The sequence below is a fragment of the Bolinopsis microptera genome, chromosome 9 (assembly GCF_026151205.1).
Source record: "Bolinopsis microptera isolate Bmic1 chromosome 9, MBARI_Bmic_1.0, whole genome shotgun sequence".
NCBI classification, from domain to species: Eukaryota; Metazoa; Ctenophora; class Tentaculata; order Lobata; family Bolinopsidae; genus Bolinopsis; species Bolinopsis microptera.
Window position 1 is genome coordinate 14,167,053 of NC_087080.1, and position 288,358 is coordinate 14,455,410.

Consider the following 288,358-nt stretch of genomic DNA (forward strand, 5'->3'; position numbering starts at 1 on the left):
TTCAAAATCACGAATGAGCAAAATTTGAACCTTTCGCACGTGCAAACCTTAAGCGGAAGTTGCGTGCGCATCCAATATTGAATCACCGTAAATTTTTGCATAATGGTGTTTTATATATAGTTTGATAAGCATGAAAAGTTTCAAAGTATTTCAAGAAGAACTCTTATCACAACGGCACTCCAAAGTTGACGGAAATTGGTGAAAACAGCAATTTTCAGTGATTTTAGCAATTTTCTAACAATTTGGGCGTGGCCCCACGTGAGCAAATTTTCGAATTTCAACTTTAAAACTAACCTATGACACAATTTAGACCTTTAGAAAGCAAAACTGAGCTCCACAACCCAAGGGATGGTGTAACACCAGAGAATACTAGAACGTAAAATGAGCGTTTTTATAAAATTATTCTTTAAAAAAGCACTAACTTCAATAGCGAATATCTTTATGAAGGAGCAAGCTAGAAAAACTTTCCGGTAGATTTTCAGAATGCTTGAACGATTATCTAAGGTGAAAATGTCCTCAGATTTTGAATAAAATTACTTCTTAATAGCGTAAAATCGATTTTAAAAGTGATTACTTTGTCAAAAATCAAGTTTTTAAAATGGTTAACTTGATGACGTCATCAAGTGGTGATGACGACGTTAAATTACTTTTAAATATAATTTAAACTAAAGTCTAAATAATTATCTTCAAGACCTGAGGTCCGAAATGGCTGTATCTTTAAAGCTTTTGAATCTACGGACACCTAAATATAGCCTATAATTGACTGGCAAAGCGTCTATCCCTGAATATATGTACCTTACTCGGGAATATTATAGCGGGTTAATTTATGACTGGGAAAATTAATGACCGGGAAAAATATGGCGGAATTTCCCAAAACCCGCCAAATTATCCCGGTCATGTATTTACCGGTGGCCGACCTTTCAAGTTTTTTTCAGAGGTCAACAAATTTTCAACCGAAATTTCTGTTTTTGTTACTTGTTAAAGAAGTTATTTCAATTTACAGTTATTGATATTAGTATTACTCAGAAATAGAAAAAAAGACACGTCTATTTAAAGGAAAATAAATCTAAGCAATAATAAGTCAAATCTTCATTAAAGCGTATTCTCATTCTCATTATCGCTAATGTCACCTCCATTATCATTATTGATATCCCCCTGCTGCTGACCGTCAAATTCGAAGTTGTATTGTTAATGTTGTCTTAACAAGACTTTCATTTTGTCCGCTAATGGGGGCTACTGCTCTGAAGGTCAGCCGGAGCTTAATTTCCTGCCCACCGCTTGGTATTGAGGAACGTCTTGGCTTTGCATTTTCAACTGCTCCAGTAATCAATCCACCGTGGACCATGAAATAGTGGCACAGTTTACTCACTTCTAGCGGGATGTGGTCCACCCTGAAATCTGATCTCTATAACCAAATTGTGGTTTTTATACCGAAATTATGGTAGCAACCGCCAATAAAGTTACAGCCCTCCATCCACTGCTTCAAAAGTCTTCTTTAGCACATATGAGACTTCAGGTAAAATATGATGATCACCACCCCCTTGGAACTCCATTATCTGAGTCGGCGGGTTTTTTATGACTGGGAAAATTTTTGACCGGGAAAAATATGGCGGAATCTTCCAAAACCCACCACTTTATCCCGGTTATAATATTCCCGAGTAAGGTATATATATATCACGACAATCTGTCGTAAAACAGGGGTTCTAGAAAACCCATTTCCCGATGCTCCTGAAACTTGAAACTTTTTTTGCAGTCGATTTGGTCAACGTCTAGACGCCCTGAAAAATTTCAGATCTCTAACTCAATTTTAACATGGTTTTTAAGGCACCTGAATATGGCGATTTTGGGTTTTTTACCGAATTTCGTATAACAGTGCTGGCGAGTATTTTATGCAAATTTCTTAAAAATCTCAACATAACTATTTTTTATTCCTGTCATCTTTGACATGAAATTAGAATGTTTTGACTTCCGATGAGTCTTAATGCCTGAAAAACTCCTGCCGCCTCCAGCCGGAGTGCACGCTTCGCGTGCACGAAAGAGGCTTCCGACGTGTACCATAGGGGGTGTAAAGGGGTTATAAAAGTAAAGGGGGTATAATAGTTAAGGGGGTACAATAGTAAAGGGGGTACATAGTATACCCCCAATAAAGACACCGCTCGTGCTTGCCAGCACTGTGATATAATGCACTAGTCCAATTTCAAAATCTGCTCTGGATATCTTACACATCCACTCAGGATATAATTAATACATTAAACACTTATCATTTAATATTGAAATAAAATATCGGTACTTATTGGCGTGAACAGAATTATCAATCAATGTAAATGCTAAGTAATTCTTTTAACGGATTCAATGATAACGTAGATAACTCCTGGTATTGACGATAATAAAGTTAAACAAGTAAAAACCAGTATTGTATAATCGCACCAGTTTAAACAACCCAATGCGAAAGGTGTCTGTTGTAACGCATTATCTAATACAACAAAACACTCTGCATTAACAGTACTACCCATGTACTGGATAATCATTCCAACTATTCTAAATATCATAGTAAAACTCATACATCCTCTTGCTAGTGTTGCTGGAATGTAAAATAATTTTACATCCAAACTGTCATATTCTTCCTTAAGTAACTTAAAATCCTTAACACCTGACTTTAATATCTTTATAACCGGTAAAATATAAATTAATGCAGTAACAACGTCCTTTGCTACTAGAAACCAAGGAGGGTTATCAATAATAAATTTGTCTACATAAAAGTATTCTAATATTAACTCAGGTGCATCTTCTAACAATAATTTAAGACATGCAGCTGCCAATGTAAGTAACACCGCACTGTTGTGCCACTCCCTGTCCTTCTTGTTAACATTCACAACACTAATATAACAGAAAGCAACTATCGTACTTTTAATAGCACCTAAACATGCAAATCCTAATATACTATTATTAACGTGAGTATTTCTGTAAATTAAGGGATCTATTAACTCACCACGCTCTAGTTTATGAAAATAATACGTGTCAAAGATAACGTCCACCACATCCCAGAATATAGCAAATATTGGTAAAATAATAAGTTGTGAAATTAAAAGGATATGTGCACAACGTAATGGTAAAGTTATACATCCGAAGAAAATCTGTCTACGTTTTATAAATCCTTTAACATCACCTTTTGTTACTTTCCAATCCTTAATAAATATTTCCTCAAAATTAATACTTATTATTTCCTCTTTCAATAAATCATCTTCTATAACTTTGTAATCTTTTTTGTTTAATTCCTTCTTTTTAAGTTTAAACTCACTTAACTCTCCTTTAATTTTTCCATACTGGGTACTCCCTAAAATTTTCTTAGAGTACAATAGAATAGTGTTTCTTCTGTACGTGTTCTTAATATCTGTCCAGGGGTTGTAACCTACAATAACAAGAAGCAACACAAACATTACCACAGCGAATAGGACAGGTACTATCATAGCAAATATTGATCCTGTCTCACTCACACGTGGTGTCCACGTCACCGTTACATTGCAGAGCTTGTTGCCGGCTACTGTTACACATGTTCCGTTGTTTGTTATGTTACCTGCGGGGTAAATCAATGCTATTATCAGTTTATTATATTAAAGAATGAACTTTATTGTTATCATTTTTTTATTTTTCTATTTTTTTATTTTTTAAAAATTGTGTTCTTATTGATTTGTATTACTTTTTGGAGCGTGCATTTTGCAATGTTCTTCTAATATCTTAGCTCTAAAATTAAAATAATGTGACTCACCGATGGGAGTAACTACAACGCTCTTTTCGTATACTGGGGATCCAGGATAATATCCTGACGTCACTGAGCATTTGTAAGATGTAGCAGAGCTGATCGTCGACAAGATTGCTGTTTTTATAGTTAGTTTTGGTGTCTGTGCTCCATTTGCAAATGCAGCTGTCCCATCATCGACAATATAGTTAGAAGTGTCACCAGTAGAAATATCATTCCCGCCAGGGTCTTTCCACGTGATATCAGCTGCACTTCCCAGTCCGGTTATGTCACATGATATTGTCTGTACTACACCAGTTGTAATCCTTCTATCGTGTGGAGTTATAGCTGAAATTGAAATTTAGTTATTTATGAATTTTAAATCACTGTTTTTTTCATTATATCATGACAGTTTAATATGTGATATTATGAAGGTGGTAAAATGTGTCAATCTCTATTGTAGCACTGAAACAATGGTGTAGAATGGTCGAATCTAGAGTTGAAGGAGAACTGTTTCAGTAACGAATCAGTAGTTCTGCCTAGAAATCGGTTTTTATCGAGAAATGCACATTTTAATGCATCAAATAAAATTAGAAATGGGAGACTTACTGTAAAATATCAGGTCAGCAGTTGGCTTCACGGGTGTAGCACCAGAATCCACAGGATCAGTAACTTCACAAGTAAACTGCAAGTTACCCCTTGTATTATCAGAACCTGCCACCTCCAAGGTGGTTGTTTGTGTTCCATCTGTTCCATCTCCACTACTGTACGAAGCTGCTCCCACATCTGGTGTGTAGGTGCTGTTATCGGTCAAGATCGTTTCTCCCAATTTCCACACGACGTTTGTTACTTGTGCAGTCAAACTACTGACATCACATTTTACAGTGAACGTAGCGGCTGCACTATCTACCACTTCTTTACTGTGAGATGACACATTTATTGGTGAACCTGAAATAACGGGAATTTAGAATAACTAAAACACTCGAATAACATGTGGTTAGTGTAGTTTTTTGTTGAGATGTGACAACTATTTACGGGTTTTACATTACTATTAGCTAATTGATGAATTGTGGTCACATTTTTAACTATTTGTTCTACACCCACCCATAGCCAAGTCTTCTGAACAAAATCCTAAAAATGTCTTTCGAATTATCAGATGCGTTGGTAGTAACTAGTAGCTGGTATTACCCACTAGTCTAGAACCAAAATGGTACCAGCTCATTACAATGGTAATAAGCCGATAATCACGGGGTCTTTCATTACTTTTATAAATATTAATACAATATATCACAATGCTGGCAAGCATTACCGTCGCCCTTATATTCACAACACTATTTACCCCCTATACGATTATATCCCCTTTATTGTTTTCCAGGCATTAAGACTCATCGAAAGTAGTTCAGCAGGTACATTTAAGTTCAAAACATTCTAATTCAATGTTGAAGATGACAGGAATAAGAAATAGTTGTATGGAGGTTTTTAAGAAATTTGCGCAAAATACGCGCCAGCATGTTATACGAAATTAGGTAAAAAACCCAAAATCGCCATATTCAGGTGCCTTAAAAACCATGTTAAAATTGAGTTAGCGATCTGAAACTTTGCAGGGCGTCTAGACCTTGTCCAAATCGACTGTTAAAAAAATTTCATGTTTCAGGAGTATCGGGAAGTGGGTTTTCTGGAACCCCTGTTTTACAACAGATTGTCGTGAAGATATATATATATGTATAGACGCTTTTTGCAGTCAATTGTAGCCTACATTTAAGTGTCCGTAGATTCAAAAGTATAAACGATACAGTCATCTCGAACCACAGGTTTTAAAGATAATTGTTTAAGCTTTAGTTTACATTGTATTGAAAAATAATTTAACGTCATCATCATCACTTGATGACGTCATCAAGTTAAGTGTTTTTAAAACTTGACTTTTGACAAAGTAACAACTTTTTAAATCGATTTTACACTATTAAGGAGTAATTTTATTCAAAATCTGAGGACATTTTCATCTTAGATAATTGTTCAAGCATTCCGAAAATCTACCGGAATAGTTTCCTACCTTGCTCCTTCATAAAGATATTTGCTATTGAAGTTAGTGCTTTTTTGAAGAATAATTTTATAAAAACACAAAAGTTGTGAATTAGTATTCTCTGGTGTTGGGCCATCCCTTGGGTTGTGGAGCTCAATTTTGCTTTTTAAAGGTGTAAATTGTGTTATAGGCTAGTTTTAAAGTTAAAAATCGAAAAGTTGCACACGTGGGAACACGCCCAAATTCATTTAAAATAGCTAAAATCGCTAAAAATTTTGATTTTCACGATTTTTATCAACTTTGGAGTCCCGTTGTGATCCAAGCTCTTTTTGAAATCTTCTGAAACTTTGCATGCTTATCAAACTATATATTAAATACCACTATGCAAAAATTTACGGTGATTCAATATTGTATGCGCACGCGACGTCCGCTCAAAGTTTGCACGTGCGAAAGGTGAGAAATTTGCTCATTCGTGATTTCGAATATATTCTGCTTTCCACGATATTTAAATGGCATTATATATGAATTTAATGCCAACTTGAATGAGTAAAAAAGTGCCATATTCAGTCGGTTATCGACAGAAATACCTAACTAAACACAAGGAAACGTTTTCAAAGGCAGAATTTCGAAATCGTCGAAATTACCTCCTTGTTAATGAAGTTTCGACTAGCTGTGTAAATTATCCTGACATTATAATCAAAAAGAGATGATATTTGACCAAAACCCATAATCATGGGTAGAGTGTACCGCTGCCAGTGTCTCTCTTTTCCAAACAAAAGGAAATGATATTAATTTGAGGAACAGTCCGCTAATGCAAATTGATACCGAGAATGAAATCGGTCGCTCGCTTTTTCCATTCGATCACGGCTTACGAATTGTAATAAAGCTTATTGATTTGAAAAAGCGAGCGACCGATTTCATTCTCGGTATCAATTTGCATTAGCGGACTGTTCCTCAAATTAATATCATTTCCTTTTGTTTGGAAAAGAGAGACACTGGCAGCGGTACACTCTACCCATGATTATGGGTTTTGGTCAAATACCGTTATTACTTATTATATAAGTTAGTAATTTTTCTATGGAATTTAAATTAACCTTTCTCACTTACTTGATTCAAAGGAGTAGAGCAGGAGTAACAGTACTCCGCAAAGATCTTTCATATCAACTAGATTCGCTGCGTATCACGAATGTCACATCATATCTGCACACGAAATTGGTTAAAGCTATCTACAATTTCGAAGCTAATCGCCCACTTATATCCATATAACTGTAACCACAGATTCTAACAATATACACATAATATAACAATGACCCTGTAATATAAAATTCAATATAAAAATTCATTAAAAATCTTAGAAAATTTCATAAAAACCCTTTGTAGTAGTAATAAAAATAGCCAATTCAATTTGTTGGCTCTAAATTAATATCTATATCTGATACCTTAGCTATACTACCACTTTTTTATCCTTCTTTCTCCTCTAAAAGCAATAGGTTTGGTTTGGAGACCGGGTTTTGGTACATCGGCCAATGTTTACAAAATCATATGATACATAACAATATAATTTTATTTAATATACGTGAACACGAAAATTTAAAATTATGATGTAACCTTTTACGTTTGTTCATCAAAAAAAACTAATATAAAAAAACCAAAACTTTAGAAATTAAAACTTGCAGATCATGATTTATTAACATAGTGACAAATAATTTGGTTTGATACGACAGATGATCACACGCACTGTTTTATAAGCTTCTCTCTCTCTCTCTCTCTCTCTCTCTCTCTCTCTCTCTCTCTCTCTCTCTCTCTCTCTCTCTCTCTCTCTCTCTCTCTCTCTCTCTCTCTCTCTCTCTCTCTCTCTCTCTCTCTCTCTCTCTCTCTCTCTCTCTCTCTCTCTCTCTCTCTCTCTCTCTCTCTCTCTCTCTCTCTCTCTCTCTCTCTCTCTCTCTCTCTCTCTCTCTCTCTCTCTCTCTCTCTCTCTCTCTCTCTCTCTCTCTCTCTCTCTCTCTCTCTCTCTCTCTCTCTCTCTCTCTCTCTCTCTCTCTCTCTCTCTCTCTCTCTCTCTCTCTCTCTCTCTCTCTCTCTCTCTCTCTCTCTCTCTCTCTCTCTCTCTCTCTCTCTCTCTCTCTCTCTCTCTCTCTCTCTCTCTCTCTCTCTCTCTCTCTCTCTCTCTCTCAAACAAAAGGAAATGATGATCACACGCACTGTTTTATAAGCTTCTCTCTCTCTCTCTCTCTCTCTCTCTCTCTCTCTCTCTCTCTCTCTCTCTCTCTCTCTCTCTCTCTCTCTCTCTCTCTCTCTCTCTCTCTCTCTCTCTCTCTCTCTCTCTCTCTCTCTCTCTCTATATCTCTCTCTCTCTCTCTCTCTCTCTCTCTCTCTCTCTCTCGCTCTCTCTCTCGCTCTCTCTCTCTCTCTCTCTCTCTCTCTCAAACAAAAGGAAATGATATTCATTTGATTGACCGTTCTCAAATGCAAAATGATACCGAAAACATGGTACAGCTACAATAATTGTTTAATGTAACTATAGTGTTTAATGTAACTATAGTATCGTAGATCGGACTACGGAAAAGAAAAACAGAAAATAACGGAGTGACAATGAGAGTAGAAGGTCACCTACACACAACTACAAGTCATGTGCATTATAGGAACGAGAATATATAAATTCAATGTGGCACGTGGGCATATATCTTTGACACGTTTTAGTATTGCGTCGCTGTGAATGGGACGAAAAGCAGCACGTGGGAATCATCCATGTGTCACGTGCAGGAAGAGCAGGAGGAGCAGGAGGAGCAAGAGGAGCAGGAGGAGCAGGAGGAGCAGGAGGAGCAGGAGGAGGAGTAGCATTGTCGGGGGTCAATTTTTATAACCTCCGGCCAATTTCTTGACTGCGCTAATCAGCTCGGTTTCATTGACTTTAAGTTTTGGTGCCAACTAGGCAAAATTCCAAATAACTTATAACATTTGTGATCGCAGGTTTTAAACTAGATACTGCAGCTTTCTTTCTAGAAAACCTGGCGATTTAACTTTAACACTGCCATAATCTATTTTGCATGGATTAATAATTTTGTAACAAATCCTGCCAAGTTAATGTAGGAAATTTAATGGTAAACCTGCCGATTTAACTTTATCACTGCCGTAATCTATCCGGCAAGGATCAATCATTTTATAACAAATCTTGCCAAGTTAATAAGTTAATAGCAAATCCTGCCAAATAACAAATAGTAAAACCTGCGCTGCTGATGCAGGATCACTAAAACCTGCGGATTTAGTGTAATATACTGCAGATCTGCAATGGGTAAATTAGATTACTAGGCAGGAGTGATAATATCGCAGACTTCGCAATTAAGTTGGCAGGATTTAGGTTAAATTCGCAGTGGCAATGGTTGGAAGGGGCCTCTGATATGATGTTATACCACTAAGACAGTTTTCCCCATATAATATAGGAGACCCTGTTAAAAGGGTAGTCATAGATGCGATCGTCAGATAGGCTGACTACCTACTATAAGAGCAATCAACAGCTTAAATTAATGCAGAAGCGAGGACACGGGAAATAGACCAACTTAGCACACCGTTCAACAATACCCCCCTTTATACCCCTCCCCCCATGATCAGCCCACGTCAGCTCAGGAGATTTCTCACATTTTTGTAAAGTATTTCGTTGCTTAATTGGTTCATAATATCATTTTGCACGAGTCTAAATCGAATAAATTCGATCATACATACCTCGTGAATCTACAAATTCTGACTTATTTGATTTAGTCCCATCGAGAATGCGAAAGTAGCAACTTTTGATTCTAAAGTTCCAGACACTTAGTCAAGATTGCTGGGGCGTTAACCAACTCGGAAGGAATTAGACAGGATCACACAGCTGAATAACTTCTGAATAGCTGCGACGGTTAACACGCAGAGAAGATGAAATTAACAACGTCTCTTTCCCAAACAAAAGGAAATGATATTATAATTAATTTGCTTGACCGTCTGCAAATGCAAAATGATACCGAGAATGAAATCGGTCGCTCGCTTTTCAGTTTTCCGAACGATCCTATGACTTATGACTATGACTATTTTTAGGTGTATTATATCAGACCGGGAACATCGTAACAAAAAACAAAAACGAAGCATACGCACGGAAAGGTATTTTGGTTAAAGAACCGAAGGGTGCTATCAGTTCAAGAATTGTTTCTGGCTCAAGGAAAAAGTTATCAGAATAATATTGGATGACTTTAATGTTATGCAGTTACATGGAGGTTTGGTTTATTTTAAGAAGAGATAAGTAGACAGCATTGCTGACACAGCAACGTCCGGTACCCGGGTTGAACTGCAAAGATGTTAAATACGTAGTGTATCTTATAAACGTACGGCATACGAATACGTATGAATAGTTGCGACGGTTAAAACGCATTTTTCATAGCATTTCTTACTAACAAACTATCGCATTATTTGTATTTTTCAAGAAGATTGCAAGCTTCTTTCAGTTCCTGTATGATTACTATTTTGTGGACCATTTATATTCCGTAAGCATTGTTATACATTTCCATCTCTATTAGTAGCATTTATCCTATTAGTAGCAGTGTAATTTATACCTCATTAATCACAAACTTGACATTCCGTGTTTACCCTTTATACAGGCGAGCGCCGAGCCGTACTATATAAATAGCAGTCCACTGTTGTGCTGCTAGAACTGATCAGATTATAGTGTAGATGATAGATATAAATCTATAAATAATTTCTTGATAAACTCCATGAGGCATTACACATTACATACCTCGTGAACCTCAGACTTATTTGATTTAGTCCCATCGAGAATGCAAAAGTAGTAACTTTCGATTCTAAAGTTCCAGACACTTAGTCAAGATTTCTGGGGCGTTGACCAAATCGGAAGGAATTTGACAGGAGCACAAAGCTGAATAACGTATGAATAGCTGCGACGGTTAACACGCACATTTGAAAGCACTTTTGAAAGCATTTCTTAAACTTGAGCAAAACCCATAATTATGGGTAGAGTGGACCGCTGCCAGTGTCTCTCTTTCTCAATTATTAAAGTAATTGAGACACCACTCAACATGGGCTACATCACCGGGGGGGGGGGGGGGGGGGGGGGTTACCACGAACGATGGATGAATTCCGTTCAGGGGGTTGAAGAGAGAGGGAGGGAGGGAGGGAGAGTGGGAGCACAGCATGGTTGCGTGTTAAGTTGAAGGAATACAACTATTCAGAAAATGATACTGTAGCTATTAATTTTGTTGATTCAATTATCTAGAGTCTTTTGTTTTAGTTGTCAAAATCTAGGCCCATCTCCGCATAGAGACATATCTCCCAGGCTTTGACCTTGCTCGGAAGTCCCTTGTCTGCCCGCAGAAGTACTACAACGGAAGTGGGTTTGCTCTGAGACAGGTAGTGACAGCTTCAAGACTCCAGAGGTCTGTTGCATTGATATTTATTATTCTATGATTTCGTATATACTTTGGGAGTCCTGGAATGCAGCTAGCAGGAGTTGCATTCTGTGGGCACGGCGAGAAGGCCTCCCTCCTTAAGTAAGAGGCCAGAAACCGTTGACCAGAACAGAGAGAGAGAGATCAGAGAGTTGTCAAAATAAGAATGCGAATTTTCAAATAATAGTATCATACACTATAGATTATCAATTACACAAAAAATCTAATAGATATCGTTAACATTAAGATATTAATCATTAGGTGCTAGTGACTAGCACCGTGCTATTATTACTATACCCAACCAACAACAACAAAGTAACTGTTACCAACTTTCAAGAACTAAAGGGTAATCCGACTCTACTTTAGTCAGTTAATTGATGATGGTAATGGTATGAAACCAAATTAAGGTACTGGAAGTCAAAATGCCGAAGAAAATTAAAAAATCATAAATTGTCCATTCATTCTCTGTCCCATTTTCAGTTTTTGAAGATGAAATTTCCAGGACCGAACTTTTACAGTTTTAATGGAAGGACTTGCGAGACCTTTTTGTCTTGCATGTCCTAGGAACGATACTATTGTAATCTTTATCTTCTGCCAGTAGTGCTTGGCATCGTGCGTCTCGATCTGAAACACGTTTAAGATGTATAATATAAATATACGTTAAAATTCTTGGTATCGAACATCAAAAATTCAATATCAGGACAAAGGATGAATAAAATAATATGGGAAATATCAAAAAAGCAGATACGATACACCTTACATAATACATAATGAGATAGGATGCTGTAACAGTGAATGTCCTAGTGTTAAGATTGACTCACCCCTATCATTCCTGTTGCCACATTCATGTCGCTCTCTCTTGCTCTCCATCTCGCTGCCCTCCCCTCTTGTCCGGTAATAAGTTACCAGGCACCAGTTCTGCCCGTTCTGACACTGGTGGGTCTTGCACTGGTTTCCTAGACGAGACAGGCTATTATAACATCCAAGTAACAAATATATAGGCTTATTCCAGTAAACTGAATGCTTATTTCAAATAAATAAAATAAGAAGCAAATGTATTGAGCAGGATGGAACCGTTAGCTAAGCTATTACGGCTAGGAAATATTAACCGTAGAAGGTAAATAGAAGGAAATATTAACCGTAGAAGGTAAATAGAAGGAAATATTAACCGTAGAAGGTAAATTTAAGGAAATATTAACCGTAGAAGGTGTGATTTACTAATTAGGTAACTGAGTTACTGTGAGTTATTATCTAACCTTGTACCGCTTCTTTATCAACCTCGTCCCACATGCTCGTGATTCTATTATCCATGGACTTGGCAATAGTGCACTCCCAACAGTACTGCACAACATCATCTGAATCATCTGAAAGTCGAATTTAAGTGATTAGATGACGGCAATGATAGGGAGACGGTGCGCATATTCTGTTCCATTTACAGTTTTTGAAGATGAAATTTCCTTGATTCACGATGTCAATCCCTCGCAGCTCGGTGAGGCACAGTGGTGCATTTCGCCGATCTACCGAAGTGGTTGCGAGAAGCATTATTGGATGCGCGCGCGCGACCCAGTAGTGCATCGCGCTACAAAAATTTCCAGGACCGAAATGTTACAGTTTTAATGGACGGAGTTACCTTTTTTAAACCTCTTTGTCTTGCATGTCCTAGGAACTATACTATTGTGATCTTTATCTTCTGCCAGTAATCCTTGGCATGCTGTGTCTCGGTCTGAAACACGTTCAAGATGTATAATAAACAAGGAAAATATGATGCTCCATCCTCATCAATTGTCATTAGCAATAACTTCACGTTTTTAGTGTTAAGATTGACTCACCCCTATCATTCCTGCTGCCACATTGATGTCGCTCCTTCTTGCTCTCCATCTCGCTGCCCTCCCCTCTTATCCGGTAATAAGTTACCAGGCACCAGTCCTGCCCGTTCTGACACTGGTGGGCCTTGCACTGGTTTCCTAGACGAGACAGGCTATTATAACATCCAAGACCCAAGTAACAAATATATAGGCTTATTTCCAGTAAACTGAATACTTATTTCAAATAAATAAAATAAGAAGCAAATCTATTGAACAGGATGGAACCGTTAGCTAAGCTATTACTGCTAGGAAATATTAACCGTAGAAAGTGACTGAATAACTAACTAACCATAAACTTGTTCTTTATCTACCTCGTCCCACATGCTGATGACTCTATTATCCATGGACTTGGAAATAGTGCACTCCCAACAGTACACACCTGTCCTGTTGTTGTTGTCCTGCGTGTTTGACACTCCTGTGGGGGAAAGTTTGTTGGAGTAGTGTGCACGCGCACGCGCGGTGTGCACGTGCTTCTTTTACTGACGGTGGAATAATAACTACAAGGTACTGGGAGAACTATTATTGTTTACTGCTGCATCACGTATAATAATAGTATCTGATGAATGTTTGGTTTAAGATGAATGATTAAAAAGACAATGTACTTACCAATAAGGAGACATGATGCTATCAGTGCTAAAAAGATACCACACACCATAATCCTGGGGAAATGAAATTGGCGAGGGGTCGTTCACATATTACGTAATCATTTTTTGAAACATTTTTACCCCCCCCCCCCTCCGTAATCAGTTTTACACATAGCTATTGTGTCAAAATTACACTAGCGTAATCATTTGGAAACCCCCCCACCCCTCAGCTAATTACGTAATATGTGAACGACCCCTGATCAGTAATTTTCATATTAATTGATAATGGGAATATGCTGGATATGCTGGAATCATCAACAGTTGTTTCGAGACACATACTTTCCCCATTTCCATTGGAGAGGCTACTATAACACCCTTACAGAGGCCTAAAAACCCATCGGTCCTCTGAAGAATTTACGTCCACTCACCTTGTCCAATGCAGCCAGAAAAATTCTGTCTATAACTACTCTTAAAAGGATAGAAGAAAAAGTGAACGCCTTTACTGGTCCATGGCAGTGTGCATATAAACGCGCTCGTTCTTGTGCTGATATTGATTGGTGTCAGCGAGTTCTACTGTCAGTTGTCCAAAGGAAGAAATGGGAGTATCATCGCATGGGCATTGATATGTCTAGTGCATTTGACACGATCAAACGCACTACGATGAGCTGAGGATTGTCCGGTTGTTGTTGTCCAACACAAAGCTACGGGTGAAGGTAAATGGAGTTCTTTCAGCTGAGTTTTTAAGTCTCCTTGAAACTTTCCAGGGTGACTGTTTATCCGGCTGTCTGTTCACCCTTGTCTTAGCTGGTGCTTTGAATGAACTTAGATGGACTGTAACAATCAGTTTAGATAGGCCGATTCTCCCGATTACTATTGCTGGCCTTCCACTTGACACTGAATATGCTGATGATGTCGACTTCAATGATGAAGAGGAAGACAAATTGAGAGCTATTTTGCCCCAGGCAACAGCTATACTCGAGAAATGGAACCTCTTTGTCAATGAAGACAAAACGGACTTCACTCATGTTTATTTAGCTAGTACGGGTGAAGTCGACAGTGATGGAAAAGTATTGTCGGGGAATGAAGCATGGAGGAAAAGTGTCACTCTAGGGTCCGTCTTGTGTAGCAAAGCTGATATTCAGCGTCGCATAAACTTGGGATATGCTGCCTTTAACAATTACAAGAAGGCCTGGAGTGATAAACTGCCTCTAAACAAATGTTTAATACTGTACAATGCTTTAGTCGTATCGGTTCTTATGTACAACTCATCCTGTTGGGCCGTCCCCAAAATATTCCTTGAAAAACTAGATGTTGTTCACCGCAGACATCTTCGCACTATTTTGAATATAAAGTACCCAGGAGTCATCTCCAACAAAAACTCGTATACCTTACTCGGGATTATTACGACGGGTTTATTAACGACCGGTTAAAATATGGTTCGGGAAAAATATGGCGAAATTGCTCAAAACCCACCACATTTTCCCGGTCGCCATTTTACCGGTGTCCAACCTTTCAATTTTTGATTCAAAAATTTTGTCTCAGATGTAAATTTCCTTATTAGAGATAAGCAGGTTCAGAAATTTTCGCATTGCTAAAACTTGTGAAACAAGTCGAATTATCAATAATTGTTGAAAGTAGACTCTAGCAAATTCGTTGTTTTGAATTAGCATTACATGTTTACGTGTATCAAATAACCATTATGACTCAATTTGTAGAAAATCTTCGAAAGAATGCATCGTTCACATTGTTTAGAATTATGAATAAATGACTGATGAAACTGATTCATGTTATTGACCGTTTTAATTAATTCGAGTTTTAATTTAACTGTTACTTTTACTTTGAGTCCTATTTCATTATGTAGAGATAGTCAATACCTAAGAAATTAAAAATTGGCCTATTTAAATCAACTTTGACAATAAGGATATATGACAAGAATTGGGCAAAAAGGTGAATTTTTTGCAATTTTAGCCAAATGAAGTCGAAAAACCTACAACAAGTGTCCCAATAGTTTTCTTTAATGAATATAAGACAACCATTAAAATATGTGCACCCATACCCCTTGGGAACCCTAAAAGCTGAGTCGGCGGGTTTATTAACGACCGGTGAAAATGTGGTTCGGGAAAAATATGGCGAAATTACCCTAAACCCGCCACTTTATCCCGGTCATAATAATCCCGAGTAAGGTAAACGCTGCAATGCTGAACCATTGTCAGAAAAAAGTGGCCCGTAGTCGGTGGAGAATGTTAAGACATGTTTTGCGGGGTCCTGTTGACGGACCAGCGTTTTCTTCCCTCATTTTTGCCATCAATACACTGGACTTACCAGGGAGAAGAGGAAGACCCCAAAGCGATCCATTCTCGCTGATTGTGCATGATTTATGCAAATATATATAAACAAAAGCTCTAAGAAACAGATAGTAAACAAAGTAAACATTTCTGTCCCCTAATCTTTCTCAAACAAAAGTCATGCAATTTGCATAATTCTCCATTTAACTCTATTCTGAGCGATTAAAGTTAAATTGTTTAAATCACATAAATTATTTAACGATAATTTTCGAACACTAAGGTCGTGTAGAATCAGTGAGAAAAGGTTTGACTGCGGTCTTCCACGCCGCCCTTGAAGCTGTAAGGTGTTAACAGCAAAAACAAGCGACGAATAGGCTGGACCATCTGTAGGCCCACGCAGTACACGTCCGAGCATCCTCCACCGACTACGAGCCACTTTAGCTGACAATGGTTCACTATTGCAGCGTTTATACAAGTTCTTGTTGGAAATGATGTGAGGGTATTTGTAATTCAAAATTGATCTCAGATGACGTCTGTGAGCAATATCTAGTTTTTCCAATACTGATTTAGGGGCAGCCCAGCAAGATGAATTGTACATTAAAACGGATACTACCAGAGCCTCATACAACAGGAGCCTCTTGCTCAGAGGGATCTTATGGTTCCAAGCTTTCTTGTATTTGTTAAACGCGGCATATCCCAGACATATCCTTCTAGAGATGTCCTCCTTACTACAAAGCATGGAGCCAAGCGTGATACTCTTTCTCCAGAGCTCGTTCCCTGCAATTGGCTTACCCTGATCGTCTTTAGCTCCCTTTTCAGCTAAGTACACATGAGTGAAATCAGTTTTGTCTTCGTTAACGAAGAGATTCCAATCTTTAAGGACTTCTGTTGCAATAGGCAACAGCTCCCTCAAATTGTCCTCATCTTCATCATTGAAGTCGATATCATCAGCATACTCACTGTCAAGTGGAAGACCGATATCGGTGATAGGTGGGTTAGGCCTATTCATTGCAGTTTCAAGCCTGTTACGGAGGTCACGCAAGGCACCCGCTAAGACAAGTGTGAACAAACATCCAGACAGACAGTCACCTTGGAATGCACCGAGAAAACTCTGGAATTCAGCAGACAGTGTACCGTTGATATTGACTTTGAGCTTGGTGTTGGAAAGCAAAAGTCTTACCAAACGGACTTCGTCATCATCACAGCCACACTCAACAAGAAGATCGAGGATGGTAGATCGTCGTATAGTGTCAAAGGCACTAGACATATCGATCCCCATACGATGGTATTCCCACCTCTTCCTCTGGACAACTGATAACATCACACGCTGGCACCATACAATGTCAGCACATGATCTACCCTGCTTGTAAGCACATTGCCATGGACCAGTGAAGGCATTGACTTTATTCTCAATTCTCTTCAAGGTTGCCATTGAAAGAATCTTTCTAACAGCATTTGAGAGAGTGAGGGGTCGTAGATTCTTCACTGGACCAATGGGCTTATTTGGCTTCTGTAAGGGGGTAATGTTTGCCTGTCCAATGGGGTCGAGATAGGAATTGGTCTCGAAGCTTCTATTGATAATGTCTGCAAAACGTCTGTGTACTGATCCAGTAGAATACTTGAGAAGCTCGTTAGGAATTCCATCTGGGCCGTTAGCTCGACCATTTTTGAGACTTCTGGCAGCTGATCCGATTTCTTCACTAGTGAATGGCTTAACTAGTGGGCGAGGAGGTCCTACAAAAGGTTCTAAAGGTGCTTCATCACGAGTAAGTTGTTGCTCAAGGTACTTAGCAACTACGGCAGCTTTACCAGTGTCTGTTGCAATATTGCACCCTTTCTCATCATGAACACCAATACAAGAAGGGGCTTTAGGTAAGTTCAGGGTTCGAACAGCTTCAAACATTTTCTTACTATCTGTTGTTGAACTGATGGTATTACAGATAGCATCAGCAGCAGCTGATCGTATGTTAGAAAGTCTCTGCTTGATCTGATTGGTGAGGCAGTTAATAGATGATCTAAGTGAGGTTCTGTCTAAAGACTGGTTATCATTAAGCTGCTGTCTCAACAAGTAACGCTGGCTAGATAAGTTTTTCACCTCATCATCGTCGCTGCGATTACGTTTCCTGTGTCTGATGACACCAATTGACGATTTTGCAGCATCCTTTATGGACTCAAGTAAGCCATTCAAGTCTGAATTTGGATCCAGAGCAGAAACAGTGTTACTTAAGTTATCATCTAAGGATTGACGATATTTCACCTGAATGGTGGGGTTCGAGGTGAGTTCAGAGGTGTTGAACTTTAAGGATGTCTTGGAGTGGCGTTTATAGCAAAGACAGATGTCCTTAAAGTCTACTCTAGTGACAACAAATCTGTGATCAGAGTATGTCAAAGTGCCTGCATAAGATCTAGAATCTTGAAGCATTGGCTTCGACCTACTCCGACACAGGATGAAATCGATCTGAGAATAGACCGGGATCGTCTTTTTACTATTTCGCCCGGCACTCCAGTCCTTCCTCCAGCCAGTGTAGGTGGTCGTATGTCGAGCAGGATGATAAAAACCAGTGTTGGAGGCAAAGAGGTCAAATTCTGATAACAAGTCTAACAAGTTTTCCCCCATATCGTTGCGCAAACCCATACCATGTTTACCCATGAAACGACCAAAACCAAAGTCCTTATCTGAAGTAGTCATTTTTCCCAACTTTGAATTGAAATCCCCCAAAACAAATATCTCAACATTTGCAGGGACATTTAGAGCGTCCCTAACTTGGCCGTAGAAATTGATCAACAGTTGTTGATCATTTTCTGCAAGTTTCTTGTGTGGCCCATATACATTGACCACCCTACATTTGATAAATTTTCCTGATTTTGTAGGGAGTTCTAGGTCCAAAAAGCTTACTCGATCACTGATACTGTTCCAGCATACCACATAGTCAATAAATCGGGGACTGATAACAAAACCGAGTCCATAGTGCCGGCCATTTTTCTGCTCAAACAATAAGAGTTTGTATCCGTTGCTAAGACTGCAAGAATCCGGTTTTACAACCTTAGTCTCCTGAATAGCGCAGATATCTATGCCGTACCGTAGACAATCGGTACCCAGTTGCTCCCGTTTGCTGTGGATGTCGTCTGGATCATCACAAGAACCGAGGCCACGTATGTTAAAGGTGGCGAAGCTGATGAGGAGTGTAGCAAACAGGGATCGTCCTGTAGCTGAGGTAAACATTACGGAGGGCGATGTTGTCGTCTCTCCGCCGCTGGCGTTACCCATACGGTCCATCTAAAAATTTATTTATGCAAAAGAAATCTTTATATGAATAATATATTTGATCTGCATTATCTCCGTAATTTAGCTTATGACAAGAGATCTTGGCAGAAATAACAATGAAGTTTTTTGATAATTTAGTTTTTTGTTTTAGGGAAAGATTAGACTTGGGCGTTGTTTTTTAAACTATCCCTTGTTTAGAACTTTGATTTAATAATAATGATAATGGGACAGAAATTGGAAAATCTGAATTTTCGTTCTGTTAAGCTTTCTGCTGTGGGCTTCCTCCGAATAAAATCAAACTTCCGCAGCACCTCTATCGTGTTAGAGTTACTATAAAATAAAGGTTTTAATATACGTGGATTCTGATGGGGACTTTGACACGTGACACTGACATTGATTCTGAGTTTTGATTTAACAATGCTGGTTAATAACTACGTGTCAGAGAGTTAACCGTAAAAGTTAACGTCTTCACAAACAGTGAATTGCGCGGAACAACGAGTTGAGCAACAGATTGTAAACGAGCTGGAGAAATGATGATGATCAGTTAATAAATAGTGCAGTTCCCAACAGCAATGCCTTATTTTCTGAGCTGCAAGCACGTGCTATTGAGATTGAATTCACTCAGAACCAGTCTTTTGTTTAGTTTTTAGAGGGAGGGTCGTGTCTATTGTGACTGGTGTAAAAAGTCTGGGAACGATGGTGCATTTAAGGTGGAGGAACAGAAGGGTGCAGTTTTAAATTCGATTGATTTACACGGGCCAGTGATTAGAAGGGGCCAGCAGGCGGCACCAGCAGGCGGCACCAGCAGGCGGCACCAGCAGGCGGCACGTGCTTCGGAAGAAAAGACTCTTCAAAAACAAAAGATTCATATCTGAACCAATAACCTAGATCTTAGCACTCAGCACTGCTATAAAATTATTTAAATAATTAGACTACCTTACTCGGGATTATTACGACGGGTTTATTAACGACCGGTTAAAATATGGTTCGGGAAAAATATGGCGAAATTGCTCAAAACCCACCACATTTTCCCGGTCGCCATTTTACCGGTGTCCAACCTTTCAATTTTTGATTCAAAAATTTTGTCTCAGATGTAAATTTCCTTATTAGAGATAAGCAGGTTCAGAAATTTTCGCATTGCTAAAACTTGTGAAACAAGTCGAATTATCAATAATTGTTGAAAGTAGACTCTAGCAAATTCGTTGTTTTGAATTAGCATTACATGTTTACGTGTATCAAATAACCATTATGACTCAATTTGTAGAAAATCTTCGAAAGAATGCATCGTTCACACATCCCCCTTTTGTCTGGTTCCGGGCAAAAGACCAGGTAGCTTCGATGAGGCCTGGCATGTGGGTCTGGATGTGCTGGTTGGTGGTTCCCAGTGTGGTGTGTGCTGAGACTGGGGTGGATGGCTGAAGCCAGGGGACCGCTGGGCTGAGTGGCGAAGCTGGTGGTCGTAACGGAGGCAGTCCACATTGAGCACCCAAGCGACGAAAGTCGCTAGGTAGCTCGTGGGGATAGCATCCGGGTCGATAGCTGGCGGCGTTGTCTTAGCATGGCGTGCCACTGGGTGTAGGCACTCTGTTCTGGGCTCGCATGCATCGCGTCGGGGGGCTTGTCGGCTGGGGCGTCTGTCACACGTGTTGGTACTTATTGATTTAAAGTACAGCGGCAGAGTCAATCCTGAGCACTAGAGCACCACTTATGACTCTGCCAATTTGCTCTGGAGTTACTGCCCAGGACCCAATCCTATCCTGTTTCTCTCACCTATAGTGATTGGTAATGGTGCTTTATCCAAAGCAAATGACCTTGCCGTGGTAAGGGGGCTTAATCGGCATCACAAGACCAGCCGAGACTAAGCTGTACTGTTCAGCTGAGCAAAACTGAACGTAGGTCGCACGTGCCAACCGTCTTCCTTTACCTCATTTGATCCCTTTTTCTTTTGGAGCTCTCACAGCCTTCACTCACACCTGAGCATATAGGGTTTTAGAAGTTCAGGGTGTGTACTTCAAGGTCGGGCCCTTAATACCGATCATTAGCACCCGTTTTACCTTTACCTTATTAGCGGCATATCATTACTGTCGCGGTAGTAAAACTAACATCTTTCTACGATACGCAGAAAGTGTTAAAACTCTCACTAATACACTTGGACTACAACACCGGATTACCAGTGGAGGAGGCAGGACTGAGCTGGCCTCGTGTGGGATTGGCACACTTGCGCAGGCTTCACAGCCTTGCTGCGATGGTGCTGGTTCCTATCGGGGCTGTGCTCGTTTAGCAACCACCAAGGAATCCACCACTACTACACCTACACTTCAACACCGGATTACCAGTGGAGGAGGCGGGACTGAGCCGGCCTCGTGTGGGATTGGCACACTTGCGCAGGCTTCACAGCCTTGCTGCGATGGTGCTGGTTCCTATTGGGGCTGTGCTCGTTCAGCAACCACCAAGGAATCCACCACTATTACACCTACACTACAACACCGGATTACCAGTGGAGGAGGCGGGACTGAGCCGGCCTCGTGTGGGATTGGCACACTTGCGCAGGCTTCACAGCCTTGCTGCGAGGGTGCTGGTTTCAATCGGGGCTGTGCTCGTTCAGCAACCACCAAGGAATCCACCACTATTACCCCTATACTACAACTCCGGATTTACAAAACAATCATGACTGATAGCGGTAATGAGATGTATCAACTGCCTAACGCAGATGGGACATTGATTTTCGCAGAGCGGAGGTTTTCTGATTTACGCTTAACATCAGACATTATTGTGATTAAAGGACCTATTTCAACAACATTGCGCGGGAACGCGCACATAATCTCCCATATACTGATACACAACAACTCATTATCTCTCAATCCTACCCCACCGTGGAATAGGATACAGATCACCAACATCTGGGAGGCAGTGGCTGTGCAGCTACATGAAGGTGGGGGCCCGTCGACGGAGTTTAAACAGGGGCAGCGGATCTGGGTGGATGTCTCACCTTCGGGTGAGACATTCTTAGAGAAACACAGTTTTCTCCCGGAGACGCTGGCTGCTGCTATTCGACTTCGACCAGCCCCCCGACACAGTGCCCAATCCAAAAGGTCCTAGTACCCGACCGGTGAGGGTAACTGCAGGTGCTGCACGCCACGTCCCCAATACTAAAAAAACAGGTAAAACTCATCATGAATATTACTCTGTTACTCAAATCAACCTTAAACGCAAGTACAACGCTTGGAAAACCCTGCTGGTGAACACTCATGGCAGGAAAAATCCTATTGTACTAGCGACTGAACCATACACTAATAACAAACACCTAATTCCACCAATAAGCAAAGAACTAACCGAGTATTATTACAAAGTTGGGGACATTAGGCCCCGTGCCGCCATAGTAATACACAAAAACCTAGCTGAAAAAAGTTGGGAACTATCGCAATTCACAACCCCGGATCAAGTTGCTATTAAGATTCAACTTAGCTCGACAGAAGTAATTCTGGCAGCTTCGTACATGGATATTAATGGACCAGCTCCATCCCACGAAACCACACCTCTAGCCAAATACGCTATAGACAACAAAATACCACTCATAATAGGCTCCGACACCAACTCCCAACACACTCTGTGGGGTAACAGGTTGTGCAATAGAAGAGGAGAGGAACTACTTGATTTCCTCTCGTCGCTAGGGCTCTCCTGTTCCAACAAAGGTTCAACTCCAACATTCCTCAACTCACGAGGTCATAATTCCATCATTGACCTCACTATTACCAACCAACTGGGGGCTGAACTGATCAGTAACTGGCACGTTAGTGATCTTTACTCAAACTCCGATCACAGATATATCATGTTCGACATTACTTCTGGTCCCAAAAAAGAACCAAGACAAATACGCCTAGTCAAGAACACTGACTGGGCGAAATTTGACGAGATTCTTTACAACAACAATGATCTCCACAACACCTGCGTTAACACACCACACGACATTGATCACAAAGTTAACACCATTAATACTGCTCTCCGAGCGGCCTTCGAGGAGGCATGTCCCATAACTTACATCTCCAGCGCTGTCAGAAAACCACCCTGGCTAACTCGAGAAGTTGAGGAAGCACAGAGGGGTATAAGACGCAAACTCATCACAGCTCGTCGAATCAAAACTGATGCTTCGTGGCTCGCTCTAAGAGAAAGCAACAAGCAATACAACAAGATCCTGTCCAACTCCCAGCGCAATGCGTGGCGGAAATTCTGCGCAGACACAGAATCGGTTAAGGAATCTGGAAGGATGAACAAGATTCTGAAAACCTGTACTGACACCAATAACAAACTTGAAGCCGTTTATAAACCAAATGGCGAACTCACCAAAAACGCAGAGGAGACACTGGAGGTCATGACACAAACCCACTTCAAGGAGAGTGTTACTGATCCGCCAGTTCCGCCTCTCTGCCCCTTACCCATCTCCACAGACTTACTAGACAAAATCTACAGCCCTGAAAGAATCGAAAAGGCTCTCCTATCCTTCGATCCCTTGAAGGCTGCAGGACCTGACACTCTAAAACCTATCATATTCCAGAAAGCCTGGGCTCATATCAAAGACATAACAAAAAACATTATGACAAAAAACCATGAAACGCAACACATCCCAACTTTGTGGAGGGACTCTCTTGGAATCTTTCTCCCTAAGCCTGGAAAAACCGACTACAACAAAGCTAAGTCATTTCGAACGATCACTCTTTCGCCTGTGATGTTAAAGTTGCAGGAGAAAGTGATCTTATGGCATATGCAACATGACCTCAACATAGCTAATGATATCAACAAACGACAATTCGGCTTTAAGAAGGGCTGCTCCACAGAAGCGGCACTTCATAAAGTTACTCACACCATTGAGCGCAGAATAGCCAAGAAAGGATATGTCCTAGGTGTCTTTCTAGATATAGAGGGCGCCTTCGATAATGTCTCGTTCAAGGCTATCTCTGAAGCAGTCAAGGCTACGAAAGTGGACTTGGCTACAGCACAGTGGATCATCAACATGGTAACCAATCGATTCATCACACTAAATCATAAGGATAAGTCGAGAAGGGTACGGATCAGGCGAGGTTGCCCCCAAGGAGGCATTCTCTCTCCTTTTCTCTGGAACCTGGTAGTCGACGATCTCCTTTCCTTTACCGCAAAAGACATCCCGGGTTACCTGCAAGCCTTTGCGGATGATCTGTTGTCTCTAGCGGAAGGGGATGATTTAGACATCATCTGGGACCGAACATGCAAAACTATTAAAACGATAGAAAATTGGTGCAGAACCAAAGAGCTATCTATTAGCGCCCTTAAAACTCAGATAGTCATGTTTACCTGGAATAGTAAGTGGACTCTAAGACCTATAACAGTTGGCAACAACATTATAGGTCTTTCCAAGTCTGCTAAATTTCTAGGAGTGACCTTGGACAGCAAACTCAACTTCAATGAACATATCATCAACACCACCAAAAAAGCCACGGCATCCCTCATGCAATGTCGAAGAGCTGTCGGCCCCACATGGGGTATGAGCCCCAAAACATGCAAATGGATGTACACGGCTGTCATCCGTCCAATCCTATCCTACTGCTGTAGTATATGGATCAGGGCCACTCAAACGGACTATAACGCGAAGAAACTCAAACGTGTTCAGGCATTGGCACTCAGAATGATGTCTGGTGCCATGCCAAGCACACCTTTTATCGCATTGAATCACCTCACCGACACTTCTGACATCATACTGTTCCTGCAAGGCGAAGCAGCAAAGGGTGCGGCCAGGCTACAAGCTTATGGCAGCCTCACTCTTGAAACTATCGCTTTCAGGAAGGGAACTATCAAAAATCATACCACTATCAACAAACAATTCATGGAAGACCTCATTATCCCACCTAGAGCAACGAGAGACCTAACAACACCAATCATGATGCTGGGACGGCACTTCACCGTCACAACTCCTGGAGCCGATACCACTGAATATAGAAATTCACTTCAAAACACCATCGACAACATTACCAGTGAAACGATCACCTGCTACACTGACGGGTCACTCACAGACTCAGGATGCGGGGCTGGCTATATCATCACAACTGACAACAATAACACCACCCTTGAAGAAAGATCATTCAAGCTCCCTGATTATTGCACTGTTTACCAAACAGAGCTCACCGCCATCATTGAAGCTTGCAAATATCTCTCTACCTATACCAACACACATATCATCATATGGTCTGACAGTCTCTCATCTATACAAGCTATCTCTGCGCTTTCAACGCGAAGTAGAACTACAAGAGACTGTTACGACTCTCTTAATGCACTCGGATCCAACAACACGCTAGAGATACGATGGATTGCAGCACACATCGGATTGTGGGGGAACGAAAAAGCAGATGAGCTGGCCAAGCTTGGTACAACCAGTGAATCCACTTTGAAGTGTCCAATTCCACAATCCTACATCAAGCGTCAAATCGACAACAAAGTCAACAGACTGAATCAGGAAACTTGGTTAACTGACGGTCCCAGACACACCAAACTGACACTCGGCCACAAGCATGCCAAAATCATCAAAAACCTCAACACTACACTCAGCAAAAACAGACAAGATTACAGAACTGCAGTTCACCTCATCACGGGTCACTGCGGCTTAAACAAACACCTTCACACCATTTGCAAATCAAACACCAGTGCTTGTCCTATGTGCGGCGACGGAGAGGAAACTGTCTCACACTTCCTTGGACAGTGTCCAGCTATTGCCCAAATTAGAGGTCAATATTTCCAGGACTACTACCTCTCTGTCAATGACATATTCGACAACCAACACATCACCACAATTGTCAATTTCGCAAACCGCACCAAACGCTTAATTGTGCCGGAAGAGCTGGATCAGACCGGGGTGACTTAAAGTATTAGCTCATATGCTGTCTCGTCTCGTTTTACTTTTCCAAACCCAGCTGGCATTTAAGCGTATCATTTTGACTCATATATCATCTTACACCATTCTCCACCAATCACTCTGATTTCACCGGCAACCTTCCCCAAGGTTGCCACACCCCAGAGGTAGGCAGAGCATCTCAATGCTATCCTCTCGTGGGCTATCTTGGCCCAGCCTCTCTTAAAAAAAAAAAAAAAAAAAATGCATCGTTCACATTGTTTAGAATTATGAATAAATGACTGATGAAACTGATTCATGTTATTGACCGTTTTAATTAATTCGAGTTTTAATTTAACTGTTACTTTTACTTTGAGTCCTATTTCATTATGTAGAGATAGTCAATACCTAAGAAATTAAAAATTGGCCTATTTAAATCAACTTTGACAATAAGGATATATGACAAGAATTGGGCAAAAAGGTGAATTTTTTGCAATTTTAGCCAAATGAAGTCGAAAAACCTACAACAAGTGTCCCAATAGTCTTCTTTAATGAATATAAGACAACCATTAAAATATGTGCACCCATACCCCTTGGGAACCCTAAAAGCTGAGTCGGCGGGTTTATTAACGACCGGTGAAAATGTGGTTCGGGAAAAATATGGCGAAATTACCCTAAACCCGCCACTTTATCCCGGTCATAATAATCCCGAGTAAGGTATATAACTAATCAGACTCTGATCAGTTGTAAGAAATTATAATTTAGTTGGGATAAGTCCCTTAGTCCCAATTCACGTTATTGGTTGTACTTGTAGGTTTACAACCTACCAGGACGCGTGCCGAGTTGGACTCGTCGACAGATATTTTACGAGTATCACCCGTTAAGTTATTGGGTACTCATGACCAACACGCCATTTGTTGTAGTTCCAGATCAAAGCTTTGTCACAAGATTTTTGAAAACATCCTTGCTGAGTAATTTAATAAAAAATGGTCGACCAGCGGAATAATTCCAAAAATAATTTAACACCTGCAGCACAGTTACCAGTAATTGTAAATAACACGCATGACCAGGTTAGTTTGATTGAGCCGTGCTAGTGGACCAGTTTCTACTTAATTATTCATATTAATATTAATATTTTATTTTCAAACTTCTGTCCCATTTTCAAATATGAAATTTTCTGAACACAAATTTGACAGATTGGATGAGCTTTTTGCCCAAAAACCAATTAGTCGGTTAATTGATGATGGAATGAAACCAAATTGAGGTACTGGGAGTCAAAATCCCGAATAAAATTGAAAAATCATATTGTCCCAATCTCTGTCCCATTTTCAGTTTTTGAAGGTGAAATTTCCAGGACCGAAATTTTACAGTTATGACTGATTAATTTACCTGCAACCAATTAGTAAGTCAACTATAGATGGCATATGACACGATAGAGGTGCTGGAAGTTTCATTTCGGTCGGAGGAAGCCCACAGCAGAAAGATTAACAAGACGAAAAGCTGTATTTTTAAACTTCTGTCCCATTTTCAAATATGAAATTTTCTGAACACAAATTTGACAGATTGGATGAACTTTTTGCCCATAAACGAATTAGTCGGTTACTTGATGATGGAATGAAACCAAATTGAGGTACTGGGAGTCAAAATCCCGAATAAAATTGAAAAATCATATTGTCCCAATCTCTGTCCCATTTTCAGTTTTTGAAGGTGAAATTTCCAGGACCGAAATTTTACAGTTATGACTGATTAATTTACCTGCAACCAATTAGTAAGTCAACTATAGATGGCATATGACACGATAGAGGTGCTGGAAGTTTCATTTCGGTCGGAGGAAGCCCACAGCAGAAAGATTAACAAGACGAAAAGCTGTATTTTTAAACTTCTGTCCCATTTTCAAATATGAAATTTTCTGAACACAAATTTGACAGATTGGATGAACTTTTTGCCCAGAAACGAATTAGTCGGTTACTTGATGATGGAATGAAACCAAATTGAGGTACTGGGAGTCAAAATCCCGAATAAAATTGAAAAATCATATTGTCCCAATCTCTGTCCCATTTTCAGTTTTTGAAGGTGAAATTTCCAGGACCGAAATTTTACAGTTATGACTGATTTATTTACCCGCAACCAATTAGTAAGTCAACTATAGATGGCATATGACACGATAGAGGTGCTGGAAGTTTCATTTCGGTCGGAGGAAGCCCACAGCAGAAAGATTAACAAGAAAAAAAGCTGTATTTTTAAACTTCTGTCCCATTTTCAAATATGAAATTTTCTGAACACAAATTTAACAGATTGGATGAAATTTTTGCCCAGAAACCAATTAGTCGGTTAATTGATGATTGAATGAAACCAAATTGAGGTACTGGGAGTCAAAATCCCGAATAAAATTGAAAAATCATATTGTCCCAATCTCTGTCCCATTTTCAGTTTTTGAAGGTGAAATTTCCAGGACCGAAATTTTATAGTTATGACTGATTGATTTACCTGCAACCAATTAGTAAGTCAACTATAGATGGCATATGACACGATAGAGGTGCTGGAAGTTTCATTTCGGTCGGAGGAAGCCCACAGCAGAAAGATTAACAAGCAGTCAAGCACGAAAAGCTGTATTTTTAAACTTCTGTCCCATTTTCAAATATAAAATTTTCTGAACACAAATTTGACAGATTGGATGAACTTTTTGCCCAGAAATCAATTAGTCGGTTAATTGATGATGGAATGAAACCAAATTGAGGTACTGGGAGTCAAAATCCCGAATAAAATTGAAAAATCATATTGTCCCAATCTAAGATGGCAAGTACGTACGGTACAGGGCTTTAAGTACGTACGGTACAGCTACTTTTAAAGGTACGTACCGTACAGGCACTGTAAGGTACAATTTTTTTTCAAATTTTTAGAATCAACTTCAGTGAATTACTTGCAATTTTTGATTAGTATTATCATCATAATTTTTGAGATAGAAGTCGAAAATAAACACAGTGGTTAAAACAATAAAAGATTTAAGAGGAAAATTTGTGTACCGGATCGCTCTTAACCGGTACTACACTACTACTACCTACTTGTAATTATCGTTAAACTCAAAGCTTCATCCTTTTGTTGCAGTATACGAACACCAGCTTTTCAGCTAGCTCAGGTCGCAACCTTAATCTACGCTTGTCCATAATATACTCGTAAACTCTAAAATTGGTCTTACAAATTGACGAAGAACTTAAAACACTGAATACTATTTGGGCCAACTGTTTAAGCAGAAAAAGTTCTCCTCCAAAATATTTCCAGTATATTGACGGATTAATAAGCTTTGTACCTTTCAGCCTACTTTATTAAGTACGTACCGTACAGCTAATTTAAAGGTACGTACCGTACGTACTTGCCATCTTAGGTCCCAATCTCTGTCCCATTTTCAGTTTTTGAAGGTGAAATTTCCAGGACCGAAATTTTACAGTTATGACTGATTTATTTCCCTGCAACCAATTAGTAAGTCAACTATAGATGGCATATGACACGATAGAGGTGCTGGAAGTTTCATTTCGGTCGGAGGAAGCCCACAGCAGAAAGATTAACAAGACGAAAAGCTGTATTTTTAAACTTCTGTCCCATTTTCAAATATGAAATTTTCTGAACACAAATTTGACAGATTGGATGAACTTTTTGCCCAGAAACCGATAAGTCGGTTAATTGATGATGGAATGAAACCAAATTGAGGTACTGGGAGTCAAAATCCCGAATAAAATTGAAAAATCATATTGTCCCAATCTCTGTCCCATTTTCAGTTTTTGAAGGTGAAATTTCCAGGACCGAAATTTTACAGTTATGACTGATTTATTTACCTGCAACCAATTAGTAAGTCAACTATAGATGGCATATGACACGATAGAGGTGCTGGAAGTTTCATTTCGGTCGGAGGAAGCCCACAGCAGAAAGATTAACAAGACGAAAAGCTGTATTTTTAAACTTCTGTCCCATTTTCAAATATGAAATTTTCTGAACACAAATTTAACAGATTGGATGAACTTTTTGCCCAGAAACCGATAAGTCGGTTAATTGATGATGGAATGAAACCAAATTGAGGTACTGGGAGTCAAAATCCCGAATAAAATTGAAAAATCATATTGTCCCAATCTCTGTCCCATTTTCAGTTTTTGAAGGTGAAATTTCCAGGACCGAAATTTTACAGTTATGACTGATTTATTTACCTGCAACCAATTAGTAAGTCAACTATAGATGGCATATGACACGATAGAGGTGCTGGAAGTTTCATTTCGGTCGGAGGAAGCCCACAGCAGAAAGATTAACAAGACGAAAAGCTGTATTTTTAAACTTCTGTCCCATTTTCAAATATGAAATTTTCTGAACACAAATTTAACAGATTGGATGAACTTTTTGCCCAGAAACCGATAAGTCGGTTAATTGATGATGGAATGAAACCAAATTGAGGTACTGGGAGTCAAAATCCCGAATAAAATTGAAAAATCATATTGTCCCAATCTCTGTCCCATTTTCAGTTTTTGAAGGTGAAATTTCCAGGACCGAAATTTTACAGTTATGACTGATTTATTTCCCCGCAACCAATTAGTGAGTCAACTATAGATAACATATGACACGATAGAGGTGCTGGAAGTTTCATTTCGGTCGGAGGAAGCCCACAGCAGAAACATTAACAAGACGAAAAGCTGTATTTTTAAACTTCTGTCCCATTTTCAAATATGAAATTTTCTGAACACAAATTTGACAGATTGGATGAACTTTTTGCCCAGAAACCGATAAGTCGGTTAATTGATGATGGAATGAAACCAAATTGAGGTACTGGGAGTCAACATCCCGAATAAAATTGAAAAATCATATTGTCCCAATCTCTGTCCCATTTTCAGTTTTTGAAGGTGAAATTTCCAGGACCGAAATTTTACAGTTATGACTGATTTATTTACCTGCAACCAATTAGTAAGTCAACTATAGATGGCATATGACACGATAGAGGTGCTGGAAGTTTCATTTCGGTCGGAGGAAGCCCACAGCAGAAAGATTAACAAGACGAAAAGCTGTATTTTTAAACTTCTGTCCCATTTTCAAATATGAAATTTTCTGAACACAAATTTAACAGATTGGATGAACTTTTTGCCCAGAAACCGATAAGTCGGTTAATTGATGATGGAATGAAACCAAATTGAGGTACTGGGAGTCAAAATCCCGAATAAAATTGAAAAATCATATTGTCCCAATCTCTGTCCCATTTTCAGTTTTTGAAGGTGAAATTTCCAGGACCGAAATTTTACAGTTATGACTGATTTATTTCCCCGCAACCAATTAGTGAGTCAACTATAGATAACATATGACACGATAGAGGTGCTGGAAGTTTCATTTCGGTCGGAGGAAGCCCACAGCAGAAAGATTAACAAGACGAAAAGCTGTATTTTTAAACTTCTGTCCCATTTTCAAATATGAAATTTTCTGAACACAAATTTGACAGATTGGATGAACTTTTTGCCCAGAAACCGATAAGTCGGTTAATTGATGATGGAATGAAACCAAATTGAGGTACTGGGAGTCAACATCCCGAATAAAATTGAAAAATCATATTGTCCCAATCTCTGTCCCATTTTCAGTTTTTGAAGGTGAAATTTCCAGGACCGAAATTTTACAGTTATGACTGATTTATTTACCCTCAACCAATTAGTAAGTCAACTAAAGATGTCATATGACACGATAGAGGTGCTGGAAGTTTCATTTCGGTCGGAGGAAGCCCACAGCAGAAAGATTAACAAGACGAAAAGCTGTATTTTTAAACTTCTGTCCCATTTTCAAATATGAAATTTTCTGAACACAAATTTGACAGATTGGATGAACTTTTTGCCCAGAAACCGATAAGTCGGTTAATTGATGATGGAATGAAACCAAATTGAGGTACTGGGAGTCAAAATCCCGAATAAAATTGAAAAATCATATTGTCCCAATCTCTGTCCCATTTTCAGTTTTTGAAGGTGAAATTTCCAGGACCGAAATTTTACAGTTATGACTGATTTATTTCCCCGCAACCAATTAGTGAGTCAACTATAGATAGCATATGACACGATAGAGGTGCTGGAAGTTTCATTTCGGTCGGAGGAAGCCCACAGCAGAAAGATTAACAAGACGAAAAGCTGTATTTTTAAACTTCTGAAATTTTACAGTTATGACTGATTTATTTACCTGCAACCAATTAGTAAGTCAACTATAGATGGCATATGACACGATAGAAGTGCTGGAAGTTTCATTTCGGTCGGAGGAAGCCCACAGCAGAAAGATTAACAAGACAAAAAGCTGTATTTTTAAACTTCTGTCCCATTTTCAAATATGAAATTTTCTGAACACAAATTTAACAGATTGGATTAACTTTTTGCCCAGAAACCGATAAGTCGGTTAATTGATGATGGAATGAAACCAAATTGAGGTACTGGTAATCAAAATCCCGAATAAAATTGAAAAATCATATTGTCCCAATCTCTGTACCATTTTTAGTTTTTGAAGGTGAAATTTCCAGGACCGAAATTTTACAGTGATATTGTACTCTTGTATTGTTTTACGTCAACCTTTAACTGTAGCCTTACTAGCGCCTAGATTCTTTTCCTATATTTTTCCTAATTTGATAGTTGTGAACGTGTTCTTGAAGTTTACCACATTCTTCCCCTTTCCCAGGCAATGTTTTCTTAGAGCCCTCTGAGTTGTCTACTTCACCCTTTTTGTTTACACTTCTGGTATCCCTTTTGCACTCCCTTCCTTCCTGTTAATTAGATCTTATCACCCTCCTAGGGCCGTCAGGGTTAAACGCTTGCATCACGTGATCTCACTAGGAGTCACGTGATCAAGACTTTTTATATCTGTGCAACGTGGCACACGGGGTCTCTTTTTTGACTTTACTGAGAATTGTGTTGGGGAGATACACCTATAGTTGAATTCTTTAAACGTTGTTTTTCTTTGTAACCAACTCTAATACGGCCTTATACTTTAGTTATGACTGATTTATTTACCCGCAACCAATTAGTAAGTCAACTATAGATGGCATATGACACGATAGAGGTGCTGGAAGTTTCATTTCGGTCGGAGGAAGCCCACAGCAGAAAGATTAACAAGACGAAAAGCTGTATTTTTAAACTTCTGAAATTTTACAGTTATGATTGATTTATTTACCTGCAACCAATTAGTAAGTCAACTATAGATTGCATATGACACGATAGAGGTGCTGGAAGTTTCATTTCGGTCGGAGGAAGCCCACAGCAGAAAGATTAACAAGACGAAAAGCTGTATTTTTAAACTTCTGTCCCATTTTCAAATATGAAATTTTCTGAACACTAATTTAACAGATTGGATGAACTTTTTGCCCAGAAACCGATAAGTCGGTTAATTGATGATGGAATGAAACCAAATTGAGGTACTGGTAGTCAAAATCCCGAATAAAATTGAAAAATCATATTGTCCCAATCTCTGTCCCATTTTAGTTATTTTCAGTTTTTGAAGGTGAAATTTCCAGGACCGAAATTTTACAGTTATGACAGATTTATTTACCCGCAACCAATTAGTAAGTCAACTGTAGATGGCATATGACACGATAGAGGTGCTGGAAGTTTCATTTCGGTCGGAGGAAGCCCACAGCAGAAAGATTAACAAGACGAAAAGCTGTATTTTTAAACTTCTGTCCCATTTTCAAATATGAAATTTTCTGAACACAAATTTGACAGATTGGATGAACTTTTTGCCCAGAAACCGATAAGTCGGTTAATTGATGATGGAATGAAACCAAATTGAGGTACTGGGAGTCAAAATCCCGAATAAAATTGAAAAATCATATTGTCCCAATCTCTGTCCCATTTTCAGTTTTTGAAGGTGAAATTGCCAGGACCGAAATTTTACAGTTATGACTGATTTATTTACCTGCAACCAATTAGTAAGTCAACTAAAGATGTCATATGACACGATAGAGGTGCTGGAAGTTTCATTTCGGTCGGAGGAAGCCCACAGCAGAAAGATTAACAAGACGAAAAGCTGTATTTTTAAACTTCTGAAATTTTACAGTTATGACTGATTTATTTACCTGCAACCAATTAGTAAGTCAACTATAGATGGCATATGACACGATAGAGGTGCTGGAAGTTTCATTTCGGTCGGAGGAAGCCCACAGCAGAAAGATTAACAAGACGAAAAGCTGTATTTTTAAACTTCTGTCCCATTTTCAAATATGAAATTTTCTGAACACAAATTTAACAGATTGGATGAACTTTTTGCCCAGAAACCGATAAGTCGGTTAATTGATGATGGAATGAAACCAAATTGAGGTACTGGTAATCAAAATCCCGAATAAAATTGAAAAATCATATTGTCCCAATCTCTGTACCATTTTCAGTTTTTGAAGGTGAAATTTCCAGGACCGAAATTTTACAGTTATGACTGATTTATTTACCCGCAACCAATTAGTAAGTCAACTATAGATGGCATATGACACGATAGAGGTGCTGGAAGTTTCATTTCGGTCGGAGGAAGCCCACAGCAGAAAGATTAACAAGACGAAAAGCTGTATTTTTAAACTTCTGAAATTTTACAGTTATGATTGATTTATTTACCTGCAACCAATTAGTAAGTCAACTATAGATGGCATATGACACGATAGAGGTGCTGGAAGTTTCATTTCGGTCGGAGGAAGCCCACAGCAGAAAGATTAACAAGACGAAAAGCTGTATTTTTAAACTTCTGTCCCATTTTCAAATATGAAATTTTCTGAACACAAATTTAACAGATTGGATGAACTTTTTGCCCAGAAACCGATAAGTCGGTTAATTGATGATGGAATGAAACCAAATTGAGGTACTGGTAGTCAAAATCCCGAATAAAATTGAAAAATCATATTGTCCCAATCTCTGTCCCATTTTCAGTTTTTGAAGGTGAAATTTCCAGGACCGAAATTTTACAGTTATGACTGATTTATTTCCCCGCAACCAATTAGTGAGTCAACTATAGATAGCATATGACACGATAGAGGTGCTGGAAGTTTCATTTCGGTCGGAGGAAGCCCACAGCAGAAAGATTAACAAGACGAAAAGCTGTATTTTTAAACTTCTGTCCCATTTTCAAATATGAAATTTTCTGAACACAAATTTGACAGATTGGATGAACTTTTTGCCCAGAAACCGATAAGTCGGTTAATTGATGATGGAATGAAACCAAATTTAGGTACTGGGAGTCAAAATCCCGAATAAAATTGAAAAATCATATTGTCCCAATCCCTGTCCCATTTTCAGTTTTTGAAGGTGAAATTTCCAGGACCGAAATTTTACAGTTATGACTGATTTAGTTACCCGCAACCAATTAGTAAGTCAACTGTAGATGGCATATGACACGATAAAGGTGCTGGAAGTTTCATTTCGGTCGGAGGAAGCCCACAGCAGAAAGATTAACAAGACGAAAAGCTGTATTTTTAAACTTCTGTCCCATTTTCAAATATGAAATTTTCTGAACACAAATTTAACAGATTGGATGAACTTTTTGCCCAGAAACCGATAAGTCGGTTAATTGATGATGGAATGAAACCAAATTGAGGTACTGGTAGTCAAAATCCCGAATAAAATTGAAAAATCATATTGTCCCAATCTCTGTCCCATTTTAGTTATTTTCAGTTTTTGAAGGTGAAATTTCCAGGACCGAAATTTTACAGTTATGACAGATTTATTTACCCGCAACCAATTAGTAAGTCAACTGTAGATGGCATATGACACGATAGAGGTGCTGGAAGTTTCATTTCGGTCGGAGGAAGCCCACAGCAGAAAGATTAACAAGACGAAAAGCTGTATTTTTAAACTTCTGAAATTTTACAGTTATGACTGATTTATTTACCTGCAACCAATTAGTAAGTCAACTATAGATGGCATATGACACGATAGAGGTGCTGGAAGTTTCATTTCGGTCGGAGGAAGCCCACAGCAGAAAGATTAACAAGACGAAAAGCTGTATTTTTAAACTTCTGAAATTTTACAGTTATGACTGATTTATTTACCTGCAACCAATTAGTAAGTCAACTATAGATGGCATATGACACGATAGAGGTGCTGGAAGTTTCATTTCGGTCGGAGGAAGCCCACAGCAGAAAGATTAACAAGACGAAAAGCTGTATTTTTAAACTTCTGTCCCATTTTCAAATATGAAATTTTCTGAACACAAATTTAACAGATTGGATGAACTTTTTGCCCAGAAACCGATAAGTCGGTTAATTGATGATGGAATGAAACCAAATTGAGGTACTGGTAATCAAAATCCCGAATAAAATTGAAAAATCATATTGTCCCAATCTCTGTACCATTTTCAGTTTTTGAAGGTGAAATTTCCAGGACCGAAATTTTACAGTTATGACTGATTTATTTACCCGCAACCAATTAGTAAGTCAACTATAGATGGCATATGACACGATAGAGGTGCTGGAAGTTTCATTTCGGTCGGAGGAAGCCCACAGCAGAAAGATTAACAAGACGAAAAGCTGTATTTTTAAACTTCTGAAATTTTACAGTTATGATTGATTTATTTACCTGCAACCAATTAGTAAGTCAACTATAGATGGCATATGACACGATAGAGGTGCTGGAAGTTTCATTTCGGTCGGAGGAAGCCCACAGCAGAAAGATTAACAAGACGAAAAGCTGTATTTTTAAACTTCTGTCCCATTTTCAAATATGAAATTTTCTGAACACAAATTTAACAGATTGGATGAACTTTTTGCCCAGAAACCGATAAGTCGGTTAATTGATGATGGAATGAAACCAAATTGAGGTACTGGTAGTCAAAATCCCGAATAAAATTGAAAAATCATATTGTCCCAATCTCTGTCCCATTTTCAGTTTTTGAAGGTGAAATTTCCAGGACCGAAATTTTACAGTTATGACTGATTTATTTCCCCGCAACCAATTAGTGAGTCAACTATAGATAGCATATGACACGATAGAGGTGCTGGAAGTTTCATTTCGGTCGGAGGAAGCCCACAGCAGAAAGATTAACAAGACGAAAAGCTGTATTTTTAAACTTCTGTCCCATTTTCAAATATGAAATTTTCTGAACACAAATTTGACAGATTGGATGAACTTTTTGCCCAGAAACCGATAAGTCGGTTAATTGATGATGGAATGAAACCAAATTTAGGTACTGGGAGTCAAAATCCCGAATAAAATTGAAAAATCATATTGTCCCAATCCCTGTCCCATTTTCAGTTTTTGAAGGTGAAATTTCCAGGACCGAAATTTTACAGTTATGACTGATTTAGTTACCCGCAACCAATTAGTAAGTCAACTGTAGATGGCATATGACACGATAAAGGTGCTGGAAGTTTCATTTCGGTCGGAGGAAGCCCACAGCAGAAAGATTAACAAGACGAAAAGCTGTATTTTTAAACTTCTGTCCCATTTTCAAATATGAAATTTTCTGAACACAAATTTGACAGATTGGATGAACTTTTTGCCCAGAAACCGATAAGTCGGTTAATTGATGATGGAATGAAACCAAATTGAGGTACTGGGAGTCAAAATTCCGAATAAAATTGAAAAATCATATTGTCCCAATCTCTGTCCCATTTTCAGTTTTTGAAGGTGAAATTTCCAGGACCGAAATTCTACAGTTATGACAGATTTATTTACCCGCAACCAATTAGTAAGTCAACTGTAGATGGCATATGACACGATAGAGGTGCTGGAAGTTTCATTTCGGTCGGATGAAGCCCACAGCAGAAAGATTAACAAGACGAAAAGCTGTATTTTTAAACTTCTGTCCCATTTTCAAATATGAAATTTTCTGAACACAAATTTGACAGATTGGATGAACTTTTTGCCCAGAAACCGATAAGTCGGTTAATTGATGATGGAATGAAACCAAATTGAGGTACTGGGAGTCAAAATCCCGAATAAAATTGAAAAATCATATTGTCCCAATCTCTGTCCCATTTTCAGTTTTTGAAGGTGAAATTTCCAGGACCGAAATTTTACAGTTATGACTGATTTATTTACCTGCAACCAATTAGTAAGTCAACTATAGATGGCATATGACACGATAGAGGTGCTGGAAGTTTCATTTCGGTCGGAGGAAGCCCACAGCAGAAAGATTAACAAGACGAAAAGCTGTATTTTTAAACTTCTGTCCCATTTTCAAATATGAAATTTTCTGAACACAAATTTGACAGATTGGATGAACTTTTTGCCCAGAAACCGATAAGTCGGTTAATTGATGATGGAATGAAACCAAATTGAGGTACTGGTAGTCAAAATCCCGAATAAAATTGAAAAATCATATTGTCCCAATCTCTGTCCCATTTTCAGTTTTTGAAGGTGAAATTTCCAGGACCGAAATTTTACAGTTATGACAGATTTATTTACCCGCAACCAATTAGTAAGTCAACTGTAGATGGCATATGACACGATAGAGGTGCTGGAAGTTTCATTTCGGTCGGAGGAAGCCCACAGCAGAAAGATTAACAAGACGAAAAGCTGTATTTTTAAACTTCTGTCCCATTTTCAAATATGAAATTTTCTGAACACAAATTTGACAGATTGGATGAACTTTTTGCCCAGAAACCAATTAGTCGGTTAATTGATGATGGTAATTTGAAAATTGTTTCCACAAATTAAAATTAATATAAATATTCCTAAGCATGGTCGCGCGGATGGGTTCACATTGATAAAGAATGGCGGTATATTTTACTGGAACGCGCGCTATCCGGCGCACTTAGTTGTGACTCCTCGGAGAGATTCAAAAACAGCCTAATCGGATGTTCCTTCAGGTTTAGATTTATTTAAAATAGATTATTGGTTTTTCTACGGAATTCTTTTCCTGGATTTCTGGGCGCTCCCAAGAATTATGACGAAAAAGCAATCAAAAGTATTTTTCACTGAAAGCACACAAATCATTCAAATAAAACAATAAATTTTCACTAGCAGTTTGATAATGAAAACATAAAAACATCATTAGCATACCAATGTATAAAAGTGTTTTAGTCACGAACCTTCTTTTTGGACAAAAATTGTCATTTTCATAAACAATGAAGATACAAATGAGTTATAATTATTGTTCTATATGTTCGGTTAAAAATAACGCATTAAGCATTTAATGTGTTGTATAGTAGTAAATCTAATTACCAACTCTCTCAGACGATTGATCATATCAGTGAAATACTGAAATCACTTCCAGTCGGACTTTTATGAAATGTAATCATTAACAACGATGATTTTCAGTGTGTCGTTGAGAGAATAGTTCTGTCTGTTTGTTTTTGATTAATTTGTTGATAAATGGATTAATTAGTCTATTCCCTTGTAGAGAGTGTCAAGAACTGGTCTGTAATTCTCCCGAATGTTATGTCGTTTCTTCTTGAATGTTGGGGTGAGCATTTCGTTGTCGATGGTAAAAGCACATGATTCTGGGAGCAGCTTTATTCTTTTAACCTTATGACGTGTTATATTAGTATATTATTGTGAAAGTCGAACAAATTCTTTTATTAGAAATTATGAACAATTTAGCAAAAACAGATTCCATTTAAATTATATCAAACCTGTTCCAGACTGTTGAGTTCTTCGCTGCCTAATTTTAGCATCGAATCAAGAACGAAATCTGTAAATTCCTTGGAATCTGGTAGCTCTGAAATAGGAATGTTTGCGAATTCCTGAGGGTGAGATGCCGAGAGATACTCCTCATCTAGAACCACGACTGCTATTAACGATGATTTGATGCTTTCTCCGTAAACGTAGACCTGTGCAGAATTAGAAACAATCTGAGATAAAGTTTGGCGGAAGAATCGAAAGTTAATTTGAAAAGAGGATCATACAAACGCAGGTACAAATGAAATCTAACAGTGTAGCATGTTCCGAACCTGTGAAACGTAGGGAGATCGTTCATAAACTATTTCAATCTTCTCCGGGGCGATGTACTCTCCCTGGGACAGTTTGAAAATGTTCTTCTTCCTGAAGAAGATACATTTATAGGAACTTATTATCAGCACATGTTTAAGAGACCTTATCAAATTTGTTCAGATGGAAATTTGATTATTTTTAATGAAAACAAGACAACTGCGTGTACATTGCAAGATACTTATCTACAAAGACTGCTATCCTGTATTAAACATGACGCAATGGGGAACACTCATACGAAACAAATACCTAATAGGTAGATAGGTAGATAGGTAGGAACCTTATCTAGTTATCTGATAATATTCCAGGTAGGTTGAAAGTAACACTTCAACCCCCCGGCCCCCCCCCTCCCCCCCCCGGCCCCCCCCCCCCCCCCCCACTTCAATAAATCACACAAATATTCACCTGTCGATGAGTTGTAGTCTGCCCTCAGGGGTCCAGGTGCCTATATCCCCACTGTACAGCCACCCCTCTTTCAGCACCTCTGCTGTCAGCTCCGGTTGTTTGTAGTAACCCTGGTTGGAATGGTAGTAGTATTTTCCTCTAGTTATATTGTTTGAGGGGCCATTCAATTTTGATGACGATTTTCAAAAATTAAACTAACAATTTCGTATTCTAAAAAATAAACACACACTTATAACCCCACTGGCCACTATTACCCACGTATTACCCATTGTTACCCACGTGTTACCCACGTATTACCCACGTATTACCCATTATTACCTGGAATACTCCCGGTCCCTTGACGCACACTTCTCCCTTGTTATCCTTAACAAAGTAGCCCATCTCCGGAACATCCACCAGTTTTATCTGCCACTGTGGTCCTGGCACTCCAACGTGACCTGGGTATTGGGGGGATTGTACTCAAAACTTGGCACATTTCCAACTTTAACTCAAAACTTGGCAATTGTCCAACTTTACGGTAGTGGACTGAGACCTGAGTTGAAGAAGGTGACTTAACGAAGGAAGATCTAGTTACTAACCAGTAACCTGGTACAGTATCTCCATGAAGGTAACTAGAGGAAGCAGCTGATGTCTCGGTTACTAACCTGGTACAGTATCTCCAAGAAGGTAACTAGAAGAAGCAGCTGATGTCTCGGTTACTAACCTGGTACAGTATCTCCAAGAAGGTAACTAGAGGAAGCAGCTGATGTCTCGGTTACTAACCTGGTACAGTATCTCCAAGAAGGTAACTAGAAGAAGCAGCTCATGTCTCGGTTACTAACCTGGTACAGTATCTCCAAGAAGGTAACTAGAAGAAGCAGCTGATGTCTCGGTTACTAACCTGGTACAGTATCTCCAAGAAGGTAACTAGAGGAAGCAGCTGATGTCTCGGTTACTAACCTGGTACAGTATCTCCAAGAAGGTAACTAGAGGAAGCAGCTGATGTCTCGGTTACTAACCTGGTACAGTATCTCCAAGAAGGTAACTAGAAGAAGCAGCTGATGTCTCGGTTACTAACCTGGCACAGTATCTCCAAGAAGGTAACTAGAAGAAGCAGCTGATGTCTCGGTTACTAACCTGGTACAGTATCTCCAAGAAGATGACTAGAGGAAGCAGCTGATGTCTCGGTTACTAACCTGGTACAGTATCTCCAAGAAGGTAACTAGAGGAAGCAGCTGATGTCTCGGTTACTAACCTGGTACAGTATCTCCAAGAAGATGACTAGAGGAAGCAGCTGATGTCTCGGTTACTAACCTGGTACAGTATCTCCAAGAAGGTAACTAGAGGAAGCAGCTGATGTCACGGTTACTAACCTGGTACAGTATCTCCAAGAAGGTAACTAGAAGAAGCAGCTCATGTCTCGGTTACTAACCTGGTACAGTATCTCCAAGAAGGTAACTAAAGGAAGCAGCTGATGTCTCGGTTACTAACCTGGTACAGTATCTCCAAGAAGGTAACTAAAAGAAGCAGCTGATGTCTCGGTTACTAACCTGGTACAGTATCTCCAAGAAGGTAACTAAAGGAAGCAGCTGATGTCTCGGTTACTAACCTGGTACAGTATCTCCAAGAAGGTAACTAAAGGAAGCAGCTGATGTCTCGGTTACTAACCTGGTACAGTATCTCCAAGAAGGTAACTAGAAGAAGCAGCTGATGTCTCGGTTACTAACCTGGTACAGTATCTCCAAGAAGGTAACTAGAAGAAGCAGCTGATGTCTCGGTTACTAACCTGGTACAGTATCTCCAAGAAGGTGACTAGAGGAAGCAGCTGATGTCTCGGTTACTAACCTGGTACAGTATCTCCAAGAAGGTAACTAGAAGAAGCAGCTGATGTCTCGGTTACTAACCTGGTACAGTATCTCCAAGAAGGTAACTAGAGGAAGCAGCTGATGTCTCGGTTACTAACCTGGTACAGTATCTCCAAGAAGGTGACTAGAGGAAGCAGCTGATGTCTCGGTTACTAACCTGGTACAGTATCTCCAAGAAGGTAACTAGAGGAAGCAGCTGATGTCTCGGTTTGTCCGTACCCCTCCACTATGTTCGTTCCCATGACAGCTCTGAACCATTGTATCACGTGATCTTGCATGGGGGCTGATCCACTCATTATTATCTGGGAGATAAAAAAGGTAGAGATTTGGTAAGAAAACGGATTTAACTATCTTAACGTAGTTTTCGATTCAGAAAGCAAAATGATTACAATAATTCTATCGAGTGGAAGGTGCCTGCATTACAAACCTTGACTCTGCCTCCTAGTTTGTCCTGTATCTTCTTAAAGAAGAGTGTATCCCATACACTGTTGTTCCTCACAATCCCCCCTTCCACCTCCGCTACTTTACACCCAACTCCATAGTTAAACGCGTTCTGAAGAAAATATCGATTAAATTCTCACAATCCCCCCTTCCACCTTAGCTACTTTACACCCAACTCCATAGTTAAACGCGTTCTGAAGAAAATATCGATTAAATCAAATGGTAAATATAGAAGTAGTGATGAGCAATTCTAGGAATTGCGATTATTGAAAAACAGTTCACTGTCTTCAATTGTCTCGAACGTTAAAATTGCACAGTTGGCGTCACAATTTAAAACAATTCAATCAAATCGTTAACAAAATCATTTCCCCTCAGACATAATCAATTAATCAATATCATCAACAAGATACAAGATACATACAACATGACATTGTAATACAGGGAACCTTGACAACGAAGGGTTTCAGATCGAGCTGAGCGTTTACTTTATCGTACACTTTGTTAAGTACTCTGGGTACCGCCGGGAATATAGTGGGTTTCAGCTCCTGGATATCATCCAGCAATAACTTGGTGTCACCTGACAAGGGAGGAGTTGAAATTAGTGAAGGAGGAGAGGGTACAGACTACACTGTACAACACGTGCATATTGTAGGGTACAGTGTACTACACTATACAACACGTGCATATTGTAGGGTACAGTGTACTACACTGTACAACACGTGCATACTGTAGAGTACATCACGTGCATATTGTAGGGTACAGTGTACTACACTGTACTACACTGTATATTGTAGTGTACAACACGTGCATATTGTAGAGTACAGCAAGTGTTACAAGGAAGAACTAGCTACTAAATGTAGTTAGTTACTGTACAGTGTACCCCTTAATACCATGAGAGAAGCGGTAACAAGAATATGCCAACTTTGTGACTAGCCGGTCTATTGAAGTATCAAATTAAAACATTATGCCTTATTATGATATGACAATATTACAAATCAGAGAGGTCGCTTATTGAGCAGCGAGATTATCTCACTCTGCCTGCAATCTGCATGTTTAATAGACATGCAGGCAGAGTGGGACAGCTAATAAGGATGTATTCTTAATATGAGTTACATAATGATATCAAGTAATGAGATAAAAATATGCTGTTATACTTATAGATAATCTGATATCATTATATATTATAATGACTTGTAGTAGTAGTAAGTAATAATTACCTCTAGAATACCCAATCTTGCCGCCCACAAACAGTACAATACACTCCGCAACAAAGCCGTACACGTGCGCCAGGGGCAGGTAGGAGATAACAGTCTGAACAGATTGTGAGGGACTGTTAACTTATTAAGTTATTACGTTATAAGGGTTACCAGCAATTATATAATATGATCTCTAAAACTGATTACTAATGACTAAAATGGCTTTACAAGCACTTCGTCATGTTCGTATCTAGTAATAACTGCTCTGATAATAATGATTCCAATAAAGCGTTGTATTGGGGGTGATGCAACGACCATTAATGACCATTAATGACCATTAATGACCATTAATGACCATTAATGACCATTAATGACCATTAATGACCATTAATGACAATGTCAGTTTTGCCAAAATATCAAATACTGACATTAATGGTCATGTTTTTTTCGCACTTCCTGGAACAAGAAGGACGGACACGAGGACCACTAAGAACCTACCTAAAGTTAACTATCAATAAGTAGACGGTATTTTACGTCTTGGAAGGGGATGAAAAGTTAATTTTACAACCTTCTCAAACACTGATATTACCACATATTACAACTAACCCAATTATACCATAACAATTAATGAAGATCGCTATTTAAGCCCTACGTAAGAGAATTATACTAATGATAACATCAAGCATCATCAAGCATCATCAAGCATCAAGGTACCGAGCAAGATTTAATTCCGATGAATGTTCTCCCAATCTAAACTTATAATTGAACCATCCTGGGTCTTCACCCAACACTGGGAAGACATATCGCGCTCAATACAGATTGCCACCGCAGGTCTTCTCTCTCCCGATCGAGCATTTCCTTTTCTTTGTGATGCTTTAGATGTCTTAACAGATATAGAAAGCACTTTGCCCTGCACAACCGTGCGCCTTCTTTTTTCATCCTTGCCTGTTATGAGTATATCAGTTATTGTTCACCAACTTGCACCTCTTGAGCGTTGCATAGCTCTGGTTCTGCTAAACCTTTACAGACTGGGAGATACAACCCAATACTTGTATCCAAGGCAAGACCAAAAAATCTTTTCCTTCGGCTTTTCGCACCAAAGTTGGTCTTGCCTTGGTTACAATATTTGGTCACGGCAGACCGATAGTCTTCCCCCGAATTCTGACCTTAGTGGAGCTATCAACCAGCTCTTCGTCCTCATAATCAGAAAATTTGTCTTCACTCTCATGGTCTGATTCATCATCTGATTGTTGTTCACTAGTCACTACCATATGAGAGTGGAAATTGGAGACTCTGCCGTCTTTCAGAAATAACATTTCCATTATCACCTGAAAAATACGAACTTCCATAACTAGAAGAGGAAACAAAGAGTTCCTCTCCAATCTTGGATCCTCTTTTTAAGCTTTGGATAAGGTTACTCATCTTGACCGAACCTCCAAAATCAACAGCAATCTTTTTCTCTGGATGTTTGCTCCACTCAGAACGAAAGAGTGTATTCCCCCGGGTATGATCGGTTTTATGAACACTTGTACCACATTCAACATCAAGCGTATTCTCCACCTTTAATAGTCGGTTGTAACGACCCATGGCTTCAGGGATTCTTGTAGAGTCGATTTGTGTGCGTCTACCGGAGTGCCGTCCAACCCTAATAGAGCGAAGAGTTGTTCATTATGATCAGACGATAAAAACCACGGTACTACTGGTGCTTTGGGGTGATTACAAATCAAGTCGACAAAATACAAGACAAGTCCGTTAGCTGCGGTTATTAAGTCTTTGAAGCTTTCTCTAGTTATGAAGTTCTCGCTGGTATTGAATTTCTTCGAGTGTTCTCCCCACAGAGTGAAGAACGTGAAAACAGTCCACGCATTTTCAGCTCTTTCTGAAACAGTCAGCGATTTGTCATAAAACACTGCCAGGAGCAAAACCCGGCCTTAAGATAGGCCGAGAGGCTCAGAAATCCTGCTTGTTTTAGAACATCCCATGTAGCCATTAGCTCTGCAGCACACTGCGGGTTTTGTCTATCAGAGTGCTGCAGAGTTGTAAGGGATACATAGTCTCTGAATTCTTCACTTTCCGTAGCGAGTTTAAGAATCATCCCCCAGTTTATGGTGAACTTCGTGTCCTCGATCGAATCAGAATCGGCCATTATGATGAATCTAGTACTGAGGTAATGGAGACAGTTAACCAGTTTTTTCAACACATGACAGATGTCCTGCATGGGAAAGTCTCCTGTTTTGTTGAAGTAAAATACTGGCGGGTACTCCAACTTCGACAGCTCGCTCTGACTGGCTGTTTTGACACAAAATGATCCGTTCATCTGTATTGACCTAAGCCGCTGATCTCCATGATCCGAAAAAAAAGTGATCCGAAAAAATAGGGAACCATACACGTACAAAAAAGTACGAAACATGATTTCTCCCTCAATTAGTCAAGGCTACTGCCAGATATTTCAAAATTTGAGATATCTTATGACCATTAATGACCATTAATGACCATTAATGACCATTAATGACCATTAATGACCATTAATAACCATTAATGACCATTAATGACAATGTCAGTTTCGGAAAAATCTCAAATACTGACATTAATGGTCGTTGCATCCCCCCCGTTGTATTCACTACAAGCCCACTGTGAAACACACAATACAGTGTGAGATATTACACACAATACAGTGTGAGATATTATACACAATACTGTGTGAGATACAGTAATGTAATAACTGGTAATATGATACCAGTGTATTGTTCAGTGCACTCTTCACCAGTCATGCAATAAATAATGTAAATACTACAATACACAATGTAAATACTACAATAACTGATGTGCAAATACATTACAGCTGAAACAAACGGTGAGGAGTTGAACCATGTTCGTTTTGACACGCGACACTGATCATAGGGTCTGATTGGTCAATGCTGATCAGTTGCTGTCACGTGCTAGATAAAGTAACACGTGCTGTCACGTGCTAGATAAAGTAAACCTCCTCACCAGATCTGTTTTCAATACTAGATAATCTAACTATAGTCTAGTCTAACTCACCTCTTCTTTGTTGAATTTGCCCTGGAACTTCCAGAGTTGTCTCCACTGCATCTTCATGCAGGACACGATGTTCTTGTGAGTTAGCTCGGCTCCCTTCGGTTTACCTGTAGTACCTGCAGAGTGTGTGTTACAGTGTGTTACAGTGTGTTACAGTGTGTTACAGTGTGTGTTACAGTGTGTTAGAGAGTGTGTGTTACAGTGCGTTAGAAAGTGTGTTACAGTGTGTGTTACAGTGTGTGTTACTGAATGAATAGTTACAGAGATCAGTTATTGCAGAATATAAATATCTTATATTTGTATATTAATCCGCATTACTTTATTATGTGTGTATTAATCCGCATTACTAATAGTCCTTAGGACGGCTTTGTTACAATGTTAATTTATATAATGTAGTCAACATTCCTTACACTAAAGCTTAAAATGGGGGGAAAAGTCATTCAGTCCTTAATTTATAAAGAAGTTTTAGATTTAATGTTTTAGCGGGTAACTTGGTGTAATTTCATGGTAAAATGATAATAAGTTACACTGATAACATGGTATTAACTAACCACTAGTGTAACAGATAATAGCAATAGTGTAACTAACCACTAGTGTAACAGATAATAGTGTAACTAACCGCTAGTGTAACAGATAATAGCAATATCGTCAGCAGTAGGTGGAGAGGACTTAAAGTCGGTAACTTTGGAGCCCAGAGATCTTACCTCGTCCCATTCCAGACACTGAAACAGTAAAACATTTTTATAATACATAATATATACAATACACAATATAATACAATATACAAAATACAATATAATACAATAGTATATACTTTACAAGAATCTGGACAGAAACTTAGATAGGATTAATAAGAAACATATTCTTAAATTCTGACTGTAACAAATTTTATTGAATGTATTAACTGAGATAGGGGAATTGGAAACATATTAAAAGCTGAGATAGGTTAATATTAAGTTAATATTAAGTCGTGTTTACATACAGCATGATGAGCATTATAATGTGATAGAATATGTAACCAGATATGTATTATGCAAAGCACGGGTTCTCACCTCTCATATTATCTTAATATTTGAGATAATTTAATATTAAATACAGAATGAGCCAGAAGCAACACGCGGAACCTTTAAACAACTCACGGTATTCTATTCAAAATTGTACAAACATTTCAGGGATTACAGATATGAATGTAACTTAGATTCCTAAAAAGTTGCCAATCACAGTGTATGGCCTGCCACTCCCATTTCTTACTATTTCCACAATAATAATTTTTAATAACATTGGTTGTTGATATAAGCAGGATATAAATGCTTTATTTCTTTTCATTTCATTAATAACAATATTTAGTAATTAGCTCAAAGCACTGCCATTTTCTTATGAAAATAGTGAAAAAGAGGGAGTGGCAAGCCACGCCCATTATGACATTTCGAAATTGTACGTTATTTTCTGGAGATTTAAGTTAGCCCCATATCTCTCTTAAACCCTGTATTTGTGACAGTGCGACAGTGTGACAGTGTGACAGTGCGACAGTGTGACAGTGTGACAGTGTAACAGTGTGATAGTGCGACAATGCGACAGTGTAACAGTGTAACAGTGTGACAGTGTGACAGTGCGACAGTGTGACAGTGTAACAGTGTGATAGTGCGACAATGCGACAGTGTGACAGTGTGACTCTAGGTGACCTTTATATTGAGAGAGCTCAGTTTGTGGAGATTTAAGTTAGCCCCATATCTCTCTTAAACTCTGTAGTCTGTACTTGTGAGAGTGTAACAGTGTGACAGTGTGAGAGTGTGACAGTGTAACAGTGTAACAGTGTGATAGTGCGACAATGCGACAGTGCGACAATGCGACAGTGTGGCAGTGTGGCAGTGTGACAGTGTAACAGTGTGACAGTGTAACAGTGTAACAGTGTGAAAGTGTAACAGTGTGACAGTGTAACAGTGTGACAGTGCGACAATGCGACAGTGTGACAGTGTGACAGTGCCACAGTGTGACTCTAGAGTCTAGGTGACCTTTATATTGAGAGAGCTCAGTTTGTGGAGAGTAGAAGAGTCGGTCACATGTCCTACTGAGATAACAGTTGTTATCTTGCACCCCTCTGTAACGAACTCTAGCAACCTCTCCACACTGCCTAGGAGGGGGGGTGTTAGAATAATACACTATTTAGGGTGTTAGTTTAATAATCCTTATTAACTAATAATAATAATTATATATAATACTCGTTATTAATTGTTAGAATTAACCAGACTGTGATTGTTATAATGTTATGAATATGATATTAATCAACTTATCATTCTGTGTAATGTACATTGTGTAGTTTCTTAAATCTTGAAACTACAGTTGTAGTACTTAAAGAACCATGTACATAATATTATGCAGTATAATGTGTTTGTGTGTATTTCTCACAGTAAACTTTAAAGCTTTTATCATATTATGTTGAAAGTAAAAGTTAAAATACACTAGATATTATATAACATCACAGTAATAAGTAGTTGTTACTGTGGTTGCTATGGTAACTATGGTTACTTGTTACTGTGGTTACTATGGTTACTAATTAGTTGATGCTGTGGTTACTATGGTTACTGGTTAGTTGTTACTGTGCTTACTATGGTTACTGGTTAGTTGTTACTGTGGTTACTATGGTTACTTGTTAGTTGTTACTATGGTTATTTGTTAGTTTTTACTATAGTTAGTTGTTACTGTGGTTACTATGGTTACTTGTTAGTTGTTACTGTGGTTACTATGGTTACTAATTAGTTGTTACTGTGGTTACTATGGTTACTTGTTAGTTGTTACTGTGGTTACTATGGTTACTTGTTAGTTGTTACTGTGGTTACTATGGTTACTGGTTAGTTGTTACTGTGGTTACTGGTTAGTTGTTACTGTGGTTACTATGGTTACTTGTTAGTTGTTACTATGGTTAGTTGTTAGTTGTTACTTGTTAGTTGTTACTGTGGTTACTATGGTTACTTGTTAGTTGTTACTGTGGTTACTATGGTTACTTATTAGTTGTTACTGTGGTTACTGGTTAGTTGTTACTGTGGTTACTATGGTTAATGGTTAGTTGTTACTTGTTAGTTGTTACTGTGGTTACTATGGTTACTATGGTTAATGGTTAGTTGTTACTTGTTAGTTGTTACTCACTGTTTTGACACACCACAGCAGTCAGACCAGTCTCTTTCAGGATGTGACTCATCGCTTTGTCTCCTGAAAAACGGAATGTTTCATTTAAACCACATTAAATCTGCCGCAGTGATCCCCACGTGATGCCCTTATTAGGAGATGTAATTGTAGCGATCCCAACGTGATGCCCTTATTAGGAGATGTAGCGATCCCAACGTGATGCCCTTATTAGGAGATGTAGCGATCCCAACGTGATGCCCTTATTAGGAGATGTAGCGATCCGCAGAAACTGAGTATTCTTCTGAGCTTATTTGTCTCTAGGGAGTTGTACTAAACACATCATTCTGACAAACTTCACTAGAATACATTTACACTTGAGTCAGAAATCAGAATGTATACACTAGTATTAAGTATACGAGTGGGATAACGGTGGGATCATGAAGATTATATTGTATATAATATAATTTGTAGTAAGGAGTATGTAACTAATAACTAATAACTAATAACTAATAACGTATATTACCTAGTGTTAGGTAGAGGGGAACTGCGATATTACTGTTCCCGGTCGCCGCTTGCATTGTCATGTGCCACTGAGGCGAGTTCTTGGCGAATATACCCACCAGTGTTTCCTGGCCACCTGAAATAGTGAAATATTTGTGTCTCATGAAATAGTGAAATAGTAAATTATCGGTCTCACGAAATAGTGAAATATTAAATTATCGGTGTCTCCTGAAATAGTAAAATAGCAGTGTTCTCTAACACTATATGTTCCAATACGATACAAAAGAGTTGTAGGTAACACGGGTAACAGATTCAAAATCTCTGCTCCTACGTTACTATACTTCCATGTTACCTACTCAATGTAGAAAGTGAGATGACACGTCACTCTGAAGAACTACACTATATTGTATGTGTATTACACCTGATGACCTGATTCTGTATAGCTCTTTTAGGTAGAAAGAGGACAACAATCAAATCAGGGAGGGTAACACCAATACTCTATAACCATTCTCTCTAGTCAATCTATTTTATACACCATCCTCATGTAGCCTGCTATACACTCACTATACTCATGGGACATACTCACCATACTCATAGCACATAGCTATCATATTAATTACCCAAGCAGCATTCTCCTATATACAGGGTGGCCCATAAGTGACTACCCACACGCAACATCTAAATAACTCACGTAATTCGTCTCCAAATTGCACCAAAATTTCAGAGATTATAGATATGGGTCAAACTTAGATTTCCTGAAAGTTTCGTAAGCCACGCCCAATTACAGTGGGCGTGGCGTGACACTCCCTCTTTTTCACTATTGTCTTCATAAAATGAGAACGCTTTAAGCTAAGAACTCAACATTTTTTGCACACATTTGGCTTGATAATTGAAAACTTTTCCAAAAGTTTCAAGTTCATTGGTTAAAATATGGCTAAGTTATGACCATTTCAAAACTCATCGGATACTTGATCCGAGCACTCAGTCAGTGATCTCGTCACTTAATTAATGGCCTGTTTGGCTCACATGCACCGCTTGATTGGTTGCAGCCTGCTTATGGGCCGGCCTATACTGAGTATACAGCTGACAGCACCTAAAACGCTATCACACGAATTAAACGACAATTTCAGATGAAATTCAACCGACCACCCCCTTGCCGGAAAAGCTGCTTTGACATTCATCACAAGATCAAGTTTACGTTTTCTGCACACGATCGGCGAAGAGTCGGCAGAAGACGAACTGCGAGGACTGTAGAAAACATCACGATGGTTGTTGGTGACGTGATGGACACACCTAAGATTGGCACCCGGAAACGAGCTTCTGCCTTAGACATCAGCAGAACAACCCTTCAGCGAATCCTAAAGCAAGACCTTTCTAACCGGGCCTACCGAATCACAAAGAAACACAAACTTTTGGACCGTGATTTCTAATCGAGGATCGATTTCGCCAACACATTCCTGTCCAAGCAGAATGTGGATCCCTACTTTGAGGACGAAATCTGGTACAGCGACGAGGCTCACTGCCATATAAACGGATATGTCAACTCCCAGAATGCAATTCACTGGGGCTCTACTAGACCGGATGAAGTGGTGGAGAGAACGGCTTTTCCTGAAAAGGTCACGATCTGGTGCGCCATCAGTTCTCGTGGAATCCTAGGACCTTACTTTTACGAAGAAAACGGTTTTCCTTTCTAGCAAAGTCATCATCGGTATCCAATCAAAGCCTAATGAACCTCATTAATACACGCTAACGCCTTACTCTTGATCAGATTGGGTTACGAGATCACTAATTGAGTGCAAATATCACTTCGACTGAGTGCTCGGATCACATATCTGATGGAATTTAAAATGGTCATAACTCAGCCATATTTTAACCAATGAACTTGAAACTTTTGGAAAAGTTTTTAATTATCAAGCCAAATGTGTGCACAAAATTTTGAGTTCTTAGCTTAAAGCGTTCTCATTTTATGAAGACAATAGTGAAAAAGAGGGAGTGTCACGCCACGCCCACCGTAATTGGGCGTGGCTTACGAAACTTTCAGGAAATCTAAGTTTGACCCATATCTATAATCTCTGAAATTTTGGTGCAATTTGGAGACGAATTACGTGAGTTATTAAGAGGTTGCGTGTGGTTATGAAACAGCGTACAGATTAGAGTACAGAGGTAGAGGTACAGAGCAAGCTGGTACAGATTAGAGGTACAGAGCAGAGCTGGTACAATAGTAAGTACAGAGCAGAGCTGGTACAGAGTTATAGGTACAGAAGCAGAGCTGTACAAGAGTAGAGTACAAGCAGAGCTGGTACAGTAGTAGAGGTACAGACAGAAGGTGGTAATAATATCATAAAAAGGCGCAACTAGCAAAAACTAAGGACGTAATCATATCATAACAAGCTATCACTTGGCGCATTCCGGCAAGGCGGAGGAACCGCCACACACTTTCAACAGTGATAAAAATTGCAATCTCATTAAACTATATAAAAAATAAGTATAAAGAATAAGGAAAAGGAACGGGAATGAGCCAATACCAGAAAGTGAAAACCCCACCAAAGAAAAATTGATCCGTAGTAGACCTGGTGAAAAAACGTAACTGACTGTAAGTTCAAGAAAGACGAAGGATAAAGGAGAGAAAATAATGATTATGTGAACACATCAGCAGAAACTAGCACACCGGGTTCGTGTGTTAATACCTTTAAACCCGGTTTTATTGTGCCAAGACGCCCCAGCAAACACTCGTCAGTATTTGTAGCCTGCGAAACGTTGTTGACATACGCTCTATTGTTTATCCACCTGAGAAACTAGCTTCTTTACTCGGTGTTCTATTCAAGTGGTTTATGTAATTGTAGATGAGTGGTATATCCAACGTTATGAAATACAGCGTACAGAGAAGAGGTACAGAGTAGAGGTACAGAGCAAGCTGTACAGAGTAGAGACAGAGCAGAGCTGGTACATAGTAGAGTACAGCACAGAGCTGTACAGAGTAGAGGTACAGAGCAGAGCTGGTACAGAGTAGAGTAACAAGAGCCAGAGCTGTAACAGAGTAGAGGTACAGAGCAGAGCTTGTACAATAGTAGAGGTACAAGAGCAAGCATGTACATAGTAAGGTACAGAGCAGAGCTGTATTCGTGAATATCTAACCTCTCTCATTGGGTGTAGTGAGTGATGTGTTTTGTATAATTATCCAGGGTTACTCGTGTAAACCAAATTGAGTGGCGTATTAATAAGCAATATTAAAGATGTAAAGTTTTATATAAGCAAGTTTACTCTATTTTAAATAATGAAATGTAAATAATGGATAAGATGTGGTGATGATGAATGTACATTTTCACCAGCTTGACAACCTCCCACTGACAGTTATAACTAAATAGTCGACCATTAAAACAATACAAATGAACAGCATATTTACTGCCATTCAGCCTAACGCTGTTGATTGTTCACGCAAATGAAACACGCAAGTCTAACAGCTCGATCTTTCTAGACTTTATACAATAGTCTCCAGAATCAGAGCCACTAGATATAGAAAGTGTGTGGCGTGTGTGCGCCGTTGTGTGTGTTGTCCTACTGCATAACTCACGAAACATTGTCCATTTGTGTGTCGGACAGGTACAAACATTGTTTTTAAAACTTTAAAAAACATTGAAACAGTGTAAATCTTATCGAAAAGTGTAATAAATTATATATTATTATCTAAAAATATTATTATTATAATTTCTAATTACGAGTTAAATAAGTAACCACTTATTTGATGAAGCCCGGCAGGTAGTATTAAATGTAAGAAGATAGTGTGATATGACAAATTAATACAACATCAAAAATCGTGCGACGTATCATGTCTTTAAATAAACCCATACCCACACACACACCACACCTTGTATATCTACAGATTCTCGCATTTTTGCGCTTATCACACGACACATACTATGTTAAGATAACTTGTTAAATATAGATATAGCTACAACACTAAATAGCTAAATATTTTATTGCTATACTTTATAGCTCAGTTATACACTGTGTTTTCAAAGTCTATTTTATAGCTCTTTTATAAGACGCGCGAACGTCTAAAATTACAACCCTGTTAACAGAAAGATTTTTACATGAAAATATCTAGAATTGTCATTCAAATTCATACTTGAGTATTTGATTGGGGGGGGTTAAAAATACTTGTGTACCTACCTAATAAATTAATTAACCAATGATAATTTAGGAAATTATAGTACATCACATACTGTTTACTCTTGAGAACTTACATTATGAATGATGGATAATATTTAAAGTATTCATCAGAAACTTAGAGCAACTCACATAATCATTTGCCTAAAATTAGTAACAGTCGCATCTAAAAAAATGCCAACGACTCGCGATAAGAAAGTCCACACTAACAGAATGCACTTCTGACACACAACCTGTGTGAGCCCTCAATTGTCCAACCTGTTCTGATGAGCGAGCCCCGTCAGTATTTGTAGCCGCTAAACGATGTGAGCTTCTACCTCTATTTTTTATCCCCTAGAAACAAGCTGTCTTTACTCGGTTTTCTATTCAGTGGTATATGTAGATTGTAGATGAGTTGTAAATATCCCACGTTATGAAATACAGCGTATCAGAGTAGCAGGTAAGAGTAGAGGTACAGAGCAGAGCTGGTACAGAGTAGAGGTACAGAGCAAGACTGGTACATTAGTAGAGTACAGAGAGCAGAGCTGGTACAGAGTAGAGGTACAGAGCAGAGCTGGTACAGAGTAGAGGTACAGGAGCAGAGCTGGTACAGAGTAGAGGTACAGAGCAGAAGGGGGTAATATATCATAAAAGGGCCCAACTAGGCAAAAAACTAAGTACGTAAATCAATATAAACAAGCCTATAACATTGCGGCATCCGGCAGCCGGAGAACCGCCACACACTTTTCAACAGTGATACAAATTGCAATCTCATAAACTATATAAAAATAATTATAAAGAATAAGGAAACGGAACGTATGAAGCCAATACCAGGAAGAGACACCCACCAAAGAAATAATTGATCCTTAGTAGACTGGTGAAATAAAGTAACTGAACTGAAGTTCAAGAAAAGACGGAAGGAATACAGGAAGAGAAATAATGTATGATGAACATCATCAGCAGATGACTTAGGCACTCCGGTTTCGGGTTTTAATACCTGATACCGGTTAATGTGGCCAAGAACCCCCTAGCAATCACTCGTCATATTTGGTAGCCTGCTAAACGTTGTGACTACCTCTATTGTAATCCACCGGAGAAACAAGCTGTCTTTTTACTCGGTGTTCTATTCAGTGGTTTAAGTATAATGTAGATGAGTGGAACTATCCAACTTAAAGAATTACAGCGTACAGAGTAGAGGAACAGAGTAGAGGTACAGATCAAGCTGTTACAGAGTAGAGTACAGAGCAGAGCTGGTAACAATAGTAGAGGTACAAGAGCAGAGCTGGTACAGAGTAAGGTACAGAGCAAGAGCTGGGTACAGAGTAGATGTACAGAGCAAGCTGTACAGATGTAGAGGTACAGAGCAGAGCTTGTACATAAGGTAAGGTACCGAGCAAGCTTGTACATAGTAGAGGTACAGAGCAGAGCATGTTATTCCGTGAAATATCTAACCTTCTCTTCCTTGGTGTGTGAGTGAGGTTATGTTGTATATGTATCATAGCTGGGTTACTCTGTAACAAAATTAGAGTGCGTATTTAATAGCATTTTATTAAAGAATGTATCGTTTTATTAAGCAAGTTTTACTCCTATTTAAATATAGGAAATGTAAATAATGAATGATGTTGTGAGACTAATTACATTTTCAAGCTTCTGACAACGCCCTCTGACTGATATATAACAAAAAAGTCGTCCAGTAATACAGTACCAAATGAACAGCAGTATTTCAACTGCCATACAGCTAACGCTGTAGTGAAATGTTCACGTCAATGAACACCGCAAATCTAACAGCTCGGATCTTTCTAGACTTTATAACAATTAGTCTCCATAATCAGAGCCACTAGATAAGAAAGTGTGTGTGCGTGTGTGCGTGTGTGTGTGTCCTACTGCCATACTCTCGAAAACAGTGGGTCCATTGTGTGTTCGGACAGGAAAACATGTGTTTATAAAACGATAAAAAACATGACCAGTGATCTAATCGAAAGTGTATAAATTATATATTATTATAAATATATATTAATAGTAAAAGTCTTATTAGCTGATTTTAATGAGGTATCCACTTATTTTGATGAAAGCCGCAGGTAGTATTAAATGTAGTAGATAGTGTGAGATGACTAAAAAAATACAACATCAGAATAGATTTGCGACGTATCCATGGCTGTAATAAACCCATACACACACACACAACACACTCATTGTAATCTACAGATTCTCGATTTTTTGCGGCTATCACACGAAGCACATACATTAAGATAACTGTTTACAAGAGAAATAGCAACACACGTTTATAGCTATTTACTTATTGGCAATACTTTAAGCTCTAGTTATACAGCAGTGGTTTTCAAAAGTTCTATTTTATAGCTCTTTTATAAGACGGCGCGACGGCTAAAATTACAACTACTCCTGTGACAGAAAGATTATAATGAAAAATATCTTAGGAATTGTCATTCAAATACATACTTGATTATTCTGAAATATACGTGTGTACCTAGCCTAATAAATTAATTAACCATGGATAATTAGGAGAATTATAGTACATCACATACTGTCTTTACTCTTGAGAACTTTCATTTAAGAAATGAAGATTGAATATTTAACCGTATTCATCAGAAACTTAGAGCACCTCCACATTATCATATGCTAAAATTAGTAACAGACTGCACTAAAAAAAGTGGCCAACGACTCGCGATCAATATGACCACACTAAACATATGCACTCTGACACTCAACATTAGCCCTCTATTTTCCAACCTGTCTGATGTCGACCCGACAGTATTTGTAGCCTGCTAAACGTTGTGAGCTTTACCTCTATTGTATATCCACCTGAAACATAGCTGTCTTTAACTCGTGTTCTAATTCAGAGTTATGTAGATTGTAGATGAGTTGAAATATCCAACGTTATAAAATACAGCGTACAGAGTAAGAGGTACAGAGATAGAGGTACAGAGCAGATCTGGTACAGAGTAGAGTAACAGAGCAGAGCTGGTACAAAGTAGAGATACAGAGTCAGAGCTGGAACAGAGTAAGGGTACAGAGCAGAGCTGTACAGGAGTAGAGTACAGATCAGAGCTGGAACATAAGGGTAAAAAAAAAAAAAGGTACAGAGCATGAAGGGGAAAATAATATCATAAAAGGCCAACTAGCAAAAACTAAGACGTAATCATATAATAACAAGCTATCACTTGGCGCTCCGCAGGGCGAGGAAACCGCCACACACTTTCAACAGTGATACAAATTGCAATCTCATTAACTATAAAAAAATAATATACAGAATAACGGAAAAGGAACGGGAAATGAAGCCAATACCAGAAGTGAAACCCCACAAAGAATAATTGATTCCTTAGTTGACCTGGTGAAATAAAGTAACTGAACTGTATGTACAAGAAAAGACGAAGGAATAAAAGGAGAGAGGAAATAATGTTATTTGAACATCATCAGCAATGACTTGCACACCGGTATTCGGGGTTTAATTCCTTTACCGGTTTAATGAGCAAAGACCCCTAGCAATCACTCGTCAGTATTTGTAAGCCTGCCTCACGTTGTGAGCTTACCTCTATTGAAATCCACCTGAGAAAACTAGCTGTCTTACTCGGTGTTTCTATTCAGTGTTTAGTAGATTGTCAGATAGTGGTAATATCCAACATTATAAATACAGCGAACAAGTAGAGTACAGAGTAGAGGTACAGAGCAATAGCTGGTACAGAGTAGAGGTACATAGCAGAGCTGGTACATATTAGAGGTACAAGAGCAAGCTGGTACAGATTAGAAGGATACAGAGCAGAGCTGGTACAGAAGTAGATGGTACGGAGCAGAGCTGGTACAAGTAGAGGTTACATAGCAAGCTTGTACATTAGTAGAGGTTACAGAGCAGAGCTTGTACCTAGTAGAGTACAGAGCAGAGCTGGTATACGTGAAATATCTAACCTTCCTCATTGGGTGTTTGATGAGGTGATGTGTTTATGTTATCAGTACCTGGTTACTCGTGTCAACCAAATTTGAGTGCGTATTTAATACATTATTAAAGAATGTAATTGTTTATTAAGCAAGTTTTACTCTTATTTAAATAAGGAAATGTAAATATTGTATATGATTGTGGTTATTACTGAATGTACATTTTCAAGCTGCTGACAACCTCCTCTGACTGTAATATACTATATAGTCGTCCCAGTAATACAATTCCAAATTTACAGCATAATTCACTGCCTTACAGCTAACGCTGGAAGATTGTTCACGTCAATGAAACACGCCAAAATCAAACAGCACGGATCTTTCTAGACTTTATAACAAATAGTCTCCAAATCCAAGCACTAGATAGAGAAAGTGTGTGAGTCGTGTGTGCGTGTTGTGTGTCCTACTGCATACTCTCGAAACAGTGACCATTGAGTGATTCGGACAGGTAAACATTGTGTTTATACTTTAAAAAACATTGACCATTAATCTTATCGCAAGTGTATAAATTATATATTATTATATATATATATTATTATTATAATGTCTTATTTACGGAGTAATGAGGTATCCACTTATTTTGATGATGCCGCAGTAAGTATTAAATGTAGTAGATATGTGAGATGACTAAAATATACAACATCAGATAGATAGTGCGACTATAAATTGCTTAAAATAAACCCATACACACACACACACACAATCATTGTAAATCTACAGATACTGCATTTCGCGGCTATCACACGACACATACTATGTAAGATAAACTGTTTACATAGAGATATATCTACACACTTCTAGCTAGAATACTTATTGCTATAACTTTAAAGCTCTATTATAGCAGGCTGTGTATATTCAAAGTTCTATTTATAGACTCATAAATAAGACGGCGGCGACGGCTAAAAATACAACTCCTGTGAAACAGACAGATTTTACATGAAAATATCTAGGAATTGTCAAACAAATTCAACTTGAGTATTTTGAATATACTTGTGTACCTAGCCAAATAAAATTAATTAACCATGATAATTTAGAAATAATAGTACATCACATACAGTTTACTCTTGAGAATTTCATTATGAATGCTGAAAATAATTAAAGTAATCCTCAGAAACTTTAGATGCAACTTCCACATTATACATTTCTAAAATTAGTAACTGTCGCACAAAAAAAATGACAACGACTCGCGGATAAGAGTCCACACTAACAGATGCTCTCTACACTCACCTGTGGCCCACTATTGTCCAACCTGTCAGATGTCTACCGACAGTAATTGTAGCCTGCAAAACGTTGTTAGCTTACCCTCTATTGTCATCCACCAGAGAAACTAGCTGTTCTTACTCGTTGTCTAATTCAGTGTTTATGAGATTGTAGATATTGTAATTATCCAACGTTAAGAAATACAGCGAACAGAGTAGAGTTAAGAGTGAGGTACAGAGCAGAGCTGGTACAGAGTAGAGATACAGAGCAGAGCTGGTACATAGTATAGTACAGAGCGAGCTGGTAAGATAGAGTACAGAGCAAGAGCTGGTACAGAGAAGAGGTAAGAGCCAGAGCTGGTACAGATTAAGAGGTACAGAGCAGAAGTGGGTAATAATATCATAAAAAGGCCAACTAGCAAAACAAAGGACGTAAATAAATAAAAACAAGCTATCACTATGGCGCATCCGCAGGGCGGGAATGAACCGCCACACACATTCAACAGTGATACAATTGCAATCATCAATTAAACTATATAAAAAAACCGTATAAAAGAATAAGGAAAAGAACGGAATGAAGCCAATAAACCAGAAGTGAAACCCCACCAAAGAATAATGATCCTTATGTAGACCTGGTGAAGTATAAAGTAACTGAACTGTAATTCAAGAAAATACGGAAGAATAAAGGAGAGGGTAGGAAATAAAGTTATGTGAACATCATCAGCAGATGAATTGGCACACCGGTTCGGGATTAATACCTGTACCGTTTAATGTGCCAAGACCCCCTAGCAATCACTCGTCAGTATTTGTAGCCTCTAAACGTTGTGACTTAACCTCTATTTTTATCCACTGATAAACTAGCTGTCCATACTCGTTGTTCAATCAGCGGTTTATGTAGATAGTAGATGAGTGGTAATATCCAACGCTTATTAAATACAGCGTACAGAGTAAGGTACATAGTAGGGTACAGAGCAGAGCAGGTACAGAGTAGAGGTACAGAGGCAGAGCTGGTTACATAGTAGAGGTACAGAGCAGAGCTGGACAGAGTAATAGTACAGAGCATAGCTGGTACAGAGTAGAGTTACAGAGCAGACTGGTACAGAGTAGAGGAACAGATCAACTTGTACATATAGAGGTAACAGAGCAGAGCATTGTACATAGTAGAGGTACAGAGCAGAGCTGGTATTCGTGAAATATCTAACCTTCTCTCATGGGGTGTGATGAGTTGATGTTGTTTATGTTATCATTAGCCTGGGTTACTCGTTTAAACCAAATTTGAGTGCGTATTTAATAGCAATTTATTAAAGATCTAAAGTGTTATTAAGCCAAGTTTACTCTTAATTAAATAGGAAATGTACAATAAAGGAAATGATGTGTGGTGAGACAGAATGTACATTTTCTAGCAGCTGACAACCCCCTCTGACTGTTATATACTATAAAGTCGTCCAGTAATACAATACCAAATTGTACAGGCAGTATTTTCACTGCCAATTACAGCTAACGCTGTTGATTGATCGTCAATGTAAACACGCAAATCTAGACATCTCGGATCTTTCATATACTTTATAAACAATAGTCTCCAGATCAGAGCCAGTAGATAAGAAAGTGTGTGTGCGAGGTGCGTGTGTGGTGTGTTCCTACTGCATACTCTCGAACAGTGTCCAATGTGTGTCGGGACAGGTAAACATGTGTTTAAAACTTTAAAAAACATTGACCAGTTGATCTTATCGAAAGTGTATAAATTATATATTATTATATATATATATTATTAAACATAATGTCTTTTACGAGTAATGAGGTATCCACCTTAATTATGATGCCGCAGGGTAGTATTAAATGTAGTAGATAGTGTGAGATGACTAATTAATACAACATCAATAGATATGGCGAACGTATCAAGTGCTTTAAATAAACCATACACACAACACACCACACACTCATTGTATATCTACAGATACTCGCATTTTTTGCGGCTATCACACGATCACATACTATGAAAGAAAACTGTTACATAGAGATATAGCTAAACACTTATATAGCTAAATACATTATTGCTATACTTTATGAGCTCTAGTTATACAGCTGTTTTTCAAAGTTCATTTAATAGCTCTTTTAAAGACGGGCGCGACGGCTAAAATTACAACTCCTGTGAACAGAGAAGATTATACATGAAAATATCTAGGAATGTCATTCAATAAATCAAACTTGAGAATTTTTGAAATATACGTGTGTACCTAGCAATAAAATTATTAACCATGATAATTTAGAAATTAATAGTAACATCACATACTGATTTACTCTTGAGAACTTTCATTATGAAGATGAAAATATTAAAGTAATTCATCAGAAAACTTAGAGCAACTCCACATTATCATTTGCTAATAATAGTAACTGTCGCACTAAAAAAATTGCCAACGACTCGCAATAAGAGGTCCACCTAACAGATCTCTCTAGAACACAACCATTTTTAGCCCTCTATAGTCCAACCAGTCTGATTGCCCCCGTCAGTAATTGAATCTCAGCTAAACGTTGGTGAGCTTACCTCATGTTTTCCACCTGAGAAACTACTCTGTCTTACTCGGTGTTTCTATCAGGTTATATGTAGATTGTAGATGAGAGGTAATATCCAACGTATGAAAGTACAGCGTACAGAGTAGAGTAACAGAGTAAGGTACAGAGCAGAGCTGTACAGATAAAGGTACAGAGCAGACTGGTACATAGTAGATTACAGATGCAGAGCAGGTAACAGAGTAGAGGTACAGAGCAGAGCTGGGTACAGAGTAAGTACAGACAGAGCTGGTACAGAGTTAGAAGTTACAGAGCAGAATGTGTAATAATATCCTAAAAAGGGCCAACTAGCAAAAACTAAGGACGTAAATCATGATAATAACAAGCTATCACTTGGCGCAACCTGCAGGTCGGAGGAATCCGCCACAACCACTTTCAACAGTGATACAAATTGCAATCTCTATTAAACTAAATAAAAAATAAGTATAAGAGAGTAAGGAAAAGGAACGGGAAATGAAGCCATACCAAAGGGAAACCCCACCAAATAATAATTGATCTTAGGTAGACCTGGTGAAATAAAGTAACTGAACTGTAAGTTCAAAGAAAATGACGGAATGAATAAAGGAGAGAGGAAATAATGATATGTGAACATCATCAGCAGATGACTGGCACAACTGTTTCCGGGGGTATAATTACCTGTACCGTTTAATGGCCAATACACCCCTAAGCATCACTCGCAGTATTTGTAGCCTGCTAAACGTTGTTGAGCATACCACTATTGGTATATCCACCTGAGAAACAAGCTGTCATTTACTCGGTGTTCTATTCTGTGGTTATGTAAGATTGATAAGAAAGTGGTAATAACCAACGTTAAGAAATACAGCGTATAGAGTAAGGTACATAGTAGAGTACAGAGCAGAGCAGGTACAGAGAAGGAACAGAGCAGAGCTGGTACATATATAGGTACTAGAGCAGAGCAGGTACAGAGTAGAGGTAACAGAGCAAGCTGGTACAAGAGTAGAGGTACAGAGCAGAGCTGGTACAGAGTAGAGGTACAGAGCAGGAGCTATGTACATAGTAGAGTACAGAGCAGAGCTTGTACCATAGTAAAGGTACAGAGCATAGCAGTATTCGGAAATATCTAACCTTCTCTCAATGGGTGTTGAGTGAGGTGATGTGTTAATGAAATCAGTAGCCTGGTACTCGGTAAACCAAAATTGAGTGCGATATAATACATTTAATAAAGATGTTAAAGTGTTTATTAAAGAAGTTTTACTCTTATTTTAATAATGAATTGTTAAATAATGGATATGAATAGTGTGATATGACTGAATGAACATTTTACAGCTGCTGACAAACCTCCCTCTTACAGCTATTATACTATATATCGACCAGTAATACAATACCAAATGTACAGCATTTACACTTCCATTACAGCAAACGCTGTTGATTGTCTCTTCAATGAAACCACGCAAATCAACAGCTCGGATCTTTCTAGACTTTATATCAATAGTCTCCAGAAATCATAGCCACTAGATAGAGAAAGTGTGTGTGCGGTGTGCGTGAGTGTGTGTCCTACTGCATACTTCGAAACCAGTGTCCATTTGAGAGTCGGACAGGATAAACATTGTGTTTAAAACTTTAAAAAACATTGACCAGTGATCTTAACGCAAGTGTAAAATTAATATCTTTAATATATCAAGTAATATTATTAAAATGTCTTATACGGATTTAATGAGGTATACACTATATTATGATGCCGCAGTTAGTATTAAAAAGATTAATAGAGAGAGATGACTAAATTAATACAACAACAGAAGATAGTTCTACGAATCATTGCTTTAAATAAACCCATACACACACACACACTACACTCATTGTAGATCTACAGAATCTCGCATTTTTGCGGCTATCACACACACAAACTATTAAAGATAACTGTAACATAGAGAATAGCACACACTTTATAGCTAGAAACTTTATTGCTATAACTTTATAGCTCTAGTTTACACAGCTGTGTTTTCCAATTCTATTTATAGCTCTTTTATAAGACGGGCGCGACGCTAAAATTACAACTCCAGCGAACAGAAAGATTTTACATGAAAATATCTAGGAATTGTCATTACAAATTCATACATGAGTAATTTTGGGAAATATACGTGGTACTAGCCTAATAAAATTAATTAACCATAATAATTTAGGAAATTATAGTAACATCACATACTGTTTACTCTTGAGAACTTCATTATGAATGATGATAATATTTAAAGTAATTCATCAAAACTATAGCAACTCCACATTATCATTTGCTAATATTATAACAGCTGTCGCCAAAAAAAAGTGCCCACTGACAGCGATAAGAGGGCACACTACAACAGATGCCTCTGACACTCAACCTTGTGAGCCCTCTATTGTCCAACCTGTCCTGATGTGACGAACCGTCATATTTTGTAGCCTGCAAAAACGTTGTGAGCTTACCTCTATTGTTTTCCACCTTAGAAACCTAGCTGACCTTTATCGTGTTTCCTATTCCGTGGTTTAAAGTAATTGAGATGAGTGGTAATATCCACACGATCTGAAATACAGCGTAACAGAGTAGAGGAACAAAGTAGAGGTACAGAGCAGAGCTGGTACAGAGTAGTGGAACAGAGCAGAGCAGGTAACATAGTAGAGGACAGAGCAGAGCTGTTACAGAGAAGAGGTACAGAGCAGGAGCAGGTACAGAGTAAGGTACAGAGCATAGCAGGTACAGAGTTGAGGTACAGAGCAGAAGGGGTGTAATAAAATCATAAAAAGGGCCAACTATCAAAAACTAAGGACGTAATCAATAATAACAAGCTATCACTTGGCGCATCCGGCAGGGCTGAGGAACCCCACACAAAGCACTTTAACATGAAACAAATTGCAATCTCCTTTAAAACACTAAAAAAAATAGTAAAAAAGAATCTAATGAAAATGAACGGGAAGGACCAAAACCAGAAGTGAAACCCCACCGAAAGAATAATTGAATCATAGTAACCTGGTGAAATAAAGAACTGAACTGTAAGTTCAAGAAAAGACTGGAAAAGGAATTAAAGAGAGAGGAAATAATGTTAGTGTGAACATACATCAGCAGATGACCATGTCACACCGGTTTCGGTGGTTTAATACCTGTACCGCGGTTTAAATGTCCAGACCCCCTAGCATCACTGTCAGTATTGTAGCCTGCTAAAACTTGTGAGCTTACCTTCTATTGTAACCACCGAGAAACAAGCGACTTTACTCGTGTACTAGTTCAGTGGTTTATGTAGATTGTAGATGAGTGGAAAATATCCAACGTTATGAAATACAGCGGTACAGAGAAGAGACACAGAGTAGAGGTACAGATCAGAAGCTGGTACAGAGGTAGAGGTACCGAGCCGAGCTGGTACTGTAAGGTACAGAGCAGAGCTGGTACAGAGTAGAGTACAGAGCAAGAGCTGGTACAGAGTAGAGGTACAGAGCAGAGCTGGTACAGAGTAAGGTAACAGAGCAGAGCTTGTACATAGTAGAGGTAACAAGCAGAGCTTGTACATAGTAAGAGGTACAGAGCAAGCTGGTATTCGAGAAAAATCTAACCTTCTCTCATTTGGGTGTTTGGAGTGAGGTGATGTTTTAATGTAACAGTGAGCCTGGGTTACTCGAGTAAACCAATTTGAGTGCGTATTTAATAGCATTTTTAAAGATGTAAAGTGTTTATAAGCAAGTTTTACTCTTAATTAATAAGAGAAATGTAAATAAAGGGATATGATGGTGGAGATGACTGAATGTACGTTTCAAGCTGCTGGACAACCACCCTCTGACAGTTATATACTATATAGTCGCCAGTAAACAACAAAACCAAATGTACAGCAGTAATTTCACTGCCATTATCAGCTAACTTGGGTTTGGGTTTGATTGTTCACGTCAAGAAACACGCAATCTACAGCTCGGATCTTTCCTAGACTTTATTAACAATGTCTCCAGAATCAGAGCCACTAGATAGAAAAGGTGTGTGCGTGTGTGCGGTTGTGTTTGTCCTACTGCATACTCTCGAACAGAGTCCTTTGTGTGTCGGACAGGTAAACATTGTGTTAAAACTTTAAAAAACATAGACCATGGATCTTATCGAAAGTGTATAAATTAATATATTATTATATATATATATTATATAAAATGTCTTATTACGGAGTTTAATGAGGTATCCACTTATTTGATGATGCCGCACAGGTAGTATAAATGATAGAAGATAGTGAGGATGACTAAATTAACTACAACATCATATAGATAGTGCGACGTATCATGTTGCTTTAAATAAACCATACACACACACAGGACACACACTCAATGTATATCACAGATTCTCGCATTTTGCGATATCACACGAGCACATACTATGTAAGATAACTGTTACATAGAGATATAGCTACACACTTTTATAGCTAGATACTTTAATGCTAAACTTAAATAGCACTGTTATACAGCTGTGTTTTCAAAGTTCTAATTGATACCTTTTATAAGACGGGCGCGACGGCTAAAATTACAACTCCAGGAACAGAAAGATTTTACATGAAAATATTCTAGAATTGTTCATTTTCAAATTCATACTTGAGTATTTTGAAATATACGTGTGTACCTAGCCTATTAATAAAATTAATTAACCATGATAATTAGAAATTATAGTAACATCACAACTGTTTACTCTTGAGAACTTTCCTTATGAAATTGAATAATATTTAAAGAAATTCACAGAAAAACTAGAGCCTCCGACCTTATCAATTTCTAAAATTATAACTGTCGCACAAAAAAAAGTGCCAACGACTCGCGATAATGAGGTCCACACTAACAATTCTCTCTGCAACACAACTTGTGAGCCCTCTCTATTGTCAACCTGTCTGATTTGCGACCCTCAGTATTTGTAGCCTGCTAAACTTGTGAGCTTACCTCTATTGTTATCCCACCGAGAAACTAGCTGTCTGTACTCGGTGTTCTAATCAGTGGTTTAGTTAGATTGTAGATGATGGTAATTCCAACGGTTATGAAATACAGCGTACAGAGTAAAGGTACAGATAGAGTTACCGAGCAGAGCTGTACGAGTAGATGTACAGAGCATATCGATGCTGGTACATATAGAGGTACAGAGCAGAGCTGGTACAGATTAGAGGTTCAGAGCAAGCTTGTACAGAGTAGAGTGTACAGAGGCAGAGCTGGTACAGAGTAGAGGTACAGAGTCAGAAGGGGTAATACAATAACATAAAAGGGCCAACTATCAAACACTAAGGACGTAAATCATTAATAACAAGCAAACACTTGGCGCATCCGTCAGGGCGGGAGGAACCGCCAGCACACTTTCAACAGTTAAACAAATGCAACTCATAAAACTATATAAAAATATAAGTATAAAGAATAAGGAAAAGGAACGGAATGAAGCCAATAAATCAGATAATGAAATAGTCATCCGGCCGAAAAATATATAGCCACTTTTTCCACCTTACTCAGATCCCTAGTCACTTTTTAATTTTATATATATTTAGCCACTGGACCATTTTGGTAGCAATTTGTATTCAATCAGATTATGATGCTGATTACTGATTAGGCAGATTATGATGTCATATATACATGATATATATGTGCGGAGCGTGGCAGCTGATTTTTTAGTTTTAAGTACTTGCAGTTGCGTACTTTAGGCAAAAACCTATTTTTACGCAGTCGCGAGTAGCGATTGCCCCACATCCAGAATGTTAAAAATTTCCTTGCAGATACAAATTTTCTGCTTTTTCATTTTTGTGGCCCGCTCGCTTCGCTCGCGAATTTTCCACTTTCGCAATGTCGGCGAGTGAAGCAGAACATTTCTTAAGCATTTGGAGCTTGGCCCCAGAAAATTTTTAATGGCCACATTAAAACCTTAAAAATAGTATGTTACAAAATGGCTTTCTCCTACAACCCAGTTACAAAATGACCCACAAGTAAAACTAAAAACATGGCCAGCTTGCACCATCTGTCTTAGTTATCACAAATTATTATATGTGCCTTGCAGAGTAGAGGCAACCATATCCTGAGAAATGTAGAGTGCATACAACCAACAACTTAAACTTTCGCACAGACAGGAATTGAAGATATGTTTGCGGTTTTCCGCAGCCAAAAATTCTTGATGATTTTCCCACACAGAAGGCCTAGAAGCAATTTGGCAATAGAGATCATTTTCAAACACAGTTTCAAAATTGATTAACTAGATTGTTAGTATAGTTTAAGATTAGGGAGCGACAGGCTCTTCAGGAAAAACAATAGCATCTATATTAATAATCTTTAGTGTGTTAGCCAAGGAATAGTGTTAAGATCTAAACAGACTCTTCTTCATGATGCCTACGATCGACACATTGTTGAGTTAGAAAACGGAAGTTCCGGACGTAGGCCTTGGTTACACTAGTATAACATAATCTCGAATATATTATTGCTATCAAACAGCATACTGGAAGCTATATTGGTAAAATATGTGTTGAGTTTTTACAATTTGTATAGCAACTTAGACAAATAAACACCAGCGATTCAAGCTGTAACTTACTCGTTGTTACTCGAATTATGAATTTGGGATACACTGGTTCATAGGATTAGAGTAATGACAAATGCTAGTTGGTTTGTGTGTAGATAGAATTAGAAGGTCTGTGCGGCTTCTAGTGATAATAATAGAAAATTATTATAATTATTACGTACGCGTAAGAATTATTGTAAAAGTTTTACTGGGCCGCGCTCAGCCTGTCATTCCGCCAAATCTATATTCGTTGGAATATGTTAATGAACATAATAGCCTGGGGTCCTCAGGTAAGTAAAAGTTATGTTTATATAGAAACAAGGACAGTAACTTACATATCGAAGCACTCTCCTTGTACCTAGCTATCGAGAATGACTCGGACCGAAAATTTTTTAAATCGATATTATTTTCAATGTTTTTCTGGAAACTTATTCAAGTTTATGTTTCATGCTACCCTGATCATTATGAGCAGAAAATACTTGTTCGGTCCGTACCTACATTTGGAAGGCTGTGGATGTGATTAGTTCCATATAATTATAAAGAACGTGATATTTGGCCCTCGGATTTAAAGGAGAATGTGCAAATTTGGTCCTCAGAGAACTGGAATAATCAGGATTTGTCGAGACTCGAGAGGATCGGAGGAAATGGCGATTTGTCTCGGCAAACGTCATAAATCGCGATTTGTCGCGGAGAATGGGAAAATCGCGATTCTGCACGTGCTGCGATTTCCTTTTGAACTTGTCTTTCATTTGTCAACAATTTTGGATTGGTTTTAGAAAATTCCCTTTTTACCCCAGAAAATGTATGGTAAAATGTTTTAAAATTCAGATCATAGACTTTATAAATTTCCTCTTTGGCACCAGAAATTTCCTCCGAAATCGAAAATTTCCCTTAAAACCATGCTCTACCCCCTTAAATGTGATGATTCAGCCAATTTTCATACCTAAGTTGATCTCCATTCTCCAATCAGAAGCCCAGATATCTTGTATTAAGTGTGTCGATCACCACTCGTGATAGTGTAAGAATAGGGTATGGCCTAATACCTCGACAACCTGATGTCTGAGGACTTTGAAACCATGCTCTACCCCACTCAATATGATAATTCTGAACATTTTGCTGCCCGAGTTTTGCTCCTAATTTTAATCAGAAGCTGAGTAATTTTGATTTTAAGTGCTGCAATCGCTACTCGCGACTGCGTAAAAATATGTTTTTGCCCAATAACTCAACAATCTGACGTCCGAGGACTTTAAAATTGTGCTCTACCCCAGTTAACTCGTATTTAGTGTGCAAATAACGACTCGCGAGAGCAAAAAAAGGTGTGGTCACATAACTCAACAATCCGATGTCTGGTGACTTTAAAATTATGCTCTACTCCCCTGAATATGATGATTCTGAACAACTTTAAAGCCAAGTTGAGCTCCTTATTCCAATTAGAAGCGGATTTATTTTGATTTTAAAGTCGCGAAAGCTCCAAAAAAGGGCGTGGTCAATTGTGCAAAACTGCCCCATATTCAGAAAGTCTACCCAAACCAAATTTGTTTCTGAGGGGTCCCTTGATATGAGCCGTTCCAGGTCTCAAACCTCGGGACGGAAGACTTTTCTACGGGAATATTCTCAGATCCTTGATTAGTATGTCTTAGAATTTTGACAAACGGCGTATTTTCGACCGGTGTTTCGGCGTATTTAACATGTCTAATACCTGCCAATTAGATTACTCTGGTACTCTCTTCAAATAGTCAATTATAAGTACTGAACAACAACACCATACGTGCTGGACAGTACACACGTACGTGTTTATACAATATTCATATGATATCACATTCAAATAGGTCTCGGCACGATTTACTTGATCAATACATCGAATTTTTATCGATGTAACGACTTTTCCAGACCACAGAAGGTTAAAGGTACCTCCACCGGAACTAGCAACTATAGCAACTATAGTAACTATAGCAACTATAGCAATTATAGCAACTATAGTAACTATAGCAACTATAGTAACTAAAGTAACTATAGCAACTATAGCAACTATAGCAACTATAGTAACTATAGTAACTATAGCAACTATATAGCAACTATAGCAACTATAGCAACTATAGCAACTATAGCAACTATAGCAACTATAGCAAATATAGCGACTATAGTAACTATAGCACCTATAGTAACTATATCAACTATAGCAACTATAGCAACTATAGCAACTATAGCAACTATAGCAACTATAGCAACTATAGTGACTCCACTAATTATGGCATTTTTATGAAATAAATTCGTTAGGAACACTGACCAATCGCATGTGACTTTGTCGCACTATCAATAACGGCTGTGAACTATAATAACAGGAGGCTTGACACTGAAACTACTGAGGGAGAGTGTCTCACGGCAGGATATCGTGTTATTAATAAGCTGATATTAACTTCACTTTCTTCTCTTTCCCAGTATTGAAATCTAGTATTGCTGATCGTGCTGACGCGGTAGTTATAATATGAAATAAATATCCTATGAATAGCCAGTATTAGCTTTTTTATCGACGAAATTTCTCATTATTCGTACAATAATCACTAGTCACATCTTATGCTGTTCAATTTCCATGGCAAAACTGCACACCAATTATGGATGGTTATACAATAATCTATCAAATAGCTGAGAAGAAGCTTGAGGAATGCTCTTATCACGCGTTTGCAGTGAACTACTGTGCTTTATCAGCCAACTCCTCACTAATCATAGTTACACCTGTAACTAACTAGTCACACTTACAGCTTCCGTTGTTCAATGTTTACTAATACTCTCAACTTCATGTCTCTTTTTTTTTATGTTTCTTGTCTCTTAAGACAAGAAACATGAAATTCATATCCTGAATCCTGATCATATATTAGGCAGTTTTTCCGTCATTCTCAAAGTGCAATTGATAGCTTATTTCATGACCTAACCATAACCCCAAAGCTATCCGTAACCCTAACCACAACTCTAATATAACCCTAACCTGAGCCCTAAACAATCAAATTTGTGTTTACTAGCCTGTCACGTGACCAAAACAGTTTTTGCCCATAACTGTCCAGGGAAGCATTTTTTACCCTACGTCATAGGGGGTGATTCGGAATCAGCGTCCAAAAATACACCGTACATGAATAAATTTATACCTTCAGGGCCTTTCCTCAAGAATTTTCTTAAAATTTGGGCGAGCGATTTAGTGGGAGGGAACATCGCTACATGTACAATCCTTATCTTTTGTTTTATTCCTCGAGTCTAGACTTAACATGGCTAATACATGTTTACACAGATAACTGTGTATTTACATATCATACATTTATTCAGTATATTCATCAACATCATCAGCCGGCATTCATTACCTCGCCTCATCATTAGCCCATTCATTATACCTCGCCTCATCATTAGCCCATTACCCTTTGTAAAACCACATCTGAATATTTTCCAAGGTAAAGCCCATCCACACACCTGTCCCAGTACTCCTGCTAATTCCAGAGACCAATGCTGCGGTAATAGTCCATAAGTCCATGGTTTCTGTCTTCTAAGCCCTCTCTTGCTGAGCCCAGTCAGCCCACTCTTCCTTTTCTTCTTTTACTCTGTCCTAATTACTACTTAGTCCCATCCTTGGATCAGAGGAGACCAGGTGTTTGTAACTTAGTATATATAGTATTAGTAACCCCCTGTGTGTTTGTAATATATAGTACCCCCCCCCCCCCCCCAACCCCAACCACCTGATGCTAATAAACCTGCGAGCATGACAATAACAATCATCAAGATTATCATAACCATTATTCATTATATTTCCATTATTCACATAGTTGTACGGGATGTTAATCGATAATAAAGCTGAGGTTTAATCAGCGTGTTTCTTTGCTCCTCTAATAATGCTCATAACCACCATTGGAGCACCATTGTGTATCTAGTGGGCCATTGTGTATCTAGGGTTACCAAACTGCATGCTTATATTGGTGTTTAATTTGCAAGCTTGTTGACGCTGTCTCAACTTTGAAGTGCTGCATTTCCATGAAATATTATTATTATTATACAGGTTTATTGTTTTGTTAAACTTAATGATAATGCAGCCGTTAGGAGACAACCAAACGGCTCTTTCCCGCTTCATAATCCTGTTATCTGTTGTCATCCTGGCCTACCATCAGTGTTATAATCATGACCGAGACATACTCTCGGCCATGATATATATACAACCACATAATATTAATACAAATGCAAACGCATGTGCAGACACTAACACGAGGTTTATATAGCACTGCACCTGTGCTTCACTCTAACACAAGCTGACACGTTATTTATAATTATATTGAACCTTCTAACTAAATTTCTTATTCTTCTCTCAATGAGACGACATGATAAGCTGGGTTATCATATAGCTGACGTTATTATAGCTGACGTTATTATAGCTGATGTTATTATAGCTGACGTTATTATAGCTGACGTTATTATAGCTGATGTTATTATAGCTGACGTTATTATAGCTGACCTTATTATAGCTGACGTTATTATAGCTGACGTTATTATAGCTGACGTTATTATAGCTGACGTTATTATAGCTGACGTTATTATAGCTGACGTTATTATAGCTGACGTTATTATAGCTGACGTTATTATAGCTGACGTTATTATAGCTGACGTTATTACTTATTATAGCTGACGTTATTATAGCTGACGTTATTATAGCTGACGTTATTATAGCTGACGTTATTATAGCTGACGTTATTATAGCTGACGTTATTATAGCTGACGTTATTATAGCTGACGTTATTATAGCTGACGTTATTATAGCTGACGTTATTATAGCTGACCTTATTATAGCTGACGTTATTATAGCTGACGTTATTATAGCTGACGTTATTATATCTGACGTTATTATAGCTGACGTTATTATAGCTGACGTTATTATAGCTGACGTTATTATAGCTGACGTTATTATAGCTGACGTTATTATAGCTGACGTTATTATAGCTGACGTTATTATAGCTGACGTTATTATAGCTGACGTTATTATAGCTGACGTTATTATAGCTGACGTTATTATAGCTGACGTTATTATAGCTGACGTTATTATAGCTGACGTTATTATAGCTGACGTTATTATAGCTGACGTTATTATAGCTGACGTTATTATAGCTCATTATTATAGCTGACGTTATTATAGCTGACGTTATTATAGCTGACGTTATTATAGCTGACGTTATTATAGCTGACGTTATTATAGCTGATTATTATAGCTGACGTTATTATAGCTGATTATTATAGCTGAAGTTTGGTTCACAATTTTGCTTAGTTCTGAGTTCTGACCATCTTCTTACCCAGAGCATTTCCTCTTTGGCACAAAATTTCCTCCAAAATCCAAGATTTCCTCGCAGATTATCTGCAGATTCTCTTACCATCGGAATACTCCTAAATCCTGAAGACAGTTAGGGCAAGAATAGACATTCATGGGACAATATGCGAATAGGTTTCTGTGCAGGAATGTGGTGCAGAAATGTGTTGTCCATAGTCCCAGGCACCACCAAAAATTGGTTAGACTAAAACTGTACTGATGGGGGAAAATTTCTAGAGCAATTCTAAACTACTTTATTTATTTAAAGATATGAATGCACCTTTATGATACTGCAGAGGGTACCCTTATAGTTAAGTCACCTCTTAATGGCACTAATTATACTCATTATAAGTGCTTAGGTGTATCATTTGTAAGTTCGTAGACTGCAAGTGAATAGTAGTTTCAGTTATAACATTGAAGTGGCACTTTTCCAAGATTGATTGTTTGGAGCGCTTTACTTTCACTGCAAAACGGATTGTTTTTGAGCACTGTTTAACACTACTTTATTCATAACTTTTTAACTGAATTTTAAATTCTCCCTTGTGTAATAGACAGTGAGTTTAAAATGACCTGATATGAGTAAAGTATTGCAGAAATATTACTCTACGCTCGGCTCATAATTCTGCTTAAATTTCTCCAGAATATTTCCTAAGTCCTGATCATATCAACTCGAAAGTACTTCATTATCATTATTCAGTGTACTACACCTCCATTATTCAAATTATAATATTTACCTTTAAGAATAAGATCCAAAAGTACTTTTCATACAATCCAAAGCCTTGGCCGTACATCAGCTAGAAAGTTATTCATCTACTATAACAATCAACTCGCACATACTGAGAATACCTTCAAGATTCAAGTCGACACCCGTCGATAATATTGCTTATTCATGACGGATACAATCTCCCAGCAAGCTTATAACTGGAGATACACAGTCACAATGCAATCACGTTGTATCCTTTGTCTCCTTTGTCGTGTCAGTTTAAGTTATTATCCTCTCCGTAAACCACAATCCTCAAACAAACCCCCTCAAATTATAAAATTATAATATTACCTCAAAAATTAACTCCACCACCAGCGAGGTAGTAGACAATAAGCTGCCTTTATCTCTTTTCACATGAAACTACCGATCTCCTGCAGTCGCGTAACTGTTGCTCTCGGTACATCAGGCTTATTGTCTTCAAAATATTGCAGTCCTTTGTTTGGACGCCGCACGGAGCGGAGTTGAACAACATTCAACACCGGACATTTCATTTTAACAAATAGTACCTTTTTTTGGAAGCATTGTTGTTTCATTCGGCTCGTGTGCGAGAGCGGATATTTTTTAGATTGGGTAGTGTCGCTACCAGGTGGTGGTACCAGGTGGTGAATTTAAGATATTTTGGGAAATTTCGGAATACCCTGGATGTTCTTTTCTTACGGCGTCATTTGCGTTATATTCACCCTGAAATTATAAAGAAAATGCGCTGCACTGATCTGTATCAGAACGATTTATTCTACAATTTCACCCTCAAATCGTTTAAGCACACAGAAACGTCAACCATTAAAGAATTGCATTAAGACAAAGCATGCAATATGTGTTACTTTTAGCAACAACCCCCGCGAAAAGTAGTTATCTTGTGGTGTTTATATTATTAGCACCTATTTTAGTAATACTGCTCCATTAAATGGTTTCGATAATATCATAGTATTTTTGTACCATTACTGTTGAATCTGATAATGAAACTTTGTTGCCCTTCCTGTTTAAAAAATTGCAAATTTGTGCTACGTATCCAGATTCCTGTCAAATATGAACGATGTGTACATCACTGTTAATTTTTTAAAAATACAAGCTTCCATTCACGGGATAGCCAGTTACCTGGCAACGCCCGCTCATGATGCTTCTCCAAGCTCACACAGTGTCAGCAAGGAGGAAGAAACTCATGCATTTTTGCACGAGGAGCCCATCACAGCTACCATCAATTAATTTGTTTAACATCACTGTTAAGTGTTAGTGTTAATTTATTTACGTTTTCAAACATTTTCAATTTCATTCCCTTGAATAAATCCTTCTGCTTCCCGAACATCCAAAATATTGATATTGTGTATTATCTTCTTTTGATTTTTAGTGTTTAACCTTGTCTCACGTTGCGTCCTCATGTCAGGGTAGCTGATTTAACCACTTTATAATAACATTCTTGATAAATCATAAAATCGCCATAGTATTTACAAATTTAGCACGCCATAATGACTTGAAGTTGTAATTATTATTAAATTGTATCCATAGCATAACAGAGCCTTGGGAACTGTTATTATACCTATACTAATAGAATGTAACGGGGGGTGGTATTTTAGACACAAATCATGTTGTTAAAGCTAAGCGGAGTGAAATCTAATTATAGCACCTAATGAACCCTAATATCACTCTTGGGTAGTCACACCCAGCGATCGACCATTTTGCATTTGGCAAGCGCGATTTAAATATTTCAATGTACAGTTAATAAAGTACAAAAATAAACGAATAATTTGAAATATTAAAGGAAAATGGCGGACGCTAAACAAGATCACCATAATCGTACTCCACTGAGTCAGATGAGCGCTGCTTCCAGGACAAGTAAAGAAGAAAGAGATCATCAGAGGAGAGCTCGAAAAGGAAGCGGTGGAGAAATTGACCAGAGGTTAGCTCGATTGGGGAGCGGTGGTGAGTCTCCTCGTGTCCGACCACGGAAGGGTAGTCACGGAGACTCGAAAAAAGGAGGGAAACAAGATCACTATCAGAGAGACATGATGGCACCTAGAGAGTCGGTTCAGAATCACTTTCTGGATCTTGGGGGATTCAACACACACGTCCGATTGTGAGTTTTATTATTCAGGTCTTTAGTAATGGTAGGTTTTTAAGCATATTATTGATCAGTTTTAATTGTAAATCGAGATAGAGTTTGACTCGTACCTACTTTTCAATAAAAGATTGTATTACTATAAGTAAGTAATAACAGTTTTATAGAGCATACACGAAGCTGAAGATCTTGCGAATAGACACTAATTGCTATCTGATTAGTTAATTAGCCTGATTGGTTAATAAGATACACAGCTTTCACGACTGTCAGGTTTGAATACCGATGGATCGAAGTTACTTCCACCAAATTTCCTGATTCACATTAAGTATATGAATCTGTGCAAGCTGGTCCCGGAGCCCTGGACCAGTCCGCACGTATTACTAAATTGAATGATTTGTACATCTTTGGTTCTCAGCTCTTATATCAAAGATGAGCGTGAAAGTAAGCTTTCGTGTTATGTAATTGTAACGAACCTTTCAACGATTATTTGAGTCAACGAAACCTGTACTTTTGTTGTCTGATCAATGCGAATTCTTGAGTGTAATGGTGGTTGGGATGACCTTGATTGTCAGTAAGTATTGTATAAATAATAAATAAATCCGCTTTTTGTGGTAATGTTCATAACTTAGTGCTGGTATTTATAGCTTATACTCTACATATTTAAAAAGTGAAGGCACCACTCACACCAGCTAAAGTTTACACACAGGGTTCCACAGAATTTAGTTTATGTCGACATGTTAGAACTCTGTAATAACAGTTGTTTAACATAGCACTAAGTAAAACAACCTTTAAAGCTTCGTTCTAAGGAGGATCAGCTCACCAGAAATCATCTTTGTTCAGTGCAGCTATATTTAGATGATAGATCAAGATAATAAGTAAGTTCATATCAAGATCAGCGTAATCATGGACTGCAGAGGTCGATATTATTGGATTGGAACATAATTAGCGATATAACATTAATCGTAATAAATAGTTTTTTATGCGTTCAAATTAAATTAGGTCGGTAGAAAGCCAGCAATTGATTGGCGCATAACTTAAAGTTACTCTGAATGAGATATGATAACCAAGGAATAAAATTATTGGATTTACACATTATTAATTAAACGAAACGGTTATCATTGGTCACAAAATTCAATTTATAGTTATAGGTACTGTGCTATAATCTATACAACTAATGATTTGCTTCGTTATTGATGTAATTATACATCGATCCTGTTCAAAATTTAGTTTGATTCGGGGGATTATTAAACGTTCTTTAGGTATTCTATGGTGACTGTATGCCGTATGGTGGCCGTATGGTGGCCGTATGGTGGCCGTATGGTGGCCGTTTTATGATCTAATACCTCCCATAATGAGTAGTTTTCATTATTAAGATGAAAGGTTTTATTTGCCACATCGAAACTTGTCATATAAAAAGATAAATGTGCCTACGTAAGTTTTCACGTCTTTATATTAATATACATACATTGTATAAATATAAGTTTCTGGCGACGGAAAAAGCTTTTATGCGTTACGAGAGAGAAGAGATAATATGTATATTATCAGTATTGAATCCAGAATGTACATGTTTTTAAAAGATATAGTTATAATATCGACAGCTATAAGTGCACGTTATAACTAGTTAGCTATATACCTATATATAGTTAGTTATAACTAGTTAGGATTCATTTTCCACGGTCATTCACTTCTGAACGACTCGTGTTATAGTATTATATTATATTGGTTATTTATATGTAATAACCTATTGATTGTTCTATAGGTCCCTTTATGATTTGATCTAGTTCTCAAGAAACGGCTACGTGTTTTATTACCTACACAAGAATCATTACAACTCGTGTTTCGAAAATTCACATTTTTTATTTTTCGTACTCTTATTTTTGCATTACCCATTATACCTTTACACCTATGACATTTGGGTTGTTGCACTTCTGCTTTATGTTGAAATCAGTTCGATTTTTGATAGTAACATTAGTCCACTTTGACAGACGTTAAATATACTGACAGTTTAAGTAAGCTTAACCCATTAGGGACGATAGGGTCGTTTACGACCCACCTTTTCTAGAGGCTATAGAGGAAAAACCAAAATACTAAACGCCAAGAATCTTTCGCACATATGCTCAAAATTTATTGGGCTACATTATTGACTTTCCAGTCGAGACCCAATTAATCACTAACAACTAAATAATTAGGCTAATTAGTCGTCATAATTGGAAAATATTGCACGTTACTTCTTGCTTTGATTTGGTCATTAAAACTTTATGTAGGCTTATTTTGTTGAGGACAAAGTAGTTGCGGGCAACGATTTCCTTGAGACATATGAAAAGCCCGTGATAATCAGATGTTCACAAACAGAGCTAGACGCTGTTTACTAACTGCGGTCGCATACGACCCACTCGTCCGGGTCGCAAACGACCCATCACGGTTTTTCGGCTTTAACGTCTGAAACAAAGACGTTAGGATAAAATAAAAACTGTAGCATAAGTTAAAACCATATGGTCAATACTGTGTGACTCTAACTTTTTAAAAATAAAGAATTTGGGTCATTAACGACCCACTCGGCTCACTTACTTATTACTACATATGTCCATGCAACTTCTTGAATTCAGCCTAAAACATGATATAATAAGTGCAAAATCGCCTCTCAGCAAGTGATAATCATCATAAACTGCGAAAAATCGGTTAAATGGGTCATTAGCGACCCACTAGGACCACAAAATTGATTAATTAAATATAATGTTGTCAAACTTTTACAATATTAGTATAAAAACATGTTATATCTTAGTCATTACTCCTGTACGTTGATTTAGCTTTTAAAATCGATCAACTGGGTCAATAACGACCCACTCGGAAGTTGAACCACGACATTAATTATCAGTATCATACTGTTCCACCATTAAGAAAGACACTCGTAGGTCTTAATTCCACGCAAACCACGGTGGCTGACAACTAGCCCTTCTGAGATCCAGGGCCAACTGAGGGGGCGTCATCACTCATCAAAGAGCTGCGAGAATAACACGACTGCATACATGCCTAAAGTTGCGTCTTGACTATGGTGCGTGGACATCTGTACCGAAAGGACCGTGGCCGTGCCGCAAAAGAAAAGGAAATCGGCCCTCGTTCCTAACTTGCTAGATAATAGTCATGCTGTTGTACTTGTTGTTGCTTATTATATTCTGTTACCTTTTTCGTCAATTTTGAATCTTGGTAAACAACCTGCTACAACCCACCGCTTGAGACCCAGGGTCCCACGGTGATCAGATCATGTCACTCAAGAAAAATCCCCTGAACGAAGTATACGAGATATCCTGTAACCTTGGGTAAATACTGAAAGACGAGTGGTGAAATTGCATATTCTTATCCAACATGCCAATCTGTTTGACATTCCTAGAAAGTACGAGAATAACTAAACAACTGCTGCATTCAGATGGCTACATCTACAGCTCTGTAAAGAAGGACAAGGAAAAAGCCCCCCCCCCCCCCCCCCCCCCCCATTTGGCTGGCGGTGCTGCAACCTGCAATCTCTCAGACCTCGTTGTGGGTAACAACAACGAGGCAGCTTTCAAAACGAAAACAAGTATTACGTAATCGGCCTAGAGGGAGGGGAGTTTCCAAATGATTACGCTTGTGTACTTTTGACATAATAGCTATGTGGTGGGGGGGGGGCGTAAAAATTGTCCAATAAGTAATTACGTAATATATGAACGGCCCCTAAGAAGTACCTAAAGAACGGAAGCTGCGAAGAGAGTAGATGCAGCCATCTGAATTCTGAATCCAGCAGTTGTACAGTTCTTCTTGGACGTTCTATGAATCGGGAAAAGATAGGCATGTTGGTTGCTGTCTCACGACATTACGGTCGTGTACTAACAGCTGATAAACTCACCTAGCTATCAATCCAATTCTGCCCATTATTCGTCAGTGATTGGGTAACGTGATCTGCAGATCACGGTGAGACTCCAAATCTCAGGAGGGCTAGTGGTCAAACTGGTCATCCACCCGTGGTTTGCGTGGAATTAAGACCTACGAGTGTCTTTCTTAATGGTGGAACAGCATGATACTGATAATTAATTTTGTGGTTCAACTTCCGAGTGGGTCGTTACTGACCCAGTTGATCGATTTTAAAAGTTAAATCAACGTACAGGAGTAATGACCAAGATATGGGAAGTAGGTCAAAGACCGACCACCGCTTAAGAGCCGGTTAAGAGCCGTTTAAGAGCCGTTTAAGAGCCGTTTAAGAACCGCTTAAGAGCCGCTTAAGAACCGTTTAAGAACCGGCTAAGAACCGGCTAAGAACCGCTTAAGAACCGGTTAAGAACCGGTTAAGAGCCGGTTTAGAGCCGGTCAAGAGCTGGTGTCCGGCGAGCGGCCGCTTAAGAACCGTCTAAGGACCGCTTAAGAACCGCTTAAGAACCGTTGAAGAACCGCCTCGGTGGTCGCTGTTTGCCCTATTAGCCCAAGATATAACATGTTTTTATACTAATATTTGTAAAAGTTTGACAACATTATATTTAATTAATCAATTTTGTGGTCCTAGTGGGTCGCTAATGACCCATTTAACCGATTTTTCGCAGTTTATGATGATTATCACTTGCTGAGAGGCGATTTTGCACTTATTATATCATGTTTTAGGCTGAATTCAAGAAGTTGCATGGACATATGTAATAATAAGTAAGTGAGCCGAGTGGGTCGTTAATGACCCAAATTCTTTATTTTTAAAAAGTAAGAGTCACACAGTATTGACCATATGGTTTTAACTTATGCTACAGTTTTTATTTTATCCTAACGTCTTTGTTTCAGAAGTTAAAGCCGAAAAACCGTGATGGGTCGTTTGCGACCCGGACGAGTGGGTTGTATGCGACCATAGCTGTATCTTTTAAAGTAAACGAGATACAGATTAGCTTTTTTGGATATCTCATTTTTGCAGTAAAGTGACCTAGTGTGTTAAACGGCATCAAGATCGGCAAACTTTAAAACTCGTCGTCCCTAATGGGTTAAAGTGCTCAGCAGCATATTCTTCTATAATTCTAGTAATATTTAAACTTACTTAGCGCTACAGTCACTGCCACCTTTCACAATTTCCACAAGCGTATGAGACGACTCAGCATACATAAAAATTACATTATAGTGGCTCACAATAGGTCTCCAGAGCACTCACGACGTGTGGTGCATGAGAAACTGTACTATCATCAATATTGAGAATACGGTATCAGCACCCCAGATCCACGGGACCCATTCATCATATTCAATGATTAGGCTACGGTACCTAAAGTGTCGCGAGCTAAGAATCTAATTCATGCTTCCCTTTGTCCCCCTACATAACACTCCCACTATATCTAGCAGCTTCAAATCCCCCAAGTTCTATCTCCTCCCCACAATACACAATATCTAATCTACCTGCTCCGTGTTAACCTGACCAGTCACTATCTCCTGATCTCCAGCTGATTATATATAGATTGACAGGACTGATGGTTATTTAGCACGATCCTGTGGTAAACCATAAATCACAGGTTATAGGAGAGACGATGACAGTGTTCCCACAGTATAGTCCACCAATCTATAATACACGGTCGCACAATGGTACATTAGCACTCTCTGGGTTGTATTATATGCTAATAGACTAGTGAGACTGCCCCCTGATATCGGGTAGTGCCTGGTAGGGATTGTCAATAGGGGGGTTAATGAACCGTGCAGGCTCTTTCATTGTTTCTCCAGTACAGCACTCCTTCGTCTATATGCTCGGATCCATTAGCATCACTTAAACGTGTCGATCGTCAAATCTGCATTTTGTTGGCGGATGGACCGGATATAAGGCGGGATAGTGTCCGAGTATAGTGACTTTGGAACCTCGCGCACATAAAGTGACCGCTCGCTCTTTTAAACAATAAACATTGGTAATTTTCGATCGGAGCTCGTTTGACTAAATACTGTTCAGCTAGTTTTGATTGTTTAAATTGTACCTCTTTAACGGGCTACTAAGTTCCTTGCTATTTACCCGTATGTGTGCGGTAAAATGCGCCTTGCTATTTACCCGTATGTGTGCGGTAAAATGCGCCTTGCTATTTACCCGTATGTGTGCGGTAAAATGCGTCTTGCTATTTACCCGTATGTGTGCGGTAAAATGCGCCTTGTTTGTTTGTTTGGGGACCGGTTTTTGATACACCGGCCAATGTTTACAAAATCATATGATACATAACAATATAATTGTATTTAATATACGTGAATATTAGAATACAAATTTTTTTATTAAATACTTTTCAAATTTTACAGAGTACAGCAATAGATGAATATAAAATAGAATCGTTCAAAATATCGCCCCCATCTGTAAAATATGATGGGCACCCAAACACGGTAAACACATAGTGAACTATGTCCGCAGTAACTTGGACCCATGAAATCTTAAATTTCTATTTATTCCCTGAAATTGTTACTAAGTTCAAAATAAATTTATATGATGAAGTCTACTATAAGAATGCTTGCTATTTACCCGTATGTGTGCGGTAAAATGCGCCTTGCTATTTACCCGTATGTGTGCGGTAAAATGCGCCGGTTTAAATGTAAGGTTAGTCGATATATGAGAGGAGATGCGATAGAGAATACCCCTTTCATTTATCCATCACTCTTTGATCGCTCATCTGGACGACCCGAAAGCGTGGATAAGATGTGCGCTCGAATCAGCCGACTGTTCGACCGACCATTTCCATTGATAATAACACGTACGGTCTTGTTAATACAACATACGGTAATAAGCTGGAAATTTCGAGCTGCTCAGTCTTTTGTCAATAAGACATGTAACTAAGGACTAACCGTCCGATGTAGCTTTGCAGTATAGTTAGAAGGATCATTTTGAATTAAACTCATCCATTACGCTAACTACTGACTAAGTTCTGCTTGCAGTTTGCGAGGCTTGAGTAAGTTACTTATCAGAAAATAAGGAGAGAGAGAGACTTCTTGTCTTTTTAAAGAGAATACCTAACATCAGATAAATTGCTCATTTTATACTTGTGCTACGACGGTTATACGGTTACACGGTGCTCGACCATTCGATTGTATACCCCTTGTCTACACTCCATCAGGCTGTAACTTTGTTTGTGGGCACATGTAAATCACTTTGCACAGATGTAAATCATTGCAATAACCCTACTTGTAAGTTGGCAGGTTGTGGAGTAGCTTTAAATCGCTGCAATTGTTTAGTTTGTATGGATAGACTTAAATAATCAATTAAATGATCAATTAGGTAATGGGATAATCACCCTGCCGCACTCTGTTACCCAATACACGGGCCCTGCCGCACTTTGTTATCCATGAATACACGGGCCCCGCATTCCCAGTTCTGTAAAGAAGCACTCACCAAGGTGACTTTATGGTAATGTCCACTGGTTAACCGTCCCTAATGATCCCCCATTTTGATTTGTACCACATTAACCCCCTGATTCTTTCTCTCTCTCACAAGGAGCTTCACAAGCCCGATCTCTTATTTTATACTTCTCGCACTCTTCGCCAGGAAGCTCGGATCGGTCTAATAGCCGACTAGAAGCCAACTAATAGCCAACTCATTCCCCACTTAGCTACCTCCCGGCCTTGTGGTATTCTGCCGGCCATAGTGGATCATAAATATTGCATATCTCTGTACCTGTGTGTGTGTGTAGTGGTGGTTGCTTAACTCTGTTTTACACGTGTAGATATTATTGGGACGACTGGACTCTGATCTCTGGATGACTGCCAACAACTGCTGCGATAATGATAGGTGAGTGTGTGTGTATAGGGTATACAGCTACAGCCTACAGGTAGAAACAATCTCGGTAGTATTTTCTTGAATTCTTGTAAAAATCATGTTTGAGATGTTGCTAATTTTTCAGCTCCGCTGAACGATTTTAGTAAGTAATTGGTGATTTCAAGGAAGTGTCATGCGGGTGTTGGTTGGTAATTGGTATGTTAACAAACATTTTGTGATTTGAATGGTGCTACTTTTGACTCTTCCATCAACTGCAATCACAAAGAAAATTAATGTTGTTCTGATCATACTAAGGCTTTAAATTGATTCCACCTGAGAATATTTCATTAGTTCCACAAAGCGAAACGCGAAAATAACTTTACAGCGGATGGAACTGTGGAGTGTGAGTGCTAAAGTCACGGCAAATAAATCATAGGACAATTAATCAATGTAAATTTGCATATTTCATCTTGAAAACAAGCACAAATTGATGCCTTCATAAATTATATTATAAAATTGCATTATCTAACTTAGTCAAAGTCAGCTCCTACGCTATATTACTCTCTTTTTGAAAACACCCGATGAGTAGGTAGGTGTTTCTAAGAAACACTGTTTCTTACTCTGAGTAAGAAACAGTAAGAAATGAGTAGGTACACAGTAGGAAATGAGTAGGTACACTGTTTCTTACTCTGAAATTTTTAGCTGTTCACTTTGAGACTCGTTTACTTACTTTTAGTATCTTGTAACTTGTTATTACAATAACAACAAATTTTAACTTGTACTTTGGAGACAGAGGAGTCGGGGGAGGTCCAGTTGATTTAGTATTATTTTAATGTCTGCCCATCCGGGGTGGACGGAAATAACGCTATAAATCTAGAGTATCATCGTTCGAAATGACGAAATTTGTAATTACAGTATTGAATATTGGTACAGGGTGGGCCAAAAGTCAGTGGGCATACGTTGGCTTAATAGCTCGGTCACTGAGTGCCCAATTGAAATAATTCTTTCTGGTATGACTTACTACCATCACTGGTTCGAGGAATTTGTCAAATCGAAAAATATTCGAGTTCATTTGTTTCAAATGAAGGTTCATTTTTGCATTTATTTGATAGTTTGGATAGTCGGCTCAAGCTAAATTTTATTGAATCGTGTTTGGTCATTCAAATTAAGTTTGTCCTGAAAAAATTAGAACTTTAGCTTCTCAGATGACCGAGATATGAAGCATAACGAGTTTATTCATTACGTGTGATCAGGTGAATGGTTTACCTAATCACGTGATTAGGTAAACCACCCGTTAAACATTATGGGAATTGTTAAGGGTGTTGTGTCACGGTGTCACATAATCACCCAGTCAATTTTGTTAACGAGATACAGAAAATGCTTGATAACTTAGTCATTTCTAATCCGTTTTGCCTCATGTTTTCAAATCATGTGCAATATTTAATTAGGCCTTCAGCATGTTCAGAGAAAACAATATGGGTGTTTTAATATTGAATGGGCGTGGTCTAAAATATTTGAAATTTCAAATCTTGTCGACGGAATCCTCGAACCAGTAAGTACAGTATGCCATCTGCAAAGCAACAGCTCTCAAATATAAAACACGGCGGAGCTATTAAGGCCAACGTATGCCCACTGACTTTCGGCCCACCCTGTACTATTAAAAAATATTTTAAAAACGAACAGGAACCTGGAACACGAACTTTGTCACTTTAATACACTTTGCATGTGATTCGGCAGTACCATAGTAATCTATTTATTTGCATATTCGGTTTGTTGCAGCTGTAAATTGAGTGGTAAGTCCATACCGTGTCTGTTAAAAATTTGCTTCGCCACCTCAGCAGTATTCAAGCGAATTGAAGCGATCTAGTGCAGTGGTTTTCTAGTGCAGTGGTTTTGGTTTCTGTCATCAAATTCTTAGGTAAAACTTATTTATAACTAAAATATACAATTCAATTTAACATTAGTTTTTCATCGTGCTGGCAAGCGCGACCGTTGTTTTTGTTGTCCTTTACACTTATACAGTATTAAGTATAGCTTCCTCAGTTATGACAGTCGAATTAATGTTTATTTTATCGGTCGATTGAAAGGTTGGTTGAAGAGTCGGTTAAAAATGATTGATTAATACTACATACATTTGCTCGGTGTAATTTATGTATTCTCATCAAGCCTATGTGTAGGTTTGATTTCAAAATATATATTGTAGTGGAGGAGTACATCCTAAAGTTTTATCAAGTATCAACCAAATATGCTATTAAAAGATGCAGGAGCAAAAATCTTGTAGTTCATGAACTAAAAGAGCAGACAGTGGGATTCCTTATTGAAAATATTTAGACGAACTTTTTTGCAACGGTGACTGAGAACTTCCCATCTACCGTAGCACTGAAAAACCAAATTTGTCAGATCAGCTAATGAGGGACGATAAAATCTCAATGAAAGTGGTCAGTAGTGTTGTCCAGTTTCCAGCAGAGGCAACATTTGAATGCGGTGGGCGTGATATTTCACTACTGACTTAATAATGCCGTTTTCCGCACTTTCAGTTGTTTTTCGCAATTCCCATCAAGCAGTTGGGAGATATTTATATTGCAAAATAATAAACAAGTAGCATATTCCAGAAGTGACATAGACTGCACGTTTCAAGTTCTCCTTGCTAATGAATATTGTATATGTGTTTGTTGGATAGAAATTAAAATGACGCTACGAAAGTGTGATATCTTAGCCAAACCCCAGAAATTGGTTGCTTTTGACTTAAGACAATAAACCGTATCCTTCGTTGTAGTATACAGTGCACGTATAAATAGGTATAGTTTATAGTACTAGTAGATATAGACTATATCGTGATGCTATTTCAATCCTCCTTATCGGTCATTGCTATTAACACAGTTGCAAATTATTCAATTACTACAAATTATTCAATTACTGCCACTGTAATTACTTAAATTGTTGCACCCCCCCCCCCTCCCCCATGATTACAAAAGATTATCGAGCAGGTGAGGAGATTGTAAAACTCACGTGCTGATACTAGATATCACTTTGAGTCGTGCTGCACGATCTTATCTTTACACGTGATCATCTTATATTCGCTCGTGGGATCTGCAGTACGATAATCACGGTATGTTGGCCGTTGGGTAGACCTTGAGTTCTACAGTTCCATTACTCTTCACCGGGATGCCCTCAGACGATATTGAGGAATTCTCTTAACTCGTTAGACTTAGTGCAACTTCATTCTTTGATCGATAAAGTGGAGGTCATCAATTTATAGTTAATTATTTATTTCAAGTTCGTTCTCTTTGAATTTACATGTCTAGTCAGTCAACTTTAGGCGGGTCAGAAATCAGAATTACATGATTTTAAACCGCCATAACTAGAGTACGTGCATCTTTGTCGGTCTTAGATAATTTTAATTATTCCGCTGCCTGTCGCTTTTCTAAGTGATATTTAACTTTAAGTATAAGAATTCGCTTTGTACATTTTAGACTTGCTAGGTATTTAGGTTTTATTAAAGTGAAACACATACCATGGAGCTTACGTAGTATCACCACTCACACTGCCTGAAATTAAGTTATTTCAGTAAAGTACGAGACCTTCAGAACATGAATTGACTCGTAAATAAAACATTCATAATTTAAGAAACATAACTTAATACGACACATAATTGAGCTGCAAACCTTATAGTCCAACCCCAAACCTGTCTCTAAATCTACATTTTAATCTAAGGAAACTGACATACTGTGGTGGTAATATGTTGTCACTCAGGGTAACATTGTTCTTTAAGAGGTTAATATTCTGCTCTGAAACTTCTGAGACTTCTGAGAGCAGTGTCACCGCAGACCGGGCAAATTCGTAAATTGCCATAAGGGAACTAATTCTTATACTTTGATATTCTTACCTATCGAACTACACCGCTCTATACTTCACTTAATTAAAATTTATCTAAAGCGACAATTAATTAATGCAATAAGCTGCCTGTCCTTAACCTTGATACTGATATATTATCTACCCAGCGACTTAAAGCATCCCAAACTCGTCAAGCTGGCTGTGACAATTAGCATTTAGCACAGTGATAATCCCTAAAGAGAGTCTGTCTAGTGTTTAGTTAGCACTGAAGGTAAACGTGAGCTCCTCCCTCCCTGTTTAGTTACCCTCCATTTCTCTACTTTTACTCCTGCTTAGTTACTCTCCATTTCTCTACTTTTACTCCTGCTTTGTTAGAAATACATGTTCTCTAGATAGAAGAGAATTGTAGATTATTTAGTATTTATATTTAGGAGCAGAGGCAACATATAACTGCGGTAATATTTTGCAAATAGTGGGATTCCGCCCCTGCCTCAAAGTTTTTATGTGCGGCACATTTGGAGACAAAAAACGCCACAATTAAGCTAAATAATTCGCCAAATTTGCAGCCTTGAGGTACTCTCAGGTTGAATTATTCAACAGCGTAGTGTATAAAGTGTTGCCTTTCACGATTGTTGAGTTTAACATAACAAATAACTTGCAAGGTTAATGTCTTACACATTGATTACTGCGGATGTTGAACTGGGAACATATGACTGAGGCAGTGTATTCAGTATTGTATCTTTTCAACATTTCAACATTATATTCCAATACAGAGTGTGTATAAAGTGTATCATGAATAAAGTGACTCGACTTCAATTCAATGAGGAATCACGATCCAGGATTCACCTTCTTTTCTTTTCATTCTATATCAATTAGCTATACTTATAGTATTGAAAGTTGCTACATTGTCAACTTGCCATCTGATAATGTGTATTCCTTATTTTTTAAATTAATCTTTCCGGTGTTTTTGATGTTACGTCATGAAAAACGTTTGACCCTAACCATGGTTATGGGCATTTCGATCATATCTCATTGTTGGTGTACACAGCAGTACCAAGTGCACAAATCTGATAGAACGAATAACGGCCGATCGCGATGGTGCGATAAAGTGCGGTATTAAGCCATAATGCAAATCCACATATACCGCCTCTGTAAAAAACACTATACGAGACAAAGTGTGGAGAAGTAGAAGAGTAACTTTCATAAGGTATTGGTCACAAGGTGAACGGCTAACTACGCCCCTGTTGTAACTAGCTTACCACATTACACTAAAGCAATAGAAATAACTATACAGTACCTATCCGTGTATAACTGGGTTTTTAACTACATCTGATCTGAACTGACTGTCGTAAGAGGTTGTTGTATAGCTGCAACTATTCGTATTATTGAAGTCTTAGCTGGAATTAGGTGGTCAACACCGGGCTCGTAATGTAAGATAATGATGTTTCTTCGAGAAATATTGTGCGAAACAAACGATTTATTTCAAACCATCTAAATATAAAGATATAAAACTTATTAGATGTTACAATTGAGTGCTTCATAAGTCTAAGGTCAAAACATCGCTGTAACTAAGGCCAGTATTGTCTTTGTCATATTATACTAGGTCATGGGTACAGATCAAATATATTGCTTAGGAATAAAATTGTACAGTATTTACTGTTGTCTGTAGTCTACTCTTTCGTCTCTTAGGGTGCGTCCTTCACATATTTTCATGGAAAATGAATGGAAAACTAATTCAATGACAGCTGCAGATCTTCACCTAGCATTAGCAATAGGCAGCATTATTTATGCTAAAGCGCCAATTACCATTTCTTGCAGTTGCACCGCCCTTGTGATCACAGTTTGTATGAAGATTGAAGTACATAACGTGCTCTTGCTCATATGTGACATTATCGATAGATTAATTTGGCAGTAAACATATGGATAATAGATGGCACTTTTCAAATATCTTTTCGATCCACCTATTGACCAAGATTTAATGATTTTTACTTCTCTGGCAGTTCTGTTGTTGAACATAATCCGTATAAATTGCCAAATGGTGAGATCACCCAATCCTATAGAATTAGAACAACATAAAAGGAGATGAAGTGAGAATTATTTTTAAATAAGGAACACTGGCCCATTTGGTCACCTTTATGTGCTAGTTCAAAGCTGGAATTGGAGTAGCTCCGATATATTATTTCACTCACCCAAAAACTATCACGTGATTTGGGTTCCACAGCTTTGTAGTCGATCGAAACGATCTTACCTAAATCCCAACTCCAACCCTAACCCTATCCATAACCCCGAAGCTAAACACAACCCTAACCACAACCCTTATGACCTTAACCCAAGTAAAGCCTTAAATTTGGATTTAGGATTGGTATGTTTATGGTCCTCTATGAATCTTCATTTCTGAAGTGTAAGAGAAGTGTATGAGATTTGTTGCTAGTGATAAACTTTAGGTACCCTAGTGTGTGTCACTGTCTCTGCAGGGGAGCGACTTCTTTGTTGGGATCAACGCCGGCTGTTGATTTTAATTTAAAACTCTGCTGTGTCTTTGATCTGGCCCATAGTGCTTCTTAGTGTACAAAGGGCTTGCATCTTGATTTCGTATGTACTAGATGAAAGGAATTCGGTCGGAAGAATTTGAATAATAATGGTTCATTACAGCCTATCTAGTATAGGGCTCACTGTGTTCACTGTTCATGCTCAAGTATTTTGAACAATCGGCGGAGCGCACCCAAGCAAATAACTTAATCTGATTAACAATAGCTAAGTGAGATAGCTTCTGGACTTATTCCGGATTGCATAACTTAATAACTTAATAACTTAATAACTTATGCATTATTAATATTAGTGTCCCCGTATAATATAACTCTTAAAGTTAAATGTTACTTTCATGTCCGCAGAATCATAACTAATTCTCTAAATCCCGCCAGACTCCATCGATCTTTCTACATCTTTCTTAAGATTATTCATAACATTAAATCTTAATTGCAATAACCAAGGCAAAAACTCTTATGTAAATTGGAACCAGCGAGCCCTCCTTACCTCAGCGAGTCCTCCTCTCCAAATTATCAGCACTCGGCGACTCTAAGTATTCTGGTTGTTGCGCTCCCTCGCCCAGAGATTTGGGACAATTATCATGTCATAATGCCTTAACAGAGTTAACCACTGTTAGACTTACTGTGCAGTGTGCACTATAAAACGAACATAGATTTATTAAGTTAACCGTTTTAAGTTTCACGCGTACCCATCTAGCGGCACGTTCCAATATGTTAGTTAACATTTTCCTCCTAAACACTAAACAGTTTAGGAGGAAAATGTTAACTAAACTGGCCCGTTTCAATAAGATTTAGTTTAATTAACATTTTCCACTTACCTAGCGTGTTTAGTTAACAGTTTCCACCTCTTGGCTCATAAACACCCACGTAACAGTAAACTTTTCCAACCTAATATCAATCAGAAGATTAAAATTGTTGTGACACTCTCCTATTTGTGCTGGTGGCAGCACACACAAACCTGTGCAATTTGCAAAAATACGGCATTTAATCGTTATTTTTAATCTGAAACGATCTGCAAGGGCCAACTGCCAAGATCTGACATTCAATAGACCATTGATTCCTGATTAACCTCACCACTACCTCGATTCGTTCGGCTCCCTGGATGTCCGCTGTAAGATTTAGATAGAATTAGAAACGCACAGGAAAACTGTCCGAAAATTCAGCTAATCGACATATTACAAAACGCATTTGAGGCCAAGTAAAACCGCTAATACATGTCCAGTGTCCACGATCCACATGTTTCCTGTAACACATTATAATACCAGTCTTTCATACTTCTAATACACATTACACGATTTCTGGCCACGTAAACGGAAATTAATACCTTCCTCTCTGTCTTTCTCGCTATAAAGACAGTCGAAACGTGACTTGACACAGTTAAGGCAATCCTTGCTGTTCATTTGATCGCTTATTAAGCTTTAGTTATCAGTTAATTAACGAATACAGCAAGATTATCCTTAATTAGCTATAGCGATCAACCTCGAGGAACTATCAGATGTTTTGATACTCAGTCTCTATTTTTCTCTGCTTAGTTTAGAAACTAGAAATTGACCGTGATGGAGATGAACAGTGTTGGAAGTGCACAGCCAACCCTCCGCACTCTGGTTTCATACTCTGGCAGGTACTAAACTTGGGATGCCCTTTTAGTTTAATGGAAGGGGGCGACCATTTTAAAATATGGTCGCTCCTACAATTACACTTTGATCCATTATTCGTCGGATCATTTTTATGGAAATGTAATGAGTTAGCATGAGTTTTCGTTTGGGATTTTAAAGTAATTAAACATTAGCGCGGCAAATTATCGTTAAAACGCGTGCTAATAACCACACCCCATAGTCCACGACCATCACTTGAACATGGTGTTATAAAGTACACAAACCTATGAGTGCAACCAATTGTCCGTGGCCAGATTTGTCTCTTTTGAGCAGCTAGCTCTAGGTATGTTACCCCAGTCCTGGGTAAAATAGATCATGTGCCCTCTCCCCCCCCTTCGTGTGCCCTCTCCTCCCTCCGCGTGTCACTCTTTATTGTGCACAGCTGATTCTGGTCTCTGGAGCAGCTAATGACCAATAAACGAGAAAGTCGATTATTCTTTTCTTGAGCTCTGTACCGATTTTGTTATAAGAATTTGTAAGTGATGGCGAAGCGAAGCAGCTATCGCTCGAAAAGGAATGTTGAGAGGTGCGTGTGTAATCTATCACGTGTAAAATCATTCTACATTCAGAACGTTAAGATTCTTTATAAAGAATATAAATATACTAGTGGTTGAAACTTAAAATACAGTAGAATCGACGTATTTTTGGCCAAAATGGTTTCCCGACGAAATAAATGTTTCGATAACGTGAAATGCCCGTAGAAATAAATTGGTCAATCTTCTCCTTAGAGTTACAATTTTGGGATATCAGTGATGCACGCCGGTTCATTTTTCGCCAACCGGCGGCGGCGTGCCCAAAATGGCCCGGCGTGGCGGCGTTCGGCGGCGTGGAACATAATTTTGTCAAAATTTAGGTTTGAATTTCCAGGCCCACAAAAATTGTGGCGTACGTGTGTGCATGAAATAATGATGTAATAAGTGTGGTTTTTACAATTATATTTGGTGGTTTTTACAATTATATTTAAGAAAAATCAAATTCTTAACATTGTCGTTGGACAATTTGGATCTCCTAAAGTTCAAAATCAACCCCGACTGGCTTCATACTCTTTCTATTTCCTTTCACGCCACGCCGACTTGAGAGTTATCGGCGTGGCGGCGTGTGAAAATGTGCCGGCGCGGCGGCGTCCGGCGGCGGCGTGCATCACTGTGGGATATTATTTCCTTCAATTTAAGGCGATGGCTCTGCTGGAAGGCAATGACTTGGCTGTAGGGCTATCCGTCAGAATAACATACAAAACAAGTTAAAATTAATCACGTGCCATTGGGCGTAGAGTGATTAACCATCATTCTCTACCATAATATGTCTACTATCCAGGCAATGTCTTGAAACGCAACATGTTCTTTTCTAATTTTATTTGTTGCATAATTTGACTTGACTAGGCACAATAAAGTGATTACTAATTACTGTTTTCCTATTCCAACAACAAGTTAGTTTCTCAGTTCGTCAGGTATTTTTTCAGTTCAATATGTGATCGCAAAATAGGGACGGCATTCGACACAATCACTGATTTATCAACACTCTACATTTCAAGAACCAATCCGTGGACCAAGATTTCATTACCAAACATCTTCATAATCAAAATAAATCGCGATTGCGACAATTCATTAAACACGTTGGATCATTATAAATTTATATTAACATTATCTTGAGGTTTTGATTGGAGTATGGAGAGATAGATCATTTTGATATTAAATTATCAAGTATAATAACGTTTCGGACGACCGGCATGATAAATATTAATCGATAAGCAATAAGCATGTTATACTTATAGCTCGGCTGTTTTGCTATTTCGTTTCAGATGCACACCTTAATAATCCAAAATAAAATTCCAAGCTCTTTAAAATTAAAGCAACTTTTTTCTGAAACGTTTTGCTACACGGGCCATTAAGTTTATAATTCGTGGATTTTGTTCCAATTTTCGCTACTTCACTCTAAGGCTCAAGCATTTCACAATACATAGTACGTATTATATTAGCTAGCAGGAACCCGTCTAACTCGAGTTTTATTAATTGTGCGTGCTTTATTAATTGAACTCGAAGCGAACGAAAGTTCAAGTAAGGAGAAACTTCAACTTCGAGTAAAGTGAAACTCCGAGTAAAGTGAAACTCCGAGTAAAGTGAAACTCCGAGTAAAGTGAAACTCCGAGTAAAGTGAAACTCCGAGTAAAGTATGAAACTCCGAGTAAAGTGAAACTCCGAGTAAAGCATGAAACTCCGAGTAAAGCATGAAACTCCGAGTAAAGCATGAAACTAACAATATTTTCACACCAAATCACCGCAGTACGACCAGTGTGACGGAGATAAAACACGACATGTACGCCGAGCACCTCCTCAACAATCTCCACGGAGACAGGTCCATGGAGACCTGTGACGTCATCATTAAGACCAAGGAGAACACGAGTATATTCGCTCACTCCGCAATACTCCGTCCTACCAACATTTACTTTAGGAAAAACCTCGACTTTAGGTCAGTGGAACTGTTTGATCTTCTAGATTTTTATCTGTTTTAAGACTGAGACAAATAGGCCTCTTTCTTGTGCTTAAAAACAAAAACTTCCTCCATAATTTAATGTGTTATATGAGAAAACAATCTTGGGCCCATTTGCCAGTTGTATTCTATACATTGCTATTATATTCCTAATTGCCATTAGGAACATTGATAAACTTTCTCATTTTCGATTTGCGACAAATGACCTCTGAATCACTTAACATATTGAGCTTGCAGACACCTTTGACCGCCATAGTACATACTACAGACAATTACAAGCACACAATAAACCATCTGCATTTTTCATTATGCTATAATATGTAGGATCGACGTATAATTACAGATGGTAATTACAAAATGATAATTACAAAATGATAGTTACAAAATGGTAATTACTGAATATAACAGTGCTGCTTATAAAGTTCTTCTACAATCATGCTACTAAGCAAGTTGGAAATCGATTACGACATTTGTATTGCATATATTACATTCATTGCTATCATTACCATTACAGTTAGTCAACAGATTGGACAAGTGCTCATTGTGCTCTTTGATACCTGAGAAAATGTGGCAACTTAGCCGACCTGTGTTTAATATTCATTATTAATATGCATATTTAGTCTCAAAATCGTTTCGCAAGTACTATTAGGAGGTCTTAAACCAATAATTCAATATCAATTTAACCATGTCACATAATCCAGCTGAACAACTGAACTACAACTTAAGTCTTAACTTAATCTTCCCCCCAGATTGTGCAAAGCTGGTCGGTACACTATTGACCTATCTCACCTCTCAGCTACTGCACTTCAGGACATCATTGACTATCTGTACACTGGTAAGTAGACTACTCTAGACTAGACACCTAGATAAGAGGGTATTCTTCTTCATGGGTATTTTAGTTGCAGACTGAAGAAAACTCAAATGTGCACCATCTTTGATCCTCCCACATTTCATCTCAAGAAGTTTCACCCCCAAATAGTCGCCGGAAACGTAACTTTGTAACTCAAGTTCTATAACCCTACTACCATGACAGTGACCCTGGTATAGCACCCTGGTATAGCATATAGCACCCTGGTATAGCACCTTGGTACAGATATATAGCACCTGCAAGTCGCACATCTCAAATCATTTTATGCTACAGAGTTTCATATTAACAAGAAGCGATGTAACAAAGCCAATATATTGTATGTGGCCATGGGGTGGCAAGCCCTCATTCATCGCAGCCCGCTAGTTTAACTGCCTCTCAATATCATGGGTTTAGGAACAAAAGCAGGCCCAATTAAGCTCGTCAGCAGCTCAGGTTGTTCATTGGCCATTGTATTCTCCGATACTGCATCTTTAACATGTAACTGCTGAAACATGCTCACAGCTTTATAACCGTACCCCCAACAAGCACTCCGGCGCAAGGCCCAATATGCACAAGCTCAATATGTTGATTAATTTAATCTGAACCACGCTGGAGAACACGTGGTTTATCTGACCAATCGTAAAATCAATCCCATTTTTAGTGCACCTGTTGTTCCTGTGTTCTGGTTCGGTTTGAACACCCCTTGTAACTAAGAATTAATCATCAAGCTTTCGTATCGGTAAAACGCTCTGCTTGATCATATTAGTAGCTCTTAACATGTTTTTCTGTCGAATGGGGGCTTCACACTCAGGACAATATAAAGTTTGTGTGACATTTCGCAGAGTATCGAAAATATCGAAAACATTTTCGTCCTTTCTAACTTAAGATCTAATTTTGTTGTCGAAAACGGTAACATTTTGCAAACTTTATGTCATTTAAATTGTGTCTTTTGATGTTGGTTGCGAAACATGGCCCACAGTAATTATCCCCCATCTCTACCCCGCGGGCAATTCATCAGACTCTTATCACGATATGTTGCATGTTCATCAGACTCTCAGCACGATATGTTGCATGTTCATCAGGCTCTCAGCACGATATGTTGCATGTTCATTGCCGGCTTTTCGTAACATTCAATATGGTTAAGGGGTTAAGTAAATGCGTGGATTGTTTTTATTGTGACGGTTCACTAGTCCCGATAATATCTTCCTTCGAGTAGTTATCTTAATCGTTACGCGAACAACTACCTAAAGATGTCACACTTCACAGGCTGGCACATCTTACGGCTTCCACAGTTGATAAACCTAATGTACAGCTGTATAGATTTAATTTATGCTTTTCTATTTAAACTTTTAGGAGAATAACCAAACGCAATTTTAAATTATACATTAACTCTATTCTAGGACAGTTCAACATTGTGAACAAGAAGTTTCTGTCCATGGTACTTACTCTCAAGGAGCTGGAAATGGAAGAAATCATAGACCAGGTAGGGAATTACAATATCCTCATTATAATATCCACATTAGTTTTATGATTCTTTGTTCCCTTTATTTAAATTCTCAATCTTTCCACTTTCAATCTTTCTCGAATGTTCCGGAATATTCTCGATGATCTGCCATCAAGACGGTAGCGTTCTAATCGCACTCGGAAATTGATGAATTATAAACATGTTGAATGTGGTGGATCTATCTAACAACGCATGATTAAGTCTGTACGTTATGGCCTCTCCTACCCACTTTTTCCCGGCTTATGGCCTGATCAAGCATGTAGGTTAAATGTCGTACTCCCGGCTTATGGCCTGATCAAGCATGTAGGTTAAATGTCGTAGTCCCGGTTTATGACCTGATCAAGCATGTAGGTTAAATGTCGTACTCCCGGTTTATGACCTGATCAAGCATGTAGGTTAAATATCGTACTCCCGGTCGTATTCACCAACCGTAATGGGTGTCACTTTTCTCCCAGTTCCTGAGTAACTAACTATGTAAAGGATGGGCCATATTATACACAAAGACCAGAGTAGCAGGAATTCAGGAATTGGAGGTGTGACAAACAGGTGCCAACTTTAGCACATGTGCTAACTTTAGCACACTTGTAATGGAGCTCGAGATTACGTTATTTCTGGCCCAACCAGTAGATTAGATTTGATATCTACGTATTTAGACAGATTGGTAGAGGATGTTTAAATATATTGTTCAGCAATAGCAGCAAATCTGGGGAAACTTTGAAATACACCAATTTGAAGCATTTAACCCCCCCTTAAAAATCAAAGATTATGAATTTTAGTAATCTGATTATTTACATAGGTCCAAAAATGTCATAGCTTCATGATAGTGCAACGAAAAAAATCTCAGAACATTTTGGTGCTGAGTTAGGTGGTTAAGTAGTCGAAAAATGACTGATTTGTTAGTGGACATTTTTTATACCTCTAACACCCAAACCCTTACTACAGTGAAGATATAAGTACTACAGTTAATATTGATGGTCATTATTGAACAAAAATGGTTCATTGACACATAGTTGAAGAAGGAAATTAAAAAAATTAATAAATGTGGTCTGTGGAGTGGTTTATTTGTTTATGTTATAGTGTACGCGTGCGCGCGCTAGCGCGTACTTAACCATCTGTAGGCCAACATATTTAGTCTAGGCTTAAATTCTTTATATATTATGTCACCAAGCTATGGTGCCCAATACTTTTAGTGAAGGTTTGATGTAGAACAGTTAACCACCAACTGTGGTATATCAAAAAAACCATGTTTGTACGCGTGCGCGCGCGCTAGCGCGTACTTAACCACCTGGTATGGCACAGCATTGAAATATCACCATAATTTCAAAAGCAGAGGTCACCATTCAGGTGCCCAAAACTTTTGACTATGGTCCCAATACCATAAAACCTTAGATGTGGCCTCAATGTGGTTAAAACATGTTTATTTTGGACTTTCGGTCAACAGAAGCCATCACAAATTAACCATTATTCAGCAACCTCCGAACTTTTTGTGCCTTATTTTGTTTTGATATTTGATTATGAGAGATAGCTGGAGGATAATAAGTGATTTTAAAGATAATGCAACAAAATGTGTGGCCGTATGGTGGTTAAAACGACCAAAAACACTGATTTTGGTCAATTTTAGACCTTTATTAACCATGATGGACGCAACATAGGACTCAGCAATGTTTCTGGTCATATAAATGAGCAGGTAGTTATATCTAGATAATGTAGCATGGCCAGCTATAGCTTTACAAAGCTAATATGTGCTCTAAAAATGGTTAATTAGTGCAAATATAGGGTATTTTCGAGACATTTTAACCACCATAGCTGCACATTGATCATAATGCATGAACTTGGGGTCAATTATGCATTTGCAAACAATTATACACTCATTTGGATAGCAAACCATTATCTGAAGTTCATATTGTGGTTAATTTTCACTTTAATAGATGCCTTGTTCAACAGCCTAGCAAGTAATATAGCCCTTTTAACCACTTTTATGACAACGTTTCTTGATAAATTTTATCAAGACCCTTCAAATGTCCTTTGTTGACCATAAAATGTTGACTAAAATCATTAATAATGTTTTGATTGGTGGTTAACAATAAATTTTGACATTTTAACCATCTTTTTAGCACTTTTTACGAATATTAACCACCTCAAATCAACCATACTATTAAATTGCACATTTGTGATAAAAAATTATCATCCATGCACAAATGAACAACCAACACTATACATCTATAATCAGAGCAATATTTATAGCTCACCGTTCATCTTCAATTTAACCACCATTAGGACCACAAAATGCCCCCAATGAGGTTTGAAAACTTTTGTGATAGTTGCACCATGATATGATCTCAATATAATGACTACTCAGTTCATAATATCATATCTCAAAATGGTGGTTAACCCTAAAACTGGTATTTTAACCACCATAGTGGCCACATAGATGACCCATTAACCACAATTATTCAACATGACCGTACTGCAGTGTTTTGTGCGCCAGAAAAACATCACTCCAACATTGAGATTAACCACAATGAGCTGCAACATAATGTTGAAGTCAACATACTCAAATTGTGTGAAAAAAGTCAATGTCCACCAAGTTTCCCCAGATTTGCTGCTATTGCTGTGTTAAGTTGCTGACGCAGATTGCAGAAATGAAATGAATATTATACAGAATTCAATATATTTAGTGCATTTCCTAAATCCATTAATTCATAATTAACTTAAAGCATTATTCTATCTCTGTATTTTTACGCCTCCAGTTTTAAAAACATTTCCGTTATTCATATTGACAATTTTAATAAGTTAGTGCTGATAATGATATAATGATTGATGGGTAGATACTATCAGACATTCCAGACTACACTACTACAAGATCATTTAAAGGGAATACCCAAAGATGAGAACCGCTAGTATAGTATAGGTTCCTGAGGATAAGCGGTTATTATGTTAAAATGATGTCTATATATAGACATACTCTATATATATATAGAGTCATTAGTAGCTTCGCTTGATACTGACGCTAACACCGTTTTTGAGAGTATATTGTTTATTGAATGTGCGTATCAGTACTCACTTTAGGACATGTTGGGTGAGCTTATACTCTGTACAGATGTTGTTAACAGTGGGCATGGGTCATAACTTTGCCTTTTGTGCCAGATATTCAACCTGATACTGCAGCCTTATTTTAACTTAACTTATTTTAAAGTTAATTGTTGTACTATCTGATGAAATGTTTAAGTTAAATCATTATTATCTCCGAAATAACAGAATATTCTGGACCTTTTAAAACTTCACCAACATCAATTTCGTGCTACCTGGATATAAGCTCACGAACACAAATGTGTTAGCAACATGAAAATTGGAGACTGTCATGATCAAATACACACACCACGTGATATCCTCCGTGATCATCCTGCAGATATCACACCATATTACTCCAACAACGTGACACACACCATATTATGTAACAGAAACTTTATGATTTCTTTTTCTCAACGTCAACACGTTGACTGTAACTCCCCAAACGGGTGGTATACTTCAACCTGGTCTATGTTTCATTATCTAGAGCTGCTTATATGTTTGTTTCGTTTACTAGTGCACCTACTACCGGAATACCCTTGTTGTGAGTTTTAGCTTAGTCCGATCATTCGAGAATATTCGAGAACATTCGAGAGAGTTTGTCGGTGGATCACGTGAAAGTTGAAGATGAGTAGCTGTTTTTGTTTTCGTAACACTGTGAACAGTGTTAACTCTCGTTTGGTCTCCGAACAGTGTATGGAGAAGCTGAAGACGTCTCTGAGTGATAAGAATGTGTTTGACATCCTGGAACAGTCCACTGGGGATATCGGTATGCTTTCTTTTTATTTATTTTTTTCTGTGTTTCAGGTCGGAATTTTTATTTAGTAATTCATTTAGTAAATTTGTTCAGAAAATTTATTTAGAAAATGTATTTAGAAAATGCTTTTAGTAAATTTGGATTTATATGTCTTTGGTGGTCTTGAAAAATACTGAGCATTTACGATGTTACCAACCAAGGGCTTCTTTCAAGGATGGCGGGAAAATTTTCTCTTTGAAACTGAAACGCTCTGTAAAATTAGAGGACCTCTTTAAATGTTGAAATTTTGCCTTCAAAAGGAGATTTTAACAGATTTTAACAGGCTGGATCCGTTTTAAATTGTATTATGTCTCCTAACTGTTAGAGCAGAGCAAGTTTATATTATTCTAGAAGAAGAATACTCTCAAATTGAGGGTCTCAATCCTCTATTTAATGTTTATTTAAATTGAACAAGAGAATTTTCAAAGAGCTGCCTTAGTCCTACAAAGGAGTCCACCATTTAACACACTATTTAACCATACTATTATGCCTTCCCAAATGCACGGTAACTCAATATAACGGGTATAAAACATACTGTTAGTCGACATGCACCGTCTGGCATGTTAAGAAACCGTGACTGGATCTGATTCTAACGACTAAAACCTACCTCAGGAGTACTGAACTCAGTGGCTATGACCTACATAGAGGACAACTTCAAGACACTTTACAAAAACGACAGGATCTTAAGGTTGAACTGGGAGAGTTTCCACAAGATACTGTCCAGTGACCGTCTCAACGTTGAGAATGAGGATAAGGTAATTAGAATTTTTTTAATTTTCTGTATCGAGTTTTAAATTTTACCTGATCAGCTTCTAGTTCTAGTGTCCTTGTATAATGGTAGCTGATATCATTGTCGTTTCTCGTCTCACAACATGCTTGTAGCTCCTCCTACTCGGTGTCCACTGAAATTTGTATTTTGTTTGGATTATGGTTTTAAAGGTTGTGTGGTATTATTATCTCTATTATTTAACGGCACTTATTTACTACACGGCACTTACTATACGGCACTCACTATACGGAACGTACTTACTATACTTAGCTCACCATCTTTCCCAATCTATTGCCGATCAAATAATCCCCAATCCATCAGTATTCACAGTAACCCCACCAATAACTGTGTGCTAGTGACCCCACCCCAGCAACTCTTAACGGTATATAACCCCATGTCTCGCCAGGTCTATCAGTTAGCATTAGCGTGGGTAGCTAAGGTATATAACCCCATGTCTCGCCAGGTCTATCAGTTAGCATTAGCGTGGGTAGCTAAGGTATATAACCCCATGTCTCGCCAGGTCTATCAGTTAGCATTAGCGTGGGTAGCTAAGGTATATAACCCCATGTCTCGCCAGGTCTATCAGTTAGCATTAGCGTGGGTAGCTAAGGTATATAACCCCATGTCTCGCCAGGTCTATCAGTTAGCATTAGCGTGGGTAGCTAAGGTGTATAACCCCATGTCTCGCCAGGTCTATCAGTTAGCATTAGCGTGGGTAGCTAAGGTATATAACCCCATGTCTCGCCAGGTCTATCAGTTAGCATTAGCGTGGGTAGCTAAGGATGACATTGGAAGAAAACCTCACGTTACCGAGATCTGCTCAAAAATACGGATCCCCTTCATGACAGACTACGGACTACAGGTTCGCTCTTCTAACCTGCAGTTACTTTTTCATTTTTTAGATATCATTGAGCATAAGCAGTGATACAACGTATCTCGGGATGATCCGTAGAGTCTCGACTAGTTTCGGCTTACCGCCATCAACAGGATCGATGAATCATTTCAAATTATTTGTTATTATATAGTAGTGTTGAAAGTATTAAAACTTACTTTTTCATAACTTTCTAGTAGTTCAAGTTACTTTTGGTCACTTTTTATTTACTCTTGAAACCTGATTTGTTTTAAGTTATTTTTGTTAGCTGAACAGTACATTTTTACTGTTTTGAAGTGTTAAGTTTCTAATATATGGTTGAGTTACTCTCAACCCCTTTATAGTCCCTAGTGTGGTTTGAAGCCTCATAACTTTAATGGCTAGTGTAACTTTCATTAGTGATTAGAACACAAAAGTCGTTGTTAGTAAAGCACATTCTTCATTTATTACGAGCTGCATAGCATGGTGTTTGTAATAGTAAATAATATTCGCATATTGCGTGTGCAAAGAGTCGTTAGCAATTATCATTCCACCATTTATTAATTGTAATTATACCATATAATAGCGGTGATGTGTTAAACAACGTGTCATTAACCGGAAATCCTGGATAATGTACGGGGGATGATTTGTGAGTGGGGGATTGTTACAAAAACCGTGTAAAAAAAACATTTTCTCCTTGCAGAACATGGTGTGTAACAAGAACATCCTGACGAGTAACGAGGAGTTTTACAATAATATAGAGACGTTGCTAGGCAACCCTGCAGCGTTGCAGGTCCCCTTTTATCAGAGGGTCAATGATAAGATGGGGAAGATATTCGTGTTTGGGGGGTATCTGAACAGATCCCACATTACTACCACTATGGAGGTTTACAACAGGTATATAGCAAGTACACTTAGGTATATAGCCAGTACATTTAGGTACTATAGCAAGATATGGTCTGAGTAGTAGTACTCACTTCTAATATTTAAATATCCATCATTATCATTAGTCCCCTGACTATTAGTCGCACTTCCACATTTTATAGCTTACTTTTACAACAACAGTTTAAATACAAAATAAAACCAAATTGCTGGTAACCATAGTAACTAGTAACCATATTGCTGGTAACCATAGTAACTAGTAACCATATTGCTGGTAACCATAGTAACTAGTAACCATATTGCTGGTAACCATAGTAACTAGTAACCAAATTGCTGGTAACCATAGTAACTAGTAACCATATTGCTGGTAACCATTGTAACTAGTAACCATATTGCTGGTAACCATAGTAACTAGTAACCAAATTGCTGGTAACCATAGTAACTAGTAACCATATTGCTGGTAATCATAGTAACTAGTAACAAAATTGCTGGTAAACATAGTAACTAGTAACCATATTGCTGGTAACACAAAACATGAACCTGTTCTCATTGTCCAGGCGTACAGGAGCATGGGAAACAATAGAGGAGATGAACATGACAAGTACACCACCCAGTATCTACTCGGCAACCATGACTTCTGTTGCTGTTGATAATAAGATCTACATCGCAGGTATATTGTTACTTCATGGAGTTACATTATAATGTTACGTTACTTCATGGAGTTACATTATGATTTTATAATGTTACGTTATAACGCCTATCGTAGTGATAACGTGGAGACAGTATTTTTTGCGGTACCATGACATTGTCATGGCAACAGTTAAACATTGTTATGGTTACTATAAGTATGACAATGGTGGGAGAGTTCCAACCCTATTTTACCCATTATCCATATCTACATTTTAGTTTACGTTTTTCTCACAAAATGACCATATTTGGGATTAAATCCTTATCTTAAAACCTACCTACAGTAAAACTTTGTCACGACAACAATATAACCGTGACACACTATCCCAGGGGGACAAAGTGACAGCGGCACGAGGTTGGATACCACCTTTGTATTTGACGGTATTCTCTCCATCTGGGCCAGTCTTCAGGAGATGCCGACTGTAAGAGTGAAGAGCGCTGCTGCTCGCTTTGGCAACTTCTTGTACGTCAGTGGGGGACAGAAGGATAGGCATACCATGAACGAAGTTATCAGGTAATGTGAAGTGCGATGTATATGCTGTATTAATGTAATGTATTCTGAGGGATGCGGCGGTGACTTATCTTGAATAACTTTAACAACAACTTGGTAGACACAATTACTGGTCGTGTTTAATTCTCCTCAGACGCTTCACATAATTAAGCGTCTGACGAGACTTAAGACGAAAAGTTTGTGTAATTAACGCTTACATCAAATTTACCTCCACCAATGACTAATTTGTGATTTCTAGGAATAATGTTTGGTCATTGCATCCTTGATCCCCCCTTTTAAGCACGCGGAATAGGGTGAGGTTGTGAAGTTGGTCAAGTGCTAATAAAAGTTCTGACACGCCAACCTCTAATAATCGTTAATATCTTGACAGGGCTCTATCGTTCCATGTTAAAAATCAAGCAGCTACTGTGTACTGGTAGTAATATGTAGTTTATGACCAAAACTGTGTTAAAATGAGAATTACTGTTGAAAGCTGATACGGAGAACGACCGTTTCAAGTCACAACGTATCACGTGATCTATAGTAGTATACTGTATAGTGTATAGTGTATGGAGTTGAGCCCATTACTTTAAACTTACCCTTGGCACTAAACCACTAAACCATATATTCCAGTTTAAACCTCCCATTCCCCCATGCACGAATAAAACGCCAAGATGTAACCCCCCCCCCCCCCCCCCCCACATGTTAAACAACTTACAGCAGTGCAGGAACCTGCCCCCCCCCCCCCACATGTTAAACAGTTTACAGCAGTGCAGGAACCTGACAAGCAGACCCCCCCCCCCCCCCCCCACATGTTAAACAACTTACAGCAGTGCAGGAACCTGCCCCCCCCCACATGTTAAACAACTTACAGCAGTGCAGGAACCTGCCCCCCCCCCCCCCACATGTTAAACAACTTACAGCAGTGCAGGAACCTGGTCAGCAGACCCCCCCCCCCCCCACATGTTAAACAACTTACAGCAGTGCAGGAACCTGCCCCCCCCCCCCCCCCCCCCCCCACATGTTAAACAACTTACAGCAGTGCAGGAACCTGGTCAGCAGACCCCCCCCCCCCCACATGTTAAACAACTTACAGCAATGCAGGAACCTGCCCCCCCCCACATGTTAAACAATTTACAGCAGTGCAGGAACCTGCCCCCCCCCCCCCCCACATGTTAAACAAATTACAGCAGTGCAGGAACCTGCCCCCCCCCCCACATGTTAAACAATTTACAGCAGTGCAGGAACCTGCCCCCCCCCCCCCCCCCACATGTTAAACAAATTACAGCAGTGCAGGAACCTGCCCCCCCCCCCCCCCCCTCCCCCACATGTTAAACAATTTACAGCAGTGCAGGAACCTGGCCAGCAGACTCAAAATGCAGACAGCTGACAGACAAAGTCCTCCTTATAATCATAAAGCCTGTCTGTTTCACGTTCATAGACCATCTCTTAACATTAACTTATTACATTCCAGCTGCAAATAACATCCTCCACGCTCAGGTTGAACATACACCGGGATTTGTGGGAGACAGTGAACCCCATGATCCACGCTCGACACAGCCACGGAATGGTAACAGCCGGACAGAAGATATTCGCGGTCGGAGGGGACAGTGGAACGGGACCGGTAGCGACTGCAGAAGTGTTTGATAAGGGTACGGGGCAGTGGAGCGAGATTGCTAGTATGAGCAATGCCAGGTAGGGATAGTACTGAGTGCAAACCAAAGGACTATGGATCCAATTTTCCAACATTTTCTTAAACTGTCGGTAAGAACTACGGCTCAAGACCTCTTGTACCGAATTAAATTCCTACCTTAAGGTTTGGATGTCAGCTGGTGGCGATCAAGTCTCAAGTGTACGTGACCGGTGGGTGGAACGGCCGGAGAGCACTGCACGAGTGTGAGAAGTATAACGAGGAGAACGATAGTTGGGGTTACATCAGTCCTATGGCTACAAGGAGATACGGTCACATGGCTGTCTCCTTCGGTAGCAAAATATATGTTCTCGGCGGTCAACAGGTAACGTTCAAACTGACCTACAGTATTAGGCTTGATTACTGACTAACGTATTAATTCCGTGATTAGTGTACACCAATATCCCTTATATATTTAATTATTTAGCAATCAATGACTGATTCCATTGCACGATCGAGAGAATTAATATACATATTAGCTGCATGGTATTGTGATTGATTTGAATATATTGTTATTTCCTCCAAGCTTGATAACTAAAATTAAAACGAAAAAAACTTCAACAATGATTTATAATCAAAAAGAACTTTGAAGCAAATGCTATCCTCTAACCTTTGAAAAATGATTGTTGTTCATCACGTCAAATGCGAGGTGGCGATATTGTTGTTCATCACGTCAAATGCGAGGTGGCGATATTGTTGTTCATCTTGGTTCCGTTACTGTTAGAAGAGTCACCAAACACCAATATAAGAATTCAGAAACCGTCAAACCTGTGAGATACATTGGTTTTATCAGGCTGACGATGTGAATTAATACACTAACAATTAAAACCATTTTATGTCACAATTTCAACACAAAGCACAATAACTTTACTAAAATTTTTAATTGAGAGCAAATATAAAATTTAGGGGAAGATAAGAAATACTTTAAATGAATATGAACTAAATAAGACTAAGAGCCTCTTGAAATCCCTGTCTAAACTGAAACACAATTCCGCCTAGTCTGGTCCGTGGACTGCCATAACAGGGGCAGGGGCAAGGAAAATGAGTACCCACCAAGGCCCAGGCATGGGCAAACCTCTGAATGTAAGTATATGCACCAGCGTTTTAAACTGAACTGGACTACTGGTCCTTCTTCAACTACGAGCCAGTGCCTGAAAAACTTGGAGTGAAACTTTAAACTTGTTGTCTTGAATCATGGATTATACTCTTAACATTGTTAAAACTCTTTTATGATTATTTGACGGCAGAGGTTCTATGCTATATTGATTCGTAAAACAATTATCATACTGCAGTGGACCAAATCTTTGTTTCAGTGAACTAATCATCGAACAACATCAATACAAATACAATATACAGGGTGCACTGTGTATAATGTACTTCACAATTCTTCACAAGACACGAACCTACCTTTCTAAAACATTGAAGCACTTATTAAGCACATTTAGTACTGAGTTCTTGCATTTAAGTTTGAGAAATTGAAACGCTTTGAGCTGCCAGGCAATTGTTTATTGTTTCGTCTTTGCCAAACAAACCTATTACGATAATTACAAAACTTCTGCAAATCATATGGATATTGTGCTATTTCTGGTATAAAGAGTGCTGACATTACATTTCTGGTATAAGGAGTGCTGACATTAAATTCCTGGTATGGCTAAATGCTGACATTACATTTCTGGTATGGCTGAATGCTGACATTAATGTATCGTAGGTGCAACACGAGGACGCTATCGCAAGTGTGGAGTACTACGACGCTGTAGAGAACGTCTGGACAAGAGCACCAGATATGGGCAATGCCCGGGCGTGGGCAGCTGTAGGAGCCGTCATGTGAGATGTGATGGTCGGTGGAAGAGGAGTGGGTCACCAGTAGGGCCCGGAAATGGCACTTCATCAGTTGAAAGACCAGGCGCTTTTTGGTTGACATTCGAGAGAGAAATCACCAAAATTGCGCATTTGAATTCTTTGTTCTTCAACTTCTTGTCTTTATGTTCAATTTTTGATATTTTGATGCAAAGAACTCTCGAAGAATACAGAGTTGTCTATCTTACTCTTCATGATCAGAACTGATAAAATTGAGATTTTCTTACCGTTTTATTTTGTGTTACTTATATTTATATTTTATTAATTGTGTATCTGAGCTATCGGATGGAATTATGGCAAGCTGTTTAAAATAATACTTTGTGTTGAAATTGTTTTAGATCTTCTGATTGCACTTTCTGAAAACAACTTTTAATTGTCAAAGACATATCTAATTGTTAATAAAACCCAATTAAACTGAACTGCTCAACCTAAAATTACACCAGAAAAGTGAGAACTATTACGATCTAAAATTATTTTCGACTTACCGATAAAAGATCGACGAGGATGGGATTCGAACCCACGCGGGCATTGCCCAATGGATTAGCAGTCCATCGCCTTAACCACTCGGCCACCTCGTCCCTGCGACGGATATAGATGCAATGATCAATGAACAACAGATGCAGACCTAATTTCGAAAGGCACTTTTTGAAAATTATTGACAAACTCAGACGTCCCTACGATTGAAATTTTAGTTAGGAAGAATTGTCTGCGGTGTTCTATGAAGTTAATTTTATTCTGAGCCATACCTACGCCCCCCTAACTAGACGCCTAGTAAATCGTAATTTCTACACGCATTCGATGGGGAAGTACGTGCGCGTCGAAAATTTCAGTGATAAAATGATGTAGAGATGAACTACCCAACAAATAAGTTGTTGGGCGTTCGCGCGTTCCATATCTCAACAAACCATTCTGTCTCACTTACGGAACTTTGAACAAAACTGTCCCAAATTACAAGGCCGTAAATCAGTTGTTCTAAACAACTATTTTTTCAATTTCTTTCAGATCCTAATTACCTTCAAACTTTTCGGATAGTAAGAAAAGTGTAAGACTGACACAATTTGTTCAAGTTTGGGTAACTTTATATGTGCTAAATTTGAAATATCACTTCTATCACAAGGAAATAACTCTAAAGCGATGGTGGGCCACGGAACACAGACAATTATCTCCAGATCCTCATATATGACTTTCTCTTCTTAACTTCCCAGACAGTAAAATGAATATATAACTGACAATATGTGCAAATTAGAAATATCACTTCAAATTTAATTTAGAGATATTTTCTTGTGTATTTTCAATTTATATTAGAGATGTTTTCAAATATCTCAAATTTGGCAAATGAAAATTCACCCAAACTTGCATAAAATGTATAGGTATTACCCATCTTACAATCTGGGAAGTTTGAAGAAAATCGCATGGTACATAAATGATCTTGAGATAGTTGCTTGTGTTCCGTAGAATTCGCTGATTTGGAGATATTTTCTTGTGTTTAGAGTTACATCTCGAATTTGTCGCCTAGAAATTTGCCCAAAATTGCACAAATTACTAGTCTTAAATAGGAAGTTTCCATAAAATCCTATGGTAGAATTTTGAGATAATCGACTTTCGTCATAGAAACAAGTAAAACACCATTTTTTTCAATAAATAAAAACTGAAATGAATCTAAGCCCTAGGTCGTTCTTTCTTCTGTTTGTATAAAGCGAGGAGTGATACACTGGCGACTTTGACAACCTTGAATCTGACTCCGGGAATATCTCCGACGGCGTGACCAGATCGTCCGAATCCAGAGATGAGAACCTGAAGGTTAAACTGTTGTAATTGCGGTGAAACAGTAATAATCGAGGAAAACGATGCTTTTTATTATTTATTAAGTTGATTTACTCGGCCAACTCTCGTTATTTGTATCACAATTGCAGAAAATGGCAATCTTTTTTCGCTCTTATGAGTGGGTCGATCATATAATTTGATAGTTGGGTTAGGGTTAGGTTTTTATTAAGCAGAAGTTTCTGTTACGTCTCGACCACGACAAAGTACCGAAACGTCGACAATTATTTGTTTTAAATACGGAGACTGGATACTCTCACTTCGTCCCCAACTATCAAATTTATTGCAAAAAGTTTAAGATTGCACAACCAAAATAAAAGCATCCCAAAATTAACCTAGTATTAATGTATAACGATAATATTTTTAAAGAGGGAGTGGAAGACCACACCCACTATCTTTTACTCGTTAAGTTTTCGAGCAGCGCTTGCCAAGATGTATTTTGCAACAGGTGTGGGCGGTGCAAGTGATTTCTAGCACAGTCGATTTTACGACGATTACAAGGATTACAAATTAGGATCATCAATCATCCAAGTGAAGTGATTAAGAACTAAAAGAGAATCTAAAATAATCACCTCATCATTCTCTTCAATGTAGTTCAAACAACCATCATTAGGGACGAAAGCTGTGATTTTCTTTCCGTTCTTGATGAGCTGGACTCGAACACACTTCCTGATAGCAGAGTTAGGCTGTTTGGCCTCAACACCGACCTTCTCCAACACGATTCCTGTGGATTTAAGTTTTTAGATTGATATACAAATTTAAGAAGTTCGCTGTCATTTGCAAAATCTCAGGGATGAAGACAAATATTTCCGAACGGTACATTGCCATTTTATTCACTGTTAATTGAATTGAAGCGCTTATTTTAAAACCAAAACAGTTATGTTTTGTCATTTAAGTTAAATACTTGACATACCTTTAGCGTGAGAGGATCCTCCGAAAGGATTGGCCTTCCACCTTGTTCCCAAATGAGCCTTCTTGTATCCCAGATCGTGCCACCTCTGGTCACGGCGATGCACTCGCAACTTACGGGCTGTTTTCAAGCCACTTGGCTTACCCATGGCTACAAAGAAGGTTAGGTTTAAAACACGTGATCATTCAACAACTCATTATTTCATACAATTATATCTGATTTAGGAATTCAACAAGAACATTTAACTTCATATTATGATAACACAGGGCCGGGTGAAACAGAAATAATATAATAGTTTATGTAGACAGACATAAAATTGTAACTAGAACGATAATAATTACGGGTGTCCGGTGTTGTCATATTCTCCGTATTCTCATACACACGGTAGTTGTGGTGAGAGACTTATTTACACAACAATTTCATGTAGGATACAGGTACAACAGATGAGTAACGAATATGTCACTCCGAAAAGTACGTTGAGTCACCAGTAGGTTTAAAAACAGTTGGACATTATAAAGACAATCAAAATGGGGAGCTGGAGGTGAAAAACCGGACGGATATACCTCGTATAGGTATACCATTATTGAGCAAAAGGTTGTGAGATCCAGTATATTACAGTGATACGGTATCCATGTTAGGTGAAGTTGGTTGAACCAGAAAATATAAACGTCATAAAACAAACAAAAAACAAAGGAAAGATATTTTGCTTTAAAATACTTTAATTTAATCAGAAATAGTACAGAAACAATTTTTATTGTGGGCACAAATTACCACATTAAGGTATTCACTCTTATCATTTTTGTTGGTATGGCCCTGTTGAATAATAATTTATTTTCTGTAACTAGCCTTGCTCGCAATTTAACAATTGCTGTCATCCACCCAAATTTCGCCCGAAATGTTCTTTATTAATGGATATTTCAAAATAAAACTCCATGTAGGCCGGAAAGTGTAGGCTGAACAGGGCTAGTTAAAGTAGTGCTGAGGTTGGGCCGTCATGGTTATTAGAGGGTCAGAGTGAATCAAGCGAGAAATTAGGTTAAATTATCTACAGCTCACACGGCTCAGAAAATGTGGAAAGTGAGACCAAATTGGGCAGATTATTTACAGGCCGAAATATCAAAAGGCGAAACTATTTAAATTTACAGGCAGAATAGTGGGGTGGCATTAAGCTGAATGTGTCCTAAAAAATCGAGATGGTAGTTTTCTTAAATCAAAGCAAGACTAATGATATTAACATAATCACTACTTTTTAGAACATTCTTCCTAATGCCTGCATTATCAGGACAGTGAAGAGCCTATCATGTGAAATTGAGCATGCACAGAAATAAGGTAAAATATTGGATAGAAATTATGTTTTATTAAGATTAGATTAGATTAGATTAAGAATAATGACATAAACATCATCACTAGTTTTAAACATTCTTTCTGATTTCCTCATTATCAGAACTGTGAACATTTCACAGCCTTCGCCATTTTTAAAAAAATTAAATTCATGGTATTGGATAATGGGGCAAGAATTGTGAAGAGAGACGAGGCTAAACATTAACAACATTTTCATTATTAAATATGAAGAACTGGCTTCCATCATGTTTGCAGTGTGCAATAGTATCTTCTAATAGATTACACTTGTTTCACTATTTCGAGGAGTTAATTCAGCTGTAACGAAAATTAACATTGTAACAGCGTTTCTAGATTTCCAAGTAAAATGTGGCCGTAACTAATTTACTGCTTGCAATTCTTAAGTACATGGTGTTTCATTAGTAGAACAATCGAATAAACTACATTCAATTTCAGCAATGGCCAATTGGCTGACTATAAGGTCATGGCCTGAACAAACAATTTCTTTTTAAATAGTCAAGTGATGCTAAAGCAGAGCGAATAGATTAAAAACTGATTCATGTGATGCATTACGCAGAGCACAGATAAAAATACTGATTCAATGATTAAAATTATAGCTGTGAGTGTCAATAAATTACTGTGTCATAAAAAAGGAACGATGTACACGTGATCTGAGATACCAATATCTCAATATCAGAAGGAATTCTTAAGTACAACGACAGCTACTAATCTAAAAGAGGTTCAAAAATCTTAGGAAAAACATTTATCTCGCACTAAGCCCCAGTGGAATAAATTTTAAATATGACTAGGAATCCATTTTGGGAAGAAAAAAAGGCTATATATTTTTCGGCCGCTTTGCGGCCGACTTGTCACTGGTCAGCTCTTCTCCCAGGTCAAGATTAGTTTCAAATGCTTAGCGTATCCATTAGAATAATTACCGGATGAATATGCAATTGCAAATTTTGAAATTAAATAAAAAATTTCTGAGAATTCTTTAATTTATTTGAAACGCAAGGAAATATTTTTTAAAAGAACTATACAGCCTAGCCCACAGACATCGCTATACTATTCTTTATACTAACTCGGTAGATCGAGTTCTTAGATTTGACTTTCATCAGCATGATGAACGATTCGCTACTCTGAAAGTGGCTTCGACCTTGTGTTGATATTTATGGCCTGACTTTGGATCTGAAGCTTGCTTCTGCCAGGTTAGATACAATATTGGACAATAAACAATGATAAACCTCGGACTTAAAGCGGGATAGGGATGTATAATGGAGGGGGTTGTCTGCACTGTACTCTAGATGATCTAGGATGTGAAGCTTGCTTAAGCCTAGAACACACGAGTTCCCCTGTTATAGTAGCAATATTGTTGTTGACTTGTAGCTACAATATTAAATTGATTCGTGGAAATCGGTCTCGGATGTGAAGCTTCCTTAAGCGCCAAACCCTGAGAATACTGTATTACTCGAACTTCGAGAATTTTCTAAATGAATCTAGACTAAAGGAGCCAACTTGAATCCATAAAATTTTGAATGCTACATTTTAAAATACCGCTCTATATTTACACCGTTCACCAGTTAATATGGCTGGGAGGATTGGGAGGATTCATATTAGATTGTCGATTGTTTAAGATTAACTTGATATTTTAGCGTATCAGAGCTGAAATTTTGCATGACTATTTCAAATGACTATTTTACATGACTATTTTTTCATATTCCGGGTTGTTGAGGAAGGAGGAATGGATAGCTCGCGTTTTCTGCGCGTTTTTTGGTGTCTGAATGCGCAAAAAATAGTCAAGCAATCTTATAGGTAAGAAATAGTCATGGAATCTAGGAATGCGCTCGATTCGAACTTCGAGTCGATAAAATGATGTAACATCGCGTTAGCCCTGAGAGCGACCAATTTTGATTTAATTTTAAATTAATGTGAATATTTTTTCCACAAGAATCTTTTTTTACCGGTTATCAACAAATTTTGACTAGGTGTTAAATTCCTGGACGCCTGACTATTTGCCACTGGGCACTAAGCTAGATGTAACAATAAAATGACTAGCGCAACCGCATTGAGCATCGTTATCGTAACCTTCGTAGCGCATGGTCATAGAAATATGGACAATTTGCAACATGAACTTGACAATAAGAAACCTGGCTCGTAAATGAAAACCCTGGCGCTAGACATGTAGAAACATTCATTGAAATGCAAGGTCTAATCATGAGCATGGACAATGTTTTGGAAATATTTTCGGTAATACGTTTTCAAATTTAATTAATAAATTCATTAATCTTATTCCTACTAAAGAAGTTAAGTCTGGTAGTGATTATAAAAGCCGGAAAGGAAATAAAGATGGGTAAAATTGAACATGCAAGCAAAATAGCGAACTACTGTAGTTATTCTTTCTCCTTCGGTGTATTACAGGGTCCATTTAATGGAGCCGTTGCAATTTCAAGCAATTTCAAGCAAATGTAGCATCGGTCGAGTGTAACGATTGTGATGTAAGTCCATTGTGACCGATAGCGAACAGCAAGCACACTCCTTTGCACCATCAACCTATATCTAATCTATTCAAAGAGTGACAACCATACGTTACTACACATTAAATTAGGATTCCTTCAAATATCAAATTAATTCTTTGCAAACTTATTTATTCTGTAATAAATGGCACAAAATTGCAATTTTTTGTTTAGCTGAATTATTATTAAATCAATAATTTATGCAAATTATATTCTCTTAGTGGAGACTGTAGTGAGGGGAATACAAATTCTGTATCAAATTATCAGCAAAGTGAAGTTAAGTAGTAAAGTAAAGTAATGTAAAGTAAAGTAAAGTAAAGTAAGGTAAATTAAGTAAAGTAAGGTAAATTAAGTAAAGTAAAGTAGAGTAGAGTAGAGTAATGTAAAATAAATCAGAGCAATTACATGTTACAATCAATCACCACTTGTGATATGTGAATGGATCTAATGAAAGACCGGTGACGTAGGAGTGAAGTGTGAACATGTACCTGAAAAGTCCAATAATGAATTTCCACGATTGGAGGGAGTTGAGGGTAAATATAATATCAACATGAATGGAAGATTCTAATCGGAAGATTTGTATCATTACAACATCCTGAGGAGATATGCAAAGTCGTACACAATGACAGTATTAAACACAACAAACGATGTCGATGAGCCACCAGTAATATCGAGGATAAATAAAAGAATTAATGTTACAGCGCTCGATTACATCTTTCGATGTGGAACGATATAGACGTGCGCGGCACGTAGTTGGCGTAGTTAGGTAATCTGTAATCAGTGATGAAAAATTTAATTTCAAATTAAATGTTTTAACTGAATTTTTATTTGTCATTTTTAAAATATTAAAGTGATGGACAAGTTAATTTGATGAACATTTATATAGGCGCAGTTTATATGTTATATCTCCGCCAAAAGCACACTCCCAAATTGCGCGCATTGCTGTAACTTCTTCCAAACTTCATGAATCGAGGAAACTTATTTTACAATGTATTTAGAGTCAATACATGCACTTATAAAAATCACTTGGAATACTTTTGAAAGAGAATAACAAGCTCAAAAACGCTTCTGACGTATTTCTCCATTAAAAGCACAATAGCGTGAGAAGTTTTTGTCGAGGTGCTTCGCGTTCGAAAGTGATTTTAAACGATTCCCCGTTCAATTTTGGTCGAGAAATATCAACTTAGCGCACAACCAATGAAGTTATAAACATATTTTATACATATCAAATTGGATGTGCTTTTGGCGGAGATATTGACGGATGTTACTCGTCTAAATTTCTTCGAAGTAGCGTGATGGCACGAGCTACGAAGTAGCGCGCGCCGGGCCAGATCATTAACAATGGTCTTACCTGGGGACCTCACTCCTCAGGCTATTATGTTCGAATAGAGATTAGGCGGAATGACAAGCTGAGCGTTGTAGCTTTACAACCTACCAGGACGCGCGCCGAGTTGGACTCGTCGACGGTCCAATATATGGAACAGATATTTTACGAGTATCACCCGTTAAGCTGAGCGCGGCCCAGTAACAATGGTCAAGCGGAGATATAACGTGCGCCATTTATACATCTTTTGTTTTGGAATAAATTGGTCGCATCGTACTTGAATTAAACAGGAACAAGAACCATTGCGGATTTTTGTCGTCTGATTGGCTGAATTTTGACGGATGTTACTCGTCTAAATTTCTTCAAAGTCTAGTAGCGCGCGCCGCTTTCTTTTCGAAATATTATTAGCACTTGCCCGCGGCAAGTGCTACGAAGTACTGTGTACTGCGCGCCACGCTATTTTAACGGGTGATACTCGTAAAATATTTGTTCCAATTATTATAATCAGGACCGTCGACGAATCCAATTCGGCGCGCGTCCTTGTTTACCTGGGGACCTCAGGCTATCATGCTCATAAACCGAATAGAGATTAGGCGGAATGACAGGCTAAGCGCGGCCCAGTAAGTCCTGGTAGGTTATAAACCTACAACACGCTATTCCATGGACAAGCTGAAACGTGCTAGCTGCTTGGACATGCAAATCAAGCTTAATGTCGCTGGTCGTGCGTGAGCTCAAACCGTACTATGTTCAAATTAAACCACGTCTACACTTTAGTAACACCGCCAGCCAGCTGTATCACGTCGTGACCCTCATTGTCGTTTCACTATACTTATAGTTATAGAGTTTCTGCTATACAGGGGTTTCTGCTATACAGGGGGGGCCGCGCACAACGTATGACAACCAGCCAATAAGTTTTGCTGGGTGAGGGGGCCTGGCCGTCGCACGTCGGCCTCCCAGATACCAGAGGGACATTTGCATCTTGCAGACAATTACTTTTCTAGTAGAGGCTCTTACGGGCATTGTCTGCTCGATACGTTAGGGACCCCAGATACACCTTACTAGACGTATTTTTGACCGTAGAATCGATTGAAAGTAGTTTCAAGATGATTGGACTGATTGTTCTGGGGTAAAATTGCAAAAAACCGATTTTTGGGCCAAAAATAGGCCAAAAAACCATGTTTTTTGATATTTTGAGCAAGTTAATTTTGTTGGCATGTCGGCAAAACTTGCATAAAGATAGCTAAAAGACAGCCGCACAAGATGGTATAAAAATAAAACAAATCCCTCTATTTGTTCTGAGGTAAAAATCCAAAAAAGTGGTAAAAATTTTGACTTTTTTGCTTGAAGTTTGAATAATTTTTTGCAGTTGTATTAAATCAACCCAAAAATAGTCACATCGTGTTTGCCTAAATTTTTCCTTTCCGAGAAGAACCCACTTCATATACTTTATCGAAGTTTGAATATTTTCACTCCGCAAGCGTTTTTGCCAAATTTTCGACGCGCACTACGCGCAAAAGCATTTAGTTGTTATCAATTGGCACCCGCGCGTTCATCATAAATTTCAAACAGCTATAACTCAGCGAGATTATGTCCGTTCTAGCTCATATTTTTACACTAAATAGAAAATAATGTGATCTTATTGCTGACAAAATATGAATATAATTACTCTATTTGCCTTAGAGAAATAGACTGTCAAAGTTTAAAACGCGCATTGGTATAGCACGTGACTAATAAGGCCAAATTTATACTTCTTAACATATTATCGATCCTTAGACATCATACTATTGTGTCCAATTAGCGGTTAGGTCTCTAAACTCGTAGCAGAAAACACGTCTTTTTGCCCGTAAGAGCCTCTACTATTCTTTTCGTCGAGCCCTGCGAAGACACCGCATCCTTCGTTACACCACTGTTACTGAACTATGGCTGCGTCACAATTCACAATTATTTACAAACATGGAGCTGCAATATGGTTGACGGATGTTACTCGTCAAATTTTTTTCGAAGTAGCGCAGTACGCCGCTTTCTTCTCGAAATATTGGCCCGATGGGGCGATGGCAAGTGCTACGAAGTAGCGGGATGATGATTAATCACTCTACACTCAACTGTCACGTGACTTTTATTTTATTTTTCAACCCGTTCTCTAGCCAGTTCTGAACGACTTTTCGAAACCCTAACCCTCTTATAATCTGATCCCAACCCTAACCCTAACCCAATCCTTAACAAAAACATATTATGCTGAAACCTTAATTGACGATGTCAATTCATGGCAGCTCGGCGCGGCACAGTAGCGCATCTCGCTACAATTGCTGAAACCCTAACCCTAACGAGAAATTAGACTAACTTCCTTATTGCTTATACAGTCATATCACGTGATCGAGACAGTTTGTCGCCAATATCTCGCGTCAGGGGAGCATTTTAACCCTATGTCATGGGGGTGATTAGGAATCAGTGTCCGAAAATACATCGATTGGAGTTGGTTACAACAGTCGGGGGCCCTTTTAGAACAATCTCGAAGATCGACTGTAGAGTGATTTAGCACGCTCGGAAGTAGCGCGCGCCGGGCCAGACCATTATAACAATGGTCAACAATGTGGATACCTAGGCCCTAATGATTTGCATCGGCTATTATTTTAAAATACGAAACCTTCCAGTTTTGGAATTATTATTTTTACTGATTTAATTGTCCTTCTGTCCCGACTCATTTGAGTCATGTACCTTACTCGGAAATATTATGACTGGGAGTGGGATAAAGCTTGGCCGTGGGTTTTGGAAAATTCCGCCATATTTTTCCCAGTCAAAAATTTTACCAGTCATAATAAAAGTACCCGCCAAGTCAGATTATGAGGTTCCAAGGGGGTGCCCGGGTGGTGATCATTATACTTTACCTTGTATGTTGTACCTGAAGTCTCATATGTGGCATGTGCTAGAGAAGACTTTTGAAGCAGTGGATGGAGGGCTGTAACTTTATTGGATGTTGCTACCATAATTTCGTTATAAAAATCACAATTTGGTTATACTTATAGAAATCAGATTTCAGCGCAGTACCTGTTCCCACAAGTTTGCGGATGAGGCGTCTTCGCGGGATAGTTGATTCACGATGTCAATCCTTCGCAGCTCGGTGAGGCACAGTGGTGCATCTCGCCGATCTACCGAAGGATTGATGCATAACAACAAGACACGCGCTAAAGACGCGCATTTTCTGAGTGATGTTAACGATAGCTTTAAATTCACTGATGTCATTATTATTCAGCGTGACCGGTAATAGTTTAAAAATCAGAAGGAGAAAACACATGTTTAAATTACTAAAAAAGGAGTATCACTTTACAGGATTGAATTTAAATATAGTCATAATAGATAAGAGAGGAATTTGTTTCCCTTTGAATCAATCAAACTAGATGAATTGTTGTAAATACTTAGATCAAACTATCAATCTACAGGCTATCGTCAAACATGTTGCAAGGCGTCATCTTCAGTGACATAATAGATAAGAGTTTATTAACTATCATGCCAACTTTAGAGACGGTAACCACATTAAACTAAAGTTTTCCCAATCAAAATAAAGGGTTTATACGAAATAAAAGGTTTATGCACTAGACTGCGAGACAATTAACCTTATGCAATGCAGGTTAGTATAACTATAATATCGGACTGAGTTGAAATTTCTGAGAGCATGATACCCCAAAATAAATATATGCCTGTGTCTGGCAATAGCGTTCAGATGGCTTCCGAACTTGTGCGGATAAGATAATATAAAAAATACAAATAAACTATAATAACAATCTGAAAATTAATGTATCAGTACAGATCTTATACTCGAAATCAGGCACTTTCAAAACATTTCTCTTAAATTATCTTTCTTAACACCGTTCAATTGTAACTTTAAATTAAAATATTATGATGATCCGGACGATGATAAATATTAAATTACAACTGATTATATTTATGGATTTCGGCCTGTCGATGCTGGAAGCTGATCAGCTAATCGTTAATCGTTACCATGTGACAAGAATAGTATGATGAACCTCCCAATCAGTATCTATGTATCAAAAGAAAATATTGATCTAATTCAACTCGTCGGGAGCCCTTTTGAAACATCTCGAAGTTAGAGTGCAGAGTGCATGATTACTGATTATCAGCACGATTGGGTGAAACAAAGACGAAACCGTGTGTTGATTAGAATTAAAAGAGGAAGATATTTAGTGATAAATTGTGCACTCTTGCATTTAAGTTTTAATTGTTAGACTTGTTCGATGTAGGGCCTTTAATTTAACCTAATACTAATGCAGTTACTTAATACTTGGTAAGTCTAGGGAAAACAGGTGCTAGTTGTCGGAAATGAAATGGAGTCTGTTCCTGATCGAAGTTACATGATGCTGATAGATTTGATGCAGCTCAGCACTCAGCAGCCACTGTCTTCAAATAGAGTGTTCCAGTTCTGCAATCTGCAGTCTCAAATGTTTTCGCCCAGCTTTTCTTTTCATCGTGGTTATAGAAGACAGACCTGAAGAAATACTAGTATAATGATAATATAGGTAACATGTCCAGAATGAGTAAAATTGTATTATCGGCAAATTTACTTATGTGAAAACTCCCAACAGGGTGGCGCTGGCCCAGAAGTAACTGCACACAAGCAACCCTTTAATGATCACGCACGTAATTTGTGTGAAAATATGTAACTCATTTAACGAAGTCAGTGAAAAGAACCTACCTTTATTTACCAATGTCGATTTTTTGCTTGTGATGAAGTAGTCCTCGCAAATGTGAGATATGTATGTAGTTTGTTTTTAAAAGTAGGATTGTAGTCATAGTCGATGTATAGCGACGGTAGTTTACCAGCAGCTCCCTGTACAAATAGAAATGTGGTTTTTATATAATATTACTAGTTAAATTAATGAGTACAATGCAGGAATACAAAAATGTGTCTTAAATGTTTTATATTAAATGTGTTATAATTATATTAACCACCTTATATTCGTATAATATGTACTCACAAACAATGATAGTCCCAACTGTTTTTAATTGCTTATAATTTAAACCTTCTTATTAAATAATTTAGATGACTGTGTCTGATCTAAAATTGCACGAGAAATAGAGAAAATTAGGTCTCAGACAGAACTCGACCGGGATATAACCGGCGCAGCCGGAATACCGGCTGGTATTTGGCGATTTTGTACCGGTACCGGCCGGGATTTTGGTTTTAGCCGGGATTTTTCCAAAATAAATTCAGTTTTTCTCAACGTTAATTTGAGTCCAAAATTAACAAATCTGTGAACATTTTCCTAAAACATTTTGACGAAGTCATTGAACAATGGAGACTGGAGTCAATCTATATTTAACATAATCATGGGTGTACGAATTATGGACTTCTTTCTGACTTATGACTTAATTATTGTGACTAAGTGTCACGGCTCACGGTCTTGTGTTACCGAGGGACAAGTAAAACAGAGTTCTCCGGGTAAAGAAAGCATTAATAAATGCTATTCAGTATTCATCCTATTCAATTATTCAGGTAAGGTGATGTAAACTGTAAAGTGATAAGCTCCAACGTCAAACACCATGTTCAATTAAATAAGTTTAAGTAACCAATACCAGATCACAGGATTGTTATAGTTACGGAGACTGTTGGAAACGATGCAAACCAGGATCGGACTCCTATCAGAAATAGTCGACCACCGGTCCAGCCTCCCTCAAACTCAAATGCCCTACCACTACCCCAGACCACATCCACCTCTTCAGCCAGGAACAGCGCTCCCACTATACCACTACCAGCAGTTCCTACCGCCTCAGAGGATACACTGCACGTGCCCGTTATTCCTCATGCCTCGTCTTAAATGTCCAGTCCATGAATCCTAGTGCATCAAGTGCGAGTATATGGGAAGTGCCAAAAATCTCAGCTCTTATTCAGGAGAAATCCAAAAACCACTCGTTACCGTTTATTGCACTTACGGAAACGTGGCTCAAGTCCTACATGTCAGACAAATACAAAATGTGCATCACCTCTTTCTCCTGCTGAGCAGAACCTCCCCCTTAAAAGTAAACAAATCTGCATCGCCTCCCAACGACAATCCAGATATATTAAGCAGCAGAGACAATCATTTAAGGAGACTTCGATATCTATCAGGATCATGATTATACTGCCTGAGAACTCAGCACTTCAGGATGAAACATATAATATTTGGTTTTCTCGATTTCATTCATATTTAGACAGAAGTCCGTGTAGATAATTGGTTATAGAATAATTGGATATAATTTTATGCGAAGTTGTGTCTGCGAAAATATACGTGTGAACTGGTCATCCCGCAAATGCTGAAAAAGTAGATGTTACCTATCATAAAATAACCGCTCGCACCGTACAGTGTACACGACAGAGTTGTGACTGCGTTTACAAATTCTTTATCATATTGATGTGTTGCCATGGCAACCGAAACTCCATCGGAAGATCGGCCTGTAAGGCATAATCATGATAATACACAGTATCAAAACATTGCCATTGATATCATAGCAACATTCCAGAGATTAGATTATGTGTGTGTAAGAAAATGTATGTTATAGTATTATACAGTCTGCTAGAACATTCCGTTTACACATGGTGGCCGATAACAACTTGTTTAATTTATCTCCGAATTACACACAAATTTCTGAAAGTTTCGTAGACTTAAATCAATTACAGAGAGTGTGGCTATTGGCCAGCCCCTCTATTTCACTATTATGGTTGAAACTATAAGAATACAGATTATATTGTTACAGTGATTTTACAAAAGTCGAAACAGTAAACACCAATTTGTAGGATACTTTAAATCACACCAAAATTGGTCCCAGAATGCAATGAAATCTGATGGCGTCTTTTCAGTGAAAAAGAGGCCACACTCTCTGTAATTGATTAAAGTTTACGAGACCTTTAGAAAATGAGTTATATAACTTGCAACTTAAACTAAGATAAATTGAGTATTTATACTCAATTTATCTTAGTTGCATGAGTAATATATATATACTACCCACTATACCACTACCAGCAGTTCCTACCGCCTCAGAGGATACACTGCACGTTCCCGTTATTCCTCATGCCTCGTCTTAAATGTCCAGTCCATGAATCCTGTGCATCAAGTGCGAGTATATGGGAAGTGCCAAAAATCTCAGCTCTTATTCAGGAGAAATCCAAAAACCACTCGTTACCGTTTATTGCACTTACGGAAACGTGGCTCAAGTCCTACATGTCAGACAAATACAAAATGTGCATCACCTCTTTCTCCTGCTGAGCAGAACCTCCCCCTTAAAAGTAAACAAATCTGCATCGCCTCCCAACGACAATCCAGATATATTAAGCAGCAGAGACAATCATTTAAGGAGACTTCGATATCTATCAGGATCATGATTTTACTGCCTGAGAACTCAGCACTTCAGGATGAAACATATAATATTTGGTTTTCTCGATTTCATTCATATTTAGACAGAAGTCCGTGTAGATAATTGGTTATAGAATAATTGGATATAATTTTATGCGAAGTTGTGTCTGCGAAAATATACGTGTGAACTGGTCATCCCGCAAATGCTGAAAAAGTAGATGTTACCTATCATAAAATAACCGCTCGCACCGTACAGTGTACACGACAGAGTTGTGACTGCGTTTACAAATTCTTTATCATATTGATGTGTTGCCATGGCAACCGAAACTCCATCGGAAGATCGGCCTGTAAGGCATAATCATGATAATACACAGTATCAAAACATTGCCATTGATATCATAGCAACATTCCAGAGATTAGATTATGTGTGTGTAAGAAAATGTATGTTATAGTATTATACAGTCTGCTAGAACATTCCGTTTACACATGGTGGCCGATAACAACTTGTTTAATTTATCTCCGAATTACACACAAATTTCTGAAAGTTTCGTAGACTTAAATCAATTACAGAGGGTGTGGCTATTGGCCAGCCCCTCTATTTCACTATTATGGTTGAAACTATAAGAATACAGATTATATTGTTACAGTGATTTTACAAAAGTCGAAACAGTAAACACCAATTTGTAGGATACTTTAAATCGCACCAAAATTGGTCCCAGAATGCAATGAAATCTGATGGCGTCTTTTCAGTGAAAAAGAGGCCACACCCTCTGTAATTGATTAAAGTTTACGAGACCTTTAGAAAATGAGTTATATAACTTGGAACTTAAACTAAGATAAATTGAGTATTTATACTCAATTTATCTTAGTTGCATGAGTAATATATATACTCTCATTTTTTTAGAGCAAACGTAATTTAAATGGCTAAACACAATTCAATAAAATTTGGCTCGATCCGATTATCCAAACTATCAAATAAATGCGAAAATGAACCTTCTTTTGAAAACAATGAACACAAATATGTTTCGATTTGACAAATTTCTCGAACCAGTGGTGGTAGTAAGTCATACCAGAACCAATTATTTCAATTGGGCACTCAGTGACTGAGCTATTAATGCCAACGTTTGCACACTGACTTTTGGCCCACCCTGTATATTTATAATATACGGCTGGAAAAATGTAACTGGATATCTGCCACAATGCTGCTATTATTAAGGTTAAAGTAACATTTAGCACATAAAGAAGTCTGGTTTGCTAGGTTTTAATTGGTCGTATAATAACAAATAAAAATGAGTTAAGACTACAAAAACGGTCGATAGAACCTAATTATAATACCTGTATCGAGAACTCGACTTCAATGCACTGATAGCGTTGGTACTAACATTCTATCAAATTATGTCATTATATCTTGAGACTTGATAGCTGCCTGAAACAGTTTTGAGTCAACATTATCGTGATATTCTAGAAATTGAAACCAATTCTCAACTTTAAAAAAGCAGGTTTCAATAAATGCCATAGAATTAAATTCTACCTTTTTAAATTTCAAGAATTTGTTGATTTATTAAAATTCTGTCTCAATTAACCCATTAGGGACGATAGGGTCGTTTACGACCCACCTTTTCTAGAGGCTATAGAGGACAAACCAAAATACTAAACGCCACGAATCTTTCGCACATATGCGCAAAATTTATTGGGCTACATTATTGACTTTCCAGTCGAGACCCAATTAATCACTAACAATTAAATAATTAGACTGATTAGTCGTCATAATTGGAAAATATTTCACTTAACTTCTTGCCTTGATTGGGACATTTAAACTTTATGTAGGCTTATTTTTTGAGAACAAAATAGTTGCGGGCAACGATTTCCTTGGGACAAATGAAAAGCCTGTGATAATCAAATGTTCACAAACAGAGCTAGACGCTGTTTACTGACTGCGGTCGCATACGACCCACTCGTCCGGGTCGCAAACGACCCATCACGGTTTTTCGGCTATTACTTCTGAAACAAAGACGTAAGGATAAAATAAAAACTGTAGCATAAGTTAAAAACATATGGTCAATACTGTGTGACTCTAACTTTTTAAAAATAGAGAATTTGGGTCATTAACGACCCACTCGGCTCACTTGCTAATTACTACATTTGTCCATGTAACTTCTTGAATTCAGCCTAAAACATGACATCATAAGTGGAAACTCGCCTCCCAGCAAGTGATTATCATCATAAACTGCGAAAAATCGGTTAAATGGGTCATTAGCGACCCACTAGGACCACAAAATTGATTAATTAAATATAATGTTGTCAAACTTTTACAAATATTAATATAAAAACATATTATATCTTGGTCATTACTCCTGTACGTTGATTTAACTTCTTAAATCGATCAACTGGGTCAATAACGACACACTTGGAAGTTAAACCACGTCATTAATTATCAGTATCATGCTGTTCCACCATCAAGAAAGACACTCGTAGGTCTTAATTCCACGCAAACCACGGGTGGATGACCACTAGCCCTTCTGAGATCCAGGGCCAACTGAAGGGCAGTCATCACTCATCAAAAAGCTGCGAGAATAACACGACTGCATATGCCTGGAGTTGCGTCCTGACTATGGTGCGTGGAAATCTGTACCGAAATGACCGTGGCCGTGTCGCAAAAGAAAAGGAGATCGGCCCTCGTTCCTAACTTGCTAGGTAATAGCCATGCTGTTGTTGTTGCTTATTAGATTCTGTAACCTTTTTCGTCAATTTCAAATCTTGGTAAACGACCTGCTACAACTCACCGCTTGAGACCCAGGGTCCCAAGGTGATCAGATCATGATCATGTCACTCAAGAAAAATCCCCTGAATGAAGTATACGAGATATCCTGTAACCTTGGGTAAATACTGAAAGAAAAGCGGTCAAATTGCATATTCTAATCCAACATGCCAATCTGTTTGACATTCCTAGAAAGTACGAGAATAACTGAACAACTGCTGCATTCAGATGGCTACATCTATAACAGCTCTGCGAAGAAGGACAAGCAAAAAGCCCCCCCCCCCCATCTGGCTGGCGGTGCTGCAACCTGCAATCTCTCAGACAACTACTTCGTTGTGGGTATTAACAACCCCACAACAACGAGGCAGCTTTCAAAACGAAACCAAGTATTACGTAATCGGCCGAGAGGGAGGGGAGTTTCCAAATGATTACGCTTGTGTAATTTTGAAATAATACATAGCTATGTGGTGAGGGAGGGGGGGGGGGGTAAAAATTGTCCAATAAGTGATTACGTAATATGTGAACGGCCCCTAAGAAGTAAAGAAAGGAAGCTGCGAAATGAGTAGATGCAGCCATCTGAATTCTGAATTCAGCAGTTGTATAGTTCTTCTTGGACTTTTTAGGAATCGGGAAAAGATAGGCACGTTGTTTGTTGTCTCATGACATTACGGTCGTGTACTAACAGCTGATAAACTCACCTACCTATCAATCCAATTCTGCCCATTATTCGTCAGTGATTGGGTGACGTGATCTGCAGAGTGCAGATCACAGGTTGAGACTCCAGATCTCAGGAGGGCTAGTGAGCTAGTGGTCATCCACCCGTGGTTTGCGTGGAATTAAGACCTATGAGTGTCTTTCTTGATGGTGGAACAGCATGATACTGATAATTAATGACGTGGTTCAACTTCCGAGTGGGTCGTTATTGACCCAGTTGATCGATTTTAAAAGTTAAATCAACGTACAGTAGTAATGACCAAGATATAATATGTTTTTATACTAATATTTGTAAAAGTTTGACAACATTATATTTAATTAATCAATTTTGTGGTCCTAGTGGGTCGCTAATGACCCATTTAACCGATTTTTCGCAGTTTATGATGATAATCACTTGCTGGGAGGCGAGTTTCCACTTATGATGTCATGTTTTAGGCTGAATTCAAGAAGTTACATGGACAAATGTAGTAATTAGCAAGTGAGCCGAGTGGGTCGTTAATGACCCAAATTCTCTATTTTTAAAAAGTTAGAGTCACACAGTATTGACCATATGTTTTTAACTTATGCTACAGTTTTTATTTTATCCTAACGTCTTTGTTTCAGAAGTAATAGCCGAAAAACCGTGATGGGTCGTTTGCGACCCGGACGAGTGGGTCGTATGCGACCATAGCTGTATCTTTTAAACTAAACGAGATACAGATTAGCTTTTTTGGATATCTCATTTTTGCTGTAAAGTGACCTAGTGTATTAAACGGCATCAAAATCGGCAAACTTTAAAACTCGTCGTCCCTAATGGGTTAATATATAAGGGTACATGCAATGTATTTCGACACGCACTGTAGACTCACTTATTGGATTCGTGCTAGATGCTGTGTACGTCACCCTCTTAACCACCTCTATGGCGAAGATGAGGATGGTAAGTGCAAGTACAGTAATGTGAGGAGAGGATGGGTATCATTTAGCACATTTTTGCTGTAGGTGTAAAGTAGCTCTTAGTCAAGGAGTATATAAATGACGGCACGACAAGGTTCTGCAACAGATCTCTGAACATGTTATCTTGTGAGCGCCGAGTGAACACTTATAAGAACAAGGCCAGCGATGTAAGACAGTATCATTGACTTAGTCCATGCTGGGAGGAAAAAAGCAAGTACAGACGACCGAAAGGAGTCGTGGTTTGGGATCCTGAGTGGGTCTCGATATTGGATAGTGCTTTTATATATCGGACCTTATGATATTCTCAAGGTCACCAAGACGGCACAGTCTTATGGCGGGAGGTAACGGTACCATCTAAAGAGCAGATTGCTGAATCATACAAGTAAAAACTCTACCGGTACAGCAGTCTTACAGCAGACTGAGATTCAAGCGAAAGAATTGTGCTGTTATAATTATGCGGTTAAAGTTCTAGCACCGGGAGTAGTTGTTCACGGTTTGGAGAGAGCTGAGTAGGCTAGTACGGGATAGAAGGGAAGAAGCAGCTCACTGTTCCAGATGGATCTACTTCTTATCAAGGAAGAAGGAGTGGTAGGTATAGTAAGGAAGATTGGAGCCTAAGAGTTAACTTAACATCTAGAGGTACCACAAACTTTATCTCGTCGCCAATTGCGAGCTTTAACGGGTTTCCTCAAGTGACTCGATGGTTTAATTGTGACAAATCATGATACGAACTTTGATGAACCCATAATAGTATAGTGCAATAATACTATGATAGTATTCTCATAAGTTCTACCCTTGCAACCGAGTACAATGTACATACTAAGTGATATCAAGCTGCAATCTAAAATTTATTAATTGAATCTCAAAATAACTTCAAATTTTACCTAATAATTGCGACATCGTTGGAAGTGAGAAATAAAATACATTAAATTTTAATCCAATTCTGCGAGAGAAGATTTGCCCAGACAGCTGACAAGAATGTATTACCATACTTCCTGTAAATGTGGTAGTTATTAGGTCATATCAAACTTGAAAATTATGTCAAAGTTTTTCTCAGTCTCTGGTGTCAGAAAACTTCGAAATTCGTGGAAATATGGACCAGGAAATACTCATGTCTCCGTCTATCTATAAAAGGTATATGGCAAACTGGGTTATGCAAGCAGCAGACCTCGTACGACGGCAGAGTAGTCAGATGAGCGCTATGATGGAAATCGTTGAGTGCCTCAAGACGGAAGCACTAGCAGACAAGGAAAAGATGGTCAGGTTGCAGGACCAGTTGCTAGTGCAGAAGGACGAACAACTACAGTTGTTTAAGACGTCAGTTGAAGAGACAGTACAAACAACGGTGGAGACAGGAATTAAGAGCTACAGTGCAGCTGTACAAAAGAACAGCACAAGTGGCGCGGTCTGCAACAGCAAAATTCTGAAGAATGTAATGAAGAGTGTGGCTGCAGAGGAGGACAGGAGCAAGAATCTGATAGTGTTTGGTCTGAAAGAAGAGGATGAAGAACAGCTACCAGCTCTGGTAACCGCACTATTGGAGGAGATCGGGGAGAAACCTCATTTTGAAGCGACTAGAGTCGGCTGGAAGAGGCCAGGTACGGCTATCCGACCAGTCAAGATCACCGTCCCAAGCTCAACAGCAGTTCATCAGATTCTGATGAAAACAGGGAGACTGAAGATGGCTGATGCACACAAAAATGTATGGATCTGTCCTGATAGATCCAGTGAAGAGCGTGCAGCAAGGAAGAACGTGGTAACTGACCTGAAGAAGAAGAGGGCTGAACAGACTCATCTCGACCACTACATCCGTAACGGGAAGGTCTGTAGCCGGGTTAAGAAGACACCATGATGACGTAATTCATGTTTCTCGGACACCACCGATCAGTATAATATGTACTTGTAGGGGTATTTTAAGAGTTAACGGACGTTATCTGTATTTGAGAGACAATTATATTATATACATACATTATTATTTGATTGTTTCACACTTTTCACATTTCATAATTTTATTACTAGGTGGAGGTGATGTTATTGAGACTTTGGGCGGCCAAAAAACTCTTGTTCTGAAAGTTGTCCTCTGTACTTGTTTCACTGACCCACGCTTTTTAGCATTTATACATTTCGGCCCATTTTATATGTTTGTTCGAATTGCTGTACATTTGTATACTTGCTATTTTGTAAAAGTTTCAAATCAAAAAATCACCAGTAGAGTGCCCAGCCGCACCAAAACAACCTGCGATTTTTACGTGGGAAACATCGTATAATACACATGCTATACACTCTAGTTTTAAAGCAGCTACTGATATCAAGCGGCAGTATTAATAAGCATACAAATTCAGCGCAAAAAATTGTAAAGACGACACAAATTCATGCGGGATGTTAATAAATGTGTCCATGTTGAACTCAAACTCCGACAGAATAATATTTCAAATCGGATATATTATAATTAATCAAATGGTATCTGCTCATGTTCCGTCTATATAAACTACAAAACTTAATAAATTAGTGAAGTTCTGAAACAAAGATCACGACTAGGTTTTATCAAAATTGAAAAGAAAACCGATCGAAGTGCACTAGAGATATAGTTTAAGTTTAAAGGGTCATCATTACTAAAATCTCTTCCTAGCTCCTAGCAATCAAGTTGTTAATCCTAGTTCTACACCTAAACAAGTACAAAATTACAGCCTTACATTTTGAAATTTTTCGATATCCAGCTCAACATAAGACTTCGATACCAATAATGCATAATGGGTACATACCGATGATCGGTGTTCGTAAATATTTGATTATTTATAGTATTGAAGTTTAAAATCTTCCTAATTATGTAAGAATAACAAAAGGAATCACGTACTAGTGTGCTGTTACGAAAAACAACTATTTAATAAAAATAAATTAACAGTATTCGAGTACAAAATTAAAAATACAAACTCCAACATAATCGACAGACAAACTCAATAAATGAAGATTTCGTCGTGAAACGAGCTATATATACAGCTATAACGTAGCGCTCGACTCCAGTCTGAACCAAAATTAAGTCGCGTTCGTAGGAAATTGACCACCAGCTGCTGGTGGTTCGAATGTTGGTTTGCACACTACTGTGGTTGCGAGAAGCATTATTTGATGCGCGCGCGACCCAGTAGTGCATCGCGCTACAACGGGATAGCTACTGTTAGTGTTAAAGGGCAGTAAATTATTATTTCTTTACTGTTGCAGTTTGAGTCGTCATCGTTAGCTTACTGTGTACCAATTTTCTGACGTTGAGAATGGCACGCTTCCGAGATAAAAGAAGTTCCAAGACACAAGAGCTGATGATACTCATATTTTGGAATTTACGGCTGCGACCGCATCTCGAGGATTTCATGTTTACAAAGCTACTTGACTGGACAAAGGCGGAACCTGGAGAGCGTGTAACAGTGGAGCTAGAGACATCAGCTGAGTCGCTAAAGATTGATCGCTTCTCGTGTGCAGTGTGTAGACTTGACGGATGTTACTCGTCTAAATTTCTTCGAAGTAGCGCGCGCCGCTTTCTTCTCGAAATGTTGGCCCGACGGCAAGTGCTAGTGCTACGAAGTAGCGCGCGCCGGGCCAGACCATTAACAATGGTCAATGTGTAGACTAAAGAAAGAGGAAGTTTTTCCCGTTAAAGTAACTTGTGGCCACATCCCGCTAGAAGTGAGTAAACTGTGCCACTATTTCATGGTCCACGGTGGATTGATTACAGGAGCAGTTGAAGATGAAAAGCCAAGACGTTCCCCAATACCAAGCGGTGGGCAGGAAATCAAGCTGCGGCTGACCTTCAGAGCAGTAGCTCTGAAAAATATTTTTGAAAATTTTTTTATTTATTGATTAATTAATTATACAATCTAAAAGTTTTTCTCTTTTATTTTTAAACACACTGGTTCAATTTAGAATATTCTACGACATTTAGAAGTCGAAAGCATTTGCTTATTTGTTATTGGCCAAGTTGACTATTTATCATTTTATATTCTATCGCAGAATCTTTGATAAATCCAAGATAACACTCAATAATACCTGATAGCGGCCGTTCTCAGTATATTACACAAAAAGGACCCCTCAGGGTGTCAACGTTGCCATATCAACCATGGAAATGTAGCGGTAGCCCTACTCTATAAGTCTATAGTTTACTAAACTCGAATAATACAGCCATCCGATTGGGTATTATTTTATAATAGGAGCATCACGTATTCTGGTAATTGTAGTGCCAGAAATAAACACCTGATATTAGCAGTTCCTTTTACCGTACGATAAGCTCGCTATCTTGCATTATCTTATATTTATCTGTTTCCGTAGTTGCGATAAGCCACTGCTTGAATACGTTTGGCGACCAATAACATTTCCGGAAAGACCCCCACGTGACATCTCTGTTTTGTCATTGGAGTATAGGTAGCACATTATCAGTATCGCAGTGGCTTTCAAATTTGTTCGTTGCCCTAATCTCTTGTGCTGCTAATTCTAAATAATTTGCTTTCGTTATCTCAACAATTGACAAACGTATTTATTCTTAAATATACACTCAGTTTGTTTTATAAAGACGATTAATTTTGGCGAAGGCTTCACCGTCTTTAATTGATCGCAACCAGTCTTTAATTTTGCTGGTAGAAGTAAGGTCAGTGTATGAAATGTGCTTTATTACATGATCTGATCTATTTTTAGACCTGTTGTGGCCGTCTTTAACTTTTCAATCTTGAATTCTTGCAGTTTTTAATTTTCGTTCATTTGAAGGCACCGTCTTTATCAAGGGCGTCTTTAAAAAATAAACTGAGTGTAGTCCTCACATTTCATTTCCCGTTTATATTTAATTTTCCTGTTTACATTTCCCGTTGACAACGGGCCGTTGTACAGTTTTCATAATAATTGATTAGAAGTTACTAACTTGGTAACTTGGTAAGGTTTATCCTCGTAGCAGGAAGGGTCATCAGATGTCTGACCACCGTGATGGCGTGTAGTCTACCAAGGAATTCGACCAGCTGCACGTATAACCGGAAACCGGAGGGTTATCCGGTATCAAAGCAAGAAACTTAGACAAACTGACTTTGAAGCTGGCAAACGTTTTCTCGGCTTTCACTTCACTCGGCACCTTATTCCACAGTTTGGATCCTTTTACTGCGAACGAGCTATCGTACAGTGTCTGGTTTCTCATCGAACTCGACTTTGATAGAGAAGGAACAACTGCTTTAGTGCCATATCTGGATGTTTCCACAAACTCGATGCTACAGCTATTTGGAACAACGTTATGGTACGTTTTCCACATCATCAAGATGATGTATCTCTCCCTTCTCCGTTGCAGGGACATTAACTTCAAATGAGCTAGCCTCTCCCAGTAGTTTAAGCTGTATAGACCACCAATGCGGCTTGTAAAGGTACGCTGGACCCCCTCCAAAAGCTGAATCTCTGTCGTCTTGACTGGGTCCCACAGCGGACAACAGTACTCCAATAAGCTTCTGACTAGAGACTTGTAGAGGGTCATCATAACCACTTTATCCCGTGTCTTAAACACACTGAACACCCAAGACAGTTTACTTCTAGCTTTGGTGACCATATCCCCGACGTGTTTAGACCAGCTCAGATCGCTTGACACTTTTACACCAAGGTCTCTAACGTTTTCTACGGGATAAAGAGTGACGTCACTAGAAACCTTGTAGAGGAGACTTTCTACGTAGAAGGGAAGTTCACTTGATAAGTTCCTCTTATTGTGTAGGTGGTTTAGGAGTTCGAACTTCTGCTCGTGTAACTTCATGTTGTTACATAGGGACCAATCTATAATGCTGTAAAGATCAGTCTGAAGAAGTTGGCAGTCTGAAGAAGTTAGCAAGAGCCAGTGACCGTACCGAACTTTAAATATTTAACAAGTCGAAGAACGGTTGTTTTATTGTTTTCAAAATTAGTTTTTAACTAATTAGTACCTGATCCCCCCCCCCCCCCCCCCCGCTGTTATAGGTCTTAAATATCATGATACCGTAATTATAAGTTTGGTTAAGATAATGAAGATATCACATAACATTACATGACATTTTTACTTTTTTAGCGATGGACACTGACGTGGAGGATTTGGAAATTATCATAGATATTGAGAAAACTGGTAAGTTGGGTAATGTAATCATGTGATAATCAAATTCAAATAACAGTGTCAATTATTTCTTTAAATAATTGAAATTTGTTTGTTTTTTATCAGTTCCATACCACCCGGCACCGTACCCCTCCCTCCCCGGCCCCCGCCTTATATCTCATTTTCGTAGAGAAGAAGCTGTCAGATGGAGAGAAGAAGCTGTCCGATCTGAGAGAATACCACGACAAGCTTGTACACCGGCTAAGAGAGAGGGAGAGCCACCCATTAGCTACGGTTGGAAATTAAATTTATTGTTTAGTTTAAACCTTTCTCAATCCAAATTACTGATCGATGATTTAATAATCCCGAAACAAGAATCATCATCAGTAAAACAACAAATTTTGTACTCCGCATTGTTCATCTAATCCCAATTTATAAGTTTATAGATATAAACAATAATAGCGCTAATACTATGTGTTTCAGACAGCTGTGCCCACATATGAAGAGCTGAAGAAGATGCTAACTCCAGCTCCCCCCGATTTAACAGATTTGTCACTATACGCCCCCTATCCTCCTACACGATATCTCGAGTACTGTGAGGCTCACTCTCCTCGGCAGGTATCAGACCAGGACGTTAAACAGGACGTTGAGATACAGTTAGAGCAGTGGCGCGCCTCGCTGGAACCTTTTGACAGGGCCATTCTACGCGGCGAGGTTACGCCTGAGGGAGAGATGGAGCGCGGTGAGGTTACGCCAAACAGAGAGAATTGTAAGGAGAATTGCGAGGTTAAACCTCAAATCGCAGACTCTACTAATTCTAAATAATATGCTTTCGTTATCTCAACAGTTGACAAACTATTTATTCTTTAATATACACTCAGTTTGTTTTATAAAGACGGTTAATTTTGGCGAAGGCTTCACCGTCTTTAATTCATCGCAACCCGTTTTTAAATTTGCTGGTAGGAGTAAGGTCAGTGTGTGAAATGTGCTTTATTACATCTGATCTATTTTTAGACCTGTTGAGGCGTCTTTAATTTTTTAATTTTGAAGTCTTTAAAAAACAAACTGAGTGTAGTCCTCACATTTCATTTCCCGTTTATATTTGATTTTCCTGTTTACATTTCCCGTTGTACAGTTCTCATGATAATTTATTAGAAGTTAGCAAGAAGTTAGCAATTTTTATTTAGTTAGCAAGAAGTTAGCAAGAAGTTAGCAAGAAGTTAGCAATTTTTATTTAGTTAGCAAGAAGTTAGCAAGAAGTTAGCAAGAAGTTAGCAATTTTTATTTAGTTAGCAAGAAGTTAGCAAGAAGTTAGCAATTTTTATTTAGTTAGCAAGAAGTTAGCAAGAAGTTAGCAATTTTTATTTAGTTAGCAAGAAGTTAGCAAGAAGTTAGCAAGAAGTTAGCAATTTTTATTTAGTTAGCAAGAAGTTAGCAAGAAGTTAGCAAGAAGTTAGCAATTTTTATTTAGTTAGCAAGAAGTTAGCAAGAAGTTAGCAATTTTTATTTAGTTAGCAAGAAGTTAGCAAGAAGTTAGCAAGAAGTTAGCAATTTTTATTTAGTTAGCAAGAAGTTAGCAAGAAGTTAGCAATTTTTATTTAGTTAGCAAGAAGTTAGCAAGAAGTTAGCAAGAAGTTAGCAATTTTTATTTAGTTAGCAAGAAGTTAGCAAGAAGTTAGCAATTTTTATTTAGTTAGCAAGAAGTTAGCAAGAAGTTAGCAAGAAGTTAGCAATTTTTATTTAGTTTTCACCAGTTATTATTTGCCTTATTTCACTTTGTCTGTCGAGAGCCGTTATGCTCCCTACTAAACACTATAATGCATTATAAAATACAAATTACATAATATTATGCACTAGTCCAATTTCAAAATCTGCTCTGGATATCTTACACATCCACTCAGGATATAATTAATACATTAAACACTTAGCATTTAATATTGAAATAAAATATCGGTACTTTTTGACGTGAACAGAATTATCAATCAATGTAAATACTAAATGCTACTAAAAAGCTTTAACGAGTTCATAGATAAAGTAGATAACTGATGGTATTGACGATAATAAAGTTAAACAAGTAAAAACCAGTATTGTATAATCGCACCAGTTTAAACAACCCAATGTGAAAGGTGTCTGTTGTAACGCATTATCGAATACAACAAAACATTCTGCATTAACAGTACTACCCATGTTCTGGATAATCATTCCAACTATTCTAAATATCATAGCAAAACTAATACATCCTTTTGCTAGTGTTGCTGGAATGTAAAATAAATATGCCTGCAAACTGTCTTTCTCCTTCAATAACTTAAAATCTTTAACACCTGACATTACAATCTTTATAACGGGTAACATATAAATCAGAGCAGTAACAATGTCCTTGCCTACCAGAAACCAAGGAGGGTTATCAATGATAAACTTATCTACATAAAAGTATTCTAATATTAACTCAGGTGCATCTTCTAACAATAATTTAACAGTTAAAGCTGCCAACGTAGATAACACCACCCTGAATCGGTTCCTCCCCTTGTTATTCTCCACAACATTAAAATAACAGAAAGCAACTAACACACTTTTAATAGCACCTAAACATGCAAATCCTAATATACTATTATTAACATGAGTATTTCTGTAAATTAAGGGATCTATTAACTCACCACGCTCTAGTTTATAAAAGTAATACGTGTCAGACAAAACGTCCACCACATCCCAGAATATTTTAAATAGTGGCAAAATAATAAGTTGTGAAATTGAAAGGATATGTGCACAACGTAATGGTAAAGTTATACATCCGAAGAAAATATGTCTACGTTTTTTAGATTCTTTAACTCTCTCACAATTCTTTCTTATTTCCTTTTTCAATAAATTATCTTCTATATCCCCAACGGGAATAGTAGCTACTTTACTGTGTTGTTTTGATTCCTTCTTTTTAAGTTTTAACTTTCCTTTAATATCCTCATACTTAGCACTCCGTAAAAGTTTCTTAGTGTACAATAGATTAGTGTTAGACCTGTACGTGTGCTTAATAAGTGTCCAGGGGGTACCTTCATTGTTAATGCCTGTTTTAATACTGATAATAATAAAGAACACAAAAATTACCACAGGGAATAGGACAGGTACTATCATAGCAAATATCGCTCCTGTCTCACTCACACGTGGTTTCCACGTGACTGTTACATTGCAGAGCTTGTTGCCACCTACTGTTACACATGTTCCGTTCTTTGTTGTGTTACCTGCGGGGTAAAACAATGCTATTATCACTTATATGTACCTGATGATTATAATTAAAATTATGATCAACTCCCCGGTCCCCCCCCCCCTCCCAATCGATTATTAAAAATTCTACCAAGTTATGGAATAGTATCTGGACCGACGGCTGGAATAATTTGATTCTTATATCAAACCCACAAAACATTTGATATGTTAAAATAAGATTACATTTTGTTGTAACTAAAATAGCCTAAATTAAAAAATATTGCCAGCAAAATTCAAATAAGACAGCTAGTCTATTTTTGAAAAAGACTTTTTATCGAGAAGTACACATTTTAATAAATATTGAAATTAGAAATGGGAGACTTACTGTAAAATATCAGGTCAGCAGTTTGCTTCACGGGTGTAGCACCAGAATCAGCAGGATCAGTAACTTCACAAGTAAACTGCAAGTTACCCCTTGTATTATCAGAACCTGCCACCTCCAAGGTGGTTGTTTGTGTTCCATCTGTTCCATCTCCACTACTGTACGAAGCTGCTCCCACATCTGGTGTGTAGGTGTTGTTATCGGTCAAGATCGTTTCTCCCAATTTCCACACGACGTTTGTTACCTCTGCAGTCAAACTACTGATATCACATTTTACAGTGAACGTAGCGGCTGCACTATCTACCACTTCTCTACTTCGAGGTGACACAATTATCGCTGAACCTGAAATAACGGGAATTTAGAATAACTAAAACACTCGAATAACATGTGGTTAGTGTAGTTTTTTGTTGAGATGTGAAAGCTATTTACGGGTTTTACTTAACTATTAGCTATTTGATGAATTGTGGTCACATTTTCAACTATTTGTTCTACACCCACCCATAGCCAAGTCTTCTGAACAAAATCCTAAAAATGTCTTTCGAATTATCAGATGAGTTGGTAGTAACTAGTAGCTGGTATTACCCACTAGTCTAGAACCAAAATGGTACCAGCTCATTACAATGGTAATAAGCCGATAATCAGCCTATGGTAATACTCTGGTGTAGAACGAAATCGAGAAGCTTATTAGTTATGACCGCCCTGGTAATAGCCAGGCCGGTAACCCGTTCTATTACCAATTTAGAGTGTGTATAAGTTGTGTCCAGACCTCACTTTTTCTAGAATTCCAGAAAATAAGTGATATTACAATAACGTCACAGTATTTATATAGTAAGGAAGCTATATGTTTCTGCATTTAAGTGCAGCTTAATCTGTAGCTGTTGGCCGCACACATCGAACTTTTAGCTGTTTACCGCAAACATTCACTCTGACAGTCGTTTTCCGCACTTTTCCGCACAAATATGAACTTCTTGCACAATTTTAGATGAAGAATTAATGACCCACCTAATTTTGGGAGATTTTGAGGCTAGTTAGAGATCTAGTCACTGCGATATTGTGGTAACTAGGGTTATTAGGGATACAATATTCACCGTGATCGGATCTGCCTATTAATTATTCGACTGCTTTTGGACGGTTATAGTTGGGTTAGCTAGTTAGAATAAGATTTCGGCCCCCCTATTGTTAATGATATGGTTTAATTATAGCTGTGGTCAGTTTACTACCGCCATCATCAGATAAAAATTTCACGTGTGGCAGTACAATTGTTTCATATTCTAGCTCAAACTTGGCTCTCTTTCAAAGTTTTATCAGTTTTCAAGAAAACAACAATTTCAAGGTTTGGCACCGGTTGTCTCTTAATAAGTCTTTGTGTTTTTGTGTTTTCAGTCAAGACTTTCCCTCATCGCATCATGACCAATATGCATGGAGTACTACAGGGCTACTGGAGATGGAGTTTGTTGACATACCACCACTATTGTGCACCAAAGAAATATATCCATTATATTGGTTCCGATGTAATGAGGGACAGTCTAAACTTCAAAAGTTTGAGAGCTGGAAGATTAAACAATTGGTTAGGTCGTCAAATTCAGCCCTCGGTGCAAGACCGACGATAATGAAACTTCTAGATAATTAAACAATGTAGTTGAGATTTGAATCTAAAGGATTGAGACATTCAGGGCAAATGAACGAGCGAGGACTATTGTTATGCAGCTGTTACGTACCGACTCAAAAACGGCTGAATCCCCGCCTAGAAAGAAAACTCACAGTTTACTTAGTCATAAATATTTTATGATAAATTACTTCGACTTGGCGATTCAAATTTGTTTACTCCTATCAACTTAATCCTCTCGAGCAATGAAACATTTCTGCGCATCTGTAGTTTTGCTAACACTTTTAGTGTTAATCGTTACTTCGTACGAGTGTCCATTGAAGAACAAGAAGCTCAACAAGAAAATCAAGCAGTACAACAAGAAGTGCCTACAGAAAGGTTTCCAGTCGTCTCTGGGCTGTGAATCCAGCGATGGTGAATTAAAGAAAAAGGCTTCGAGGAAATGCAGTAAACTTGAACAAGTCCTGAAAAGGTGTGGCCACACTTGTCCAACTGATGGAAACTGGAGTGATTTCGGGGATTGGTCAGACTGCTCGGCTGCTTGCGAAGGAGGATCCCAGAAGAGAACGAGGAGTTGCTCCGACCCAGCCCCTGCTAACAGTGGATCCAACTGTGTAGGAGATGCTGAAGAGACACAAGAATGCAACGATCAGCCTTGCGAGCCTTACTCGTTAAAGGTATTTTGTGACGATGATACAACAGTTTATATAGATGGAGTTCAGAAGTACACAGACACAAACTGGCAGGCACTAGCGTCACTCAGTGTTCCATCACCCACCCGGGTCATAGCAGTTAAATGTTACAATGGTGGTGGTGAATATGGTATCGTAGCAGGCATGAAGGATGCGGAAGGAAACGATTTCATGGTCTCGAACAATTCCTGGATGTGTGCTGGAGTGGAGGAGATTGGCTGGGAAAAGCCTGACTTTGTTGAAGGAGACAACTGGAAGCAACCCCTAGACCGGGGTGATGGCCATTTCATGATAAGTGCAGGAAGTCCTTGGAACCAGATTAACTCTGCCGACAGAAGATCAATCTGGTCAAGCAGAGGGGAAAAGGATAGAACAGCATACTGCCGGAAGATACTAATCTAAACCCCTCTATAACAGCTGTATACCCCTCTTCAACTGCATCTTGGAGTAAGATGAGGGGTCTTGGACATTGGAATTAAACCTTGAACTGGTCTTGAAATGACCTTGCATGATTCCGAATGATTTTATCTCTTAGTGTGAACTACATCGTAAAATTAGAACTTCGAGTGCACTCAAATTTCTAATTTTCATTCCAATTTATTCGGAGCCGAAAAGGAGGCTGCTACCTTCTTTTTTAACATAACCATGAGTTCGAGGTTGGTTTTGCAAATCAAGGGGAAAGGGACACCTACCGTTTGACATAAGTAAGAAAAGCAACTACAAGAATGTGATTTTTAAATCTAAAAATTGCCTTAATATCTTGTGAAAAGGAAAGAATGCTTGATATTAACCTTCGAAATTTGAATTGCACCGGAATGTTTAATTTTACGACGGGTTCTTAAAACAAAGCAGTGATTTGGATGGTTTTTTTAGTGGACAATGAAAGATCTTGTTTCGAAAAGCGCACATTATTGTTGTTTGTAAGAAAAAAATAGAAAAATAACCTTTTTTATCTTGTCCGCCTTTTTTCCATCCAGTTGCTGCCCTGAAAAACAGTTAGTACCGCTATATCTACACTTTATCTACACTCCTTTTCACTGGTTTCTTGCATTCATTTATTAATTATTTTACGAAGATTTGTGTTCAACTTGTGCTGTCTTACTTTATGTCAATGACAAAATTAGGCGGAGCTTGTGGAAGCCACGTGGAGAGTGGTCCGACATCACTCACTCATTTCCAGAAAGGGGAGCATTTCATTAGTAACCATTAGTAACCATTAGTAAGTTAGTAACCATTAGTAACCATTAGTAACCACTAGTCACTCATTTCCAGGAAGGGGAGCATTTCATTCTCATTTAACTATATAAAAAAATAAGTATAAAGAATAAGGAAAAGGAACGGGAATGAAGCCAATACCAGAAGTGAAACCCCACCAAAGAATTATTGATCCTTAGGTAGACCTGGTGAAATAAAGTAACTGAACTGTAAGTATATGAAAAGACGGAAGGAATAAAGGAGAGAGGAAATAATGTTATGTGAACATCATCAGCAGATGATTTGGCACACCGGTTTCGGGGGTTTAACACCTGTACCGGTTTAATGTTCCAAGACCCCCTAGCGATCACTCGTCAGTGCGATCACCTGTCCACGTTAAATGTGATGTCGCTGACATCAAGTATACTGTATTTGTACAGAATACTAGGTCGGTCTTTCAGAAGCTTTCTGAATTTACTCTTCAGGAGTCTGTCATTATGACATCTCTAAAGAAGTGTCCTATAAAGGGTGTTGGTTTATCATAACTTACCTCACAGAACTGCGGCTTTCCTTCTTCGATATATCTTAAGTATTATATCACTTGCACCGTTTAGCTCCACAGTTTCTTAAATCTATCTCTATCTATAATCAACATTTATATTCACAATACTATTTACCCCCTTTACTATTTACCCCCTTTATCATTTACCCCCTTTACTATTTACCCCCTTTACTTTTATACCCCTTTATTGTTTTTCGGGCATTAAGACTCATCGAAAGTAGTTCAGCAGGCAAGGTTGTTAAATACGTCAAATTTTCGTGAAAGAATACGACGTATTCGGTTCTAATAAAGAATACGTCGTAATACGCCGGAATACGGTAATTTCTATGGATTGTTAAATACGTCCAAGAATACGCCATAATACGCCGTAATACGCTGATTTGTCAAAATTAAACATTACAGCTGCGCGCCACCCTCATCATTGATCATGCATTAAAGGAGTGCAGTTATACATGATAACTTAAATTTGTAATCAAATTTCATGGATAATCCGATAAGCTAACATTTTTTGCGAAATTATCAATTACATATTAATACATATTTATTATTTAATGATTTTGATGTTCAGAGAGCGAGAAGTTCGTCAAGATCAGTCAGCTTCACAGTGCACTACTCCGGTCTGGGAATTAATTTTTCAGTTTGTTAGCCGTCAGTAATTACTAATTAGGGATTAGAGGCTGCTCCTAAAACGATCTCGCAATTATCAAAGTTTAAGACCATTTTCTAAAGTTCAGTCCCCTCAACATATTTGAATTTTTGAATTTTTTGAATAAAGAATACGTCGTAATACGTCAATTTTCGAGGATTAATACGTATTCGTATTCCAATACGTATTCCCTCCAAATACGTATTTAACAACCTTGTCAGCAGGTATATTTAAGTTCAAATCATTCTAATTCAATGTTAAAGATGACAGGAACAAGAAATAGTTATGTGGAGGTTTTTAAGAAATTTGCGCAAAATACGAGCCAGCATGTTATACGAAATTCGGTAAAAAACCCAAAATTGCCATATTCAGGTGCCTTAAAAACCATGTTAAAATTGAGTTAGAGATCTGAAACTTTGCAGGGCGTCTATACGTTGACCAAATCGACTGTAAACAAAATTTCGTGTTTCAGGAGTATCGGGAAATGGGTTTTCTGGAACCCCTGTTTTACGATAGATTGTCGTGATACATATATATTCAGGGATAGACGCTTTGCCAGTCAAATGTAGTCAATTGTAGCCTGAATTTAAGTGTCCGTAGATTCAAAAGTATAAAAGATACAGCAATTTCCGACCACAGGTCTTAAAAATAATTGTTTACACTTCAGTTTCAATTATATCAAAAAATAATTTAACGTCATCATCACCACTTGATGACGTCATCAAATTAAGTGTTTTTAAAACTTGATTTTTGACAAAATAACAACTTTTCAAACTGATTTTACACCATTAAGGAGTAATTTTATTCAAAATCTGAGGACATTTTCATTTTTCAAGCATTCTGAAAATCTACCGAAAAGTTTCCCTACCCGCAACCAATTAGTAAGTCAACTGTAGATGGCATATGACACGATAGAGGTGCTGGAAGTTTCATTTCGGTCGGAGGAAGCCCACAGCAGAAAGATTAACAAGACGAAAAGCTGTATTTTTAAACTTCTGTCCCATTTTCAAATATGAAATTTTCTGAACACAAATTTGACAGATTGGATGAACTTTTTGCCCAGAAACCGATAAGTCGGTTAATTGATGATGGAATGAAACCAAATTGAGGTACTGGTAGTCAAAATCCCGAATAAAATTGAAAAATCATATTGTCCCAATCTCTGTCCCATTTTCAGTTTTTGAAGGTGAAATTTCCAGGACCGAAATTTTACAGTTATGACTGATTTATTTACCCGCAACCAATTAGTAAGTCAACTATAGATGGCATATGACACGATAGAGGTGCTGGAAGTTTCATTTCGGTCGGAGGAAGCCCACAGCAGAAAGATTAACAAGACGAAAAGCTGTATTTTTAAACTTCTGTCCCATTTTCAAATATGAAATTTTCTGAACACAAATTTGACAGATTGGATGAACTTTTTGCCCAGAAACCGATAAGTCGGTTAATTGATGATGGAATGAAACCAAATTGAGGTACTGGGAGTCAAAATCCCGAATAAAATTGAAAAATCATATTGTCCCAATCTCTGTCCCATTTTCAGTTTTTGAAGGTGAAATTTCCAGGACCGAAATTTTACAGTTATGACTGATTTATTTACCCGCAACCAATTAGTAAGTCAACTATAGATGGCATATGACACGATAGAGGTGCTGGAAGTTTCATTTCGGTCGGAGGAAGCCCACAGCAGAAAGATTAACAAGACGAAAAGCTGTATTTTTAAACTTCTGTCCCATTTTCAAATATGAAATTTTCTGAACACAAATTTGACAGATTGGATGAACTTTTTGCCCAGAAACCGATAAGTCGGTTAATTGATGATGGAATGAAACCAAATTGAGGTACTGGTAGTCAAAATCCCGAATAAAATTGAAAAATCATATTGTCCCAATCTCTGTCCCATTTTCAGTTTTTGAAGGTGAAATTTCCAGGACCGAAATTTTACAGTTATGACTGATTTATTTACCCGCAACCAATTAGTAAGTCAACTATAGATGGCATATGACACGATAGAGTTGCTGGAAGTTTTATTTCGGTCGGAGGAAGCCCACAGCAGAAAGATTAACAAGACGAAAAGCTGTATTTTTAAACTTCTGTCCCATTTTCAAATATGAAATTTTCTGAACACAAATTTGACAGATTGGATGAACTTTTTGCCCAGAAACCAATTAGTCGGTTAATTGATGATGTTAATTTGAAAATTGTATCCACAAAATTAAATATTCTTAAGCATGGTCGCGCGGACGGGTTCACATTGATAAAGAATGGCGGTATATTTTACTGGAACGCGCGCTATCCGGTGCACTTAGTTGTCCACTGGTCACGACTCCTCGGAGAGATTCAAAAACAGCCTAATCGGATGTTCCTTCAGGTTTAGATTTATTTAAAATAGATTATTGGTTTTTGTACGGAATTCTTTTCCTGGATTTCAGGGCACTCCCAAGAATTATGACGAAAAAGCAATCAAAAGTATTTTTCACTGAAAGCACACAAATCATTCAAATAAAACAATAAATTTTCACTAGCAGTTTGATAATGAAAACATAAAAACATCATTAGCATACCAATGTATAAAAGTGTTTTAGTCACGAACCTTCTTATTGGACAAAAATTGTCATTTTCATAAACAATGAAGATACAAATGAGTTATAATTATTGTTCTATATGTTCGGTTAAAAATAACGCATTAAGCATTTAATGTGTTGTATAGTAGTAAATCTAATTACCAACTCTCTCAGACGATTGATCATATCAGTGAAATACTGAAATCACTTCCAGTCGGACTTTTATGAAATGTAATCATTAACAACGATGATTTTCAGTGTGTCGTTGAGAGAATAGTTCTGTCTGTTTGTTTTTGATTAATTTGTTGATAAATGGATTAATTAGTCTATTCCCTTGTAGAGAGTGTCAAGAACTGGTCTGTAATTCTCCCGAATGTTATGTCGTTTCTTCTTGAATGTTGGGGTGAGCATTTCGTTGTCGATGGTAAAAGCACATGATTCTGGGAGCAGCTTTATTCTTTTAACCTTATGACGTGTTATATTAGTATATTATTGTGAAAGTCGAACAAATTCTTTTATTAGAAATTATGAACAATTTAGCAAAAACAGATTCCATTTAAATTATATCAAACCTGTTCCAGACTGTTGAGTTCTTCGCTGCCTAATTTTAGCATCGAATCAAGAACGAAATCTGTAAATTCCTTGGAATCTGGTAGCTCTGAAATAGGAATGTTTGCGAATTCCTGAGGGTGAGATGCCGAGAGATACTCCTCATCTAGAACCACGACTGCTATTAACGATGATTTGATGCTTTCTCCGTAAACGTAGACCTGTGCAGAATTAGAAACAATCTGAGATAAAGTTTGGCGGAAGAATCGAAAGTTAATTTGAAAAGAGGATCATACAAACGCAGGTACAAATGAAATCTAACAGTGTAGCATGTTCCGAACCTGTGAAACGTAGGGAGATCGTTCATAAACTATTTCAATCTTCTCCGGGGCGATGTACTCTCCCTGGGACAGTTTGAAAATGTTCTTCTTCCTGAAGAAGATACATTTATAGGAACTTATTATCAGCACATGTTTAAGAGACCTTATCAAATTTGTTCAGATGGAAATTTGATTATTTTTAATGAAAACAAGACAACTGCGTGTACATTGCAAGATAACTTATCTACAAAGACTCCTATCCTGTATTAAACATGGGTAACACTCATACGAAACAAATACCTAACCTAGGTTCAATAGGTAGGTAGGTAAGAACCTTATCTAGTTATCTGATAATATTCCAGGTAAGTTGAAAGTAACACTTCAACCCCCCCGGCCCCCCCCCCCCACTTCAATAAAGCACACAAATATTCACCTGTCGATGAGTTGTAGTCTGCCCTCAGGTGTCCAGGTGCCTATATCCCCACTGTACAGCCACCCCTCCTTCAGCACCTCTGCTGTCAGCTCCGGTTGTTTGTAGTAACCCTGGTTGGAATGGCAGTAGTGTTTTCCTCTAGTTATCTTGTTTGAGGGGCCAGTCAATTTAACGACAATTTTCAAAAATTAAACTGACAATTTTGTATTCTCAAAAAGAAACACACTTATAACCCAACTATTACCCACTATTACCCATTATTACCCACGTGTTACCCATTATTACCCAACTATTACCTGGAATACTCCCGGTCCCTTGACGCACACTTCTCCCTTGTTATCCTTAACAAAGTAGCCCATCTCCGGAACATCCACCAGTTTTATCTGCCACTGTGGTCCTGGCACTCCCACGTGACCTGGGTATTGGGGGGATTGTACTCAAAACTTGGCACATTTCCAACTTTAGCTCAAAACTTGGCAATTGTCCAACTTTAGTGGACCGAGTTGGAAAAGGTAACTAGAGGAAGCAGCTGATGTCTCGGTTACTAACCTGGTACAGTATCTCCAAGAAGGTAACTAGAAGAAGCAGCTGATGTCTCGGTTACTAACCTGGTACAGTATCTCCAAGAAGGTAACTAGAAGAAGCAGCTCATGTCTCGGTTACTAACCTGGTACAGTATCTCCAAGAAGGTAACTAGAAGAAGCAGCTGATGTCTCGGTTACTAACCTGGTACAGTATCTCCAAGAAGGTAACTAGAAGAAGCAGCTGATGTCTCGGTTACTAACCTGGTACAGTATCTCCAAGAAGGTAACTAGAAGAAGCAGCTGATGTCTCGGTTACTAACCTGGTACAGTATCTCCAAGAAGGTAACTAGAAGAAGCAGCTGATGTCTCGGTTACTAACCTGGTACAGTATCTCCAAGAAGGTAACTAGAAGAAGCAGCTGATGTCTCGGTTACTAACCTGGTACAGTATCTTCAAGAAGGTAACTAGAAGAAGCAGCTGATGTCTCGGTTACTAACCTGGTACAGTATCTCCAAGAAGGTAACTAGAAGAAGCAGCTCATGTCTCGGTTACTAACCTGGTACAGTATCTCCAAGAAGGTGACTAGAAGAAGCAGCTGATGTCTCGGTTACTAACCTGGTACAGTATCTCCAAGAAGGTAACTAGAAGAAGCAGCTCATGTCTCGGTTACTAACCTGGTACAGCATCTCCAAGAAGGTAACTAGAAGAAGCAGCTGATGTCTCGGTTACTAACCTGGTACAGTATCTCCAAGAAGGTAACTAGAAGAAGCAGCTGATGTCTCGGTTACTAACCTGGTACAGTATCTCCAAGAAGGTAACTAGAAGAAGCAGCTCATGTCTCGGTTACTAACCTGGTACAGTATCTCCAAGAAGGTAACTAGAGGAAGCAGCTGATGTCTCGGTTACTAACCTGGTACAGTATCTCCAAGAAGGTAACTAGAGGAAGCAGCTGATGTCTCGGTTACTAACCTGGTACAGTATCTCCAAGAAGGTAACTAGAAGAAGCAGCTGATGTCTCGGTTACTAACCTGGTACAGTATCTCCAAGAAGGTAACTAGAAGAAGCAGCTCATGTCTCGGTTACTAACCTGGTACAGTATCTCCAAGAAGGTAACTAGAAGAAGCAGCTCATGTCTCGGTTACTAACCTGGTACAGTATCTCCAAGAAGGTAACTAGAGGAAGCAGCTCATGTCTCGGTTACTAACCTGGTACAGTATCTCCAAGAAGGTAACTAGAAGAAGCAGCTCATGTCTCGGTTACTAACCTGGTACAGTATCTCCAAGAAGGTAACTAGAAGAAGCAGCTGATGTCTCGGTTTGTCCGTACCCCTCCACTATGTTCGTTCCCATGACAGCTCTGAACCATTGTATCACGTGATCTTGCATGGGGGCTGATCCGCTCATTATTATCTGGGAGATAAAGAAGGTAGAGATTTGGTAAGAAAACGGATTTAACTATCTTAACATAGTTTCCGATTCAGAAAGCAAAATGATAACAAAGTTACAATTGTATTGAGTGGAAGGTGCCATTACGCCCCCCCCCCCCCCATTACAAACCTTGACTCTCCCTCCTAGTTTGTCCTGTATCTTCTTGAAGAAGAGTGTATCCCATACACTGTCGTTCCTCACAATCCCCCCTTCCACCTCCGCTACTTTACACCCAACTCCATAGTTAAACGCGTTCTGAAGAAAATATCGATTAAATTCTCACAATCCCCCCTTCCACCTCCGCTACTTTACACCCAACTCCATAGTTAAACGCGTTCTGAAGAAAATATCGATTAAATTCTCACAATCCCCCCTTCCACCTCCGCTACTTTACACCCAACTCCATAGTTAAACGCGTTCTGAAGAAAATATCGATTAAATTCTCACAATCCCCCCTTCCACCTCAGCTACTTTACACCCAACTCCATAGTTAAACGCGTTCTGAAGAAAATATCGATTAAATTCTCACAATCCCCCCTTCCACCTCCGCTACTTTACACCCAACTCCATAGTTAAACGCGTTCTGAAGAAAATATCGATTAAATCAAGTGGTAATTCTAGAAGTAGTGATGAGCAATTCTGGGAATTGCGATTATTGAAAAACAGTTCACTGTCTTCGATTGTCTCGAACGTTAAAATTGCACAGTAGGCGTCACAATTTAAAACAATTCAATCAAATCGTTAACAAAATCATTTCCCCTCAGATATAATCAATTAATCAATATCATCAAAAAGATACAAGATACATACAACATGACATTGTAATACAGGGAACCTTGACAACGAAGGGTTTCAGGTCGAGCTGAGCGTTTACTTTATCGTACACTTTGTTAAGTACTCTGGGTACCGCCGGGAATATTGTGGGTTTGAGCTCCTGGATATCATCCAGCAATAACTTCGTGTCACCTGACAGGGGAGGAGTTGAAATTAGCAAAGGAGGAGAGGGTACAGACTACACTCACTACAGCACGTGCATATTGTAGGGTACAGTGTACTACACTGTACAACACATGCATATTGTAGAGTACATCACGTGCATATTGTAGGGTACAGCAAGTGTTACAAGGAAGAACTAGCTACTAAATGTAGTTAGTTACTGTACAGTGTACCCCTTAATACCATGAGAGAAGCGGTAACAAGAATATGCCAACTTTGTGACTAGCCGGTCTATTGAAGTATCAAATTAAAACATTATGCCTTATTGTGATATGATAATGTTACAAATCAGAGAGGTCGCTTATTGAGCAGCGAGATTATCTCACTCAGCCTGCAATCTGCATGTTTAATAGACATGCAGGCAGAGTGGAATAGCTAATAAGGATGTGTTCTTAATATGAGTTACATAATGATATCAAGTAATAAGATAATAATAATAATACGCTATTGTACTTAATAATAATAATCTGATATCAAAAAATGACTTGTAGTAGTAGTAAATAATAATCACCTCTAGAATACCCAATCTTGCCACCCACAAACAGTACAATACACTCCGCAACAAAGCCGTACACATGCGCCAGGGGCAGGTAGGAAATAACAGTCTGAACAGATTGTGGGGGACTGTTAACTTATTAAGTTATTACGTTATAAGGGTTACCAGCAATTATAATATGATCTCTAAAACTGATCACTAATGACTAAAATGGCTTTACAAGCACTTTGTCATGTGCGTATAGTAATCACTGCTCCCATAATAATGATTCCAATAAAGCGTTGTATTCACTACAATCCCACTGTGAAACACACAATACAGTGTGAGATATTACACACAATACAGTGTGAGATACAGTAATGTAATAACTAGGGTAATATGATACCAGTGTATTGTTCAGTGCATTCTTCACCAGTCATACCAATTAAATAAACAATTTAAATACTACAATAACTGATGTGGAAATACATTACAGCTGAAACAAACGGTGAGGAGTTGAACCATGTTCGTTTTGACACGTGACACTGATCATAGGGTCTGATTGGTTAATGCTGATCAATTGCTGTCACGTGCTAGATAAAGTAAACCTCCTCACCAGATCTGTGTTCGATACTAGCCACTAGGTACAAGACTAGATACAAGACTAGATAATCTAACTCTAGTCTAGTTTAACTCACCTCTTCTTTGTTGAATTTGCCCTGGAACTTCCAGAGTTGTCTCCACTGCATCTTCATGCAGGACACGATGTTCTTGTGGGTTAGCTCGGCTCCCTTCGGTTTACCTGTAGTACCTGCAGAGGGTGTGTGTGTTAGAGAGTGTTACAGTGTGTTTTACAGTGTGTTAGAGAGTGTGTGTTACAGTATGTGTTACAGTGTGTGTTACAGTGTGTTACAGTGTGTTACAGTGTATGTTACAGTGTGTGTTACAGTGTGTTACAGTGTGTGTTACAGTGTGTGTTACAGTGTGTGTTACAGTGCGTTAGAGAGTGTGTGTTAGTGTTACAGTGTGTGTTACAGTGTGTGTTACAGTGTGTGTTACAGTGCGTGTTACAGTGCGTGTTACAGTGCGTTAGAGAGTGTGTGTTAGTGTTACAGTGTGTGTTACAGTGTGTGTTACAGTGTGTGTTACAGTGTGTGTTACAGTGCGTGTTACAGTGTGTGTTAGTGTTACAGTGTGTGTTACAGTGTGTGTTACAGTGTGTGTTAGTGTTACAGTGTGTGTTACAGTGTGTGTTACAGTGCGTGTTACAGTGCGTGTTACAGTGCGTTAGAGAGTGTGTGTTAGTGTTACAGTGTGTGTTACAGTGTGTGTTACAGTGTGTGTTACAGTGTGTGTTACAGTGCGTGTTACAGTGCGTGTTACAGTGCGTTAGAGAGTGTGTGTTAATGTTACAGTGTGTGTTACTGAATGAATAGTTACAGAGATCGGTTATTGCAGAATATAAATATCTTACTCCTTATAATTCAGGGTGAAATCGTTGGCTTTATTTGTATATTAATCCGCATTACTTTATTATGTCTGTATTAATCTGCATTACTAATAGTCCTTAGGACGCCGACGGCTTTGTTACGATGTTAAATTATTATATAATGTAGTCAACACTCAACATTCCTTACACTAAAGCTTAAAATGGGGGGAAAAGTCAGTCAGTCCTTAATTTATAAAGAAGTTTTAGATTTAACGTTTTAGCGGGTAACTTGGTGTAATTTCCTGCTAAAATGATAATAACTTACACTGATAACATGGTATTGACTAACCATTAGTGTAACAGATAATAGCAATAGTGTAACTAACCGCTAGTGTAACAGATAATAGTGTAACTAACCACTAGTGTAACAGATAATAGCAATATCGTCAGCAGTAGGTGGAGAGGACTTAAAGTCGGTAACTTTGGAGCCCAGAGATCTGACCTCGTCCCATTCCAGACACTGAAACAGTAAAACATTTTTATAATACATAAATAAATAAATAAAATAAATAAATAAAGTCAATTTTTACAGCACAGCAATATATATCTAAATATCAGATCCTCTGTAATCATAATGTATAAAAAAAGGAGCTTTTCTCTGTGCTGAAGGATGAATCAAGGCAGATCATGGTTCTGTTAGCAGGCCACCCTAGTTAAATAAATAAATAAATAAAGTCAATTTTTACAGCACAGCAATATATATCTAAATATCAGATCCTCTGTAATCATAATGTATAAAAAAAGGAGCTTTTCTCTGTGCTGAAGGATGAATCAAGGCAGATCATGGTTCTGTTAGCAGGCCACCCTAGTTAAATAAATAAATAAATAAAGTCAATTTTTACAGCACAGCAATATATATCTAAATATCAGATCCTCTGTAATCATAATGTATAAAAAAAGGAGCTTTTCTCTGTGCTGAAGGATGAATCAAGGCAGATCATGGTTCTGTTAGCAGGCCACCCTACTGTTAGCAGGCCACCCTAATACCCTACATAATATACAATTTACATATAATGCATAATTTAACATACAATATACATATAATACAATATACAATATACATATAATACAATAGTATATAATTTTCAAGAATCTGCACAGAAACTTAGATAAGATTAATAAGAAAAATATTCTGAAATTCTGACTGTAACAAATTTTATTGAATGTATTAACTGAGATAGGGGAAACATATTAATATAAGCTGAGATGGGTTAATATTAAGTTAATATTAAGTCGTGTTTACATACAGCATGATGAGCATAATGTGATAGAATATGTAACCAGATATGTATTATGCAAGACACGGGTTCTCACCTCTCGTATTATCTCATATTTTTTAACGTATTATCTTAATATTTGAGATAATTTAATATATTAAATACAGAATGAGCCAGAAGCAACTACCCACGCGGAACCTTTAAACAACTCACGGTATTCTATTCAAAATTGTACAAACATTTCAGGGATTACAGATATGGGTGAAACTTAGATTCCCAAAAAATTGTCAATCACAGTGTATGGCCTGCCACTCCCATTTCTTACTATTTCCACAATAATAATTTTTAATAACATTGGTTGTTGATATAAGCAGGATATAAATGCTTTATTTCTTTTCATTTCATTAATAACAATATTTAGTAATTAGCTCAAAGCACTGCCATTATCTTATGAAAATAGTGAAAAAGAGGGAGTGGCAAGCCACGCCCATTATGACATTTCGAAATTGTACGTTATTTTCTGGAGATTTAAGTTAGCCCCATATCTCTCTTAAACCCTGTATTTGTGACAGTGCGACAGTGTGACAGTGTGACAGTGTGACAGTGCGACAGTGTAACAGTGTGATAGTGCGACAATGCGACAGTGTGACAGTGTGACTCTAGGTGACCTTTATATTGAGAGAGCTCAGTTTGTGGAGAGTAGAAGAGTCGGTCACGTGTCCTACTGAGATAACGGTTGTTATCTTGCACCCTTCTGTAACGAACTCTAGCAACCTCTCCACACTGCCTAGGAGGGGGGTGTTAGAATAATAATTCTTATTAATTAATAATAATAACATATACGGGTGAACCGCCCCTAAAACGTCACCTGTTTTTTGGGCCCAGATTGCCGAGTTAGGGCTAAATTTACAGGGTTCTGAAGTGTCTAGGAATAATATTTAAACCTTTTTCTAGCCTGCCAGGAAGATTTGGAAATTTGAAAATAAAATCAGGTACAATGTTTTTTACGTTGAAATGGAGTCACTTTTGAAACACCACCCCTAAAATGTCAACTCTATATGTGCGATAATTACAAAATGTACAGGAGGCCTGATTTATCTTTTGTCACTAGTACTATTTGTTTTGTCTTATTAAAACATTAAGCTACTTGAAAACATTCACTCACTAAAGGAAGTACCTCAAAACCGTAATCACCCCCTAAAATGTCACGTGCACCACCCCTAAAACGTCAGCTAAAACAGGTTGTGTAGCACTCAGAATGTTGCTCAATTATTAATTTTAACCACTTCTGGGACAAATATAACCTATTTCTGAGAGGTGTCGACCAGAATTTCTCTCTCTGTTGAAAAAAAAATGGTGGAATTTAGTCAATGTACTTTTTGTGACATTTTGGGGACTTTTTTTTAATACCCAGAACTTACGGCAAAACAGTAACTCAGTCAACAAAATTAACACCTGTAGTTAGATTATCTAGTTATAAACTAACAATTGGCACAAAAGAAATGGATTCAATGTGATTTTAACCTTGTGCAAATTGCATGCTTTAATTGCATTTTTTGGGATTTTTAACATCATCCTGCATTTTGGCAATTTTAGTGACCTGTAGTTAACTAATCCAACCCAGTAATCGATCTGACCTTCTCTATAGACTAGATTTGACTGCTTTTAGCAAAATTGAATGTCAAAAACTACGGTTTTTGGTACTTACTAGTTTATGGTAAACCTATGATATGCCCCCTAAAATGTCATTTTTTTCTCCCCTAAAATGTCAAATTTGTATTTTGTTCGCATGGTGTGCGATAATAGCTCTTGTTTTGGCACTTGTTAATTATTAACATCAACTATTAACGAAATGTGAGTATGCATTGCATCTGAGGAAATTAAGCCTGAGTAATTTGATCATGTTAAAATGACATTTTAGGGGGGATAATTATACATTTTAGGGGATGTTTATTGCAATTAATAAAATAAAACTAATTCCTTGAGCTGCCAAAGCTTTCTAATATTACCATTAGATGCTAAATATGATGTTTAATAGGCTGGTACCTCCATTTTATGGTGCTTGTAGTCTCAAAGCCAGAATCTGATAAAATGACATTTTAGGGGGCGGCCAGGTGACATTTTAGGGGAGGGTAGTAATATTGAGTAATGTATAACTTTCCATATCTCCAGTCATATGTACAAAGTTGCTAAAATATGTAAATATCACTATCCTAGACCAAAACTGAGTTAATATTAATGAATTCCAGAGTTATAAAATTGTGCGCTTTTTTTCAAAAGTAAAAAATTCGTACAAAGTGAAAAAAATGCCCTTATGGCATCATTTAGATTCAATTTCAGGATGTGGCAGGGTCTGAATGATATTTTTTTATGTTTAGGAGTTACAAATGATTAGGTAAGATACTTTCTGAGAAGATAGGATCCAATCAATTTAGAGTGGCGTTTTAGGGGTGGGTGACATTTTAGGGGCGGTTTACCCGTAATACTCGTTATTAATTGTTAGAATTAACCAGACTGTGACTGTTATAATGTTATGAATATGATATTAATCAACTTATCATTCTGTGTAATGTACATTGTGTAGTTTCTAAATCTCCACTACAGTATTTAAAGAACCATGTACATATTATGCAGTATAATTTGTTTGTGTGTATTTCTCACAGTAAACTTTAAAGCTTTTATCATATTATGTTGAAAGTAAAAGTTAAAATACAAGATATGTAACATCACAGTAATAAGTAGTTGTTATTGTGGTTACTATGGTTACTGGTTAGTTGTTAGTGTGGTTACTATGGTTACTGGTTAGTTGTTACTGTGGTTACTTGTTAGTTGTTACTATGGTTACTATGGTAACTGGTTAGTTGTTACTGTGGTTACTATGGTTACTTGTTAGTTGTTACTGTGGTTACTGTGGTTACTTGTTAGTTGTTACTGTGGTTACTATGGTTACTTGTTACTATGGTTACTATGGTTACAAATTAGTTGTTACTGTTGTTACTATGGTTACTGGTTAGTTGTTACTATGGTTACTTGTTAGTTGTTACTGTGGTTACTATGGTTACAAATTAGTTGTTACTGTTGTTACTATGGTTACTGGTTAGTTGTTACTATGGTTACTTGTTAGTTGTTACTGTGGTTACTATGGTAACTGGTTAGTTGTTACTGTGGTTACTATGGTTACTTGTTAGTTGTTACTGTGGTTACTATGGTTACTGGTTAGTTGTTACTGTGGTTACTATGGTTACTGGTTAGTTGTTACTGTGGTTACTATGGTTACTTGTTAGTTGTAACTGTGGTTACTATGGTTACTTGTTAGTTGTTACTGTGGTTACTGGTTAGTTGTTATTATGGTTACTATGGTTACAAATTAGTTGTTACTGTGGTTACTATAGTTACTGGTTAGTTGTTACTATAGTTACTATGGTTACAAATTAGTTGTTACTGTGGTTACTATGGTTACTGGTTAGTTGTTACTGTGGTTACTATGGTTACTTATTAGTTGTTACTGTGGTTACTATGGTTACTTGTTACTGTGGTTACTATGGTTACTTGTTAGTTGTTACTGTGGTTACTATGGTTAGTTGTTTCTTGTTAGTTGTTACTCACTGTTTTGACACACCACAGCAGTCAGGCCAGTCTCTTTCAGGATGTGACTCATCGCTTTGTCTCCTGAAAAACGGAATGTTTCATTAAACTACATTAAATCTACCGCAGTGATCCCCACGTGATGCCCTTATTAGGAGATGTAGCGATCCCAACGTGATGCCCTTATTAGGAGATGTAGCGATCCGCAGAAACTGAGTATTCTTCTGAGCTTATTTGTCTCTAGGGAGTTGTACTAAACACATCATTCTGACAAACTTCACTAGAATACATTTACACTTGAGTCAGAATGTATACACTAGTATTAAGTATAAGAGTGGGATAACGGTGGGGTCATGAAGAGAGATTATATTGTATTATATATAATTTGTAGTAAGGAGTGTGTAACTAATAACTAATAACTAATAACTAATAACGTATATTACCTACCTAGTGTTAGGTAGAGGGGAACTGCGATATTACTGTTCCCGGTCGCCGCTTGCATTGTCATGTGCCACTGAGGCGAGTTCTTGGCGAATATACCCACCAGTGTTTCCTGGCCACCTGAAATAGTGAAATATTTGTGTCTCATGAAATAGTGAAATAGTAAATTATCGGTCTCACGAAATAGTGAAATATTAAATTATCGGTGTCTCCTGAAATAGTAAAATAGCAGTGTTCTCTAACACTATATGTTCCAATACGATACAAAAGAGTTGTAGGTAACACGAGTAACAGATTCAAAATCTCTGCTCCCACGTTACTCTTATCTACTTCCATGTTACCTACTCAATGTAGAAAGTGAGATGACACGTCACTCTGAAGAACTACACTATATTGTATGTGTATTACACCTGATGACCTGATTCTGTATAGCTCTTTTAGGTAGAAAGAGGACAACAATCAAATCAGGGAGGGTAACACCAATACTCTATTTAAACCATTCTATCTAGTCAATCTATTTTATACACCATCCTCATGTAGCCTATATACACTCACTATACTCATGGGACAATGGACATAGCACATACTCATTATACTCATAGCACATAGCTATCATATTAATTACCCAAGCAGCATTCTCCTGTATAGGGGGGGGTGACATGTCTCCAATGTCTCCAATGTCTTTTGTCTTTTTTGAAAAGATAGGGTGCAGAGACATGTCCTGGAGACATTGGAGACATTGGAGACACAGCTTTTGGAGACATTGGAGACATTGGAGACATTGGGGACATTGGAGACATTGGAGACAAAGCTTTTGGAGACATTGGAGACATTGGAGACACTGGAGACGTAGATGTATGATTGGAGAAGGAGGAGGATCTAGGAGGAGGATGACCCAGGAGGAGGACTCAGGAGGAGAAGGAGGAGGATGAGGACTCAGGAAGAGGACTGAGGAGGACTGAGAAGGAGGAGGACTGAGGAGTACTGAGGAGGATGGCTGAGGAGGATGGCTGAGGAGGATGACTGAGAGGGAGGAGGAGGAGGAGGAAGAGGAAAAGGACTGAGGAGGAGGAGTAGGACTGAGGAGGAGAAGGAGGAGGACCTAGGAGGAGGACCCAGAAGGAGGACTCAGGAGGAGGAGGAGGAGAACTCAGGAAAAGGACTGAGAAGGAGGAGGACTCAGGAGTACTGAAGAGGATGACTGAGGAGGAGGAGGAGGAGGAGAAGGACTGAGGAGGAGAAGGAGAAGGTGGAGGAACTAGGAGGAGGATGACCCAGGAGGAGGACTCAGGAGGAAGAGGAGGAGGACTCAGGAGGAGGACTTAGGAGGAATGAGAAGGAGGAGGACTCAGGAGAACTGAGGAGGAGGAGGAGGACTGAATAGGAGGAGGGGGACTGGGGAGGACTGAGGAGGAGGAGGACTGACGAGAAGGATGAGGAGGAGGACTGAGGACTGAGGACTGAGGAGGAAGAGGAGGAGGATGAAGAGGAGGAAGAGGACCCAGGAAGAGGAGGACTGAAGAGGACGATGAGGATGAGGACTGAGGAGGAGGAGGAGGACTGAGGAGGATGGCTGAGGAGGATGACTGAGAGGGAGGAGGAGGAGGACTGAGGAGGAGGAGGAGAAGGACTGAGGAGGAGAAGGAGGAGGACCTAGGAGGAGAAGGACCCAGGAGGAGGACTCAGGAGGAGGAGGACTGACGAGAAGGATGAGGAGGAGGACTGAGGACTGAGGACTGAGGAGGAAGAGGAGGAGGATGAAGAGGAGGAAGAGGACCCAGGAAGAGGAGGACTGAAGAGGACGATGAGGATGAGGACTGAGGAGGAGGAGGAGGACTGAGGAGGATGGCTGAGGAGGATGACTGAGAGGGAGGAGGAGGAGGACTGAGGAGGAGGAGGAGAAGGACTGAGGAGGAGAAGGAGGAGGACCTAGGAGGAGAAGGACCCAGGAGGAGGACTCAGGAGGAGGACTCAGGAGAAGGACTCAGGAAAACTGAAGAGTGAATAGGAGGAGGAGGGGGAGGACCTAGGAGGAGGAGGACTGAGGAGTACTGAAGAGGATGACTGAGGAGGAGAGGAGGAGAAGGACTGAGGAGGAGAAGGAGAAGGTGGAGGAACTAGGAGGAGGATGAACCAGGAGGAGGACTCAGGAGGAAGAGGGGGAGGACTCAGGAGGAGGACTTAGGAGGAATGAGAAGGAGGAGGACTGAGGAGAACTGAGGAGGAGGAGGAGGACTGAATAGGAGGAGGAGGGGGACTGGGGAGGACTGAGAAGGAGGAGGACTGACGAGAAGGATGAGGAGGAGGACTGAGGACTGAGGACTGAGGAGGAAGAGGAGGATGAAGAGGAGGAAGAGGACCCAGGAGGAGGAGGACTGAAGAGGACGATGAGGATGAGGACTGAGGAGGAGGAGGACTGAGGAGGATGGCTGAGGAGGATGACTGAGAGGGAGGAGGAGGAGGACTGAGGAGGAGGAGGAGAAGGACTGAGGAGGAGAAGGAGGAGGACCTAGGAGGAGGAGGACCCAGGAGGAGGACTCAGGAGGACTCAGGAGAAGGACTCAGGAAAACTGAGGAGTGAATAGGAGGAGGAGGGGGAGGACCTAGGAGGAGGAGGACCCAGAAGGAGGACTGAGGAGGAGGAGAACTCAGGAAGAGGACTGAGGAGGACTGAGAAGGAGGAGGACTGAGGAGTACTGAAGAGGATGACTGAGGAGGAGGAGGAGGAGAATGACTGAGGAGGAGAAGGAGAAGGTGGAGGAACTAGGAGGAGGATGAACCAGGAGGAGGACTCAGGAGGAAGAGGGGGAGGACTCAGGAGGAGGACTTAGGAGGAATGAGCAGGAGGAGGACTGAGGAGAACTGAGGAGGAGGAGGAGGAGGACTGAATAGGAGGAGGAGGACTGACGAGAAGGATGAGGAGGAGGACTGAGGACTGAGGAGGACTGAGGAGGAAGAGGAGGAGGATGAAGAGGAGGAAGAGGACCCAGGAGGAGAAGGACTGAAGAGGAGGATGAGGATGAGGACTGAGGAGGAGGAGAAGGACTGAGGAGGACTGAGGAGGATGGCTGAGGAGGATGACTGAGAGGGAGGAGGAGGACTGAGGAGGAGGAGGAGAAGGACTGAGGAGGAGAAGGAGGAGGACCTAGGAGGAGGAGGACCCAGGAGGAGGACTCAGGAGGAGGACTCAGGAGGAGGAGGAGGACTCAGGAGGAAGACTCAGGAAAACTGAGGAGGAGGAGGAGGAGTGAATGGGAGGAGGAGGGGGACTGGGGAGGACTGAGGAAGAGGAGGACTAAGGAGAAGGATGAGGAGGAGGACTGAGGAGGAGGATGAGGACTGAGGAGGAGGACTGAGGAGTACTGATGAGGATGGCTGAGGAGGACGGCTGAGGAGGATGGCTGAGGAGGATGACTGAGGAGGATGACTGAGAGGGAGGAGGAGGAGGAGAAGGACTGAGAAGGAGGAGGAGGAGGAGAAGGAGGAGGACCTAGGAGGAGGAGGACTCAGGAAGAGGAGGACTCAGGAGGAGGACTCAGGAAGAGGACTCAGGAGGAGGACTGAGAAGGAGGAGGACTGAGGAGAACTGAGGAGGAGGAGGATGAGGACTGAATAGGAGGGGGGACTGGGGGAGGACTGAGGAGGAGGGGGACTTGGGGAGGACTGAGGAGGAGGAGGAAGACTGACGAGAAAGATGAGGAGGAGGACTGAGGAGGAGGACTGATGATTGAGGAGGAAGAGGAGGAGGATGAAGAGGAGTAGGAGGACTCAGGAGGAGGAGGACTCAGGAGGAGGAGGAGAACGACTGAGGAGGACTGAGGAGGAAGAGGAGGAGGAGGAGGAGGAGGAGGAGGAGGAGGAGGAGGAGGAGGAGGCTGTGTCTCCAATGTCTCCAAAAGCTGTGTCTCTAATGTCCCCAATGTCCCAAATGTCCCCAATGTCTCCAATGTCTCCAAAAGCTGTGTCTCCAATGTCTCCAAAAGCTGTGTCTCTAATGTCCCCAATGTCCCAAATGTCCCAAATGTCTCCAATGTCTCCAAAAGCTGTGTCTCCAATGTCTCCAATGTCTCCAATGTCTCCAATGTCTTTGTCTTTTTCGAAAAGATAAGGTGCGGGAGACATTGGAGACATGTCACCCCCCCCCCTGTATAGTATAGTAAACCAATCAGCGCTATATTTTAAGTTCCAATATTGCACCTGCTGTTACATCTGATCAACCAGCGTTCAGCGGTGTAGAGCGTGTAGTGCGAAAATATTGAAAATATTCGGTCGATCAGCTTAAATATTAGTATCTTATACTGAACTAGATAGTATCTGTATATACTATTCAGTCCAAAGGAAGGATATATAGTATAGCAATCAGAAAACTTTCAAAAATCTCATGACAATGGGGGAAACCTAAACTCTGAAAAGTTCCAACTTATTATATATATAGAAATATGTGCTTGTACCTCTTATAATGACATTCACGGTCTACTTACCCTGTAGACCCAGCTGAACGAGCCCACATCTGAAGTCCTGTATCTGTCTGTCCCCCCTCCCCCACTTACCCTGTAGACCCAGCTGAACGAGCCCACATCTGAAGTCCTGTATCTGTCTGTCTCCCCTCCCCACTTACCCTGTAGACCCAGCTGAACGAGCCCACATCTGAAGTCCTGTATCTGTCTGTCTCCCCTCCCCCCACTTACCCTGTAGACCCAGCTGAACGAGCCCACATCTGAAGTCCTGTATCTGTCTGTCCCCCCTCCCCCCACTTACCCTGTAGACCCAGCTGAACGAGCCCACATCTGAAGTCCTGTATCTGTCTGTCCCCCCTCCCCCACTTACCCTGTAGACCCAGCTGAACGAGCCCACATCTGAAGTCCTGTATCTGTCTGTCCCCCCTCCCCCACTTACCCTGTAGACCCAGCTGAACGAGCCAAAGTCCCCTGTATCTTGTTGTGTCTTCCCGCTATTCCCCCCCCCCCCCCCCCCCCCCCACCCCCCCCCACCCACTTACCCACTTACCCCCCAAACCCCACTTCTTCCACCCCACCCACTTCCCCCCACTCCACACTCCCCCCACCCCCCACCCCCCACACTTCCCACTCCCACTTCCCCACTTCCCACTCCCCCCCCACTCCCCCCCCCCCCCCCCCCCACCCACTCCACCCCCACTTTAACACTGTAGTAGACCCGCTGGCTGCAGCTGAACGAAGTCCACATCTGAACTGAAAAAGTCTGTATCTGTTTTCTGGTCTCCCGCTTATCCCCCCCACCCCCACTTACCCACCCCCCACTTCCCTGTTTAGACCCAGTGAAACGAAAAGCCCACTTCTGAAAGTCCTGTATCTGTCTGTCCCCCCCCCCCCCCCACTCCCCCCCCACTTCCCCCCCCCCCCCCCCAACTTTACCCTGGTTGACCCAGCTGAACGATAGGCCCCCACTTCTGAAGTCCGGTATCTGTTCTGTTCCCCGCTATCCCCCCCCCCCACTTACCCTGTTAGTACCCAGACTGAACGAGCCCACTTCTGAAGTCCTGTATCTGTCTGTCCCCGCTAATCCCCCCCCCCCACTTACCCTGTACGATCCCAGCTGAACGAGCCAATTCTGAAGTCCTGTATCTGTACTGTCTCCCCCCCCCCCCACTTCCTGTAGACCAGCTGAACGAGCCCAATCTGGAAGTCTGTATCTGTCTGTTCCCTCCACCATTACCTGGAGGACCAGTGAACGAGCCCACATCTGAACGTCTGTATCTGTCTGTCTCCCTCCCCCCACTTTACCCTGTTGACCAGCTGAACGAGCCCACATCTGAAGTCCGTATCTTCTGGTTCTCCTCTCCCCCCACTTACCTGTAGGACCCGCTGAACGAGGACCCACATCTGAAGTCCTGTATCTGTCTGTCTCCCCTCCCCCCACTTACCCTGTAGACCAGCTGGAACGAGCCCACATCTGACGTCCGTATATGTCTGTCTCCCCCCCCCCCCAACTTACCCTGTAGACCCAGCTGAACGAGCCCACATTGAAGTCCTGTATCTGTCTGTCCCCTGCTGTCCAGGATATCCACCTATAGGGACTAGCTCCTTCTCGGTAACCGAATAGTTTACCCCTGAAGAGAGGATGGTGAGTAATAAGACAACTGACTAACTTGATAAGTGAGATATCGGTTCTCTCCCTGACATAATTCTGGTAACATGCCTGTAATCCAGCGTACCATCTAGATGGCTTCTTAGTGTGGACGATAAACGTAATAAAGTACTCCTGAAAAAGCACACCCCTATCCTTGAAGTCTATTTTAATATAATTCGTGTAAAACGTTAAAAATGTTGCCCAATCAGATCAATTTGATTTGTACAAGGATTATATCCTGTGCATATGTTTCTACTCTCAGCACACTGTGCATGTCATTGAATAACATTTCAATTTAATTAAGAGTTGAATCCAAATTTTACAAATATGGCCTCACGTTTTACACGAATTATATTAAAATAGACTTCAAGAATAGGGGTGTGCTTATTCGGGAGTACTGTATTACTTTATCGGTCACATGAGCCTATAGGATTAAAAAATACCAACCACATATTTTATCACATTTCAATATTGAACTAATTCAGCGCTGGCTGGTTGCCAAGTTTTTTGGTTGCCAAGTTTACCAACTCACGAGGGGTTGATTTCGAGTCCTTCCTCGAACAGGTTCCTAATGGTAGTTATGGAGGACTTAGTGCTGGATAAAACAGTCTCATCCTCGTCAAATATACTCTTTCTGTGTGTCTCGACACCGTCCACCTGCAAATATTAGAGGTTAGGCAAAGTGCAGTAACATGTCCTTACCATCAGGGGCGTGGCAAGGGCGTGGCACTTGGCTAGTTGTAAAGTCACACGATATAGCAGATACTTAATACCACACAATACCCCTTAACAGCTAACTTCACTCACCCATCATACCCCACCGTACACAAAGTGTTGGAGGTATGTGAAAAACCCAGTATAGGACCATAACAAGCCCGGCGTGATAAAGAGAATATATTACATGGATATAACTAATGTATTACATGATATTACTAATATGATAAGCTGGCTGGAACAAGGAACACCAACCACCAGGTTCTTTTAAGACTGGTATTTTAATGTTAACTAGATCAGGTTATCGGGCTGTAATTTAACACTGGGACGCGGTGGAACCCTCAGTGAACATTCTAGAACAATTGGAAAACTGCAACGCCCAAATGTTTGTCAAACCGACTGATATGAATCCTGATAGGATTCATTGAATCCTATCTGCACAAATTTGTATGTTGTCTGCGCACTTAAAGAAACTATATATACGTACGGGTAAGGAGCAAGGAGGAGGGATTGTAGATATCGTACGGGTAAGAGCAAGGAGAAGGGACTATATACGTACAGGTAAGGAGCAAGGAGAAGGGACTATATACGTACAGGTAAGGAGCAAGGAGAAGGGACTATATACGTACAGGTAAGGAGCAAGGAGAAGGGACTATATACGTACAGGTAAGGAGCAAGGAGAAAAAACTATATACGTACGGGTAAGGAGCAAGGAGAAGGGTCTATATACGTACAGGTAAGGGGCAAGGAGACGGGACTATATACGTACAGGTAAGGGCAAGCGAGAAGGGGACTATTAGTAACAGGTAAGGAAGCAAGGAGAAGATACTATATACGTACAGGTAAGGAGCAAGGAGGATGGACTATATATACGTACAGGTAAGGAGCAAGGAGAAGGGAATATATACGTACAGGTAAGGAGCAAGGAGAAGGGACTATATACGTACAGGTAAGGAGCAAGGAGAAGGGACTATAAACGTACAGGTAAGGAAGCAAGGGAGAGAAGACACTATATACGTACAGGTAAGGAGCAAGGAAAGGGAACTATATATACTTACAGGTAGGCGCAAGGAGGAAGGGATATCTACGTCCAGGTAAGGAGCAAGGGAAGGGACTATATACGTACGGGTAAGGAGAAGGAGAAGTGATATCTTACGTACGGGTAAGGAGCAAGGAGAAGGGACTATATACGTACGGGTAAGGAGCAAGGAGAAGGGACTATATACGTACAGGTAAGGAGCAAGGAGAAGGGACTATATACGTACAGGGTAAGGAGCAAGGAGAAGGACTATATACGTACGGGTTAGGAGCTAGGAGAAGGGACTATGTAGTTCGGGTTAAAGGAGCAAGGAGATTGGGACTATATACGTACAGGTAATGAGAAGGAGAAGGGACTATATAACTTATACGTACAGGTAAGGAGTAAGGAGAAGGGACTATATACGTACGGGTAAGGAGCAAGGAGAAGGGACTATTATATACGTACAGGTAAGGAGCAAGGAGAAGGGACTATATACGTACAGGTAAGGAGCAAGGAGAAGGGACTATATACGTACAGGTAAGGAGTAAGGAGAAAAGGACTATATACGTACGGGTAAGGAGCAAGGAGAAGGGCCTCTATACGTACGGGTCAGAGAGCAAGGGAAGGACTATTATATACGTACAGGTAAGGGAAGGAGAAGGGACTATATACGTACAGGTAAGGAGTAAGGAGAAAGGACTATATACGTACGGGTAAGGAGCAAGGAGAAGGGACTATATACGTACAGGTAAGGAGCAAGGAGAAGGTACGACCATCCTGTGTTTGCTATCACAAGCTCTCCACCAGAGGTAGAGTCCTGTGACTGCTGCTCCCACCAGGATAGCATCTAGATGTAGCTCCACATCCTTTATGTTTCTTAACGTGCCGTGCACCATCCTAATAGTGTGTGGTTAGTAGAGTGATTTGATTTGAAACGTTCAAGATAATACAGAATTATACAAAAGGAAATTTGAATAAAATCAATGGCGACAAAGAATTGAGGCTGAAAAAATGCTCGGACTGGTTAGGGCAGGCACAAGTTAGCAGAATTTGACTGAACACGCCATGTGCTCTGGACTCTTACTCTGGCCAGATACGTTAGAATATTTAATTAGATCACAGGTTAAATGCAGTGGTCAAGGTAAACAGATGGTGATCAACAATAACAAACTGAAAGTGTTTAATAAGCTACCTCCTAAAGAGTACAGACTTTATATTACAATACTAATCTAATAGAGTTAGTGTGTGAATGTGAAGTTATGTTTAACAGTTTAAATGTCCAGTATTTTAGTTATATGAGAGCTGTTTTACATCGATATGTTACTTTCTTTAATTCAATTACAATCAACTACAACCATTTTTACTTTGTTTGCGATTCTATCCCCCCAGGATCAATTACTAACTACAATAACTATTTTTCCATCAACAAGTTCAGAACTTGAGCCAAAAAAACAAATTAAAATCTGGAGCAAAACAAGCAACCCATCATGGGTTGAACCCATGACAGAACTAATAAGAGTTAATTTGTCCGGTGTCAAATTCCATACCCGCCGGTGAAGGGTTGTGTACGAGGTGGTAGGACTGACACTGGTAGTATGAAGCCGGTTTCCTTGTACGGTAGACTGGTAGAAGTAACACAAAGTAACATACATGATAGAAACTTGGAGAAGGTTTGAGTTTTAACTTAATAATATTATCATATGTCCGGATATTAGGAACCTAATGCCATGACTTTCAGCGGAATTAGAACTCATCATGGTACGAGCAAGCTTCCACCCTTTTTCAGCTGAGCTTATCAGTTAAAAGAGAATAAAACTTGGCAATATTCCAGAGCTGAAGAATTGTACAAGCCAAGTGCAATAGCCTCCGGTCTTTTTCCTAACATGATGTACATTGTTATATACAAAAATACTACAAAAACAAATAGCTACTCATTTGGCCACGTTCTAAATGCTACTATTTATACTTGAGATATGTTTCACAGTAGTTAACTAGCAAACGGTAAGACAACCTTTGCCCGAGAGAACCAGAGGAGAATATTATAAGGAGGGTTTTAATGCGTAATAAATTCAGTGGGCAGTTCAAAAACTGTCCACAGAGTGTCAAGTGAATATTTGTATAACACAATTTAAAGGATTATTATAATATGTAGGTACAATTGCACAAGAAGGATTACAGCTTTAAATTGTCATATATCATAATATGTTAGTATGTTAAACACAATAACGATCATTGATTTAAATCATACACTGATCAATGATTTTCTAAAGCTGGTTAAACTGAGGAAGCTGAGAATCTACATATAACAGTATACTCTTGAAATTAGAATTTAAAACATTCCATTGATCTATTATAATTTTGCTTATGATGTTACAGCAATCTGAAATATCTTATCAAGCTAAACAAGACTCCTGCTATGATGACACAGAATTAAAATCAATACCACTGCTGCTGTATCAAAATTTTATATCACATCATAGTCAAATCACCGAAATTTGGGCCGCGGGAAATTTTCTTCAAAAATCTACCCAAATCTCGTCTTCTATTCTGATGATTTCCATTTATCAAAAGCTATCTTAGGAAATAGAACCTTTCAGTATCTCATTGTGTCTTGTACCATCCTCAGTCCTTTCTAGATTGTATTCAAGAAAATTTCAGTCAAAACAGTGAAATTTGAGCCGCGGGAAGCTGAAATCTGAAAATGTCCTACCAGTAGGACATTTTCAAAAGTTTCCTTCCATCAAAGTTTTGTTCAGATAAACAGCTTCCAGTACCTTGATGGCAACTTGTGTCACTTTCACCGATCTTGCTGATCGGTCATGGACAATTCAATATTCAGTCAAAAACACTGAAATTTAGGTAAGGTGCCGGCAGAATATTAGTTTATGAATTGTTTTACCATCTTTTTAATTCTGTAAAACTGTGCTATAAAATTAAATTTTATAGCTACTGTGCTCCTTCAGGGCACTCGTAATTTCTAGAATTGTTTCATTGAGAAAAGCTTCTCTTCCAAAATCTCTTCTTCTATTCTGATGATTTCCGTTTATCAAAGCTTTCTTTGGAAATAAAACTTTCAGTACATCAATTGTGTCTTGTGCCATCCTCAGTCCCCTTCCTAGATGGTCATTCAAGAAAAATTCAGTAAAAACAGTGAAATTTGGGCTGCTGGAAGCTGAAATCTGAATATGTCCTACCGACAGGACATTTTCAAAAGTTTCCTTCCTCAAATGTAGTCTTCAGTAAACAGCTTCCAGTACCTTGTGGCAACTGAGTCCATTTCATCGGGACCTCACTTGATGGTCACTGGGTTAAAAATTCAGTCAAAAACACGAAATTTAGGTCAAGGAGAAGGCAGAAATGCTTTTCTTCAAAAATCTACAAAAATCTCGTCTTCTTTTTTTTAATCAAGACACTTATTTTACTTCAGTGTATTCACTGTTAATTGGTTGTTACACACCAAGTGTAACCTGCAATTACAGGAAGCCGAAGGATCTATTTTGGCCAGTGACGGTTTAAAGGTAGTGTGTACCATACTTTCTTCGGCCGAGACAATTGCTGCAATGTGCAGCTCCTCATTTAACCCTCACCCAGATTTCTCGAGTATTCGGCTGAGTAGACCGGGGGGCCACGTCAACGACGCTCACCTCACGACCAGGCAGACAGTGGGATTTGAACTCGCAACCTCACGATTTGCAAATATGGCGTTCTAACCAACTGCGCTACCTGGCCATTGATAATTAATTTTATGATTTTCAGTCTGTTTATCAAAGCTTTCTTCGGTAATCTAGCATTCAGTACCTCAATCATACCTTTTGCCTTCGACAGTTAGCTCACTGATTGGTCATTGAAGAAAAATTCTGTCTTAACATTGAATGTATTTCAAAAGAATTTTGTTTCTTTAACTTCGACGACTCATACGTACATCTCTGATGCTCTAACAGTGTAATTGTAGAGGTACCAATTTAGTATTAACATATCGCGATGAAGAATGGCGAAGCTAAAAAGTATGCTGCATTACAGAGTTCAAATTTTGAGATGATATTAATCCACTCTACACTCGACTGTTCACCGGACTTTTTCAACCCTGCTCTTGCTGGTCCTGAAGACTATTCGAAACATATCCCTTTATTCTGACCCCAACCCAAAAACCGAACCCAATTCCTCAACAAAATACATATGCTGAAACTCTATCCCTAACGAGATTAGAACTTACTTCCATATTTCGTCGTTCCACGTGATCGATACAGTTTTTCGCCTAATATCTCGTAGGGGAGCTTTTTACCTGAATTCGGAATCAGCGTCCGAAAATACATCGATTGAAGGTTGGTTTCAACTTTTAGAACAATCTCGAAGATCGACTGTAGAGTGATTTAGTACGCTCGGACTTTTGAGGGACGAAAGAGAAACATTTGGTATTAGTATGGATGAGGACTCCACATCAATGAGAATACATGAAAATAGGAGGCAACAGGTGTTTATAGTGCACATAACCTTACCAACAAAGCCTAAGTTTTGTTGTGAAAAAAATTGATAGAATTGCCTTTATATTAGCATTTAGCGCTCGATTTTCATAATATAAATGGTGTAAATTGGCGAAAATATGCGCAGCTTACTTAAAATTTAAGTTTCACTTCAAAATAATTTTCGGCGGTAATTATACAAAATTTTAAATGCATTTCAATTAGTTTTTTTAATAGAGTTGTGTGCGAGAATTTTCCATTGAAATTTAATTACAAAAAGTTTAGTACGTGCAAAAAGCGCAAATTTTTGTCATAGTACGTTGTATGACCCGCCGCGCACGAGTGCGCGGCTCCCCCTGTATCGTAGTGAAACGACCGTGGGGGTCGCAACGTGATACAACAAATATTTACCATTATTTTAAAATTTTGATCAAAGAAATTTGGTAATGATAGCTTAATTTTTACAGTGTCTAGTGCGTCTAGTTTTTTAATTTCATTGCTTATGCAGTTTTATAAAAAATGTTCGATACACCAACACCATTAACTTGCTAAAATATCAAAAATATGGTTTTTTGGCCTATTTTAAACAAAATCGGTTTTAAACCGGAAAAAACTTAGTTTAACTATGTCGTGACCAGTTTAAATAAATTCTACGGTCCAAAATAAAGATGTCGCTATCATATCTAGCAGAAAATACCTACAAAGCCTTTTACTATACTGCAATACACATAACAATAGGATAATGCATTTTTGATAAAATTGATTTTAAATATTGTATTTGATAAATAATTAATGTTGCAAGGAATATTTATTAAATATTTTTTCACATAGTGTGTAGTGCGATGATATTTTGTAGACATGTGTGATGATGTGATGTCATGAATTTTACTTTACTCTACTTTACTCTTACCTACTTTATTATATGTGCCATGCAGCCCGTCGCGTGACTAGCTATATATATAATGAGCGCGCGCGTCGGAATTTCGGTTGTTTGTTGTTTGCGCATTCATTACAATAATTTTATTGCTCGCGCCTTACATAAGTCATGGTAGTAAACAACACAACAGTAGATGTTTTCTTCTCAAAACTGTAAAAATGTCGCTTTTCAAAACTATGATTATGCGGACAAATTTGATTCTAAATATTGCAAAAAGGTAGGTGCGTGCGCAAGTTTACATAGATAATCAATACTGTCTGGAGTAGTGAAGTCAATCAAGATGTCGATTATTATTATGGACAGGGGCGAGTTATTTTATTATTATTTTTATTATCTTGACAGTTGCTGTGGTGGTGGTGATGGGCTAGGCGTCTAAGGGTCCCTCAAGCAAGGTCTTCTTAGCAAACGCCAGGATTTCTATCGGGTTGGTGGTTAGTATGTCTAAGTTTAAGTCAGATTTTCCGAAGATTTCTTCTCTCGTCCTGATCGTTGCAGGGCACCGAATCCAGTGTGGTACTGTTTCTTCTTCTTCTCCGCAACGGGGGCAAGTTGCACTCTTTGTATAAGAGTCGATCCTATTTTTGTAGTGGGACAGGTGAGGGCAATGGCCTGCTCTGAGTTGTATTGTGCTAGCAGCACTCCGTCTTTCCTGCTCTCTATTTTACTGTCCGCTCTTTTTCTGTTGTATCCCTTGTAAGTCTGGGAGACCAGGTGGTGTTGGGGGTCGCTATCCTTGATGTGAGCCTTCGCTACTGCTCTGGCTACTCCGTATGAGATTGTAGACTGTCCTTGGCCCAGGTCCGGGAGTTGTGCTGCTTCCTTTGCTGCTTGGTCAGCGTATTCGTTCCCAGGAATGTTGGAGTGGCCGGGAATCCAGTGCAGGTACGTCGTCCCATGGAGTGATTCCAGAGTTTTCCTGATATCCTGTGTGTCTGGGTTCAGGCTATCGATGCTAGTCAGTTGCTGTTGCAATGTAACTTGAGATTTGAAATTTATATTCCTTTATTCCTTGTATTCCTTGTATATATTTTAGCAGACACAAAAAAGTTCGACTCAAACCTTATCAAATGGTTTTAATTTTATTGAGTCGGTATATAGTTCTGTGAAATCTGGTTCATTTATTTCCGGTGGATTGGTCTTTCTATACAGTTATTTAACTGGTTTCATGGTACACCGTCGTTATTAACTGAAAGTGATGAATCTATAAGGAATGAAGTTCCGACTTCCGAGCCAATTTCTTCATTTAAAGTTTGAAAAAGTGACCTCTTCAACTGTAGAAAGTGACTTATTAATCCTAGCAGGTAATTAACTCTGGATCCTGATCACATTGATTCCATTCTAAATTCTAGCCATAAACAAAACAAACATTACCAGTTAACTCCGTTTACCATTTGACATGTTCCAGTGTGAACGAGGCCTTCCCCGGACAAATCCTTGAAGGCAATCCTTCTCTAGCTGAAGTTCGAACAGTATAATTTATCTGATGAAGTGTATTACTAAGGTGCTCTGCTGATAATTGTAGTAAAGCAATTAACAAATGCCAAAAAAATGACCTCCGCCGAGGATCGATCCGGGGTATGCTTCTTGGAATCGGCGACTTAACCGCCGAGCTACGAATGGCTCAGCAGATTTACAATATGTAACAATTTACCGTTCATAAAAATACGCGCACGCACGTAACTTTTCGTTATTTATGGATCCAAATAATAGCGACATTTTTACAATTCTGAGAAATAAACCTCGCGCGACATAAAGCGACATTTTTACAATTTCGTTTACAATTTTGCTAGAACACCTCCTCCAACACAAGCAGATGTTGTCTCGTGACTTCTTGAGCTGGCTCTCAACTCCGTTTGTTTGTTGATGCAGAATACCTTGGACCCATGCCAATTGGAAGCCAATCAATCAATCTATAATCCATTAATTTCTAAGAGGCAATATGATGCCAAGATTTTACAACTCAGAATTCTATCTATGTAGTAGCTTAATTGGTAAGTGGTTTCCTTTTTGTACACAAAAACTGTACCAATGGGACAATTATCTACGTGGGTTAGCTCTAGATGCTAATTTAACACTGAAATTGCGGCTACAGACGATCTCGTAGTAAATTACCAGGAGGCCAGTCCTAATAGCTATAAACTACAGGACGTACTTTTACGTAGCGCACTATAAAGCTATAATACGTAGTGTACTGAAGACGTTAATATAAAATTAATATGATTTCACTACAATCAGCCCCCGTTAGAAAATAAACAAACATATTGTATTCACACAAAGTTTAAATAATCAGTTACAAACAATATACAAGGTCAGGTACATACCGTACATATCGTACATACCGTGACCCCAATCAAATCTCCTCTTTACCTCGTCATTTCGTTAAAATGTACAAAACAGCACTCGATTAATATACAAAAGATCGTTAATACATAAGACAGACATAATAAAAATGTCAAAGAAAATGATTATAATATTCAATCATTATTTAACAGTAGAGTTAAACAAATACAGATCAATCTAATTAAAATAAATACACATTTACCTACATACAATACCGGTTACAACAACATTATTGACATGTGCTATCCCATTCCCACTGAATCAATACCAAACAAATAAAAATCATCTGATCGTAAAGGTAAACTTAAACCAACACGGGAAAACATATGTTTTCTTAATTACAAATAAACAAAGTGTAGTTACATACTACATAATATCAAATTTATTTAGTATTAGATACTACATAATGTTTCATAATCATGGCAATATCCCAAATATAAACTAGTTAGATATAAACTAATTAAACTAGTAGTGTTAAAATAGATCGTCCTGTACTGGCAGCTCAGGAGCTTCAATGCTGTCGTCCTCTCCTCGTTGCGATTTAGCGAAGGATAAGAAGACTTGTTCCAGCGTGGTCTGACTTACTGAATAATCCTGAACAAACAAACTTTTATATTATACATTAACAGTAATTATTAAATACTTAAAATTTTACCAAAACATTTGACTTCTTACATAAAAATTATTTTCTTTCCCCCTCAAAAATAGAATTGCACACAATTTTACACAACAAATATTAACCTGTATTCCTATTTGATCTTTGTGTCGTTCTAACAGAGAGAATATAGCTGCCCAAGTGACGTTGTAAGCTTTAGGTATTATGTACTGTAGTAACCCGTGGTGCTCCTCCTGCAGGGTATTACTTTTAATTAATTAATTAATTACTTTTACATGTTGGAATATTGGAGATGTAGAAATACACGGGCAATTCCCTATATACATTATACATTATACATTATTCTTGGAGAACACCAAACTTCTATTTTGTATTAATATATATCCTTCGGCTTCCTGTAATTGGCTGGTTGCACTTGTGTAACAATATGGCTGTTGGAATACTCCGAAGTAAAATAAGTGTCTAGATTTTAAAAAAAAAAAATCCATATACAAGGAACCAAATTATTGTCCCTTCAATTTCTCATTTATTATCTAGTACGCAGTTGTAATTAAATTTCCACGTATTCCAGCAGTTTGCACCTCCAAATTCCTGCCTGGTAGAGGATAATGAATATATAACAAATTACTTCAGTACACACTGCACTAGTAGTAGTGTGTACTACAGTAGGATATTGGAAAATGCGGCCCAATGACTGACACACGCCTCGCTCCAATTAGTCAACTTAGCAACTTAGCAACTTCCCCGGCTCACTTCAGAGTTATTGGCTAGCGGTGTTTAGACAGCTGCACGGCTGCGCAAACTTGGGAATTATTATTGCACTTTGTAATAACTCAAAACTTTAAAAAACAAAGTAGAAAATATTTGTACCGTAGTTTTTTAGATGTGGTTTGTGGAACACAACTATTTGTCAAATTCAGGTTTTGTTGATAGGACAAAATACCACATTGGATTTAGAAATACCACGTTAGAAAAGTAATGACCTCTAGTTTAGCCTCTGGGAAGTGTAGTCTCATGAAGCCCTGTACTTGAGTAGTCTCTGGTTGTCCGTTAGAATCTGACTTAACTTTAACTTGTACGTTGTAGCCCGCACCATACTTTGATTTCAACTCCTGAAAGTAAATCAATTAGCAAATAGCTCATTAGTAGATGATAACCAATTAGCGAATAGCTCATTAGTAGATAATAACCATCAATCTGTAGTGAACAGCTAAATAATATATTGGATATTATATAAAGATATAATAACCTGCCAAACATTCCTCTGTATGGTATAAATGACAATACAGCTATGAACTGCCAACTAATACTAATGTAATATTATGTCTAACTTAATAAGAATTATAACCACTGCACTGGTACCTGTAGTGATCCTATACACTTGAGCTGACCGTTAACCATGATAGCTAATCTCGTACACAACGCTTCACACTCCTCCATACTGAAATATAACTTAAATAACATAAAATAACTTAAATAACATATAATAACTTAAATAACATATAATAACTTAAATAACATATAATAACTTGAATAACATAATTATAAAGCTGATTTGTTCATAACATTCACATATTATGTTAACTTGATATAACAGAAATTTGTTACTTCAAAGGGGTAGCCGGTAGATATTAACCCATCACCTACTGGGCTTATTTTATAATAAACTAAAATTTAGTGGTCACTATAATTTACAATTTAGAATCCTTCATAGTGAGATGTTCCTTTTTACACGCTGAAAATCACTAAGCTCCGCTACTTTCCACTTCTGACGGCATCTATTGAACCAGGGTTATAACAAATGAAGGAATATGTTCATTGTATTAACTTAATTAGAGAACACTTAACCAGGTCAGATAGCCGAGGAGGGGTTACTTGCGGAGGAGTTGCTTGAGGAGGGGTTATTGAGCTAACAAGACAACTTTATATTGCACTACAATGGGGGAGACAATACTCTAATTAAATAGATCAGTCTACTCTGTGAGTTGGAGATAACAACAATACCACACCTGATTTAACAATAGTATCCTGAGCAATAAGACTCACAAGCGAAGTTTATTCCCCATTATTTTACCAAACCACCAACACTCAGAGCTATTCTATGCTATTATAGGACGCATTAAATCATGCATTGTTACTCTGACCTACACTTCCTTTGATTAACTGATCCTTTGATTCTAAATTCAGGAGAAGCTAACAGTCTATTGTTACTATTGGACAGCTTTATTTATCGTACCTATCGCACAGAGTTATTGAATATTCACTAAAGTAAGCTAGATTGTCCATGATCCAGAAATTTAGTAAATTCAGAAGGCACTCATCACGAGCTCAATGTTTTGATTTTGGGTTTTAGTAGTAATATCTGTTATATATGATAAAAATTAGTGATATAAAAGTTGACAAAAACGAAAAAAATACAGAAAGAAGAGAAGAAGCGAATCTGCATGGTTGGTGACATCATGATATCTACTGTATGTTAAACCTTGTGTTGAGTTTTACAAGGGACAATACAAGAATACAGGACACACTGCGCCGTGTATAATAGTTGTGTATAACAGTGAAACTGTTAGTTCATATCCTAGTTGCAGTGTAGACAGGATGATGTCACTAAAGCGTGTAAAGTGTAAAGTGGCTTTATTTCGCCGTTAAAAGAGTGTTACACACTGGTTGAGCCTATAAATTAGAGTCTAAACTTGAAACACACGTGAAGATATCATATTAGTAATAAATTTAACCAGGATAGTAAGGATCATGCAGTAGTGAAGGGGTCTTCAATAGTTAAAATCTTATGTCTTACTGTCACCAACAAATAAACCACCTCCGGCCAAAGGTAACATTAACCGAAATTGGATGATAACTTATCTAGTATTGTCTAAGAGTGTTATCAGTAATAACCTGTGTGAAGTAAGTATGATAGCAGTTCCCAGTTTCCGGACTTTACACAGCACCTCCCAGAGCGCGCGGCGTGCAGCCACGTCTAGCCCCGCTGTGGGCTCGTCAAGGAACACTACGGGTGGGTAGCCGATTACTGCTATAGCTGTAGCTAACTTCCTCTTATTGCCACCACTAGAGGGGAGGGAGAGTTAGTTTAGGGGTCCTATTAAATCAGTGAACTTTATACTTTCAACACTAACCACAGTCATGAGTTAGGATAATATCGTTTAATAACCTGAGTTTTGAGGCGTGGTTGTCAGCGTTACCGTTAGTCAGTAAGCTGAGCTCGTTCAGTGTTCGCTCTACAATGGCTACTACTGCTTCTTCTGGAACTCCTCTCAGTCGGGCATACATCATCTGCACATTATATAATTAACTACTCTGTTAATCATTTCACAATTCATTTTATAAAAACCATCTTTAAACTAAAGAGATCATAACATCTTAATTTGAAGAGTTATTTTAACACTCTCACCAGATGCTCCCTAGGAGTCATGCACTCGATAAAGGCATCAAACTGAGGGCAGTATCCTATAAACTTTCTAGCAGAGTTAATGTCAGTTGTGACGTCATAGCCACAGATAGTAGCTGAACCACTCGATATTGGTAGGTCACCTGTGTAGTAGAGTCAGTGAATAACTGCACTATTAAAGTATTAATCAATAAATCATAAGCAGTGGCTTTGGATTAGTTTTAAAAACAAAACAAATAAACACTAGTTTCTCAACATAGGTAGGTAGTTTCTCTCACCAGTGAGCATCTTGAAGGTGCTAGTTTTGCCAGCTCCGTTTACCCCTAACAACCCAAAGGTTTCCTTCGCAGGTATTCCCAGACAGAGGTGATCTACAGCAGTGAGAGTGTTTTTACCAGAGTCGTACACCTTGGTTAGGTTCTCTATCCTTACTGTGTAGTCAGTCAGTGTGGAGTTCAGCACCTCCTGTCTGAGGAACGAAGAGTTTAGGGGGAGGTGGGGGGTAAAGTGTGGAGTTCAGCACCTCCTGTCTGAGGAACAAGGAGTTTAGGGGGGGGGGGGGGGTTAAGTGTGGAGTTCAGCACCTCCTGTCTGAGGAACGAGGAGTTTAGGGAGGGGGGGGGGGGGGGTAAAGTGTGGAGTTCAGCACCTCCTGTCTGAGGAACGAGGAGTTTAGGGGGGGGGGGGGGGGTAAAGTGTGGAGTTCAGCACCTCCTGTCTGAGGAACGAGGAGTTTAGGGGGGGGGGGGGGGGGGTAAAGTGTGGAGTTCAGCACCTCCTGTCTGAGGAACGAGGAGTTTAGGGGGGGGGGGGGGGGGTAAAGTGTGGAGTTCAGCACCTCCTGTCTGAGGAACGAGGAGTTTAGGGGGGGGGGGGGGGGTAAAGTGTGGAGTTCAGCACCTCCTGTCTGAGGAATGAGGAGTTTAGGGGGGGGGGTAAAGTGTGGAGTTCAGCACCTCCTGTCTGAAGAACGAGGAGTTTAGGGGGGGGGGGGTAAAGTGTGGAGTTCAGCACCTCCTGTCTGAGGAACGAGGAGTTTAGAGAGGGGGGGGGGTAAAGTGTGGAGTTCAGCACCTCCTGTCTGAGGAACGAGGAGTTTAGGGGAGGTGGGGGGGGGTAAAGTGTGGAGTTCAGCACCTCCTGTCTGAGGAACGAGGATTTTAGGGGGGGGGGGGGGGGGGTAAAGTGTTGAGTTCAGCACCTCCTGTCTGAGGAACGAGGAGTTTAGGGGGGGGGGGTGGTTAAACGTGGAGTTCAGCACCTCCTGTCTGAGGAACGAGGAGTTTAGGGGGGGGGGGTAAAGTGTGGAGTTCAGCACCTCCTGTCTGAGGAACGAGGAGTTAAGGGGGGGGGGGGGGGGGTAAAGTGTGGAGTTCAGCACCTCCTGTCTGAGGAACGAGAAGTTTAGGGGGGGGGGTGGTTAAACGTGGAGTTCAGCACCTCCTGTCTGAGGAACGAGGAGTTTAGGGGGGGTGGGGGGGGGGTAAAGTGTGGAGTTCAGCACCTCCTGTCTGAGGAACGAGGAGTTTAGAGGGGGGGGGTAAAGTGTGGAGTTCAGCACCTCCTGTCTGAGGAACGAGGAGTTTAGGGGGGGGGGGGGGTGGTTAAACGTGGAGTTCAGCACCTCCTGTCTGAGGAACGAGGAGTTTAGGGGGGGGGGGGGGGGTAAAGTGTGGAGTTCAGCACCTCCTGTCTGAGGAATGAGGAGTTTAGGGGGGGGGGGGTAAAGTGTGGAGTTCAGCACCTCCTGTCTGAGGAACGAGGAGTTTAGGGGGGGGGGGGTAAAGTGTGGAGTTCAGCACCTCCTGTCTGAGGAACGAGGAGTTTAGGGGGGGGGGGGTAAAGTGTGGAGTTCAGCACCTCCTGTCTGAGGAACGAGGAGTTTAGGGGGGGGGGTGGTTAAACGTGGAGTTCAGCACCTCCTGTCTGAGGAACGAGGAGTTTAGGGGGGGGGGGGGGGGGTAAAGTGTGGAGTTCAGCACCTCCTGTCTGAGGAACGAGGAGTTAAGGGGGGGGGGGGGGGTAAAGTGTGGAGTTCAGCACCTCCTGTCTGAGGAATGAGGAGTTTAGGGGGGGGGGGGGGGGTAAAGTGTGGAGTTCAGCACCTCCTGTCTGAGGAACGAGGAGTTTAGGGGGGGGGGGGGTAAAGTGTGGAGTTCAGCACCTCCTGTCTGAGGAACGAGGAGTTTAGGGGGGGGGGGGGTAAAGTGTGGAGTTCAGCACCTCCTGTCTGAGGAACGAGGAGTTTAGGGGGGGGGGGGTAAAGTGTGGAGTTCAGCACCTCCTGTCTGAGGAACGAGGAGTTTGGGGGGGGGGGGGGTAAAGTGTGGAGTTCAGCACCTCCTGTCTGAGGAACGAGGAGTTTAGGGGGGTAAAGTGTGGAGTTCAGCACCTCCTGTCTGAGGAACGAGGAATTTAGGGGGGGGGGGGGGTAAAGTGTGGAGTTCAGCACCTCCTGTCTGAGGAACGAGGAGTTTAGGGGGGGGGGGTAAAGTGTGGAGTTCAGCACCTCCTGTCTGAGGAACGAGGAGTTTAGGGGGGGGGGGGGGTGGTTAAACGTGGAGTTCAGCACCTCCTGTCTGAGGAACGAGGAGTTTAGGGGGGGGTAAAGTGTGGAGTTCAGCACCTCCTGTCTGAGGAACGAGGAGTTTAGGGGGAGGTGGGGGAGGGGTAAAGTGTGGAGTTCAGCACCTCCTGTCTGAGGAACGAGGAGTTTAGGGGGGGTGGTAAAGTGTGGAGTTCAGCACCTCCTGTCTGAGGAACGAGGAGTTTAGAGAGGGGGGGGGGGGTTAAGTGTGGAGTTCAGCACCTCCTGTCTGAGGAACGAGGAGTTTAGGGGGGGGGGGGGTAAAGTGTGGAGTTCAGCACCTCCTGTCTGAGGAACGAGGAGTTTAGGGGGGTAAAGTGTGGAGTTCAGCACCTCCTGTCTGAGGAACGAGGAGTTTAGGGGGGGGGGGGGGGGGGTAAAGTGTGGAGTTCAGCACCTCCTGTCTGAGGAACGAGGAGTTTAGGGGGGTGGGGGGGGGGGGTAAAGTGTGGACTTCAGCACCTCCTGTCTGAGGAACGAGGAGTTTAGGGGGGGGGGGGTGAAGTGTGGAGTTCAGCACCTCCTGTCTGAGGAACGAGGAGTTTAGGGGGAGGTGGGGGGGGGGGGTAAAGTGTGGAGTTCAGCACCTCCTGTCTGAGGAACGAGGAGTTTAGGGGGGGGGGGGGGGGGTAAAGTGTGGAGTTCAGCACCTCCTGTCTGAGGAACGAGGAGTTTAGGGGGAGGTGGGGGGGGGGGGGTAAAGTGTGGAGTTCAGCACCTCCTGTCTGAGGAACGAGGAGTTTAGGGGGGGGGGGTAAAGTGTGGAGTTCAGCACCTCCTGTCTGAGGAACGAGGATTTAAGGGGGGGGGGGGGGGTAAAGTGTGGAGTTCAGCACCTCCTGTCTGAGGAACGAGGAGTTAAGGGGGGGGGGGTAAAGTGTGGAGTTCAGCACCTCCTGTCTGAGGAACGAGGAGTTTAGGGGGGGGGGGGGGTTAAGTGTGGATTAGTTTTAGTAGATACTTTACTATATCGTATTTAAACATGCAATTTTATCAGTTATCACTCTATCTAACTAATAATAGTGAAAACCCGTTTGATGGTACGGATTACTAGAAACTATTAATAGTAGTAAACTGAACTTCATAACCCTGATTGGTTCATTATCTACTTAGCTTAAACCAATTAATTAATTACTAATCGACTAGTTTATGACTCTTATTCACCTCTCTCGCTTCACGTCCTCATTCTCGTAAGGATCAGGAACGAAAGGTTTCGGTTGTGATAGCTTCTGTTTGTACTTGTTGATGCTGATATACTCTAGGAGTACTACCAGTCCTAGGAACACGAACCCTAGCATAGCCAGCCACACAACGTACCTGGTGATTAGGTAATTAGTTAATTGATTAATCGATTAGTTAATTGATTAATTGATCTTATTTCAATGACCGACTGGATCTCAACTATCTAATAAAAACCGGCGCAGATTTGTCCAGTCGAATTGTTTATAGTAGCAGCAACTTTCATTATAATGGTTCTAGTATTGTGGATATATCAGGCTGCCAACAAACATTTCCTGCTCACGGATATTTCAGTATCACTCGACCAAAACACTTGCTATTGTGACACAGGGACTGTTGTTAATTACGTGACTGACTTATCAGTGTCAACAATTTGAATTATTTCTGTGCTTCCGCCCAAACATAATATTAATAATATTGTGATTTCTCACAGTAAATAAGTATAGCAAACTACATATTGTAAGGAAAACAAAACAAGCAGTAAACTGATTTCATTTTTAGGGTTATGTATTTATACAACCAGAGCTTATATATATACCTAATTATTTATAGCAATTCAGTATAGTAGTAGTTTAGTAATGTCTTACCTGCCGATGCCAGGGTTCTCCCAGGCCAAAAAGTTCGTTTGGTAGACCACATTCTCTGCTTTACACATAATCTTCGTGAATATCGATTTCTGAAATTAACGTAATAAGAGAGTGAATATTTTAAAGAAAATTCATAATATTGAAACCATTCAATTATTATTTTGTTATCTTCAGATATAAAAGAGTAATACTTTTACACTACTATGTTGTTACAAGTAGAACAATTCCTTTTCCTTATAAGAGCCTTTTCCTTGTCGTAATAAACGGGATCACTACAAACTTTGCCCCAGAAACATTACAATATAAAAGAGTAAACATAATAATATAAAAGTGTAAGCTGCTAAAATTAGGATCTGAGTTTAAGTGTTATCGCCCGGGAAAGATAGTGTTTACTGTTTAATGTTGGCTATCAACTTTATGTTTTGTTCTTCAGTTATCATATTATAGCATTATATGTATTTACCACCCTGTATTTATCTATATTTTACTTATATTGAGTTTACCTATATTGAGTGAGGCTGTAACGATGATTATTCTGAAATCACGCAAATCTTTGCTTACCTAGACTTATTCATTATTATCTCGACAACAACCAGATGTTTACTGAAGAACGGAAAATCTCCTGTCAAGAGAATATCACGTGACAACCCCAACAACTGGTCACGTGACGAACTCCAAACAATGGGCTCGCCAGCTGTTGTGTTTCTAAACAAGAGTACCCTTCACTCGGTAACTTGGGAGGATAATAATTGTCAGAATCATAAGGCGCACTTTCTCACACCTCCTCTATCAACTGGCAGGCTTGTGAAGGAGAACAATGGAGCGGAGAGGTGCGAGAAAATCGAGGGGACTATCTGATCCGCGAAGTGTCAGACCTCAACACTGTCCCCCTCTGTTACAACGCTGCTATATAAATTTACTTCAACGGAGCTCTCGTAACTACTGTGTTTAGTTCTTTAATCTTCTTTTCCCTGATAATATATTCAACAGATAACTAAAGATAAGAGGATACTATGTTGGTGTTGTTAGCGTGCTGCCTGCTAGCAGGTATTGTTACTGCTGAGGAAGGCAAGAAATGCTACGGGAGGTACAACTACGCAGCGAGCAGCGTCTCACCGCGCCACTACTACTCCTGCGACGGAATGGGGACCTTAGCCAAGCTGATGCAGTGCGATGAGCACCAGATATACGACAGGAGGTCAGGACTCTGTGTTGCTGGTGAGGAGACCTCGGATGGTAGACTTGTTAAACGGGCTGAAGCTAACGAGGAACTCAAGGTCACTGAGAGGGAAGCTCTTGGAGAGACTGTCGTTGTCGGTACTTTCTACGACGCCAGAAAGTCGCTCGTACAGAATGGAGCATCTTTCTGGACAAAAGATACCCTTAAAAAGGAAGTCAATGTGATGGACACGATATACTCGAACGTGGATGTGTACATGGAGAACAACATCAACGAGAGATCGTACGCACTGAACGTGGACGCCTCTTTAAAGTTAGAGTTCCTGGGGGGACTCATCAGCGTGGGAGGCAGTGCACATTACCTTAGAGATGAGACATCCTCTTCTGACGTTGCCAGGGTTACCATGAACTACAAATCTACAAAGATGACTCATATTCTACCCATTAAGACCCCAAAGGACCATTTGGATCAATGTGGTAAGATTGACAGTAACAACGGGCCAACACACGTGATAACTTCTGTTACCTACGGGTTGAGAGCCTACCTGCTGTTTGAGAAGGACGTTCAGAAGACGGAGTACAAGGAAGAAGTAGGAGGAAGTCTATCTATCGCAGTAAACACTGTTCCCAGTTTCTCTATTGAGGGACAAGCTGCTGTAGATGTTAACGGTAAGTCACTCGTCAACCAGGAGAACCTAAGAGTGAAGTTCTACGGGGATGTTATCATAGACACCATGCCTGCCACCTATAACCAGACGGTGTTTGTGTTCGACGCGGTTAACAAGGCCGCTAAGGATGAGGTCACCCCTATTAAATACCAACTCACTCCCATTAAATTCTTTTGTGATGGAACTGATGCTCTTATCATCGAGATTAACGAGTATCTGACAAACAAAGTCACGGAGATTCTCACTGAGCTCTCTGATTTGAAGAAGAGAGTTAAGACACTGCTCGGCAGAGATCCTTCAATCAGGTATAGATCTCTAAATTTGTTATTTGAATCATTCTCAAAATTTATTTTATCAGATTTGGATAATCCAATACATAAAGCATTGAGTGTTCACTCAGAAGTTGGTATGTATGAGTAACTAAGTCAACATGTTCACATTACTGCAGCTCTAAAGATTTTAATTTTCTAATATAAGACAATTTCCCCTCAGGTTCTCCTCAATTAAAGGCCAACTCCTGACCTTCCAAGCCGGACTAGCAGCATTCACACTCGAAATGACCGCAGAAGTAGCCAGCCTTCTTCCAGCACTCAAAACTGGGGAAGCAGATGAAAGCGAATTGGAAGCCCTGTTAGGACACTACATTGAAAGTAAGTGGAACAAAGACAAAGCAGAGGTATTCCTGGACCGGAGAGCCCGTGAGATCAGGACAATAGAGCTGGTAACAGAGGAAGCGAACCAGCTCTCGGAGGTCTCACTGTCTGACATTGGTGCTGCCACAGACAACAAGTGCATCTTCAACCACAAGTACGCTACTGTATACCAGCTTTACGTGCTGCCGGAACAGAACGTGGCTGATCTCTACAGAAAGGGGCAGTACAGCGGGGACACTGAGAGCGGGAACTGGTACAATGATCTGAGGAGGGTAGGACAGGCTGGATATAATCTCAAGAAGTTCCTGGCCCATGCTAAACTCAACGCAGGCAGTGATCATTGCTTCCTCATCCGTCTTGATAACATTGTGAACAATGACAACGAGAAAGATGCTGTTATTAGGTATGCTATTATATTTTACCATAGAGAGTGCTTTGATTATTTTGTCAATATTATTCATTATAATTCTCCTTCACTTCATAGCTGTAACTACGCGGAAAATGTCATCATTACTTGTAAACCTACCAAACTTAGCTGATTCTTTTTAGACTACACGTATTTACAAATCTTCTGAACAAACAAAATCTATCAACCACACACCTTTACAGATTATACAGAAACGGAAAGGTCCTAGAACAAGATTTCGCACCACCAGCTGCACCTCCAGCAGCCGTCTGCGAGCGAATCCTCTACTCAGGGTTTGATCTGATCAGTGCCCAGAACACTGAACCAACCTCTCATGTCACTGCTATCAAGATAAGAGCATCGTGGAAGAAGGAGAAAGAAGAACAGAAGGAGGGAGAAGAGAAGGAGTTTGATTATTATCCTACTGAAACAGTTGCGGGAAACACTGATAAAGTCAACATTGGAAATCTCAAACCTAACACAGGTCAGATCTCTGTTTATTGTTACCATTCATCGACTTCTTTTCAGCACTTATTTATTGTAGATCATGGAAGATGCAATTAGATCATCCGATTAGAAATGGATTGTTAATAAACAACTTTTAACTTATCATTTATCAGTTAATAATTTCTCCAGAGTACGAGATTGAGCTGTCGTACCGGGTCGGCAGAGAGATAGGCTACAGTGCAGTTTCAGCTGTTGTTACCTGTAAAACTGGTGCTACATCCGCTCCTGTACTTCCTCAAGTCACAGGTCATGATACTTCTTACTTATCGTATTATCATTATTAGTCTTTTTCTCTCATTCGATGGAACAATATTTCATTAATTGATTCACAAATCAAGTAAATAACCTAATTTGCAACAGGTCACAACAGTAACAGTGTGACCCTGAAGTGGAGTGCCCCTCAACAGAAAGTGGTATCTCTCTCTGATATCAAATACGTTGTCACTGCCAGCATCAACGGAGAAGGTAACAATTACCCGCAATTAGTGGTATATTAATTAGTTAATTGAATTAGTGGTATACTAACCAGACCGTACTGCTCGAAATTCTTAATCAAGAGCTGTGAGTATCAAAGGTAAATAAAGTTTCTGACAATAACATTTCCCAGCAAAGAGACAGGTGGAGACATCCCTCCTTACAGCTACTCTGGACGAACTTGAACAAGGAACTTACTACGACTTTACTATCCAGCCCTTCTACGAGGTAGCGTAATACAGCTAATAGCTATAGTAATACTGGAATGAATAAATCAAGTTAAATAGTTTGTTTTCTTAATGGGTATGGTGTGAGGTAAGAAGAGATGATGGTGTGAGGTAAGGAGAGGTAAGGAGAGATCTCTCTCTCTCTCTCTCTCTCTCTGTCTCTCTCTGAGAGATAAGGAGAGATCTAAATATTCCACTTCTCAGGGGGTAGGAAGTGAGAGAGTAAAGCTATCCTTCGCAACAATCCCTTATGCTCCGGATGTACCTCTGCTAGAGAGCAAGACTACAAGTACCATGCAACTTATCGTCTACATTGACAGGTCAGTGCTCCTTTTCAAATAGCAAGACTGAGGGAGATTCTTCAGAACTAGAGTAAAGGCTGCCCCAACTGTGGCTAGCTAGATTACCAAGTTCCCGATTTTGCCCTGCTCGTATATAAAATGGACTATTATATTGCGTCAATTAAAGCAATATTAATGAACTTTACCCCAGTGTAATTACAACAATACTAAACAACACTAATACACAGATCACAGCCCACAGATCGCTCTTTGGATACTTACTTACTTACTGACATGTCTACTCTCTAGAATCATAATTTTAAACTATTACTTACTAACTGTCACAATAAACAAGCTGCAAATAATCTTTCAACTCGCTACATTTCTTCTCACTGTATACTAATCAGGATGAGGCTACCAGCCGGAATGACGAAGGATGCCCTGCTAGTGAGCTACTACAAGATGGACTCTAACGGCAGTGACAAACTGTACGGTACTGACAAGACTGTCACTGTTGCTGTCTCCGGACAGAACTCACCTCAGGTCGTATCCGTTGCTGGGCTGGACTCCGGGTCTAAGTACGGTGTTAGGTGTACTCTAAGGGTGAGTCATGATAAGGATTCATAATAATAGATGACTCATGACATTTACAATTTTATTCTGATTCACACTGAATTATCAAATTTCCCTCTAGTTGATAGATCTCCATTTCCCGACTATTTCACCTCTCACTAACAGTAGTTACTATAGTAACTGTTACTATAGTAACTCAACACTTGAACACAACACTAACCATGTGTTTACTTGTTCAGGTGAGATGTGCAGGAAAGCTGTTTGAAACCGACCTCTCGGAAGCGATCATCGTAACCACAGACCTTCCCTCTGGTGACTTCTCTAACATTGAAAAGGAAGTTACAGACTACACTGCTTCCACCAACTCTAAAATCATTGACCTGGGAACCAAGACCACCTCGGTAACTTACTATCACTCTCGTATTCAATATTTCTCCATTTTCAATCAGTCCGCATTACGTTTCGAAATCAGGGGGATTTTTAACAAGTTTACAAGTGAGTTGAGTCACTTAATGAAATGATAACACAATTACTTATAAGGTGACCAATACGGTGACCGCATTCAGCAACTTGGTAAACGCAAAGATCGGAACTTTGGACTCTAAGATAAGTTTGGTGGAGGACAGGACTGATCTCGTAATGAGCGCTTCTGAGAAACTCATCGCAGGTTGGTGATTGTTTCACTTTCACTTTCACAATTGAACAGTAAAACACCCAAGTGTTACACACTAACACACACCACTGTTTAAAAAGGGGTTTCACTTTCACTTTCACTTTCACTAACACACCTCCTCCTCCTCAGGACTAAGCAGGAACCACTGTGTGAAGAGAGGAGTAAGGTATGAAGGAACACCGCTGGGTGGTGTTATCAAGAACATCAAGACAGAGTACGATTGCTTGCGGAGGTGTAAGCTTGCTCAACCTTCTACTGGCAGCATCACACTTACTATAAAACCAAGGTAATAGTCACACTTGGTTATCAGTTAGATGGACTAAACATGGCGAGAGTCAATTGTTCACTACTGTTCATAACAGCTAGTAGTAGTAGTAGTATAACAGCTATCATTTCAGTCCGGACGCGGGAGACTGCAAGTGTTTCAGAGAAAGAAGAGGTTATCTGTTCGATACCAACGGTTTCTACTCCAGTATTAACCGTCTCTGTTGGGGTAAGATACCTTCATCTCACCAAATATTACTTTGTCCATCAAATAAGTAAACGATTATTCATCGATTATTTATCAATCTCTATATTTAATACCCAATGTCACCAGAACATTATTCTTTGTATATTTTACAATTATTATCCAAATGATACAATTTAATAGGTGCACTTCTTGTTGTTATCTTCACTTATCCACATAATCCCTTTCACTTTCACTTTCACTTTCACTAATCCACATAATCCCCAGATATCGGGAAAGCAGATAACGCTAAGTGGAACTCCTGTACGAATCTCAACAAGAGCCACTCAGGATCTACTATAACCTCGCTACGTGGTATTGGTAGTATAAAGGAGTGTGCAATGGCATGTGCTAACAGAGGTAAGGGACTCTTACTTTAGTTATATTGACTAAATCAGATACTTCACATGGTATTTTAACTGAGATTTCAGGTCATTTACTTCTATGAAAGACTTGAATTAACCAATTTACAAACTGTATTACCACGATTAGATGAAACTAATAAATATGAAGACAGAGTAAAGGACTAACTACCCCATTCCACAGATGGGTGCATGGCAGTTGAGTACAAGAGGAACAGTGGGGACTGTGTACTGAAGAACAGTGGTAGATCAGCTGGAACTGTTAATGAAACAGACAATCTCACTCTCACCTGTCTTTATTAGGTCAGAACTAATAGCAACTGGTAACTAATAGCAACTAGTAACTAATAGCAACTAGTACAGGCTTTGATTAGGAAGTGTTGTGAGGTTTACTGAATTAATACTCATTAAATACTGATACCTGATTGATGTGAGATAAGAGTTAAAGTACCCACTGACAATACCTTATTATGCTCAATGTTCATGATGTTAAAATGAAATGCTATATATACTATATAGCTCTTACTTTGCGATGTTTAATGTTTTTCATTCAGGTACGGACGTAAAGAAAACCTGTAAACTACCTGTTGATATCAAAACTGATGTCATGAGAATTTTTTGAACATTAAAACCAACCTTCATTTTTTTGTTAAATTTGCATTACCGTAACTACTGTTTTATTCGTGTCGACAGAAAAATGTGCCATGAAACAAGAAAGATGTATTAAAAAGTACAAGTATTTTCCTATTACATTCATTAAATAATTTAATCCTAGAACAGTAGCAAGTTCTAATCTTAATCCAAGTTCTAGCATTACTTTTCATCTTACTCAAATTAGTCCACAATAATTAGTTCTTACACCACGTGATCACGTGACCACGTGACCAGGTATTTAAAGATAACAGGAAACTAAGCAGACACTCACCTCGCAAGCTGTCTTGATTACGAAGTTGAGATACATATCCCCCAGAGCCTGTCCTAAATCAAAGTTAGGGAGGAAGAGAAAGAACCACTTTAGGGTTTTACCGACACTCTCCAGCCCCAGATCCGGGATACTCAGGATGAAGATCACTAGTGAGGCTCCAGTACCCGTCAATACGTTCCTGGGGGTGGGTTAGACATTAGAATAGTGGAGATACTGGGGGTGGGTTAGACATTAGAATAGTGGAGATACTGGGGTGGGTTAGACATTAGAATAGTGGATTAGCTGGGGGTGGTTTAGACATTATTGTTACAATAGAGGAGATATTGGGGTGGGTTAGACATTATTACAATAGTGGAGTTACTGGGGTGGGTTAGTGTTACAGTGTAATTCTATTATAATTATTAAATTATATCATAGCCGGGAAAATGTCGAGAGGGTTCATGGAAAAAGAAAAATCCTAATTGAGCTATAAAAGTTGTAAACTCGATTGTATGTTTTGAATCCTAAAATTCGGTTATTCCAGTAACTGAAGCTGTTTACTATCTAACATAAATTTTAAACTTGTTCCACGACAGTTTTAAAATCGGAAGTGGGTTTTATTTCCCAGCAATATAATTACAACTAATAACTAGCCCGGGGTCCCCAGGTAACTACTTCCTCACACCCACTAATTAATTAATACGAGACATTATCTCTACAGTTACAGTGCTGTCTGTATTTCTACAGCTAATGATACTTAATGGGATTAGTAGTTAGTGCATGATAACATGGCAGAGTAATTGGCTGTGTAACCAATGTGTAAGCTGATTGGGTCAATTCACTTAACTATTAACAAGCACAGCCAAATTAAATTAATTTCCAGACCGAAAACGCCGGCAAGCAGAAACAATTACTCTGTAAATTTTGTAAGGAAAGACACATACTGTGAAACGAAGATTCGTACAAAAATACGGTTGATGTAATGGGGATTCAGGGATTGAGACCCATTCATATAACCTTAAAAGTAATGCATCCTCACTCTTCAGTAACACTAAGAGTTGAAATTAATAAACATAACAGTATTAAAACTAGAAACTAGATTTAAATTAGAAACAGTACTCACAGCATGATAAGCCTGGTGTAAGCGACCACCTCGTTCTTAAAGATATTAGCCATCAGGTACATGAGAGGTATTACCGCCCACCCGTAAAGTAGCTCAACTAACAGCACTATAGCTAGGTTAGAACCACAGAACGCTTCTACTCCAAACGTTTGGAACAGTATCAGCATTAGGACTGGAGGGGGGGGGGTTTAATTATATTTAAATTATATTACTTTTAGTTCAAAAAGATACAAATTAGCAACAGACGCCACACAAAATTTTAAGAGCGTTACATATTATCATTAACATTTAAAATTCTGGATAATTCCATTGTATTTCATATAATCATATCAGTTAATTATTAGATAAAACTAAGGTTTATTATTGTACTAACGTGAAGGAACGAGAAAGTTGAGCATGTCCCACATAAAGGAAGATACCCAGTAGACAATAGGATTCAGTCCACTTAGCATCTGGAGATGTCTGGTTCCTGGAAACAAACGGATCTAGAGACTGTGTAGTGAGATAGTGGGCATATATAATACAAAATAGGATATTGGATGTGTGTGATGCAGGCCACTCCAACGACTAGGACGATACCTCTTTATGTAGCATGTATGTAATAGGGTACTAAATGGTCAACATTATTTTGTGGATTCATAAGTTTGGTTCTAGGTTATTCACTATTCCACAAATTCTAAAAGTGAACACTTCTACATATAATATAAGTGGTTAATAACTTACCGCTGATTCTCTCCTTTACAATAAATATGACGAATGAGGAAGCGAGGAATGCAAAGCCAAACATCACGTTGAAAGCCACCATAAACGCAAATATCTGGTCATTGACATTGTTGACCTGAAAACACACCTTTTAAACTGGATTGTTGCAGATCAGACACTGGATTGTTGTGTATTTAAGTTAGCCGCACTTATTGATAAGCATTTGTAACATAATGTTCTAAATCTAGCAAGGCTCACTAATAACTTATACAGCTAAAATTAGAAACAACACCTTGCTAAAATTAGAATATAGACGTTATTTATAGATTGGCAGGTCTCTTAAACTCATGGAATGTCATCATTCTACACGTCTCCAGCTCTCCAGTAACAGCGACTTGCAAAGTTGCGAACTTGTAAAAAGGGTTGTAGCTATTATTAATAGAGCGGTACAATGCTCCAATGTTTGCATTGAGCACTCTTACACTCCAATCTTATCAAGGTTGCACTGTACTTCATTGTTACTTTAGTGTTCTACTACACGATATAATGGGCAGTTTATATTTAAGCAATGATCTGCAGGTCTGCTCCCTCAGATTACACATGATATTGTGTACAGTAAAACTCCAATTTATTATTTACCGCATATAGAGTGATAGATTTCAAACTAGAACATTCTAATGAATATTTAAGAAGAAAAGGGAAGGACACCTTATAAACCTTAAGAGGAGAAGATCTATGTAACTGATATTAGAATAGAGATAAGATCCGAACACTTGTATATCAATACTTAGCTAACAGATAAGATAGAAGATAAGGTATCTACAGGGTGAGTTGAAAATAGTGTGTAGAATGTAAAAATCGATAATTTTTTTAAAGTGGAAATTTCATTTGTCAAAAACATTAGAGCCATTTACATTCTACACACTATTTTCAACTCACCCTGTATCTTCACATTCAGTTACCTTTTCATAAGTAGAAGGAGGAAGAGGCTTGTCAGTGACAGTGACAGTAACATCACTTCCAACAGAGTTGAGGTAAGCGTTAGTGTAGAGATTAAGTAGTACAGGTATAGTGTGGTAGGGTCTGTTGTTGAACCACAATACTGTTAGATCCTGCAGGGGGGATGGTATGTTAGGTATGTTTTGAATCAGGATATTGATGCTTTTCATACAAACAAGTTAAAACAAATTCTTTATGCCGTGCATCCTGGTTTTGGACAGGATATGCCCGCTTTAAATACTTCCATCGCGTTACACTACATAATTCTGAAACATATATTACATTTACAATAAATTATGCAATATCACAACATTACAATCAACAAAATAAATTTAATCGCAGAATCTCAAATACAAATAATCGTAAATTAAACACAAAAAAACAAATTAAACAAGCAATAAATGAATATACAAATGCGCATATGTTATTGTAGGCATGTATACTCCGCTAGGAATAAACCTGGTTCACAATTCAGCTGTCTAGTGATATAGAACTTGGGATATTCGTAGCTACCTAATTATAATTTAGACAATGAAAACAATCATCTATCTACTAAGATGGTGTCCAGTAAAGTTCCATATCATTATTATATTATGAATTATACTATTATACTAAGTATTTATGGCACGGAACATACCGGACTAGCACGGAGACTCTCCATAACACTGAACCCCATCACATAGTCCTTGTTAAAGTGACCATGTGTCTTCTCTATCTTCTCCAGAATAAACTGGGTCATGTTGTCACTGTGTTGGAAATCTGAGATGTTCTCTATTCCTTTGACGTACCCTTTCGTCATGTTACCGACTGAGTCTATAAACTAGGGGAAACAGGTGTTAATCAGGGTGTTATCTTAACTACAGGTGATAATTAACAGCCAATTAGCTGTAATTACTGGATTTAATTATCTATATCGATTCCCCCGTACTAAATTTTAAACAGATCAAAAGCTTCTTTCTCACGAAAAAGATCAAAAGAATAAGGTAAGTTGGCAGAAGCTGTTAATTTGTGATTTTAAGTTTATCGAACATTTTATCAGAGAGAAGTGTCTTCATTACAATAGTCTACATCGGAAGTAAGCAAGTAGTTAAACTTTAAAGTATTAACTATTAAGCACAGTGTTAAACACTATTACTATTAGTGATAAGTAGTGCATTAGTGATGCAATATCAGGAGCAGGAGAGTTGTTCATGAGTTATACACCCCCGGCAATATATTAGTGAGTTGGTTTAACTTTGGTAATCACGAGGAATGTATTCTACATGATAAAGGTACCTGGTAATGTAATCTGATCTAGTAGTGTGTATTAGGGTATTAGGTGCTTACTTGACAAACTTGACCCAGACCAGTGTACCAAAAGCTGGTCCCCAAACAAACAAACAAACTTCTTTAAAGAAGGTAGAAAATAAAGTATAAAGAGCGAAGAAAGGTCTGTGAGTATATGAGATTATAATTAATAAGTTAATACATATTTAATTAATAGGCTAATTACTAATGGATCAACTATAAACCTTGTCGTAAGCTGGACTACTGAGAGCGGGCTGGTAGATTATCTTGCTGCTGTCAAACATGTTATCTTTCATCAGAACTGTCAGGTCACGTGGTGGGGCTGCCTGAAATAGTTACCATAGTTACCAAATAGTTACCATAGTTACCAAGTAGTTACCATAGTTACCAAATAGTTACCATAGTTACCAAATAGTTACCAACTAGTTACTATAGTTACCAAGTAGTTACCATAGTTACCAAGTAGTTACCATAGTTACCAAATAGTTACCATAGTTACCAATAGTTACCATAGTTACCATAGTTACCAAGTAGTTACCATAGTTACCAAGTAGTTACCATAGTTACCAAGTAGTTACCATAGTTACCAAGTAGTTACCATAGTTACCAAGTAGTTAACATAGTTACCAAGTTACCAAGTTATCATAGTTATCGGACTTGTAATATTTTCACAATGAGCATCCAATTTGGGACACACATAATTCTTTGATCTGGTTCTGACATCTCAACGTATCTAGACAGTGGACAGTATATTTATTATTTTAGCGACCGTAGCAGTACAGGTACAATTATCTTCTCATTTGGTTGTCCTGTGTTTGTGGTGATTTCTGTGTTTGTCAGGAGCGTAATAAGATAATATCAAACTCATTCTACTCTCTTTTCTATATCCCGTAACAATTTCCGGGTTGGTAAACATGTCATAACATGAGTTTACTCTTTATAACTTGTACTTAACAACCAAGGTAGTGTGGTATTAGGTAGTGTGGTATTATAACTATTCTAGTATGACGTGTCTACCTGAGCAAGCAGACGAATACAGTAGTGAATAACAATATTCACTGTAACTTACAATTACAGATGACAGCTAACTACTATTGATACTTAGTGCTAAGGAGGGTTAACACGCGGTATTGAGGATTATTATTCTTATTTAATGGAATTAGTCAATGTAATATATTAACTAATTCACTAATTCAGTTATGCGAGTATAATGTTATCTAGGGTAATATCCTTATCTCAGAGGGCCCCTTCTGCACACCGTACAGACGACTATAAAGGTGTTGAAGTCTGCAGATAAAACTTAAACCCGTATTATAACAGACAGACGTGAGTTTGTGGCTACTGACTCACGCTTAACAAAAGACACGGATCTACGTTTTGCCTCTCAATTCCAACTGCTGTTAAAGAAATGTGTGTAACTTGTTAACCCTTCAAGTCCTATAGTTCTGAATCATGGAGTGTAACAATCATCTGCTATGATTTAAACATATTCTCAGTCCTCTATCAGAGATGGTACTGTTTGGTTTATGACGGGTTTACTACTACTACAGCTTCAATCTAGTGTTATCACCAGTATAGATTGTAGTATGCTAACAAGTATTACCATAACTTACTGCAGTATCTAGCAGTGTAACCAGCAACCGTGTAACTTCTAAACTACAACATGTTTAGAATCATCACGTGATACACATCTTGACCAGGTTAAGAATTTAATATACATACTGTCACGAGAAGGAAGAATGTGAAGACAGGAAGATTGTGAGGATAGTAAGATTGTGAAGACAGGAAGATTGTGAGGACAGGAAGATTGTCAAGGATAGTAAGGGAGTTAATCACAGGTGTTTTTGTCAACGCCCGCTATCTACAGCAGTCACACACTACAGACTCTCCCCCTGAAGAAACACGACACTTCCAGTCAGATAGGACGTGTGTGCATGTAGTGACGACAATAAGATAAGAGAATGTGTGGAGACAGCAACATGTCAGCTCTATATCACACCAGGACAGGCTCTATATCACACCAGGACATGCTCTTTGTCAGCAGGGAGAGGGTGTGGACTGTGGAGGGAGATGTAACAGCTGTACTAACTCTCTGCGATGAAGCGGTAAAATGCAGCTAAGACACACCCCCCCGGCACACCCCCCCCCCCCCCCCCGGCCCCCACACCGTCCCCCCTGTGTTTGTGTTATCTGTCTGTTTAGTGGGTTAGCTGGTCGTGGTGGTATCGTTTTCTGTCAACGTTAGTTTGAGGGAACTCTAGGTGGGGACCCCCGCTCATTGTATCAGTCAGCCAAAACTATAACTTTTAATATAATGTCCATACTCCATAATAAATAATTTCAACTCAAAAGCAGGATTTTTCTTCGTAACAACTATAAATTTCCACCTAAGCTGATAACTAACCTGACAATAACAAATACATTACTCTAACAGTAATTCCTAAGAAAGGTTTCAGAAGGTACTCACAGTCATTGAAGGGAAGTTCTTGATAACGATAAGAGGGATCATAGTGAAGAGTACAGGCATCAGGAGCTGCATCAGCAGTGTCTTTATGTTACGGAAGGAGTAGTAGTACCGCTTAACTACCATAGCCCACATCTGCTGTAGTGTTAGTTTGCTACCTGGGGGGAGGCAGCTGGTGAAGAGTCAGATAGTTGGGGGATTTCTACAATGAGTTATGATAAGAAACCTACTTAATCTCGGCGAACTTTATGATAAGGTAGTAAACTGAATCTAGATGTTGTAGTTAAGTTCGTGGAATTATATTGAACATTATTTTCACTCAAACGAAACACAGATCTAACAATATAATACTCCAATAACCCCAATAACACCCAACTCACCCTTATTAAAGTGGTCTCGTATCTGTACAGCCCGGCTCCTCCCGCTCCTATCCCTGTCCACCTCCCCCTCGTGGGACGTCTCCCCGCGCAGCAAGTCTGACACGTTCTGTCGCGCGCGCGTGAAGATCTCGTTAGCAAGCTTGTTGGGACTGGCTGTGTCGTCTCTTCCCAGCTCCTCTACTCGCATGAACACCTGTAATGTGGGTTTTTTAATTAGTATGAGGTGTGTATCGAGAATACACACAAATACAGCGGACCAATGGTTAAGTAACTTATACTCTTATACATCAGCTTCCACTTCCACATCTGTTCATCAAGTATCTGAGAACAAACAAAAGTACAAACAAACAAACCTCCTCTAGTGTAGTTAGAGACAGCCCGTAGGTGTCTACTCCCAAATGGTGCTGCTCCCGCTCCAGGTCGGTAAAGAACCGCTCAAAGTTACACACTTGATCTTCAGGGAGTAGGAAGGAGATCTCCGAGGCAACATTACCTTCTATTTTAGATCCTGCGGAAAAGTAACGGTATTATTAATGTATCCTCATTCCTGGTGTGTATATAAATAATTAATTATGTAATGTATACTATATGTACAGTGTACACTGTACAATTGTGGGTGAGAACGTGACGAAGAGAGGTTTTGTATTTAATGTAGTTTGAGGAGTCCTCACTCCCCTCACATCCTACAATGGCGTTTCTCTTGTCGCTAAGATGAAGGAATATAATATTGAAGGTAAAGAATTATTATGATGATGATGAGTGATGACGCGCAGTACGGATGTGAAGTATCTATTTGCTGTCCGTTCCCAGCGATCTCATGACTCTACTTAAGCTTACATTGAACACGGTATTGACTTTGTAAAATATGAGATCTGAGGGAAAAATAACGGTGAGTAAAACTATGAGTTGGTGGTAAAATTTATAACATCATCGCTAATCTTATACTGTTAGTGCTAATACCTGGAGTCTATAGCAGGGTGTCAGATTGTTGGCATGTTTGGAATTTTATGTGTATTTCGTGATGAAATCAATATTTTGCAACGGGTCATAACTTTACTTCTGATTATATATTGTGTATCATCTATTGCTGGCAAACAGCTGGTATCTTCAGTTTACTGAAGGTCTAGGTTCTAGAGTTATAATAACCTGCTATCTAGATATCAATTACATTACCAGACTATCAGTTACATTACCAGACTATCAGTTACCTGGTATGTAAGTTGTAACGAAGTTGTTCATCGCCTCAGTGTTGAAGACCTCCTCATTCTTCACGATGGTCATGTGGTAACCAATTCCAAACTGCTTCTTTAGGAACATGGAAGATCCGACACAGCATAGATTACCCTGATTGGGGGATTGTATGAGTGATTATACAGACTCTTGAAGTAACCTGTCAACAGTCAGTTTGTGGACTCCAAATTATTGCTGATTCCTTATGTTATTGTTTTGAAGTATTTAATTACATTATTATGATTAAAGGAAGACAAATTTTCCTGATATTATTGTTTTGAAGTATTATGTTTTTCTTTCTTTTTTTGAACTATCAGTGGTCAAAAATTCTATCCCGTGCACTTACGACCACTTATCTTGATTAATTATTATCTTATCTTGATTATCTCGGACATTTATATAAATTGTTACATACAACGTTTTTCGGATCATGATTGTAGGTGACGACTGCATAACGCGACGGCGACAGAGCTAAACCATATCATATAATAATATGACCTTCTAATACAGGCAAATAAATATTCGTTATATAATGTTCAAAATAAAATTATCATAATTTAGTTTATAACATCATCTTCATATATGATTAACATATGAACAAACAAAATCCTAAACAAAATGAATAAAATAACTTACAATAAAACAGTGAACCTGTTGCCCAACAATGAACAAAAGTTTAAAATGCATTTAAATTCAATAAGCAACCCTGGTTAGAACAACAATATGGTATAGTCAACTGAAAATGGTACATTTGTTTCCTTTCTTTTATAATCCCATCATTATGTGCTTGAAGTGCACTGTATTTGAGGAGACTACCGCAGACCGCTTAGTTTACTCTCCCTACTACTCTCTCCTGTTACAATAGTTGAAATGTGGTTAGTTTCCCGTAACCACCAAGACTCAGCACCCATAGTCATTAATCGTCACCCATAAATAGGTTTAACAGGTTTCTTCGTTCAAGCGAAAAACTTTAGAGCGAAACAGTTTCCAGTAAGCAACAGAAACAGGAAGACGCAGAACACTATTTTGACCAGTTTATCGCACCCTCTGTCTTTATTTTGTTGGATATGATAAGTTTCAGTGGTAGATAACAAAGTAGATAAGGGAGCAGATAACACATTGTCGTATATTGTTATCGTAGCCATATCAATACTAATAATGTAACGGGTTACACTAGTCACTAAATAAGATGTTATAAACCAGTGACTGGTTAGCTTTGGCTTTTGTACGTGTTTTATTGCCAAGGAGAACAAAGTGATCTCGCTTACTGTAAGTTAATGCAATTTAACATTGTAACTGATAAACTGAAAGTTAATACAAATACGATCAATATTTAAAACAAATCGTAATTATATTAGAGTAATCATAATAATATAATATAATATAATAAGAGTACAAAGCGGTGAAACTACATTTGAGTTTCACCGTACATTTGAGAAACCAAGTCGAACAAAATAAAATTGAAAACGGCTCACTAATAATAGAATAAAATAATTGTTTTCTTGGGTAATTATCTATTGATCCCGTTTCTATTGATCCCGTTTGGTGTCGCACCAACGGGATCAATAGAAATTTCCCAAGAAAACATTTCAACTATGCAACTCATAATAATATTCCAATCAGGGTTTTACAACAAAATAATTGTACGTTCATGATTATTGCATTATTTGTGCATGTGTTTTATTGTGACAAAACACATGCACAAAACACATACACAAAACATATTGCACGTTGACTCAAGTTAAAAAGATAAAGGAAGTGCCAGGTATTGAGCCGGTAATGTTCACAGTTAATGATTAAATAAACTATTGACGGGTCGGATAGATAGATCTCCGTAATCGTAAATTAAATAAAAATGTAACTATCCCCATACCAAACTAAACGAGTAATATTAACGGGCTATATTAACGTTGTAATATGATCATAATATTAAAGTATAAAACTGTGAAACCTACATAATAATAATATTGAGAAACCAGTTCCTATAACAATAAAGCTGTAAAGGGCACTATTTGCTGCACTAATGATAAAGAGAATAATTCTACATTCATAATTACTACAAAAAGGGACACGTGTGCACAATGACTAAAGTTAAAAAGATTACCAGAACAGATAAAGGTCAAGCCAGGAGGTCTTACACTTCTCAAAAACAAAAGAGGGTGAATCTTGGCAAATGGATAATTTGTCAAGCCGGATCGCAATTCCTCAACAGATTGAAATTGAGTCAATTTAGCCACTTTATGTTATGCACATGTTAGCTTATACACATTACTCACAATTTGATGAATCGAATAGTGTCTCAATTATACTCATTACCAGCTCAACTATCCCAGTCATCCTGCCCATATAATTGTAAATCCTTCTATGAGGGTAATGCTACATATTTATTTATATTTATATATTTATACATTTGTCACACGATACATTAACAAAGCGTGAAATAATGTAAACATTAAAAAATTCACGTAACTGTGCCTTAAGTGTACCTTACCTGTCCCTTACTTGTCCCTTAAGTGACAAGTGTGTGTGTGTGTGTGTGTGTGTGTGTGTGTGTGTGTGTTATCCGTGCCTTAAGTCAAAGTGTCACCGACAGAGTAAAGAATTGCCAACAAAACATTAAACTGACACATATAATGTGTCAATATGACACAACCAAACCGCAAACAGACGGCGCTATTTTGTTGACACCCAAAATGTGCGCGGAATTATTTAACTTCTACAGTTCTGCACGTATCAAGTAAAAACGCTATGGTCGTGTGTGCCTCTCTTCACTCTTGGATGCAAGCTTACGTCTATCGTTTATAAATACTTTCCGCTTAAAATTATTTATTGAAAATAGTGCTGGTACATTGTAAGAAATTTGATCGTGCGTAGTGTAACCACGGCGAAATTCTTGTCGTGATCTAGTTCATAATTTTTTGTAATTGACCTGATGATATAAATAATAAAATTAATTAATAAAAGTTTTTAAAACCTTGCCCATAATTCCTATCCGGTCCCCGAGCAGGTCCGCTTCGTCCATATGATGTGTGGTTAGAACTATTGTCTTGTCTTTCTTGTAGTTTAGTAGTAGGTCCCAGGTAGATCTACGAGCAGCCGGGTCCATACCTGTTAATTAAACAATTAACTAATTACTAATTACCTGTTAGTGTTAGTTACACAATTAACTAATAGTAATTACCTGTCAGTATTGGTTACACAATTACCTATGTAATTAACTAATCATCTTTACTAGAATCCAGTTTTACACTTTACAGCGATCAGACGATCCATTTGTAGTAGTGATCAAATAGTATCTCGACCCATGATTAACAACTTAGTTCCACTATAAAATATTTCACATTTTATAACAATGATATTGATTAACTAAAGTAATTGTATTCTAGATAAAGTACGTACCTGCAGTTGGTTCTAGAGAAAGTACGTACCTGCAGTTGGTTCTAGAGAAAGTACGTACCTGCAGTTGGTTAACTAATTAAGTAATTGTATTCTAGAGAAAGTACGTACCTGCAGTTGGTTCTAGAGAAAGTACGTACCTGCAGTTGGTTCGTCAAGGAATACTATCTTACTGTTCCCAATAAGAGCATTAGCGCAGGACAGTTTCCTCTTCATACCTCCTGTACAAGGTAAACAGTTAGAAACACTATCTAGTAATTTGTAGTAAGTAGTGACTGGTACTGACTACTGTACTGTAGTATACTTACAATATCTTCTCAGGAGGATGGAATATTCCCATTGTTTGGTAAATATTCAGATTTATTTGTTGGCTATATCACCTCAAAATTGGCGAAGATGAAATAAAGTTGTTGGTTATTAGTACAGGTCAGAAGCCTTAAAGTATTCCTCAATCTCACCTGACAGTTTCTTAGAGACGACATGCCGCTTATCCTCTAGACCCAGAGCCTGAATCATCTGTTCTACTTCGTATCTTATAGCACTGTCCATACCCTGGTATTAAATAACATTAAATAAGTTAATACAGATAAGAGGCACAACTCAGTGAACTGGTAACTTACACACCGGATTATTAAAACGCCAAAATCTAGACAACTTGCCAGCCCTAAAAACAGCTGATATTGCGCTAGTGACTGAATCACATGTTGATCATGAATGTGATACCTTGTAATGTAATATGTGATACCTTGTAATGTAATATGTGATACCTTGTAATGTAATATGATACCTTGTAATGTAATGCAATACCTTGTAATGTAATATGATACCTTGTAATGTAATATGATACCTTGTAATGTAATGTGATACCTTGTAATGTAATGCAATACCTTGTAATGTAATATGATACCTTGTAATGTAATATGATACCTTGTAATATGTGATACCTTGTAATGTAATATGATACCTTGTAATGTAATATGATACCTTGTAATGTGATACCTTGTAATGTAATGTGATACCTTGAGAAAGCAGAAGAAGATGAGATGGTCCTCCACAGTCAGCTCATCAAACAGCACGTTATACTGAGGACAGTACCCTATCTGTCTCCTGACGGCAGCTAGGCTGGTTCTTATATCCCGCCCCATTATGTACGCTGTACCTTTACTTGGAGGGTACAGTCCTGGAACATTTAACTTCGTTTACAATCTTAGAAGGAAAAAATCGTTTAATTTTACCACATATTTCTTGTTGTCAGGTATAAAGAAGAGGGCAAATAGATACAATGCCGCCTGGTAACTAGACAGCTGTTTAACACACTAACCAGTAAGCATAGAAATAGTAGTAGTTTTGCCGGCTCCATTGTGTCCTAACAGAGCGAATATCTGCCCCTTATACAGCTGCAGATTGAGGTTATCCACAGCTTTAACACTACTGTTAGGGTACTGTTTAGTCAGGTTCTGTATATCTACTATCGGGTCCATGCTGGGTGCTACTGTCTCGTAGTAAGCGTTACGCTGGATAGCACTGGAGTTGGTTACCAGGGGGGTCGTCTCGTCTGAAATATATTCTTATTACTTCCAATACTTCGCCCAGTGTCTTACAATGCTCCTACTTATGATATCAGAACACAATGTTGTGAGGAGGTTTGAAATTAGAATTATAGAGTGCTTCAATTGAGAGAAAAAAGCTACAAAATTTGTCTTCATTTTGTGCTGTGATGCTTTTTGTACTCCAAGGAAGCTTTGATAACACTGAAAACCCAAAACAGAATGAAACCTTAAGTTGCCCACACAATCCAGCTAAAATAAAAGCGCAACATTTTCACATAATATTTTCAGAATATATCATATAACATTCAGCAATCCCAATTCCCGCATGAAATGAACCAGGAATGGATATGAATTGTTTTCTTGAGCTCTTCTTCAGAAATTTCCAGAGGAGCTTCACCAGTTGTTCCACATTGGATCAGCCAGATAACCAGCGCAGGAATTCAGGATATTCTTGATATACGAGATCACGTGATCTACTAATAACAAGATTCTCTACACAAGATAGCACTAATAGACATGACGTATCTACGTGTGTGTACAGGAACAAAGCGAACTCTACAGGCAGGAACATTCCTGACTGCTGAGGAACAACTGCAGATATTTCTAACTCATTTTACAGCGCTTTTTGGCATTCATAGCAAACGTTGTGCAGTTATAAAGCCATGTAGAATGAGCATTATAATAGAGAGTGTGCTTTAAAACACAATCCACCATACAACAACAGCTCTCAAATCTGCCGGAATATCTGCCGGAATATCTGCCGGACAGACTACATTTCTGACCGGAAATCCGGCACAAATATTCAAATTGAGAAGAGTGCCGGTTAATTTCAAACCCAATCAGCAACGTTAGTGCTAGACTTACAAGTTAACTTCCGTACAGCTGATAGGGAGATTAATGTTAGAGAAAAGAAGATAAAAAGTTTAGCGATTAAAATACTTGCACATATTTACTATATTATATGAGATCAAGATAATTATAAAAGTTTAGCGAACCGTGTAAAAAACGGTAATAATATATTCAGAGATAGCTTAGCAGCTCTGTTTACTTTCACAAACATGTATAATATAGTACAGTATATTATGTCACTAATAATTTAGCTAGAGCTTAACTAATTTTAATATTTGGTGACATTTACCATAATTAACCATTTTAGTCTTAATATAATAAACAAAGATCTCGTCAAATTGAAACGACGAGCAGTATAAAGGTGTTTACTGTCCTTCACCCATGTTTAATAAGCCGTATGATGTACAGAAAGTTAACTTTCAACCAGTTAATAGTTTCAACCAGTGCCAAAGTGTAAAAGGTTTTCTTTATTCGAAGCCGGGTCTTTCTGTCTTTACTTCTCTTGTTTTCAGTTACTATTATTATTTCTCCGTTTTCAGTACTACTCTTATTGTTTCTCCATCACTTTAGACAATCTTCCTTTGTATTGAGTGTGACGTGAAGAATATCTGGTTCTTTTGCGATAGTCAAAACGCGACAACTAGCGCTGGATGGCGACAACTAGCGCTATCCAGCGCTAGTTGTCGCCATCCAGCGCTAGTTGTCGCTATCCAGCGCTGGATAACGCTGGCCAGCGCAAAATATATATGTTCGATAATTGTCGCTATCCAGCGCTAGTTGTCGCCATCCAGCGCTAGTTGTCGCCATCCAGCGCTAGTTGTCGCTATCCAGCGCTAGTTGTCGCTGGCTATGCGACACTGTCGCACGCGATAGTTTGCGATGGCCAGCGCAACTGGCCATCGCAGAAAACAGTTCGATAACTAGCGCTGGATGGCGACAACTAGCGCTGGATAGCGACAACTAGCGCTGGCCAGCGCTGGCCAGCGATAAGCGATAGCCAGCGCTGGCCAGCGCTGGCCATCGATATCCAGCGCAAAATTTTTGCGCTATTACTCGTCAGCTAGCGCTAACCAGCGCTGGCCAGCGCTAGCCAGCGCTAACCAGCGCTAGCCAGCGCTAACCAGCGCTAGCCAGCGCTAACCAGCGCTAGCCAGCGCTAACCAGCGCTAGCCAGCGCTGGCCAGCGCTAGCTGACGAGTAATATCGCAACTATATTGCGCTGGCCAGCGCTGGCTGACGAGTAATACTAATATCGAGCGTGCTAAATCACTCTACAGTCGATCTTCGAGATTGTTCTAAAAGGGCCCCCGATGGTTGTGTCCAACTTCAATCGATGTATTTTCGGACGCTAATTCCGAATCAACCCCCATGGGCCCATGACATAGGGTTAAAATGCTCTCCTGACGAGATATTGACATACGTTGCATGCCACTTTTCGCGCGCGAAGCGCGCGCCGCCGAAGGATACGAAACATGTATCAAACGAGATATTGGCGAAAAACTGTACATGTATCGATCACGTGATATGACCGTATTATATAAGGAAGTTAGTCTAATTTCTCGTTATTGTTAGGGTTTCAGCATATGTTTTTGTTAAGGATTGGGTTAGGGTTAGGGTTGGGATCAGATTAGACTTAGAGGGTTGGGGTTTCGAAAAGTCGTTCAGAACCAGCTAGAGTCAGAGAATGGATTAAAAAAGGCACGTGACAGTCAAGTGTAAAGTGATTAATCATCATCCGAGTAATATCGCAAGTATATGATTTTGATACATTGCGCTGGCTAGCGCTGGTTACCGCTGGCTAGCGCTGGCTAACGCTGGCTAACGCTGGCTAACGCTGGCTAGCGCTGGATAGCGACAACTAGCGCTGGCCAGCGCTGGCTAGCGCTGGATAGCGACAACTAGCGCTGGCCAGCGCTGGCTAGCGCTGGATAGCGACAACTAGCGCTGGCTAGCGCTGGCCAGCGCTAGCTGACGAGTAATAGCGCAAAAATTTTGCGCTGGATATCGATGGCCAGCGCTGGCCAGCGCTGGCTATCGCTTAGCGCTGGCCAGCGCTAGTTGTCGCTATCCAGCGCTAGTTGTCGCCATCCAGCGCTAGTTATCGAACTGTTTTCTGCGATGGCCAGTTGCGCTGGCCATCGCAAACTATCGCGTGCGACAGTGTCGCATAGCCAGCGACAACTAGCGCTGGATAGCGACAACTAGCGCTGGATGGCGACAACTAGCGCTGGATGGCGACAACTAGCGCTGGATAGCGACAATTATCGAACATATATATTTTGCGCTGGCCAGCGTTATCCAGCGCTGGATAGCGACAACTAGCGCTGGATGGCGACAACTAGCGCTGGATAGCGCTAGTTGTCGCCATCCAGCGCTAGTTGTCGCGTTTTGACTATCGCAAAAGAACCGAATATCTTTACAATTTTAAGGCTCATAACATTTACATACAAGAAGAATTGTAGAGTGGTGCGATCTAGTGATAGTCAAGAAGGTAAAGTCACGTGCTAAGGAGGTCACGTGCTAAGGAGGTCACGTTCTAATATTAATAATAATAAGGTGACGTGCACAAGAATTCAGCATTACAACATGGCAAGTTAACATTTCCCGGCATTTTACAAAACATTTCATTGCATTACTACACATAATATGCTAAACATGCGAGCAGGCCTACGTTCAAGTGGGGTTGCCTCCTGGTCACGTGATAAGAGAGGTGACCTCACTTCATCTGAGTCTAAAGACTCTTCATCAGTAGTGCAATAAGAGGGACCTGCGTTATCTCTCCATGTCAGCCTCTTCCACAGACCTCTCACACTATCTCTCCATGTCAGCCTCTTCCGCAGAACCCCCACACCATCTGATCCTGCAGGGTACGATCTAATGCCCGTTTTTTAACAGTTTCAGAGGAACAGAATTAATTGATGTCGTCAACAACATGAACAATATTGTTCGCTGAAATTCTCGAGCTCCTCTAAAAATCTTGTCTGAACACTGAACAGTCTAGTAAACTTCACCACGAGTGGTTTTTTAACGCTAAATCCTTAGCTGATTCTAATGACAAATTTCGAGTCACCACCATATCCAGCATATTATATGGTGAACAACTCAGACATTTCCACATAGTATAGTATAGTACGTACTTTAGAATATTAACAGTGAGTACTCTCAACAAATACCTTTAGTCCCCAGACCACCACTACAAATGAAGGAACTATTTATTGAGTGATAAATAACACAGTGTAACAGTGTAACAGTGAAACAGTGTAACAGTGTAACAGTGTAACAGTGTAACAGTGTAACAGAGTAACAGGGACACAGTGTAACAGTGTAACAGTGTTACAGTGTAACATTGTAACAGGGACAGAGTGTAACAGTGTATCAGTGTAACAGGGACACAGTGTGACAGTGTAACAGTGAAACAGTGTAACAGTGTAACAGTGTAACAGTGTAACAGAGTAACAGTGTAACAGGGACACAGTGTAACAGTGTTACAGTGTAACATTGTAATAGTGTAACAGTGTAACAGTGTAACAGTGTAACAGTGTAACAGTGTAACAGTGTAACAGAGTAACAGGGACACAGTGTAACAGTGTAACAGTGTTACAGTGTAACATTGTAACAGGGACAGAGTGTAACAGTGTATCAGTGTAACAGGGACACAGTGTAACAGTGTAACAGTGAAACAGTGTAACAGAGTAACAGTGTAACAGGGACACAGTGTAACAGTGTTACAGTGTAACATTGTAATAGTGTAACAGTGTAACAGTGTAACAGTGTAACAGTGTAACAGGGACACAGTGTAACAGTGTAACAGTGTAACAGTGTAACAGTGTAATAGTGTAACAGTGTAACAGTGTAACAGTGTAATAGTGTAACAGTGTAACCGTGTAACAGTGTAACAGTGTAACAGTGTAACAGTGTAACAGTGTAACAGGGACACAGTGTAACAGTGTAACAGTGTAACAGTGTAACAGTGTAACAGGGACACAGTGTAACAGTGAAACAGTGTAACAGGGACACAGTGTAACAGTGTAACAGGGACACGGTGTAACAGTGTAACAGTGAAACAGTGTAACAGTGTAACAGTGTAACAGTGTAATAGTGTAACAGTGTAACAGTGTAACAGTGTAACAGTGTAACAGGGACACAGTGTAACAGTGTAACAGTGTAACAGTGTAACAGTGTAACAGTGTAACAGGGACACAGTGTAACAGGGACACAGTGTAACAGTGAAACAGTGTAACAGTGTAACAGTGTAATAGTGTAACAGTGTAACAGTGTAACAGTGTAACAGTGTAACAGGGACACAGTGTAACAGTGTAACAGTGTAACAGGGACAGAGTGTAACAGTGTAACAGTGTAAAAGCGTATAAGAACAGGCACCTGAGTAGGTGTAATACACTGATGTTCCAGTCAGTACTGCATAGTACTGTACTGTGCCAGTCTACTCCAGGTCATGTGACTGATCACTCGTACTGGTGTACAGTGATCAAGTGTGAGACTGCGTATCAGAGTATAGTAACATTGCAGTATAAATAATATCAGTCAGTGTGCAGATATTCAGTGCGAGACTTTGCTAGAATTCAGTCTATTTTTTGTGTCCCTTCAAGGCAAGTATTAAGTTAATAACTTATCTATTAAAACATGTTGGTAGATAACATGCATTCCCCTACTGAACTTACCGGAGAGTCATACCGTGATAAGGTTGTCATGACAAAGCAAGGTTGTCATGACAAAGCAAGGTTGTCATGACAAAGCAAGGTTGTCATGACAAAGCAAGGTTGTCATGACAAAGCAAGGTTGTCATGACAAAGCAAGGTTGTCATGACAAAGCAAGGTTGTCATGACAAAGCAAGGTTGTCATGACAAAGCAAAGTTGTCATGACAAAGCAAGGTTGTCATGACAAAGCAAGGTTGTCATGACAAAGCAAGGTTGTCATGACAATAACAACTAAAAGTACTTACTGATGATCATGTCTGCAAACTGCTCGCTCTGACAGAAGCCCCAATAAGAGGGAGTGAAAGGGAAGTACCACTTCTTAGGTACTCCAAACTCCCCTGGAAACACTGCTTCTATGTACCTGATATAATGTGTTATTATATTGTGCTCTGTGAGCGGACAGGTAAAAGTTCTTGTGTTGGCAACATGTGACCAACAAGAACCCTAATATTCCCTCCCCCCCTCGGCCCCTTACTAACCCCCCTACTAACCAGGCTAGCAGTATGTAGAGGAATGTGTCGAATATAAGAACCCCCCCCTTACTAACCCCCTACTAACCAGGCTAGCAGTATGTAGAGGAATGTGTCGAATATAAGAACCCCCCCTTACTAACCCCCTACTAACCAGGCTAGCAGTATGTAGAGGAATGTGTCGAATATAAGAACCCCCCCCCCTTACTAACCCCCTACTAACCAGGCTAGCAGTATGTAGAGGAAGGTGTCGAATATAAGAACCCCCCCCCCCCTTACTAACCCCCCTACTAACCAGGCTAGCAGTATGTAGAGGAATGTGTCGAATATAAGAACCCCCCCCCCTTACTAACCCCCTACTAACCAGGCTAGCAGTATGTAGAGGAAGGTGTCGAATATAAGAACCCCCCCCCCTTACTAACCCCCCTACTAACCAGGCTAGCAGTATATAGAGGAATGTGTCGAATACAAGAACCCCCCCCCCCCCTTACCAACCCCCTACTAACCAGGCTAGCAGTATGTAGAGGAATGTGTCGAATACGAGGACCAGTACTATACTCCCAAAAGGTAAGTCTCCAGTGTTAGTGTCTGTGAGGAAGTCAGCCCACTGGACCCCTATCTCCGCTGCTTCGTGTTCTGCTAGTACCTGTAATGGTATTGTAGTGGTATTGTAGTGGTATTGTAGTGGTATTGTAGTGGTATTGTAGTGGTATTTTAGTGGTATTGTAGTGGTATTGTAGTGGTATTGTAGTGGTATTGTAGTGGTATTGTAGTGGTATTGTAGTGGTATTGTAGTGGTATTGTAGTGATATTGTAGTGGTATTGTAGTGGTATTGTAGTGGTATTGTAGTGGTATTGTAGTGGTATTGTAGTGATATTGTAGTGGTATTGTAGTGGTATTGTAGTGGTATTGTAGTGGTATTGTAGTGGTATTGTAGTGGTATTGTAGCGGTATTGTAGTGGTATTGTAGTGGTATTGTAGTGGTATTGTAGTGGTATTGAAGTGGTATTGTATTGGTATTGTAGTGGTATTGTAGTGGTATTGTAGTGGTAATTTAGTGATATTGTAGTGGTATTGTAGTGGTATTGTAGTGGTATTGTAGTGGTATTGTATTGGTATTGTATTGGTATTGTAGTGATATTGTAGTGGTATTGTAGTGGTATTGTAGTGGAATTGTAGTGGTATTGTAGTGGTATTGTAGTGGTATTGTAGCGGTATTGTAGTGGTATTGTAGTGGTATTGTAGTGGTATTGTAGTGGTATTGTAGTGGTGTTGTAGTGGTATTGTAGTGGTATTGCCTACTGTTCATCACATTTCTGCAATATTTGTATAAAAAGGAAATTAATGAAAGAAGTTCCTTGTTTCCTCACATCCCTTCTTTTTCTCTGTATAACCTTACTTAAAGCCATGACAAAAGATCCGATATAAAATATTATCAGCTATTTAATGTGGCCTCACGTGTGGGGCATGTGTTTTGGACAGTTTTGATTGGTTGCCGACAGATGTTTCCTCGCGATACACTCCCTCACAAATTTGGTAAATATTTTAATCGAGTAACTGCAACTTCTTAGCTACTCAACGTCAAAAGTTGAACTGAACTCAGGAATCAAGGATTTTGGTGCCATGTACAAACCATAAAAATGCATCAAAAAGTGGTGATTATTTAAATACAAGACATGCAAAGAAGATATACGTCCTATAACCGGTAACTTGATACAATAAGACACAACTTTATTTGAGTAGCTGCATTGTTATAACTATTCCCTAAAACTCAACCTTGCCACAGATTTTGTAGCTGAGCAGATTCTCAGATTTAATTATGTTGATACTTTGATAGGGTTGATAACTGCCGCTCTATGATAGAGAAATCTTACCTTGGAGCCGACACCCATAGCAGTATTAGAAAGCAGTGACACTCCTAACTTCTGAGAAACACTCATATTCTCGTAGAATTGCTGAAAAATAATAAATAATAATAATAAATCTTTAGAATACCATTAAAGATTGATACATTAGAATATAGAGCAATTGTAGAGATGGTAGATATCTAAAGTAGCTAACCTGTAAAAAGAAGTAGGGCGAATAGTTGAGGAACCAGAAGACACCAGCAGCGCCAGCAGCGACATTAGCGCGGGAAAACAGGGTGCAGATAAGAAAACTAAACGAGATACTGGCTATCGTGTATGCGACTGAGGGATTCAATCAATCACGTTTTATAACAAACTTATCAATTAAACAAATATGAAACCATTGAAATTATTTACACAAAACCATTTTGAATTACAATATGATATTACATCAAGGTGATTTTCAAGAAACGCTTCCTTCTTCGTTATTTTTTCTTACTTTAATAATATCACATCCATAGTTTGCCAACTCACGTAAGAATACGAAGAGGAGAGAAGGGTCACTGTAAAGATAGAGCCCATATCTGAGACAGATAGCTATAAGTATGACAGGTATTATCATGACCATCATTATCTCAATATACCAGCCCACTGCATGCACCCAGCCGGATAGACCCATTATCTTCATCGCTTCCTGATGGGTAGTTGGTAGATTACTCATTGATGTGTCAAAGTGCACTTAGAATTATAGTTTTAAGAGAACTTCTATGTGTATTTGATTCACACTTTTATAGTGCAATACTGTGAATTTCACAGTATTGCACTATGAAAGTCACTCTTATGGACACTGGACAGTTTGAGTTTTTCCACGTCGTCATTTTTACACAACTTAGTAACCAGAAGTAAAATGATCACCACTAATTTACAGCTGGCTGGAGTCTGCACAAAGTCTAAATATAACACATGAGCTGACCATATCCTGCTGTTAATAGAGCACACAACAGACTAAATATAGAGCACAATACACACACACACACACCATTAGGTAGACTTAATGAGCTAATCTGACGTCTAGTTACTTGTCTAGTAAAACCACTTTACTACAACTTTACTCTTTTTAGGGAGAGGTTTTGCTTAGTGCAGACAATATAGCATCTTAGACCACAGCTAACTAAGAAGGGGAAAAAATGCTCGGAAAATCTTGTAATCGACCTTAGGGAAGGGAAATTTTCTCAGTCTACAAGATGTCGCCATCAGATTAACCTATATCTATACAATTGAATCTGATTTAATTTAAAGAGGTTTTTGCGTACTAACCGAATTAAATGCTAAAATTGCATAATGATATTCTATCAATGTTTACCTTGATCCGTTTTTCCTTTTCAGTTACCACAGCTCTCACAACGTTTATGTTCATGGCCAGAAAAGCGATGAGGAGTAGGAAGGGAAGAGTATTTTCTATAACGTAGATAAAACCGTCCAGTTCGAACTTTGGGTAGGGCATCCTTTTCATAACCACTGGTTGTGGAAACTGAAGGGTGGTTTTAGACGATTATAAATGATCCCTTCAATTGATTACAAAATCTCAAACTGGATTATGCCCACGTAAATGGAATAAAGAGCTAAGAATATTGTCATTTAAGTGCACTCAAATTGGAAATCCATGCAATATTTTACTTTTAAATCAGTATAGCCAAGAACCATCACTCACCTTGCCAGTTTCGCTCATGATAATGGCCCTGTCTATTGCATGCTGCAATGCCAGGAACCCTTCTCTGAAGTAGCCTGGGTCTCCTCCAAAACTGTTGTTTATCTCTCGTGGTCCTATCACTTGGAACACTGGATACACCCACTGACAATAAATATGATTTGTTATCGAACTTTACACAAATCCAAAGTAGTTACTAAGAACATCCTAAAGACCTGATAAGTCTACTTAAAAGACTTGCAGAACTGAAAACTTACTATTAAATGCAAAAAATGGAACTTAAAACTGAAATATGATACTTAAAACTGATAAATATGATACATTTATACAATTCACTGTCAATACATTCACGCTATCAAGGTGTTCAAAACACTGTACATTTTAAGCTAATTAGTAAATCAAGACTCAAGAGTTTTTAATACTGTATACCATATTATGTTGTCAGTAACTGATTTTACTTGATCAAACTAGGTTACACATATAATCCAGGCTGAATTTACCAAATAACCAACTTACTCTGGTTCTCCAGTTTTTAACTTTTGGTTCAGAATGGTTCTTTAACCGAGGTACAGCATCTAGTCTGATCGAGTAGTGGATCTTGTTTTTGTTTGTTGTGTTAAACACTATCCCTCCCAGCCATGGTGATACTGAGAATAATGAAATTCAACAGCATTAGAAAAAAAAAGATACGTACAAAAAAAGATACGTACAAATATCAGGTATGAAAAAATTAAATGAAATATTGTGCCTGTAAACCACCCACATGGAAAGCATCTGACACAAGTGTCAGATACTCACCATGTCAGAGCGGTTTTAAATGGCGAGATGAAAATATTCAGCAGCAAAAAAATAGATAATCTCAAAAAGAAGAAAGTTCCATCCCAACTAACCTGAGTGAGGACTGCTCTTTGTGTTGTTCTGTAACCCCAAAAACGCGACCATTTTATCTTCGGTGGCAAACCCTTTAGTGTTGAGTCCATAGTAATTCTTGATGGCTGCCATGTATAGTCTAGTCATGTTGTTGTCAGGAGCAAAGCTGACATTTAGGTCACAATGCAATGTGGTGCAGGGAGGTATTAGGGGGAATAATGCTGGTGTAAACAGTGTGTAATCGCAATACCCTCCCATGTCCTTGTTTGCTGGGGGAATTATGGTTAGTCTATTTAACCTAAAATAATGAACCAATAATAAGATGACTGGATAAGAAACGATATTTAGAATTGTATCCATAGCAATAGCATATCAAGATATCAAGTCTAGTAACAGTTACGATTTGCCATACTTACTGGTACACTGCTCTTCTTTACTAATGTAATGACGTATTATCACAAGTATGACTACCATACATATTGGCAGCCCAATTTCAAATGCAGTTGCAAGTTTGTGCTTCTTCTGTATCTTGAGATTTTTCCATACCAAGAGTTTTAGTTGAGCTAATCTGTTCATATTGATGGTTTTTACGACTTTGCCAGTATGGCAACCTATAACAAATGCACTTCATTGATGAATTCCATTTGCTACCTTGGGAAAAAATTGTTACAGTATGTGTTAGAAATTTTTCATACCAATGAATACAGTAAACCATTTATAATAATAATAATTCTATACAGTTACATAATTGAAACAATTATGGCCCCATATTGTGGGCAGAGTATGTGTTTTTGTTGAAGTGTCCTGGTATAAACTTATCTGAGTGACTGCATTAAAATAATTTAAGGAGAGTTATCTTAAAACTTTAAGACGAAAGGGATAAATACTAGGACTTAAGTGAAACAAATTTTAGTGAAACAAATTTAAAATTTTATCCTTTATTTTACAATCATAATATAATAATATTTATAAGCCTCCGTTTTGAAAGTTTTAAATTTTGATATATTCACATTTCTATTTAAAATTCAATTTAATGTATAAATCAATAACTGGCCGCCAAAGCCGCGCATTCTTGAAAACAGAATTAAATTGTTTATGATTATACGACAAATAGAAATAAATTTAAAATATCCGTGGTTTTTTTAAAATAAATTATAATCTTACCTAAATCCAAAGCCAGCTTTGTAAAATTTACTATTAGATCATAATATATCGTCAATTCTAAATATTTACAATGCAACATTTCATTAATCTACATGCGTACTCCAGCCCCTGCACGCATCCGTTCTTATGCGGCGCGGCTCAAGCCGCGCACGCACGTATTATTTTATACTTTTTGCTTTCTAATAAATATCGTGTCAATGTGTACGTCTAAATGTTCATGTTTTGTTTTGTGTAAACAAAACAAAATGCAGCCACCTAATTTGTTGTTAAGCTTTCTCTTCTCCTACGATTGACTAGAGGAACCATCTTTGGCGAGTATTAGGAACTTAGACCATTACAAATACCTTGCTGTAAGTTTGCAAAGCTTTCAGATCGATTTTTTACCACTTGATGCAATGTTTTTAATAATTAAATATTTTAGTTTATAAATTTACATCAGATCGAACCTATATTTGATAATCAAACCTATATTTGATAATCAAACTATATTTGATAATCGAACCTATATTTGGTAGTTTAGTTTATGCGATAAATTGATATTGATATTAATATTATTGTTGAATGAAGTTAACTCCTGAGATAAATGTTATAACTTTTTTTTAAAGGGACTTGGAGTAAAAACGACCAAGTTCGCATAAATGCCTACCCAACCAAGAATTTAGGAGGCAAGGGTGGGTGCGTAAACTTTATGGTCTGCACTCTCCGATCCTGTATCACCCTGGATTCTTTTTGACGTATTTTTGTATTAGGTATATACCTTCTATCCATTCTCTTGCTACTCCAAGTCCCCTAAGTTATCTGGTAAAAATATCCTGCTAGTTATATATAAAATATATTTATGTTTGCTTTAATTGATACTAAATAAAATTGTTGTTTTCTTGAAATTGTTGTTTTCTTCTTGCAAGACATGTGGACTAAGTGGGTCGAGAGTACTTGACTTGAAAGTGGGTGTTGAGAATCCTCAACTATACTAAAGATAATGATGTTCAGAAGATGAGGCAGTAGAGTGAGTAGTAGAGGCTGAAGGAGAATAGATGTCACAAGGATATGACCACTATAGTAATCATCTTTATGATAGTTCATCAATGGCAATTTGTGCTAGAGAGCGGAAGGCAGTGCTGCTGTTATCACTATCATCTCATAAGATAGACCAGCATGGTTGGTCATTAGAGGAATGCTCCTGCAGGATTTCCCTGTAAGAGCAGCTGCACAGTGGACAGTAGAATAGTCGGTGGTAATTGGTGTCCAATACCTTATAATTTGGACACTGAGGGTCGCAGTTACTGGATTAAAAATTTACAACAATTCGAATAAACCATGAAGAAGGTTGATTGCATTGGTCATGTTTTCTTGAAAAAAATTGGTTGTTTTCTTGTTTATAAACTTAGATCCCATATTAAAGCATGAGTAACTAGTAGTGATGTACGATTTCTAGAAAGTTTAAATTAAATTTGGCGCTCACAGGTCCTCGTGATCATGTGATCGCCGCATAATGTTCTGTAAATGCGCAGGGCACCTTCAAGCTTAAATTATTCACCATACTGAGGCAGTCAACCAACGCGCGGCTTTATTTTTATGATATGATATGTTTTGATTGTTATTAATAAATACCAAAATTTAAATTTGTTTTACTAAAATTTGTTTTACTATTCACGTCTGATCAAAATCTCTGATGTTCAAAAAAGCTTGAAAAGGTTTTGTACCAGCTGCCACAACCTTTACATTGAAAAAAAAAAAAAAAAAAAAAAGGGGGGACCCCCAACCCATGTAGCTGAGACACCTCACAGCAAGTAGACCAAAGTGGCTCTTGCTTGTGAAAGGTGCGTCAACTACCCGCCGAAGCGGTGGGTTGGGAGTCCCCCCTGGGATCATTTCGTCCGTAAAATTATATACAACATAAAATAGTACAGTAAAATATCAAAATTTACATAAACAAATCTAGGAGACCTCAAAGCTCGTCTTCTGGGGGATGAGGTTGAAAGAGATGTCATGCAGTTCAAGATGCTGGGCCGTTGATCTTCCTCTGATTCCTCTTAGTGCAATGAGTGTACTTCTTAACAGATCAAATCTGAATCGTGTTCTGATATGATTTTTGACTTGGCTCTTGGCTTCTTTTTTATGGTCAGCTATCATCTCAGAGACACGATCTACAAATACAGTGCATAGGGGTCCCATACCTCCAGAGGTTGTGAAGACTAGAGGGACAAAGGATCCTTTCTCTGACTGAAGTACTCTCTCTTCATACAAATCTTTCTTTTCTTTCTCGTGATCTTTATAGATCTTATCTAGCGTCTTAAATGTGTTTGTGTCACAGTTAGGATGTGTGACCCTAATGTCAAAGAATGTTCTTTCAAAGGGTGCATACAATCCGACAGCTGCAACATCAAGACGGGCTTCATCTTGGGTGTTTGTCTTTCTTGAGAAGGAGCTTGGTTGGACTGTCAGGAGTGCTGGTTCTATCCTTACATCTTTACACTTTGCTTCTCGGAGGAAGAAAGCAGCAGTATCTCTAATAGCGTTGTGGCGCATGCTAACGTATCCGCCTAGTTTACAGTCAAGGGCGTGGTAGATACTGTTAACATTTCCACAAGCACATTTAGAGGGCACTCCTTGGATCTTCCAACCATACCTTAAGCGTATGCTGTCTTGGAACTCCTGCCTGTTCAGAACATAGTTGAGGTCTTTCAGTGGTAGTGTCGAAAGCCATGTTGAGGCTCCCTTCTCTCTTGCTTGGTCTAAGTGGTTCTTTAGTTGATGATCTGATTCTTTGTGGAGCACCTTGAACCTTTGAGAGAGAAACTCCTCTTTCTGTTTCCTCAGTTCTTCTTTCTTTTCTTTTATCTTGCCCATGTCCAGCTTGGTGATATCCGGGTCTTGTTGGTTGATCAAACTCACGTGGTCTTTAGTTACCGCTACTGAGTAAGCATATTCACGGGATGTTATTCTGACAGGATTGATGATGCCTAGCCCGCCACAACGAACAGGAAGTTCGAGGACCTTTACATTGAAAAGGGCCAATACGAATCCCCCCATGTACCAAGAGAAGATCGATTGGTGCAATCAATGCATCTTCAGCAAAGGGTTTAAGCAAATCATGACCTGATTGAGCGTTTGCTCTACTCCTCAGTTAGAGACAAATTTAACTTACATCCACAACAACATCACTCACCTAGCTGGTGTGCTCTCCAATAAAACTCTAGACCCTACCAAATTTACAACTGCACATCAAGAGCAATTCATGCAATTTTCTCTATGAACAGAAAAATATATACATACAGCCGACTAAAATATTAGAGCACTGATTTCCATTTAAATACTGGCCAGTATGTTATGCTAGGAAACAAAGATACGAAATACACAATGGTAGTAATCCTGAAATAATTTATGTTAAAAAGAATTCCAATTCTCTCCTTTTCTCAAAAAAATTGTTTTGTCAATTATTTACAAATATGTAGAAATAATTTAGAAATATTAAGCTAGGATTAAAATTTTTATAAGTTCTAAATTTAATGGGAACTACTATATGCTGTAACTTTGACCTCAACTCACGCTCATTCACTCGAAGGACAAATATTTTCTAGTATCAACCAGAGCCCGATGAAATATTTTGGTATTTATGTAAACTTAGAATGTAGAAGTTATAGAGCTGTGAGAAAAACAAAATTTTTATTTACCACAAATCAATCAATACATACAACATATTATGTTATATTTATTGATAAATTCAAATTTAAATTTCAACCACATATACAATACGCCGCGCACACAGCCAAAATTGTTGAAAAATTCTTAGGTGGAGCTGTAAGCACCGCGCACAGGATTTAATTAATTTTTATTTTACAATTACATGTCGCATTAATTACAAAAACCAAAATTTCAGAAGCAAAATAATTTAAAAGATCTAGATATTAATCCTGTCGTCGATCAAGCAGTAGAGAAACAAATTTTAGAGAAACAAATTTGAATTTTGATCTTTATTACAGATTAAACATATCATGTATAACCATAAAAGCCGCGCGTCGGCTGATTGCCTCAACTTGGATTGGTAGTAATTTCAGTTTACAGAGCTGAAGGACGGCAGCTCAAAAGCCCCAGTGAACCATCGGAAAGATCAAGGACTCAAGTGCCAATAGTGGCTTTTTCGAACCCATTATCGCCGAATTGCTGTGGCCCAGATGAGCCGCGCCCTGCTGCTTAACGGCACATGATGGTTTTTGTTTAAATAATTATTTAAATTTAAGCGATAATTCATTTCGTGGTTTACAGTTTTTGAATCATGTTCATCATTTATTTTTCGTTCAATTATCACGTGTTTACAATTCAGTCATACCATGCATAGTCAACATTGTTGAGGCAACCAGCTTCCGTTAATTGACGATGTCAATTAATGGCAGCTCGGCGAGGCACAATAGCGCATCTCGCTGTGAGAAGCCTCATTGAGTGCGCGGCGCGGCACAGTAACGCATCGCGCTACAACATTGACCATTGTTAATGGTCTGACCCGGCGCGCGCTACTTCGTAGCACTTGCCATCGGGCCATTTCGAGAAGAAAGCGGCGCGCGCTACTTCGAAGAAATTTAGACGAGTAACATCCGTCAAGCTACAACAGCTTCCGCAGTTCAATAATTGGAGACCGAAAAAATATAAATTGATGGAAATTTACAATTCATCGTTATCAAATATAGTCAATAATATTCTTGATTCCATTTATTACATAATAAGTTGGTTTTATTCTTTTGCAACACTACTGCACAACAAAAACTGCGCCTGTCCACCAGCAACAGCGCAGTCATAGGTGTGCAGCCAAAGCTAGGCCACACACCCATGGCCGCGCCGGTTAAACAACTCTATATTCAATCGTTATATTAGGAAATTTTAGTTAATTCTTTGATCACTCTTCAGTGCCGGTAGGCAGGCGCCCCGCATAGTTGGCTTTCCAAATTTACAGTCTCAAGAAAGCCGAAACGGTATTAATCGAGTCCCGGAGCAGAACACACATTAAGAAAATTGAAAAATTAAAATTAAAATAACAAATTAGAAATTAAAAGTACAGGCCGCGCGTGAGCACTGCGGTCCAATTAATATAATAATGGAGACTAGCGAGCAGATTCCAAAAACCGCGCGCTTTTTATTTGTGATTGAGCGTGCGCCTCTGTGAACAGCAGTACCGCTCAAGCATAAAGTACGAAGTAGTTATTAATGAGTATGCACCTTCATTAATTGACGATGTCAATTCATCTCAGCTCGGCGCGACACAGTAGCGCGGCACAGTAGCGCATCTCGCTGTGAGAAGCCCCATTGAGTGCACGGCGTGGCACAGTAACGCATCGCGCTACAAGCACCTCCATAATTTGTAAGTAAATTTGCTTATGTATCTGGAAGCTCACAAGAAAGGCTAACGGTATTGTGATGTGATGTCATTTGTCAGACGTAGACTGCGTTTTGATCTACTCAGAACCTGTATAATCTCTATCAGGGGGTACAAATGTACCAAAACCCTTCCACCCACGGCAATAAGTGATTTGGACCTTAACCTGATCAACACTCTTAAACCCTAAAAGGTCATGGAGCGCTTGTTGGGTGGGGGGTCTAAACTGCTTTTTGTTGTGATGTGAATTAGTGGATTTTATATATATTATTACAAAGGGTTTTATTTTTACATCAGTTTTTAAATTTGTACCATTTTTACAAAATTTTTATATAGGGTCATTGCTATATTATGTGTATATTGTTTGAATATATTTATGTTCTGGAAGCTCACGTGATGTTGAGAGGTAAAATCTTTATATCATATATACTGAAATCTAGAACACATAAAAGCTTTTCGTATTTGGGAGCAAAACTTTGGAATTTAATCCCAGTAAACATAAAAAATATTGAATGTACTGCCAAATTTTCACAATGTATAAAATCCTCGTTTATGTTGGATGTAATTAATGGTGCCTTATCATATAATTGATAATGAAATAAACAATAGCTTTGACTGAAATAAACAATAGCTTTGATTTTACTCCGAAAATTGGTCTGAGGCCATTGGAAGTCTTTAGACTGCCTCTACTATCTTGGACAAATGCAGCTATTATAGATTGAAATCCTTACACCAGCACACCCCTGAAAACTCTGGCCTAAAAACTTTATTTTACAACATTGATGGTAATAAATCGAATTTCGACTTATTCCTCTCGGAACTTGTCACTCAAAAAACAACATTTTCTATTCTAGCTTTAGCGGAAACAAACACAGATGCCGAGAACTGTGATGTTTATGCACTTGATGGATATTCACACTTTTACGGAGATAAACTCCAAGGCAAAGCTAAAGGCTCAGGCGTGTGCTTGTATATTCATGATTCCCTAAATGCAACAATTAATTACCAACTTTGCACAATCACACCAAATTTAGAAACCCTTTATGTAACTATCAACCATGGAGATAGCAAACTCAATGTTGGGGTGTTGTACAGATCTCCAAACGGAGACTCAGTCAAATTTGATGAAGAATACTCACAATTAATGTCCAAATTTCCAAAAATGCAAAAAACTATAACTCTTGGAGATTTCAACTACGATTTGCTTAAAAATCACAGTAATAAAAAACAGGTTCAGAATTTCGAGAACACTATGCTCTCTTATGGTTATTTTCCTCTTATATCTCGCCCCACTCACTCAGTAAATGTAGGCCAAAGCTCCTGCATTGACAACATTTTTACTGATGAGATTGACTTGGTAACCCTATCTGGAGTTATTGAAGACACTTCTTCCCATCATAAACCAATCTTTGCTTTCTTTGACATCAGTCATTTAACCTCTAGGAAAACTTCCCCTAAGCCTAAGCAATTGCAAAGCTGTGATTCACCATAGACAACGTTAAGATAACGAACAGGAGGATCATAGCAAACGAATTCAATAAATATTTCGTATCATTGGCCTCTGACCTAAATACTGCTTACAATGAACTTGGTCAAATGAACATAAACAATCTACCTAGTTTCTATGACTATTTACCGCTCTCAAACACCTCCAGCATTTACATGCATGACTGCACAACAGACGAGGTTAGCAAAATCATATCTGAACTTAAGAACGGTAAGGCAAGTGATATTCCTATTCATGTTGTAAAATAGTCCTCAAAAATAGTCACTCCTCTACTTACTGTACTGTACAATGAATGTATGAAAGATGGCATATTCCCTGATGACCTTAAGATTGGAAGGATTAGTCCAATTTACAAGAAAGATAACCAGGAACTCCTTGAAAATTATAGACCTGTGTCGACACTTGCAGTATTTGGTAAAATATTTGAAAAAATTATATTCAACAGATTATATAGCTTCTTTCATTCACAGAATTCCTTGTATGAAAACCAGTACGGATTCCGTAAAAATCATTCGACTAGTTATGCTTTAAATTACTCAGTTAACCACATAGAATCACGTCTCAAGAAAAAACAACACGTACTTGGAATATTTATTGATCTTAGCAAAGCTTTTGATACAATCTCACATGAAAAGTTACTGCATAAGTTAGAAAATTATGGGATCCGTGGAAATGCAAACAACCTTATAGCAAGTTACCTGTCGAATAGATACCAGTATGTCTCAGTATTAGGTGAAGACTCTGAGAAACTGCCCGTTGTCTACGGAGTGCCCCAAGGGTCCTGTTTAGGTCCCCTGCTGTTTATCATCTACATAAATGACATCCGAAACTCATCAATTATAGGAACGTTTATACTATTTGCCGATGACACTAACATATTTATTGAAGAAACATGTGTCAGAAGACTGTACGAAAAGGGAAATGAAGTTTTAGCATCTGTTTATAAGTATATGAAACTAAACTTATTACATATTAACATTAAGAAATGCTGTTTTATCCACTTTAGACCGTCACGTGCCAAAGAGGAAGTAGAAAATGACGAGAACATATTAACTTTGAACAATGTTGTCATTAAAAAAGTCCAAGAAGCTAAATTTCTAGGTGTCATTATCGATGATCAACTTAATTGGAAAACTCACACACGGTCACTTAACTCAAAACTTAAATGTGAAGTAGGTAAGTTATGCAGAATACGACACATTGTCCCTAAACAGTATTATAAGGATTTATACCATACTTTATTCGAATCACATTTGGGATTTGGAATATCTGTATGGGGTGGTATTAGCAACAACCGACTCGAACCTCTCTTTAAAACACAGAAAAAGTGTATAAGAATTCTATTTGGGGATAAAGAAGCTTACTTAGAAAAATTTAGAACTTGTGCCCGGACACGACCATTTGGTGAGCAAAGACTAGGTGTGGACTTTTACAAAAAAGAACACTCTAAGCCCTTGTTTAAGAATCAGAAATTGTTAACTGTTCACAACCTGTATAAGTACACTTGTCTCTTAGAACTATTCAAAATTAATAAGTTAGAGGAACCATTATCACTGTACTCATCATTTAACAGGTCACCACGACGAGAGGATTATTTCATCACATCACAACCATCCTCGCAATTCATCTACCAATCATCCTACATGTGGAACAGCTGTCGACAAACATCAAGTAAGATAAGTTTTAATACTCCGACAAACGGGTTTAAGAATACATTGAAAATAGCTCTACAAGAATTGCAATTCAAGCATGATACACTTGATTGGTGTGAGCTTAATTTTGCCACGAATAAGCTCAAGTTTTGATTAATGTGAGTTACTAAAATAACCACTTATCTTTCCTCATACATGCAACCACTGCACTCCAACTAAACACATTATTTACCACAGTCCACACACCATACTCCACAGATGATATATTTATATATACAAACAAACACACTAGTACCGAACAATTGCACTGTAAAACATGCTCACGATACACTCAAAATTAGAAATATTCGGCTCGTATATGAAACTTAGCGACTTACACTCAGTGTACACCCAGTGTTAACCAGTATTACACACTAGTAAATTCTACGTAACGCGCGAAAACAATAATTCTGTAGCGTTTTCATTGTCACATCTCACGTCGACGGGATTAAACGCGCGCGCGCGTAACAACTTATCTTACTGCTAACTCAGCGACTAAACACACAACGACTTTGACAATTGACAGATGACTAAACAATTGTGAGTTATGACGGACTTAACTGTATGGGTCAACTACTGAAACTATATTGTTTACTATCTTATTCATTATACTGGACATGAGATGACGAAGTATCTTAAGCAGCACTTTATACCCCCACTTAGAACTTGATTAGTCACGAACAATAGAATCATCAAAAACCAATACAATAAAACATCTTGATCAATAAATGCCTAGCAGCACCAGACAGCAGCCGTGTACCTTTTTCGACTCCGTGGAGTCCCTGATGGACTTTTGTTTACTTTTGTTAATAATCGGACCAACCTTTCTTTCTCGAAACATAATATAACATGTATCCTATTGTATTTCATTATAGTATTAAGATGTGAAGATATACTAGATATTACAACGAAATAGAGGTATACCAAATTGGCCCTTGATATGAACTATAACCGTGTTGATGGTTTTAAATTTTGCATGTTGTAAGCACTTTAGTTTGTGAAGCGTTTACTCCTCCCCCTCAGCAAGACAGCTAGATTATAGATTAATGATAATAATTGTCAAATGTCGTTATATATTATATAACAGTTATAAATGTTCAATAGTTGTAGAGCGACTTCAAGAGTAGTGGTCCACAGGGGTCCGAAAAAGCCGTACAGGCACTTGGGTCCTTATCCTTGTCACTAATCTCAATTGGATTCGGTTTACACAAAGCATGAACATTTAGACGTACACATTGACACGATATTTATTAGAAAGCAAAAAGTATAAAATAATACGTGCGTGCGCGGCTTGAGCCGCGCCGCATAAGAACGGATGCGTGCAGGGGCTGGAGTACGCTTGTATGTAAATTAATGAAATGTTGCATTGTAAATATTTAGAATTGACGATATATTTTGATCTAAAAGTAAATTTTACAAAGCTGGCTTTGGATTTAGGTAAGATTATAATTTATTTAAAAAAAAAACCACGGATAATTTTAAATTTATTTCTATTTGTCGTATAATCATAAACAATTTAATCATGTTTTTAAGAATGCGCGGCTTAGGCGGCCAGTTATTGAGTTATACATTAAATTGAATTTTAAATAGAAATGTGAATATATTAAAATTTAAAACTTTCAAAACGGAGGCTTATAAATATTATTATATTATGATTGTAAAATAAAGGATAAAATTTTAAATTTGTTTCACTAAATTTGTTTCACTCTCAAACCGAAATGTTGAACTGCTAACAAAACACTTGCTATCTAAGAAATGCATACTAACAAACAATGAAAATCCAATTGAATTTGACGAATTTTTTGAAATTTTTAGCTCAGCTATTGACTCATGTTGTAAACTCGACAAACCCAAACTCACCAAACGAAATCCTATAAGCAATCCCTGGATATCCGACAGCATAATTGAAGCAATTGAAAAGAAAGGTCAGCTGTATGATAACTGGGTGAACTCAAAAACGCACCCTGACTTCAAGCCAGTTGGAGATCTGAAACTCCACAAAATTCTTTGTGATTACAGACGCTGTCTTAAAAAGATAATAAAAAACCAAAAAGATACCTATATAACTGTAACAAAATTCTTGAGAATTCTGATTGTTCTAAAAAGATGTGGGAAGTAATAAATGAGATAAGAGGGAAAAGGAAAAAAACCATCAAACCCCAATTTATGGTAGATGGAGTCCGTGTTGTTGAAAGACAGGTGATAGCTAACAAATTTAATGAGCACTTTTCCTCTATTGCCTCAAAAATGAATGAAAATACTCATAATGGCCTTCTTTTAGAACCTCTTCCCTCTTTCCTTGAATTCATGCCACCAAAAACTCTCGATTCAATTTACTTCCATGACTGTAATGAAGATGAAATTTCTGAGATTATAGCCAACTTGAAGAGTGGGAAAGCCAGCGACTTTCCCATAAGAGTTATCAAAAAACTATCGGGTATTCTTAGCCCAACTCTTGTTGTTCAATTTAATCGCCTAATATCTCAAGGGATATTTCCGTCAGTTCTGAAGCTTGGTAAAATAACCCCAATATACAAAAAAGATAACAAAGAACTGATTGAGAACTACAGGCCTGTTTCCACACTTCCAATTTTTGGCAAAATTTTTGAAAAGATAATATACAAACGTATTTACAGCTTCTTGGTTAGTCAAGGAATCCTTCACGACAGTCAATTCGGATTCCAAAAGAGTCACTCAACATCACATGCACTTAACTACTCAGTTTTTCATTGATCTAAGCAAGGCCTTTGGGCTTTGACACAATAGACCACACAATTTTGCTTGAGAAACTTGAAATATATGGGATTAGAGGAGTGCCACTTAAGTTACTGCAAAGTTACTTGTCGGACAGAGAGCAGTGTGTGTCCGTCCTAAGCGAAGTATCAGACAGACTTCCTGTTCTTTATGGCGTTCCACAGGGGAGCTGCCTTGGGCCTCTCCTGTTTTTAATATACATAAATGACTTAACAAACTCTCAACTCGATAACACTAGCTATGTCTTATTTGCTGATGATACAAACATATTTGTAGTTGCCAAAACTAGAGCAGAGGCCTACAATAATGCAAATAGGGTCCTACGATCAGTCCACGAGTACACATTGGCTAATAAATTACATGTTAACGCCAAGAAAAGTTGCTATATAGAATTCAATACAGCTAAAAGAAAACTTGATGAGCAATCTTTATTAATTGAAAATAGACTTTACCTCAACGGCCTACCTCTCTCAAAGGTGCAGGAAACGAAATTCCTGGGAGTAATTGTCGACGAAGGCCTAACTTTCAATCCCTATAGAGACAAACTAGTAAGAAAACTCTCGTCCTGTTCTGGGAGGCTGTACATGATTAAGGATAAAATTCCATCATCTATACATAAGGACCTGTACCACACACTGTTTGAAAGTCACCTATCTTATGGCATTACCGTTTGGGGAGGTGCAAGTAATAATAAACTTCAACCACTATTTGTAGCCCAGAAAAAGTGTGTTTGTATCATGTTTGGTGACAAAAAAGCATACCTTGATAAATTTATGACATGTGCTAGAACTAGACCTATCAGTGAACAGAAACTTACGAGCAAATTCTTTGAGAGAGAGCACACCAAGCCAATTTTTGCCTCAATCACTCATGACATTGCATAATTTATACGCGTATCACTGCTGCAATGAACTTTTTAAAGTCTTTAAATATCGAACACCAATTGCACTATTTGAACTTTTCTGTTTGTCTAAAAGACCCGGCAAAGAAACTCTTCTTATAACAACCATGCCCTCAAACAGTTTCGTTTACAAATCTAGTTGCCTTTGGAATTCATTCCGTCAGATGTTGGCACTGAACGACCTTGAAATCACTCATTACATGAAATCACTCATTACATGGTGTATTCAAATCAAAGGTATAAAAAGTCATTCTCTCGTCTCAGGGTAAAGGTGACAAGAACACCTGGGCCCCTTTGGCAAACTTTCTGAACTCAGGCAGCTTGAACGACTAAATTTGAAAAAGTAAAACTTCTTGTCTGAATGAACTATTAGAACCTCAAGAAGCTGATCCGCATGTCTCCGCTACTAAAATGTTTAATGAGCTCAATCACTCATCACTTAACAGTTTAATCTTCAAAGTGAGTTGTACAATCTAGGTTGTTTTAAGTAGCTGTTGATAGTGTAAAACAGGAGTGACTTGATCGTTTTCATAACTTCGATTTTCAATTTGTACCATAATAAAACTAGCACTGCCATGGGGTTCAAAAAGGGTCATTGTAAGCCTCCAGCGTAATGGTCCTAAGTCTCTGCCCCATGGGGTGCCTGTCAGCATCAGCTAACAGAATAGCCCTAACATAACGATCAAGCCACAAATTAGGTTCTATAATGATTTAATATTGTTGAATAAAGAGATTTGAATATAATATTTGTTTTATTCTGAATATTTGTTTTATTCTGACTATTTCTACCTCCAGCTCAGTGAAAACAATAAGGTGTTTCAGAGTTTTTGCTAGGATTATAGCGGGGTCCCCTGTGTATACGTGCATTTCTGACCAAACCAAGTAATTCACGAAGTGTTTATCTAATTTTCATTAAAAGAAGTATAGAACTGTATGCCTCTCTTACTAGTTACTTGCAACACTACCACGACCAACCTGTTGTCCTTTTATTCTAAAATGGTTCTATACTTCTCCAAAATTCTTACTTGTATATAATTGATGACTTCAGTGAAAGAGTTGGTGACCTTGTGAAAGTGCTGGTGACGATGAGAAAGACCATAAACCAGGGATTCCTTCGGGAGCATGTAAGATTATATCCAAAGTTTGTTTGCCAATGGGGTGTGTCTGGGTGTCAAAGATCTTCAAGGTGGGTGCTACTTGTGATGAACTCTAGAAGGATGGGATGGTAATACTCGATCTGGCCGTCTGGAAGCCTATAGAATTCCAGTTCAGAAACCGAGTAAGGAGGTGCGGCTACTGATGAGAAGCCTCCTTAAAGTTTATTTGGGTTAGAAACGACATCTGGGTCCCTACCCTCGCACAAGATTATTCTAAATTTTCTTGTTGTGTTCACAATTCTGACGTTATGTCAAAGTGGGTATCTATGTATTTTTCGTAATAATTTAATGGTTACCTTCATAGTTCATGCCCACAGTTCAATATTTCAACCTACCAATTTACCATACCTTATGTACTCATTAACTTATAACTTATTATTTATATACATACTATAATATTCTTTTGATTCTTAGTCCTTAGAAGGGCACTCTATTAACAGTTTTGGACTGATTTGAATGTCCTGCACAGCAGATCGAAGCATCTCTAAATTATTTACTATCTTTATTATATTGCTGTGTAAATTTGATTCTAATTCTAATTCTAATAATTCTCCAAAATCCCTCTTTTTCTGCAAAAAATGACCATTCTTAACCTTTCACTACTGTCTTTTTACAAAAGAGTGTGAATGGAAAAAATCAAGAGATATTTACTCCATTTCTCTTGGCAGCACACGGATTTATATTCAAATATTTAACTTCTTCCTTCTTCTTCTTCTTGATATATACTTTCTTGATTTAATACTTTCAACACTACTATATAACAAATAATTTGAGGACCCCGAACTCAATTTTGATTCTCTACTGACTCTGCTGATCTGCACTGTTTCACTTTGTAAAAGAAGTGCGCAATGATCGGAGAAGGTGGTTTTGATGATGAGGGTAACAGGTCCTCAATCTCGTTACAGGATGATACGCCAAAGAATGACAGGAATGTTAGCGAAGATATGTTATCCCCGCAACGTTTCACACCTATCCTGAACTCATCCACATCCTCTGAAAGTACTCAACAGCGACAAGGTAACACTCTTCAATACCAGTTTGCCTACATCAAAGACGGCACTTGTAATACCTGTAATGATGTTCAAGCTAATGACACTGCTCTTACCTGCTTTTTGTGTAAATCATCATTTCATGCTGTTTGTCGAGATGCTGATAAAAATAGGATCAATAATGCTGTAATCTGTCCTCGCACTTTCTTCAAAGCATACTCCAACAGAAACGAAACCAAGGGTGTTAACAGTTCCAGATTTGGGACTTTTACGTTTGTGTGTAATGTCTGCAAGACACGCTCTGAACAGAACTCCGCAGTCAGTGCCGAAAGTAAAGTCGACCTGATTGACAGGCGAGTAGATAATCTGACCCAATCTATGGAGGACATGAAGGGTTTACTTATGAAAGTTGTGAATATGAAAACATCTCCGGACAAAACTGAAATTTCTTCTCCTCCATCTCCAGCACCAGTTGCCCCTTCATATCGCTCTGTATTAATCATGTCCAGCAAAACACCAGAAAATCAAGCAAAAGATCGCCAAGAAGAAGTTGACAAAATCATCAAAGACAACGCCATTCATGCTGACAAACGGTATGTCAACAAGAATGGGGACATTGTGGTTGTGTGTCCGACAACGGCTGACAGGGAAAATCTTGTCAAGAAAGTATCCCAGCAACTTCCAGATATGAAAACGCACCAGCCACCAGAACGTTTGCCCACAATCTCTGTTGCTAACCTTGCTGATAATTATTCTGAAGAAGATCTAGAAGACCTGCTCCTTCAAGCTCACCCCAACATTAAGGCATTAAAATCCCAGGGTGAAACATTTTCTGTACTAAAAGTTAAACCTCAGATCAAAAACAGCAGCAAGCATCAAGCTACTATACGAGTTAGTAACAATATCAGGAAAATCATAGAACAACAGGGAGATCGGCTATACATCAGTTCGTTTAGTTGCAAAGTTTATGATCAATTTCATGTAAAACGATGCAACAACTGCCAAGGTTTTGGACACTACAGGTCGGAGTGTGAATCAGAAAAAGCTATTTGTGGTTATTGTTCCAAGAATCATACGTCAGAAGATTGTCCAGAAAAGAAAACTAATAGCATTATTTCATGCTGCATTAACTGCTCTAAGGGCAAGTATCGGGATGAAAGAAACACACACACGGCATTTGATAGGACATGTCCAGCTTATGTTGCTGAACAGCAGCATCTCCGCAAAACTATCAATTACTACAGTTCAAAAAACTTGTAAGCAGTGGTCTGAAATCCTCTCCGGCGGAGATTCTTGGCTGTTGCTGGAATGTGAGATCTCTCAATAATAAGATTCAACCAATCATGGAATCTATAATCGACCAAGGAATCTCTGTCCTTTTTGTCACTGAGACTTGGCTCACCAGCATGAAGAATGATGTTACTGCTACCATCAAGTCTTACGGCTATAACTTGATTCACTACATCAGGAAAGACTCTGCTAAATGCAGAGGCGGAGGAGTTGGAATTATTTACAATTCAAGTGATTTGAACCTTACTCCTGTGTTTGATAAGTGTGGAGATACGTTTGAAGCAGTTTTAGGCAAATTTCGAGACTCATCGGGTGATACTGTCCTCTGTGCTTGTGTTTACCGACCAGGGTCATTGACTGATGTATTTTTTGAAGATTTGGATGAGTTTATTGGGAACATATTCATGAAATACAAGAAGTTTTTAATCTGTGGTGATCTTAATATTCATTTGGATGATCATAAATCAAGAAACACGGCCAAACTGACTGAAGTATTGGCCAGCTATGGACTGCATCAATACGTGAGAGATCCAACTCACAACAAAGGACATATTCTGGATGTTGTAATCTCCTCCCATCAGATAGTCAATCCAAAGAGTGTCACAGTAGACTCGCACACCTCGGAAATGTTCCCAAACTGTGACCATTTCCCGGTTACTTTTAGCCTCACAAAAACAGTTGCAAGCAATCTCAACAAGAAAAAAGTTATCACATTCAGAAATGTCAAAGAAATTGACAAAAATTGTTTTGCGGATAATCTTGCTGAGGAATTGGTTACTGTAATGGATCCTGAGGGTCTATCACAAGCTGAAATGCCGTCATTTGAAAGCCGCATCAGCCTATACAACTCTAAGTGCCTAACTGTGCTGAATAACCATGCTCCTCTCCTCACAAAGGAAATCAAAGAACGTAAGTCTGCCCCTTGGTTCGATGGTGAATATAAAGCACTTAGAAGCCAAAGAAGAAAAGCCGAGACAAAGTGGAAAATCTCCGGATCTTTAACTGACAAGAAACACTATGAATCAATCAGAGAGCAGTGCACAGAACTCTCAGACAGGAAGAAACATGAGTTTTTCAAAGTCGAATTCATAAAGCATTCCTATTCTTCTAAGAGTCTTTTTAGATTTGTGGACACCTTTCTTGATCGGGATAAAAGCATTGTGTTGCCTTCGTCGGAGTCTCTCAAGGACACAGTCGAAAACTTTAACGTATATTTTCAGGAGAAAATAAAGGCAATACGAAATAACTTTGATCATGTGGAGTCTGACGATAAAACGCCCTCTTACTGCGGAGAAAAACTAGCTGAGTTCTCTCCAACTACTCTAGAAGAACTAGAGGAGATAATCAAGGCATCTGAGATCAAGTCTTCTTCAATTGACCCTCTACCTGCAAACATCTTTAAAGAAAACCTTGAGGTTCTACTACCCGTCTTAGTTGACATAGTAAATGCTTCATTATCTTCTGGCAGTATTGATGGCGCTAAACTAGCTCATATCACACCCCTGATCAAGGGCCAGGGATTAGATAGTGATAATCTCAAGAATTACAGACCAATATCTAACCTTAGTTTTGTGGGCAAGTTGATAGAAAGAGTAGTGCTCAGGCGTCTAAATGAACATCTAGAAAACAACAACCTGAACATCCCACAGCAGTCTGGATACAAATCAAAACACAGCACCGAGACTCTGCTTGTGAGAGTTGTTAACGATCTACTCATTGCATCTACAGAAAGCAAGGCAACTGTTGTTCTTCTCCTAGATCTCAGCGCAGCTTTTGATACAGTTGACCACTGCAAACTACTGAACATCCTCAGAAATGAGTTGGGAATAACAGGGACAGCTTGGAAATGGTTCAGCAGCTTCCTCACAGGTAGATGTCAAACGATTAAAGTTGGAAATGAGGAATCTTATGAGATAGTGATTAAGTTTGGAGTCCCACAGGGCTCTGTGCTGGGTCCGGTCCTGTTCAACATCTACATTCGCTCTTTGTACTCAGCAGCACATGATTTGAACTTCTCCATCCAGGGTTACGCCGACGATCATCAGCTGTATAAAAGTTTCAAGCCAAACGAGGAGCCCACCGTCCTTATCAACGATGTTCCCAAATGTTTCCAAGAAATTAATGACTGGATGAAAAAACATTATCTACAGCTCAATGCAGGAAAAACTGAGATTCTTGTCTTTGGGACACCGCTTGTCCTCCAGCAGCTGTCTATAGGGGGCGTGTTTGTTAACTCTGAGACGTGTGTCAGGCTGTCACCTGTTGCAAAGAACCTCTGATTTCGTCTCGACTCTCAACTAAACTTTGGTGAGCAAATCAAGCAACTTAAAACATCCTGTTTTCTGAAACTAAGAGACCTTGCTAAGATGAAAACATTCCTCACAACCAAACAGATGGGAACACTGACTCAAGCAATTGTAATCTCATCGCTTGACTACTGCAATGCACTTTACTATGGTTGTAGTCAAGCCTCAATTACGCAGCTGCAGAACATTCAGAACCGAGCATGCCGTCTGGTTTTTGGATTAAAGAAGAGAGACTCAGTCGAGGAGAAGCTCAAATCCCTTCATTGGCTCAAGGTGAAGGAGAGGATTGAGTTTAAGTTATGCTTACTGATTTTCAAAGCAGTCAATGGTGTTGCTCCTGCATATCTGTGTGATCTAGTAACATTTGTTAGTTCGAGTAGCAGAAGAACTTCCTCCTTACACCTACCCGTCGGATCTACAAGATCACACCCAAGAGCGTTTCAGACTGTTGCTCCGAAAATCTGGAACCAACTACCAATTGAAATTAAGACTTGTTCCGATGTTGATCTGTTCAAAACATTATTAAAAACTCACCTGTTTAAGAAAAGTTATGGCATGAGCGATTAATTGACAATATAATAACTTTATGTTATTTGCTTAAACTGTTTAGGATGCAACCTAATGTCATGATCTTTTTGAACTTATTAGCAATTAGACTGTTAGCTCGCTTCACAAGCATGTCATCTTCGTTCCAAAACTTTTTATGTCCTATGCATACACTCCTTGATAGTTATCTTGTTCTAGTATCTTTGTTTCACACAATAGAGCATAAGTTTTGTGGTTTATCCACTGGGCTTAGAGTTTGTGTTTAAGCTACCAAATTTTATTATTTATTATATATATAAGTTACACTCTCTATCTTCCCATCAATGACACTTATATGTCTACTAAAACATTATTCTTCTTAATTTTTTCTAGATTAATTTTAAAATCAATAACAGACTCTGAATTTCTGTTATTGAAGATGGGAAAGTCTTCGATAACAAAGTTTGAGATCCGGCTTCACAACCCTCTGGCAGTATACTATGCCGGACAGACCATAGCAGGACAGGTGTTTCTCGAATTAGCAGCTGATCTTTACTTCCCTGACATTACCTTGGAAATGCATGGTGACGCCAATGTAAATGTATTTACATAATCCGAGTTTAAGTTATATCCTAGAGGGGGGGGGGTACCAATGGCATAAATGGCATAATGGAGAATTGGCCAAACAAAATTTCCATTTATGCCATGAAATTTCTATGCCATTCGATGAATTTTATGCCATTTTTCTCCATTCTATGCCATTCGAAATATGAAATTTTAAAACTTTGAACTGAGAATTTAATTTAACGAATTGTCTGCACCCCACTAGTACTGTCCACCTTTATCTCTATTTATTGTACTACAACATCTATTTTCACCCATTAAATTCCTCAAAATATCCCTAGCAATGGGCATTATTGAAATTTATAATTACGTTCAATGTATATCAATATGATATGATGATTTGGTTGATTGTGGACAAGTGACCGAGCAGTATGGCATAGTACACGCTACACACCGTATAACAGAGAGGACAGTCGACTGAATGCTCCCAGTCAATCGGATATCCAAATTAACAGTGGAAAACTGTAACATTACCAACTCGATTAAAATATTATTTGTTAATGATGTGTACAGATGTATCGTGTCGGGACCGTGTTCATGTAGAATGTTTTGAAATTTAAACATTTTCACAAGATTGATAATGATCTGTGTTTCGAATGGGTAGCCTCTTAAAAATAATATTCATTGATATCTCGATGAACCTGTATATATTAGTATTACATAGCAGTTCACCAAATGACCTGAAATACTTGCTTCCTATTATACAAAATTATGATGACATAATATTTTGCTTAAATATCTTCATATTCACTGCTGCATGGCAACATAGCACTCCTTAATTAGTTTTCTATAATAACGTTAATCTAGTATAATCATTGTAGGATTTTGAACATCTCACAATTTGGGCTGTAGGACTGTAGAGCGGGGGACTGTATGGCGTACTTGCATTGGTCAAAAGTAGGACCCAAGAGCGGAGTCAAATCACCAGAGTAGGAATCTAGAGCGGAACCCCCTTACCGGAACCATACTATAAGGACCCTAGAGTGGAGTCAAATCGCCAGGATAGGACTCTAGAGCGGAACTCCCTTACCGAAACCATACTATGAGGACTCTAGAGCGGTACCGACATGTAAATTTTGGACCGGTTAGAAATTTTAGATCGGACTGTAGAGTGGACTTGGTCGGAAGATTGATATCAGATTAGATGCAACTCGTGATTGATTATTATAATAGTGAGATTAGAATAATTCATGGAGTTGTTGAAGCAGAAAATTGTCCTAGATTATTTATATTATACATCATATCATATTGTAATTTTTAGATACGTTAGACAATTGTTCGGTATAAACTTCTTCCATTTGACTGAAATATCCTGATGCTACTCTAAAATGCAAAAAGATTCTTTGATAAAGAGGTATAATTATGAACTGGTCGATGTGATTTCGCTAAGCGAAATACCGACCAAGTACGTGCATGTGCACTCAAGCAGATCATTTAGGAATGAGGATCTCATCGCGTGACACTTTAGCACCTACTAAGGGTATCTCATGTTCAGTCTAGTGACAGGGTATGTTCCAGATCAGATCCCATCGCATAGCGGTTCTTGTTAGTGATTTCGATAGTGCAGTATAAATGTCACAGAGAATTTGGTTTAGTATATCACATTCGATTCCTACTCCTCTTTACAACTATCTACAATATGCTGAGTAACAAGGCCGTCTTCATCCGGGGACGAACAGCTGAGATGGGTACGGGAGAACGGACTGAAGAAGGACTACGACGAAGGAATTAACGACCCCCTTACCAATTCCTGGACTTCAGGTCCTGTTCGAGTGTGGATACGTAGACTTATGCACTATGCAGCTTGCCTTTCTCCCAGTAGACGATGTTCTCCCTTCTTTCATGGAGCTCCTAGATCTTATACCCTCCCACCTTGGCCTCGACGACTTCCTTAACTACTTCATGACGAATTGGGTACAGGGAGTTTCCACCGCTCGTAGCACCAAACCTGCCCGCTTTCCTCCGCAATCCTGGAACCTCGTCGACCGGACTACCTGCAACTTCAACTACGCAGAGGCCTTCAACAGAAAGTTTGCAGCAATGTTAAGACACTCTTACCCAACTATCTGGACCTTTCTTCAAGCCGTCTACATAGAACAGTCCACTACAGATGAGATGATGCTCAAGGAGAGTTACGGGGATGCTCCTCCTGCAAAACGAGCCCGTCAGCGTACCAAGGACAGCCGACTGGCACATTTAGTAAAAGTCTACGACGATCATGACATTGTCTCACTCTCCCACCTTGACATGTTGAGGAACGTGATGGTCGAGGAACTGAGTGAACTATTCTAAGATATTTGATTCGCAGTATTAATGTATAATAAGTTGTATCAATTCTATCATCATTATGTGACGACTATTATTAATCATTGATTAAAAAACATAGCTCAATCTTCAAAACTTTACTCTCAAATTTCTAACCGCTCTAAAATTTGCATGTGGGTACCGCTCTAGAGTCTTCATAGTATGGGTCCGGTCAGGGAGTTCCGCTCTAGAATCCTACCTTGGCGATTTGACTCCGCTCTAGGGTCCTCATAGTATGGGTCCGGTAAGGGGGTTCTGCTCTAGAGTCCTACCCTGGTGATTTGACTCCGCTCTAGGGTCCTACTTTCGAATTTGCTTTTCTTGAATAGTCAAATGTTTGGTATATGTTTGATATAATACATTTCTATTTTCTTTATTTGTCATATGAATCTTTAAAGATCATTCCAAGCGTTATAAAACATGAAACATATCTCTTATTCAAGTACTAATAATATTTGCGAATTTAAAGTCATCCTAAAGGTCAAATATGAAGAGCTAAATTCATGGCATAAATTGGCATAAATGGAGAATTGGCCAAACAAAATTTCCATTTATGCCATGAAATTTCTATGCCATTTGATGAATTTTATGCCATTTTTCTCCATTCTATGCCATTGGTACCCCCCCATCCTAGATCTGGAGGGGGATTATTTAAAACATATAATTGATACGTAGTTAGTTTAGCAGGAGCTATCAAAATACATGTGTAAATCGTCTATAATATGCGCACAGTAACGTGCTCGTGATCGGGAGTGGACCAATGATAGGGGACTTTGCACCCCACCCCACTCCACCCCACCCCACCCCACCCCACCCCACCCCACCCCACCCCACCCCACCCCACCCTTACAGCATAAACACGCAGTTATTTAACTCCGGGTATTTTATATTTTAGGTTGCTTGGACGGAGGAAGAGGGGAGTAGAGACAATTTGCGCACAGTTCGCTATAAAAACTCTGAGACCTACCTTAACATAGAACTGTATCTTATCGGGGTCGGTAAAAAAGAAAGAAAGCTTCAGGCTGGACGTCACAACTTGCCCTTCTCTATAGCTCTTCCCATAAACCTACCCTCCACTTTCATTGGAGATCATGGTTAGTGGATGAATCATGGTTAGTGGATAAATTGAACAATTGACATAAGTAGTGGATGTCCTTGCTGTACGGCAAGTTAAACAAGGAACTGAAACTACTAGGTTCCGTACAGACTCAACTCTGCACTCGTGTCAATATGTTCATTATATGCAAGCCTCTTGATTTATAATCACCGGGTCTAGTAATTGTTTAAGAGAGTTCTCTGGCAGTTACGAAACTCGAGAGACTGTGGGATACTGAAGGGAAAGGAAGCAGTTCTAACGAGCGCTTCTCAAACACAAGGATATATCTTGTGAACTTGGCTAGTATATATCAAACATTTGACATGGAGTTGTAGAGTGAGTTATGTGCCTCGCCGGGCTAAAGTAGTGGATGTCCTTGCTGTACGGCAAGTTAAACAAGGAACTGAAACTACTAGGTTCCGTAGTCCGTACAGACTCAACTCTGCACTCGTGTCAATATGTTCATTATATGCAAGCCTCTTGATTTATAATCACCGGGTCTAGTAATTGTTTAAGAGAGTTCTCTGGCAGTTACGAAACTCGAGAGACTGTGGGATACTGAAGGGAAAGGAAGCAGTTCTAACGAGCGCTTCTCAAACACAAGGATATATCTTGTGAACTTGGCTAGTATATATCAAACATTTGACATGGAGTTGTAGAGTGAGTTATGTGCCTCGCCGGGCTAAAGTAGTGGATGTCCTTGCTGTACGGCAAGTTAAACAAGGAACTGAAACTACTAGGTTCCGTACAGACTCAACTCTGCACTCGTGTCAATATGTTCATTATATGCAAGCCTCTTGATTTATAATGATGATTTATCATTACATATCGTTTGTAATTTTTCGATTTAACTTGAAACTCGATTACACACAGCGACAAAGATTGAAACTTACAACACATACCCACAGGGAGGGTCCAGTATAACTTGACTGTTAAAATTGACGATTTTTTAATGACAATAGCCAATATCGACATTGATGTCACAGTTGTGTCATTGCTCGACCTCAACCAGGATCCCAACTGTGAGTTTTCAATTTATCTTCTTTTTTTAAATGAGAAATGTATATGTACGGGTATCGGCCTTACAAAATGACAGTAAAAAGGAGATGGCTCTGAAATGCACAAAAATGAGTTTTGTTCATGTTTTATTATCAGATAGGTAGTTCAACAAGTATATTTTTCTACCCAGGGGTTGATTTGATTGAAAAACCTAAATTTGGCGATAACAATTGTCATCTTTAAAATCGTCTAAAAAACATGCCTTACAAAATGACAATTTCGTCACGGCTGTCATTTTTTAACAGCAGCCTATAGAAATTTGATTTCACCTAGGACAGCTACAGTTAGATAAATATGATAGATTTAAGATTAGAATAGCTTTTACAGGAAAAAGGATGATGAAAAAAATTGGGCAATTTCGCGTGAAATAGTGCCTTACAAAATGACAACCCAAAACGGCATCACTTCAAATCCGATTTGGGAAAAAGTTTCATTATTCTTTCACGTGTCTTACTGTTAGATATATATGTTGTTTATATTACAAGTTCTTTTTTTACCAGAATATATTAAAAAGGAATAATTTTTATACTTTGAAAAATTGAAAAAATGTCACTTTTGAGGCGTAAAAATAATTTTTTGTTTTCATACTTGAACACAGTATTTGGTTATATTTGATATGTTCTATGCCTAGATAGATCACTTTTCAGTGGGTAGTTAACGTTTGACATGTTAATACTCTCTGCTTTCACAAAATAGAAGCTTTATTTCGTTGAGTTTTGAAATGTTTTTAAAACATTTTGATATCAGAGCTGCACTTTTGTAATGCTACTTGATTGTTAACTGTCAGATTATGATTATTTTTAACTCCTTCTTGTATTGACTGTTTTTGATCCATTTTAGATGATGAAAGTAATTCAATCTGAAACATTGTCATTTTGTAAGGCTTTTCGGTGTCATTTTGTGAGGCATTTTGATCAAAATTGATGATCAAACAAACACATTTAGGCTCATCATAAGCTTACTGGGTTTTAGAATACCAATAATTAGGCAAGGGGCATCCAATATAAATATGCCATCTTTGTATCATAAATTAAAACTGTCATTTTGTGAGGCATAACACTGTCATTTTGTGAGGCTAGGTCGTTTTTTTTGTCATTTTTTCTACCAAAGTCACTAAATCAGTTTTTTTATTAAACCAGAGTAGACTTTGATTGACATAAGTCATGGTAGTACCTGGTTTCCTGGGGTTAAATTCAAAACTTTGGTCTCCATTCTGGTTAACAGTTAGGCGGGGCAATGACTGATCACTGAACAGCAAAAACGTCCATATTTATGTAAGAAATATAGATTCTATGTCATTATCATTCCTTGGGAAGTGTTAATTAATGCTTTTTCTTTCATACAGTAAAAGGAATAGGGTTCAATGTATAGGGAACCTAAGCAAGAGCATGGTCTATGTGGACTGTCATTTTGTGAGGCCTGTCATTTTGTAAGGCCGATACCCGTATAGATTTTTGTTTTATTTATAAAACATTAATTATAAAATCTATTTCAGCTAAACCAAAATACGACGGTTAAACCATAAAGATATTGGTGCCGACCCTACATAAAATACAGAATTTAAATTGAAGATAAAATGTTCTTAATATCTTAAAACAACAAGTGTTCTTATCTCAACAAGAAGTGTAAAATATTCAGTGATTAAGTTATTGTAGGCTAACAATAATAACATAGACCTTGATATGTCATAAAACTTTGGTTCTCCTCTCCACCAGTTTCCGCAGCTAACATTTGCTAGTTTTAAACGGGCTATCCAGATCACTGAATTTTTGAGGAAATTTCGAGGAAATTTTGCTGAAGCACCATTAACCAAAATTCGCTTAACAAGAGTAATCCTGTACCAGTGTACCTGGCAAAAGTTCCGCACACATTGGGACTTTCGCTAAGTGTCTCGATGTAATTCGACTTATATGACCTTAAATAACACTTGTTTCTCGGGTACACTTTTTCACCAGTGGGGCATATCTCGGAATCTCGGCATGTATATAAGTATATAGCTAAAATTTGCTAGTTCTAAAAGAGTAAAAGGGCTATCCAGATCACTGAATTTTGCTGAAGGACCATTAACCCTAATTTTCTAAACAAGAGGGAAAATGTGAAATTTCATTTTTGTGGACATAGGTTTTCCGTCTGAACTTGGGCAGTGTTTCTATTAAGTCAATGTAAAACCTTTTATCTTGTGTGTTGATAACAGTTGCTCTCTTATCAGTAAAATCGTTTAATCGCACTACGATCACCGTGTAGCCTTGAAATACAATTTAACTTTAATTAGTGACCTGTACATGATGGAGGACACAGATGTGCACTCAACATTTTTCACTGAAGCGCAACAGGACTTTAACACTTTGATTTCTAAAGTTGCAGAAGCCACGAACTGTGAACATGGTTTTCAGTTGAAAAGTTTGAAATGCCAACCAAGAAGGTTTTGTTACACTTAATGTTTAGTGTGTACAGTCAGATGAGTCTCTTCGTCACAGAAACTATGAATGCAACGAAAAGATGCTGAAGAATTGAAAAGCTTTCTCATCCGATTACAGGAGTCGGTTATCAAAGCCAAATTGAAGCAGTGTGTACCGTATTCGCTATGTTCACCAAAAGTCACCAGTTCTGATGTACCTCATTCGCCATGTTCTCTAAAACTTGCCATTTAGATAAGATACATTTACTCGACAAAGCTCATAATATATCTTAAAACATAACCGCTGATCAACCACATTATTTCAGGTGCAGCATCGCCGCGTACCATCAGTGGGAGTAAGAAGTTTGGATTTCTCTGCTGTACTTCTGGTCCACTCAGAGCTACACTCTCCTTCCCCAAGCTGGGGTGGGTGGGTGGTGAGACCCTCTCCTTTTCCGTTAGTATAGAGAATCTTAGCAACAAGGTCATGACCAAATCAACGATACAGCTGATTGAGCGCGATATTTTCACATCATCGTGTGGTCGTCAGCGGACCGTAAACAAGACAATATTGACCCGCAAGAGGGGAAGGATTGCACCGGGTGCCAGTTTCACGTGGAGTAATGTCGAGCTCCTCCTACCACCCCTCCCGCCCTCCCACCTCATCCACTGTAACATCATAGATATAATGTACACTGTGGTGCTCAGTGTGCATCCCTCATGGTTAGGGTCAGATCTGAACGTTCCGGTGAACATCACCATCGGTACAATCCCACTTCGTCAACAGGTGCAACACATCAATTACCAATACCAGCCAGACAGGAAAGCACCGCCTCCAGCCATAAGTGCACCACCACCAGACATTAGTGCACCAACACCAGACATTAATGCACCACCACTACCCAGCTATGAAGAAATGGTGCACGGTGGGGCGGCGATGTAGGGGACTGAGGGAGAAGGGGAATGAGGTCCAGGGAGGTGGGACTTATGCTCCTAGTTATCCGACTTATGCATTTAATAATAGCTAATTACTTCAAGACAGTCTACTCTTTATATGTTAGTCACTAACTGATCACTAACTTAGATAATAATAAAGTCACTGTCAGGTTCCACACTAAGTTATAATTAACACAATAAAAATACACTAGTCAACTATGTAAATAATCATCACTGTTGTAGTGACAATAATTATAATATTATTTATATATAACTATTTTTGTAAATTGGTCATTAGAACTACCGGCACCGTCCGGAATAAATATCTGTTTTTTTTTAATTTTTGTTATTTTAATGCAGTCACTCAAATAAGTTTATATCAGGACACTTTAACAAAGACACATACTCTGCCCACAATAAGGGGCCATAATTGTCTCAATTATGTAATTGTATAGAATTATTATTATTATTATTATTGTTTTTGTTATACTGTTTGATGATGTTTTGAAGAAAGTTTAAAAATTGCGAAAGAAAATGTACCGCATGTAATTGTACACTGTAGCGTTTTTAAACAACTTTTTAGTTTATGATAAGTGGTTGATGAATATAACTGTAACTGTTTGTTTTTTTTGAAATGTTGAATGAAGTTTTTTAAAGTTTTTGGTTAAAAAAAAAGAATAAACGATAAAGGTTACGTCATAATTTTCAATTTTCATTCTCACTTATATCTTTATATTAAATAAAATTATATTGTTATGTTTCTTATAATTTTGTAAACATTAGCCGGTGTACCAAAAACCGGTCCCCAAACAAACAAAATGGTGAAATTTTACAATTTGGAAACTTGATTCACCATGAAAATCATTCACCATTTTTTACCATTTGAATGTTCTAATTTCGAATTTATATCAAATCGAAATATTAAATTTGTATTCTGGTAAGTATACGATAATACCGAGAGCTCAGTTTCGATGTACCTTACTCCTGATGCATGGCCATGTTCACCAAAAGTTACTAGTTTTTATATACCTTACTCGCTAAGTTTACTAGTAATACTCGATCTGGCCGTCTGGAAGCCCATAGAATTCCAGTTCAGAAGCCGAGTAAGGAGGTGCGGCTACTGATGAGAAGCCTCCTTAAAGTTTATTTGGGTTAGAAACGACATCTGGGTCCCTACCCTCGCACAAGATTATTCTCTATTTTCTTGTTGTGTTCATAATTCTGACGTTATGTCAAAGTGGGTATCTATGTAATTTTCATAATAATTTAATGGTTACCTTCATAGTTCATGCCCACAGTTCAATATTTCAACCTACCAATTTACCATACCTTATACTCATTAACTTATAACTTATTATTTATATACTATAATATGTTTTGATTCTTAGTCCTTAGAAGGGCACTCTATTAACAGTTTTGGACTGATTTGAATGTCCTGCACAGCAGATCGAAGCATCTCTAAATTATTTACTATCTTTATTATATTGCTGTGTAAATTTGATTCTAATTCTAATTCTAATAATTCTCCAAAATCCCTCTTTTTCTGCAAAAAATGACCATTCTTAACCTTTCACTACTATACTGTCTTTTTACAAAAGAGTGTGAATGGAAAAAATCAAGAGATATTTACTCAATTTCTCTTGGCAACACACGGATTTATATTCAAATATTTAACTTCTTCCTTCTTCTTCTTCTTGATATAATTTACACTCTCTATTTTCCCATAAATGACACTTATATGTCTACTAAAACATCAGTCTTCTTAAATTTTTCTAGATTAATTTAAAATCAATAACAGACTCTGAATTTCTGTTATTGAAGATGGGAAAGTATTCGATATTTTTAAAAATCTAAATCTTTTCAAACAATACATAATTATACAGAATTGAATGCTTCTAAATAAACCCAGCAGTTATAAAAGGAGAAAACCGATATAGCCCTAATATCCACTATCCCAGTATGAAACCCAAATTATGTATTGAAAGAGGGGTAACCAAAACACAGTAGTGTAAAGTAAGAAATACATTGGGCCCTAGCAAAAAATTAATTAATCAATGAATTAAAACATATAATATTATTGTAATTATAGAAAATATATCACTCTGAAGGCTCCTTCTCCGAGCTAATGACTCTAAAGTTCCTGATAACATGAACTTTATCAGGCTCTGCTGTCCTTTTATTGAGTAGTTGGTCGACATCTTTCTTGTAGGCCATCCTGTCTGCAGCTGATCTATCTGGAGTAATGTAAACTGAACTAAACCCGTCTACATGTCTTAGTAGCTTAGTCTTGCTCAAGATGGTACGAGCTTGATCTGAGCTTGACAAAATGAATTTCACTGGCCTGACTCGTTCAATTGTGTCCTTTCCAACTCGTTTACATCTCAAAATTGTCGGTTTTTCGTTGAGATGGTCCAACAAAATACCAGATACCTTAGTATCCAGGTTCTCCTCAGTCTCTGGAAGCCCAAAGATAATCAGACTTTTACTTCGATCTTCTTCTAGGGAAACCCTTTTCACCGCAGCTTGGATCTTCTTCGGTGCAAAGGCGTTTTTGCATGTGTTTTTCAAAAGAGACGAAAAGGTTTTGATCTTTTTCTGAGCTTCACTTTTCACAGTTCCAATCTCATCATCCTTCTTCAAAGCTAACTTCTCCTGCAAATCACTGATTTTAGCCATATCTTCTTCTTGCTTAGAGAGCAACTTCTCTTGTAGTTCTATGATTTTAGTCGCATCCGCTATTTTTTCTTTCCTGAACATTCTGTTGTCGTCAGCTGTTTCTGTGGCGGATTGTAACAATGGACCACAATAATTGTCCAGCATACAGCACACTGTCTCTAACCATTCTGATAACCTTTCTCTAGGCACACTTCTCTGGTTCAGTTTATCAAACCGCACATCATCGTTGTGTTCAACTCCGATTTTACTTCTAATCTCCTTGAAAATACTGTCAGTCGCCATGTATATCTGATTCACATATATTCCGTAAGGAACTGGCCATTCACGACCATATCATCATCTAACATATCCATATGTTCATTCTGTAGCGGAAGTGGCATCGTACACGTTGTACAGAAAATGTACAAACAATGTGTAAGCCGTGAATATTGAGTGATTAGGAGCAGGCATGGAATAGAGTCTGTAGTACGAGATGTTCTATTAAATTATTATACTACATATTATAGTAAAGTTCTAAAAAAGATCATATTTTGTAAAGTTGTGTAAGCCGTGATTATTTGATCTAGATTATTTGATAGATTTTAGATAGTATTGTGTAATAAGGCAGTATTGTGTAATAAGGCAGTATTGTGTAATAAGGCAGTGGAAGTGGAACATCCAGTTCTGGTCTGTGGTTAGGGAAAGTTGGGAAAGAGAAGACAATGGCGATAATGGGTGAAACCTCACCTGGGCAGGCGAGAAATATATCACCCTCTAGAGGAGAGACAATGAATTTAGGAAACCTCAGACGTAAAGCCTTTGTGTAGACAGAGAGTCAAAGATAGCTCCTAGAAGATGTGAGTTCTAACAAACTATGGATTCAGAGGTCATCAGACAGGAAGCTTTGATAAAAAGATGAATAGTCGTAACAACTGGACTCGGGACAATGAAGCTTTAGTGGGAGATAAGACCAGCTGCCAAAGGTGTGAGCAGGGGCACGTGAGTCTGGTTAGAGAGGTCGGGTGAAAAACCACGGACAGGACATTATATAAGGTCCGGTGGAAAGGTCAGAAAGAGAGATAGAGTTTGCCCGATTCGAGGGCCATTGATATAGGTTACTTTGGAGCCAGGACCTGTTACGTCAGGGTCCCGGAGAGAGCATTATCGTGGTCTGTAGTTAGTGAACTGTGCGGAGGACATGAGCAGTCTGGCTTAAGTGTAGAGAGAGTCAACAATGATTAACTCAGGAGAGCAGGAATAGGCTGTGTTGTAGCCAGGGTTAACACGGGTTAATCCAACACGAGTGGGTTCGTGTCAACAACAATCGGGCTCAGGTGGAGCGAGAATGAACTATAGTGGATTTGGGCCTGATATAAGGACGGTCAGCGAGGACTGAAAGTGTTATGTAAGTGTAGTTTAAGGGTAAGACTTCGTTAGAGACGGTTAACGATGGTTAACCGTGATAGGTAAAGGTAGAGTAAGGACGTGTGTTTTATAACTTAGATGTAGGGCGTTATAAGTCAGAGTAATTAGGAAGTGTATTTTGTAAGTAATTGAATTGTTAATCATTTTGTTTCTTACCCTTTTTTACCATCATTATTACTTTCGTTTTTGTTGTTCGTAACCTAAATTACTACAAATAATCTACGAATCTGAAGCAAGTGATGACTGCTTACAAATGTATACAAATCTACAAAGCCAGAGAGACAATTCAACGCGCAAACATAACAAAGTTTGAGATCCGGCTTCACGACCCTCTGGCAGTATACTATGCCGGACAGACCATAGCAGGACAGGTGTTTCTCGAATTATCAGCTGAGCTTAACTTCGGTGCCATTACCTTGGAAATGCATGGTGACGCCAATGTAAGTGTATTTACATAATCCGAGTTTAAGTTATATCCTAGATCTGGAGGGGGATTATTTAAAACATATAATTGATACGAAAAGTCAGTTTAGCAGGAGCTATCAAACTAAATGTGTAAATCGTCTATATGCGCACAGTCACGTGCTCGTGATCGGGAGTGGACCAATGATAGGGGACCTTGCTGGGTAGGCAATTATTATAGTGATCATCCAGTAAAGCGAGTGATTGGCTTGCTTATTTGTTGCCACTTAGTGAAGATTAATATGGTCCCTAGTCTATATAAATTATTCATTGTGGTTACCTCGTTGAAATTGTGGATTACTCAACTCTTCCCACCCCACCCCACCCCACTCAACTCCACCCCACCCCACCCCACCCCACCACACCGCATCCCACCCCAGCCAACCCCACCCCACCCCACCCTTACAGCATAAACACGCAGTTATTTAACTCCGGGTATCTTCTATAGGTTGCTTGGACAGAGGAAGAGGGAAGTAGAGACAATTTGCGCACAATTCACTATAAAAACTCTGAGACCTACCTTAACATAGAACAGTATCTCATCGGGGACGGCAAAGAGGAGAGAAAGCTTCCGGCTGGATGTCACAACTTGCCCTTCTCTATAGCTCTTCCCACGAACATACCCGCCACTTTCATTGGAGATCATGGTTAGTGGATGAATCATGGTTAGTGGATAAATTGAACAATTGGCATAATGATGATTTATCATTGCATTTCGTTTGTAATTTTGCGATTTAACTTGAAACTCGATTACACACAGCGACACACATTGAAACTTACAACACATACCTACAGGGAGGGTCCAGTATAACTTGTCTGCTAAAATTGATAGAAGAACACGATTAGACATTAACCTTGATGTCACAGTTGTGTCATTGCTCGACCTCAACCAGGATCCCAGTGAGTATTAAATTCATTTTTATTTTTAAGTACATTTTACATTTACAATTACAAAAAAATGTTCTTATTTTAAAACAACAAATGTTCTTATCTCACCAAAAAGTGTAAAATGATCAGTGATTAAGTTATTGTAAGCTAACAATAATAACATAGACCTTAATACTGTCATAAAACTTTGGTTCACCTCTCCACCAGTTTCCGCAGCTAACAGTTGCTAGTTTTAAACGGGCTATCCAGATCACTGAATTTTTGAGGAAATTTCGAGGAAGTTTTGTTGAAGCACCATTAACCCTAATTTGCTAAACAAGAGGGAAAATGTGAGATATCATTTTTGTGGACATAGGTTTTCCGTCTGAACTTGGGCAGTGTTTCTATTAAGTCAATGTAAAACCTTTTAGCTTGTGTGTTGATAACAGTTGCTCTCTTATGCTCTCTGGTATGACTCTGGTATGGCTCTGATTGTGATAGGGTTCTGAGAGATAAAGAGAAATGGAGAGAAAAGGCTAATGAATCTGGCAATGAGTCCGATCTTGAAAAGTTCCGTCAGTACCGCAAAGATTTTAAACGCATAATGAACGAAAAGATGAGACTCAGTGTCGAAGATGATTCTGATTCTGCCCTTATTTCCAAAAAGTTTTGGACACACGTGAAATCAAAGTCTAAGTCGACTAGGATACCTGAAACGGTCCGATACGGTGATCGTTTTAGGAACACACCAGTTGAACAGGCTAGCTTATTCAATGAATACTTCTATCAACAATTCTCCTCAAGTAGCTCATATGACATTGACATCGACATGAGCTCCAGTAACAATTTCATGGATTTGAGATTTCACGTGTTGGATGTTTTGTTAATTTTGAAAGGGGTTAAACCAGGTAAAGCCGCAGGTCCAGATGGTATCCATGGCACTGTGTTAAAAAATTGTGCGAGCACTCTTGCAAAGCCTCTAACCATGATTTTCAACACCTCTTTTGTGACTGGATGTGTGCCGGAGGAATGGAAGCTTGCTTCTGTTGTTCCGGTACACAAGAAGGGTGAAAAAGGATCTGTTGAAAATTACAGACCCATCTCACTGACATGCTTAGTTATGAAAGTTTTTGAACGTTGTATTTCGAAAGAGTTGCTCGCAGCTTGTGAAGGGTTAATCGACTGTAGACAACACGGTTTTGTTAATGGGAAGTCTTGCACTACCCAGATGGTCCCATTCACAGACAACCTTGCACTGGCCCTGAACAATAAGTCAAGATCCGACATTGTTTATTTTGATTTTGCTAAGGCATTTGACAGTGTATCACATGACTTAATCCTTCGCAAGCTAAAAAATTTATATGGTATTGATGGTCTGATGCTTAGATTTTTAAAGTCGTATTTACAAGACAGACGACAGCAGGTTGTTGTAGGTGGAGCTGTCTCAAGCATGCTTCCCGTGCAATCAGGAGTGCCCCAGGGATCTATTCTGGGACCACTTCTGTTTGTTCTATTCATTAACGACATGTTCTCGTGTGTTTCGGAGGATACAAATGTAGCATTGTATGCAGATGACACCAAAATTTGGAGGGTCATCGAATGCTTTGAAGACCACTATATTCTCCAAGGAGATATAGACAGGTTGTTTGCCTGGTCAATCGATAACAAAATGACTTTTCACCCTTCAAAGTGTAAGGTGTTATCTGTAACTCTGCAAAGAAATGTATTAGACAATCTTCCTTTTAATATTTATTGGTATAATCGTAATGAAGTCATAATTGATTATGTGGCATCCCATACAGATCTTGGTGTAATAATGAACAACAGGTTTCTGTGGGGTGCACATTGTGATCAATTGATATCTAAAGCAAGCTCGAAGCTTGGGCTCTTAAAGAGAACCTGTCATTTTACCATGGATAAACGCCAAAAGAGGGCTTTCTACCTTACCATTGTAAGATCAATCTTTGAACATTGCTCAGTTATATGGTGTCCTCAGCGATCGACACACATGTCGAAGTTTGAGGCAATCCAGAAAAGAGCGATCAAATGGATCAATGGACAACAGTTTGATCATTATAGTGATATTGTATTCTATGAGAAGCAGAAGGAGCTTAAAATTCTACCCATTAGATCTAAGTTCATCCATAATTCAATTACGCTCTTCTATAAAATAGTAAATGATTTGGTAAGTATATCTCTACCTGAATATATTACTGTTGTTGAAGCTGGAACAATGAGGTACACAAGGAGCACGGCATCAGTCATTGAAGGACTTGACACCAGCACATATACCTGCTCTATTGTACCAAACTGCGATAGTTTCAGAAACAGCTTCTTTTATAGAACAATGCTTCTGTGGAATGCACTGCCAGCCTATGTTAGACAGACTGAGAAAATTTCTATTTTCAAAACAAAGCTAACTGAATTTCTCTGGTCTTCTGACGTATGCTGGCCTGATTAGACGGCCCATCATGGAATATTATTATATATATATATTTTACTTTATGAATGTCATACTCTCTATAATTTGCCCCTCGCACCTGCAGTAGAACGCGCCGTTTTTTCTTTTATGAAACAACCCGAAACAAGCGCGTCACGCAGTACGTGAGTGGCTAGATTATAGATTGTTTTATTAAAATATTATTTAATTATGTTATTTTGTTGTTATGTCGTGTAAGTTTGTGGAGTAGTAGCAAGAAGGTATCGTATACATTTAAATTTGTTCTCTTGATTATTTATTAATGATTTTATGTAGGGTCGGCACCAATGTAATTATGGTCTTACCACCGTGTTTTGGTTCAGCCGAAATAAATTTTACCTTGATGTTTTTACATTTTGTTTCTCACTCCAGCTGAGTCTGGTAGTGTTGAGTATCATGAATATTTTTCTAGCTCTATTTTTCCATGTTTTTGCTTCACAGGAGATATTGTGGTCTTTTTATTGAATATAACTGTAATACATTGATGTAAAGTTTATTTGAATTTTGAAATTAAAAAAAAAAGTAAAATCGTTTAATCGCACTACGATCGTGTAGCCTTGAAATACAATTTAACTTTAAGTAGTAACCTGTACATGTTGGAGGACACAGATGTACACTCAACATTTTTCACTGAAGCGCAACAGGACTTTAACACTTTGATTTCTAAAGTTGCAGAAGCCTCGAACTGTGAACATGGTTTTCAGTTGAAAAGTTTGAAATGCCAACCAAGAAGGTTTTGTTACACTTAATGTATAGTGTGTACAGTCAGATGAGTCTCTTCGTCACAGAAACTATGAATGCAACGAAAAGATGCTGAAGAATTGAAAAGCATTCTCATCCGATTACAGGAGTCGGTTATCACAGCCAAATCGAAGCAGTGTGTACCGTATTCGCTATGTTCACCAAAAGTCACCAGTGCAGTTCTGATGTACCTCATTCGCCATATTCTCTAAAACTTGCCATTTAGATAAGATACATTTACTCGACAAAGCTCATAATATATCTTAAAACATAACCGCTGATAAACCACATTATTTCAGGTGCAGCATCGCCGCGTACCATCAGTGGGAGTAAGAAGTTTGGATTTCTCTGCTGTACTTCTGGTCCACTCAGCGCTACACTCTCCTTCCCCAAGCTGGGGTGGGTTGGTGGGGAGACCATCTCCTTTTCCGCTAGTATAGAGAATCTTAGCAACAAGGTCATGACCAAATCAACGATACAGCTGATTGAGCGCGATGTTTTCATATCATCGTGTGGTCATCAGCGGACCGTAAACAAGACATTATTGACCGACCAGAAGGGAATGATTGCACCGGGTGCCAGTTTCACGTGGATCTGGAGTGATGTCGATCTCCTCCTACCACCCCTCCTCCCGCCCTCCCACTTCATCCACTGTAACATCATAGATATAATGTACATTGTGGTGCTCAGTGTGCATCCCTCAGGGATTGGGTCAGATCTGAACGTTCCGGTGATCATCACCATCGGTACAATCCCACTTCGTCAACAAGAACAGGTGCAACACATCAACCTGAGCCAATACCAGCCGGACGCAAATGCATCGCCTCCAGACATTAGTGCACCGCCTCCAGACATTAGTGTACCGCCTACAGACATTAGTGCACCGGCTCAAAACGTTAATGCACCGGCTCCAAACGTTAATGCACCACCACAAGACATTAGTGCACCACCACCATACATTAGTGCACCGCCTCCAGACATTAGTGCACCACCACGCGACATTAGTGCACCGCCACCAGACATTAGTGCACCACCGCCCAGCTATGAAGAAGTGATGCACGGTGGGGCGGCGATGTAGGGGACTGAGGGAGAAGGGAATGAGGTCCAGGGAGGTGGGACTTATGCTACTAGTTATCCGACTTATGCGTTTAATAATAGCTAACTTCAAGACAGTCTACTCTTTATGTTAGTCACTTATCACTAACTGATCACTAACTGATCACTAACTGATCACTAACTGATCACTAACTGATCACTAACTGATCACTAACTAGTTACTAACTAGTCATTAACTAACAATTGTACACTATGTACAGTGCTTCAAGTATGCGATTCACATAGCGACTGCTAGCCCTATCACAGATGATTGAGGATCTCTTGAGCTGTTGAGGGAACATCACGGACAAGTGTTTCCCCAGGTAGGTTAGGGTTAGGGGTTTAGGGGATTAGGGGGTTAGGGGGTTAGGGGGTTAGGGGGTTAGGGGGTTAGGGGGTTAGGGATTTAGGGGGTTAGGGGGTTAGGGGGTTAGGGGGTTAGGGGGTTAGGGGGTTAGGGGGTTAGGGGGTTAGGGGGTTAGGGGGTTAGGGGGTTAGGGGGTTAGGGGGTTAGGGGGTTAGGGGGTTAGGGGGTTAGGGGTTAGGGGTTAGGGGTTAGGGGTTAGGGGTTAGGGGTTAGGGGTTAGGGGTTAGGGGTTAGGGGTTAGGGGTTAGGGTTAGGGTTAACCCTAACCCTGTTCGAAAACACCTGTTCGGGAACATATGTCGGGCTACTTGGATACTGCCGTTAGAACATGTTCACGCTGATTGTATGCTACTGGAGGACCAACTAGAACTCCTCCTCATAAATTAGGTAAGAACCAGTGCCGCTGGTCGGCTGCATGGTTGGAATTTGATCTAGTTTAAAGATTGGTTCCTCTATTGGACGTGCCAGAAGACAGCTCCAGGTTTTCCAATTTATTGTAAAGTTACTCTAATTAAACCCGCAAAACTACTAAGTTTCTTTAAGGCACTGCAAAAAAAGAAGAGAAAGGAACTGGTGTCACCGCGCCGAGGATCTTGACTCAAGTTCAGTTAGCTGCTCAGGAACATCTTTATCAGGTAAATAAGTTTTACAATAAGTCAGTAATTTGCTGATAAGAGTTGTATTGGACCTGTTTTTGCATTTAAAATTTATGAACGCATCATGGCTAAAGTTACATCTCAATATATCTGTTTCAGATAGGAACTTCTGTTTCAGATGCAGACCAGTATCTAGAAAAGGAACTGGGACTTGCTCCTCTGTCACCCTCTGTCGACTGGCTCCGACTCTCCAGGTCAATACTCCCAACAAGAAGTTACAAAACAGAGATCCCAAGCACCGGCAACTTCTAAGGAGGAATCGTCGTGGAGAATACACTCTTATAGGACAAATGCAGAGTCTTCAGGTGGTTCTTCTCGCAAACAGTACCACACTGGATTCGGTGCCCTGCAACGATCAGGACGAGAGAAGAAATCTTCGGAAAATCTGACTTAAACCTGGACATACTAACCACCAACCCGATAGAAATCCTGGCGTTTGCTAAGAAGACCTTGCTTGAGGGACCCTTAGACGCCTAGCCCATCACCACCACCACCACCACAACAGACTCTAAACTTTAAACCCGATTCAGATAAAACATAGAAATAGAATTGTTAGCCAACAAAACCCAAAACATATCAAATCAGATAAGCCTGATAAACAATTTTAGATAAAAACTACTAATATGTAGTATGTGATAGCAATGACCGAAACCTTCCCTTATTTGTGTTACTACTATAAACATTTTAAGAAAAGAATTGTCTCAGTTGTTTTCTTTTCTTTTTGTTACTTATGATGTTACTTTTCAATTTGTTACTTCATGCTTCATTTATTGAATCATAATCCGTGAATTATTTTAAAGCTGAGAAAATTAGATTTCGAATCGGTCACAGTGACGAATATTGGTAAACGTAAGGCGCATATACTAAGATTTATTATTGTTGTTAGTTACAGCATTTACCATAGCATAAAGCTGAACGCGCACAAACTACGCCCACAATTCAACCTCAGGCAATAGTGATAAAGCTAAAGCATGATAGAGGGAGCGGCCTGCCATAAGCCATACGGATACCCACTGTATGCAACGTACGTATACACAGCGCATACTTTTATTCCAAATCGCGTTCTGGTTAATCTATTGTTTTTAAATGATTTAATTTACCAGTTAAATCGCCCATGATATCAGCTACCACACATGTATAGTTTAGTGGCTGACGACCATTCTTTAGTGCTCCTTCATAATGATGAAATTGCTAGGTAACAGCTTGATCCGTACGAATAGACCACGTTGCACGTGCATGATTGCTTTGTGCATTGTCAATCTAGAAAAAGTTACCGAAATTTTTCTCCTGACCTAAAAAATCTACCTATCTAAAGATGATTCTTTCATTGTTAGACAGACGATCTCGATACGAGATAACCCAAGTGGAGGAAATCAGGATAGAGCCTGATTTCATGAGAAGAGCTTCATCGCTGGACTCTTGTTCCGATGAAGATGATAACCTGCCCGTCAATTTTGACACACACAAGATCGCTGACAACGGTCGAGGTGTGTTTTGGATTGAAGAAATAAACGAGGTTGAAGGCTTAACTTCATTTATTCTTCCTGGGAGTATCGAGGATGAGCCGGATGAGAACGATTGGAGTGATTCCTTCAATTACACCGAAGAGACCAAAGTTGAACAGCCCTTCAACTTACTTCCTAACGGGAAGCGAAAGAAAAGTGTTCGGACTAAAGTAAAGAACATGTTTAGGAATAAATCTTACCGTCGACGAGCAGCGTATGCACTCGACAGTAAATCGACATCACTCGGTGATGGGCTTGCTGCATCCTTGGATAAATTGAAAATGTTCATGAAGAACTCTATTGAACGTCTCCGACGATCAGAACCGTCATGGCGTCGTGGACCCTGGACAAACTTTGACGACGTGTTCAGTCATGGAGGGAACAACTTTATTCCTTTCATGAATCTAACTCCTGCCACTCGATGGTAAAGAAGATAACGAGGAATAAAAGATAAGGACTAAAGATCACGGAAATGGACTGAAATGAAAAACGGAACCTGAAACCACTATACATGTGCTTTTACAACCACATACCGGATTTTACAACTTCAATACCGATTTTACAACTACAAATCGGATTTTAGAAAACCTTTTAAAGACTTAAGCATCACAACATAGATGTCTAAGTCATTTTATTTTAGTCGGCCTTATGCCACAGTGGGGGGAGCAAAATTATTTGCTCTTCGTGCCAGCCTCGTAGCTCTGCTAGATCGTGTCGTGTGACAGGGTCTAAAAGAACTAGAGGTCCCACTGCCGCGGATCTGATTTGGCTGATGATCCTGGAGAGCGGTCATCTCCATTAATTGTCTTTTTAATTAACCAATGACATAATATTAGTATGTCAACCAGTCGCCATTTCATTTCAAAGTAATAGTATGTTATACTTCAAATCTTATAGAGCAAAAATTCTGATTCAAAAGAATCTTGTTTGATCTCGTCTCCATCAATCACTGCAACTAAACTAAAACATGTAACAGGTTTAAATTCAAAATCTAAATTTTCCTTACCTATTATACTATACTAGCAGGAACCCGTCTAACCCTAAAGTGGTGTGAAGACTCGAGAGACTAAAATAATTATTACCTATCTATAGGTAATAAATATCATATAAATATCACCATTATTATTAATATGAACAGGATGAACATTTCCAGAGTGTAGATTACCGTCAAAACACTGTGTACACACAACTTCTCGAAGCAGCTGAAATAAAATCCATTTCATGAAATAGGTATAGATAGAAAAAATGGCAGAAAAGGGAGAACTGCAAACGGTAAATAATTTTTTGTACTCTATTGTACTTCCTTGCTTCCTTGAAACTTCATAGAAACTTACCAATACCATATATGGAAGCGCTGAGCGCATGTGTATCAAAATTGACATAGCAATGACCGAAACCTTCCCTTATTTGTGTTACTACTATAAACATTTTAAGTTTGAATTAGTAGTTTTCTTTTCTTTTTGTTACTAATTATGATGATTAGGTAAACTACAACGAAGAAAGGAGCGATAGCACTCAAATATCTATTTTCTAAGCACAGGAGATATTGAATCATAATCTGTGAAGTGTTTTAAAGCTAGAAAATTAGATTTCAAATCGGTCACAGTAACGAATATTAGTAAACTTAAGGCGCATATACTAAGATCTATAACTGTTGTTAGTTACAGCATTTACCATAGCATAAAGCTGAACGCGCACAAACTTCGCGCACAATTCAGCCTCAGACAATATTGTCTGAGGCTGAATTGTGCGCGAAGTTTGTTGCAATAGTGATAAAGCTAGAGGGAGCGGCCTACCACACCCACTGTATTACCTGGGGACCTCAGGCTATCATGTTCATAAACATAGAATACTGAATAGAGATGAGGCGGAATGACAGGCTGAGCGCGACCCAGTAACCACTGTATGGAAGCGCTGAGTGCATGTGTGATGTGTATCAAAAGTTCGGGACATACATTATTTGTACAACTACAACGTGAGTCTCGTGAGGCAAATCAAACGTACTCGTAGTCGTGTCTATCCCTAGGTGATATGAGCGGCGCTCTTTTCGAGCTTCTCTCCTAGTATAATAATTGATCATACGTGAGTGGTGAGACTGAAAGCTAGGAGCGAGCAATACTGCAGTTCTTCTTCTTTTGATTGGTCGGCGTCGACTGTAAGCCTTCCTTGCGGTGGCTTTCACAACGCGTCCCCATTCTCCAACTCCTGCTGCTAGAGAGAGAGACTCCCAAGTTATATACCATAATTATATTATACATAGATATCGACAACAGACTCCGAGAGTCTTGAAGTTCTGTTACCACCGCCCCTGGTGCAACCCCTTACGGGTTAACGATGAGGAGACAGGGACTTCCAGGGACGGTCATGGCCTGCTACATGCAACTCGTAGGAGTATGCAATGTTCCTGTAACGTCATTGTAGACCACTCCTCTATCGTTGTTTTGAGTGTCCGATCCAAAAACCAAATCCTAGGGTACACGAGACGTGGAAGCCTGTGAGCGTGTTAGAGTCTGTTAAGTGTTAGAGTCCTAGGGCTACACGAGACGTCGTAGCCTGTGAGCGTGTTAAATCCTAGGGTTACACGAGACATGGTAGCCTGTGAGCGTGTAGACCGCTCCTCTATCGTTGTTTTGAGTGTCCGATCCAAAACCAAATCCTAGGGTACACGAGACGTGGAAGCCTGTGAGCGTGTTAGAGTCTGTTAAGTGTTAGAGTCCTAGGGCTACACGAGACGTCGTAGCCTGTGAGCGTGTTAAATCCTAGGGTTACACGAGACATGGTAGCCTGTGAGCGTGTTAGAGTCTGTTAAGTGTTAGAGTCCTAGGGTTACACGAGACGTGGTAGCCTGTGAGCGTGTTAAATCGTAAGGTTACACGAGACTTGGTAGCCTGTGAGCGTGTTAAATCCTGGGGTTACAGTTTACACGAGACATGGTAGTCTGTGAGCGTGTAGACCGCTCCTCTATCGTTGTTTTGAGTGTCCGATCCAAAACAAAATCCTAGGGTACACGAGGCGTGGTAGCCTGTGAACGTGTAAAATCCTGGGGTTACACGAGACATGGTAGCCTGTGAGCGTGTAGACCGCTCCTCTATCGTTGTTTTGACTGTCCGATCCAAAACCAAATCCTAGGGTACACGAGACGTGGAAGCCTGTGAGCGTGTTAGAGTCTGTTAAGTGTTAGAGTCCTAGGGTTACACGAGACGTGGTAGCCTGTGAGCGTGTTAAATCCTAAGGTTACACGAGACTTGGTAGCCTGTGAGCGTGTTAAATCCTGGGGTTACACGAGACGTGGTAGTCATTGAGCGTTTAGACTGCTCCTCTATCGTTGTTTTGAGTGTCCGATCCAAAACCAAATACTGGGGTTACACGAGACAAGGTAGCCTGTGAACGTGTCTAATCCTGGGGTTACACGAGACATTGTAGCCTGTAAGCGTGTAGACCGCTCCTCTATCGTTGTTTTCAGTGTCCGATCCAAAACCAAATCCTAGGGTATACGAGACGTGGAAGCCTGTGAGCGTGTTAGAGTCTGTTAAGTGTTAGAGTCCTACTCCTAGGGTTACACGAGACATGGTAGCCTGTGAGCGTGTAGACCGCTCCTCTATCGTTGTTTTCAGTGTCCGATCCAAAACCAAATCCTGGGGTACACGAGGCGTGGAAGCCTGTGAGCGTGTTAGAGTCTGTTAAGTGTTAGAGTCCTAGGGTTACACGAGACGTGGTAGCCTGTGAGCGTGTTTAAATCCTAAGGTTACACGAGACATGGTAGCCTGTGAACGTGTCAAATCCTGGGGTTACACGAGACATGGTAGCCTGTGAGCGTGTAGACCGCTCCTCTATCGTTGTTTTCAGTGTCCGATCCAAAACCAAATCCTGGGGTTACACGTCATGTGGGGGCCTGTGAGCGTGTTAGTTTCCTGCGGAAGGTGTTATTTGCCTGTGGGAAAAGCGGTTATGCTGCGGTTCTAAGGTTAGTAGAGGCTATTAGAGCCTTTCCTTGTTGTAGAGATGGCTAGTCCCTTCCTTTGCATAGGTTAGAAACACCCATGCACCTAGTCCCGTTCGAGCCACCCACCCCACACCGCGTGGAGGTTCGGTGAGGTTTTTCGTGGGGCCAATACTGCAGTTATAGTCATAGACTAGCAAAGCAAGCTAAGTAACTTCAGCAGTCAGCTAGTGAGTTATGTCCATTTTGAGGTTAAGACTTGATCTGGACGAGTCATTTAAGCATTAAGGGCCTACGAAATAATTTCCACCGGTATTTTGTTGCGCTCCTACTAAATCGCTCGCCCAAATTTTAAGAAAATGTTTGTGAAAAGGCCCTTTGGGTATGTGATATGAAATTGTAAGTTTACAATACCAGGACGCGCGCCGAACAGATATCACCCGTTAAATATGAAAGTGATCCAGATCGGTGTATTTTTGGACGCTGATTCCGAATCACCCCATGACGTAGGGTTAAAATGCTTCCCTGGAGAGTTATGGGCAAAAAAAGCGTTTTGGTCACGTGACAGGCTAGTAAAATACGAATTCGATTGTTTACTAGGGCCCGGGTTAGGGTTAGGGTTGTGGTACGTAAGGGTTATGGTTAGCTTCGGGGTTATGGTAGGTAGTGCGCCATCGACAGTGAGCCGCGCGTGCCGACTGTAGGATGGTTTTTTAGCGCTAATTTCGGCCAGCACAATTTTCTTCAAACAAATAGATATTTAGTATCCTTCCCGACCTCCAATTGCAACAAAAATTGGTAAGCTTACTCATAGACTTACAAGGAAAGTGTCCGAAAAATTTAAAGCATATCCAACCATCAGAAATTATGTTACAGCTAAAAACAGCGTATTTTGCCCCATTTTGATCACTATATCAACTCCAATATCCACCAAATTTTTCGGACAGTTGTGAAAGCCCTATTGGAAGGTCTTCGCCAATTTCCAAAATGATCTCATTTAAGGAACTGAAGATATATCCGAATAATACGACAAAAATGGTCAAATTTGGACGAATTTGGTCAAATTACGCGACTTTTACAGCTAATTTTGCTCCAAAAGCCGCGCACCATCAAATATTGCACCTAGGCGAAACTCACTGGTCTTTCCAAAAAGGTATAACAAATTTGGTATTGTGAAAATTCTTACAGTCTCTAGAAAACAGTGGTACAAAAATTTTTAAAATCCGAGCAAGTTTATTTTTATCGTGCACCCCCTAGTTATGGTTAGGGTTGGGATTAGGGTTTATGTAAAACCGTTCTGTACGGCTGCAAAACTATAAAAACCAAAGTCACGTGAAATTTTTGGGCGAGCGAAATAGTAAAAGCCGCTGACGAGTAATAGCGCAAATATTTAATTTCGATACATTGCGCAGGCCATGCAGCGCTAACGAATATCAAATATGCAAATGATGATTAATCACTCTACACTCGACTGTCACGTGACTTTTTCAACCCGTTCTCTAGCTGGTTCTGAACGACTTTTCGAAACCCCAACCCTCTAATCAGAATCTGATCCCAACCCAAACAGTAACCCTAACCCAATCCTTAACAAAAACATATGGCTATGCTGAAACCCTAACTCTAACGAGAAATTAGACTAACTTCCTTATACGGTCATTATAATTTTCGTAATAATTTAATGGTTACCTTCATGCCCACAGTTCAATATTTCAACCTACCAATTTACCATACCTTATACTCATTAACTTATAACTTATTATTTATTGAATACCTTACAAGACTTTTTTGTGGCGGACCAATTTGCGACGACCGAAATTTTGGCGGTCCGAAAATATGGCGAAATTGAACAAAAACCGTCACATTTCGGACGTCACAGAAAATAAGGGTATTTTTCATCATTTTGTTTTCTGACACAAAGGAAATTCAAAATTTTCTAAAAATCGGTAAAATCATGTTGAAACAAAATGAAACTTATAAATCGATTTCTTCATCTTCCTCTAAGGGGTCCGGCTCGACTCTTTCAGTTTCACGCTGTTCTCCAGTGTACTCCCAGGAGTAAGATTCTCGGATAAGCTGCTTCATCTTGTACACGATGTCTCCGAGGCCTTTGAAAGTAAGTTTCAACTTGACTTCCAATCCACCGGAGGGTATAGGGGAACGACGGTGTCTGCTATCCTCAACAACTCCATTAATTTCCCCACCGTGGCACATGAAATAGTGACAATGTTTACTAACTTCTAACGGAATATGTCCGACGGTTACCAACTGTGGAACAAGCAAACCTCTTCCGTCCTTTAGCCGCTTCACGGCACACGCATACCGATCATGTTGAAGAGACACATCGTTAGTTTCCCGATGGATAGTAACCTTCTCACCATCGTAGATATCAGTCCATGTGGTTACTTTTCCGCAACAAGATCCTTTTTAAATTGACTTGAGTAATAAGATGATTACTGATTAGTGCTGATTTTAGTATTTCAATCTAAAATCTAAATTTTACTCTACTAATCAATGACAGTATATCTGCATCACATGACTTATTGAGTTTGGTATTAAATTGTTTATCTTGACTTAGTCTCTTATAAGACGTTTATGTTAGCACATAAATGTAATTTATTGTAAATTTAAAACGTATTACTTGACATTAAATTCATCATGGAATATTGTGTTTATTTGTCCCACCATCATATCACTAACTTTTCAAGAACAAAATGAATCGATGAAGCCACAATTATTGGAATAAGCTAAAAATAATGTGACGGATTCTATTACGACGACCGAAATTTTGGCGGTCCGAAAATATGGCGAAATTTCGGGAAAACCGTCGCATTTCGTACGTTATGAAAAAGTCTTGTAAGGTACTATAATAAGTTGGGGGGGGGGGGGGGAGGGGGGGGGGAGGGGGGGGGGGGCAACCATATTAAAGTATATTAAAGTATATCCCCGGGTCAAAATCGGAAAAAATCCTACATTTTAATATACTTTAACTGGTGCATTTTACCTTTCCCTATTTCGTGAAATTAAGTAATAACTGATAAAGATCACTCCTAAGAACAAACCCCTTAGATCCCGGTGAAGACAGATCAGGTGGATTCCAGTACTCAATCCAGCCCCCTCTCTGCCGAACAGTTCCATGACTCTTGTCCTGTTACCAACCAGCCTCCTTCCTATCCCAATGCCTACTCTGCAAAGTGCAACTGTGAGCAGTGGTAAGTGAATATTTGTGTTTTTAATCTTTTACCTATCAACCTTGAAGTTGAATTTGTAAGTGTAGGACGAGAAATGTAGCGTCCGTTCACAAACAGGCCGCAATCCATTGCTAAGTTTGATGTCGAAGTCTTGCTAGACCATCCGCTCAATTAGAAACATTTTTTGCCCGAATTGTCTCTACAAATCCCAAAGTTTCACTTCACGTGATTAAAATTTTATTAAGGCTAAGCTCAGCACCAAATTAACAGCCTACCTCCACAGTCAAACTTCTCCAACGGGAAGTGACTCCAGCATTTCTACCAACGACAGTGGGTATATAGAGGGCGGGAAAAGTTTCTCTGCTTTTAAGGTAAAGGTCCCTGAAATCCTTTTCATAACATTAATTGTACTTTGTTTTCATGATCATAGTTATGCTGTGGGAATGAAAATTAGACCCAACTATAAAGAATTAAGCTAGACCCCGCCGAAAAAGCCCCCCCCTGTTTGCGCCCCTCCCTAAAATTGAATAAATTAGGTGATTTTAGAGAATACGCCGGTAAAAACTCTAAAAAAGTGTGTATCTAGAGCAAAACGCGCAGTTTTGCTAGTACTTTAGTTAAATTTTCGAAATTGTCCCACATTCAAACGACGATTCGGCGCCCCCCCCCCCCCCCCCCAAGACGGCGCCCCCCCCCCCCCCCCCCCCCGCACAGCGGGGCCCTTCGTTACGCCACTGATTGCCTCGATCTTTCGGTTTTAGCCCTAGGTCAAGAGCTGTAGAACCGAAGGATCAAAATATATATTGTTGCTTGTTGCTCGCATTCTAAACTATAAAACATCGATTTTGAGGGATAAGGAAGTGTTTATAGGTTCTGAAACCTAGCTAAATCGATTTTTCGTGCAATTTTAGGTTAGAAACTTTCATCAAAATGAGTTAATAAGAAGGTCGATTTCTCGGTTATTTTTGAGCTTTCGTTCAGAAAATAATTCGGGGCCCTCAAAGGGGGGTAACAAGAAGGCGTTACAAGCGTCTCTTCAGCCTCCTGAACATGTGCTCGCCCTAAAATGTAACCAAGCAATTATCATCTCACCAGCCTCCTGAACATGTGCTCGCCTTAAAATGTAACCAAGCAATTATCACCACCTCAGCCTCCTGAACATGTGCTCAATATTAATGTAAACAAACAATTATCACCTCCCTGCCAATATCCACATCTATTGTTCGTATATCCACATTAAATATTTGAATTATCTTTATCTATTACTAAATTGTGCCTTTCGTGTCTCAGCCTGATTTCCGTTTAATTATAGCTATTTAATTTTGACTTATTATATACGCTAATCTAACTGCGTATAATGCGATTATACTATTGATTGCACGAGGCGCAGCCGAGTGTAAATTGATACAATAATCACACGAGGCGAAGCCGAGTTCGATTATTTCAGTTATTTCACGAGGTGCAACCGAGTGCAATAACTGGTGTAATCGTATTATACATGCAGTTAGATTCGCGTATATCTCCACGCTTCTGGTTTTATATAATCGGTGCAATTAGTTTATAATCGCACGGACTGTGTAGTTAGTTGCTCTAAAAACAGTGAGATTATAAACTAATCGCACTGTTTTGAGAGCACTTCAACCCGAAACCTCCTCCGAGAAACGAAGTGACGTCATCCGCCGACTCTCTTTCAGTTGTACAATCTAGTAGCTCCACAAAAATGTCTGATAATCATCTCAACAGAGGGTCAAATACAGATAAGAAAACTTAACATAGCATAACCGTCCAATGCTCGTTGCTCCTGTTATGTGATTGGTCGGATCTCAGTCACGTGACATAACTTATCGATTGCTATTGGCCGCTAGGATGGGATGGACCAAGATTCGGCCCGTCCCTATTATCTGCAGTTGTGATGATTGTTTGAACGTTTGATTGCCTGCTGTGGATTTTCAAACCACCCAAGTATCACCCGTTAAATCACCTCTGAAAGCTATTAATATATCACAGTATCTTTCAGAAAATCAGTGCAACTAGTTTTGTAATCGCACTCCCTGGAAAAAACCGGTGCAATTATGAAAATAATAAGTGGCCGTCAAATAGGTCAAAAGTGGAGTTATAATACATACTACTGAGTATTTTGAAGAGTCCGTAGTTATGAATAATTTAAGTGCTGTTGAAATATTGTTAGTAACCAAGCAGCTTGGTTACAGGACATCTTCTGCCGCTCTCGTCCACTGGATAAGAAGACTTGTGACCTTGGTAACCCTAACAATTGTGAGATCTGCCCTAGACTCACAGGAACAACATGCTCAACAAAAGGAGCTATTTACTTAGTTACTTGCGAGTTATGTGGTAAGAGATACTGTGGGGAAACTGAGAGAAGCCTCCATGCTCGTCTTATGGAGCATAGACAGGCCGCTAGGAATCCTAGAGCACATCCAGAGAATGGGGTTGGACAGCACTACGCATCTCTACATCCTAACCGAACACCAGTTTTATCTTTTAAGTTACTTGATTTACAGAGTAAAACTGTTCGTAGAAAGATTATAGAAGCGATGTATATATTGAGATTAAGTCCTGAAATGAATGATCGTTCTGAGTTGAGTTATTTGTACAAATATTTAGTCGATATTTAACTAGTAAGTAATGTATTGATAGGACTATCTTGGATAGTAACCATGACAACCGAGTTATCGTTGCTTAAGTGCTGAGTTTATCAATAGTTTTGACACATGAATTGTGAATTCTGTTCAACCAGTTTTACGTTTTATTTACTAATTAGTATAGTATCATGAGTAGTACAGTATTTAGTTGTATTAGCTTACATTTCTTCTTGTCGTATTTTTTGTTGTTTTGAATTTTTTCAATTACATTTTTGGGTCATATTTCGTAAATTTTATTTCTCTGTTTTTGTTTTAATGTTATTTTAAATTTCTTTCCGTCGTTAATTTTACACATGTTTAACAATTTTATTACAGAACTGAAGAAGACGTAGTTACGTGGAATGATTATTTCTATTCAATAAAGTTTCTAGCTTAAAGTCTGCTGCTTCAATTTATTCGCAAGTTAAGAGTGTAAAGAGAAATTCTCCAAGAGAAATCAAGTTCAAATGCGACTCATAAATATAGCCCCCTTGAACTATTTATCCAAGCATGCTTTGTCGTGTTTACTAAGTTTATAAAGTCGAAATCAATTAATTGTTAACGGGGTAGCCGGTACCTAGTCTTATTGAAAAATCCCTTAATTTCAAACTCCTTATTATTTCTCCCAAGCTATACTTGATCGTACTAATTATAAAACATGAACCCCGACACTAGACTGGACCCTCAGGGCCGGACGCTATACAACTGCTCAGGATTACCATGGTTACGACGGAGTTTCCGGATATAATCATGAGCACATTTATGAGTACAGTTAATACTCTACAAGATAAAATAAGAAAAGATAAGCAGTACGCAGCTGGCCCTCATGTAGCGTGTGATTGGTCGGCATAGCATCACGTGATAGGGAAGAACATCACTGCTGTTTATTTTTATAGCGCAGTCTCATTTCTTTTTTTATCCCTTAATAATGGGCGGTTGCATTCTGTTCCGTTTATCATCGGAATTTGCTATCTTGAGTTTCTGTGACGATAGTCCGGCCCTCGGAGCATACGAGACCATTTTCTCTCTTAAGAGTCTCAGCTATATTGCAGAAATAGTCATTGAAGCTATTCGCAATTTGCTGAGAATCTGTTATCTCGCTCCCATGATATATTAATAGTTAATTTTGTTTATCTTAATTTTGCCTTTTTTCTTTCTGTTTAACAACCATTTGCCATTGTTTTCTGCCTTATCCACGTGTTTATTCACAAATTTCTTCATTTTCTTGTACCTTATAAAATCTTCATAAAATTTATTTTTCTCGATCACATGCGCACCGTAACCATTCTTGGATCCACGGCTTTGTGTTTTTACGGCGGCCTGGTTTACTCTTTTTTGCCTTAATTGGGGAATTTCGGTCGTATAGTTCACTATATTTTTTCTCGAAAGCCTCAAATTTTTCATCTGCAGATTCATAGTTATTAACCAAGTTCCAGTCTACGGCAGAAATGTCGTTCTCGAACTTTTTGATGCTGTCATCGTTTATTACTCGAGAAGATGTTTCTGTTGTATCTTCTTGAAGTTTACAACTGAGCCTATTCTGATCAACCATAATTGTGACAAAAGTTGCCAAGTGGTCAGAGATTGATTCAGAAATTACTCCCGATTTTGTAACAGCATGGCAATTATTGACGAAAATATGGTCAATGATAGTCGCACTGTGATCTGTGACTCTAGTTGGTCTTGATATCACAGGAGCGAATCCATGCTCTGCTAGAGTGTCCACATACTTAGTAACAGAGTCTATTCTCCCGTAATCTAGTAGGTCTATGTTATTTCAGATAATTCACATAGTTTTTTGTTAACATATATGAATAATCCTCCACCACGATTTGACGCTCTGGCGGGAGTCTGAACAAACGGTGGATAGAAACCGTCTAGTTCGAGCTCCTCGCCCTGAAAAGGCAAACATTCCGTGTTACAATTTGTTTCATTGAAGCAGAGAACGTCGTATTTTGTGTATTGATCTATATTCCCCCGAAATTCTTCAATTTTCCCATTAAGTGACCTAACGTTTAACGAGAAAACTTTTAATTCATACTCCTTCGTATTTTTGATCGCGTTCGCAGTATAATATTTGCAGTTATTTAGAAGACTAGACGTTGTTTCCCATGGATTCAAATCAGTATCAGTATCATCATGATCACCTATTTGATTTGATGGTAGGTGGACGCGATTAAAGGGGTTAAACCTAATAGTGTTACTGAAATTTATCGTGTGAAGCTGTCTTATAATGGAGACATCATTTGCTGGAGAAATTTTCTCAAGCATTCTCTGCAGCCTGTTGAACCAGCAGAACATCTTTTGTGGGTTAGGTTGTCACAGTAGCAACATTTGGACATGTGTCTTATATTTCCACTTTTTTCCCAAAAAATGCTGCAATTAAGTCCCAATAATCGCCAAATTTGACGCACTCTTGCTGCACACAAAGCAATTTAGGCAGGTGCAGAATCGCACTTTTGGCAAAATTATACCGCACGTGCTATATTATGTTGCCTCTGCAGAACTATGTTTGTGACCAAGAACCTGGCATAGTTCTTGTGAATGAATAATAGATTATCCGGCAGTATAGTCGGAGTAAACAGATATTGACTATTGATTGACTATTTTAGGTAAGAATAAGAAGTCAACGAAAGTTATGGATGACGAAGATGATTTGCCTGAATTCGGTTTGTTTTCACTTTTTCCGTTAAGAATTTGTAGATACTGTGTATTTGTTATCTCTCATGTTTTATCTTTAAAAAATAATTGTTATAAATCGTGATGTTGATCACGTAATACTTCCAGGTTTGATGGAAGTGATGACAGTGACAGGAAGACCAGGAAGTTCCAGAAAGAGAAAGCCCGTCCCCTCTGACTCTATCGAAGGTTCACCAGCTCCAATATCAAAACGAGCTAAAGTGAAGGAGGAAATGGTTGTGGAGGAAGACCAGGAAAATGTTGCAGTGAAGGTTGAACCGAAGAAGAGAGGAGGTCGGAACACGAAGAAGCCCGGAGTGAAACAGGAGTTTGATGTCTCTCCTGAACCCCTCATAACGGTTGGCAGAGGAAAACGCAAAAAGGTTAGTTTTCATCGTGGAGTAATAATCCTAGTTTGTGCCCAACATGTACAAGTCCCAAATTATGGTCCCAAACTGGGGGGGGGGGGGGGGGGGGGGGGGGGGGGGGGGGGGGGGTTTGGGTTTTTTTTAAATTTTTCCTATTTTTGTAACTTTTTATCTAATTCGACTACATTGAAAACAAAACCCCTACTAAATAATGGGTATAATTTGCCCATTTCCTGGCAATGTTTAATGAGCTGTTTAAAGCAAAGTATGGGTGGGTATCTTATTTTATATACCAAGACACAGTTAGTACCGTGATTTCTCAACAGTTAGTACCGCAAAAGGGGTGGGTGTCCTTAATATTATCCGAAAAACAGTTAGTACCGCGAAGGGGGTAGGTGGGTCTTTTTTGTAAATTCCAAAGTTGCTTTTTGTTGTTTTGTTGTTTTAGTTGATTTTTATGGATGGTTACCGTAATGGGTGCCACATGCCTAGCATAAAATATTTACCTAATTACTTACACTTCTGTAGGTCTGTAGAAGCATTAGAATCGGGCGTTGTCTGCCACAGGCTATCCCGAATTTAGAAGCTTGCTTTCATCATCCAAAGTTGCACTTAGTCGACGTCACGTACGGCACTTGGTACCTATTCCCCCCCCCCCCCCCCCCCCCCCCCCCCAAAACATGAAACAATTTAGGTACAATTTGATAGTAAATTATTTTTTCATGATGTGCGAACAGTTCCGGGAATTCTTTCTCGTATATGTCGCCGCTAATAATTTGTCGATTACTAAACAATCGATAACTAAAACAGAATTTGTGTTTTATGAAATTAGTGAAACAAACAAAAATTGTGAATACCTTAATTAAAAGATGTACCACTTAAACCTTTTTGACTGGTTCAAATGCTTTAAAGTCTAATGGCCTTCAAATCAGCATGAAAAAATGAAAATTGGCCAAGGAATAGGAATTTTATTGCCCAAAATTTGGACCCCCAAGTGGTGTCAAAAAAGCGAATTAAATAGGTAATAATTATTTCAGTCTCTTGAGTCTTTACACCACTTTAGGGTTAGACGGGTTTCTGCCAGTGTGTATAATTATAAGTCAACCAAATATTACAAATACAACATGTTTTAAGAGGGTTTTTTTTGTATATGGTAAAATTATAAAAATAATTTTTTATTTCTTTTTACTAACGTAAAGGCCATAGAAGCATTCGGCCCAGCCAAAAAGGTTTCAACAGTATATCTCTCAGGGTTTACACTGAATCTTAAAATAATCGTAATCCATAATCACTAAGGAAATTGTCTGCAACTTACTTAGATGCTATCTAATTATAAATCAAATATATTGTAAGTCAATTTTAGAGTCTTATTTTTAATACGACTCTATAATTTGAAAAACAGTGTATTATTTTCCACCTCAACACCATGTCTTGCTAAATAACATGATCAGTTTGTGTACTCCTAATAGAGCTGACAAAGGTTCACGCAGATATGGACTGTGCTGTAATACTGTGTCCGTGTTGCTTAATATGAGGAAAGTGCGTCACAAATGTCTTCTATAAAGCTGATGTAATCCTCAGACCGCTGAGTCCTCACCAATACCACACCTGCTCTTCATGCCTGGTTCACCTCGCGTATCTTATAGAATTGGGTTGTTATTATAGGATGGGCCTCCAAGTTATACTGATCTAATCAATCAACTGTTTGTTCTTTTGTTTAGTGATCTACATAGTTTCTTCCTGCTAGTGCTGATGTATCGCACAATAACCACTTAGTAGTTATTGACTACTGCGTGTTAGACCTACTGTCACAGTTATCATGTGTCCAGTGCAGCAACCACAATGTAATCCAGCAAATGAGGTGTATAAAAGAAATAGCTAAATTTTGCATGCGAAACTCTGGATACTAATCTGCATTTTTGACTTAGAATTTGAACGAAAAATTGTTCAGTCTATAATAATAAATAGTGCGATACCGCACCTGCCTAAAAGTAAAACCTTTTTATGTGCAGCAAATTTTGAGACAAAAACACCAACAATTAAAAGCTGAACAATTTGCCAAATTTGCAGCCTTTAGGTACTCTTAGGCAGGGGTGTAGGAATGATTTTCTTCATGGGGGGGGGGGGGGGGGGGGGGGGGCCAAATTCTAAATATTTTTTGGTGCTTCGCGCCACAGCCTAAATTTTTTGGCACTTCGCGCCAAAGCCTGAATTTCGAGGGTAAGGACAAAAGGAAATTGCAGCACGTGCGGTATCGCGATTTTTCACGTTTGCCGCGACAAGTCGCGATTTTTCATATCCTGGCCTCACGACAAATTGCGATTTTTTCAGTTCTCCGTGTCAAATTGCGCATTTTCCTTTAAATCTGAGGACCAAATTCGCGTATTTTCCTTCAAATCTGTGGGCCAAATATCACGTTTTCTATAATTAGTATATGAAACCAATCAGTATTACATCCACAACCTTCCAAATGTAGGTACGGACTTTAAAAAACCGAAAAACATATTTTCGGCTCAGAATGATCAGGGTAGCATGAAACATGAACAAAAGTAGTTTCCAGAAAAACTTTGAAAAATTTTGTCTTAGAAAATTTTCGGTCTGAGTCATTCTCGATACGTACCTCTGAAAGCAGAGCTCCCGCTTCCGAGCTCGTATTGCGAAGGGGAGACCTGCCTTCCGAGATCGCATCACAAAGGGGAACCCTCAAGTCCAAAATCGTATAGCGAAGGGTAGGTGCGAACTTCGAAAACCGAAAAAAATATTTTCGGCTCAGAATGATCAGGCCGGGTAGTATAGCATGAAACATGAACAAAAGTAGTTTCCAGAAAAACTTTGAAAAATTTTGACTTAGAAAATTTTCGGTCCGATTCATTCTCGATACGTACCTCTGAAAGCAGGGCTTCCGCTTCCGAGCTCGTATTTCGAAGGGGAGGCCTGCCTTCCGAGATCGCATCACAAAGGGGAACCCTCGAGTCCAAAATCGTATATCGAAGGGTAGGTGCGAACTTCGAAAACCGAAAAAAATATACTTTGGCTCATAATGATCAGGGTAGCATGAAACATGAACAAAAGTAGTTTTCTAGAAAACTTTGAAAATTTTTGACTTCGAAAATTTTTGACTAACAAAAATTTTGACTTAAAAATATTCGGGGAAAAAAATTTTTTCCCAAAAACTTTTAGAAGCCTAAATTAAAAAGTCGGCCCTTTTTGGCCCCTTGCCCAGATTTCATGGGGGGGGGGGGGGGGGGGGGGGGCGATGGCCCCCGGCCCCCTGCCCCCCCCCCCCCCGCTTCCTACACCCCTGCTCTTAGGTTAGATAATAGACAATAACAGCGTAGTGTTGTTGTATTTTACTGGGAGTGAAATGTAATGCGTGTTTTCGAATATAATCGGCGGGTTTATACTTTTGCATTTCAACTGCGATAGTGAAGTCCCGGCCGTAGGCACGGGTTACACTACTACTAGTATTGTACACATCTATAGAATTACCCTCATAGCGTAGTTTATATGGGCAGGATGACTGGGACGAAGTATGTAATTGTAATATTATCAATTATAACTGTTCGTCATAACTAGGGTTGCCATTATCGGTACAATTTTTTAATCGCGATAATTGATAACTTTTTCAAAATTATCGCGATAATATCGGTTATCGGCGATAAATTTGGCAAGATAATAGAAGTAATATTTTTTTGCACTCTGCATACTTGAATTATGCTCCTATGCTATGTAACCTTGTTACATCATCATTATATAGTTACATATCATCAAGGTTGTTAAATACGTCAAATTTTCGTGAAAGAATACGACGTATTCGGTTCTAATAAAGAATACGTCGTAATACGCCGGAATACGGTAATTTCTATGGATTGTTAAATACGTCCAAGAATACGCCATAATACGCCGTAATACGCTGATTTGTCAAAATTAAACATTACAGCTGCGCGCCACCCTCATCATTGATCATGCATTAAAGGAGTGCAGTTATACATGATAACTTAAATTTGTAATCAAATTTCATGGATAATCCGATAAGCTAACATTTTTTGCGAAATTATCAATTACATATTATAATACATATTTAATGATTTTGATGTTCAGAGAGCGAGAAGTTCGTCAAGATCAGTCAGCTTCACAGTGCACTACTCCGGTCTGGGAATTAATTTTTCAGTTTGTTAGCCGTCAGTAATTACTAATTAGGGATTAGAGGCTGCTCCTAAAACGATCTCGCAATTATCAAAGTTTAAGACCATTTTCTAAAGTTCAGTCCCCTCAACATATTTGAATTTTTGAATTTTTTGAATAAAAAATACGTCGTAATACGTCAATTTTCGAGGATTAATACGTATTCGTATTCCAATACGTATTCCCTCCAAATACGTATTTAACAACCTTGCATATCATGAATTGAATTGAATTTTTTTAAATGCAGAAATATTGAGTCTGGAGTCATGACAAATCCTTAATAAAATTAATATCGGTAAAATTCGAACTTCGAAGATAAAAATAGAAAACTTTGATAGCATTATCGTGTGCTTTATTGCTCAATGCTTTGTTATAGAATCAATTGCATTATTGGCATTGCCCTTTAACAAGCCCATATTTCATCGACAAATGTTCTCTAAGGCCTATTGTTTCTTCTGCAGAGAATTAGAATAACGTATCAAGGTTTACTTCGTGATCATTCTGCATTCTTGATATTATACATCTGCATCTAGAATACCGGGGTAACGTTACCAGCGATACGAAGTTAAGTTTATTTCTCTTGACAATTGACATATCGTGTACGTAGCCTATCAAGAAGGGTTCTCTTTGTCAAATAATTTATTGTCCAATCTGGTAATGCATTATCAACTTGCTATCTGATGATAGTGCCGCCATAGTGCCGCCATAGTGCAACGAGAGTGCCACAACAGTGCCGTCGGGATTCGGATGTATGACCGAACTTTCTGTATATATATTCCTGATTTTAAAAGTAATTATACTTTCCGGTGTTTTTGATGTTCTGTCATGAAAAACGTGTGATCCTAGCAATAGTTACGGCATGTATAAAGCAGAGTTGAAAAATACGTATTTTACGAATTTTATAAAATATCAAAAATACGTTAAATACGGCGTATTTTATTTTCGTTGAATAAAATACGTAAAAAGTGTTATTGTACCATTGATAGCTCCAATAAAGTAATAAGTACTATTGCTTTATATAAATTTACGATTTTATCAAAACTCGCGTAGCTCTGTCGTTTTTCACCTCGCATATGACTTCAGAGTACTGGGCACGTGCTATACTAAAGCATTAAAGCGTTGAAGTTAAATAGAAATGTGTCTGAAAAAAATGCAAACGAATGACATAACTTTAGTCTTTGAATGAAATTTTAAGAAAAACGCATTTTAACGTATTTTTGACGTATTTTATTTCTAAGCAAAAATACGCAAAATACGGCGTATTTAAAAAATTATCTCACGTACTTTTCAACTCTGGTATAAACGCTATCCTTTCCACCGTGAATATCATTGCACCTTGCAAATATCTCGACCATTCCTAATAATCGTGTGCCTGGCAACAATCCCGCCCACATTGGGACTTAGGTTTTGAGAAATTATATTAGCAGTCTCGCGTGTATCAAGTATCACACTTATTTCAAGATATCTCAGCTTCTGATTGGAGTTAAACGCTCATCTTGGGCATTGAAATGGTCAGAATCATTGAGCGGGATAGAGCATAGTTTTAAAGTTTACTGACTTCAGGTTATTGAATAATTAAGTCAAACCCTATTTTTACGCTCTCGCAAGTATGGTCACTACAATGGTGAAAATATTTTTTAAATGAACTTTTTCCGAAAACCAACTCATTTCGTACCCCAAATTAAATCATGGTATTTGGGGAATTTTTCATTTCTTAATATTTTACAAAAATAAAACCCAATATTTGAGCAAATCAATAAAATAAAATATGAAATTTGAAAAATTACAAGACAATTTCCTCTTGATCTTCTGGTTCAGGGACGTTTCTCTCTCCAGTGTAGTCCCGGGTGTGATACTAGTGTTCATTTGTTAGATGAATCATATTACTATAGTGATATTAAATCGACAAAGTCATAATTAAAGAAAATATGTGAAAAATGATTTGGGGGGAAAATATGGTGTTCATTCCGAAAATATTCGGAAAACCACCGCATTTCGTACCTTTTATTTTTAGATATGTCTCGCTCGCTTTTCCCATTCATTCACGGCTTACGAATTGTATAAATAAGTTTTGATTGATTGCATCAATCAGATGCTGTAAAAATGTCTTTGGGTTGCGTTCGGGTCGATACCTAGTATTTCGGGGTAAGGGACAAGGGTGGTAGTTATTTACTTATTGAACAAGCTGAAGTTTATTGAATCTTCATTGCCGCGAGTACAGCTGCCTTGGGGTAGTTCTTCTTAATCTATTACAATTGTAAATGAATGGGAAAAGCGAGCGACCGATTTCATTCTCGGTATCATTTTGCATTTGAGAACGGTCAATCAAATTAATATCATTTCCTTTTGTTTGGGAAAGAGAGACACTGGCAGCGGTCCACTCTACCCATGATTATGAGTTTTGGTAAAATATCATCTCTTTTTGATTATAATGTCAGGGTACTTTGTAAAGTCGAAATATAAACTGATATCTTCATTAATAAGGAGGAAGTTTCAACGGTTTCGAAATTTTTCCTTTAAAAACATTTCCTTGTGTTTAGGGAAGCATATCGGTCGATCACTGACTGAATATGCCACTTAATACTCATTCAAGTTGGCATTAAATTCATATACTTACTTGTACTTGATTAGGTCTCCTCAATCATTCGAGTGGCCTGCACCAATGAACTCCCGTTTGTGACGTATCATCTCCCTCCAAAGTTTGTCATGGGAAGCCAGATCTGACACCCGTAGGATAGAACAGGAACAATCAGAGTGTCGAAAAGCTTAAACACAGTTGTCTTCCGGAGGTATCGAAGGTCAAGCATACTCTTGAGAGAGAAGTAGCTCCGGAGCCCTTTTTGTCTAAGCTTTATCTGAGCAAGTTTTAATGATCCCGTGAGTGTGAACGTAATTCCAAGATATGTGTACTCACGCACTGATGGCAAGGTCATTTCCCCGTAGACAAAATTAGTACTGTCCTTGAGCACCCGTCCTGCCCGGTTAAACACCATAATTGCTGTTTTTGATATGTTAACCGATAACCCCCACTCTTGACAGTAGGTGTGTAAAACTTCTAACATTCTTTGTAGACTCTCTTGATCGAGAGCCAACAGAATCAGGTCATCGGCCCAGAGGAGGTGGGTTACTCTAGTACTTTTCAGTAATGGTACTTCGACATTTTCCATAGAATTAAGGTCTTCTAATAGTTGGTGTATGAAGCATTTGAAGAGTTCTGGAGACATGGGGTGTCCTTGTTCAGTCCCGCAAAGAACATCGATCTTTTCAGAGAGCTTGTTCAAGAGCTTGATTTTTGCTTTGGAGTTTGTGTACATGAACTCCATGCAACCAAAGAATCTTCCTTTGATGCCTAGTTTCCAGAGTTTGTACAAGAGTGCCTCCCGGCAGACTGTATCAAACGCTTTGGCGTAGTCAACAAAACAGGAGAACAATCTGCCTTTGTTAGCTTTTACATATTTTTCTATGCAAGTCGACAGTGTCAATATATGATCTGCTGTTTGCGCGTTTTTGCAAAACCCCAGTTGATTGGGGGTGCCAGGGTTTGTCTCAGCACGGAATTTTATAAGTCTCTGGAGGATAATACTTGCAAACAGTTTTCCCACGTTGCTGGCTACTGCAATTGCCCTATAGTTGTTGGGATCGTAGATGTTGCCTTTTTTGTGCAGAGGCGTCACAACAGATGTTCCCCAGGGATAAACTCTGTGTGATAAACATAGGTTAAAGAGATGCAGTATAGCGCACTGCATATGTTTTCCTGAGAGTTTGAGAAATTCATTGGGGATTAAATCCTCCGACACTACTTTCCCTTTCTTGAGCACTCGAGTACAAGCCAACAGTTCTTCGGAGCTTATGTCTTGGTCAAGGATTTCTGTGAGTGTTTGCTGGGTGGCATCTCTGTCCATTTCGTCTTGTAGTTCTTTTATTTTCTTTGGGCTGATCGATGGTTTACTATACAGCTCTTTGAAGAATTTGCTGAAGTTAAGCATATCAAAGACGTCCAATTTGCTTCCACTTGTCTTCATATCTTTAAGCCTCTTGAAACGGGACCAGTTAATATTTTTGCCTCGTTCGATGTCACTACATAGGTCCTCTATGAATGTAGACTTTTTAAGTTTTGTGAGTTTCCGATATGATCGTCGACTTTCATAGTAAGAGTCTCTGAGTTTTTTATTCGTAGGATTTTTGCCGTAACTTTTGGACAGTTTGTTCAACTCCCGCTTGCCGTTTATACAACTTACATCAAACCACGGAGCTTTGGGCTTCATCCTTTGTCTCCTTTTTCTTTTTCCGCTCACTATTTTCCTATCTGGCTTGTTCCTCGGACCCTTTGTCGGAAGAATAACATCGGCAATGTCTTGGAAGATAGATACGAGTTCTTCATTACGACACAAAACTTGTTCTCTGTCTGTGCATTGGGTTTCCGCGATTCGGGTTATTTTCTGAACAAATTCTGGCGAATTCTGGATCGCATGAAACTGAAATTGAAGTTTCTCGTCCTCATTATCCCATTTGTATTTTTTAGGTGCGTCTTCTAGTGTTTCAAGTAGATCCTCTGCATCAACCAAGTTGTGTTTGTGCTTTATTTTGCAGATGCACGGCTTGTGGTCAGAAAATTTGTTAAGATTCTGCACTTGGAATGACAGCACAGATTCCAACAATTCAGGTGTGACTGCCATATAGTCAACTACGCTGGCACCCCCACATCCAGAAACACGCCATCTTGCCAGGCATTCTGGGAGGAAATTTTTTTGGGAGGAAAAACGGGAGGAAAAAGAGGAAATTTTTGAGAAGTTACTCCTAAATTTCGAAATATTTTTTTGGAATATAAAGACAAATTAATCGAGGAAAATGTTTCGATTGTATAAAAATCAAAGAGGAACATCCATAGCGTTTCAAATAGTAGACCTCTATAACCAAATTGCTTCCATGGCTTTTATGCCTTTACAAAATTCAAAATTTTTCGCCTGCGGCGGGGGGGTTTGCACTCGCATTGCTCGTGAATTGGTCTATGCCATAGTCAGTGTGTATAACAACTTTGTGTCTATAACAACTTTCACAACATTTGACAGCATTCTAATATTTCTATCAATATTGTAAATAAAGTGCTAACAATTTTATCTCCTGATCTACTCATATTAAAAATATCTCTCCATACTCAATTAATCATATCCATTCACAATTATTGAGGCTTCAATAAATTCTCCTCTGACCCGCCTGTGCACATGTTGTAATCTGTAATGACTTCAGTCCTAAATCGGAGAGAAAGTCCGTCCAAACTGTCTTTCGGTCCAGGACAGTTCATATTTTAAAAATTACTACCGGTAGTACATTTTGGTGACCTCCAGTATCTCAATTGTGTCTCATGCCATCCATAATTACACAGCATATATCTGATCTCACCTAGCTAGTTTCTGTAATGGTCCGGAGCAGGAGTCAAGTCCCATGATAAATATTACTGAAGTCACTAAACATAAATTGACTTTAGATCTAACTTACGTAATTAAACCACATTGTTATATGTTTTAATTTACAAACCTTTTTACTGTTAATTACTAGATAATTAAACGTTATCTCTCATTTCGCAGCAACCCCGAATCATCCTGTTGAAGGAGGGAACTGACACTTCCCAGGGAGTCCCTCAAATAGTGAGCAACATCAACGCTTGTCAGATGGTAGTGGAAGCTATCCGTACCACTCTTGGTCCCAGAGCCATGGACAAACTCATTCTGGATAGCAGAGGTAAGGAGTTTATTATCTACATCTGGTTTCTTTATTATGACAAGTAAGACTCCTCTACCAAGTAGACTTTCGAGTGATGATACATAATTATCACATAATTAATACATTCTTTGATTCTAGGAATATATATTGTTTATTAGAAAATTAATAGTAATCTAACCAGTGAATTGATTCTGAAACTAATTACAGAGAAAGTAACGATTTGTAACTATGGTGCCACAATCCTTGGTTTACTGGACATCGTACATCCAGCAGCCAAAACATTGGTCGACATCACTAGATCTCAAGATGCCGAGGTACACAAAACTTTGATTGAAATAACTTAGCAATGTTCCCACATCCAGAAACAAGCCATCTTGCCAGGCAGCCTGGGAGGAAATTTTTCCGGGGGGCTGCCTGGGTCTGCACCCCAAGAACCCCTGCCACAGCTTGCTCGCTTCGCTCGCTGCGCAGCTGGATTGGACACGTCGACTTGCTTCGCTCGCCGACAGCCCCCTCCCCAAACTTGCGAGCGAAGCGAGCGGGCCACAGAATTTAGAAAAAAAAGCATCTGGGAGGAAATATAAAACTTTCTGGATGTGGGCTGGCACCATTGTAGTTGACAGAGGTATATTCCCAAAAGATGTCTCCCAGTGTATTACCATTTAGCAGCGATAGTCGATTACAAGCAAGGAAATCTAACAGTAGGTTACCCCTAGAGTTAAGTACTTGATCCTTGCTTACTCTCCCGCTAGTCTTTGGATGGCTGGAGGGGATTTCATCTGGTTCAGAGTTAGGGTCGTCATCTTCAAAGTCGAAGTTTGTGTTTCCAGTACGGGCATTTAGGTCACCCACCAGCAAGATCTTGCCAAGATCGGGATTCTGAGCTTTAAAGTCAAGGAGGTGCTCTAATGTTGTCATGTAAGGGAGCCATCTCCAGCCTTGCGTTTTGACTTGTACGACGACTGCTCTGGTGAGTCGTAGACATTGATGATGGTGAACTTGTTTTCCATATCATTGGGATAGAAAGTAATAGCTTGGAAGTCAGGGCAATTTGTTTTGACTAGCTTTACTTGTTTTGAAATTGAGCGATGTACCCCAATGCAAATTCCACCCGATCGAGAGCCTTTCCTTGTGCTGTTGAAGCACTCATAGTTGGGGAGAAAAAAGTCCTGTTTGGTTTCTTGCAGGCAAAAGACGCTGCTTTGTGTCAGGATGTTGACAAAGTCACTGTCTAAGATGAGAAGTACGGACTCGTTTAGGGGGAAAAGTACGTACTTGTACGCAACTTTGAAAAGTCCGACTCATACGACGTACGACTCAGATAGAATTTTTTGTTTTTGAATTATTATCATCGGGGCCGTTGTAAAATATAATTGTTTGCCGATGTTAGAGAAAATATACCGTTCGCGAATAAATTAAACACACAATTCTTAGGTCAGGCAAGCATTTAAAAGTAAAACAAAAATTCTACAAAATTGCGGCAAGTTTCCATAAACGATATTTTATGATCGTCGCCGATAATCGCTTATTGAGCGCTTTTTCGGCGCTTTTTAAAAAAAAAAACCGTTTACAATCGCTTTTTTTACGATTATAAACGGTTCAAAAAAAATCGCTTATAATCGACTATAATTGGTGTCATAATTCAAAAAAGCGCTTTTTTGAATTTAAAAGCGCTTATAAGCGCTTTTAAGCGCTTACTAGCGTCGCTGAGCGATTTGAAAGCGGTTTTCCAGTAGGATTAGCGCCAAAAACGGGTGGATAAGCGGTTGGCCGGATAAGCGATTCGTAGGCACTTTTTTGAACCATTTATAAGCGATTATAAGCGCTTATAATTGGGGTGCAATTTAGCTGTTTGTAAAGCGCAAATAAAGCGCTTATAAGCGCTTTTAAAATTGAGTCAGGAAAACGCTATATTACATCTTACAACCGCTTATAATCGATTATAAGCGTTTTTTCAGAAATCGCTTATAACAGCTAATTCATCGCTATTTCACCGCTTTTACCGCTTTTCCTATCATCCATGGCCAGGTGAGCAGGAATTAAAAAGCGCTTATAAGCGCTTTTTCGATGCTGCCCCTAACCTGGTCGGAACAGGAGTGTGCCCGGAATTAAAAAGCGCTTATAAGCGCTTTTTCAATGCTGCCACTAACCTGGTCGGAACGGGGGAGTGCCCGGAATTAAAAAGCGCTTATAAGCGATTTCTCAATTCCCCTTAACCTGGTCGGAACTTGCATGTGATTTTCTGAGCAACCTGGGGTGCACCGGCAGAGTCAGGATTTAAAAGCGCTTATAGGCGCTTATGATCGCTTTTCTACCGCTTTTTCTATCACCCATGGCCTGGTTGGCAAGAATTATAAAGCGCTTATAAGCTTTTTTTCAATGCTGCCCCTAACCTGTTCGGAACAGGGGTGTGCCCGGAATTGAAAGCGCATATGATCGCTTTTCTACCGCTTTTCCTATCACCCATGGCCTGGTTGGCAAGAATTAGAAAGCGCTTATAAGCGCTTTTTCAATGCTGCCACTAACCTGGTCGGAACGGGGGAGTGCCCGGAATTAAAAAGCGCTCATTAGCGCTTTTTTAATGCTGCGCTTATAAGCGATTTCTCAATTCCCCTTAACCTGGTCAGAACTGGAAATCAGTGTGCCCGCTTATAGTTATAAGTGCTTTTCTGTGCAACCTGGGGTCACCGGCAGAATCAGGATTTAAAAGCGCTTATAGGCGCTTATGATCGCTTTTCTACCGCTTCTACTAAATCGCTTGCCCAAATTTTAAGGAAATTCTTGTGAAAAGGCCCTTTGGGGCATGAAAATGATCTATATATGTGTATTTTTGGACGCTGATTCCGAATCACCCCCCATGACGTAGGGTTAAAATGCATCCCTGGAGAGTTATGGGCAAAAATCCGTTTTGGTCACGTGACAGGCTAGGCTAGTAAAATACGAATTCGATTGTTTAGGGCCCGGGTTAGGGTTATGCTTGTGGAACGGGTTATGGTTAACTTCGGGGTTATGGTTAGGGTTAGGGTTGGGATTAGGATTTATGTAAAACCGTTTTGTACGACTGCAAAACCATAAAAACCAAAGTCACGTGAAATTTTTGGGCGAGCGAATTAGTAAAAGCCGAGTTGGACTCCAATATATGGAACAAATATTTTACGAGTGTCACCCGTCAATTCTCGCAATCACGTTCAACATTGCGCTTCGCACAAATACGGCGCGCGCTAACATTGACTCTTAAAATAATCGGATTGCTTTAATGTTTAAGTACCCGGGTTTTTACGCTTGCAGTGGCGCCCCACCTCCCGGTGACACAGAGGCGGTACTTGTGCGAAAAAATGCTTGCAGCCTTGGCACGGATCTAAGCAATTTTATATTGGGTGTCAAAATTTTGTCCTCATATCTGCAATCTGACGTCGCACGTGGCAACATGAATACTGCGGGCGCGCGCACGAAGGCGAGTTGATGCTTTTCTTTACTTGTGAAACAAGTGGCGCGAATTTTACCAGGTGACCCCAAGCTAGTATGTTCATAAGCATAGCCTGGCGTAATTAAACCCTCTAAAACGCGCAAATAGGCGTGTTTATGCGATTTTACAATCAAATAATCAGATTTTACAATCTAACTCAGCGCGCGGCTCTTGTAGTGCATACGTCACTTCTTTTTTATTGGTAGTTGGCGTGCACGTGATCTTTTGCGCGGCTCTAATTGGTTCTGAACGATCACGTGAATGCTAGTCCAATGAGCATTCGCACTTTTTTAGGGCGATGAAAGTCGTAATTCACTCAGCCCGAATAAAGATTTGGCGGAATGCAGATAATGACAGGCTGAGCGCCGCCCAGTAACGCGAATTGTAAGCACCCTGTCACCCGATCTTAAGGTGACGTACGACACTTCGTTTAACAAACTAATTAAAACGTTTTTTGTTTCCCGCTAGGCTCATTGGACCAGGTGAGCTTGCATGCTTGTGAATGTGATTGTAAGTACAGCTGTACTGTAGTTTATACCTAATTACCCCTACTGCAGAAACTGCAAAGTGCGGGAAATTTTGGGAACCAATATATGGTTGCCAAAATCGATGGAGGGTTGGCGGCTAGATCAAAGCTCAACGGCTTTGGATTAGGGGTGGACGATAAAATAAACTTGCTCAGATTTTAAAATTTTTTTGTAACACTGTTTTCTAGAGACTGTGAGAATTTTCACAATACCAAATTTGTCATACCTTTTTGGAAAGATCAGTGAGTTTCGCCTCACTAGCTGGGTGCCATTTGCTCTATCCAGAGCCCTTGCGCTTGCAGTAGCGCGCGCCCACTCACTTCTTGACGTACTTGTGAAACAAGCGCGCCCGAAGTGGCGCGAAAGCACATGGTTAGGTAATGGGAAAAGCGGTAGAAAAGCGATCATAAGCGCCTATAAGCGCTTTTAAATCCTGACTCTGCCGGTGCACCCCAGGTTGCACAGAAAAGCACTTATAAGCGGGCACTCTGATTTCTAGTTCCGACCAGGTTAAGGGGAATTGAGAAATCGCTTATAAGCGCTTATTAATTCCAGGCACTCCCCCGTTCCGACCAGGTTAGGGGCAGCATTGAAAAAAAGCTTATAAGCGCTTTATAATTCTTGCCAACCAGGCCTTGGGTGATGGGAAAAGCGGTAGAAAAGCAATCATAAGCGCCTATAAGCGCTTTTAAATCCTGACTCTGCCGGTGCACCCCAGGTTGCTCAAAAAAGCACATGCAAGTGGGCACTCTCCAGTTCCGACCAGGTTGAAGAGAATTGAGAAATCGTTTATAAGCGCTTTTTAATTCCGGGCACACCCCCGTTCCAAACAGGTTAGGGGCAGCATTGAAAAAACGCTTATAAGCGCTTTATAATTCTTGCCAACCAGGCCATGGGTGATAGAAAAAGCGGTAGAAAAGCGATCATAATGCTTTTTAATCCTGACTCTGCCGGTGCACCCCAGGTTGCTCAGAAAAGCACTTATAAGCGGGCACTCTGATTTCCAGTTCCGACCAGGTTAGGGGCAGCATTTAAAAAGCGCTTTTTTATTCCGGGCACTCCCCCGTTCCGACCAGGTAAGGGGCAGCATTGAAAAACGCTTATAAGCGCTTTATAATTCTTGCCAACCCATGCCATGGGTGATAGGAAAAGTGGTAGAAAAGCGATCATAAGCGCCTATAAGCGCTTTTAAATCCTGACTCTGCCGGTGCACCCCAGGTTGCTCAGAAAAGCACATGAAAGTTCCAACCAGGTTAAGGGGAATTGAGAAATCGCTTATAAGCGCTTTTAAATTCCGGGCACTACCCCGTTCCGACCAGGCTAGGGGCAGCATCGAAAAAGCGCTTATAAGCGCTTTTTAATTCCTGCTCACCTGGTCATGGATGATAGGAAAAGCGGTAAAAGCGGTGAAATAGCGATGAATTAGCCGTTATAAGCGATTTCTAAAAAAACGCTTATAATCGGTTATAAGCGGTTATAAGATGTAATATAGCGTTTTCCTGACTCAATTTTAAAAGCGCTTATAAGCGCTTTATTTGCGCTTTACAAACAGCTAAATTGCACCCCAATTATAAGCGCTTATAATCGCTTATAAATGGTTCAAAAAAGCGCCTACGAATCGCTTATCCGGCCAACCGCTTATCCACCCGTTTTTGGCGCTAATCCTACTGGAAAACCGCTTTCAAATCGCTCAGCGACGCTAGTAAGCGCTTAAAAGCGCTTATAAGCGCTTTTAAATTCAAAAAAGCGCTTTTTTGAATTATGACACCAATTATAGTCGATTATAAGCGATTTTTTTTTAACCGTTTATAATCGTAAAAAAAGCGATTGTAAACGGTTTTTTTTTTAAAAAGCGCCGAAAAAGCGCTCAATAAGCGATTATCGGCGACGATCATAAAATATCGTTTATGGAAACTTGCCAAAATTGCTAGACAATTTACTTATTTAAACAGCTTGTTTCTCTTAAAGTTAAACTTTAAGTTAATCGACGATTGGAATATAGAAACACAAGTTTTTGAAAACGCTCAATATTAGTCCGTAACATGCGATTTAGAACTCTTCCATCGATTTCTAAAAGGAGAACTTTTCAATAGAATTGAAAAGTACGTACGATACGAGTAAATTGAAAAGTCCGACTCATTCGTACTTCTTATCTTAGGTCACTGTCTTCCATTTTGGGCCCTTCTTGGCTCATAACCGAGTCGTGGATGTTCCATGATAAAATAGGGAGGTTTTCGAGCATAGTGACCTTTTGTGCGACAGGAGGCAATCTGTGTGTTTTATTCATTTAGAGTCCGTTCCTTTGAGAGTGAGCTAGGGTTCGGTAGGTCAAGGCATCTATAGAAGCAATCTTTGAGCCTCAACCAGAGTAACCTCTTTCCGTTCTCGTTAATAGAGAGGTCTCTATTTTGGGAGTTGGTTAGTCTTGTAACGAATCCTCCAAGACGTTCGTTACAAGAGCAGTATATTCTGTCTGCAAAGTTTCCTCGCCTTCTTAAGTACGAGACAAAGTTCGAAACTTCTTTGTTAACGTATAATATGTCTTCATTTATGTCCGGTAATCCTGGTATTGGGATCATCAGCGAAATGCATACTTTAGCTGATGTAGATTCCAATAGATCATATACAAGTTTTTTATAGTTTGCAATGAGGTCTTTTGGGGTGGTTTTGTCTTTGTACAAATCTTCCAGTCCAGCGTGAATATAAATAAGGTCTGATTTTAGATTACGCGCCTTAGAGATTAGCCCACCTCGACTGAGAATACTACTGATGGACTTTACTTTATGTCGATCAATGTAGAAAGCTGATGTGAACTTTGAACTCGCAAAGTCTTCGAAAAAATGATCATGCACTATTAAACATTTTCGTTTGTTATTAGTCGGGGTTTTCTCTTTTCTGCGCTTTTCAATCAGTGTCCAACCCAATCCAACATCGTTCTCTGATATGAGTGGATCAGAGGTTTCTGTTTCACTTACAGGAATCTCAGAAATATTTGTTGTTGCACATTGCATTGGGATCGTTTTGATAGAGGCATCGATTACTTCTTGGTTTGGCATCTGAGTCTCAGTAGATGCAGGTTTATTGACATGCTGGTATGTTCCCGGGTCATAGTTGATGGGGAAATTTAATGAATCTGCCCGACTATGTTCGCTCGCAATGACGGGTATAGATTTAGGTGGAGAGTTGGGGATAAACTCATGCTCTGTTACAACCTCGACGTGATCTGATACGTCGATTTTATCTGAGTTTATCACAACTCCAAGGGCCATTTCCACTGCTGAATCTTCGGTCCCATGGTGGGCTCTTTTACTATACGTGTGTTCATTGTCTATTATGGTTCTCTGGACCCTTTTGGCCATGAGCGCAGTTTGCACAAGTTCTGGGATTTCAGCAATTCGCTCTTTCATAAGATTTATTTCATCTTTCATCTCAGTCAGCTGCAGTAGAGTTCCTTGTTGGACTTCTATAATTTGCAGCAGAGTGTCCATCTGGCTTCTGAGCTCAGTTAACTCTATCTGACAGAGACACTCGCTCGTTTTAGCGATTTTCACGTGGCCTTGATCTTTTTCTTGAAGGAGCCTGATTTGCTCTTCTTGACAAGAGACATTATTTTGGATCTTTAACAAACTCGTTTCCAAGGTTTTTAGTGGTTTCATGAGTTCCTTGCCCGGAAATACTGATTGGTGATCATCTTTAAGGACTTAAGAATAATATTTTCTAATTATTCGGTTTTTTAAAAACAGAACGTAGTATTCAAAATCCACCAATGTTAGATTAAAATGAATTGATTGATTGGGGACTGGACCGTAGCCTGACCGTAGTGCCAGTCAATGTTTACTCAAAGATATATAATTACAATAATATGAAATCCCCTCAGGGCACGAAAATATACATATATCTATTTTTTTATTATTTGAAAATTCAATTAATCATTATATATATAAATCAAGCGTTACATTTCAGCCATGCAAAATTACAATGACATATTTTGATATACTAAATGATAAATGGTACTGCAATATAAGTTGCTTAATGTTTGGCCGGATGATAACTAACGAGAAAAATAAACTTGATTATATAATAATTAATTCGGCTGAACCAACACATAGCAAGAGCCACATTAACGTTGGGGCCGTCTAAAGATAGATAATAACTCAATTCATAAAATCTCACAACCTTAAGCTGTTATAATGGCGCTTCAAGTTCATGTTGAACGAGAAGTATTTTGATAATATTGATGGAATGGTTGTGTTTGGCTTTCTTTTTTTCTTCTTCAGAATATACATGCGAACGATGAGTTTTTCAACAACAACAAAATTCGTTTATATTATTGTTTAATATGCGCCCAATCAATAATTAACAGTCAAACAATTGAGGCATTGAAAGCAAATTTAATACACTATTTAAATATGTTAACTATTCATTACTTGAAGCTAGAAACGTATTTCTTGTAAATTTAAATTTTTTATCAAGAACTCAAACTGTTGATCAATTATATCAAAGACGGATGGCCGAATTATATTACTGATTACCCTGATTACGTTAAGCTGTATTGGCCACACCGCGCAGATCTTTGTTTGTATGATGGCTATGTATTGTATCATGACAGGATCGTGATTCCTAAAGCGTTGCGTGCTGAAATTCTAGTCCGTATTCACACTGGTCATCAAGGCCGTGAACGGTGCAAGAGGTTAGCTCGTAGTGCTGTATTCTGGCCTCGTATAAACAGAGACATAGATGATATAGTGGACAAGTGTGCTGAGTGTTTGCAACAACGGAATAGCCCACCGCGCGACTTGTTGAAACCTCACACAGTACCCCGATAGAGCTTGGCAAAAGTAGGGATTGATATATTTTCGTTTGCGGGGAAACGATTTCAGATTATAGTAGATTATTTCTCGAAATGGGTCGAGACTGAACAGATCCCTATTAATGCTAGTACTTATCATGTTTTAGAACATTTACATGAAACTTTCACGAGATTTGGATTTCCTGAGAAGATAATGAGTGATGGTGATCCGTTATACACCAGTTCTAAGTTTAAACAGTACTGTATGAGATATGAGATAGACCATGATTATAGTTCAGCTAGATATGCACAGAGTAATGGTCAAGTTGAGAAAAGTTTGCAGCACGTCAAGAATATTCTAGCTAAATGTGTACAGGATGGTACCGACTATAAGTTAGCTTTATTGATTTACAGGACCACACCATTAGATTGTGTGAAGAGTCCTGCTGGTATGTTATGTAATAGGAAGTTGCGCACTAATATGCCTTGTGTTAACTTGCAAACTGACAGTGAATAAAGAATAAGAAGAGGTTAGAACTCCGACAGTCAAAGTCAGAGAGTTGTTACAATAGACATGTACGTAGTTGTGTCTCCTATAAGGGAGGAGAGAACCACAAATAGGAAATATCCTGCCCAAGTGTATCTCACTGCATCACTTTTTATACCATACAAATCATGGTCAGAGTATTTGTTAGCTGTGCTCATGATTTAGGAACTACGAAACAAAGGACGTGTACCATCAGGAAAGTATGAAAAGGGGAATATTTAGTTTGGTGCGCGTCGCCGGTATTTCTTTTTGTTTTATCTACTCATCTTACACTTTCAACACTTTTTATAGAAAATCATGCACTCGCATGTGTAGAAAATTAGGCCTCAGGCTATTTTTATTTCCTAAGAAAAACCCACGTTCAGAAGTACATTTGGCAACACATGTAACGAATTTTAGGATTCAACTGACGTGTAATCGTCTATGTACTGTTTAATAACTTGTTGAAAATCACCGTACCTAATCTATCTCCGTACCTAATCTATCTCATATCATAATTTCTAAAACAGGACCTTACTTTAAAGCGGGATGTTTAAACTCTCAATGTGCATTGGGAATACTGCTTAGCTCCTTTCTCATTGTCCGACCCTTCCCTATATCACCACTCGTACCTGCCGAAACACAAAGTTTTGTATGGGGTAGGGGCAGACTTAGTACAAATATTTAGAATAACATTATCATCTGATTAATTTTGTCGATTTTAAATATTTTGATACTGAAGACGGTTCAAACCGACAGTAAATTAAGGAGCCAAATTTGTTAATTATAAGATAGATGCATAATCTTTACTATACCTCGACTGGAGAAAGTGTCTAACGATATTTTCTGATGAGATTGCCTTCTCTGGGTTCCTGACCTGAGGAACTCTCTAAAACTCGCCACTGTCAAGCTGTAAATACAGAAGTTGCAAAGAGTGTTCAGGGAATAAAAAGAGCTGGCAAGCCTGTAGAAAGTTGTGTAGAAAAAACTCTTTCTCTTGTCATCCACATCGATCACTGATTCACCGATACGATACACGGCGTAAGGCAACACCGAGATGCAGTAGACTGTTGCTGTAAGAACTGTTGTTGCGATACCCTGCCATTTTAAACTCTGACGACCTCTTTCTGCTACCCTCTTAGCAATGATCAGCACGCCGACTGTTGTGGTGATAACAAGACAGGTAGGGATAACCAGGAAAAGTACTGAGGTCACTGGAGTCAGCCATTTCCATATGTTTGATGAATTCCGGAAATCACATATATAGTTACGAAAATCAAAGAGACATCACTCATTTCAACTAGAAAATTCATGATCGGAAATGATGGGGACATTGCCCAAGCGGCTATGCAGATAAAATGGGCTTTTTTCGATGACATAGTATTAGATTTAAGTGGGTACTTCAGAGTAAAAAGCTTGGTGAAAGTCATGGCGCAGATTAATAGAGCTCCACTCGAGTTAGCAATGTACATTGTGTACGGATACACGTAGCACAAAGTGGCTCCTATCGCCCATCCGTCAGCCATTATAGCAGCAGATCTGGGGACCAGGTAAATGAGGGACTGGATCAGATCGCTGACTGCGATGTGTTGGATGATGATAACCATGACTTTGTGAAGTTTGAAAGCTTTGAACTTTATAGACGCTATAAGGATAATCGTATCTCCTATCAGGGATGAAAGGATTACAAACAGGAAATATCCCGCTCACATGTATCGTTGTGTGTCACTTTTTATTCCGTACATGGTTCTGTTGTTGAAATTGAAATCGTGGGGTCTCATCACTGCGGCTAAAGGAAGTTAGATTGTAGAAAGTCAACGTTATTAACTATTAACGAGATAAAATAAAATGAGAATGGAGTAAAAATTGTATGCCATTTATAGCAGTCTAAGCAACATTAAAATAAATACGATCAAATTAAATATTTTAAGGAAGCCTTATAGTGCAATGAGTAGTAAAAACAACCGGCAACCTGGTCAAAGTTTTGTGAACACTGGTGACTGGTCTATATATTATATATATAATTAATATAAGGTTAATGCTGTGTTTGGATCATCATTGTATTAAAGGAGACTTAATTTAAATAGAGCGACAACAACTTGAACTATAAATCCAGAGTTGTATTAAAATGGATATATTATAACAAAAAAAAATTATATTATAACATAGTACATTCTCGGATACGTGATGTGTCACATGCCTCGGAACATGATCCCTAATATTCGGCACGTGCTGCAGCACATACTACGTCACATACCATGATGTCACCATTTTAAATGTTTACACGGACCGAAATTAAAATTGAAATCTCTCTTCACAGATCATGCCATCGTTTACAGCGTACACTCATCAATCAAGTCTTGTGAGTCGCGAGGAATTAATATTGTAATTGAATAACAAATAGCCGATAGACACTATATACTATACAGATACACCCATATTACCCTTTCTTCAATGAGCAAGTGTCTCATTTACTAGAAATTACGAACATTCACCACTCTGCACACCAAACCAAACTGATACCTAAGTAGCTGTAGTATAGTGTGTATATTGGTCATTGGAGCATGGTTTTTGAAGATTTTACAATTAACAAATCGCATACAGAATCTGTAAAATGTAGACTGGTTGCTCTGTAGAATGAGTAATGAACGGACAGGGCGGGGCAATGCTATAAGGACTTTATACAAAAAACAATCAATAAAATTCATGCAATTGCAAAACTCAGATCACAAAGCCTTCCTTCTACGGTATAACGAACAGTTTTGTTAAACTACTATTATATATATGTAATATATTATTATACCGGTTTATTCTTCCAGCTCCTTGATTCATATTATCGTGAGTCTGTAGTTATATCATAATGTTCGCATAGAATTAGTGTCAGGGTCAATTAAATTGAAAGTCATTGTTCTTTTACGTTATGTTGTTGTACAGACAGTACTCACAAAAAAGGTGCGTAAACGCATAAAGCTACAAAATGTAACTTGTCACGGAGTCTCGTTCCAGTTCAACAAAATATTAAAATGTCCTCGACAAACTCTGTGCAATTATTTACCTTGTTGCCTTGAGCATCGGGAAAATTAGGGCAGTTGATGGAAATAATTATGTACATTTATATGAATTATGATCAGCTCATATATGATCACTTACAGTACAGATTCAATGATCAAAGTAATATTGGTAATATAATCATACACATATTATAATCTTTGTGCAATCACAATATCATCAAATACCTAGATAGATAATTAAATATCTGCTAACTCAGAAATCTTATCTGACAGACACAGACGTCAGGATCAACGGTAAAGGAAGAAGCTCAGTCCCCCTCAGTTGTAGGTTTACAACCTACCAGGACAACCTACCAGGACGCGCGCCGACTCGTACGAGTATCACCCGTTAACCCCTCAGCTGCTATTATCAACAAGTCGTACAAGCAGGGAGATCCTCATCTTGCTCCTCCACCTCGCTCTACCACGGTTTGTTAGGACACCATTTGTCTTCTTACTTTGACTTTTACGCTTTATTCCATGACAAACGATCTGGTTTGACTCAGAAAATTATCCATTGATTTTCGCCACTTTGTTGTACTTTTTTATTTATAAAAAAATGTAACAATTTTCACATGAGAAATTACATTCGTATTCATTTACATATGATTTAGCATTAGCATATCTGTAATATTCGTTAAATTGCTACTCAGATAAACAAAAGAGTAGAGATAGTGTACGCAGGGATAACACCTGGCAGCACTTCTAAAGATTATAAGATTATAGCCGCTCTGGATGGGTTTATCTCCAGTGATATCAGCACTTGTACTCACCTGATATCTGGACTTGTACTCCCAAGAAGAACTTGGGTAATTTTAGATTTAAATCTAAAGAGTTCTAAAAGACGATATTCTCTTGTTCATGTCATGTTATTATTAAAGTTTGGAATCGTGTTCAAATTCTTTTAGATAAAAAGAACGTCTCAATTCTTGTGTGCCATTGGTCGAGGAATTCCCATCGTCAGTGAAAACTGGTTGAAGGAGAGTGAGAAGAGCAAAAAGTTTCTCGGTACGTTATTTAAAAAATAATAAATGCTTGAAGTAATATGTGTTACACTTACACCTAGTTATAGAACTTTCTATACCATTCAATTATAATTTATTATGCAACGTTAGCGCCCATAAATTGAGCAATACATGATTGATTCCACAGATGCCGCCGACTTTTTGATCAAAGACAAAGAAACAGAGAAGAAGTACAAGTTTGTCCTGACACAGTCCCTGACAAATGCTCGAACTTGTCCCTTTTTGTCCGGGAAGAGTGTGTTTGTGACCAAGTCCTGCAAACCTAC

General features: G+C 38.9%; 12 protein-coding genes, 2 long non-coding RNA genes and 1 other non-coding gene across 22 annotated transcripts; 5 read left to right on the forward strand and 10 right to left on the reverse strand.

Annotated features, from left to right (window-relative positions):
* Positions 1-2,266: 2,266 nt before the first annotated feature.
* LOC134821335 (uncharacterized) lies at positions 2,267-4,684 on the reverse strand. The gene is made up of 3 exons (XR_010161007.1): positions 4,346-4,684; positions 3,767-4,084; positions 2,267-3,574 (listed from the first exon to the last, which is right to left on the reverse strand). It is a non-coding gene; the product is annotated as an uncharacterized LOC134821335 (long non-coding RNA).
* A 6,723-nt stretch (positions 4,685-11,407) lies between these two features.
* LOC134821336 (uncharacterized) lies at positions 11,408-13,705 on the reverse strand. Its single transcript, XM_063832071.1, has 7 exons — positions 13,657-13,705; positions 13,340-13,465; positions 13,015-13,149; positions 12,816-12,908; positions 12,442-12,549; positions 12,007-12,141; positions 11,408-11,809 (listed from the first exon to the last, which is right to left on the reverse strand). The coding sequence occupies exons 1-7, from the start codon at positions 13,703-13,705 to the stop codon at positions 11,706-11,708; spliced, it is 750 nt and encodes a 249-aa protein (XP_063688141.1). The 3' UTR covers positions 11,408-11,705.
* Positions 13,706-16,210: 2,505 nt separating this feature from the next.
* LOC134821415 (uncharacterized) lies at positions 16,211-18,608 on the reverse strand. Its single transcript, XM_063832156.1, has 2 exons — positions 16,533-18,608; positions 16,211-16,360 (listed from the first exon to the last, which is right to left on the reverse strand). The coding sequence occupies exons 1-2, from the start codon at positions 18,606-18,608 to the stop codon at positions 16,211-16,213; spliced, it is 2,226 nt and encodes a 741-aa protein (XP_063688226.1).
* Positions 18,609-38,959: 20,351 nt separating this feature from the next.
* Positions 38,960-51,095, reverse strand: LOC134821416 (long-chain-fatty-acid--CoA ligase 1-like). Its single transcript, XM_063832158.1, has 15 exons — positions 51,071-51,095; positions 50,507-50,620; positions 50,005-50,067; positions 48,873-48,991; positions 47,480-47,582; positions 46,864-46,976; positions 43,843-43,936; positions 43,072-43,202; positions 42,612-42,737; positions 42,342-42,486; positions 40,659-40,777; positions 40,341-40,450; positions 39,899-39,989; positions 39,581-39,778; positions 38,960-39,473 (listed from the first exon to the last, which is right to left on the reverse strand). The coding sequence occupies exons 1-15, from the start codon at positions 51,093-51,095 to the stop codon at positions 39,330-39,332; spliced, it is 1,695 nt and encodes a 564-aa protein (XP_063688228.1). The 3' UTR covers positions 38,960-39,329.
* Positions 51,096-76,655: 25,560 nt separating this feature from the next.
* On the forward strand, positions 76,656-109,002 carry LOC134821337 (kelch-like protein diablo). 7 transcript variants are annotated; one of them, XM_063832072.1, is made up of 14 exons: positions 76,656-76,971; positions 94,977-95,162; positions 95,933-96,018; positions 97,431-97,513; positions 101,297-101,372; positions 102,012-102,154; positions 102,917-103,030; positions 103,722-103,915; positions 104,458-104,570; positions 104,918-105,101; positions 106,578-106,772; positions 106,894-107,092; positions 107,767-107,850; positions 108,476-109,002. In XM_063832072.1, exons 1-14 carry the CDS (start codon positions 76,661-76,663, stop codon positions 108,593-108,595), a joined length of 2,088 nt encoding a protein of 695 aa, XP_063688142.1. In that variant the 5' UTR covers positions 76,656-76,660; the 3' UTR covers positions 108,596-109,002. The 7 variants fall into 7 exon arrangements, with proteins under 7 accessions (XP_063688142.1, XP_063688143.1, XP_063688147.1 ...); XM_063832075.1 differs by lacking the exon at positions 76,656-76,971 and adding an exon at positions 84,634-84,694 and having other exon boundaries at positions 108,476-108,682; XM_063832076.1 differs by lacking the exon at positions 76,656-76,971 and adding an exon at positions 86,499-86,579 and having other exon boundaries at positions 108,476-108,682.
* A 118-nt stretch (positions 109,003-109,120) lies between these two features.
* On the reverse strand, positions 109,121-109,202 carry Trnas-gcu (transfer RNA serine (anticodon GCU)). The gene has a single exon. It is a non-coding gene; the product is annotated as a tRNA-Ser (tRNA).
* Positions 109,203-110,274: 1,072 nt separating this feature from the next.
* LOC134821338 (small ribosomal subunit protein uS12) lies at positions 110,275-111,511 on the reverse strand. The gene is made up of 3 exons (XM_063832079.1): positions 111,359-111,511; positions 111,018-111,169; positions 110,275-110,418 (listed from the first exon to the last, which is right to left on the reverse strand). The coding sequence occupies exons 1-3, from the start codon at positions 111,501-111,503 to the stop codon at positions 110,284-110,286; spliced, it is 432 nt and encodes a 143-aa protein (XP_063688149.1). The 5' UTR covers positions 111,504-111,511; the 3' UTR covers positions 110,275-110,283.
* Positions 111,512-119,823: 8,312 nt separating this feature from the next.
* LOC134821339 (uncharacterized) lies at positions 119,824-129,289 on the reverse strand. The gene is made up of 4 exons (XR_010161008.1): positions 129,163-129,289; positions 125,209-125,299; positions 121,239-121,373; positions 119,824-121,031 (listed from the first exon to the last, which is right to left on the reverse strand). It is a non-coding gene; the product is annotated as an uncharacterized LOC134821339 (long non-coding RNA).
* Positions 129,290-131,947: 2,658 nt separating this feature from the next.
* Positions 131,948-134,039, reverse strand: LOC134821417 (uncharacterized). Its single transcript, XM_063832159.1, has 2 exons — positions 133,335-134,039; positions 131,948-132,091 (listed from the first exon to the last, which is right to left on the reverse strand). The coding sequence occupies exons 1-2, from the start codon at positions 134,037-134,039 to the stop codon at positions 131,948-131,950; spliced, it is 849 nt and encodes a 282-aa protein (XP_063688229.1).
* A 286-nt stretch (positions 134,040-134,325) lies between these two features.
* LOC134821418 (uncharacterized) lies at positions 134,326-135,173 on the forward strand. Its single transcript, XM_063832160.1, has 3 exons — positions 134,326-134,381; positions 134,539-134,642; positions 134,832-135,173. Exons 1-3 carry the CDS (start codon positions 134,330-134,332, stop codon positions 135,171-135,173), a joined length of 498 nt encoding a protein of 165 aa, XP_063688230.1. The 5' UTR covers positions 134,326-134,329.
* A 9,964-nt stretch (positions 135,174-145,137) lies between these two features.
* Positions 145,138-165,389, reverse strand: LOC134821419 (long-chain-fatty-acid--CoA ligase 1-like). Its single transcript, XM_063832161.1, has 18 exons — positions 165,232-165,389; positions 163,283-163,407; positions 162,616-162,730; positions 161,124-161,205; positions 156,649-156,762; positions 156,223-156,285; positions 153,285-153,403; positions 151,757-151,859; positions 150,609-150,721; positions 149,947-150,040; positions 149,275-149,405; positions 148,569-148,694; positions 148,277-148,421; positions 146,785-146,903; positions 146,489-146,598; positions 146,077-146,167; positions 145,759-145,956; positions 145,138-145,651 (listed from the first exon to the last, which is right to left on the reverse strand). Exons 1-18 carry the CDS (start codon positions 165,379-165,381, stop codon positions 145,508-145,510), a joined length of 2,142 nt encoding a protein of 713 aa, XP_063688231.1. The 5' UTR covers positions 165,382-165,389; the 3' UTR covers positions 145,138-145,507.
* Positions 165,390-172,144: 6,755 nt separating this feature from the next.
* LOC134821189 (phospholipid-transporting ATPase ABCA3-like) lies at positions 172,145-212,318 on the reverse strand. 2 transcript variants are annotated; one of them, XM_063831870.1, is made up of 37 exons: positions 212,082-212,312; positions 211,686-211,934; positions 211,312-211,442; positions 210,799-210,939; positions 210,451-210,618; positions 209,622-209,781; positions 209,302-209,429; positions 209,115-209,195; positions 207,746-207,885; positions 207,015-207,130; positions 202,068-202,085; positions 200,975-201,208; positions 200,673-200,833; positions 200,112-200,205; positions 199,794-199,874; positions 199,232-199,365; positions 196,236-196,371; positions 195,381-195,535; positions 195,028-195,220; positions 194,651-194,805; positions 192,408-192,509; positions 191,534-191,716; positions 190,860-191,009; positions 189,919-190,033; positions 189,569-189,664; positions 189,196-189,367; positions 188,094-188,271; positions 180,658-180,746; positions 179,996-180,148; positions 176,523-176,713; positions 176,248-176,387; positions 176,008-176,129; positions 175,734-175,904; positions 174,201-174,279; positions 173,822-173,950; positions 172,964-173,071; positions 172,146-172,816 (listed from the first exon to the last, which is right to left on the reverse strand). In XM_063831870.1, exons 1-37 carry the CDS (start codon positions 212,239-212,241, stop codon positions 172,697-172,699), a joined length of 5,133 nt encoding a protein of 1,710 aa, XP_063687940.1. In that variant the 5' UTR covers positions 212,242-212,312; the 3' UTR covers positions 172,146-172,696. The 2 variants fall into 2 exon arrangements, with proteins under 2 accessions (XP_063687941.1, XP_063687940.1); XM_063831871.1 differs by lacking the exon at positions 202,068-202,085 and having other exon boundaries at positions 172,145-172,816; positions 212,082-212,318.
* LOC134821190 (uncharacterized) lies at positions 181,592-187,837 on the forward strand. Its single transcript, XM_063831872.1, has 15 exons — positions 181,592-182,809; positions 182,997-183,560; positions 183,767-184,047; positions 184,200-184,316; positions 184,431-184,535; positions 184,678-184,772; positions 184,976-185,091; positions 185,460-185,655; positions 185,865-186,026; positions 186,166-186,292; positions 186,428-186,584; positions 186,697-186,791; positions 187,035-187,166; positions 187,353-187,471; positions 187,723-187,837. Exons 1-14 carry the CDS (start codon positions 181,671-181,673, stop codon positions 187,469-187,471), a joined length of 3,405 nt encoding a protein of 1,134 aa, XP_063687942.1. The 5' UTR covers positions 181,592-181,670; the 3' UTR covers positions 187,723-187,837.
* Positions 212,319-231,756: 19,438 nt separating the features above from the next.
* On the forward strand, positions 231,757-239,830 carry LOC134821420 (arrestin domain-containing protein 17-like). The gene is made up of 4 exons (XM_063832162.1): positions 231,757-231,912; positions 235,141-235,339; positions 236,250-236,363; positions 239,125-239,830. Exons 1-4 carry the CDS (start codon positions 231,757-231,759, stop codon positions 239,739-239,741), a joined length of 1,086 nt encoding a protein of 361 aa, XP_063688232.1. The 3' UTR covers positions 239,742-239,830.
* Positions 239,831-244,024: 4,194 nt separating this feature from the next.
* On the forward strand, positions 244,025-249,441 carry LOC134821421 (arrestin domain-containing protein 17-like). Its single transcript, XM_063832163.1, has 4 exons — positions 244,025-244,269; positions 244,725-244,923; positions 245,072-245,176; positions 248,663-249,441. The coding sequence occupies exons 1-4, from the start codon at positions 244,054-244,056 to the stop codon at positions 249,439-249,441; spliced, it is 1,299 nt and encodes a 432-aa protein (XP_063688233.1). The 5' UTR covers positions 244,025-244,053.
* Positions 249,442-288,358: the final 38,917 nt, after the last annotated feature.

Coding starts and splice junctions, on each gene's coding strand:
- LOC134821336 (XM_063832071.1), bottom strand. CDS start 13,705: ATGGTGTGTGGTATCTTTTTAGCACTGATAGCATCATGTCTCCTTATT. Junction 13,150..13,339: donor AGATAAAGAACAAGTTTATG/GTTAGTTAGTTA, acceptor TGTCTCGTCTAG/GAAACCAGTGCAAGGCCCAC. Junction 12,909..13,014: donor TGGCAGCAGGAATGATAGGG/GTGAGTCAATCT, acceptor AACGTGTTTCAG/ACCGAGACACAGCATGCCAA.
- LOC134821415 (XM_063832156.1), bottom strand. CDS start 18,608: ATGACTACTTCAGATAAGGACTTTGGTTTTGGTCGTTTCATGGGTAAA. Junction 16,361..16,532: donor TCCTGTTGTATGAGGCTCTG/GTAGTATCCGTT, acceptor AACCATTGTCAG/CTAAAGTGGCTCGTAGTCGG.
- LOC134821416 (XM_063832158.1), bottom strand. CDS start 51,095: ATGATAGCTATGTGCTATGAGTATG. Junction 40,778..42,341: donor TCTTGGAGATACTGTACCAG/GTTAGTAACCGA, acceptor CCCAATACCCAG/GTCACGTTGGAGTGCCAGGA. Junction 39,779..39,898: donor GATCTCCCTACGTTTCACAG/GTTCGGAACATG, acceptor AATTCTGCACAG/GTCTACGTTTACGGAGAAAG.
- LOC134821337 (XM_063832072.1), top strand. CDS start 76,661: ATGGCGGACGCTAAACAAGATCACCATAATCGTACTCCACTGAGTCAG. Junction 96,019..97,430: donor CATTGACTATCTGTACACTG/GTAAGTAGACTA, acceptor ACTCTATTCTAG/GACAGTTCAACATTGTGAAC. Junction 106,773..106,893: donor GCTAGTATGAGCAATGCCAG/GTAGGGATAGTA, acceptor TCCTACCTTAAG/GTTTGGATGTCAGCTGGTGG.
- LOC134821338 (XM_063832079.1), bottom strand. CDS start 111,503: ATGGGTAAGCCAAGTGGCTTGAAAACAGCCCGTAAGTTGCGAGTGCAT. Junction 111,170..111,358: donor AGGATCCTCTCACGCTAAAG/GTATGTCAAGTA, acceptor TTAAATCCACAG/GAATCGTGTTGGAGAAGGTC. Junction 110,419..111,017: donor ACATTGAAGAGAATGATGAG/GTGATTATTTTA, acceptor TTTAACCTTCAG/GTTCTCATCTCTGGATTCGG.
- LOC134821417 (XM_063832159.1), bottom strand. CDS start 134,039: ATGAAGTTACACGAGCAGAAGTTCGAACTCCTAAACCACCTACACAAT. Junction 132,092..133,334: donor AAACGTTTGCCAGCTTCAAA/GTCAGTTTGTCT, acceptor AATATTTTTCAG/AGCTACTGCTCTGAAGGTCA.
- LOC134821418 (XM_063832160.1), top strand. CDS start 134,330: ATGGACACTGACGTGGAGGATTTGGAAATTATCATAGATATTGAGAAA. Junction 134,382..134,538: donor CATAGATATTGAGAAAACTG/GTAAGTTGGGTA, acceptor TCATTTTCGTAG/AGAAGAAGCTGTCAGATGGA. Junction 134,643..134,831: donor AGAGCCACCCATTAGCTACG/GTTGGAAATTAA, acceptor TATGTGTTTCAG/ACAGCTGTGCCCACATATGA.
- LOC134821419 (XM_063832161.1), bottom strand. CDS start 165,381: ATGGTGCACGGCACGTTAAGAAACATAAAGGATGTGGAGCTACATCTA. Junction 162,731..163,282: donor GGACTCGAAATCAACCCCTC/GTGAGTTGGTAA, acceptor TCCTCTCTTCAG/GGGTAAACTATTCGGTTACC. Junction 153,404..156,222: donor TGCTGTGGTGTGTCAAAACA/GTGAGTAACAAC, acceptor CCCCCCTCCTAG/GCAGTGTGGAGAGGTTGCTA.
- LOC134821190 (XM_063831872.1), top strand. CDS start 181,671: ATGTTGGTGTTGTTAGCGTGCTGCCTGCTAGCAGGTATTGTTACTGCT. Junction 183,561..183,766: donor GAGAAAGATGCTGTTATTAG/GTATGCTATTAT, acceptor ACACCTTTACAG/ATTATACAGAAACGGAAAGG. Junction 184,536..184,677: donor TGCCAGCATCAACGGAGAAG/GTAACAATTACC, acceptor AACATTTCCCAG/CAAAGAGACAGGTGGAGACA.
- LOC134821189 (XM_063831870.1), bottom strand. CDS start 212,241: ATGAACAGATTAGCTCAACTAAAACTCTTGGTATGGAAAAATCTCAAG. Junction 211,935..212,081: donor TAAAGAAGAGCAGTGTACCA/GTAAGTATGGCA, acceptor TAATTCCCCCAG/CAAACAAGGACATGGGAGGG. Junction 195,221..195,380: donor CTCTAACTACACTAGAGGAG/GTTTGTTTGTTT, acceptor CCCACATTACAG/GTGTTCATGCGAGTAGAGGA.
- LOC134821420 (XM_063832162.1), top strand. CDS start 231,757: ATGGGAAAGTCTTCGATAACAAAGTTTGAGATCCGGCTTCACAACCCT. Junction 235,340..236,249: donor CACTTTCATTGGAGATCATG/GTTAGTGGATGA, acceptor ACATACCCACAG/GGAGGGTCCAGTATAACTTG. Junction 236,364..239,124: donor CCTCAACCAGGATCCCAACT/GTGAGTTTTCAA, acceptor ACATTATTTCAG/GTGCAGCATCGCCGCGTACC.
- LOC134821421 (XM_063832163.1), top strand. CDS start 244,054: ATGACTGCTTACAAATGTATACAAATCTACAAAGCCAGAGAGACAATT. Junction 244,924..245,071: donor CACTTTCATTGGAGATCATG/GTTAGTGGATGA, acceptor ACATACCTACAG/GGAGGGTCCAGTATAACTTG. Junction 245,177..248,662: donor CGACCTCAACCAGGATCCCA/GTGAGTATTAAA, acceptor ACATTATTTCAG/GTGCAGCATCGCCGCGTACC.